The sequence below is a fragment of the Homalodisca vitripennis genome, chromosome 4, assembly GCF_021130785.1.
Source record: "Homalodisca vitripennis isolate AUS2020 chromosome 4, UT_GWSS_2.1, whole genome shotgun sequence".
Taxonomy (NCBI): Eukaryota; Metazoa; Arthropoda; class Insecta; order Hemiptera; family Cicadellidae; genus Homalodisca; species Homalodisca vitripennis.
The window spans coordinates 162,103,017-162,360,868 of record NC_060210.1 but is presented as its reverse complement, the minus strand read 5'-3'; the positions used below and the strand labels follow the sequence as shown (position 1 = coordinate 162,360,868).

Genomic DNA, 257,852 nt, shown 5'->3' with positions numbered 1-257,852 from the left:
TTTGATATCGTGACTAGACAAGTGTGCACGTGCATTGTTTTGATGGAATAGCGCTTTCTTCTTCGCCAAATGCGGCCATGTTTGCTTCAAATCAATGTCGAATCTGTCCCTAAAGCTCGGAATAATATCCACCGTTGATTGTTGTACTCTTTTCAAGGTAATCGATGTGAATGACACCACATGCATCTCAAAAAACTGGCGATAACCTTGTTGGCTGACAAGACTCGCCTTGGCCTTCTTTGGTCCATGTTCACTCCGAGTAACCCATTGTTTCGATTGTTCCTTGGTCTCTGGCATGTTGTGGTGGATCCATGTTTTGTTCACAGTTGCAAAACGACGCCAAAAGTCATCTGGATTGCAGCTGAACATAGCTAAACACTCTTTTGAAGTGGTTAAAAGGTTGCGCTTATTGTCGAGAGTGGGGCGGCACCTATCTCGCAGAGAGTTTTTTCATGTCCAGACGTGTACAAAGTGTGTCCAAAAAGTATCCGACCTTGACGTCTGGCATGAACTGACGTTATTCGGCGGCAACAGCAATCTGGTTCCCTTCAAAGTACTCCCCTCCACAAGCCACTACCTTATTCCAACGCTCCTCCCACTTCCGGAAACACTCCTTAAATTCATTTTGGAGTGGCTAACAGGTCCTTCGTCACATTTTGTTTTATTTGTTCAATATCGTCGAATCTTTTTCCTTTCAAAGGAATTTTTAATTTTGCAAATAGCCAGAAGTCACAAGGAGCTATATCAGGACTGTAGGGAGGCTGTTGTAGTTGGTTGATGTCCTGTTTGACCAAAAAACGCTGAATAAGATTTGAGGATGAGCTGGCGCGTTGCCGTGGTGCAAAATCCAGTCACGGCTTGTCCACAGTTCAGGTCGTTTCCTTCGCCCTGCATCTCGTAGCCGCCTTAGGACCTCAAGATAATACTCCTTATTCACTGTCTGGCCTTTTGAAGCATATTCGTGATGAATAACGCCGTCCTGGTAAAAAAAAAACTGTCAACATTGTCTTGACATTGCTTTGACTTTGTCTTGCTTTTTTCGGCCGTTGCTCTTCCCGAGTTTTCCACTGTAAAGATTGAGCCTTTGTTTCAGGGTCGTAGCCATAAAACCCATGACTCATCACCAGTAATCACTTTTTTAAATAGCCCTGGGTCACTTTTTATCTAATCCAGATTGTCCTGTGCGATTTCAAGTCGCCAGTTCTTTTGGTCTTCTGTCAGCAGCCGAGGAACAAATTTTGCCGAAACACGGTTCATTTTTAAATCTTTGTGTAAAATGTTACTAACTGACGATTTTTGGTATTCCTAAATCTTCTTCCAGCTCTTTGACAGTAAATCGACAGTTTTCATTAATTGCTGCACGAACACGTTCAACATTTTCAGCGTTTCTGGCCGTTGAAGGCCTGCCAGATCGGTCATCACTCTCCACTGATATGTGGCCATTTTTAAACCGCCTAAACCATTCTTTTATTTGTGTATCGCCTATAGACACGTCACCATAAACTTTCCGTATCATAGTACTCGTCTCTGATGCTGAATGGTCAAGTTTTTGGCAAAATTTAATGCAAATGCGCTGCTCAACACATTGAGTCATATTTAAATGCAACGCACACACACGGCAGTACTGTACGGAACAGAGCGCTGTGACTCACTGAGTGACCGGATCGTATTCAATACCTAATATGGGAAGGAGTAGGTCACCCCTCCCTTCCAATAACCGGTTCGAGCCGGTCGGTTATGCCGCGGCCCGCCTACTGGTCGGATACTTTTTGGACAGACCTTGTAAAATGAAATTTACCCGTTTAGTTGAGATACCTACAGCATGAGTCAACTTACGCACTTTCATTCTCCCATCATCCAATATTATTCCATGGATTTTATCGACGATATCCGGCATGATCACTTCTTTTAGGTGACCTGAACATTCAGCATCACTAGTGCTGGTACGGCCATAACAACTCTGTGAACCACTTCTTAACCATCGAAATTGAAGGTGCTGAATGCCTGTAATACTTATCAAGTCTTTCCTTAGTCTCAGTGATGGATTTTTTATGTAAAAAGTAATGCATAATCAGCACACAAAATTAACTTTTTCCATTTTCATGAATATTCACAAGGTCTATTAAACATCAATTGCACTATGCATCTTGCTCAAGATTAGAAAGTTGTTCACTGATAGATTTCAGTTGATCCAACCGCCCTCGTAATACAACAAAGTGTACGTGAATATCTAAACTTCTTGTCATGTTATTTGGTTAAGATTTTCTATTACTTTTAGTAAGTAGGGAGTTTGAAACATTTTTTGTGTTTTAAAAAGTATACCTATATTTTACACAGTAAAATATTAGACACTAGAGTTCAGCGAAAAGAATAATCTTGTTTCCATAGTCCTCACTATTACTGTCACAGTCTAGTATCTTAGTTGCTACTTTAAGACTGTTCTTGTAAGTCTAAAATAAAGAGGACTTGCAGTAAAGAAGGTTCTTAATATATTGTTAAATACACATTGTAGATATATATTTTTTTTTTAGAATCGTGGATGCAATGAAATAAAGAAAAGAAATTATTAATCAAAAATAGGAAGACAAATCTTTCAGAAAGTAGTTTTACTTTAGGTCCTTTTTATTGAATAAATTTTATTACCTTTTAACATACACCACACATACTTAAAATATTATTATTAGGCCTTTTCCTACTATGAAAGTAGCAAGTATACTTTCCTCCCACATCTTTGTTGCTATTTTCCAGTAACAAAACTGAATGTTTTGATGAAGTATTTGATACTTTATTATAAATAGAAGCCGTGTAAATTGTATAAATTAAGATTATTATTCAAATCTATAAGTCATAATTAGGTAGTAATAGAGCAAAATTCTTCAATAGTGTGGATGGATTTCTCTACAATCATGTTGGCCAGTTATTTCTTGAATGTCTCTTAATTCCCATTCTTGATATCAGGAGGGGGTAAGTTGAGAAATCTGGCACCAGCGTAGGAGAGCTTCTTGGTGTACAGGGTAGTCAGTCCTGTTCATGGTTATCCCCTCTCCTTAGCATATTACAATTAAGTGAGACATTATAAAAGAGAGAAAGACATATGTATATATATATATATATAAATATATAATATATATAATTAAAGAAACATGGGAAGAACTAGGAATGTTTTTCCTCTACACCTCTACAATGTTTAGGGATGGTACGGTTAAGATTCTTAAAGTTTTCAATGTTTCTCTGCAGCTGTCATGAGGTTGAAGATCAGTCAAGATGCTCATTGCAGGCTTTTGTAGGATTAAGACACAATGTAAATAATTTATGGATAAATATTGTTGCAAATTTCAATTATTTAAGGCATCAAGTGATTGCGTTTCAATCTTTGTTTGCTGAAAACTTCATTTAAAAGTATTGTATGAAGCTCAAGCATGAAAAATACCTTCCCACTAAATTTGTATTACCTTCCCAATGGGTAATGTCCCACCTTCGACAGTGTCTTTCATTGAGTTATTACTCACAAGATTAATTCACATAGGGATTAAAGATAGAGGTTTGCATTTGTTTGAGTCATATCTCTTTGGCAGAAAAAAAATAAGTAGTAATAGATTATGTGAATAGTTTTAATCAGTTAATTACCTATTCTTCAAGAACAAATATTGTTAAGTATGGAGTCGCACAAGGATCAACATTGGAATTACTATTCTACTTTTTACATATATGACACGTTTTGAGATGTCAGATAAAATATTGACATGTTTATGGGTAAATATTTGTTTGAATGAAGTGGACACAAAAATTTCTAGGTTTTAGTGCTAGATGGACAATTAAGTTGGGACTAGATCACATAAATTCTGTTTTAAAAATATACCTTCAGTTCTTTACACATTAAGATAGAATGTGTAAATTTAGTAGTCAGAAACCTTGAAAGTAATATATTATGATTTAATTGTGTTGCATATCACTTTTGGATTATGGCTTTATGGGTGCACATAGGACAATAATATGAACAGTATATTGGTATTGGAATTGTGCCTGCTCTTTAACTGCTCATACACCAACAAGTCAAATTTACTAAAATTACCAAAATTAAATTTGTATCACAAAAGAACCACAAAAAGAAACAATTTTTCAATCCATACCTAACTTAAAGAATCACTTAGAGAAGTAACTTTTATGAGTGCTTTCAAGAAAAAACTAAATACATTCCTAATTAATATACCATTATACAATAAGATGATTTGTTGGAGAATAAATTATTTATATGGAATTCATTTTGGAATTGAATGGAGTTCATTAAAATTATATATAAAAAAAAAAAACACAAGTACACAACACACACAGAGTAACAATTGAAACTGCCAGTTATAGAGTAATCTCCATTAGTTTTACATTTTTCAAAATCCTAGAGCAAGTAATAGCCATCATAAATCATGAACATGTAATTTCCTTAAAATCTATACAGCACTTTTCCTATGCTTAGCCAAGTACATTACAATTAAAGGGCATGTGCCGATATTTATTCTAGATTTCTGAAATAAAATATTCACTGTCTTCACAACAACTTTCATTACTTTTAAAATTTCATTTTTTAAACCCATAAGGCTTGTTGGTAAATAATAAGGTGGAATTTATTGATTTCTCTCCTCCAACATTGTGAATTGCATTCCTAACATATTCTACTAAGCTTGTTTTAGAGCAACGAATACTTTTACTTTCCTCTAGAGTTATTCCTCTAAATTCTTGTTAAAGTTTAAATTAAACTGTTAAATTTAATAACATGTCTGCCCATGGAATAAATATCTTCCAATTCTTCACACATCAATGGCCCTTTCAAAGCAAGTTTAACTAACTCGCTATCAAAACCATGATAACCACTCTAACTATAATGTATATTTTGAAACTTACTTGTATAAATAACAACTTCATTCTAATGTTTACTCATACGTATCCTTGTGCATAAGTACTAGCCACCCTTCCTTCTCTACACTACACATTAGAACATGTAATGGAGTCAACACCGAATGTAGTGTTCACAGTCTTCACACACACAGTTCACAGTTTTTTCAAGTGACATACATTGTTCAGTGATGCTTTTATTTCTATAATCAGAGAGATCTATAATCGGTTTGAGCTGCGAGTGTAGTGGAAGGTGGTGGGTAATGTTGCAGACCGTCACCTTTCCTCCTGCAGACTTCACACTTCCTGGTTCAGACTGTACAATAGGGTGGTCCACAATTATATACAAAAAATAAAAAAAAATTTGAAATAAATATCTCCACATTGCTGCCTTTGTTCCACTATACACACTGAATCTCTTAAAAAATTGGGCCCAATCGGAGAACGTTTAGAGGTCCCTATGATTTGAAAATTCTAGATTTTAATTTAAATTTGTATAAATTATCCGTTTTAAGGTTACTTTTAAATTCAGCTAACAATTCAACAGATTTGCTTAATAGTTGCACCAATTTTCTCTACTTTATTTTCATCAACTTTCACTTGTGAAGATCCATTATTCTTACACTGGGATGGTAAATTACACACAGACATTGCGGGGAGCACTGAAAAAGTTGACAGAGTGGTGATTTTTGTTAAAAAATTTAATTTAAGGATCAGTTTATCATTAAATCTAAAAAAAAAAGAACGGAATCACTGATGTAAGCTTGTCTGTAGCACTAATTTATGAACAACATTTGAAAGAGGCGCCTAAAGCTGAGAAGGCAGTTATAAATGACCTCCTTCTTTTAAAGCAAGTTGAAGCATATCCTAACTGCATTGTTAAGAATGCCGCTTTAGTAGCATTTAAACGCCACCTATGGCCTATTTCGGAACACTTAATTTGGATTAATATTTTTTGATTTCAGCGTCAGTATCATCACCAAAATTACGATGATTAAAAACCTACAGCGCCCGCAAAAGCCTAAGGCCCTTAAGAGACTAGAGTGTAAATCATTTAACCATGATAGTCCTCTCGAAACATACGTTACACAGCGTACAACGGAACTGTTCAACATCATATTTAAAAATGGTAAAGAAAAAAAGCATCTTCTTTGCTTTGCACCCTTTGTTCTTTATTGATTTTAAAGAGAAAACACAGAACATTAAAGTAGTGAACGACTGTGCAGAAAGAGTGATTGCTCTGATTCAAACATTTAATACTTCTATAACATAAAATGAAGAACAGTTTTCAATACCTTCTTCAGGTAGTACAAACTACACAGAAAACAGTTTCCAACGGTGCAAAAGGCAACGCTGATGGCTGATAATGTTAATAAGCTGTATTAAACTCAAACTTATTAGAAACTATATGTATGGAGATATATTTATTATTTTAATTAATAAAGTTGTTTTTGTATAAGAAGTATCGATGTTTTACTAAAAATTCACTTTTGTTCTTTAAAGTGTAAAATCATAGGGACCCCTAAATATTGATCTATTCACCTAAACATTTTTTCTGTATTATATATCACTATTAATACCAAATTGAACAAGGGCATGAATTTGGAGAATACGTTTTCTAAAATTTTAGTTTTTGGACCACCCTACTGTACAAGGAACATTGGGTGTGTATATCGTTACACTATGTAAATTTCTTGTCTAACTTAGCAGTTCTGATAGATTTTTGGTGTATAAGAAAATGCACTGCTTTTCTTCTTTATTATGGCTAAAGCCCAATTTCTCACCATATCGCCATGAACCAACGAATAAGTGGGAAACTGAAACCAAAGAATTGCTTGCTTTCAAAGATTGAGTATTTTGGCTTGGCCAATATTTAAGTAAAGTGGTTTTTAATAATTTATATATATATAGTAGTACACTTGTAAAACATACACAGAATAAAATAATATATATATATATCTAATATATATACAACCGCATGTGTAACTGACTGACTGACTGACTCACGTATACTAATTCTAACCTACTTCCAGATGAGCTAGAAACTTGAAATTTGGCACGCAGGTACCTTTTGCCGTATAACCAACAGGAAAATTCTGAAAACCGGGTTTTTTTACTTTTAAACCCCTCAAAAAAAATTCGAGAAAATTCGCGCATTTTTCGCCCCTGCAGGCCTTTTTTTGTAAGTCCGATAGCGGGCGAACCGTTGGAGCTAGCTCGGATCTGACGGAAAATTCATGGTCAGGAATGAAGTGAACTACAAAAAAAGGTCCAATGACTTTTTGCTCTATCTTCCATGGTTAAGCGACAAAACGCTCGAACATTTGAAATTCCAGAGATTTTTTCGATAAAAATAATGTTTCAAGCCCGATAGCGGCCGAACCGGTTGGTCGTAGCTCAAATCTGATTGACCCATCAAATTAGCAAATTGCGCGATCTACAGAAAAGGTCCAGTAATCTTTTGCCCTATCTCGATTGGTTTGGCCGAAAAAACGTGATTATGTACAATTTTGTTGTAACTTTTACGCGAAAACTTTTGTTTTTGGGGTCGATAGCGGCGAAACCATTGGTCGGAGGTCAAAATAAGACTAACGTTTTATTTAGGAAATAAGATGACCTACAAAAAAGGTCCAGTGACTTTTTACTATATTTCCCTTAGTTTGACCGCAAAACGCGATTAAGTGAAAATATTGGACATTTTCGCCTAAAAATTTACATTCCGGGCTTGATAGCGGCTAAACGGTTGGTCGTAACTCAAAACAAATTTTAAACGGGATTTAGGAAATCACGTGATCTACAGAAAAGGTTCAGTGACTTCGGGAGTTGGCTGAGCGTTAGCTAAGCGTCAATAGTAGATAGGGACAGAGGAATATTTATTATGTTCACAGACACAATACCCTCTAAAAAAGGCCCAAGTGTGTCATTAACCCCCGGTAATATTAACCCCCCCCCCGGGGATTTCCTGGTATGACCTGATAACCTCCTGTACATTCAACCCCCTGATGTGTTAACCCCCCTGGTAACATTAAACCCCCCCAGGGAATTTCCTGCCATGACCTCATGTCCGAATTTTACCAGTCACCAAATCTCTTAACCCCCCCCCCTGGGAAGATCCTGGTATGACCAGATAACCCCCTGGAGACTTATCCCCCGGTAACGTTAACCCCCCCTGGGAATTTGTTCATATGACCAGACAATATCCTGACGAAATTAAACCCCCTCTTGTCTTAACCTCCTTAACATTAATCACCCACCCAGGGAATTTCTCGCCTTGACTAGATAGTCTCCTGGTGATATTAAAACCCCCTGTTCGACTTAAAATACTGCCTTGAGGTCGGTTTTTATTATGTTTATACTAAACAATTCAAGATAGCTGACCCGTGCAGACTTTTCTCCCGAGCTCATTTCTGGCTAAACCATAGGTCGTAGATCAGATCTGAGGGCACAATCGAAAGACAAAATTAAATTTCCAACAAGAAAGGTCCAGTCACTTTTTGTCGTATCTCTAACGGTTTAACCGCAAAATGCCCTCAAAGTCAAAAGTTTTTACGAATCCGGAAAAAAATCTATGAAAAAGGTCAATTTTTAAATCCCTTGTCATTTACTTAATCTCCGGACTTAACCAGTCACCGAATTCCGCTTATCCCCGAATTTGCAAGCGTTTACTTTGGGGGCCTGGGGGCGTAGCCCCCAGCGAGCCGAAGGCGAGTATATATATATATATATATATATATATATATATATATATATATATATATATATATAACTCTATTGGAGAAATGATTTAAAAATTAAGTTCTCAATAGTTGTTAGCCTAGCTGGCACAAAATCCTCACTTATAGTGCTAAAATGCATTGTAGCTTTGCTATTGATGGGAATAAATATTACTAACTGGTTGTGGGCCTGAAACTCTCTTGGGGACCAGATTCAGCCCTTTGGCCATAGTTTTTGAGACTACTAGTTTAGATCAGAACCTAATAATTAAAAAAAAACTGTAGTCACTGATAAGGAACTAGACTAGTTCAAGAGCAAACTAAATAACAGGAAATAACTGGTACAAAATCACAAAGAAAACAATACTAGTCAAATATGAACAATTACCAGCAAACAAAAGAATGTTTCAGTACTTTGACTCATCTTCAACCAATGCCTTCCCCAACTACCTTCAGAACCATTATGAAATGGTGATATACAAGTCAGATTATGAATATCTGAATTCTGCTCTGTTCTCCATTTCTAAAGCATTCCATTTAAGTTTTAAGAAAAATATTGGAATATAACTTGTTTTTTTTAAGCAAGTTATACAATTTTATTGGCGTTTATGAATTGCTGTCTTCTTTTAAGTATGAAAAGTAGTTTATGAATGGCTTTGGACTTTTGTTTTAACATGTTTTTAATTTATAAGGATTGCTATTCTAAAGTTTAAGCAACCCTCAAAATCTCCTTAGGGATAAAAGAAAGTGTAAATACACTTGAAAACAATATTCAATAACATTTTATTTTCATATCTAAACATTTAAGGCCAAAACATTTTTACTCTGTTTTGGACATTTTGTAATACGGAAGGTTTGAACAATCATAAGCTTAGTAGTTTATGTATGATTAAACAATACATAGTCATAGCAACACATTTTATTATTATTAAGGGCAAAAGATTGATTATAAAGACTGATTGATTGTAATTGTTACAGCCCAACAAAAGGAGGAAGCCGTTTGGATATGCTTGGAAACTTAGGCAGTGTAAAAAACACAAATGACAAGTTGGCTCGGGAGTGCAAGTATTCCTAGCTTCCGCAAAGGGGATGGAACAGCTGATGGCTCTGAGACGTTAGATAATCCCACCCTTGGGTGTCGAATCACCAGCTTCTGAGAAATCTGTTAAAGGTTCCCCAATGGAGAAAGATGAAGACGACAATTCAAGGTAAGATTACATTATTATATTATTATTTTTTTATGAACATAAAAATTTGATGGCCTTTGATTTGATTCACTGGTGATAAAAAATGACTTGATATTTCTAATCTAAATCAGTTTTTTTCTATAGAAATACATAGGGTGTTTTTTGTTCAGGTTTCGTTATACAGTGGACCAGATTTCATTTCAAACTTTCTTGTTCAGGATTTTTTTAAAGTAGTGTTTACTGTACAAAAAACTTTACAGAATGTCACAAATGGAGAAGCTGACTCTCACATTTACATAAAGTAATGAATTCTTATGTGCAGTAGTATGTCCTAAAATACTATTTTTTAGTAAATTGTTTGTTGATCATGTTTTTATTTACCTGTTCACTCGGCTGTTAAAAGAGTATGCTAATTAGCTGCTGGCTGAGCATTTGAGTTTCTGCTTTTAACATTAGGATAAAGTTTGAAACTGAATTATAAATAAGAACTTGTTTTAAATCCATTAATTTTTCACTACAGAAATTTATTTTTTTTGTCTCAAAATACAGATGAATTGTCAAAAATGTGATTATCCATTAGTACTAATTTACATAATACAAAGTCACGTTAGTTAAAACATTTATAATTCATGAATGGCTGTACAAATCATCTCTAATTTGTTGGATTCATATGTGCCATAAATAGCAGAATAACTATGAATATGTTGTAAAAGTATGTTTAATTAATTTTATCACAATTTTCTATTTGTTTATATTTATAATCTTAAAAGTATAGAGTAAGCCTGATAGTAACAATACTTCTTATTTCAATCATTTCATTGAGCACAGAGTTAGAAAATATCTAGATAGGAAAACTAAAAGTTTTTGTAAAAATATACATTTAACTGTACATTTTTATATGACGTGCTCGATCAGTACTATAATGCATATATAAAACACAAAGTTATTATCTAACATTTACTATAAATTTTAAGATTGTTACCTAACCCATCTTAGTTGTCTTTTGACAGAGGCTTGTCAGATCTGTACGTGTATATATATATATATATATATACATATACACAATCAACTACAGTACAAAAATACTAAGAGCAGAATAAATTACAATGGCCAAAAATATACTCTTTTTGACATATTTTCTTGATCGGAAAAGAAGGCAAACTCAACATTGTCGTTGGAAATATAATTCTCTCGAACCAGAAGTGGTCATACATGTGCAAAGCCTACGAAATTGTGTGCAATATCACGGGTAACTGTTGTGGTTTATAGTTTATTACAAAAAAATCTACACTGAGTATAAATTATAAACGATTAGTATTAACAGATAATTCCATTTCCAACAATTTATTAGTATTGAGACACTAAAATCTAAGTTTATGAAGTGAAACAAGTATGGATTTGAGATGATTTATTATTTATTACATAGTTTTAAACTTTAGCACCATGTTAAAAGTGGCGGCCTCAGGTGCACGGCTGGCTGTTGACTAATGTTCCCTCTTAAGTTATAGTATTTTAATTTAGTATGTAAATTTGGCATAATTGGAACGATGTCGATGTGGAACTGATGTTAAGTGTCTAAACTATTTCACTATATACAAAGTGGCTGCTACCATAACTCTTATAATCTTTCAGAGCCTTTTTGTTGTTGTATGAGATGCTATATTTGTGAATAAACGTCATAGCCACTATTATTATAAGATTATTCATGTATCAAATACATTTGGCGTAGAGTATGTGGGCTCTAAAATGGCGATTTTCAAAGACTTCATAGCATTATTCTATGAATATTTAATTGTTATTCATGAATAATTTATTTGTTTCCAGTGTTATTAATTATAACTTTTAAATCTGGTGTTAATATCAGCATTTACGTTACATAAGTTTAAGTGTTTTATGCATAAAAAAAGTTTGGTAGAACTGTTTTAATAATTATTTGATAGAATGTAACACTGTTATTGTCACCAGAATATTTTTATTTAAAATTATTAGCTAAAGTGAACTGCATATGAAATAACCTAGCTTCTTAAGATACTGTCCACCTTTTGATGTGTTTTAGTACTCTCAGTACGTTTCATAATACTCTATCATAACAAACTAATATATGATGTAAATTATTTATTATTAAGTCTTGCCTGGTATCAAAAAACAATAAGTTGGTCAAAATTTAAAATGTATCCATAATTAAAGAATTGAAATAAATCCCTTAAAATGAAAAAAAGCTTCTTCAGAATTAAATTCTCTTGCACTAACTATACTGAAATATTAACTTTTGATTCATTCAATAATTTGATCAAATGGCATTGATTTGTTTACATAAACTTAAAATTATCATAAAAAATAGTTATATATAATAGAAAAATTTTCATAATAGAAGACACGTAAAATGAACAATTCAACAAAAATATGCAGGTGCCATCTAAAATTTTAATGAAAAAGTAAATAAAATTCTCTTGGCTCTGTTTTTTTGGCTGATGTCTGAAAAATGTTTAAATATTGAATAATTGCTTGACGGATTTAAAAAATTGAAAATTCTAGTGAAGCCATTTATTTTGAAAAGTGCAATGGAAGTTTCCAGAGTTGGGATGTACTGTAGCAATCCACAGAAGCACAGCACAAAACAGAATTGGCTGGGACAAGAAATCAGCTGAGAGGAGAGTCATGCAATGCATGCAAATTACTTTATCCTGACCAGTTGTTCTGAACGATCGAACAATTGTTTTAAACTATCCAGCAAACTATAAGCAACGGGGAAGCAAACTCTATTTCTAACAATTCAATTTACTTCAGTTGTTTTAACTTAACCCTAATTTTCAGAATTAAACAGTGGGCCTTGTGTTTTTGTTTGTTCAGTCAAAATTTTAAAATGGAATATAATTTCTTTAATGAAACTGTACTTTTTGTGAGATATTCTACACAGTGAGCTAATATATAATTTCCACTTTTATTTATACTTGATCTAACAATTTATTTAGCTTACTTAAACTATCTACTGACCTATATATCAATGTATAAAAAACTGTAGTATAGTTACGAGTAGGAATATAAGATGATTCCAAATATAAAAACCAGATGATTCCAGATGTTGGTACCAGACATAGGCAACAAATGCTATGTTTCAATAAGTAGCTTAATTTTAAAATTTATTTATACAGTACATATTTATGTGGTTTGTCCTAAAAGTATCCGACCTGCCTTTGCTGTCTGGTTTATTATGTGACTAACTGCCTCAGATCGGTTATGGGGGTGGAGGTGGAACGGTTGTGTAATAATAAGCCAGTAAAGGAAGGTTGCATACTTTTCAAAACATACCTCATATATTCAAAGATAAAAAATAAACTGTTGCGTCTTAAATGTATATATTTGCATAAATATAAAATATGGGGGGGGGGGGGGGTGGGGGGGGGGGGGGGTGGGGGGGGGGGGGGGTGGGGGGGGGGGGGGGTGGGGGGGGGGGGGGGTGGGGGGGGGGGGGGGTGGGAGTAAGCTTTACGTTGATAACATCCACCAAGTCATTGAGAAATACAGTAAACAAGAATGGGCCCAAATGAGATCCCTGAGGCACCCCCGATGTAGCATAAAAAAAGGCCGAGAAGTGGCACCCAAAAACTTCACAGAAAAAGACTACGGTCTGCCAGGTATGATTGAAACCATTGTAGAAGATTGCCAGTGATACCATAAGCGTTAAGTTTTGGCGAGAAGATGCGGATGACTCACAGTGTCGAACGCCTTGGAGAAGTCAATATAACCGGTGTCAACCTGCATTCCATCTCCAAAAGCTGCGATGATAAAGCTTTCATACAATGCAAGGTTAGTAGTAGTTGATCTTCCGGCTGCAAAACCATGCTGCGCCAGATGTAAGGAATGTGGCGAAAGGAAAATCCAATGCGATCCAGTACAAGTGATTCAAACAGCTTCCCAAGTGAAGGCTGTATGACAACTGGGCGGTAGTTTCGGACATCCTCAATATTTGAGGGACTTGTTGTATAGGAACCACAAAGCTGGACTTGAGTCTATCCGGAAAAGCACCTTCGAGTAGAAACTTATTAAAGATAACGGTTAGCTGGGGAGCAAGAATATCACTGCATCTCTTGAGAATTAGAGGAGGTATATCATCAGGGCCAGTACCCTTGTAGGGATCCAGTAAATCAAGCTTTCGTTTAACTTCATCAACTTCAAACACACAAGAAGATAAATTTGTATGTAGATCAAAACTATATGGTGGCACAGTCACATTTGAAGCAGAGTATACGGAAGAAAAATGGTCGGCAAAAGATCACAAACTGTAATTGGAGTTGAAGCCATACGATCTCCAAGGGTATATGAGTCAGATGATGTCCGATGACTTCCCAAAGTTCCATTGACAAAGCTCCAAAAGGACTTAATGTTCCTGGGAATTGAACCATTTACATGTGCAATACAACATGCTTGTAAAATATTATGAAACAATAATAATGAGAGGCATGAATAGGTTTTGAAAATTAACTTATTTGCTGGGAACGGTCGATTACTCCACTGCTCGTTGGCTAAACGAACCTCCTGGAAGGAATGCAATTTGTACAGAAAGTCGTTGGCCTAACGGCTCTATTTGTTCATTTATGTAAATTGTAAAAAATAGGGTTGTTGGCTCTACAGACTTTATAGTTTAAGTTTACTAGTATAAGTTTGTTGGGCTAACGATCAGTAGTGTTATTGGACCATGAATTAATATTAAGCAATAATAATTGAAGTGGGTCGTTGGGCCACTATGTTCAAAAGAGGACCGATTACACAATCAGGCCTTGGTCGAAAGACCTACGCCGGTGTATTAGCTTATTTAAGCAGGTATAGTGTCGATTACTCAATATATTCGAGACTTGTGTTCTTCGCATATGAGTCAAATAATGATCTTCAGAGACTCCAAAATACAAAAAACAACCATTAAATTAATTTATTTAATTGAATCTTTTATATTTTAAAATTAAAACCAATAAAATTGTTTTGTAACATTATATTTGGTTCGTTGCATTTTCCAACTGCCTTAATCAAAGAAATATAATTTGAAGGTTACATTACTATAAGTTAGAAATTATTCAATAATTGCCATGTGCTACAGAACAGGTCAGCATTATAATAATTGCGTAAGCCAGACGACACATGACACGTATCAGGCTTGGTTGAAGTTGCATGCACAATTTAAAGTCTGTAGCTTATTTGTCATTCTCGATATATCCAACAAAACAGACAGAGAAATCTATTGCTATAAGTTAAAACTTGATTGTAATAATTTGAGGTTATTAAAATAATAATACTTAACAAAGTGTTTCAAATACTACAGTTCTCAAAAGAAAATACGATTTGATTTTATAACATATTCAAAAAAAACAAATGTTCCCAAAAGCTGTAAGTACACAGCCTAAGATATAGCGGTCTCTTAAATTTTACACAAGAGAGCATAAAATTTTTGTGTATATCAATTACATGAATAAAATATAAATAACTAATAATCATCAAATATTAGTGACTACAATGTAGATAAGTAAGTCGACCATTCGTTATTTAAGAGTAAATAGTAGAACTAAATAGTTTTAATTAAAGAATAGTTTTAAAATAACTGGTCTGTTTTATCGTTATCGTAGTAGACTGCAACAAAATGTCAATAAATTGTATAGATTAGTGTAAATGTAATTGTATCATAACTCTGTATATTCGTAGCATTATAGATCAGTAGGACTAAATTATTTTCATCATATGTATTATATCGATATTTCTACGCAACCATAAAAGTGGTGTTTAAAATTGTAAACCAAACATACAGTCATATATGATCTTAAATTGAATTTGTCAGTTACATTTCTATAATCCAATTAGAAAACATTAATTTTGTATTTATTAACGATGCCACGTGCTAACTTAGGTATTTAAGTCATGTAGTTGTGATTTACTTTGTCATATTTCTATAATTATGTTTTTGTTGAACATTTGCTCACAAGTTTCTTTTTTAATCCACTTAGTTTCCTTCTAGTTCTTATCATATCTACTGGAACAACTCTTTATTACAGCTTTTGTAGCGTACTAATAATTAATTTATTTACTACCAATTAAGGACTATATTATAACATGTTACTTTTGCCTTATTAATTTTAATGGCTTTCCAATAAAATAAAATTACCGTCCATTTAAGCCTATATGCAGAATATGATGAAATTATGACACTTTATTGGTTGTGCAGCATCTCACATTTTGTCAAGTGTCTTTGGAGTTATGAAGAAAGTTCAATATTAATATAATTATTCGACAAACATTAATGTAGTATACGTTCTATATAATTTATATGTTTTGCAGATATGTTCGGATATAAAACAACTCATTAATTCGTAATAGATATTAGAAATCAGAACCGTTCCGAACTGAGGTCGCTAACAGCCGCATGTTCGGGGTTTATCGGAACTGCTCAGCTCTGGTCAGCCAAATGTTCGGAATTTGTCGGTACTCGACGGCTCTGTGTCCCCACTCCTTCACTCCGCCAGTTGCGATCACTCTGTTTTATTGCTGCGTGAGGAGCTCGTGAACGAGCTCGGAGACTCGGAGGTGTGTGATCTGATCACCCCATCCAGGTGGCTCACGAGGAGCTGGCGTTTTACTTAACCTTTTCATACTTCATAACAAACTACAACAAATACTTTGGTCGAGTGTTAAAGTTCTATTATTTTCGATTTAATCTTACCATATTAAAATATAAATGCGCGCATCATATTATGTACTAAGTTATTTGAGAGCTTAACACTAATTTTTTCAAACACAGCCTAGAATGTTCAAGCAGTTGTTTACTAAAAACCCTTATAAGTGTAAGTACAAATCAGTAGCAAAATAGATAGATATTCAAGAAATATTGTAACCAATGAATTCTGTAATAGTGTATATGTTACCGTAGAGTGAATTAATAACATACTAGTACTGCTACAGAGCACTCAGAAAATGTCTTAACTTACTGAGAATTGTAGATTAATGTGTATTATTCCTATTATAAAATGTCAATGAATCTGATTAGATTTTGGAAAGGTTTTAATCAACCCATGATTAATCAGAGCCACAACAATTTCACAGGCTATGTGCAAAAAATAAATCTATGGATGGCGATACCTGGCCTAAGATTGAGGGTTATATTGTAGAATGACAATGTATTGAATATGTATAGAAAGTTTTATAAAAATCGGCTTGTACTTTTTTGAGGAATCCATAGATATGTTTGTATAGTAAAAAAGCTCTGAAAATAGGCGCAGCCTAAGAATGTAGGTAGTAATATAATATATTTGACTGTGTATACAAAGATTTATAAAAAAAACCGGCTCGTACATTTTTGAGGTACGGCCATCTATAAGTTTTTCCAGTAGTTCACATGTAAAATTGTTATACCTGGAAAAAAGGCGTGGCCTAAAAATTAGGGTTGTATTGTAGTATAGTAGACCGTGTACTGAATGTGTAAAGTTTTATCAAAGTCGGCTTGTACGTTTTTGAGGTACAGTCATTTGTAGATTTGTTTTTTTTTCTGAATTTGGCCTGTGAAATTGAGTAGACCTTTCATGAAAACCGGTATTTGTAATTTTAGCATGCCAGTGAAGTTGATTCTATAGATTTTATTTTGTATTTGTTCTTTTTGTCTTCAAATAATAAAATTAATTTAGTTTTTTTTAATTGAACTGGTTCAGGAACTAGGTCATGAGTGATTCATGAATCAGGTTAGGATTTGTGTCAGAGCAATAGTTCTTTCGGTACTTTGGGATTATACTGACCACACCAGTATGAAGAACACAAAAATATAAATTTATAGAAACAAACATGATAGAACGAAAAAACTTGTAATTACAAACTTACAAGCATTTCCAGGTATTGTGATCGGTATTGTTGTCGCTGTTATCTTATCTTTCTCGAGAATCCCGATTACGGCAGGCCGCGCAGCATCACTGATGGCCGGAGACACTCGCATTTTGGGTGGCGGAGTGTGATGAAGAATAAAAACAAGTTGTTAGTGTTTTTTTCAATAAAGAGTTTAGTTTTTGTTGAATTTTTGTGTTTGGAGAAATGTAGGGGTAAAACACGGAAGTACAACAAAGCGACGCACCAGCTGAATGGGCGGCGAGACTCTGCAATCACGTTGGTACTTTGGGATTATACCGACCACACCAGTATGAAGAACACAAAAATATAAATTTATAGAAATAGACATGATAGAAAGAAAAAAAAACAACTCTTTAATTGCAAAATTACAAACTTACAAGCATTTCCAGGTATTGTGATCGGTATTTTTGTCGCTGTTATCTTATCTTTCTCTAGAATCCCGATTACGGCAGGTCGCGCGGCATCACATGATTTGCACTGTACATAATTGCCTTTCCATTACAATTCAATTTATATTTCTGATCAGCCCCTCTAGAATTTGATATTTTACTGATAGGTACTATCTCGAGGGATGTTTTTCTTTCCTTGACATCCGGATGGCCGGAGGCACTCGCATTTTGGGTGGCGGAATGTAATCAAGAATAAAAACAAGTTTTGAGTGTTTTTTTTTCAATAAAGAGTTTAGTTTTAGTTTGGTAATGTTTGTTTTTGTTGAATTTTTGTGTTTGGAGAAATGTAGAGGTAAAACACGGAAGTACAACAAAGCGACGAACCAGCTGAACGGGCGGCGAGACTCTGCAATCATGTTATCTACTAGACCGCTCGACTTTGACCTCTGTCTGAGGATGGGGAGGGGTTTGCGATAAGACAATTCCTGTTTTATATTGACGAAATATTGTTCTACGCTAATCTAGTAATCAGTAGAAGCAAAATGTCAAACAACGATTCATGTCTGGGTGTGGTCGGTATAATCCCAAAGTACCGTTCTTTCTATGTATGGAATTTATTGGCAGTTTCACACTGCTACAGAGATTTCTTTCTTACCTCCAACTTCAATGGAATCTTTGATACCTAATATGTCAAGTTTCCAAAGCTTACCTATGGAAGTTGACCTGTCAACTGAAAACATACTTGATGCAAGCATTTTAGAATTTTTGTACTCATAGTCAGATTTTTTCGTTTTAACCCATTAGTGTCCATCTGAGAGATGTTTCATCAGCAACTAAGCCACATTTCAGATCCCTCTTCCACCCAGTAAACAATTTGCCGGTTATATCAGCACCTATTACAATGTCAATGACCTTCTTTTAAATAATTTATTTTTATTTCTATTTCTTGGGTTCATGGCTCTTCATTCACAGCAGAAAGAGAATTACAGTTGGTTTTTTGGTTCTAAGTCTTCAAGTTACATGAAAACTTGCATTGGTATTTCTCAATCTTACCAAGTAACAATAATCTACTGTCGAAATCATCCCTGTTCCAAACACCGAATGACCCATAGTCACTGTTTCTAAAGGAATATATTTTTGTTTCTTGGCCACAGATTTTCTTTTATAGGTTCGTTGACATCCAGTGTCAATCACTGCCATCATGTTATTTGCTTCCTCACCAATAAGAGTGACTAAGGATTTGAAGTAGTAGTTTGTTTTCATTGTCGCTATGAAGACTTCTTCCTTATTGCAGTCCTGAAATGATTTGTGTTCACCCTTTGTAGATTCCTGTGGTTTGTCACTGTCATTCGACTTAGACATAAAAGAGGTACATAATGAATGATAATTACAAATTGTACATTTCAGAAAAGATTTGCACTGCCTGCTAAAGTGTCTAATTTAGAACAAGCAAAACAACCGTGTTTTTCACTTCAAATTATTTTTCTGTCAGACAAACTCATATTTCTAGCTTTAAAAAACTATATTAGAATGAGAACCCTTATAAAATATACAACTAGGTTTAGGCTTGGAATCAACTTTAAAACTAATTAAACCTGCAGAAGTAGATATAAGCTTTCTACAACGTTCTCATTTCTACACAATTTTTTTCAGGCCTACTTTATCTTTCTTATTACTACCTGAAAGATTAGTTTTGGTATCATTCTGAGAAAATGTACTGTAAGCACCTTTTTCCCACCTCTACCTCGAGCCTCAAAAATGTTATAAGCTCTTCTGTTTTTGTGGCTGTGAGTTATTTTTTTGACTACCACAACTAAGCTTAGTTGAGAAGATTGCTGTCCATGCCATTCTCTTAAAGTGAGCTTTGGCAAAGCTGATTCATTCTGATAGAGGAAACAGCATACAGGCACATATTACTTGTGACTTCTAACATTTCTAAACAACGTAACAGATTCTGATTAGTCATATAAATATCTGAGAGTGAAAGTTTCACTGAGTCGATTGAGACAAAACTATGCTTTGCAATTCTCTTGCGTACAATCCAATTAATAGTTCTTTCCTATGAAACCTATATGTAAATTACTCGATCACCTTAAGATAGCTAGGGCCAGATAGTTGAAAGCTATTAACTAATTCATGTACTGGAGAATTTTCAAATCTAGACTGTATTAAATACTGAAATTGTGTTTAATTATTAATATATTTGTTATCTTTTTGAATTGAGTCCAAAAGCTGGTATAGTTCTTCAAACTATTGTGAAATTTACTCAGATTTAACTTAGGCAAATGGTACATCTGTTTAGAAAAAGAAAGGTTTGAATTAACTGATCCATGGGATGAAATTTGACCAGGGTTAATAATTTCTGAGTTAAGGGTGCCATATTTGTATTTTATTGATATCCACCCCTCTCTGTAACTCTCTACCTTATCACACTTATCTTCAAGAACTTGTTTATAATTTTTTGTAGAAAAAATTAGCTCACTTACATGAGCATTGATAACAAATAGAGTATATGCTTTATTTGATAACTATACATAAAATTCCGAGACATCTTGAAAGACATGCAAGTTCTGTATAGCTCAGACAAATAAACATGACAAAATATTTGCAAAGTTGCTTTGTCATGCTGTCCTTCCTACACATGTAATATCTTTTCCTGTTTCCCTCTGAGATTGATTAGATGTTACAGTCTGCACATGTGCCTGTAACCTCTTACCTTCTGCGTCTAACTTCCAGTGGGAGGTTTGCAATCAGAGATCGAGTTTCTATATTCTCAGCTATCAATGATGCTGATATTTCCTACCCTTCGAACCATTTTAGTGTCAATGCTGTTGACAATGCATTCTCTACCTTGTTATCTAATCTTTCCCAATGGCACTCAGTTGTGGTTGTTCATCTGGTTCCATCTCATCTTCACTGCCCTCACCTTAAGTTCAGTATTATTGTTTTATTCGAAAATACTTCTAACTGATCTTTCTCTTCTTGTTCAGAGATGTCAAATATCAATACCAATCCACTTTCACTATTTTCAAAACTTTCATCTGAAAGGATTCTTATCCTTTCACGATCCCGTTCACTTCCTTTGTTTATTTAAAAAAATGTAGTATTCCCAATAATGAATGTACTATGCTATAAGACTCACAAACAATTATGGTTTATTCAATATATTAATACTGTAAAACAAGCAATATTTATTGAACTACAAATTAACTTCTTAAACATTACCATGGCACCAAGTCTGACAGACCTGAACACCTTAATATTCAGCTAACGTAAACAATATTGCCACGATGACTAATGGTGGATGACTGAGGTAGGAGAGGAGAAAGCTACTCAGCTATGCTGGGCCCAACATCCTAAGCCCAACAGTTAAAAAAACATCATAATTGTGTCTGTGAGATTTGGCACCATAGTGTGTCTCAACATTCTGCAGTAGTATTATTACAGCTTCTGCTGCAGTACTACTCTGAGCAAACTTGAGGCTTGTTGATGATATTATTGGAAATAATTCATGCTACATAGTGTGGCACAACAATATGCAGTAGTAGTTACTACATTGGTCTTCTGCTGCAGTACCGAGTCCTCATTTTCCCTCTCTGACCACCTGAAACTTGCCTTGCATACAAAATAAGCTAATATTAGTCCAGTCAACGAATGGCCAAATGAGGGGTCTAGAAGAAGAGTCAATAAGGGGTAAAACCAACTATGGGACATATTTTTCCTGGTACATGTTAGTGTAACCTTCTAAAAGTCTTCAACCCTAGAGGTGGTGGAAAAGTGGGGAGGGGTAAAAGTTTGTTTTTTGTTTATATCTCAATAGGTGTTGGTTCTACAGAAATATTACAAGTATACCTGTACCAAATTAAAGTTGGTAAAATGTTCTACATCTTTTGTCTTGTACTTTTTAAGTATTCGTTACCTACCATTAATGACATATAAGGTCACGCAAATTGGTAATTTTCAACAAAACCCTTATTACAATGCTTTTTTGCCAAACTTTTGTCTCCAGTGCCTGAAGTCTTTATTCCTTCATTGAAAATTGTCAAAAGGGGTGTTGTAGAGACTTTGTTTTATCTTTGTATATGAATTTAATTGGAAATTAGAGAGTTTTAAAGATTTGTACTGGAATTAGCAGTTTTGGTAGGAACCAGCATAATAAAAATGATTTTCTGTACTCTTTCAACCTCTTGTGCATGATAGTACTTAATTTTCGGTCATATTCAGACGAGGGTGGGAGTTGGTTACGATCACACACATTAGTTACTTATTGTTAAACATTGACTTGTGTTTTTAATTAACATAAATTCACTTTGAAAGAATAAATGATTTTTTATTTAATCCTTCATAACTCATTTTCCTTCTTTCTCTCTTTCCACCTCGTCAATCCACATACGCCCAAATGTATTATTTATAGGTGCTCTTGGACATTGTGGACAGAATGAGCTGGACTCACGCAGAATCCACATGTCACGTCTTAACTTGCAGTAGGAGATTATCAAGCAAATAAGTGGGAATATCCCATAGAAATACCAGATAAGTTTTTGAAGTCAAATAGTTTGGCAAAATGTATCTAAACTAATTTGATGTTTATTATAAATGTTTGTTGGTACCCTCACACTACAAAAGCATGAGGTTTTTCTCTCAGACCGAATATGCTTATGGTGATTAGGAATTGCCTCTCTGTAGATAACATCATCAGTAAATAACACATATCTGTTCAGAAACTAATTGCCATAACTTTGTTTATAACTTGTTATCTATAACAATTTCATGCGGAGGAATATTTAAAATTTGTATTAGCCACCATTTTATGCTGGCTTGAGATAGCTACATCTAAGTATAATTGTTAATTTTCTTTCATTAAGAGATTTAAAATTATCTGTAATTAAAAATTATGTTATGTATTTAAATTAAAAAATGTTTAAGTTGAGGCCAAATATAGCATTTTTGGAGCAGAGGAAATCTTGTATTACTAATCAAAAAGTGTAGTTTTGTATCCTACAGATGAATACTAAGTTTGGTTTTTCTAGTTGCGATCATTAAAAAGTTAATATGGGATATCCATATGTTCTATTCACTGTGTATACACCTACTGTTAAATAGATTGAGCCTCTTAGTTTAGCTTTTATTTTGTTGCATAGTTGAAGAAATCAGGTGGAATCAAAATTATTTTTATTTAATCTGACGAATGACATGTACTCTTTACTGTGTTCCCAAAGCTAGTTCAGATAATAACATAGCAGAGGCACCATGAATTTCTCTTTTTCTCATCCAATTTCTTACCCTAACACGTATTTTCCTGTTTATTTTCTCTTCCACCATTTCATTTACCTTTTCTACTAACAATTCATGTACCCTTTTCAAATAAGTTTTTAAAGGCAACATACATTGTACGGGACTCATCTAAGCTGAAGCCCAAAAGTACAAGGTAATTTTTTTCATCAGGGACAATTTTATTACATTTTTTTGTTATGGGAAATTGTACAAAAGTACACCAATCCCATCAACTACCACACAATTAATATCTCCTTTCTGCAATTAATTTGATTATAGCTCCTCTTCTCCCTATTAATGACGTTACTCTGTGAAACTTACAGTTTTAGCATTTATTTTGGTCCTGAAATAATTCAGTCATTAATTCATCTAGTTGATATAGACTAATCAATACAAAATTTTTATGTTTAAGCATTATTATACTGATTGATTTATTATAGACTTTATTGCATTGTTTCAGGTTACTTGTCAACCCAACAGAAGTTGTGGTGTGAGACATTTTCTATAAAATTTCACTCTAAAACCTCAAGTGAAAGAAAGCAGTTGGGTGGCTATGAGTACGAAGAAGACACTTCGGGTTTCAAGAGTAAGTGGCGCATACCGTTTATAGACAGGGACAACTTTTGGAAGTCAAAATTTATTGTATTTGGAAATAAAACATTTGCTGGTGATCTTACAAGATATAATCCAGCTAATTACCAATTCTTTAGTATCAGACAGTGGAGAGATTTTCATGCAAAAGAGAAAATGATTTTTGATCAAAAAGTCATTGAAGAGAGAGTTTCAGTTTTAGGTTGTGAACTTGCAGCTGCACATTTTGTTGTGTATCGTGGAGGAGGAGTTAAGTTTTACAATCATGAGTGGATTAGAGATGACAAGAAAAAAAATCGTGAATATGATGAACAACTACCTAATGTATACGAAGCTGGTTACATTGTTGAAGGAATTGATTTTTCTGGAACAAAGATTTTATACGAAGGTTTAAAAAACATAGAGAAATTACAATCACTAAAATGGCTTAGTTTTAACGGTTGTCCTTTTTTTAATACCTGGTGTTTGGATAGGATTTCAGGAGAGCATAGTTTGAATCTGGAATACCTTGATATTAGTTACACAGACATCAGCCATCAAGGCCTTGGTGCCCTTTATAGATTTGACAAGCTTAAAACACTGGTAGTTGAAGGTTTGCCAGATGATCCTGAGTATCTGCTTATGTACCTGGAATTGAAAAAAAGTTTTCCTGAATTGAACATTGAAGGAATTGAATCAATTGAACCTGATCAGAGAGAAATTTCTGGGAAGTAAACTATAACAGTTTTACAAAAGTTTTTTATTTTGTATATATTGGCCGTCATGTGTGTAAATAATTCTGTATCTAGTCAGTTCTAAGTACAATAAAAAATATACTTTTCAATTTGTTATTTCCTGTCATTAATATAAGCTCTTTCCTCTAGTCCTGATATTATCTAACCTAATATAAGAGTGCTGTTCAGAAAGTATCTTCTGTGGTAAAGAGCGTAGCATGACTATTGTTGTGTGAGTGCACCCGTCTAGTTGTTCGGCATCCAGTCTTGGTACAGTGAAGGTTATTCAAGCGGGAGTTAATTTTCTGTAATTTATTGAAATGTCATATAAAGTCCTGCTGAGAGTCAGTTGCATGTCATATAATTTTTCACAGCCAAGCAGTAATAAGCAACAGCACCTTGCAACCGTGCACTGTATATAGACTGAAAATAATGAGTGAAGTTGTATGGAAATTGGTTAGATTTTAACAATGGTCAAATGTCTACGATGGAGAGAGAGGTGCCAGGCCCACTGTAGTCACCGATGAACTTGTGAAAATCAATGGAAGGATTTTTCACAATCAACTGTTCACTATCTCTTTGTGATGAATTCCCACAAACTCCCAGATCTGTTATGTACAAAATAGTTACAGATAGTTTAAGCTACCAAAAGTTCTGTGCTCAATTACTCCCAAACATTCTGTTGTAAAATAACAAATTTCAGAAAATGTCCTCTACTTCTTAACTTTCTTATGTGCTATGATGAAAAAGTATAAGTAATGATTGTTTAACAGAATAGTAATGGGCGATTGAACATAGTTTTAGTACTTAAATCTAGAGACTAGGGAGCAATCAAAGGTGTGGGTGGGATCATACACACAACAATGAATTTTCTTAGTTAATGCATTGATATAAAGTGTTTAAATTTACATTGAAATTATTTTGAAAAATAGAAAAAGATGTATTTTTAAGATGTGTATAATAAAATATCTTGTCTGCCTCTGAGTTGTATTTATATAAAATCAGAGGTTACTTTCTGAATGACCTTCGTACTTATAGAACCACATGTATAACCAACTCATTTACCTACTCGTGATTCATGACTCGTGTATAAATTCTAACCCATCTCTAGAGGTGTTGGGAACGTAATGACATATTCTAGAATTTAAAATTTAATATACAGAAAACTTACCAAATGTAGAAAATATTAATTTTTTGTGTTGAAAATTTGAAATAGTATATCTATTTCAGGTAGATTTTTATACAAAATCGGCCTGTTGCAATTGTTGTTTTGTAATCAACAATTTTTATATCGGGCAGTTTTTCTAGACATTGATTACATGTCAATCTACAAAATTTTCTATTAATAAGAACTGGCTATAGGAATGCTGAAACAGGTTCAAACTTTAAAAAAATTATCTTATAAATATCATGACTTAATTTAGTTTACCAGCTTGGTATGTCATTTTTGTCTTAATATGGCAGCTGTTAAAATTTAAAAAAAAAATCACAACTTTGTTATATATAGTCCTAGAGAGAAAAAAAGTGTTTTGGAGTGCTTATACCATTTATAAATGATTTGTTTCAAAAAATATTTTTGAGATATTGAGTACATATAAATCCCATGAGAATAAATTAATAAAATGTCAGTTGTTGCAAAATCTACCTACCTCTTGTGGTAGAGCTGGAAGGACTCTTTAAAGCTAATTTTTACATCAGGTTGAGGCTTAAAAGGCTTGTAATGATAATCAAAATGGCTTATTGATAATATTAATTAATTCGTGATGCCTGCTACCAAGGAGGAGTGTGAGCTATTGTCATCACTCATCAGACAGGTGTTTGTCCAGTGTTTTCCTCAATAGTTATGATAGAAACTTTCTAGATTAAAATTTGATAGAACCATTTCTCTTTTGGCATCAGACAGAGTCTACCCTTCTACAATCTTCAACTGGAGCAAGATGTCAAGTTGACATTGTTGTCTCTCTTCCATTGGGAAGTTAAGCATGAGCATAATTAGCATCACCCTATAGCAGAGTAATCTCCTGACCCAGTGGCTCATACTTTCATGATGGAGCAGACAGTTCATGTGGAGTTGAATTTGTTGATCTACAGAGTAATGAACGGACTGAGTTGAGAGCATTTTGTAAGACCAATTCCTAGTGACCGATTTTTCTAAATGCATGAAGACTGGCATCCAAATGAAACAGGGAAGAGCTGTGTTAAATCAGCTATGACTGTTGTTGATGAAACATATGTGCAAAGGAATGCAAAAGTGAGTTGGATATACTTATCAACAATAACCAGAATATAATGATTTTTTTCTACAGAAAGCAGCGGCTCTTTGAAATCTAAGTGCAGTCATTCAAAAGGAGAGTAGTGTTAATCAGTGAGCCTTGGTGACTGTAGGATCTTTGTTTGACAGAAGCACAAACATTACACAAAGCTATGACATATCAATGTCCTATATCTTCCAAAGAGAAAGATAAGTTTTTACATTGTATCCAATGATGAAGTCGAGTAACATTGCTGTAACAGTGACATGTAAAGTTAGAGATTTGTGATAATCTTACAACAAATACTGGTTTTTTTTTTTTTTGTAAGGTCTATCAATTTATTGTACTTGATTGCAAATAGGTCTATTAAACCAGATCCTCATCGGATGGAGCCTCTGGGAACCTAGAAGCAGGGGGAACAGCTGTAGCTGCTACATTTAAACTGTCTGTGGACCTTTGTTGTCACTAAACATCAATACCAAAGTTTTGTGGTTTATTGATATATCATGTCCAATTAACATCAGAACACAAGACTGGCAATAAAAAGAGTTTTGTATTTGTGTTCGAGTAAGGCAAGATATAATATATACTCACCTGCGTAATTGGCATTGACCCAAAGATACTGTATTTGTCAAAGGAAAATGTTTTAACCCAAATTTTGTTGCAGTATTCTCATTTACAAAACTTAAAGAACTTCCTGTACCAATCTTTCAAGTTTGAGAAATTTTTTTAGAATTCAAATCAAATCACATTTATTTCCATAAAATACTAAAAAACAGAAGTAAATATTTTATATTAAAAAAGAAAAAAAAATGTAGCATTTGGATATCTAATGGTAATAAAATATACAAAAATATTTAAGTAATACGATTCAAAATAATTAACATTAAATAATTTAACGCTAAATAATATTAAAAAGTCTTATATCACAAAGAAATAAATCCATATATTGAAATAAAGAGAGAAATTAAAATTAAAATATATATATACATACACACACACATACCTAGTGAAAATATAATTTTATTTACTACATAATTTATTAATAATTAAAAATAATATGGGAAAGAGCCTGTATGAGCCTTAATGGCCTGTACGTAGACTCGAGTTGACATTTTTAGGATAAGAATTTTATCTTTAAGCAGTGTGTAGATTAATTTTATAAATATTTTAATTGAAAGAAGTTATCTGAAGCATAACTTATTTATATGACTTAAGAATTCTGATAGTTAGCAATATTGTAGAGAAAGTAGAAAAGCAAATAAAAAAATATTGAGTGAACAAAGGTTAATAAAAATAGGATAACTAGTTACTTATGTAAACGGATTTTTCTATCTTTAGTTTGAAGAGGAGAGGGGACAATCCCGTCAGTCAGCTGTCAGTTAGTCTATGTCCTTCTGTAGTCAACAGTTATAAGTGACTCGGCCTCCTCACTGCTTATGAGAATAAAAAACTCCTTGATATTTTTCTTAAAAACCTCAAGATAGGGAGAATCAAACAGTTAGAAATTTCTAGAAAAACGATTAGAATAATTTCGATATAAAATATGTGCTAGATAAAAACTGTTTGTTGTCGCAAATGATTTGTGTTGGTGAATAGTGTTAATTCCGACTATATTTGCATATCTTATAAAAATGTGGGATTATACAAAAGATTGAGACGAAATGTTTGTAAATATGAATAAATAAGACTTCAATACACATTTTTTTAATTGGCATAATTCCAGTTTCTTTAAACAATAAATCAGAGGGATGTCGTCTACACTTCGCAAAATCGGCTATTAGAATAGATTTCTGAACTATAGCTAAACTTTTAATATGTGAAGGAAAAGCACCCCCCCCCCCACAAGCTAGAATGCCATAATAAAAAAGGGATTGCACATATGCAAAATAAACCATTTTAGTTTCTTCAAAACTCAAAATGCCATTTAACTGCCTAAAAGCAAATATATATTTTCTTGCTTTATTAAGCACACCACACCCAAATATTTGTATGACGACACTTTCTCGATTTTATTACAGGCACAGGCATTGTTATAGTGATTATTACAATTATGAATAATGAAATTGTGTAAGTTGTAATCTGAATTTGATGTAAGAGAAATGGGCATAAATTTAGTTTTTGAAACATTAAGTGATCAAAATTCTGATCCATCCATTTTTTAATTGCCATAATTTATTTTGAACATCCTGCCAAGATTTACCTTTGATAATAATTGCGTGTCGTCAGCAAAAAGAAATAGTTTACAATTACAATGAATCTGTAATTTTTAAATGTTGATGTATATCAAAAATAATATAGGACCTCCTTGAACTACACCATAATCCACAGGAAGCTCATCACCATTCATACCGCAGGCAGACACAATCTGCCGTCTGTCCACAAGGTAACTCCTAAACCATGCAAGAGCATTACCCGTTACACCTATAGCTGATAGTTTGTAAATTAATTTATTTCTATCTACACTATCAAATTCAAGATATTTTATTGTCATTAAGCACAATACATATTATGCAATAGACAAAATCAACATATTATATAGCCTACTTTAATCTAATCTTTGGGTACTTAAATGGTTTCTTTAGGTCAAGGAAAATTGAAAAGGTCATCATACCATCTAATAAAGTGTGATAAATTTCTTTGTTTACATCAAAGAGAACGTCTCAAATGTTTTATCAGCCCTAAACCCGTATTGACACTCCGCTAAAATATGGTTGTGTTGAAGGTAATTTACAAGCTCTTTGACGTTTCTCTCCAGCACCTTAGAGAATATGCTTAGTAATGAAATGGGACGATAGCTATTTTTCTCTGTAAATATGCTAGCTTTGTGAAGTGGGAATACTTTAGCTAACTTAAAACTATCAGGAAATATACCGTACGCCAAGCCAAGGTTTAAAATGCGTAGAGGAGGTTTGGAGAAAATTTGAATATTGTCTTTGAGTGCAGAAGGTGGGACACCATTATAACCAGGAGCGGACCCACCACGTAGTGCAGTAATGTGTCTGATCACTTCTGTGACAGTCCGAAGTAGTCCTGCCCGTAATCTGCATCATCGATAATTAATGCACCCCCGGTGTTAATTGAACTTGTCAAGTTATGTCCAACACTAGCAAAAAACATGTTGAAATCGTTGGCGACTTCTTTACATACACCGTGAGTAACACTCTGTACATTAGGCAGATACCTTTTATTACAGTTCTGTTTTGAAAAGTTAATAGTTCATATTATTTTATGTTTGTTTATAAAAGATTAATAAATAACTAAAGGAGTTTATACCTCATATGTACACACACACAGGAATCCATACAAGAAGAAGAACATACACCCATACAATTTTGATAACTTACAATAAACATTATATAAATCAATAGATTTTGAAATTAAGATAAACTAGCAACCTATTTTAGAATTAAAATTAACATAAAACAAATTATCATACATATAAGATAGAAATACATAAACTATTGTAAAATTGAATCATCAGATAAAATGAAGTAATTATTTTTAGACCAAATACCACACAATACATTAAATCTCACAATGCATTATTATCAAGGAGATTGTTATGCAAAGTAAGTTTACAACACCCGGAGTTATAAAGTGAATTTAGACCAGCTGGTGACTTTACAATAATGGAATTTTATTCTTCTGAATGATGGCTTAATATGAGACTGAGAAGAACAAAGTTAATCTACATTTGAGTTATTAAATACAGTAATACATTTTATTATTTGTGTTAAATTGGTGAATCTCGATTTTTGTAAAAGAACAGAATTAATAAACATATACTAGATGATGAACACTTGAATATTGGATGGCAACCAGAACTCTCAGATCTTCAAGGATTACTACTACCAGTATTAAATCCACACTAAACCGACAAGGATGATTGGAAGATGAATAAGTGTCAATGGAACACACAAAGTAAAACTGGATTTGAACTCAAGTAAGATCTACCCAATTTATGATTCCAAATCTTTCAAAATTCGAACCTATTTTGTATTCAAATGTAACATGCACCATAACCTTTTCTATGTTGCATATAATTTTTTTTATGTGCCCATGGCAGTATAATTCACAAAACCCTGTACCATACATGTGACAAATAAACTCAATAATAATTGTAAGTTAAACGTTTATTTATTTATATCAATAGCTAGTTAAGCAAGTGCAAAGAAGGGGTTAATGAATAAATAAAGCAAAAGACAAATTAATACTTTCTATCTTGAAATGAACACTTGTTATTATTTTTACTTGCCAATTCACTAATTACAGCTTAAAACAATTTAGGATTATTTTGGTATTAATTTAATTTAGCCCTGTTTTTATATATATTTTATATATAAGAGAGTCGTGTTAGTTACACCCATAAGAAATGCATTTCAGCAAACATATGTTAATAAGTGAGAGTCTGCTAAAATTTAATTAGCTGTTATTTATAAATATATATAATTTGACAAAACAATTATTGTTTACGTCATTTAATTACCATTTTAAATTTATTTACATTTATAGTTTGAAAACATAGAGTGAGCTTAAAATTAAAAACAAGTTTATTTCAACTGTTTCTGCAATCACTGATGAGCACAGACTTTACTATCCAGATAATACAATTGAAATTTTAAGTAAAAATACACCTTTAACTGTAAAATTGAGCTAATATAAACTATACCCTTGCTTGATCAGTAGAGTAACTCAAATATCAAAATTACTATCTTGCATTGACTACAAGTATAAAGAATGTTATAAAACTGATCTTAAATGTTTTCTTGACCAAAGTATGGTTCTCAGAATTGCGTGCGTACATATTTTCTTGATCGGGACAAAGCAAGCTCAATCATGGCTTCGGAAATATAATTAATTCAATAGAGAAGCCTACACACACAAAGTCTATTAATTATACACGTGCAAAGCCTAAAATAAAAACCATAAGCAATTTTCACTTAACATCAGAAGCTCTTAACCATGAACACTGTAATAATATGTCCTAAAATATGCCTACTTCCGTTTCAAAATTACATTGAGCGCCATTATTTATTACATCATATGTGTGTTAACTGAAAGCTAATGACTTCGACTTTATGACTCCATGCTGGGGTAATATAGTTCAATTGTATACAAAAAAATCATAGAATATTGGAGAGAAACACAAACAAGCAATTAACTAATAATATAAATCCAAGTTATAGCATCAAAATGTTTATAATTGTAATAGCTGACCCGGCAAACATTCTGCCATATCACAGAATGAACAATGGAGTGTTGTAGACGATGACTGCCAGTAAAAATTAAAATACTCTAACCATCCAGTTTTTAGTTCAATTTAAAAAAAATCCAACCATTCTTAGTTCAATGTATTTCATTAATGTAACTGACATATTCATTGCTTGATACCTTAGATGTAAACTGAAAAAAGTAATATATTTTTCATAGTAAAGTAAAAGAATCAAAGAAAAAAATCAATATTAAGTTTACAAAGAGCAATTGAGTTACAATATTTTTTGCAAGTCCCTCTATAGCCAACACAAATAAGCTCGATAACATACGTGAACATGCCACTTATAGTTGTCCAAGTGAAAAACATGGTGTGCCCAAATCTAAAGCGGAAACAGATATCGTTTGTCCTTGTGACTTATTGGTTGTCATTATGGCTGCCAACCCGATAGGAAATTGAATGCGTTTGAATTCAATTGGCACGTCTCTGGGAATCATTGGAATGTGTGGCAGCAAAACATTCTTATCTCGGAATTAACATAGCAAACTATCTTGATTGGTCCTAGTTATTAAGCTCTTGATATATTTAGGTATGAATTGTCTTTTTATACTTCATATTGTACTCTATAAAAGGCAAGCATTCATGAGAAAGTCATTTGTTTGACTTAAAGGTTCTCTCAGTCAGACAGTTTTTAGGTATAGAGAGATGAATCAAAAACCTCTGTTTTGATTGTATAAAATAGGTGATCACCAGCACGGAATCAAACTTGTACTGTATAAAACAGATCATTGCCAGGATTAATTTATGTATAATAGGCCCATAAGGTGACCGATCAAAGATTTATTTTCTTTCTTCTTTGGCTATAGGAGCTAGAAGAGTACTACACCAAAAGAAGCGCTATTCAATGTATCTTGTTTTTGATTGGCTGAGGGTGTTTCACTCTTAACTTCCAAATACCAGCTGAGATATATTAATTTATACAATTAATTACATTTTTTTCAGTTTTCATTAAACTCTTGTTTACTTGAAGTATTTACATTGTCATAATTATTGATATTTTTCTTTGATGCAATGTAAAGCACAATTATATAACTCGCCTTCGGCTCGCTGGGGGCTACGCCCCCAGGCCCCCAAAGTAAACGCTTGCAAATTCGGGGATAAGCGGAATTCGGTGACTGGTTAAGTCCGGACATTAAGTAAATGACAAGGGATTTAAAAATTGACCTTTTTCATAGATTTTTTTCCGGATTCGTAAAAACTTTTGACTTTGAGGGCATTTTGCGGTTAAACCGTTAGAGATACGACAAAAAGTGACTGGACCTTTCTTGTTGGAAATTTAATTCGATTGTGCCCTCAGATCTGATCTACGACCTATGGTTTAGCCAGAAATGAGCTCGGGAGAAAAGTCTGCACGGGTCAGCTATCTTGAATTGTTTAGTATAAACATAATAAAAACCGACCTCAAGGCAGTATTTTAAGTCGAACAGGGGGTTTAATATCACCAGGAGACTATCTAGTCAAGGCGAGAAATTCCCTGGGTGGGTGATTAATGTTAAGGAGGTTAAGACAAGAGGGGGTTTAATTTCGTCAGGATATTGTCTGGTCATATGAACAAATTCCCAGGGGGGGTTAACGTTACCGGGGGATAAGTCTCCAGGGGGTTATCTGGTCATACCAGGATCTTCCCAGGGGGGGGGGGTTAAGATATTTGGTGACTGGTAAAATTCGGACATGAGGTCATGGCAGGAAATTCCCTGGGGGGGTTTAATGTTACCAGGGGGGTTAACACATCAGGGGGTTGAATGTACAGGAGGTTATCAGGTCATACCAGGAAATCCCCGGGGGGGGGGTTAATATTACCGGGGGTTAATGACACACTTGGGCCTTTTTTAGAGGGTATTGTGTCTGTGAACATAATAAATATTCCTCTGTCCCTATCTACTATTGACGCTTAGCTAACGCTCAGCCAACTCCCGAAGTCACTGAACCTTTTCTGTAGATCACGTGATTTCCTAAATCCCGTTTAAAATTTGTTTTGAGTTACGACCAACCGTTTAGCCGCTATCAAGCCCGGAATGTAAATTTTTAGGCGAAAATGTCCAATATTTTCACTTAATCGCGTTTTGCGGTCAAACTAAGGGAAATATAGTAAAAAGTCACTGGACCTTTTTTGTAGGTCATCTTATTTCCTAAATAAAACGTTAGTCTTATTTTGACCTCCGACCAATGGTTTCGCCGCTATCGACCCCAAAAACAAAAGTTTCGCGTAAAAGTTACAACAAAATTGTACATAATCACGTTTTTCGGCCAAACCAATCGAGATAGGGCAAAAGATTACTGGACCTTTTCTGTAGATCGCGCAATTTGCTAATTTGATGGGTCAATCAGATTTGAGCTACGACCAACGGTTCGGCCGCTATCGGGCTTGAAACATTATTTTTATCGAAAAAATCTCTGGAATTTCAAATGTTCGAGCGTTTTGTCGCTTAACCATGGAAGATAGAGCAAAAAGTCATTAGACCTGTTTTGTAGTTCACTTCATTGCTGACCATGAATTTTCCGTCAGATCCGAGCTAGCTCCAACGGTTCGCCCGCTATCGGGCTTACAAAAAATGCCTGCAGGGGTGAAGAATGCGCGATTTTTTGGGAATTTTTTTGAGGGGTTGAAAATGAAAAATTCTCACTTTTCGGGATTTTCCTGGTGGTTACACGTGGAAAGCTATCTGTGTACCAAATTTCAAGTCTCTAACTCATCTGGAAGTAGGTTAGAATTAGTATACGTGAGTCAGTCAGTCAGTTACACATGCGGTTGTATATATATTAGATACATAATATGATGTTACAAAGTTTGCTCCTTGCCCCTGTTCTTGTACTTACTGACACTATTTTATTATCTGGCAATGGATAACTGTGCATTCTAAAACAAATATTATTTGTAGAACAACAAATAATATTTATGAATTTAAAATTGGAGCTATACAGTAGATGACGTAAACTTGAATCTTATGTTTTTGGTAAGCTAGGGAGGATACAACACAAGAGCGCATGGGAATAAAAGTTTAGCACTGACTTTAACATGCACTTGTCACTCTACATTTTTCATCCTTTACTCTATCATTCATAAGCTTTATAAGTCACAATGGTTTCAAAATTTTATTGGTCAGTTGAACAGGAACAAAAATGTTTCTTCTTAAAGATAATATAGAAAACAAAACAAATATCTCTAAAACTGAAATATTTGTATTTTATAAATCTTCAACTTATTGAATTTGGCCGGTCAACAAACTTATCCAAAATATTCCAAAGGTAGGTTTGTGCTGTTTTGAGCAAATTGGCTGAAAATACAGATTTAAATGTGTCCCTCTTCATATAATTCTTAAGTGTTAGTTATTAATACACATAATTTCATGAAGTATTATTTCTAAGGCGAAGTTGAAATAGATAGTCCAAAAAATTAGATTGATGTATCCACAAATTTAAATTTATAATGTGGTGACATAATGTATAGTGGTGACCTCGAGAGGGAAAGTGGCTATTGTAATTAAACTATTATATTGTCATATCTATGAACTGTATAAAGAATGGGTCTGAAACCAGAGGATATTAAAAGATGTAAAGTTATACAAGTTTTTTACAACTACCTAATATTTGTCATAGTGCCACTTGGTGTTTATGTTTTGCACAAAATGCAAAGAAGCGTCATCTTAAAACTTTTATTGGAAGCGATTGGCTAGTGAACTTATCCAAGCTACAGTATGAGCAAGTTTTGTCTCTGTACAGAGATTAGCGTATGTCTATTACAATTATGATAGTGTTCACAAGCATGTAATATATATTACATAAGCCCACACACACATTTTTGGATTATGATGGTTTTGGGTTCTAATCAATGAAAATGTGAAATAACTCCTAAAAATTCTCTTATGAGGATGATTGCAGTTGCAGATTTTTACAAAATTGTGTATTAATCAGTGCCCGGTGAGGAGATACTAAAGGTAGAAAAAATGGCTAATCTGTGATATCAATGGTTTTGGTGTAATTCATTTTACACTTCAACATATAGATATGTTTTAAAAATGAACTAAAGAAGTAATATCATTAATATCAGTAGCGACTGGATCCTGTAATCATTCCTCAAATGGTAAACATTTCATTTAATACAAAGATAATGAAGTAATTACTGAAGGTATGCAGAAGACAGTCATTCTCAAATAGTTTATAGATTATTCTCAAACAATTAATTTAGTTTACCCTTCTACTCAGTATTGAATATATTGTCTCTCACATTTCAGATTATTCTCTTTTTGTATAGTATCTCTATCTAGTGTATATAAACAAATACCCTTACAGTATAATGAGAATCCATACTTACTTTGAAGCTTCATGCCGTCTCTATCAGTTGAGCAAAATTCCATTTGGAGTAAAAAGTAAAGTAAAGATGTCTTATTTTACCAGGTGAAGTTAGGACTAAGAAGCCCTCTCCAACACAACGTGGGGACTAACGGCTTAAAGGTGACTTCTGAACCACCACCAACGGCCGGTCACTCACTAATAGGATACCATATTTTCAGAGGGTAATAAAAATATAAACACAGAAAGACCTTAAAGGCACTTATTCTCACCTAGATATAAAAATATATGTAGAAATACTTAGGATGAGCACCGTATAAAAATTACCAACTTCCTTGATGTCAAGAAAATATTAACTGTAAATGTAGAGGAAAAGAAGTAAGACATTGGCCACTACTTTAAAAAAAATCTTGATTAAAGTGAAAACAAGATTCAAGATATTTTATAGTCATTAAGCAATTTACATGCAATAGACAAAGTCATAGCAGCAATATTTAACCGTTTACCCTAAAACAATAGTATATTTAAAATCATAAATAAATAGTTAATTAAAATTCATAACTAAAACTTAATAAATAAACGTGACACATACAAACCAAGTACAAATAGTAAATATAAAATTATAAACATGAGGCTATAACACCTAGAACAATCCTGGCTGGTATATGAAGCTAATTTCATTTGCACTCAATAAATATTAAGTTTTGTCTTTTATTATTTTCCTAGAGTGAGTTTCTTAATGTGATCATTCCCCAACTGAGATATCTGCTTATGGTACTGTGGTTCTCTGTTTTATTTTAGATATTCTTGCTGTAACTAATACTCATCTAGAAATCAAAGAAACTACCAGTAATAAAAGGTTAGAAGTCAACTTTGAATGGTTACGTGAAAACTGCAGGTAAAATTTAATGCATCTTAAAACTAACTTTAACTAAAATCTTAACTTTAATGGTTGCATGGAATTGTTGTATCACAAATATTTGGTCACCAAAATTGTTGTATCAAAATCTTACTTTGTGTTTTTTTTTTAATACTCAAAATTGAATTTAAAAAATGTAGATAGTTTCCAGATATTTGAAGCATTACATTTTAACACACTTTGACATAGCTAACTTAAAGAAGGTTTAACTTACCGTACTGGCTGAGATTAGCAAAGCCTATCACTCGAGGGGTTGGGATTACCCCTTTAAGTCTACTTATCTGTCTCTTTACTTATCTGTTACTTTACTTATCTGTCTAACTTTAAGTCTATTTATCTGTCTGCTCAATACCTCAAAAACAAACTGACCTATAATCTTAAAATTTTTGCATGTAGCTTCATTTCTACATAGGTAACACTGGGTTTGCTCATGATGCATGTCACTTCATTGGGTTTGGCTGAGTATTAACAAATATTTGTATATTGGTCTTATGGGTAACCACTATGGCAATGAGAAAATAGCAGAATTAATTAATTTGTAAACAAGTGGAGGACAATCATACAGATTTTAACATGTGACACAGTACCAAGTAGCTTAGTCATACAGCATTACAGTGGAAAGGCAATGTTAAAAGTTAGTGACAAGATCTGATTTCAGTGCACTCTTGCGTTGAAGTTCCCTCCCTACATCAACAAAAGTATTATTATTTAAACACTGCTATAAAACCTAACTCAATGATAAAAAATGTGAATGGGTCATGTGCGAGATAGCTCAAGGAAGGTCATCTGTAGACTTTAAATTTTGCATTGCATGAAACTTTATTTCTACTTATACAGTTCTATGATGGTGCATGCCTAACCATGGAATTTGGCTGAGAATCACTTACTGAGTCTAAGGGGGATGTAAACATTTCTTTTCTGGATGATGGTTGCCTGTCTATCTGTCTGTAGAAAGCCTCGAGAATGAAATGAGCTATAGATTTGGAATTTTGCACACAACCTCAGCGAAGCCTGTTACGCAATAGGTGGTGTGGCATACTCCTGCCTTGTGCAGTGGACCAAGATAAAAAATATAACTTTAAGTCATACTTAAGGTTTTAAAACTTAAGATGTTAATGTTTTTGCTCAATACTTTGTCAAATAAACTTAATAATCTTATTTAAAAATGAAAGATATTTGTTATCCCTATGTAGATATGAACAAATGTCAAACCTCAGGACGATCTGTAAGTGCGCGGACTCATGTATGTGCACACTCATGATGACAGCCGTATGCTCAAAATTACTGCCAACAATTGCAAATATATGTAAGTTTACAATTTTTTACATTTGTGTAAGGGTGTTGCTAACCAAAATACATAATTTCAACTTGACAAATTTCAAAACACGTAATGTAAAATTTATTTAAAAAATACTTTTTTGTTAACTGTAGTTTTTTTATACGTTTACTCTCATTATCTATGTTCTATACTGCATTTCTGTAACCCCAATTGAAATTAAGCCCTTCACTGGTTAAGGCAGCCTTAACTCTTTTGCTGTATTTACTGACATTACATGCTACAGACTAATGTAAAGAAATAAATAAAGTAAAAGAGGCACTTCATGGGTTATTAATTTTGAAGTAAAAGAAAAACATTAGCTCTTTGTTCTAAACATAGATTTTCACAATGAGATCAACTAATCACAACAATAAATTTAATATTACTTGTCTGATTTCTGTTTGTAGATGTGCTTCGTGTTATAATGGAGTAACCAACCAGAGAAATATTTGTATATTTGATTTAAAGACTGACATACAACCCACAACATTTTCTTTGTTCCATAACACCTTGAAAATTGGCTGTAAGTAAACAATACTGAAAATTAACTTATACAACTTACTTACTTATACCTAATTTATTCCTACCGTAACAGGTGTTACATGGCAGAAGGGAAAATTGTATATACTAGTGTAATTGCTAAATATTGCTAGTTGTCAAAAAGTCAATCAAATAATTATTTCATATAAAACCTTTTAATGAGTTATCATCTGATAAATGGATGTTATAACAACATATCTATATATATAAAAGAAAGTCGTGTTAGTTACACTATTTATAAGTCAAGAACGCCTAATCCGATTTGGCTGAAAATTGGTACCTCCACCTTAAATTACCTTACTTTGAGGAGCCTTAATTACCTCCACCTTAGTCGATGACCAGTACAACTGGGATAGACAGCGTCAAAGTAAAATGAATTTTAGAATATTTACAATATTTACATTTTTACAATGGCGCCAGGGCTTATGATAGTGCATCGAAGAACTCCCCGACTGAATAAAAGGGCCTACACAATAGCCAGCTTTTAAGTTGGGTTTCAAAGTGAGGAGGGTTTGAGTTCTTTGAGATTATCTGGAAGGGCATTATACATGCGAAGCGCTAAGCTAGGAAAGCAGTTCTTCTTTCTTACTAAGCCTACAAAAAGGTACATCCAGATGGTGCTTCTTCCTGGTGTTGTAGGTTATGGAGTTCGTTTCTTTCAGCCAAAGTCTGAGATGTTAAGTTTTAAATTGGTCAGCAGGAAAGGATGTACTGACCATAGACTGTGAGAATTTTAAGACTCACAAAGATAGGCCTACAGCTATCCAGAAACCCTGGAGGCGAGATGACACGAAGAGCTTTCTTTTGGAGGAGAAGAATATCCTTAACATCCAGCAGCATGGCCCCATATGTGCAGCCCATAGCTGATATGGCTGTGGAACATGGCGAAGTAAACTGTCAAAAGATACTTATTAGTCAGCATAGGTTTCAGTCTCCGCAGTAGATGCAGGCTCTAGAGAGTCTGAATGCATACACTATTCCGTATGGCTCCTCCATGTAAGCCCTGGGTCAAGAATAAATCCCAGGAGCTTAACTTCGCTCAGGCCAAAATTGTTGTCAGATCTGGAAAGAGTGCACATCATCTCCTGGGTTTTCCCCTCGTTCAGGGCACAAGCCATTCGCGGCAAACCATTCCTTTGCGCTGGTAAAATGTTTGTAGAGCAGCAAGCCTGGCGTTTTCTGGTGTATCGCCACGAGCAAAGATGGAGGTATCATCTGCAAACAGAAGCATGTCACCCAGCTGGCTGATGTCATTAATTGTAATTAGAAATAGGGACTGGGCCAATGACCGAACCCTGAGGAACACCATATTTCACTGCTTGAGGTTGGGAATGTGCTCCGCCGGTGCACAGGATCTGTTTTCTGTCTGTGAAGTAGGACCTAAAAACCTGTAAAACCATTCCATCAACACCATAGGCTCTCAGTTTATCCAGCAGTTGACTATGCGGAACACAATCAAACGCCTTGCTTAAGTCGGCCAGAACAAGTGCAGTTGAATCACCAGCCTCGAAGCTCTCTAGGACCTGGCTAACCAAACTCAGAACCGCTTGTCACAGTAGATCTATTCTTCCTGAATCCATGTTGAGATTCAGAGAAGAGATTTTCATGTTCAAAGTAGTTTACAATTTGACCTTTGATCACAAGACTCATAAACCTTAGCGAAAACTGGTATCACCGATATCGGCCTATAACTCCCCATAGCCTCCGGGTCACCCTTCTTGAAGACCGGTACGGTTCTAGATACTTTAAGTGACTCAGGGAAAGCTCCACAGCTCATACAGGCGTAAGACCAAAACTCAAAGGATAGGCTATAGCATCGATGACATGCTTCAACATAACTACATTCATTTCCGTAGATGTCCTGGCTCTGAGAGCTCTTAAAGTTTTGTACAATTTGTAATATTTGCTTAGGTGTTACTGGGGACCAGCTCGAGAGATTGGTAGGGAGGTAGCTAAGAACTGGGATAAGAACATAGGATACTTTTTATCCCGTTTCCCGATTCAGGATTCCGCCCCACTGGTCTCTAAAAGTTACAGAAATACCCGTAAGAAATGCATTGCAGCAAACATATGTTATTAAGTGAAGAGAGCCTTTTCAAATTTAATCAGCTGTTCTTTGTAAACATGTATAATGCGACAAAAAGAAACATATGTTTATATCATTTAATTACTATTTTACATTTCTTTTACACTTATAGTTTGAAAGCATAGAGTAAGCTTAAGAGAAACAGCAAATTTTGTTTCAACTGTTTCTGCAATCACTGTTAAACATAGACTTTACTACCCAGATAATACAATTCAAATTTTAATTTTTTACAATTGAAAGCAATTATCTCTGCATCTCCAAGTCAGATTACATTATTTGCTATCATCATTTCGACATACTTTCCATCGAACCCATCTAACCTATGGCACAAATACAAGGATAATATGGCAGAAGATATTTTTACATCAAATTCGTGTCAATTCAAGAAATCCCAATCTTGAAATGAATTAGGAGATACATAATAGGGCCTTGCTTTTGATTGAAGACATGTGCTATCTCATATGCGGTAGTTTATTAGTCAGGTTAGGAATGCCAGTGCCAAATTGTGAAATGAATGACGCATTTAATCGAGAATTGGAACGGAAACGTAAATATGATCACCAGGAATTAGATTTAGAAAGTTCAAACGAATGTACCCCTGATGAATCCCCAACAAATGGAAGTTTATGATACATTAATGAAGGCAACTGATGATGGAAATGGTGGTTTCTATTTCCTGGATGCCCCTGGTGGAACTGGTAAGACATTCCTCATGTCAGTAATTTTAGCCACTGTTCGTGCAAGATCCAACACTGCGGTTGCAGTTGCTTCTTCTGGAATAGCAGCCACATTACTAAAAGGATGTCGTACGACACATTCTGCATTAAAATTGCCGTTAAATCTGGAATATATTGAAAAACCAACATGCAATATGGCACTCCGCTATGGCCAAAGTTTATCAGAATCGAAGATCATCATCTGGGACGAATGCACAATCGCGCATAAACGTGCATTGGAAGCACTCTACCGAACATTGCAAGATCTAACGTAATGACTCGAGATGTTTTGGAGGCTCAATGATTTTACTGCCTGGCGATTTCCGCCAAACATTGCCAGTAATTCCCAGATCGACTGCTGCCGACGAGATAAACGCTTGCCTCAAATCATCGAATCTATGTTTAAGAAACTTCAACTGACAACAAACATGAGAGTTGCATTGTTGAACGATACATCTGCTGAAAGATTTCTCTGAGCAATTGCTGACTATCGGTAATCGTCGAGTACCTGTCGACGAATCGAGCGGATTGATGATTTCATTTCCTCCGAATTTCTATAACTTTTGTCTCATCGAAAGACGAACTCATTAACAAAGTATTCCCAAACATCATTACTAACCTCAAAAATAATGAATGGTTGAGTGAGCGAGCAATTTTGGTAGCTAAGAATAAAGATGTAGATGACTTAAACTACATAATTCAGAATGAGATCATTGGTACACTGCATTCTATCAAATCTATTGACTGTGTAGCAAATGAAGGTGATGCCCACCAACTATCCAATTGAATTTTTAAACTCCTTGGATGTACCTGGCTTACCACAGCACAATTTACAACTAAAGTTTGGTTGTTGTAATCATGCTTAAAAACTTAAACCAGCCAAAACTGTGCAACGGAACACATTTGGTGGTAAGTAAATTGATGAGCAATTTTATTTACGCCACAATACTCAAAGGAAAATTCAAAGGTGAGGAAGTTGTCATTCCGAGTATCCCGATGATCCCAACCGACATGCCATTTCAATTTAAAACGACTTCAATTTCTGATCCGTCTTGCATTCGCCATGACTGTAAATAAGTCACAAGGCCAATCGTTAAAAAGTTTGTGGTCTTAATCTCGAACATCCATGTTTTTTCCCCCATGGTCCATTATATGTGGCATGTTCACAGGTCGGAAGACCTTCCGCGTTATTTTTTTCGCGCCTAATAAAAAAAAAACAACAAAAATGGTTTATCACAAGGTGCTACAATAAATGGCAAATAAAAGAATCATTGAATAATTATATTTTTTTTATTTACAATTATCCTAATTTAAAAAGTACAAAATGTGATCATGTGATATTGCCTTTAAGGCGGAACAAAGTTCGCTGGGTCAGCTAGTAGTTAATATTATGGTGTTAAACAATTTGATATGTGAATCTCAACTTAATCAAGTTCTTAAATAATGTAACTTTTATTTTATGTAAAATATATCATCTTTGTACTACTTTGTAATTATTTAGTACCGTAGATTAAATGTAATCATATTATTACACGAATATGTTACTGTCCATAACCATCCATTATTGTAAGATTAACTTTATATTTTTATACACATCCATTCATATCCAATGGCCTTAACACTGGTTTTCTATACAGGGTGAGGCAGACCACCCGTACAGTACGTATAGCGGCCAAACCAAACGAGGTAGATTATTCGTAACAACTTAAACCCCCCTATTTTCACCCCAAAGAATTTGGAGAAATTATTTTTAAATCTCTAAAACTCCCCAAAAGGGTAGTTTTTGGGGGGTAGAGGTGGTTTTTGGAAAATTTTCAAATGTAAAGGTATGTTGAGTTATACCTCATTTTAAAGGCATTTCTTCACTGATTATTTTGATGTAAAAATTTTGAACCTATCTTGCCGCTTATGTACAGGGTACACCAAAACGTTAAAAAATCAGGGGTTTGTTGCTAAATTTATTGCAACTACCTGCACAAATGTAGAGAGACGATATTTTTATTGAAAAATAATGATGAGATGGCTTATCGAAAAATATCATCAAATGCCACCCTACCCCCAAATTTACACATTTTAAAAATACATAGAATTTTGAAATGCTTAATAGCCCCAATCTAAAAAAAAATCAAATAGCAACCTAGGTTGTGTTGTACATAACTAGAAAGGTCTTTAAAAAATAAACATTTTCTACATTTAAAGTTTGTCTCTATCTCCAATGGTTTCAAAACTGTAGTACAAAAATAGATTTTTTAATAATTTTACACAATGTATTTATTATAAAAGTCAGTGCAATGTGCAAGTAAAACAAGTTCCAACAGTAAACTCGTATCTTATGTTTATGATTGAAAAAAAAAATACTGTATCCAATTTAAAAAAAGTCTTTTAAAATTTAAAAAGGTATTGGAACACTGTAAACTACAATGTCTTACGATAAGTGCCGAGTTCTCTCATGAAACAGGAAAATTACCCAGTTATTAAATTTGTACATTTTCAATTATAAAAAGTTTTACACTTAAATTACACAAAATGTATAGAAGAAAACCTGTTGTTATTTAATCATTGATGTGACTGCCATGGAAGGAAGGAGTATCCTGTCATTATTAAGAAATAAACACTTCAAACTGGCTTTGAAAACAAATCTACCATGTTACAGCAGCATCATGGTAAATTATCAATATGACAATTATCAATTATCAAACTAAAATCAACAATAACCTAGTAACTGACCTCATGAAGAGTTAAAACCAGGTGCTCAAACTGCAACCCATTGTTTTCCAAACAGAGTTCAATCCTTGAGGTGAAGCTATCTACAGCTATCATTATCTCTTCTCTACTGATCTTGTTTATAGCCTCCCTTATCCGCTGCATCATGTCCTCTCTAGTTGTTGGTCTTGATTTATACACTAGTTCTTTTAGTCTACCCCACAAGTAAAAGTCCATACACGTTAAATCAGGAGATCTCGCTGGGTAGTTCACAGGGCCCCGCCTCTTCCAATCCATTTGTCAGGGTATTGCTTGTTTAGAATTAATCGAGAATCTTCGGCGTAGTGTGCTGGTGCCCCATCGTGCATAAACCACATACGTTGTAAGACTTCCTCAGGGATTTCGATCAATAAATTAGGCAAGTGACCAATGAGAAAGTTGATATAAACTACTCGGTCTAGGCGATCTTCAAAGAAGAATGGCCCTACAATTTTGTCACTGATAATACCGCACCAGGTATTTAGTGTCCAGTACCTTTGGTTGTCCACTTCTCGCATCCAGTGTGGGTTTTCAAACGCCCAGTATCTCATATTGTGACAGTTCACTTCTACATTACTCCTAAACGTGGCCTCATCACACCACAGAATGTTACGGTGAAAGTTTTGATTTTGTTGTAGTTTTTCTCGAGCCCACAAACAAAAGTTCATTCTATGAAGGTAATCATCTCCATGGAGTTCTTGATGTAATGACATCCTATATGGGTGCATTTTATGATCGTGAACGATTCTTAAAAACAGATCTTTGACTCATACCAGAATCAAGAGCTACTCTTCGTGTAGAATCATGTGGATTCAGTTCAAAGGCTGCCAAAACTTCGGGTGCCCTATCACTTCTCACGGGTCTATCGAGTTCCTTTCCTTTGCTGTGGCCAGGTTGAACATGACCTGTTTCACGAACTCGACTAAGAAGTCTTTGAAAAACGTTCCTGGAGTGTTGTTCGCGGTCTGGGTAATGTTGGGCATAAAGAAGAGCGGCAGCTGAGTAATTTTGGACACATTCCCCTAACACCATAAGCATCTGGAATGCCTCCTCATTTGAGAACGGCATTTTAGAACAAACAAAACTTACACTATGTACTTTAAAAAAATTTAAATTAATATCTACCTCATACCACGTGGTCACAAGAACAACTCAATAGGGAGACGATAATAACAGAGATTAGACAAGAGACTAAGGAATTGGTTCCAAAGTTCTACCAGAGGGCATCTCGTGTATTTGGGATTGTTTAAAACATGAACACCACGGTTAGATTGCTTTTGAAACATGTTACATTATTAGAAATCCTGATATTATTTACATTAATACATTATTTAAAAACAAATTAAACTTAAAAGTCCAACTTGTTTTCCATTTGTTTAATTAGATTTTGATATTAATACAAACTAAGTTAGTAAAATTAAAAAAAAATCTATTTTTGTACTACAGTTTTGAAACCATTGGAGATAAAGACAAACTTTAAATGTAGAAAATGTTTATTTTTTAAAGACCTTTCTAGTTATGTACAACACAACCTAGGTTGCTATTTGATCTTTTTTTAGATTGGGGCTATTAAGCATTTCAAAATTCTATGTATTTTTAAAATGTGTAAATTTGGGGGTAGGGTGGCATTTGATGATATTTGTCGATAAGCCATCTCATCATTATTTTTCAATAAAAATATCATCTCTCTACATTTGTGCAGGTAGTTGCAATAAATTTAGCAACAAACCCCTGATTTTTTAACGTTTTGGTGTACCCTGTACATAAGCAGCAAGATAGGTTCAAAATTTTTGCATCAAAATAATCAGTGAAGAAATACCTTTAAAATAAGGTATAACTCAACATACCTTTACATTTGAAAATTTTCCAAAAACCACCCCTACCCCCCAAAAACTACCCTTTTGGGGAGTTTTAGAGATTTCAAAATAATTTCTCCAAATTCTTTGGGGTGGAAATAGGGGGGTTTAAGTTGTTACGAATAATCTACCTCGTTTGGTTTGGCCGCTATACGTACTGTACGGGTGGTCTGCCTCACCCTGTATACTAATAGTACAATTTGTAATTTATCAGGTCTTTTTGGGAATTTGCATTTTTTTGTCCAGTGATACAAATCAGTTACATTACATTTTGAGTTCTGCAATCTGATCTCTTCCAGGTAATAATAACTAATCTAACACAAAATTATAATTTACATTTAAATAAACGAATCATACCAAAGATAGTTGTGAAAGTCAAAAACCACAAAAACATGCTATATGTCAATTTCATGCACACTACCTCTAAACTATGACTTGATAAAAATAAAACACTAATTATAACACTGAACTAACGAATACTGGTTACAATAAGTCTGAACTGAATTACCAAGGAGTTGTCCAATATGAGTAACAACAAGCAATGTAAGTCAGTAGCCAATGATTATTGTACTGATTGTATTTTTAATGAAAAACCTAGGAGTAAATAAAAGAAAAGTAACACCATGATGCATGTGTCTCATGAAGTACCTAATATTTGTCATAGAATCAATTGTCTTTTACTGGTAAATTGATTGTTCGGTGCAGGGAATGATGGGCACCATTCTGAGTATGACTTGGACTGGCTAAGAGTTCAAAACAGAGCTGAGGACATCCCTGCAGAGATATTGTGGTCTGGGGACATGTCTGCACATGTTGAGTATGTTACAGCATCAGATGTCAAATCAAAAGAAGGAATAACTCGACTGATCAAGTCACTCTTGGATTATGGAGTTGGCTTTGTTACAAATGTAAATATTTGTTATCGATTTTACTTTTCATTTGTACCTAGGATTTTTAATGCATGTAGACATCTCAGGAGATTTTAATGGAAAAGACATTTTTTAGATACTTCCACATTAAATTTAATAAAAATAGCGCTTTCGCCAGTTAAGGCATCATCAGTTGGATGATGCCTTAACCAGCGAAAGCGCTATTTTTATTAAATTTAATGTGGAAGTATCTAAAAAATGTCTTTTCCATTAAAACCCACCTACTTCCACCAAGGATACAAAGCAGAAAATCTCAGGAAATGTCTTTAATCACTTTGACAAACTAATCTTTTGGTAAACATATGTTCTAAAGCACTTAGTTTATAACACAAATATTGTAATAGTTTTGAAATAATAGGTCACTGTCATTGTCACAACTGATATTTATCTTATCGACAGATAACATCCAATACAAAATTCAACCTAATCTTTATATGTTTCTTAAAAAGTAGATTCTGCAAATATGACTATTACTGTTGTGTTTTATTCTTGACATAAGTAACTTATTACTAGATTTAAAAATACAAATATGCATGCTTTGTAATTTTGATATTAATTAATCCAAAACTCTGTTTTGGTTTCTGTACTCTTAAGATATGATGGTGCATCCTATATGTAATAAATAACTCGAGAGAGTCTTTTATTTAGACAATCAATACGTGTTCCTCACGACAAATTTGTATCAAGATTGATACCCAAAAATTTAACTGTGTCTGAAAGGCTTCATCCAATAAACCAAAATTACGCCTAAGTGTAAATAAATTCTTTTTCTTATTTAGCAAAAACCCATTTTCATTAAACCAATTTGATTCATTTTCTAATGTACCATTTGCTAACAGTTCCAGATCATGCATACTTTGACTGATATTAAAGTGTGTAGTATCATCGGCATATAATATAGTTTTCAAGTTAATAGATAGTGACAGATCATTTATATAGATTAAAAACAGTGGGGGGCCTAGGACTGAGCCCTGTGGAAACCCCACTCAACAAGAGCTTCTTCTGACTTTTTACCATTACTATAAACCAATTGCTTGCAATTATTGAGATATGGTTAAAAAAAAGGATATTAGGCCCAGAAAATCCATAATGCTTTAATTTAGAAATAAGAATTTTACTATCAACAGAATCATAGGCCCTGCTTAAGTCACAGAAAGTAGGTATGAGTGAATTAGTCTAACCAGTTTATGTAATGCGTTAAAAGTTGATTTATCCTTTATAAAACCCAAATTTTGAAGTGGTTAATAGATTATTTATTACTTTCACAGAAAGAGATCATTTGCTTACTAAGTAACGATTCAATTAATTTACCTTGTACAGGAATTAAAGAAATTGTGTGGTAGCTCTGAGGTTGGTCCTTAGGGCCCCTTTTAAAAGTTGTATGTACTCATGAGATTTTAAGTTGATACCGTCATGGAGCAGATGATTAATGAATATTGCCTGAGGTTCAGCCACACTACCAATAATACTTTTCAGTCAATTGTTAGAAATTCTGTGTATATCCTTGACTACAGAACTGCTCATTCCCTTGACAGCGTCCAAACATTTATTCATAGTTACAATCGACCTTTTAAAGTGTACTAAACCATCATTAGAGCTTAAATCTATTAAATCGTCAAAAATAAAAGTAAAACTGGGATTAACAACCTTATTTTTCTTCTATCGATTCAAGAAAAAATGTATTAAATACATCAGGCATGACACAGCAGTGAAATACAGTATTAACATAAAGCATAACACTTTATAACCTGGGCTGTTACAGATTATTCCAACTTAATTAATCACTTTCTGCTTGAATACAATTAAGACAAATTTCTTTGTTCAAATAGGTGAAACATAATATACAATCAACAGAAGAAATAATTAGATGTATTGGACCACCCCAGAAGACACTGTTTGGGACCATGTGGGAGTTCACCAACAAGATGGAACACTTGGACTCAGCGTATTCCAATATAGCATTAGACGCTCATACTGATACATCCTACTTCATCGAGCCCGCAGGGTAAGGAATATAAAATTGGTTTTTTTACATTTTCTTGATTACAGAAATAACTTATCACCCAACTGCAGAAAGTCTATATTATTTTTACACATTTCAACGTGGTATATTAAAATAGTAATACTAAGTTCTATTGATTGGTTTGTCTAACCAAGATGCACAAACTGTTACACTTTCAAAAATGATTAATTACAAAAAAATCTTCTTTAACCTACAGAAAATGTTTTATTTTGATGAGTGTAATTTGTTTAATTCTCTTTGTAACAAAAAAAATTGGCATTGATGAAAAATATAAATTATTTGTATGTACCCTAATGGTTTATTTTAGGTAGATTTTGTAGGCTATTGCCTATAGGCCTATTGTAGTTGTCCTATAATAGTTCTTATGGAAAGATTTCTATATATCATCAGCTAACATGAGCCCCGCCTCCACAGGCAAAAACCACCTTACTAAGCCCAAACAAGTAGAATTTTAGTACAAAAATTGATTTTTTAAAATACATCTGCCAGCTTTGCATGCCATTTCGTATCTTTGGGTCGCAGTTTGGACTTTCCTATTAGCCAGTCTATTCATAGTAGGCTATTTTAGTTTTCTTGTTTTAGTAGTGTTGTCCAACCTGTCTATCAGTGTCTATTAGTACAAAAGAGTTTGTCGTATTGCTTGTGGTTCTTCAACTACACAATGTCGCTTGTACCTTTGAACAGCCACCATTTTGTACTGGATCAATCTTTTTGTGGTTTGCGGCATTAAACTCTGCTAGATAAGCCCTTTAAAATTATGTGCATATTGACCTATGCTCCAATTTAAGATTTCCTTCTGACTCCTTGCGGGACGTCCCCATGATATTACAGAAAACTGATAGTTCCTTCAAAAAGTAGTTTTTTAGGTGTAGTGTTGATGTACCAAATCTTGTTGATTTATCTGTTATCGTTCAGAAAATATTATACCTGTGCAGGACTTTATGTACACCCTGTATTTATTCAAATCTCATAAATAAATAGTTTTAATAAAAAATATTTGTTGTCTACATTTTATATCCGTTGATATCTTAACTGGTGAAATGAAATACCCTCAGTCTCATATATAAGAGACTAACCGGGTTCAAACCCTTCAATTAGAGCAGCCCTCAGGAAAATAGTCCAATGACATTTGAGGCAGTGTTACCAATCGCTGTTAACCACCATCTGTCCTCAATGAATGTGTTAACAATGAATAGAATCTCACTTAGGTTCATTTGTTTAAGATAATGTTTGTTTATTGCAACAGATGGATCATAACTTTTCATGCACTTAACACTGACAACTGTGTTGGGTGCTGGTTATAGAAGAGGGTTGAATTGGACTGCTCTAATTTAGGGTCATATATAAGGGATCATATGTTCATAAATTAATTACAAATATGCAAATGACACATGTAAAAACTAAACCCCACACTGTATTTTTATCATTTAAATTATTAAAAACCACTTTTTCTGATTTAATAATACACCCAAAAGTTCATAATTTTTAATAATTTAACATTCAGATGAGCTATGCATTTAATAAAAATCACTGTTTTTGCTAGGCATCATCTATCTTCAGCCTCTTCAAAGAGTTAGTATGTGTATTAAAATATGTATATAATTTTATAAAGCTAAATGTTTAATTTTTGAAAGTATTTTATAAATAGGAATATTGAGATTTAGTACTACATCTTTCTCCTTATCAACAATGAATCTTTCTCCATTTTAACATTCTAGATCTAAGATGTAAAAGTAGTATACTTTGGCCGTTCCTGGGACAACGCACCCGAGACCGGTTCTGGGACAAACCGTGTGAGACCGAATCTGGGACAGAATTTTTAGAGAGCGACTAAGAGTGTGAGTACGGGTAGTCAGAACCGCGCCGCGCGAATCACCACGCATGTCATCGCTGTCCCGCCACCGCGCAGACACCACGCGTTTTTATTTACCACAATTTTGAGTATGTATGTGTTTGTGATTTAATGATCAGATCTAAATAGACGATGTTGTTTACATGGTTCGGGTAGTCAGAACCGCGCCGCGCGAATCACCACGCATGTCATCGCTGTCCCGCCACCGACACCACGCGTTGTTACTGTAAGTATGCAAGCAATCGGCACGCGCCTCGTCAGCACCGCGCCGCGCGACTGCTGAACCGTCACCGCCACCGCGCCGTGTGAGACACCGCGTGTTGTTTCTATAAGTATACAAACAATCTGTACGCGCCTCGTCACTGTCCAGTCACCGCCGCGCCGCGCGACTGCTGAACCGTCACCACCACCGCGCCGTGTGAGACACCGCGTGTTGTTTCTATAAGTATACAAACAATCTGTACGCGCCTCGTCACTGTCCAGTCACCGCCGCGCCGCGCGAAACACCGCACCTTATAAATTACTAGTTTGGTATAATGTAAGTGTATTGTGGATAGTATAATTAATGAATCAGAAAAGTCGGAAAGAAATCCTGCTTCGAGCTTTAGAGGTTCATAAACCTGTGGTTAAGCGATTCCCTAAGAGAAAAATTGTAACTTTGGGTATTGATGATTTGTGGGCTGCAGACCTTGTTGTAATGATTAGGTTTTCAAAGGAAAATGATGGATTCAGATACATACTTAATGTAATTGATACGTTTTCAAAATATGCGTGGTCAGAACCATTAAAAACTAAAAGCTCACAAGAGGTTACTAAATTGTTTGGTAAAATATTAAGAAGAGCGAAATTGGTTGGTCACAAACCCCCGAACCTTCTTCACACGGATAAAGGACGAGAATTTGTTAATAAGGAATTTAGAGAGTTTTTACACAAAAATCAAATAAAGTTATACCATACTGAAAATGAGGAAAAAAGTGCCATTATAGAGCGTTTCCATAGAACTCTCAATGAAAAAATGAAAGTGCACTTTGAAATTCAAAACTCTTTTAGATGGGTGTCACATTTACAGAAGCTTCTACGTCAATATAACAGTAAATTTCATAGCACTATAAAGATGAGCCCATCAGAAGTGAATTCAAGCAATGAACAAACTTTAAGAAACATGTACGCAAACACTGGACGATGTCTAGTATTCAGACCCAGACTTTCGGTTGGAGACCGTGTAAGAATTACTATAAAGAAAGATGTATTTGGAAATAAATACCGCAGAAATTGGACAAGAGAAATTTTTCGGATTGTGGCTGTCAACAAAACTTGCCCTGTTACCTACAAAATCGCAGACCAGTCTGGTGAGGAAATAATAGGATCGTTTTATGAAAAAGAGTTACAAAAAACTATGTTCTAGTTCAGAGTCAAATGTATTAATAATGCTCTCATCCTTCCTTCCACTCATCCCACTCACCCACCCTCTTCCTACTCCTCCTCCTTTTAGAGTCAAATGTATTAATAATGCTCTCATCCTTCCTTCCACTCATCCCACACACCCACCTTCTTCCTACTCCTCTTCCTATTCTCATCCATCCATACCTCATCCTTTTCCATCGTCAATCGCCCATACAATAAGAGAGTAGCCAGCTCTATAATAATGGTGTTTTCTCCTGCTAGCAAGCAAACAGCATTTCTCAATGCTACGGATGGTCTTCGAAGATCATCAGTCAAGAAATGTCCGAAATTGTGGAGAAGAGGTTACTGCATCTAACCTATCCCGCCACCAAAAAACAAAGAAGTGTATCCATACCTCATCCTTTTCCATCGTCAATCGCCCATACAGTAAGAGAGTAGCCAGCTCTGTAATAATGGCGTTTTCTCCTGCTAGCAAGCAAACAGCATTTCTCAATGCTACGGATGGTCTTCGAAGATCATCAGTGAAGAAATGTCCGAATTGTGGAGCAGAGGTTACTGCATCTAACCTATCCCGCCACCAAAAAACAAAGAAGTGTATGTCAGCGTCAAATCCACCAGCTTATGCTTCTTCCAACGGATTCAATGAAAAACCTCCTTCGATGAAACAAGTATGTTCAAGGTGTGGTGCTGAAGTCAGGAACTCCTCCATGTCCCGCCATAAAAAAACAAAGAAATGCATGTCCACGTTAGACAGACAAACTCCGGATTTTGATATGTCTATGTTGGAAAACTACGCTGATGCTGTGAGTGACAATCAATTCCAGAACGTGATTGCTGATTTTGATATGTCTATGTTGCCAGAGTCCTATTCAAATCTCAGACCTGAAGAACAAGACGCGATTGCTGATTTTGATATGTCTATGTTGCCAGAGTCCTATTCAAATCTCAGACCTGAAGAACAAGACGCGATTGCTGATTTTGATTTGTCTATGTTAGACACTCCAGATTTCTATTCCAAAATTAGAACTATAATTGGTCCATCTACAGCTGACGCTCCAAAGTTTGAACCACCAGTAAAAAGGATACACCCCGATTCATCGAAAATTATATCAATACTTGGTCCACCACCATTTGAAGTTCCGGATAAGTCAGACTATTCACTGCATATACCATATAGTCCTGTATACAATTCACCACTACATATCCCAGAGAGTCCAACATACAACGTGCTTAGTCCGACCGATGTACGTGCTCAAATAAAACCCCAGAAGAAACCATGTCCAAAATGCAGTAAGGAAATAACGGTTTCCAACATGGCTCGGCACCAAAAATCTCAGAAATGTGCCAAAAACCAGCATGGTATGACATATAACGAACGTCTGAAAAAGATGGAAATCAAACCAGCTCCTAAAAGTAAAATGTGTTGGATTTGTGAAACACCAATAGAGTCATCCAACTGGAACCGTCACAAACAATCGAAACGCCATATCCGTTTGTCAGCACTTCATGAAGGTCCTCGATACAGGAGTGAAATATTACCCATTACGAGACTGACACCAAGACTGCCGGCACCCACTCCAGACATCAACATGCTGGTAAAGAAATACCCAAAACGACCAAGGGAAGTCAAACAAGTACCGAAGGTCAATACAAACGATATAGCTCTTGAAGCGATGATCCGAAAACCGACTAGACCACAAAAGATTCCTACAGGTGTGAAAAAGATTATTAGTGAGACACCGACTAGTACAATTAATAGTGAGAATTCGATTAGCCCTACCATGGAAGAGAGACAGCTTCTGTCTGAAACAGAATCACCTTCAACACCTCATCTGGTTCCGGTACGTACTCCAGAGGAGTCACAGACAATACTTGATGAAATATCAGAAGTCCAGTCGGCATTCACGGGAAGATTGAAAACGTATGTGATTATGAACAAACGTGGGATCAAAGATCCAAAAATGTTTCTTGAGATATGCAAACCACTCGTTGTTGAAAAACTTCAGGAAGCTGTAAAAGAAAAAAATCTTAAGGTAAACATGGTTTATCATGCTGAATTCAAGAAAATAATAAACGATGTGGAGGTGACTCAAGTCATGAACTTTAAAACAAAAAATGAAATTCTTTACTCGACAACGTCTCTGTCTGACTATTATAACTCAGCAAAACTTAAGATGTTGGTTGAGATGGAGGAGTTTGAGGCAAACGGTTCTCAATGGTCACTAAAAAGTGTGAAAGACTTGGAGATCAGAGTCAACCGATACGTTCCTTTTCACGGATCCAGCTATGTGGTTCTACCAAAACGGATTCAATCCAAAAAGGCTGTTATTAATGTAAAAAACGAAGATCAGAAATGTTTTATGTGGTCTATTCTGGCAGCTTTACATCCAGTTAAGGTTCATCCAGAAAGAATCAGCAATTACGAACCTTTCAAACGAGAGCTGCTTCATGCACTAGCAACTTGCGAATGCCCCATGAAACTTGATGATATAGCAAAGTTTGAAAGACGTAGTGGAATTTCTGTTAATGTCTATGCTTATGATGACAAGTTCGATATATTCCCGCTGAGAATAACTGATAACGAGATGGAAAAACATGTTAATCTACTGTTTATCAGAGAAAAAACAAACACTCACTACTGCTGGATCAAAGATATGTCCCGTTTGGTTAGTTCACAGATCTCACGAAATGGACATAAGATGTGGATATGCAATAGGTGTTTGCAACACTTTACGAGAGAGGATTTACTCATCAAGCATAGAGAAGACTGTAACACACACGATGCTGTGAAATTGGAACTACCAGAGCCAGGAACTGTAATTAGATTTAAAGATTTCAATTGCTCAATGAGAGTGCCCTTTGTGTATTACGCAGACTTTGAATGCTGTCTAGCACCTATTTCAACATGTCAACCGTGTAAAGTGGATTGTAATGGTAATCATCAGTCGTTCACTATCAAATATCAGAAACATAATGCCATTTCCTTCTGTATGTATGGGGTGTCAGAGGACGGCTTTTCCAAACCACCGATTAAATACTTTGGAGACGATGCTGCACATGTATTTGTAAAATCATTGATTGAGGAGTCGATAAGGATTAATGAACTTTACAAGAGTGAAGCAATAGTCCCCATGCAGTTGATGACAAAAGAGCAACAGGAAATGTTTGAATCTACAACTACGTGTCATATCTGTGGAAATTATCTTGGTGATGATCGTGTTAGAGACCATAACCATTTGACGGGTTTGTTTAGAGGAGCAGCTCACAACAAGTGTAACATCAATTTCAAAAAACCTAGGTTCATTCCTGTTTTCATTCATAATTTAGCAGGTTACGACACTCACCTATTCATTAAAGAGTTTGGTAAGTTCGAAAATCGCATATCATTGATACCCAACAACGAGGAGCGGTACATTTCCTTTACGGTCAGTGTGGAAGGTGGAATTGAACTACGATTCATCGATTCATTCAAGTTCATGTCACAAAGTCTCGATAGGTTGGCAAAGAATCTGACTAGATCTCAATTCAAACACATCTCAACATATTACAATGGTAAGGACCTCAATTTATTGCTACGAAAAGGAGTGTACCCTTACGACTACATGGACAGTATAGAAAAATATAGTGAAACATCACTACCTAGTCAAGAAGAATTTTACAATAGACTGAATAAACAACACATAACAAATGAAGATTACAAACATGCGTGCGATGTATGGACCGCCTTTAACATTCAGAACATGAAAGAATATACAATGCTATATAACGAAACCGATGTCTTGCTGCTTGCAGATGTTATGGAAAACTTCAGGGATGTATGTCTCAATACATACAAATTAGATCCTGCATGGTATTTCACAGCACCTGGGTTGGCTTGGAACGCAATGCTAAAAATTACAAAAGTCGAACTGTCCCTATTGACTGACATCGATATGGTACTCATGGTTGAAAAGGGTATTCGTGGTGGTATTTCACAGTGTTCTCATCGATATGCGAAGGCAAACAATCCCTACATGAAAGACTACGACAAATCGAAACCAAACAACTACCTCATGTACTTGGATGCAAACAACCTGTATGGGTGGGCAATGTCTGTAAAACTACCATATGCAAACTTTCAGTGGAGCAGTACAGACATCGATGTAATGAAAGTTAGTGACGATTCACCCACAGGCTACATATTAGAAGTTGATTTGGAATATCCTGAAGAACTACACGACGTACACTCTGATCTACCTCTCGCTCCAGAACGTAGAGTCCCACCAGGATCGAAAATGGCAAAGCTTCTGACAACTCTCTACAGCAAAGAAAAGTATGTCGTACACTACAAAAATTTAAAGCTTTATTTGAGTCTGGGTATGAAACTAAAACATGTTCATAGAGTTCTTAGTTTCAGTCAAAGCAATTGGTTGCAACCGTACATTAATCTGAATACCATGGAGCGTACAAAGGCGAAAAATGATTTTGAGAAAGACTTTTTCAAACTTATGAACAACTCAGTTTTTTGGAAAAAACTATGGAAAATATGAGAAATCGTGTGGACATTCGTTTGGGTACTAAGTCCAAATTAGTGGAAAGATGGGTTAGCAAACCGAACTTTAAGAGTCGAACCATCTTTACAGAAAACCTAGTTGCTGTACATTTTAGTAAGAAAAAACTTTTGTTAAATAAACCTATTTACGTAGGTATGAGTATTCTAGACATATCAAAGACACTGATGTATGATTTCCACTACAATGTAATGAAAGAGAAGTATGGATCTAATATAAAAATGGTGTACACCGATACCGATTCCCTGATATATGACATCAAAACTAAAAACTTCTACGAAGACATGAAACATATAATTGGATTATTTGATACAAGTGACTACCCCAACCCCAACCAATATGGGCTCCCCCACGTAAACAAAAAAGTTCTGGGTAAAATGAAAGATGAACTTAATGGTCGAATCATGCGAGAATTTGTAGGACTACGATCCAAGATGTATGCGAGCAATATAGAAGACAACCATTACATAAAGAGGTCTAAGGGCGTGAAAAAAGCTGTAGTTGAAAATGAAATTACCTTTAGCAACTATAAAGACTGTTTGTTTAGTAACATCGAGCACTACAAAACGATGAATACAATTCGGAGTCAAGCACACAATCTCTACAGCGTAGAACACCATAAAGTGGTACTTTCATCAAAGGACGACAAGCGTTTCGTACTCGAAGACAATATCCGAACCCTAGCATGGGGTCATCATAGAATATGCGAAAACTGTTAAATTTTAAATGTATGTAAGAGAACATACTATGGAAATTCAAGTGTATTGCAGAGAGAAATTCGAAGACCAATTTTTACCTAGACCGTTACGGTGTCTTATTGTAGGACCGTCTGGGTGTGGTAAAACGAACTTGTTATTGAATTTCATTTACAACAAAGATGGAGTTCCGTTCAAGAATCTATACGTGTTTAGTCGTTCAATAGAACAACCTGCATATGTAGATCTGCGTGAACAATACAGTAGATTAGAAAAAAACCTTAGAAGACACATTGCGTTTTTCTATTCTTCTTGTCAAGATCTCATTTCTATCGATGACTGCAAACCAAACTCACTTGTGGTATTCGATGACTGCCTCCTAGAAGAGCAAACTAAAATCAAAGACTATTTCATTAGAGGACGTCATAAAGGGATTTCTTGTGTCTACCTGAGTCAGAGCTATGGTCGGGTTGATATGCAGGTCATACGAAACAATGTTAATCTGTTGTGTCTGTTTACAATGAACAAGTACTATACAAAGAGAGTGTTCCAGGACTTTGTAGGTTCTGACATGACTTTCAACCAATTTGAGGCTCTCTGTTTTGAGTGTTGGAAAACACCTCATGGATTCATATCTATTAATACTACAGCTAAACCACAAGAAAGGAAATATATGTGCAATTTAAAAAGGAAACTAAGTGTTGAATAATACTTCGTTGTAAAACGTACCAGTATAAACGTAATTTGACGTTTAAGTATAAACGTAATTTGACGTTTAAGTATAAACGTAATTTGACGTTTAAGTATAAACGTAATTTGACGTTCATAAACGTAATTTGACGTTTAAGTATAAACGTAATTTAACGTTCATAAACGTAATTTGACGTTTAAGTATAAACGTAATTTGACGTTTAAGTATAAACGTAATTTGACGTTTAAGTATAAACGTAATTTGACGTTTAAGTATAAACGTAATTTGACGTTTAAGTATAAACGTAATTTAACGTTCATAAACGTAATTTGACGTTTAAGTATAAACGTAATTTGACGTTTAAGTATAAACGTAATTTGACGTTTAAGTATAAACGTAATTTAACATTCATAAACGTAATTTGACGTTTAAGTATAAACGTAATTTGACGTTTAAGTATAAACGTAATTTGACGTTTAAGTATAAACGTAATTTGACGTTTAAGTATAAACGTAATTTAACGTTCATAAACGTAATTTGACGTTTAAGTATAAACGTAATTTGACGTTTAAGTATAAACGTAATTTGACGTTTAAGTATAAACGTAATTTGACGTTTAAGTATAAACGTAATTTAACGTTCATAAACGTAATTTGACGTTTAAGTATAAACGTAATTTGACGTTTAAGTATAAACGTAATTTGACGTTTAAGTATAAACGTAATTTGACGTTTAAGTATAAACGTAATTTGACGTTTAAGTATAAACGTAATTTGACGTTTAAGTATAAACGTAATTTGACGTTTAAGTATAAACGTAATTTAACGTTCATAAACGTAATTTGACGTTTAAGTGTAAACGTAATTTGACGTTTAAGTATAAACGTAATTTGACGTTCATAAACGTGACTTGAAAGATTTGAAGAATAACTCTGTGTCTATTACTATAAGTATACAACATGGCGAATAAACTAGACGCAAAAGAAGCAAGGCGACTTGAAAAAATTCAGAGTGTCTTGGCTGCAAAGTTCAAACGTGCTGAACAGGATGAATTAAAAAACTTCTCAAACAAAAATACTATATCATCAAATGCTAATGAGACGTCTGCCAATCGTAACATATCAATAACACATGATCGACCGCTCACTGTTTCTAAAGCTAGAAAGTTGGATGAGTTAAACCGGAAATTACAAAGTGAGTTTGCTCAGACCCATTTCAAAGAGTTAGAAGATGTTCGTGAAAATGAGAAAAAGTACGAACCAATCACCAGAGCCATTAGGGAACAACAACATAGAGAATTGGAAACACAAAAGATACGTAGTCAAAACCGTATGAAACAGTTGGTAAGATTTCAACCTCAAGCATCAGATCGTCGAACGTTTGAGGATGTAGATTACGATGATGAGCCAGAAGTACAACCTCAAGAGCAATCGATGAAACAGTTGATGGATTCTAAAGTAGTAACACTTGGTTCTCTAGGAGCCCGATACCTTCCAAAATCCAACGACAAACAGTTTGGTATTTGGTACGATGAAAATCTAGAGCAGCCGATGATCGGTTCCGAACCGATTACATTTGATTATGATGACATTATATTAGTCAGCTCTCAAAAGAAATACAAAGGGACTGAGGGTCTTTGGAGATTGTTGACGAAAAACAATATAGTAGAGAAGGATCTGTACACCGATGAAGACTGGAACTCTTACAAGGACATATTGGTGAGGACAAACTCGCTTTTCCAAAGAAACAATCCCAAAAGTGGTCGTCCCAAATCAAGTCAAGGACTAAAGTGGAAACATATGATAAAACCTATTTGGGATGAGTTGGTGAATGGAAAAGTGGCAACAATTGGTTCAGGGTTAAAGGTTTACAATGAAAGTCCGGTCGAATATAGGTACATAAAGAACTTCAAAGACCTCATTGACAGGTTACACTACATTCAAGCTCAGGAAGAAGCTGGAAACAACAACTTTCATAATGAAAAACTGTCTGTGGTTGATTTCCTTCACGATGAAATGGAAGACCTAATTGCTACACCTAAAGGGTTGAAGTACCTAGTCAGATGTTTGTCTGTTTTGCCTGAACATGTTATAGAAGGTAAAGGGCTTTTGAACGACATCATTAACAAGTTACCATTCGAGTTACATGCGCCCAAGAACTGGAATCTTGATACGTACAACTACTGTGGGCCCGGCACCCAGCTTGACAAGAGACTTGCTAGGGGAGATAAGGGAATTAATCCCCTCGATGAAGCTTGTAAGAAGCATGATATATGGTATAGGGATCATAAAAACACAGAAGACAGGTGGGAGGCGGACAAAATATTACAAAAGAAAGCTTGGGAGAGGGTTACCTCAGATGATGCTGACTTGAATGAGCGTATGGTCGGTCTAGCAACAACAGGAGGAATGTGGTTGAAACGTAAACTCGGTATGGGGTTAGGAACTTCAGGATGTATCTACCCATCAGATATATAAAGCAATGAAAGCAAATATTTTTTACCCTATATATAAGAGAGGATATAATAGAACAGTGATCAGTGGTAAAACCAGTGATGGAGAAACTGTATATTGAATTTTCGAGCGGTATAGCAAGAAGTGAGTATAGAACTGCAATGCCAGTTTCAGAGCTCAACTTCAATGCACCCAACAACAATACAACATTCAAACTGGATCATGGAGACGCATTTTATGATTCACGCATAATGTACCACATTCAAGGAAAGTATGTGCAAAAATCTGATGGATCTGATTATCAAACTAACTCTACCGTCAAACTGGTAGACAACTTCGCGGCCTTCTTGTTTTCAAGAATAGAGCTGAGGAAACACAATACATTGATCGACACAGTAGAACTCCCCGGCATCACCAGCACTATAAAGGGGATTGTTAGTTACAGTAACACTGAAAAACAAACACTCTCAAGTAGTGGTTTCTCATCATCGTTTACAGGAGGTGGGAAGTTTGAGGCACTCGGCACACTTGGGCATTTAGGATTAGGGTTCTTTGACCACCTACGTTACCCGATGTACAAGGGAGGTTTTGAAATCACATTTACTAGGAATGAAGATAATGATGCGTTGTTTCACTGGAAAGGGGCAGGGTCCACAGCAACGGATCCTGGTGATGGAAAAATTGTGATAGAGTCGTTTGTGTTACGAGTCCCCATAGTCGATTATACCAGCACTTCCAAAATCCAGTTAATTGATGGTTTGAAACATCTGAGTGACAAGGATGCTTTAGTCTACAACTTCTTTCAATGGCAATGCATCGACAAAAGAGGGGTGTTCGGTTCATCGTTCAGCTTCGATATTACAAGTGTTTACAGAAATGTGTACAATCCTAGATTTGTTATAATCGCACTTCAGACAAACAGAACAAACACCCAGGCAAAAGATCCTAGTAGATTTGACAGCTGCAACATCAAAAATGTGTCTGTGAAAATTAATGGAGAAAGGTACCCTCAGGAATTGCAGAATTTTGATATTACTAATGGTATATACAGGATCATGTACGATCAGTACCTAGGGTTCCGAAAAATAAACTTCGGAGACAATAACGTGTTAGTAAACCTGAAAGAATTTATTGATAACTCACCTTTGGTTGTAATTGACACACATCTACATCAACCAACAACAGACAGATCTCGAAGTGACATTCAGATTGAATTAGATTTTGTAAAAGCTATTGCATCTCCACAGGGGAGCAGCGGCACCACAGCATATGTTGTCGTTGTATCTGAGGCACATTTCTCATATGACATTACTCGAAACATAATCAAATTCCTGTAAAAACAAATAAAAAAAACAACAAAAAACAAAAAAAGTAAAATAAAAATGTTTTTTTTTCATTAGTAGGCGGCAATTATTGTTTTCATGTCAGTGTTTTGTATATAAGAAAGCGTATAGAATGGAAAGTCAGCATAATTATACAGTTCGGCTATCCGAAGCTCAAAAACGTAAGCTTCGTACAGCGTACAAAAGACGGAAACCTACAGTAATCAGATTATCTAATGAACAGCTGTCTCACGGAAGTGATCGTATACTTCTTTCTGGAGAGCAACACAAAGCCGTTTCTAGAGCCGTTAAGAACAAAAAAGGTTTACAATTGCTTCTAAGTTACAACCAACTCGTATCTAATAAACAAGGAGGGTTTTTGAAGGAAATTATGGAAATGGTGGATTCGTCAGTTCCTGGAGGTAAACGTTTCATCTCTCCATTAATAAGAAGAAAGGTGGCTCCTTTACTGAGAGAAAAATTTATACCTTGGTTAAAGAGTTTAGTCGATGAGGAGTTAGACACCATTATTGAAAAAGATCCTACGGGTAGAGGGTTGAAACGACGTATTGGTCGGAAGCTTGATGCATTGTTGTCTGTGAATAAAAAAAAGAGATCTTCCCGCTGTCTCTTGGTGAAATAGAAAAATTAGCAGGTATATTAAACATTAATGAGTTTAGAGGTGTTTTCATGCGACAGTTACTTCCAGACAAACCTACAAATATCGAACGTGGTATTGTAAATCTTGGTGACCTTTCATCTGGTGGTACTCACTGGACGTGTTATGTGAAACGTGGTGAAAAGAAATTCTATTTTGATTCATATGGCGATGTCAATCCTCCAATAGAAGTAGTCAGGTACTTGGGGCCAAAAGGGTTGGTTTATAACTCAGAGCGTATTCAGGGGTTTGACGATCCTCCTATCTGTGGACATCTGTGCCTGGAGGTTCTACGACGAGATTCAGCTGGTGAGGACTGGGAACATATTCTTCGTAGTATAAGAAACAATAAAAATGCATGGAAACCGTGGTTTTATTTTCAACAGATTTGGAGACGAAATTGAAATTGGATCAATACCAACTCAACCCAATTCAGACCCTTCTCCTGACGAGATAATTGAGCTTGCAAGTGATGTATCAAAAGTCTCACAAGATTTATCCGAAGTCAAGAAATTATTGGAATCGCATTTGGTAAAATCGGAAAAAATAATAAATGCGATCGAGATTGTCCCCACTAGTACCGTAAATGGTGAAAAGATATGGGGCAGCTTCCTACTGAAAAACCACCAGAGAATTGGTCAAGTGAGCAAAGCAGTGGAGCCATATGATGTGGTTGTCAAAGTTCAATTGAGTGAATTAGAAGGCAAGATATACATCATGCAGAAAAAATTCAACAACGAAATAAAAAATATATGGAAAGAGGTTTTGAAGACTTCCATGATGGTAGCAACTTCATCTAAAACTTGTATAGAATTATAAGTATATAAAAAACTGCAACCATGCCATTACTCAAACTAACTGGAACTGAGTCTGTACTGACTCTCCATCTAGAACACCCCATCCACTTGGATCCAAACGTAGAGTATTATATGGCTCTTGTTGGATTTTACTCTGAGAACAACATATACAACTTGTTGCAACATGCAAAAGTCTATTTTTGGGACTTGGAAATACATTTCATTCCGAAACCACTGATACTTCAATGTGGTTACTGGACCATTGAAAAACTTGAAAAGAGTTTCAGAGATTACATACAATCGTTGAATCTTAGTATAAATTCTGACGATTTCAAGATCTTTAAAGATGGTGACAAAATATCAATTAATTCTCCAATTAAATTCTACTTGGATAAAACCGTTAGTGATCTCTTAGGTTTTGAAAAATCTGATGCAACAAACTTACAAAAAGAATCGTCTTACTTCAACTCAAATGAAAATGTAATTGCATCGAATCCACCGAATCTCAGAGCCGTTGATGTCATCGAGATACACTGCAATATTGTCAACAACAGTCTTGTCAATCATGATGTTCACTCTCACAAACATTTGGAGACAGCAATCCTCTACTCCTTTTCCCCTAATGTACCACACGGCTACAAAATATCTCAATCACCTCAAGAAAAACACTACATACCTCTTCGGAGCGGTTTACGAAAGATTCAACAGATCACAATCACACTTGTAGACCAAAACAACCAACTGCTCCAGAACAACCATGTAAACAACATCGTCTATTTAGATCTGATCAGTAAATCACAAACACATACATACTCACAATTGTGGTAAATAAACACACGCGTGGTGTCTGCGCGGTGGCGGGACAGCGATGACATGCGTGGTGATTCGCGCGGCGCGGTTCTGACTACCCGTACTCACACTCTTAGTCGCTCTCTAAAAATTCTGTCCCAGATTCGGTCTCACACGGTTTGTCCCAGAACCGGTCTCGGGTGCGTTGTCCCAGGAACGGCCAAAGTATACTACTTGTAAATATTGATTTCTGTGATTAGTGATTTCCATTTATACTGATTTAATTTGACATCTCTCTTAAAATCATACATTTATATATGTTTCATAACTGTTAGTCCAAATATAAACTATTATAATATGTCAATGTATTCACAACTATGTGGAGAGCATTATAATAACAATATCTTATTGTTTCCATGGAAACATATTTTTGATCTTTTTTACAAAATGTAAGAAAACATTTTTTGGACATTATTTTTGTAAATATTCCGTTGTGTAACTGCTTAGCAATAAGCTTTAAATCAAAACTGTAAATGTATAACTTATTCCAAATTTTGTCCTGATTTCAAAAATATATAATTATTGTAACTTTTTCCTCAAAACGTATGTGTTACAGGGCTGTGTATGAAAAATCACGCGTATTTACATACATACCTTATTTTCAAAAATGCGTAGATTTCTAAATAAATATTATTTTTGGTGGGTAAACATAATCTTATGACTGCAGTTTTACTTATATAAGTATGAAAGATAAAACAAAAATAATATAAAATAATAAATTTAAATCTTACCTTATTTACATATATACAAAGTTTCATTTTTCACTCAGCGTCACTACATTTAATGGTCTCTTAAAGTTCTCACCCATACTAAAACTATAACCTAAGAAAGCTAAAAAAAACAATAATAACAACACTAAAACACTATAAAATACAATTTCCACAAATACAATTGGGTTCGTAACCTCAAACACAAAACCCGGCACTTGTTTACAGTTTCACAACAATGTGGTTGACCTGTACTACGTTCACGTCAGCTGTCATAGAGAACGATGTTTTACGGTAAACAAAGAAGACAATAATCAAAGTTATAACAGTAAATCGGTACTATAGTTAATGCTGTTCCAGAATATATCAAATAAAAATCATTTATATGACCTTAATTGCCTAAAATTTCAATAACTGTACATGTCTACTTTGGCGACGAATATTCGTCGTTGCCAAATCGGACGGGCCTTTGGCGACGAATATTCGTTTCATACCAGCTGGAGGGTTAAAAGATTGTTAATAAAACAATTGTAGTGATGCAGTTTACTTTCAACACGTGACTAAATTTTAGACTGTTGATTCACCAATGTATTTTTTATTACGGAACTATTCTGTAACTTTAGTGGCCAGTGAGGTGGAGCCCAGTTAATTTGTGTCATATCTGGTATTTTTTCCCACCGTCCGTGACACTTAAGCTCTAAAATGAATCTGTAAAGCTATATTGTTTTCTTCACTTTTCATATATAGATTGCAAACGTATGAGAACTATACTATCATACGATTTCAAATTTTAGGTTGATAATATTTCACTGCATGGAGAGGAACTGTGAAGGAGGAAAGACACTTTTAGTGGATGGATTCCGAGCTGCAAAAGAAGTTGAATTGGAGTCACCAGATTTATATCACTGTTTGAGAACTGTTCCTACTGAGTTCCAATACATAGAGAAAGGTTATCATTTAACTTCCCTAAGCACCATGATACAGCATAGTCTACATGGTAGAATTAATCAAATAAGGTATGTTTCTTTTATTTCTATAATGTAATACATCATTTATACTTCTTAAGCATATCAATAAAATAGAAATATTAAATAAAACCAAGTTTAATTATTAAGGTTTTGATCCTGATAGGCACCAAGAAATTTGGTTGATTTCACATATATTAATTTTTCACTGGAATAAAGAAAGATCTAATGTTAAATTTCTGTGTTAAAGTTAAAAACATTAGTTGGACAGTGAGATGTAATCCATTTCTTTAAAGCTAAAAATACACATTTCATTCATTATTTGAAACCATTATTGAAGTTGTAATGTAATCTGCAAATTGAACAAACTTAGAATTAACTTTGAATCTTTAAATTTATACCAAAATAAAAAGTATTGGTCTTATTTTAGATCCTTGTGGCACACTACTGATTACAGGATTCCAATTTGAAAAATATTCAATATTACAATTTCATTTTAAGAATACTTGTTGCCAATACTGTTGAATCTGCTTGCCAAGTACGGTTTAAACCAACAGTGGGATAACCCACTACGACTTTAAACTCGATTTCACCTTCCCCTTAGTGCACTGTCTCAAATCTGACACTGGTACAGATTGACTCCTGGAATCTGGAGTCCATATCTGTCTGAAGAGATCAATAAAAAGTCGCTGAAGAAGACGTTCAAAATTAATTCCTTGCATTGTTTCAACATCAGACACCCAGGCTACAAAAAAGCTTAGTTTAGATGCTGCATTAAGCAAAATTAGCTGAAAAAGAGCTTAACTCAATATTCACATTAAATCAACCCTTCCCACCATAGCTGTATTATGTACAAACTTTTAATTTTTGGAGAAGTAAGTTATGCCAATACAATAAGTCTTGAATAAATCACAGAGAAATACCAATATTTAAATTGAGAAATCCACAAAGAAATCCATCTAAGGCCTCATATATCAGTTTCACCAAGGCATCTGTTGTTTTATTTTTTGGGAACCCAATTGATGTTTATCCAACACATCATTTGCATGATAGGGTAATAATTGGAAAATACCTGTTTCCTCTTCAAAAAATATTGGTAGAAGGTCTATAATTTTAAAGATATTGCGTGTTTTTTTTTCATGTTGTAATTTTGAAACACTGTTAAGTTGGAGGTCAACACGTCAGACATGTGACTTTTAATGACATTCGTAGATAAGCTGATGATGCTGCAAAGTCCCAAAAATCATTCTTTTTGTCATAAACCATGTTCGGGAATAAAATTTGCACTCTCTTAATGTTGTATAATTTTTGTGAGATTGTTATTCTTGTGTATCTTGTTATTGCAGTTTTTCACTAAGAAAATTTCATCTAAACTTAAAAAATTCGTTTTCACTTTTAAAAATGTGGGTTAATCAATTTTAGCAATAAAGTTGGCCCACTTTGCATTTTGTGTTTCAGCAAAGCACTCTAAACAGGAAACAACTTGCAAATATACAAAATTACAAGTAGATCTATTTTGCACTTTATAATATCTCAAACCCGTATTACATAGTATTGTACGGTTCGGCGTTGGCATAATATTAAACGTTAGTATAACATTTATTAATTATCTGTTTTGACATTTTATTGACAGGATTAGTCGAGTCTACTCTAGAAAATAACTGAGAAATCTCTTTTGGACCAACAGACTCATCAATATAAAAATAGTTTAGCTTACAAGAGGTTGGTCTATTTTACCATGACATAGATCTTTTTTCTTCAAAAGGTGGTGGATAATCTAAAAACTGTAAGGTTTTGAATTGGTCCACTTTGTGCTTCAACCATTCAATAATGTGGTAAAAAAAATCTCAACAAAATTTTTAATTTAAATTTAAGTATTCAAGGTTTTTAACAGTCAAATTAGACACATTTTCGGCTTACATTGTAATTTAACAGTTTCTATTTGAAAGGGATTTTAGACATTTGCCATTGTTAGGTGTTAATTGGATAGAATACTATTTTTTGTGTATTGGAATCTATCCTCTTCAGGAAATTAAAAAAAACATAGTGTTTTATCCTTGTAACACATAATAAAGTCAAATTTAAGAAATCCTGTTGTCCTTTTAAATCAACCATTCTCTAATGTAACAAAGTCGCACAAGTGAGAGGCTTCTCTAACACACAGCTAATAAGTTTTTAAACATTTTCTATTTTTTTTTAAATAAATTATGTTTATGTCATAATAAGCTTTGATAACAAATAAATATAAACTTGCAAATAAAATAAATCAATGACGTTTTCAAATTGTGAAGAACTAACTTAAAACTGCAGATCACTATAAGTCAAAGTTGATTTTTACTACAAATCAACTGTGGAATCTGAACGTGTGTTGCTACTATATATAGCTTTATTATGTCACCCTGTATAATATTGGAATAAAAAAACTGTTGTAGTTCAAAACCTATATTTAATCCAATTAACTTGTAGAATTTAAAATTATGTTGCCACTACAACTTTATTCTATAATTCAATAACTTATTACCACTCATTACAGATACAACCTGTATGACCGCAGTGCGCGGCAACCTCTGCAGAGTGTGCTGTTCTACCGGTCACTGCGAAAGCTAGCAGCGGCGGTGCGTAAGCCCAAGGCAGAGTGGTGGCTCACATTGGAACCAGGCACCGTAGTTTTCATCAACAACTGGCGTGTATTGCATGGGCGTTCAGCTTTCTATGGTCAGCGCACCATGGGTGGAGCTTATCTTCACATGGGCAACTTCCTCAGTAGGGCTCGCTCTTTAGCGCTCATTACATAACTTGTCTTAATGAATTTATAAACAACAAATACACATTTCTATGGTAATACTTTTAATATTGATTATTTGCCATTATTCCAAACAACATTAATGTAAGATGACAGTTTTATTAAGGACTAGAATAACAATAGGTTAGACCTATATGCATTTTTAGGTGTAATATTGACCATCAAACTGAGATAAACAAGAAAGTTCAATTGTAAAGAATGTACTGAGCATACAGATACTTGATTATTCACTGATCATTAGAATTAATTAATTAAATTAGTCATTACGCAGTGGTAATTATTTGTGTATAATACTAAGAATTCAGAGGGATAATAAACAAATCTTCCGCTGCACATCCATAAAAGTTCGGCAAAAATTATAAATCAATTATAAATATTGATATTGGAATATAATTTTAATATTAGAATAGAATAGAATGTCTTTATCGTCTTTTATCAATGTACAGCGTGTATCAAAATGAATGACCTGATTTTAAAACCCAATATCTATTGCTAAAAATGTACTACAAAAATAATATTTATTGCAAAATACTCACAAAAATCTTAAAGTTTTAGGTATGTTATTACAAATGTTCTCTATGCCCACCAACAGCAGCACGAACACATCCAGACGATAGCTAAATTCCTCATAAACCTTACACAACGTATCTGCGTTCACAGATCTTATTGCGACAGTTATTTCTGTTCTTGTAGTTCTTCAATGTCATGAGTTAGAGGGGGAACAATCACTTTTTCCTTCACATATCCCCACAAGAAAAAGTCGCATGGGGTCAAGTCTGGTGATCTTGGAGGCCAAGAATGAAGGGCACTGTCTCGAGGTTCCGTGCGCCCTATCCAGCGGTGGGGCAGAGTGTTGTTGAGAAGCTGCCGAACATTGTTGTGCCAGTGAGGCGGAGCTCCATCCTGTTGGAAAATGAACCTAAAACTTTAAGATTTTGTGAGTATTTTGGCAATAAATATTATTTTTGTAATACATTTTTAGCAATAGATATTGAGTTTTAAAATCAGGTCATTCATTGTACATTGCAATAGACAACGTCAATAACTAATATAACATAGGATTAAGCACAATTTAGTAAATCATTACAGATAGTACACTTGTCATTTTAAAAGTTTAGTATAAATTTATCTTTCGGGCATTCCATCATGAGGACAATTTCAAAAGGCAGGTGTCTACGTAATCTATCTAAAATAATAATTTTCCCCACAATCAAAAGAACCGATTTTAACATTTACAAAATAATACATTGTTCGAGGGCCAAGATGGATTATAACGTAACACACATGTTAAAAAGTAACCCATGACTAGTGAAGATGTGATCTATGCTTATTACAAGAGTACTAGACATTTTGGAGGGCCAAGACAGATTTAACGTACCTACACTGGCTTGAATAGTTTCTCGATGCAGGAGCAAAGCTTTCAATCTTCAATTGAGTATAGTGTAATAAAAAACCAAACTTTTTACTTCTTATAAAATCAAGTTTGAACCAATTTGTTGTATATCTGTTATATTTTTTAATAATACCCTATGAGAGGTTACAAAAACAAGACACTACTTTTAAAACTCTCAGATTACAATCTATTAAATATGAAAATTCAGTTAAATGGCCAGAATATTACAGCATAATGTTAAATATCTTTACAGTATTTGTATACCTTTTTTATCTACTACACTCAAAGGATTAAACAATTGTTCAAATTTAAAAAAAAGTTTACAGTTAATTGTTTCAAAAGAACTGAAAAAGTAACTTACTATTTATAGTTTGTAACTGTACTTGCTTCTTTTAAACAGAATTAGCTATAATTTTAGCTAGTCACTTAAACAGTAAATCTACAAATTCATCTCATTAATAATCCATCTAAAAGCTTGTGACAACCCTTTCCATCCCAGACATTTTTTTTTTAATTTGTTCCAAAAATCCCAAGTATTTTTACTAATGACATACCTAAAAATCCCAGGCTTTTTAGTTAATTTTGTCACGTTTTACTAGAAAAACCCATAAAAAATTTATTTATGAAGCAAATTTATTAGTTTAAGTGTTATTAGCTTCCTAAATATGTTATATATACTATAAAATAAAATATAAAAGGGCATGCTAATATTTACAATAACTTTTTTTTAATAATATGTACTTACCAAAAAATAATTTTGAGGATTTTTTTTACTTTGTTGCGTTGTGGATGGGCATAAAAAAGTTATTTAACCAACATTGATAACACTTGACAAAACCACATTTAACAGTTTTCAAAAAATCCATACTTCACACTGATATGTTGAGAAATAAAAAAGTTCTGGCTTTTTTTTTAAATCACTGTAGTTTAGAGTTTTCCCCAGTTATAACAACAATATGGCATATCATGTTCCACTTCTACATAACATATAGTTTCTAACCAAATATATTGAATGTCAATAGGCAAACAATGAACTATTTCATATTTTTAACTAAAAAAACTCCTAATCCTAACAAAATAAAAACTAAAAATTACCATCCAATGAGGATCGTCATCTGAATCATCCACGATATCAGAAGAACTACCACGATATCAAACAAGTCGTCAATCTCATCAAAAATACGATTACTAATATTGTATTATCACTAATTGGTGACCTACAACGTTTCATTTCAATTCCTTTCACCACACAAAAACAATCAATTCACTAACGAAACACGAATAACCTCTAAACAAGCTGGAATGAAACCCAAACAAATACAGCTGACAAAAGTCATCACAGTTGATGACGCAACACAAAGAGAAAGAAGTAAATAAGTTGTTGTGCAATAATAAAACATTATAGCGTAATAAATTGACGTTTTTATAACAGTATATGTTATTCCGAAACATTTATATAAATATTCTGAGGTGATAAACATAAAAAAAAATTTTTTACTTAACGTCCGGAAAACAGGACACTGGGATTTTTGCGGTGTTTTTCGAACGTCCGGTAAACAGGACGCTGGGATTTTTGGAACATATTACGAACGTCCGGAAAACCGGACGCTGGGACGGAAAGGGTTAAAGAACATAACGAATAAAAATTTTGGAAAATTAAAATGTTTCGTTTGTTTTACTGATACTGTTTTTATTCTATTAACTGCCATGATATTACAACATTAATTGTTGATAATAGTACTAAACAGTATATCTTCATACGCATTTGAGATAAAATATATGTTGGTAATATTTTTAGTTTGCACTTATTTAAATAAGGATGTTTTATATTATTGTAATTCAAAATAAATCAACTATCTAGGGAGTTTTTGTCAAAATGAACTTTGGAAAGAAAATATTAATATTTGATCTATTCAAACTATTTATTTACATAATATGTTCAAGAGTACACATCTGATCAACCTGATTTCTTTGGCTTCACAAATTCCCTCTTCTTTTTCATTTTCTTCCTACTTAACTCTTGCTTATGAAGTTCTGAATACACCTCAGCATATATTTCATTTTGTTCTTCTTCTGGGATGGTTAATCTAGAGTATCAAAAATAAGACAAATACACCATTAATAAGTAATTAGGAGTTTTATATACAATACTCTGTTGGATAGATTGTATTATGGGGGGGTGGGGGGGGGGGGGGGTGGGGGGGGGGGGGGGTGGGGGGGGGGGGGGGTGGGGGGGGGGGGGGGTGGGGGGGGGGGGGGGTGGGGGGGGGGGGTGAACAGAAGGTGAAAACGAGCTGAACTCAACATTCCCATAAACCACCCTTCGTACGATACCAATGTTATACACTTGTTGTTAAGTTAATATTTAAATATTATTGAGCGAGTGGTTATCAAATTTAGCATTGGTCTTGTTATGGAGCTCTTAAAGTCATCTTGGATGTATTATTTTGTAAATCATTATTGAATGAGTTTAATTTTTAACATCCAGTAAATTAAATATGAATACTCAAACTGCCAGACTGCCCAGGGTGTTGTTGCCTCATGGTAATTGTAATCACTAGTTGCAGTTTGGTTAAAAAGTGCCAAAAACTGGTACCACAACAAAAACTGGAAGTTCTTGTATATAAATAATTTGTTTTGAACGGCTAAATGCAGAAATAAAAAAGATACATTTTAATATAATTTCCCTATTATAGCTCTAATAGTTAGTTTGTGATTGATTATCAAACTCGTGTATCAAAAGTTCAACTTAAATGAAAACACAAAAATGTGGGAGTATAGAGGAAGTCATTAAAAGTCCATGTTGAACACGCCCAAAAGACCTCACTTTGGGAGTGTCTTACCATTTCCCTCCATTTTTAAAACTAAATTTAATTTTTTACCATTCTTTTACAAAACACGTGTTTAATTTATATTTACTAGAAAATTAATAAAACATTTTTAATCTCCCCTATTATTGTGAGAGGGGGAAGGGGGTGAGAAAACTTACTTTTGAGGCCATGGAACCCTGAATAGGGGCCTTTAGGCCTACCTATAGTACATGGGCTCTTTTAATGGCCTCTTCTATGCTTACATATTTGTACTTTTTCATTTGTGTGGAGTTACTATAAATATTTATATAACTTCACCCCTTGTTACAACATTTGGTTGGGGTTTTCTGACCTTCCCTTGTTGGAGAGATTTGTAGAATTTCTTATGTTTTGTAGAAATTAGGCATTGAAACGCAGGTTTTAGAACTGTATTTCCCAATTGGTGGACCTTCAGGGATCTACAGGTCTTTGCTAATTGGTCTGTGAAAGGTTGGTTGTGGTGTGCACAAGTTAGTTTTCAAGTGTTTTCAATGAATCTAAAGAAACAGTCATTACATCAATGATATGTTTGACCTCACATATACAATGGCTGAATATGTTCCCAAATTTCAAATATAAGCATTTAATTTGTTTTGAAATAGGCAACTTACTATTCTAATAGTACATGAAACCTGAAAAAGTTGATTGGATACAAAACATCAGGATTGTAGAAGTGTTTTCTTTAGATAAAAAAACTACGAGTTCAGTGAGTTTAAAAGAGCAAAAAGATAATGACAACAACTGTTAGATTATGTTTGAATGAAAATGAAATTTTGGATTCATATGAAGTGTGGCAACTCTTATTAAAGTTTGGGAAACATCATAAAATTGCTGAAGAGTCGATACTACCATAAGTTGTAGTAATATACAAGAGACTGATGGCTGATTCAGCTGTTAAACTTATGAGTATGTAATAACAATGCTCAACTGAGTATGGAAGATTTTGTAAGTAATATTGATGATACTGTAATGTATGGGAAAAAAACTATGTTTGCTTTACAACAATCAGCAATGTTGGTCTCTATTTGTTTTATCTGGGTAATATGGACAGTCTCTTCTCATGGCAATTACTTGACACAACTGTCCATGAAATTATTACAGAACTTGGTGAATTTTTTTTGGTAAATATGTCATTACTTGGGAGAAAAGTGAATGTATATCTACAGATGGGACAAACTCGAAGGCTAGAAATAAAACAGATAGGCTTGTATATAACATGTAGTTTCAAATGCTGTCAACATAAGACTTATATTCACTTTAAAGCTCTGGTAGTAGGATAGTTACTAGAATCAATGCAAACTACATTTAACAAAATCATAAAAGTGGTGAATTACATCAGAACCAGGCCTTTTCAATCAAGGCGGTTTTCTTTGTTGTACCAAAAAAGGTAGTGACAGTGACCAACTACTTTTTCACATTGATCAGATCTTTTGTCCTTAGGACAAAGTAATGTTTGCCTTAGTGGCAGTGATATACAAATTTCCTAAATGAGTTTTCTCTGCTTTGCATCTACTTCATTAATGTGTTTGACTATTTAAATGTTTTATATTAAAGTCTATAGGGAAATCATATTGATCTATTCTGAGTTCTTAATAAAGTTAGAGCTATGGTGTAAAAGTGGCAGATCTGGGCACAGATATCGAAAAGGATCTATACAAACTTCCCCACTCTAAAACAGTTTTTGCATCAGCTGATAGGAGCAAGTTTGCTTGATAAACTAACAATGGGAATACATCAGCAATCACTGTCAGAGAGTACTTTCCAAAACTATCTAACCTTCACTGACTAAGTGCAAAAAGTGACTCCAGGTGTTGGGAGTGCTCCTAACAATTTAGTTGGAAACCACTATATCAGAAAAAAATTGAGGAAAAATCGGACAACTTTAAAAAAATAGGGGATTATGATAGGTCTCAAAGAGGTTCATGATAAATGGGCTTATCCCCAAAAGGCTAGGGGTTACCACAGTTGATTATTCTGATCTCTTGGGTAAGTTCGGCAGGTAGTAGACTAGGCGATTTTGAACCTTGTTATTGCTTGCTTTGGAATCAATTCATGTTTCCACATTTCTAGTATTCTTTTACTTTATTACCTAAAATTGGTATTAGAAAGCAGTATGGAAAGTATAAACCAAATTGAAGTTGATGCAGTAATAGTACAGAATTACCAAGCAGTGTTCCTAACACATTGATACTTATATAGGTGTACTTTTGTATGCTAGAGAAATAACATATAAGTATTTATTGGTATACATAGACGTCAAATAGAAAATAGAACTAATTTTTTATCTTTGGAATAGTTCTGTTAGTGTACATAAAATGAAATGTAAGGTAGTATATTTTTCCACAGGACCCTCAAGAAAAGAAAAATGAACTACTTTTAAATATTTTGTTTGATAAAAATGATGGCCTAGAGCAGCTTATAGATTCCCTCAAGGATTGGTATCCATGGGTTGAATTTGAATTAAACGAATCATTGAAAAATGTTTCATCAAAGAAGGCTTCCTGGGTTGAAGCTGTGGTTGAGAACTTGATTCCTGCTCTTCCTCGGAGAAATGTCTCTCGTACAGTTTTGGTAAGTTACAAAAATTTCATGATCTTTACTCAGTGAAATATTAAAATTCTTAACCACTAAAAAATTTGCAAATTGATTGGACCGTTTGTTTTTACAATAAAAGACTGATTACAATGCCCCTGGCAAAGAGCCCTCTTAAAAATGAATTGTATGGCCGTTTATGTATTATGTTTTGGAATCCTTAAATAATTTCTTTGAATTAAATCTATTAGGCTACTAAGAAATATATTGAAATCTGACTATTGCAATCACCTTCATGATAGAATTTCCTGGAGAGTTTTTACATTTTTCCATGAGTTAAAATCAGAAAATATACAGGAAGTTTACTGTATAATTTTCATTATAAACATGTTTCCTCTGGAATGAGTGGAAAGGGGGTTAATTATTTGAATTGGTTTGTCTGAAGTGATGAGTGGTTGGTGGTGAGTGGTTTGATTGTGTCCTGTGTTCATAATGGACTCTCAGTCTTCTAAAACATAAGTATGTGACCTTAACTGTAGGTGAAAAGTGAGTGATTATTTGGATACATAAACAGTGATAATCTCTGGAAATTTTCAAATGGCATTTACCAACCGATTTATGGTATTTTGAAAAATAAATATAATATTGAAAATTATATATAAAAACCATCTCAACTGAATCTTGGAAACAGGAAAACGTTTGTATTAAAAAAAATAATTTGTCATTTTTTCAACACATTTACACTGTTTTTACCTTCTTTTAATCTTATCTAAGAGGTTATCTAGTAATTTTATAATAATATCTTCCGTAATCCATAATACTCTATGATCTGGCTGGGTTCAGGTTCTGTATGTCAGACTATCGAGTCTACTGTATAAACTTGATTGCAATCATTGAATTTAACTTATTCACTCTGTGTCGGTCCTTATCTTTTGGCTGAGATTTTGTGTAGATTTTTGATAAAGTCTTTTGGTTTGAATTGTACGCTACTTTAACATTTTTGTTTGTTAAATAGTTTTGTTAATTGATTTAACAAAATTTTGAATGTAAGGAGAGTATTTCCATAAACTTGTACTTTGTTTGTTTGGTTGTTTTAAATTTGTTTTTGATTTTCCCTTCTAATTTGTTTACTTCATATCTATTTTCTGTTGATATATGAATAATAATTTGTTGTTCTTTGTCAAATTGTAATATTTCATACTGTCCATCCCCACGGGGGTTTACATGGATTAATCTTAATCCCGTCCATGTAAAACGGTTTACATCTTATCAAACAGAATAAGGAGAAAAGTCAGGCCATAGTGCTGGAAGAGCAGGACTGATAACTGCACTACCTGTATTATATCATGTGCATAATTGAGTGCACTATGATGTTTCAGACATCATGCCAAAGCATGGTGGACCAACCCAGTTTTCTACAGATAATGTAGCTATTGTGTAGCCTGTAGTGTTGATACAATGTGAATGTTGAGTTTAGCTCCAGTTGAGACTATTGAGACCTCTTCACCTAGATTACACTGTATTTTGTAGTCTAGTGTCTCTGATGTCGTTTGAGAGTTCGTTTTCAGCTTCAGACAATGTTCCTCACTAAAAGGAAGGTGAACTGGAGTTAAACTCAACATTCAGATTGAATCAATCCTCGCTACTATAGCTAATTTAGGTGTGAATGATACAAATATAAAAGGGTACATTTAGACTGTTTTACACTTTTAAAATTTCACTTGATGCTATTCCATGTTTCAGTTGAATCAAACGAGAGCTGAACTGAGACAACTACAGAAAGGCCATTATGTAGTACTGATTGGCATGAGTGGCTGCGGCAAGTCCACTCTGGCTTCTGAAGCACTAAATCATGACCTTCTTATTGAAAACTTTGAGGTTTGTGAATTTCTTATTTTTGGTAATCTTAAGTATTGAACTTAATACACTGACACATGTTAGGTCCGTTGAGAAATATTATTATATCAGTAATGCAATTAATAAATTACTACAAAGAGATGTTTATATTGTATAGGGTTTGCCTGGTTGCGTCTTACATTTTGTTCCTCTATTGCAGCGTTTCCCAAACGGTGGGTCGCGGGCGGATTTAAGGTGGGTCACGGCGTGACTGTCACTCGTAAGGCCATGTCACACTGCCGTGGCGTCGCGTCCATCCATCCATAGTATGAACGTCCGCGTATGCAGCGACGGTCTCGAATCCCGTCAAACTACCAGACACGCATCCGCGTCCGCGGCCAACGCCACGTATTTCTAGGAGGGTGGAAGCTCAGTACACAATAAAATGTCGTTACTCACCCTTATGATTGTAGTTCACATTGCAGCTATATGTGTCCTGAGTAACTCGTAAAAACTTTGTAGCTGTAGCACAAATAGTTTTTGAGTTTTGACGGTAATGTAAAACAGGTTTCGGAAAATTGCTGTCAAAGTTTTTTTAACACTAATATTTACATTAAAATTGTTTAAAATTTTAATTTAGCATATCTAACCAGCAGCATAACACCTTCTCTTTCCTTGTCTTTTTGTTCTTTTTCAATTCTTAGCTTCCTTCTTGCTCTTCTTACTTCCAGTGTTCCCAATTTTGCCTTTTTCTCCGAGTATCCCACTCTCAAGATGTCAAAATTTTCAATGAGATTCCTAATGGTTTTTTCAACAACATATCTTTGTGAGCGTGCCTTTTCAACCTTGGTTCACATCAAGAATAAGTATAGAAACAGACTGGTGGACGTTGAAAGTGATTTACGCCTCAAAATATCTAATTTTAATCCTGACATTGAATTACTTGTTCAGTCAAAACAATGCCAGAAGTCACACTAGTATTATAGAAAAATTATTTGTAATCTTGAATAATCAATAAACTATTTCTATGTTTTCAATACTAAGCTGTGTACATATTTATTTACATTTTAAATTTTTTATTCTATACACGTATATAAATATAAATCATGTGTATTTTATATTAATGTTATATATACATAATATACATATGTATATATAAAATCACGGGTGAGGGATGGGTCGCGAATGTGAAAAAACATTTGGAAGTGGGTCGCCAAACACAAAAGGTTGGGAACCACTGCTCTATTGGATTTAAGTTTAGTCGAGTAAATCATAATCTTCTACTCCATATAATGAAGCAATTGCCAGCTGTTCCTTACCTATGGTGACTGTGCACAGTTCCCCACATAAACATTGTCACTTGAATAATCACTGAGGAGCTTCTTTTCTCTGTAAAATTTTCTCAGTTGAAACTAGGATGTAAATACTTTGTACAGACCGAAGCCGCATTTATTTTGTGCTGTTAACAATCACAATCTGAGGACTCCCCACATTCAAATGGTTATTTTATATAATTATAACAATTTAAAATTAATTATAAACTTCTATAACAGTTACTTTAATTAAGATAAATTCGATGGTTTCAAAAATCTTAATCGATCCATAACACTTATTTTTTAATATTTATTTTACGAGATTATTGGAAGCACTTTTAATACAATATAAAAACTATAGTACAAATATTTTAAGTTTCTTTTTAGTATTGCCTTCAACATCAGACACTTATAATATAAGAGCTGGCTCTCTTTGTGGCCATCTTTATTTTAGTCCCATAAGAACATGTTATAAGTTTAAACACTTGTATGTCCTTATTTTTTGGTGTAGAGTATTTGAGATGTCTCATTTTAAAGATATGCATCTAAACCCTTTTCAGAAAAAAATGTAATTTATTACTCAGAAAAGAAATTTCATATTTTTGTAAATATTAAAAAAAAACACTATAAGGAGTTTTGATACATTTTATTCACATCTTTAAAATGAGACATCTCCTATACCTTTATGACTAATAATAAGGTTTTAAAAGACTTTGAAATTTAACATTGTTTTTATAGGGCAAAACTTAAGGTCATTTCACACCAACTGGTTCTGCAGATTATTATTTAATAGATAACTTTATTTCATGTAATCATGTTAATTCTGCTGTCAAGTGGACATGCCTTGTCTAAATATAGCTTATCCTAATAGATTTTGATTTGCAGGGCAAGGTTATATGGCTGAGTTGTGGTCCGGAAGCATACACTGGGGATGAAAATGAATTACTTGGTCTAATGATACAGTTAAATGAAAGAATTTGCAATGAAGATCTTGTAACTGATGGTAAAACTGTAAATTTGAAAACCTTGAAGATAAAACTATATAAAAGGTATATGAAATTCTTTTAAGGCCATTTACTGTTGAGTAGATTGTAATAGAGCTATTTAGATTTTTTTATAAGTATATAATTTGTTCTATGTATATAATATATATATATATATATATATATATATATATATATATATATATATATATATTATATGAATATACAATGTTAAACGTCAGCTTCATTCGACTTTTGTGTGAGATAGATCTTAACTTTGTCTATCATTTCGCGTTGAATTAAGCTTAAAAGGATGTCAAAATGCACTATGAAGTGCATTAACAATTTTTTTCAGATCTGCTCTTAGAGTTTCCACAAACTAATTTTGCTATTCTATTAACTAGACACTTGCTACTTGAGAGCCAAATTATTAAAGGCTGTTAATATATAATTACAAGACAGCACGGAAGACGATGGCAGCTGTTTTTTGTGACAGGAAAGAAGGTCTTCTTCTTTAAGAAAGCAGAACATGCAGAATTCTGCAAGGTATTGTAAAACCTTGCAAAAGTTAAGAAGATCAATACAAAACAAGCATAGAGGAATGTTGTTCAAAAATGTTTTTGCACAACATAGCCCAACCAGACCCGACAAATTGGACTCGAGAAGTCCTGTGTAGGAGGTATTTCCACATCCACCTTACAGTCTGGACCTTACATCCAGCAACTACCACTTGTTTCCAGCAATGAAGACCTGGCTTGTGACTCAGCCCTTTGGCGACGACTTAGAACTGCGGGGGTGTATGACTACCTGGTTGAAGTCTCAGGCACCAGAATTTTATAAAGCTGGAATTTAAAAACTAGTTTACTGCTATGATAAGATCCTAAATTTGTATGGTGACTGTGTTGGAAAAATGTATTTTAGTGTCACTTTCTAATGTAAATAATACAAATTTTTTCTTTTACCGTTTTTTGTTTATATCAAAACGTAATCTACTTTCTGGATAGCCCTTGTATTTGAATACTAAATTGAACACTAAATGTAATGCAATATATTTCTTTAAAGTTTACAATATTTTTACAGTATAACATAGATTATTACATAGATCTAAAGTACATTTGTTATAGTAAAAAATATATCAGAGCAATGTGTTAAGACGATTAGAATTGTTAATAGGAATGCAGCTTTTTTTGCAAATGTGTGGTAAACTGTAGGGCCATGATGGTTTGGAAAAACACAGCACTTTAGGCGAGGTTATAAGACATAATAAAATTACTATAAGGCTTTAGTATGTATTGTATATTATGACAATGTACCAGTTCACTATTGTAAAAAAACATGTAAAGAACGTTTTGTACAAATAAATATCTATGTCTATGTCTATGTCTATGTCTATGTCTATAAGATATAAGTTGTATAGGATAAACCTTATAAGCTATAGAAAAATAAATTTAGATCTAAAAAATAAATTCTAGTTAACTGAACAATTTTTTTCTGGTGAACGTTTCTGATCAAATAGTAAAAAGTTCTCCATATATAAATTTTGTTCGTGTCAAAATTTTGGTACAGTTATTTGAAAAAGAATATTAAACCTGCAAAAAAATAATAAAACATTGAAACTTAATACTGTTATTAGAATAAGCAAGAAAATAAACATGCATAATTTATTTATTTTAGCAAGAAATCTATCATGGGGATTGCTATTCTTGTTAACTAATTGGAGAATCAATGTTTTCATTTGGTAAACACGAGGCCAAACCTTCCTCATACAGTCTGTTATGTTTATCGCAGAATAATCACTGGGATACGTTAAAACTTACTGAGAGGAATAATTATGACTGTGAAAATAACCAATATTGAACCGTAGGAAAATTGTAATTATTTGATGTACCGTGTGTAATAATTAATTGGCAGACTACTGGGATATCCAGTTGTGCAGGTTATGTGCTCTTTCTTTTTTATTTAATATAGTTTTGTTTTCTGTAAAATTATTATAAAAGTTGTATATGAAAGTGACCAGTATTTAAGCCACATCATTATTACAGTTTTTACTTTTGAATAATTTCACAACAAGGTGCTAAATTTTAGTTTTTCATAATTATTTTTACATTTATATCTTTTCCCTACAGCAGATAAGAAGGGTCTTGAGATAAGGACTGATATGCAAGTGATCAGAACCTTTGCTTTGTTTATCTGACTATCATAAGATTATCACTGGCAGTGATGTGTCTAATACATCTTTAACAGGCTCAAAGACATCATACCTGATTGACGAGTGGTAAAGTCAAGGACTTGTAAATTGTAGATATCTGGTTCAATTCCAGCTGACATAAGTTTAAATTTTTGCTTCTCAAAAAAATATTTATTATTTATTGATATTTTTGTTCAACTGTCTATAATTACAATAATTATTCTTTTCTTCAACAATTTGTATATGTATATGTTTATCTCCATACTTTGAACTAACAAGTCCTAAATACCAATAGACTGAACAGAAATAGGCATATTTTCTAGAGTTACTTCATATAAAGTTTCTTTTTCTTATCTCATAATCCTTGATTATAATGTGAGTACTATAACTATAAATAAGACGTTTTATACTGCCCAGAAAGTCTTCGCTAAAATAAGGGGGCATGCTCCATGGCCATCTTATATTGAATCGATTGAACAGGCAAGTTCTGCTGACAAAGTCAGCGTTATATTCTTCGGGACTGAAGAGTGGCGTATGAAAATTACAGAACCTCTGCATGTGATAGCTACAAAGAGAACTATCTCTCTAACAAGAAGAATACTATTAAAAATGATCTGCAAATGGACATTGATTAAGCAAATAATTTTAAGGAAAACACTCTCAAGTAAATTACCTATATTTTATCTGAGCTTTTGCTGCTTCTAAATAAATTAGACTCGTCACTTAAGGATTATGAGCAATTTTAGACTTTTCCACTATTCCTTTTTTCGTATTGTTTTTATGTCCTTTAATTCTCACATTTAGTGGTCTTTTTGTCTTGCCTATGTATTCCCTATTACAAGAACATGTTATACTGTTATACAAAAAACTGTGTTTACAGTTATAACATGTTCTTTCAAACTTTCCGTCAATAACAAACTTTATGTCCTGTTGTATTCTATTTTAATTTATTGTCTTGTAAAGTTTTAACACCTAGCCAGTATATTTCATTACTTAATCTATCTCTTTCCTATAAACTTTATTTATATTTTAGCATGTATTTATTGACAATGCACCTGTTCAGTATGAATGTATTTTAATGTGCAATAAAGATGACTTATGACTTACCCTTTAATATCATAACTTATTTATTACTTATAAACAATTATATAACATAATTTCCACTTTAGACCTTATTGATTGTTAAATTACATTAAAATACAAAACCAATATTTAATACATAATTATTGTGAGGCCTTTCGATATCCAAGATACCTTCATCAGACACATCACAAAAAGTTTTTGTGATGTGTCTGATGAAGGTATCTTGGATATCGAAAGGCCTCACAATAATATGTATTAAATATTGGTTTTGTATTTTAATGTAATTTAACAGTGACCAATATAAGCTCCATCTACAGCATTATTGATTGTTATTTATGTCAACCATTTCTTGAAAAGAAAGCTGAGGCAACTCAATTAAACATTTCTTTGGTTCCTTTTTCTAAATTTTAACTGACTTTTGAAAGAAAAATTCTTTAAGATGTGCAGTATATATTTCTTATTTCTATATTGTACACTTTATTTATAGTTCAATGGTCTGTTATATAATCCAAAGAAATTTTGTTAAAAGAGACATTTAAAATACAAAATATAGTGTAATATAAGCGAGGAGGTATTCTCATTGTCTCATCAAAAAACTATCTCACAAACAACACACGTCTCAAGATAACGAGAGAAAAATTTTGAATAGAAAACTCGGTTGCTTCACCGTGCTTAGAGATCGTGACTATCACATCGTAGTGTTCTCAATCGTGGTAAGACAATGCGAATGCTAATTTACCTGGATTACACTATATTTTATATTTTGTAATCTAGGGGTCTGTGATGTCTAAACAATATAAATTAGTTTCAAACAATATTGAATAACACTATCCTATGTGTGTTGTTGTAGATTTCATGAAAGCAGATTCAAAGAGGGGTTATTGGTGCTAGATGGTGTAAATTCAGAAGAGATAATTGAAGCTTTGAATATCGGGTGTAAAACATTAGTTACAACACATGATGAAAATGTCATGAACAAGCAAGGCAATCGCTACAAAGCAATAAAAGTAAGTTTCAAATAATACTCACACCGATACTACATTTGTATTAATTAGTTTTGTTAGATTTTGGTACTGATTAAATCAAGGGTAATTAACTTATCTTTAGAGTGGTTTTCAATATGACACTAACATGTTTTAACGATTGTTTATTCATAAGATACCACCCAGCTGTTGTCTGTGAGTAGATTCAGCTAACTCATTGCAATGCGCATACATAGATATAGAAAATACACACTGCAAAAATTATAATTTTTTAACAAATTTGATCTATACTCAAACATTAAATATTTCAAAAACAGGTTTTAGCAATCTGTAATTTGCATACTGTTGATCAACTCTCATTCCCGAATAGACGTCCTCCAACGCGTCAACTTATGCGTAGAATATGTAAATTTAAATCCAAATATTGTTTATAAAATCATGTTATTTCTATATTTTGGTTGACTATCTCCAATTTTTGTGTCTACCACTATTAGTGCCAAACAATGACAATGGTCATACTACAGAGAAATTGCCTCTGCTAAGGCGCATTTCTGTTTCCCTGTTAGCTACTATTGATTGATAATCACAACAGACAGACGGATGCAATACTCAAGACTATATTTTTCTTGAACAAGATTATTTTTTTACCAGTTTGGCATTAGGAAGATTTCACCTGCCCCTATATTGCCGGACTGAATGTGTTGGGAAATGAACATGAATCCTGTACAATAATTAGTGATATAGCAAATCTTAGCAGGTTTAAGATCCAATTTTCAAATCTCATCTGTGATTCTTGAATCCGAATTATTTTAAGGACTCAGTGGATTTGAGATTTGGCCTCGACACATCTACTCTCCAGGGTCTCAGGCACTAGATAGTCTCTAAACTTCCTAAACAGTGATTTAAGGGATAAAAAGAGGAAAAATTGAGACAGTTGATTAGTAATTTTAATAATTCAAACACATAAAGCTTAAATAAATGATTAAATTGTTAGATATTTAACAAAGATATTTTTCAAATTCATTCTCATCCATTTGTGTTTACTTAAAAATATAGAATAAGTTATGTTTTGCTTAATCAAGCATGACTTGAAAGTTAAATTAATTACAGACAAGGACAAATAATTTTACGCATATTCTCTATAATATTATGGATATTACCCTTCAATAATAACTTTTTTTATATAGTAAGATATATCACTATTTATCCCATTTGGTGAATATGACACCTTTAATGCATGAATTTTCCTACCAGAAAAATATTGAATTAATTACTTAAGTTATTTTATCCATCTTTACTTACTGAATTATGTTAACCGTTAAGGCTGAGTGGTAGAGAGGGCTTGACAGTCTTAACTACGCCTCATTAATAAAGACATTTTTAATTTGATTATTAATGGTTAGAATATGTTAATTGGAATTAGAAACAAGTGGCTTTTAATGCTTTCATAATAAATATTAGTGTTTAAATTTAAGTTAAATCATACTACATTCAACATTGAGATATTAATTTGTTAGATGGTTCAAGTAATGTTTCTATATTAGGTGAATGAAGGCTTTACTGAAGAAGAAAGTTTGTTTCATCTCGCTTCATGTGTAGGCTTATCTGTGGAGAATCTGCCTAGTCAAGCAAAACTAATACACTTAAACGGAAAAGGTAAATGTGCCACATAATTTTGTATAAGATATTTAGATTTAGTTTTTGTTAACCCTGGAACTGGCAAACGCCCGATATCGGGCGTTTTAATATGACTTTTATTTCTCAATATTACGTACTTAAAACACGATCAACGAGTATCAGTATTGATACCAATCGAAAGAGGAAGGTTCAATTTATATAAATAATACACTAATAAATAATTTTATCGTTTCGTTACACGTCCATACGTTTTATAATCTCTGAACTGCTTGTTTACATTCTCCCGCGTACCACGCTAGTTGCGCGCGCGCAGCGATGAGTCAACTGGTTCATTCGGCTATTGTTATTTTGTCAGCTGCATGGTGTTCTGTCTGGTTTATTTTTTGTTTGAGTTCGTTGTAATGATGGTTTTGTATATGACACAATAATAGTAATTTTCTTGTGCTTGTTTACATAATGGATCGTAATTTCCGCTATCGTTAAAGTGACATTCGAAAACTAGTTGAACATGAAATAAGCAACGATGAGGATTCCGATTTAGACATTCAATCAGAACATAATTAAAAAAATATATAATAAAAAAATACAAAAAAAAAATAAAAATTTAATATGAACTAATAGTTACAAGATTGTACAATTCCAAGTGAGCTTTGAAGTACTTAACTTTTGTTGGTAAGTAACACTGTCGAATGTCAGTGTATGATTTTTGTATAGTTTACCACATGTAAAAATAAATACCTTACAAACTACGTGTTGTTTTCTTTTTACTCAGAATTAAATGCTCTTTCTTTTTTATATTTTGGATTTTACATATCATTAACAACAACAATTTTACATATCAAAAACTTTGAACTAACTTTTCTTTTTTGTAAAAAAAAATGTTTTTCATGAAGAGGTAGAGTAGGGATATTTTTTTGTTTTAATTATATTATGTAAAAAATGTTCCTTGAACAATGCTGAATAAAAAAAACAGTAGCAGTCGTGGGACTGCCGATAGAAGTGAAAACGGAACTATTAAGTTGAGAGTAATTAAAACTATATGCAAAAATTATATGAAATTTTTTATGTTTTATTTATTAGTTACATATGATGGGGTTAAACAAATCATGAACAAAATATAAATACAAAGTGGTTGAAAAAATAATTAGTATACAATTATCTTAACAATATCTTAATAAAAAAGTACTGTAAGTATTAAAGAATATTATTTTAATGAAAAAAAGTTCAATGCAATCATTATACTTGTTTTAATTGCTCAATATTAATAGTTAGTTAAACATAGAATACAAGTGAGTAAACACCGAGTGAACAACAGTGAGTTGAACACCGTTGTAAATAATACAGTTATTGCTACGGATAAAGTATATAATTGCAATAACAATTAAACCCACAATATTTTTTAAAACTAATAAATTAGTTAAATTAACTTGGTTCTTTCGTAAAGGTATTTTTATTGCACAATAAACTAATTTATTGAGTTAATACGTTATCAGTGAGCCAATGCGCCAACTACAGTTCCGGCAGAAACGTTCACTCATCACTTCATACGCTACTACAGGCTAAACTAAACTTCCAATAAAAAAATGATAAATTACAAAAAAAATATTCATCTATTTTCACACAACTTTCTCGCTGACAAATTTTGTCTGACCAAAAAATAAAAAAAATCCTCGCTTACTACTTTTTTCTTGTCATTGTAAACGCTATGTAAAATGTAAACAATAATCAAAATTATTTCGAAATTTTTTTAATATTTAAAAATGTAACCAATAGATTGCCAATATTAAGAGCTTTAATTTGACGCATCTTACAGAATTGTACGACATTGGCTTCACTTTTAAATCGCGAGAGGAAGCCGTAAAGGTCACTGATTTTCGCAGTCTGTTTTCATACTCCGCCGGGACAGTTTTAACACCGCGAGACTGACTTTTTCATGCAGGTTAGTAGTCCGCGGCCAAGTCTACGGTTAAAAAACACAGCGAGACTGACTTTTTCATGCAGGTTAGTATCATTAGCATGTCGGTGACGCGAACCGAGGATTTTACCCTCTACCAAAACGCTCAACGCGCCTAAAGAAGTTTTCACTTCAAAAAAAATAATATGACAGGTGCTTTATAGTAAACATGTAATAATAAAATAAATATAAGGCAATGTATGAAGTACTAAAAACACTCTGCCACTGAGAGAAATATGACCACCAGTTCCAGGGTTAATGATCTTTCTTGGATCAATATAATTAATCACACCCTAAATTAACTTTAGATTAATTTTGAAGGGAATAGTGCCTCCTAGTTTCTCAACATCCAGTCAGATTATGTTACTGTTTGAATACTATATATTTGTTTTACATTTTAAACCATTTCAAATAGTATTCATTCAGTATACAATTAAAGCTGTTAAAATATTTCCTGTCTTTTTCATTCTACAATTGTGAATTACCAACTTTACATTAATTATACGTTTATATATGTTTCAACTTAGTAAAAATTTCTTATAATTATTTTTATTGACTAATATTTTTATTTTGCTTAATATTTCAATAAAATTAAATTTATAATCCAACCAGTATGTGTAATTATTTAAATTATGTCAATAGTCAGAAAAATATTATTCAATCCATACATAAAAACTAATATTAAATTATTAATTAATCAATATTCACTGGGAGCCATTTTTGTTTATACTTTTGGACATTAGATTAATATGCTAAAAATACTAGCTGGTGGATATTTGGGTGCTTATTATTTACATAAAAACTGGTACCAGGCATTTCGAAGGCGTTTTGTGAAATAAAAAACTCTCCAAGACGCAATCTATAATATCGGATATAACTGTAGTTGGCATATTGGTCAAAGTCTACCATTCTAATATATCCGTCTACGGCATGAGAAGTGTTAAGTAGTAATAATAATATGTGAATATGATTTCATTTTTGACTTTCAGTCTTTGTTATTCAAAAATTTAAGTATGCTTTAGGAAATATATTTATTTTGTTCTAATACATCAGATAAACATTTTCAGTTAAATGTAAAAAATAAATTCAAATGTTTTCTTAAAATAATATAGAATATGTGTATAGAAATGTGCAGGACAAATCATTCAATAAGTAGGGCATATGGTTTTCTAAGAACAAAAAGTAGTATGTAATGTCACCAATTTGATTTTTAATTTAAACATAATCTTATTTTAATTAACAAGAAAGGAATGTGGAGCCTGAACTTGGGCGATATTACATAATATCTCAACTTGAATATTTTGAGATGACCTGTGTGGTAAAAAAAATGGATAAAAATTTTTCTGTTCATATTATTTTAAGCTGAAAAATAATTTGTAACGGAAAACAATTAGGATTTTTACAGTCAATTTTAAAACGATCTGAAACAAATAATTTTACCAAAATTCAGATCAATTGACATTCATTCTTTGTATAAACAAAATTATTTTTATAAATTGTAAATTGTCTCTAGGTCACCCTCTGGTAATGTCACTTATTGGGGCACATCTTGAAGATCAACAAGAGGAAGCTAGAAATAATCAAAAGCCTTGGAAGTCTTGCTTGGATGTATTAATTAACAAGGACTATGGGTATGGTAAAAAATAATTGTTAGATGGTTTGTAAATATATTTATTAGTTCTCTAGTAGCATACACATGTTGGAATTATAAACTTGTAATTTTTTTGAATATGAATTTCTATGAAGTAGTCTGTGACATTTCAACACAACTCTTTAGATTAAGTTGTACTAATGACAGAGATAGGAGATGCTCACAAATACATCACTGGGATAACACAAACTAACTGGAGGAACAACCAGACTAATCTCACTTGGTTTTAAATTTACATACAGTTTAATCGTGACAAATTATATCTTAACTTTTTTTAACCAAACTCTTTGTTTTATGTAAAACTGTTGACACAATTACTGTTCTCAAAGAATATGTAAATAAAGAAATTTGTCTATTGTCTATTGACATGAAGTTTTAGTTTTTTCATATAATTTGTTGTTTCTTCTTGGTTATGCATGATGAATATGCAATATGCGTTATATCATTGGGAGTAAAACTGATTGTTGTCTCTTTTATACATGGAAAACCTAAGTTTTAATGGCTGTCAACAAATTTTAACTACAAGGTGCTTCATTCAGTTCCATTTGAAAGGTATCTTTCTGTTATAGAATAAGACAATTATGCAGATCGATATTGATTGCTTTTTATAATTTTAGAGCAGCTACATCCTGGTTAAGAAAAAATGAAATTAATAAATTAACCTGAGGATTGTAATTTGCAATAATGATGAACTGAATCGCAAAATCAGGTAACCTGTGAATGTTCAGTCCAAAACCTGATCAAGATTAAGATATATGGAGTTGTAGTAAACTTAATCATTTGTGAATCAGATATTTCGAAGCACCTAACAATAATACACTGCTACTTTAGACATTTAATATTAACACATATATTTGTCAAACAGTTCAAATGGTTTCATAACACTATTGGTCATAAACAATACTATAGTTTCAATTAAACAATACTATAGTTTCAATTAGTTATATGTCTAAGCCCAATTCAACAAAGATTCAGATTCGAGAATCGATTAAAGGGACTCGACAATACAATCAGTGAAAATCCACCACATCATTAATTATCAGCACACAAATTAACAAGCACTAAAATGTTTTTGCTATACTTTGTGTTTTAAAACCTTAGACAAAGAATAGCCTTCACGATATGTACTGTCTTCAGTGATAACACACGGATTACCCTTCTTTGTAACTTCTATGGTAAACTTCATTGTCTTTTAATCACTATATAAACAATAAATGTATGGTTATATTAGATAAATAAGTACATTAACTAATTAATCAATTAAAATAAGATTAAAATATTGTTATAATTTACACAAAGTAGTTAATAAATTTAAAACAACAATGAATAAATTCATTACAAGAATAAATATTACATTTGTGTAGCACAAAGACTTTATATCGTTGGTCATGGTTTATAGAGTAGCAAAAAGTTAATTGTCTTATGATGGTAATCGATCCCATATCGTTCCAAGTGTCGGGCACCACTTCGACCACTAGTCCACGAATGCCTTGCTAGATGTAGGCACCACTACATTAAGTTCATGCTCCGCAGATAAACAAACCAAGGCACTTGTGCTTACTGTTCTATTGCTCTTAGTAGCGGTTATGAGAGGTCATACGAATAAACTCATGTACATTTACCAATATATTAATAGTTCACAACTATTTCAAAATTCAATACACAATGTTACACTCAAACGAAATAGTATTTACTACATAAAAACTTATTAAAAATAGATTAATATAGGAGACGATAAAAAATAGCTTGCTTCAAGTCTACGCATGTTTACTGTGTCCTTTACCGATTAAAGTAAAAGGTAGGGGAAATTACTTAAGTTCTTAAAATATAGCTATTTCTCTGAACCTCTGTTAATCCCTTTAAAAATAGAGTGGTATTCTTGGATCACTTTGTATGTTATCAGACAGTCTCAAAATGTTTAAGAATGGCAGAAATTTGATTGGTAATGATTTTGTTTCAATCATTCTTAGGTAAAATAAATGCTATTAGGATTGGAAAATTGAAGAATTGTGAATAAATGTTTTAAAGATTTACCCATTACTACTTTCAATTTGTAACAAATATCTTCTAACATTAATAAGTATTAAAAAACAAGGATTATTCATTCAAAATTATCAGTTGAAAATTTACAAACACAATAAATAATGAGACATATGACACTAGCGAAAACAGCACAACACAACAGTGACTTCAGATGGAGATTCCAGGTTAGCTTTGTACCAAATACAACGCACATATACTTAGTTTCACTAGATCTTCAAGCTTAAATAGATCTTCAATTTAGTGAAAAATTTAAGTTCTCATAAAAACTAATGTAGCTATGCATACTTTTTCAAACACCAACCATTTTGTATCCTGTTTTTTATTTTTCTTGTCTGATAATTAAATGGGCATTAATTTTATTAAGCTCAGTAATAGCTACACACAAGAGAATCATGCAGGCAAGCCTTTCAAGAACTGAAGATTCTCACTGTGGTTAACCTATACATCCTAGAAGCTGTGACCTACGTACACCTGAAATCACCCGATGAGGTGATGACTGGAGCACAGCAACATGACTACAACACTCAGCATGCTGCAAACTACCATCTTCCAGCTCACCGCCTAGCGTCCATGGAGAAGAAGCCAACGTATGTCGGAGCAAAGCTGTGGAACGCCCTCCCACTAGAACTGAAGAAGAGACCGACTGCAGTTTGGACACAAACTAAAACTCTGGCTTCAAGACCATCCATTTTACACAATAAATGAATTTTTAAACAGAACTTTCTAACCTGCTGTAACAAAATAAAATCTGACGATTGTACTGTTCTCTAAGAATATGTTCAATAAAGAATAATAATAATAATAATAATAATGCTTTTCCTGATATAGTTAAATGATGTGCATGGAAGTTTGCACAATATGTTTACAATTAAAATTGTACAAGTCTGATATTTTATCTCAAACGGGGTAAAGTCTAATAATATTCTTATATTTTTATTACTAAATTACATTGACTATTAATTTTTCAATATTAGGAATATTATTATACTGTATATTATATTTTTTGTGCTCCAAATACAAATGTTCTCTATGCTACTGATAAGTGATCAACAGCAATAATATTGTTGATTTGTAAAAATATAAAACTGTTATTATTTCAATCACTTATATATTTTTTTATTTCAGAAACTTGAAGAGACAAAGCTATGGAGGTGTTAAAGTTATGCCAAATACAATTGATTTATGTATAAATAACTTAGCTCCAGAAAAACAAAATAAATATCAAGATTTTGCTCTTTTTGTTGAAGATGTCAACATAAAAACTGAAGTAAGTTGTTGAAATGATGGTCATAAAGTATAGTATAAAAGGGTATAATGTACTAAATATGTAATAATATGCAAGCTGGAAGTGTGGAGAGGACGATGACTTTGCAGACATTACAGTTGTCAACTATTGCACTTACAATAAATAAAACTTTATGTGCAAGCTCTTAATAATATAACGATTGGGGCTTCCTGATTGTTGTTGAAAACTGCCATTTCTGTACATTCAAGAGCCGTAGAGCATTCAACTGTTGGGTTAAGACTGCATCTAAAAATGCAAGCTTTTATCAAGAAATATTGGTATAAGGCATTTCAATTGAAAGATGAAGAATTTACTTGATATTTCTTGTATAGGCACTTAGATTAACATAAATTCTACGAGGTTTGTCCAAAAAGTATCTGACCTTGACGTCTGGCATGAACTGACATTACTCGGTGGCAACGGCAATCTGGTCCCCTTCAAAGTACTCCCCTCCACAAGCCACTACTTTATTCCAACGCTCCTCCCACTTCCGGAAACACTCCTTAAATTCATTTTGCGGAATGGCTAACAGGTCCTTCGTCGCATTTTGTTTTATTTGTTCAACATCGTCAAATCTTTTTCCTTTCTAAGGAGTTTTTAATTTCGGAAATAGCCAGAAGTCACAAAGAGCTATGTCAGGACTGTAGGGAGGCTGTCGTAGTTGGTTGATGTTGTGTTTGACCAAAAAACGCTGAATAAGTCGACAGTTCTTTTAGTCTTCTGTCAGCAGCCGAGGAACAAATTTTGCCAAAAAACGGTTCATTTTTAAATCTTCATGTAAAATTTTACAAACTGACGATTTTGGTATTCCTAAATCTTCTTGGAATGACCAAGTTTTTGGCAAAATTTAATGCAAATGCGCTGCTCAACACATTCAGTCATATTTAAATGCGACGCACACACACGGCTGTACTGTACGGAACAGAGCGCTGTGACTCACTGAGTGACCGGATCGTATTCAATGTCTAATATGGGAAGGAGTAGGCTCGCTCCTCCCCTCTAATAACCGGTTCGAGCGGGTCAGTTACGCCGCGGCCGCTTATTGGTCGGTGGTCGGATACTTTTTGGACAGACCTCGTACATGTAAAAAAATGATAAGTTAGTAAAAAAAATGCCAAATATTGTGTTTTTTTTTAAACAAGTACTTGGTTAGACAAAAGCAAGGCATCAATGGTTAATTTCTTACAACAAGTACAAAAGTTATGAATTTTATTAAAAAATCTGTTCAAAACGGCAAAATTGGCCTGGCATTATTTGCACGTCCTTTTAAAAACAGACTGGCTTTTTTCGTCCGTACTTGTAGAAAAACTGACACACTAAAAGGCTAAGAACTTGAAACTAAGGAATATTTTGTCAGCTCCTAGAACCAGGAGTTGATTAATCCCAAGCATTGTATTATACGTGACTTGATCCATAAATCTGTGAATGAAGATCGACGATGTGTGTGTCAATTTCACAGAGTTGTTTACAGAGTCCGTGGACTAGTCTAGTAGAGTTTATTTTGGTTAGCTCTACCCCTATGTCGTGTTAAGCCTTCCATACACATAACGATGTGTCAGACAATTAAAGTTGACTGACTCAACGTCTCAGTTTAGACGTGAACAATTGCTTCTTACTCACACTCTGATTCCTTGTCAGATTACATGTATAAAAATAAAAAAAGTGATGTTATGTTTTGATATAGAGAAGAAATCCAAACCTAAACTCAACTAATATTGTTGCAAGCCTGCAGACGGCCTACACTTGTCAATTTTCGTTTTCAGAGTGGCATGGCTTGGTGGATATCTTATCAGTTCATCGATCAAATATTCGTCTGAACGATATTCTCGCACACATGATGATCGGTCGGACAATTTGAACTGTTCAAACCAAATAATTATGTTTATGAGAAGCCTTATGACATGTTGTTTCATAATCAATGACTACAATGTAACGAACACGTTATGACAAACCACAGCCTTTTTTGTCAATAGTTATTTTATTGTTGTCTTGTCATGATGATCTGATTAAATTCTTGTATTATCTTAGGGCAAACAAAGTATTTCAGAGCCAGTAATGTATTACATAAATTATGCTCGTATTCTTGCAGAAACTATGGAGGGTATTGTTCGGTACTGGTGTTTACTTGTTCTACAGATTGGAAGTAAACCACAATTTGGTAAATTCCCTAACAGATGACTTTCTGATAAATTCTTCAAATATTGGTTGGCAGTGTGATATATTCTAAGCCATGATACTCTCGTGGGAATATAACTAGGACTGCAACCAACGATGAAAATCAGGAAAAGCCTGGATTATTCACATTTTATTAGAAACAAGTGCAAGAAGCTTTTGTATAACATATTTTTGAATATATGTGTTATATAAATGTTACACAGTTTAGCCCCATTTCACCTTCTGCTTAGTGCAGTGGTTTAGATCTGACACTAGCACAGATTTGACTCCTGGAATCTAGAGTCTGAGGAATCCAGCAAGACTAAAACAGTAGAGTACCCTGGTTTTGGTCTTGCTGGGTATATGCACAAAGCGGAGGGTAAAATGGAGCTAAACTCAACATTCGCATTGAATCAACTCTTCCCACCATAGCTGTGTATGAGTTGTATTGTAATACTACATAGCCAGCTTAATTAAAGCTTTGCTCAGTGTGAAGACATTTTTTTCTGTTTAGGTTCTTGAAATCTTATGGGGGCTGTCAAGTTTTGAAGTAACCAAATTGATGGATGAGTTTCTCACTAAATCACTTGTTGTACGAAAATACAACACTGGCAAAAAGTACTACGTCTATGCTGTTCATGATCTTTTACTTTATCACCTCAAGAAGCCATTAGAGAAAGAAGACAAACTTAAGGTAAAGTAAATTAAAAAGTACCGTACTTGAAGTTTGATGTAGAGTTGCTGAGAAAACACGTAGAGGATTCCTAATTCACATAAAGGATTTTTACAACATATTCCATCGGTATTTAAAAAGAATTTTCCGCAAGAAAGAATTATAGACTGTTATAAATTTATAGTTAGCAGTTAAATTGATACAAAATTTTAGTAAATTTTACTTTGAACTTATTTACACTTAAATTTACATAAACATTGTAACTAGCTTTTACTTATTTCTAGTTAAATTTTCAAAATAAGCTTAACTAACTATAATTAATTTTCTTAATATATTTGTATCAAATGTAGTATAGGCTATTTTTATTTCCTTTATATTGTTTATAAATTATAGTATGTGTCATTGCTTTTATCATTACATTTGTACATGGTCTATTTGTCTTATGTGTAATTTCTCTCCTTCGTTTGCAGGACCTGCATTTGAAATTAATTTCTCGTTATGAAGAATCATGCAATGGCAATCTGGCATGTTTGCCAAAAAGTGATAACTACATCTGGTATTATATAGGTTATCACATTGCCAACTCAAGAAATTACAGTCTGTTCTTAAAATGGTATTTTAATTTGGACTTTGTTGAAGCAAAATTGAAAGTAACTGGACTAGCAGATCTGTTAACAGATTACAAACGATATAGCCATTTGTTTACCATCGGAAAGGTGAGTATACTGTACTACTAATTTTGTTTTCTGTTGGAGTAGTTCGCAAGATAATTGTTTATTGCAAAGTAGTAGGTGGTTTGTTGAATCATTGGCTTCTATTTTTAAAGGATCTCAAAATGATCAGTAGTGTGAAAACCAGGTTTTAATCTCCTTTTTTAAACTTATATTCTCTGAAGTATAATGAAAAAGAAAGCCCAACTATTATTTCAGTAGAAAAAGAAAATAATATAAATGAGGTTTTATTATAAAATATTTATAAATTGGTGACTTTTAAGGTTAACATGTGCTGAAAGACAAATGAAATAACACATCAGATATTGTTCAAGACATTGCAAAATTGATACATACCTTTTCAGCTGCAGGTGCATTGGTTATAAGGCAGATTTATCTATCCGTTGTTGGTTTTTCTTAAAATCAATACAGGCATTTCTTCTAAGAAAGACCGTGATTGTCAGCTGCACTAGTTTTAGTGGTTAGAAAGGGTGTGTATCAAAAGGGTTAAAAATATGAGATGATAATGTTTTTCACAGATCATATTTTACTTAGTTTCTTATTAGCTAAATTTAAACCCATCATACCAAATTGGTTCTTCGCTCCTAGGCAAGTAAACAAATATTTGGATGTGTTGTGACTATCTGTAATAACAGTTAATTTAATTTTGTGTAATTAAGTGTTTCTTATATTTAATAATTATTGTGTGTATGTTTACTTAGTACACCACTAAACAATAATTAAATGTCTAATAATTTGTAAAAAAAACAAAAAAATGTTTTTAATGAGCCTGAAACCTATGTAATTACTAATATGATAACATTAGTAATTGTCCATTGATTACAAAGGACCACTTCTTCGATAAACCTACAGTCACCAACTATAACAAGGCTTTTCAACTTATGACAAAATACTTTTTGGCCAACAATTTGAAAAAACTCATTTGCTCCCCAATAGGATGTGTGAGGGACAGGATTCAGCTAGAACACTTTGCAAAGAACCTTCTTGAGTTCCGAAAGCAAACTGGAGCTCAAATAATCATTTCATCCTACTTTCAAAAATCTTACAGGGTATTAAGGAACGGTTTAAGTCATGATGAGTTCAACATCAAGCTAAAAGAGTTAGTATCTAGTAAAAAGGACCCATCTCTGGAATCAGAGGAACATAGAAAATCGGCTAGTGATCTTTGCGGCCAAACACAAGCCAAAACAATGCCAGGGGAGGACAGCTGTGCTGAAGCCACAAAAAATCAGAAAAGTCCAGCTGTGGATGCAAACAAACGGACTCAAGCACATCCTTCATCCTCCAGCCAAAATCTTTTTTTAGAGGAACACCATTAAGCCATGTAAACAATGAAGTTAACTTTCAAGACCATGTCAAAACTGTTAGCTTAGAAATTAGTTCTAGTAATGGTGGACCCATATGTATGGAGGATCCATATGTAGAAATCTGTGAAAGCATTGTGCACAATGCTTCATTTAATGATAATTTCAATAGTAGGGATGTTACTAGGGTAATGAATAATGTTGAGAACACTCCTATTGGTATAACAATATTTCACCAAAACATAAATTCTTTAATTCCCAAAATTGATTCATTAGAAATTACAATTGACGAAATAAAACCAGACATATTAGTTATAACAGAACACAAAATGAAAATAGATGAAATTAACAGACTTAATGTCCTTAACTATAACATTTATGCTCACTATTCTAGAGATACTATGACGGGAGGAGGTGTAATTATTTTAGCAAAAAACATTATGAAGGTAAAAAAAATTATGTTTCCGGCTATTAAATCTCTTTTAAAGGATCAAATCTTTGAATTGTGCCTGGTTGAAATTCAGTTTGGAAAAATAAAAATATTGTTGGGGGGAATTTATAGGTCTCCAATCAGTGAAAACATAGATATATTTATGGGAAAGTTGAACTACCTCTTAAGCATCCTAATTAATAAGTATAAATACATAATAATATCTGGAGACATTAATATCAATACCTTAGAAAAAAATAATTCTCAGAAAAAATTGGAGCAAATTCTAAAACAGTATGATATGAAATACTTGGTTGACTTTCCCACCAGGATCACCAGAAATACACAATCAGCTATTGACAATGTATTAACAAATTTTAAACAATCACAGATACAAGTCGAGTGCTTGAATACGATGTTGTCAGATCACGATGGTCAGCTCATTAGGGTATACGATCATACCTTTAGTATAAAAAAGCCACCAAACTATGAATTCAAATACTCCAGGATTTTCTCTGATGAGAATATGAAAAATTTTAAACATGCATTAAGCTTAGAGAAATGGTTACAACTATATACAGCTAATGATAACTTGAAATATGACATATTTATTTGTATATTTTTACAATATTTTAATACTTTTTTTCCAATAGTAAAAGTTCGTAAACACTTAGATAAAAAACCCTGGTTTACTGAAGATTTAAAAATAGAAAAAAGGAATTTAATCCATGAAAGTAATCTGGCCAGAACAAATAAATCACAAAGAAATATTGAGCTCATCAAACATAAGTACAACCTTTTTAAAAAGAAAATTATACAAGAAAAACAAAGTTACTATGATACAAAAATTAAAAAATCCAAAAATTGTCAAAGGGATACCTGGAAAATTATTAATTCCGAAATTGGTCAGCCTAAATTAAACATAAATAACATACAACTAAGGCACAACAATATTACAATAACAAATCCTAAAAAAGTTTGTGAAGTTTTTAATGAGTATTATATTAACATAATTAGGGACAAAGTAAATTTAAACATTAATTTAACCACTTCAAGCTTTAATATACAAGAATATACAAATCAGTTCAAATGTAGATTACTTGATAGAAAAGATATGGTAAAAATTATTAGCAGTTTAAATAACAGTTATAGCACTGGATATGATGACATACCAGTACCTGTAATTAAAAGTGTAATGGAATTTCTAATTGATCCCTTGCTTCATATAATTAATTCTTCCTTATTATCTGGAATTTTTCCAGAAAAACTTAAAATAACAAAAATTAAACCTCTTTTCAAAAAAGGCGATCAGATGGATGCTGCAAATTATCGGCCACTTGCTTTGCTATCAGTTATGTCAAAAATATTTGAGCGAGCAATGGCTGATCAGTTGATCAGTTATCTAGAAGAAAATGATTTAATTGATAACATACAACATGGCTTCAGAAAAAGGAAATCTGTTGTCACAGCTGCCACTGAGTTTCTAGAAGGCGTGATTGATTCTATTGATAGAGGAGATAAAGTGATAGGAGTGTTCATGGACTTACATAAGGCTTTTGATAGTGTTTGTCACACCACATTACTGTCTAAATTAGCATTACTAGGTATTAAAGAAAATGAATACAATTGGTTTAAATCATACTTACAAAATAGGCAACAATTTGTGGAAATAGCTCATCAAAACACTAAAAATAATTTTAGTATCAACTACAAATCAAATTTAAAACAAACCATTTTTGGGGTTCCTCAAGGTTCCATATTGGGACCTCTGCTATTTCTCTGCTACCTAAAAGGTCTTCCTGAATTGGAAAAATTATGTTTATATGCTGATGATGCCACTCTGCGAATAAGCGCACCATCTAAGTATGACATTGAAATGGATGCGTTTCTTAGTCTATCCAATTTAAGTCAATTTTTCCAAGAAAATAATTTAATTCTAAATCCAACCAAAACAAACTATATTGAATTTAATACTAACCGGTGTAGAAACAAAATTAATCCTAGTATACAAATGGATCAAATTTCTATAGCAAAAGTCGAGGAGGTAAAATTTCTGGGATTAACATTGGATAGCTCATTGTCATGGAATAAACACATAGACAATGTACTTTCAAAAATGGGTTCTGGTCTTTATGCTCTTCGAAGAATATCAAAATTATGTACAAACAATACTTTGAAGTCAGTATACTTTTCTCATATTCATTCACATATTGTTTTTGGTATTGCCCTATATGGATCAACTTCAATTAGAAATTTAAATTCAATCCTAACTGTACAAAAAAAGGCAATTCTTATTATGCTCGGCTTACAATGGAATGAATCCGTAAAAAACCACTTTGCTCAATTAGAAATCATGACTGTCTATAGTGCATACATATATGACACTATACTGTCAGTGAAAAATCGAATAAATGATATTGAAAAATGTGGTAAAAACCACTCATATAATACAAGAAATAGAAATAATATGGCAGTCATCCGACATAATTTGGAATTTTTTTGTAAAAAACCAAAATACATGGGAGCTAAATTCTTCAACTTGTTGCCAAACTACATAAAATTACTGGAAAATAATAATTTATTCAATGTTAAACTAAAAAAATATTTAACTGACCTTCCCCTGTATTCGTTTTCTGAATTTTTTGAAATCCATGGTGGAAAACATGGATAAAAATAGTTTTATTACATTTTTTTTTCTTTAACTTTAATTTTTAAATTTTCATTTGTAATTTTAATGATTTTAGTATGAAACTATTATATTATATAATGAATTGTGACCTGTTACTATTGTTAACAATGATGTTAATGTTAATAATGTTATTATTATAGTATTATATTGGATTGACACCATTCTTATGTACACCATGAAATGAAATGAAAATGAAATGAAATGAAATGAAATGAAAAATGTCTTTATTAGAGGCGAAGTTAGGACTATAAAGTCCTCTCTACCACTTAACCTCGTAAAAAATTAAACTAACATACATATACATGTATAACTAAAAATAAATCTATTTATTTACCTTATACATTAAAAGAATCTTAGCTTTAAAATAATAAAAAACAACATCTATAATTAATGTAACTTTATAAATATTTACAAAACTATAATAAGACATACACGCATGCATTCATTCAACTTGCATTCAGTTGCCTTAAGTAACACATTCCAAAGCCGCCAACCGCTATACCCCCTGAGCCCCCAGCATCAAGGCCCTGACCTCCGCCCCAAAGCGAGCGCGCTTATCAATGGCTCTGATGTTTATAGGTAAGGCATTCCACAATCGGCAGGCAGAAACTGTAAACGACTTACTAAAGGTAGTTGTTCGATGAATTGGTATAGATAATAAGGATGTACCCCTCCTTGTACTTCGTTCACTTATTTCAGACATAAATTGAAAGTTGTTTGAAAGATAACTGGGACAATTTGTATTTAAAAGAGCGTGCAACAGAATGAGTGAGTGATAGTCTCGAAGATCTTGTAATTTTAATATAGATAATTGTTTGAAGAAGGGCGTTACGTGATCATCACGTCTGAGATTAAAAATGAACCTAATGCAAAAGTTCTGAGCACGCTGGAGTTTATTTGAAAGCTCCACAGTCATGTCATTAATGACTATGTCACAGTAGTTGAAGTGAGGCAGTACAAGAGTCTTTATCAGCATTATTTTAACCTGGTGTGGTAGATATGAAGCCAGCCGCTTGAGGCTGTGAACACCGGCAAAGACCCTATTACATATCAAAGAAGCCTGTTCAGTCCATCTTAAGTGTTTGTCAATAATAAGTCCTAGATTCTTTACTTTCTCAGAGTATTCTAGATCTTGGTCATTTAGTTTTAATTTGGGAGCCGTAGTAAAGTCAATTTTACGAACAAGCTTTGAATGACCTATCATAATACACTGAGTTTTGTCTACGTTTAATTTTAGTCCATGTTTCCAAGTCCAGTGAGTAACAGCGTCAATATCGGAATTCATGAGAGTCACACAAGTTTGTATGTCCCTTATAGAAAAGTGGCGGTATATTTGTAAGTCATCTGCATATAAGTGAAAATTGGAATGAGTAATTTGAGTAGTAATGTCATTGATGTACAGTGAAAATAAAAGTGGCCCCAGGACTGAACCCTGCGGAACTCCACGAGTGACTGGTCTCCATCTCGACTGCTTCTCACCCGACCTGACACACTGGCGTCGTCCCGAAAGATAAGACTCAACCCACTTGACACTACCATCAGAGAAACCATCCTTCCTAAGTTTGATGAGGAGAAGGGGATAATAGACACAGTCAAAAGCCTTTGAAAAGTCGAAAAGGGTTAAAATGGTTACCTGACTCTTATCAATTCCAAGGCGTATATCATCAACTATTTTTAGAAGTGCAGTAGTAGTGCTGTGGTTGGAGCGAAAACCAGATTGAAAATTTGATAAAATGTTATTACTTTCAAGGTATATTGAAAATTGCTGATGAACAATCCGCTCCAAACACTTTGATAAAGCAGGGAGTATACTTATTGGCCTGAATTGTGAAGGATTTTGTGGAGAGGAACATTTCTGAAGTGGGCGAACTAAAGCAGACTTCCATGTCAATGGGAACATTGAAGTAGCCAGAGATTTATTGAAAATAGCAGTGATAGTTGGAAGAGTAACTGGAAGAGTATCTTTTATTAACCTTATAGGAATGCCATCGGCCCCGACTGCGTTACTGGACATCCTTATAATAGACTTTAACACATCTGTCTCTGTTACCGGAGTGAAAGAGAACTGAAACTCAGGTTTATCAAAAGTAGCACCTTCGAGCTCGGAGACATACTCCTGAGCCCCAGACTGATCAACAGGAATCTCAACAAAGAAGTTGTTGATATCATCGAGATTAAGGGAAACCGGGGAGTAAGTGTTAGGCTTGCCAACTCCAAGATCTTTCAGTTTTGACCATAAAATTCTGCTAGATTGTTTTTTAGACAGGGAAGAGTAGTAAAACCTGATCTTGGCATTTCTAATTTGTTGTTGCACATTGTTCCTTAATTTTTTATATACAGCCCAGTCATCACGTAACTTGGATCGCTTAGCCTTAAGGAAAGCTCTATCTCTTTGCTTCTGAAGGTGTCGAATAAATTCTGAGATCCATGGGGCAGGCTGTTTAGTTACTCTTTTTGAAACAAATGGAGCGTGTTTATCAAGAAGGCCATTCATTAATGAATTAAATTTTGATACCATAATGTCCACATTATCAGCCGATGTGACCTCATGCCATGGAGTTATAGAAGCATCGATAAGCAGGGAATAAAGATTGATATTTTTGTAGTTTCTATAAAACATAACTTTTGGTTCGATCTTGGGAGTTCTTAGTTTATAAGCAAGAAAAATAAGGTCATGTTTGGAAAGGCCAGGAGCAGGAAGTTGCCCGTGGTGCGCAACCAGGGTTTGGTCACAGACAGCAATGATATCAAGCCAGGTGTCGGCAGTCTCAGTGTGGTGAGTGGCTTGCAGAGGAAGTAGGGTCATGTTACACGAGTAAAACATATTAGTTAAAAAAGTTTGGTCATAAGTAATTGGTCCAAGTAAATCAGTATTAAAATCTCCCATCACAATAACATGACTGTAGTGAGCCAAAAAACCCAGAAGATCATGTTCAAACTCAGCCATGTAGCCCAGGTGAGGAGCTCTGTAACAAACAGCAATTAAAATGTGTGTTCCATTAACACAGACGTCCAGAAACATGTATTCTGGCCGTCCATCTCTGGATGTATCGGATGATAGCAGGACAGAGACAAGGAAGTGTGACCTGACGTACACAGCTACCCCGCCACCACCTTTGTGCAGGCGATCATTTCTGTACAGGTTAAAACCTGGAAGCTCGACACTTCTGTCACTTAAGTGAGGTTTCAGCCAGGTTTCTGAAATTAGAATAATGTCAACAGGAGATGGTTGAAACATGGAACGAAATTCATCAATGTGGCCATAAAGAGATTGTGCATTGACATGAGCTGCCTTTAAGAAGTTTGAGAAAGGAGTGAGAGATTGGCAGAGAAGATCTGGGAGGGCTGACGGAAGCACGCGCTGGCTCGGGGCAGCACCGTCAGACGCCAGCACCACAACACGCCGCGAGGCCCCGCGGGCCGCGACCGACAGACCGTGGCTGCGTCACTGCAGACAACCCTTTCATGCAACACACACACACATTTCCAACTTCACCGTGTAGTTTTAATTTACAAAACTTAAAACTAACATTATTCGAAAAAAGGGCTATATATGACCACATAAGTAACATACAGTAACACAACATAGATCCATCAGCTCAAATAAATACAATCTAATCAACTAAAATAAACAAAACCATATCAATAATGCTAAAATAGTAGTATAAATAAATACACCACAGTTGACTTCCACTTACTTAAAAAAAAGAAACTCACAATATAAAAAAATCAATAACTAACCATTAGATATAAGTACCTAATATTATTTACAATTTACCACAAACTTGTATATATATTATGACTATTGATTGTTATGTGAGATTTAATAGAAAATATTATAGTTTTGTATAAAAAATTATTGTTCTGAATGTTTTAAAGAATAATATTGTGTAACGAAATAAAAGTCATATTTATGAAATACATATATTATATAAATACAATATTTTATTATTCTAGTAAAACAGAAAATAGTAAATGGTGGAAATCTATTGCAAAAATATTATTTTACTGTAAACTTGGATAGAATAGCCTAATATAAATAAAAATTATTATACGATTTTATGAAGTACGTGTTTAGATAAACGGAATACTTAGACTATTTCATTAGTAGAAGTACTATTTAATAACAAAATAAAAATTTATATTAATAAAATAATATTGGAACTAAACATATAATATAGACTGATTATTAATTGTAGCATTTACAGAAATTATTTGTATTATTAAACGAAATAGTTATATTATGATATTCCTTTTTAAAGTTTATTTGGAATAAATAAAATGTGTATATGTAAAATTAAATTATACTCATATTCTTAAAAAAAAAAAAAAAAAATAAGGTAATATTTATATAATAATTTTATGAACCAAAAGTAATAAAAGGAACAAAGAAATGAAAACTAAAATAACTTGATAGATACAACAAACGATTTACTTGGAGACTGTTGAGTTCGATGCGAGGTCCGCCAGCCGAGTACCAACACCTTTCCTGCCGCCCCGATCAACCCACAGAACACGACCATCCAGCGTCCAAGTGTTCCTCGGCCCGTGCTGAGCTACTGCCGCCCGGAACACCTCCATCCTGCGTGCGGTCAGATCTTCGCGGATGGTAACTCCTGAGCCCTTTAACTTCTTCTTCGAAGCATACACTTGCTGGCGCTGCCGGTAGGTGGTAAACCTCACAATAATAGGGCGAGGCAGCTGCTTCCCTTCACTGTTTTGCCTGGACTGTTGACCGATGCGATGACTCCGGTGAATCGCCGCATCGGACAACTCCACTCTCAGCTTCTCCCGACACAACTCGACTACCAGCTTGTCCGTGTCTTCGCCCTTGGTCTCCTGTATGCCAAAGATTCTCAGGTTATCCCGCCTTTGATATTGTTCAAGATCGTCCGTCTTGTCCAGCACTCGATCCTCCAGCTCGCCTACTCTTGCTGTCACGGTGACCAACTCGTCATGCAGCCTCTTCAACTCTTCTTGGAAGGTAGCTAACGCAGCTCGTACCGCTACCTCCACAATGTCCTTTATTTTGTCTCCGAGGCGCTGAACAAGCTCAGTGATTACACCCGCGCTCGACAGATAAGAATTGACGCAACTCTCCACAGATACCGAATCGAGACCTCCCGTGTTTTTATCAGAGCTTGCCATTGTTGTGGATCCGGTCGAAGTTATCGCTGATGACGCTGATAATGAGCGCTGGAAGGTAGGTTTACTCTTATCAGTTGTAGATAAGGGAACGGGTTTGCCCTTCGCTCCCGACCTCAGATGCGGTGGCGACCGAAACATAAAATCTTTTTTATAAAATAATAAAACTCTTGGGCCAGTTTACCCGCAACTATTACACTAAAATGAAGTGGAAGAAATGCTTTAAAAAACTTATATAACTTTAAATAAATACTGTGACGAAAAAGTACGTGAAATTAGACATAAAAGTAAGAGCCGATGAAACACGTGTTCACATGCAAAGAGTCATCCCCTCTCCCCCCCCATGTGTATTAATATGAATAAAGATGTTTCTGATTCTGATTCTGATTCTGATTCTGATTAACTATATAATATATGCAAAATATACAGTGTAATAATTTAAAAATATGTAGCATGTTTCTCGTATATGCAAAAATAATACTTTAATTGAAATCTTATTTAAAATAGTTTTAATTTATCCATGTTATTTATATTTTCATACTTTATATTACTGTGATAAGTTGTACTTAAAATGTTAGATGAAAACTTTTCAGATTTATTTAGTTAGAATATGGTATACACAATACAATAAGTAAACACACAGTATGCCTACATGTATAATTGAATTTCTCAGTCCTGAATAGCAGGATTCTCTTGTGCTCGGCCATCTAACAATTTAATAGATAACATATTGCGGACTATAAAATAATGAAATGGTTGCAATTGTTAATGGTAAACTCTATGTAATATTTAAATAAATTGGGTTATGTGTTAAAACATCAGAATAACTTTCAAACAGAGTGGCAATGAACAGTAAAGGCACAACCAATAGAAACTCAAAGAAGTTATAAAATATTTTTCTGTTACTTTTATTATAAGGGGAAACAAGAATCATAACACTGTCTAAGTTTAGCAGTAATATATCTATACAAGTATTTTACTGCAAAATAAATAATTACTAAATTACGTCCTGAAATTCCCTTTTGTAAGGTTTGTGAATTGCTTGTTACCACTTTTGTTTATAAGAGTCAGATACATTTCATTTTAAGAGTGCTTTGATGAGGTATTGTACATGTTGAACCGATGGTATGCCCATGTCTGGATTTTTAGGTTGATTAGTTCTTAAAATAATTTAATTCTACTAGGATAATAGTATTACACTTCACCTACACTACATAATATTATAGTTAAACTTTTAAATTTAAAATTTGATTTCTAAAATTAACATTTGTTTTCCTTCTTATTACCATTTAATAATTAAATAATGTATTATTCTACTAGTATTTATGCAATTAATACTTTCAATACATGCAGATGCATAACATTAATAACCTACATTTTAGTCGCAGGATGAGTCATCAGAGATCTTAAAACAGCTGTCAGACTTTGTAATATTTGTGGAATCGTATGGAGTAGACGTGCGCAGGAACCATGGACCTGATATTGTGCAGTGTGCGTTACAAGAGCCCCATGATAGTGAAGTGTACAAGATAGCTGTCAGTCAGGTCCAGCGTAGACCCAACTCTGCTTATCTTCGCTTCCAGTAAGTCAGGAAAACACATTAAATACTTGTTTGTAAAGTACTTGTAGAAGGAGCCAAAACTACTCTGCTATAATGGCATGTTTCCTCAACCGTACTTATCAGGAAATAAGTTAGCTTCCTAGAAGCTGTGTAAAGTTGAAATGTTATGAGTAATAAACTCATCTCACATTGTTGCACAAGTGAAATAAAAAATGTATTTATTAAAGAGACAAAGTTAGGACTTAATGTCTTCTCTCATTTAACTTCTTAATGCAAATATTAAAAATAAAATATGATCATTCATAATATTAAATACAACTCAACTTCTTGTAGAACTAAAGTTACATCTAACAATGAATGACATCCTATTTATACTATAAATACTAAAGTGCCTTTGTATGTTTCGTTTTCATACATAAACTACTCAACCGATTGTACTAAAATTTTAGGTGGTCATTTGTGGAGGTTAAAATTGGATGGTATAAAAAAAGGTTAAAGGTAAAAGTACTTTTTGTCACAGATGATTTTTTTGACAAACATAATTAGACATGTGTATAAAAGTGAAATGCTCGAAAGTTAACAAGATAAAGACAGAATATTCGGTTTAAAATGGTGACTCTCAGTTTCTTTATCTCGATATAATTTTTATTTAGATATCTGTTGTTTGGTAATAAGTATGTAAAAATATATGACTCCTGAACAAAATTATAGTTTGGTATTTTTAATCCTTCCAATAGGCTCCCTATTTAATCCTTACTAAAATTAGTGTGGCAGACATTTGGTTCCTTCCTTAGGGGGAATTTTTAATTTAATGAAAAACAGGGTTGCATGTTTATTAAGTGCCAATTAGTTCTCGTCTCCTTGATATTAATTCTGTAAATTTTTATATTGATGAGAATAATTATTTCATTCATTTGTTGTATAATCAGACAGCTTCTTAAAAATGTTCTAAAAACTCTTGTTATTAGTTTAATTTTGAGTAGGTTGTTAATTTTCAGTATGCAGAGTCAGAGTGGTATAATAGCTTCTTTCTGCATGTGGACAAATCTCATTGTGAGCATGTTATCAGTTTACAGTTTTCTCCGGCCAGCTGTTAAAATAATTAATAATTGTGGTGTGACACTCCATGTTTTGTTTATATTATTTTCAGAATTTCAAGTTTGGGTTATACACTCACTCTTGAAAGTATGACTAAATTATTATTTTGTATTAATATGTTTTTAATGTAAACTAATACTTAACTAAACTTTGTCATAAAATGAAAATGTTTATAGAAACAGATTTACTTCTATTACTGTTTTTATTTAACATTTTTTATCTGAGTGTGAATGCTAAATTATAAATTAATGTTTGAAGAATTAGTTAAACGATTTAATACGGGATGATGAAAAACATTAGTTAACATAAATGGACATAACAATAGATTTATAACAGAATAATATGTGCGTCAAGTCACACAATATCCTCTAAAATTATGTTAACATGTTGATATTTTGGCAGACGCCTTACAGCTCGGAGGCTCAGTGTGTCTGTTAGGTCTCACTCAGTCTAGACCAGCAGTGAAGTCTTTGTGGTGCAATGTACAACATGTTTTATTGCTAAACATCTTGAAAATCAATTTGTACAGTTTAGTGAATAACATTTAGATGTGTTAATGATATAAAATGTATGTTCTAGACATGGTCTGAGAGGTGGTACTCTTGTGAACTTGCCATTGCAGTAAGTTGTTGCTGAGTATCCACTAATTGCACAATCTCACATTCAAAGGCACAGTCAAAATGATCTATCATTTTATTTAGATACAGTCGACTCTCGATAATTCGAAATTGGCGGGACATGCAAAAAAATTCGAATTAGTGAGAGTTTTGAATTACCGAGAGTTTTGATTTATTGAGAGGAAAAGAAAACTATTCGAATTACCAAGAGTTTTTTTATTAAACACACAATGTCATACGGCAAACTAACAAAACTTAAAGAACATTAATTTCTAATGATTAATTGAAAAAATCTGTTATCTTTGATTGCTTTTTCTTGTTGATTCGTGCCTCATCGACGACCTTGTTTAACACAAATAGTGCGTCGAACACTTCCGGCCCAACTTCTGTCTGCAAAGAAAAGAAAGAAAACAACTGTCACAGCATATTTCGTAACAAATGCCGAAAATTACGTAATTTGTTGGTTGTATTATAACTTATGACGTACAGTATTTACATTGAAGTTTTAAACTAAACAAACAGCTGATTTTACAGCCCTAAGACCCTAAGGTTAAAAAAAGTCTGTTTCCCACCGGCCGACTCTCAATTCGAATTACAAAGAGTTCTGTCGAGTGAACTTCGAATTACTGCGTGTTCTGTATCGGCCTAACCTCAATTCGTTTACGTCATTTCGAATTATAGAGAGTTCCGCCGACAAGAATTCGAATTACTGCGTGTTCAAAATTAGTCTGTCCTCTGCGGTAAGTTCGAAATACCGAGTGTATCAAAATGCATTGAAAAATTTCGAAATAGCGAGAGTTTTTCAAGGGACCGGCCTTTTACGTTCGAATTACCAAGAGTTTTGAATTATCGAATGTTTGAATTATCGAGAGTCGGCTGTATATGCTTATGGCTTGCAGTTGAAGTCCCAACTAGTTGATTTATTACTATTTATTGTTGTATGTATGTAAATATTTGGAATAAAATATTAAAAATTAGGTTTTTAATAAAAGTTGCTAATGTTTACGAACTCCTAAACCATGTAAGAAATTATTTGATCTTACCATCACAGTTAGTTAAGGTAAAATGTTACATGAACTACAAGGGCCGTTTTTTTTTCAACCTCAGATCTTACGCCTTGACGGACAGACATGTGACAGTTCCGCGGTGTGTGCAGTGCATCATTGCCGAGTTCAAGTAGCCAGTTTGCACTAAGTTACAGTCGCATAAATATAGCTTCCTCTATTAATTCTCTTGACAAATTTGGATTGAGGAGTGTTGTTCGTTTCCTGTAAGATGAAGGTAATGTGCAGCAGAAATCCATCGGAGAATATCCATGTTTATGGAGAAAACATGGTATTGTGCATGAACGTTGTCAAAAGTATTAAGATGGCCAAACTGACGTGCACGTAGAACAAGAGGGGTAGAGATGACCTCGTTGAACAATTTGCCAGAGTGTTTAGAGATAACTAAATTCATAGTAAGTGCCTTATTTTGAAATTTCCAGAAGTGTCAAGATCTTCTCTTTATTTTTACAGACAATTTAAGCTAGAAAAAGGTTTGTGTTCACTGGGTGCCAAATATGTTGAGTGACACCTATAATAATCACCAAATGGCTTTGTTTTAGCTTCCCTTGAATTCTTCCTTAAATTTGACCATCTTTAAACTTTTGATGCGATTTACGCACAACACCATTATCCATCAGACAACACCATTAAACAAAAATCAGATCACTAACTCTAACAGTCACTTAACACATTCGCTGCTGAAAAAAATTTGACTGGTCATGGTAAATGCGGGAAAATATATATTTTTTAAAATTTACCCAATATGAAGTCAGAGCAGTCAAAAAGGTTGTCCAGGTAACCCTCTGCCAGATTTGGTGACGTCATAACTGTGACAACAATATTGTTGTCAGCCGCACCTGGCGCTGGTCCCCGCTTAGTCAGTACCACAGGACACTGGGTCTATTACTCCCAAATGGCACTGTCACTCGCGGAAGACATTTCAATTGCACAAATAGTGAAAAAAATTGTTTTGAGTAAAAAATTGAAAACAGTCCATAAACATGCAAAAACATCTTCATCGGCAGAACTCTCTGAACTCTAATCAGAATCATCCTGTTCACTCATTAAGTCTTCCACTACTTCATTGTCGTCCTCCATATTGCCTAAATACAATACAATAATAAATACACATACACAGTCACCTTACACTACACACAATAAACAATACAGTACAGCCAGCGAACGAAAATTGTGAACCACGAATGGATTGCGAATAAACAACATATGAAACAGACACAACACGTGGCAAAAGGCACAACGTTCCATGGCAACTACTAGGCTCACACTGAGGCAATGGCAGCCAAAAATGAGTAGATGTCTGCTATTGTTGTCATCCGCATGGCGTGCCAGTATTATGTGACGACAATTGTCACCCGCAGCGAGTGTTTTAATCAACATATTCCTATTTATTATAGACTGGTTGTTGATGATTATTTTATATTATTTTAGCTCTAGGCATAACAGCTTATGTTTTAAGAAAACTGTCTTGTTATAAAATTCAAATAACTTTTTTTAATTTGAATATCGGACTCTATAGAGAATCCAAAGGAAAAGTTATTACATTTCAACTCAAGTATATAAATATCTGTGTATTGTAAAAAATCATATTTTCCTTTATCTTTGATGAATCTTAAGAGTTGCAAAATAAACCATGGGGAAAGAGAGACTTGTAGAAATGTGACTTGTCATAAAAAGAAGAAGAACAGGTTTAATAATTATCTAAATTATATAGTTTGTGTGTAATGTAGTAGTTGCTATTAGTAATGCTTATTTTCAGTTTAGTTAATAATTTGTAGCTACGTTACTGTGTGTATTTGTATAAAATAATGCATTATGAGACAATAATGTGTGAGTGGACTCAATTATATTAAATATTATTCTTAAAACATGCAATCATTTAGAAATTTGAATTTTTAGGTTGGGGCCTTCAAAGAATAGATCAATTCCCTCCACAATACAAACCAAAGAACGAGTTTCTGCTGCTTGTTTTTTAAAGAACAACAGTGATGTTCTCGTTGCTTTAGAATCAGGAAACATTGAGGTAAGTACAAAAACATTAAAGTTTTGTTGTTTACCTGTAAAGTTTGTTGGTGAGGGATTATTAGACAGGTAGCAATGTTTGATTTTTTTAGACCAACACAACAAAATACAATTTCAGTTCATAAATATAAATAATATACTCTTAACTTTTATGAGCATGAACTTGACTATTTTGTTCCCAAGAGTAGAAAACATCACTAAAGTTTTCAGTAATTTATCGGCCTCTCTAACTTGTAAATAAAAAACTACACTAAAAAAATAAAATATTTATCCCAGCCATAAGTATGGAAGTTCCAGGAATTTTGGTATGAAAGATGTGTTGTTTAAGTTCCTATGGAAGTATGAGACTTGTTATATATACTAGCACCACAAACAGTTAAAAAGTATAAATTTTTAGTAACAAATGTAGAAAATATCATGGAACGTTAAAAGGTTTTTTAAGCTATAATCTTTTTTAAATATTGTTTGACCTTTTCCTTAAGTTAGGATGTTTGGGCTTCAGGGCTTTTTTGAACATTTGACTATTTTTAGAGTCTGCTAGTCTAGTGTTAGTGGAACATCATTGAATTGTAGAGATGAATGATAACTTAATTAAAGAAAATTAAGATATTTATGTTTTTTATTGCAATACAACCAAACATCGCAATAATTTGTTGGTCAATAAATTCAAGATTTTCTGGAATAAAATATAATATAGATATCTAAATTTTATGTTAAGATTGAAATGAAATGTCTCATTTTGATTCAGGATCTCTTTATCTGATTTTGGTTACGTTCTCTCACCATTTTCAAGTTTTATTCAAACAATTCAAACAAATTTACCATTCAGAATTTTAATTCTGCACTACAAAAATAGAGCCCGTAATCATATCTTCAGAATGTTTAATATTTTTTTGTCTTAAAAAGTACATGCATTTAATTTCCTTTATTCCAAATCCTATGTAGTTCTGTAGCATCTTATAAAATTCCCAATACACATTCCTCAAGACTTTTTACTGTCAATGGTGGTTGTTAATAAAACAAGTATATGTGTTTTTTGTGTTCAAAGTATATTATTGTTGTTATTCTATGGATATAATAATCTAAATTTATGTATTAAAATTAATTTTTTTAATCACGATTACAGAATAATGTTTTTACTAAAATTTGAGCTCTTATTTTGATTAAGTATGTGTACAACAATCGATAAGGCGTAGATGGAAATAAGAGGTGTTGTTACCTACAATTCTTTAAATGGAACAATAATTTTTACAAATCTTGATATTTGCAGTGTTCTTGTTTACTTTTAATGGATACTTTCTTGTCTTTTAATGTGACATTCCCTTTGAATCACAATCACCAAAAGAAGAGTTTGAGGGGACAGTTTTTGTTGCGTAAGATGTAATTTTATGTACACTTATAGTGGGAACTTAACCTTACTAATCTCCTACAGGTTGTTTCCTCGTAGGTTAATCTCAAACTTATTTGTTTGTAACACAGGTCCGAATGTTACCATAACAAACATTATTTACAATGATATTATACACATATTTTTGAATGACATTTAACATAATAAGAAGCATGTCTACAATGATGTAAGTTGTTCGCTCCATGGATGTTCAGCTTGTGCCAGCTCAACTGCTATCCAGTTAGGTATTGGGCTGCTAGTGTCACATTCCCCTGTGGTGGCGAGAGGCATTGTGGTGTTGACCAGAAGCAAGATAGTATCCCAAAGTGTGTAGATGCCTGCCACAGTCACCACCTCTCCTTGCTCTATCTGTGTAGGTGATGCATACAAAGCCAGCATCTCTTCTGGGTTTTGAACACGATGTGACAATGTTGCTGCACCGAGGTAACGAGTGCCCCAAAAGTACAAAGCATTATGAATGGTAGCCATCACTGTGTAGGTCGGCCCACACTCCACAAGATTTGCTATCTTGTCCTGTACTGCTGTCATGACATGAGGTTTTCCAGCCATGTGTCCTACTTGAGCTTCAGAGTTGTTGCCCATAGTTATAACTTGGCCACATTCACTCAAAGCTGCACTGTGGTCAGTCGAGAAAGATATGTTTTCTATTCTCCATGAATTAAGGGCTGTCACAACTCGTAAAATGAGGTTTTTTTCTGATGGGTTATGTTTCAAACCAAAAATCTGCCACTTATTTGAGAGGCCCAGCTTGTTGTGAGAGTTGTTCCCACACACATAAACAGCTCCAGTATTAGAGATGATGGCAGTACAGTCAGGTCCACAAATGACCCTGCGGACTGTTGTAGGTACTGTCACTCTGGATGGGACACAGTAGTTATGCTCATTTCCAGTGCCTAGCCGTCCTGAGTCTCCACGACCCCACGTAAACAATACTCCATCTCTCGTGACAGCAGCACAGTGATGGTCCCCACAAGATATTTGTGTCACCTCCTTGTTGAGTAGACTGTCTACCAGTTGAGGTCTAGACGTGCTGCTCCAATCTCCATTACCGAGACATCCAAATGTTCCATCACCACAAGTCATGAGCACACCTGAGTCACTCAGAAACAAACTAAACCCATCCCCTGCTCCTACAGCTGTTATTTTTCTGTCAGTTAGTGTTCTAACAAGTGTCGGTTGCTGAAGCCACAAAGGAGAATTGGTGTGACCCAACTGACCTCTTTTACCTTCTCCCCACGTGTAAACTCTCATGTCTGCAGACACGGCGATGTAATGAGTGTCACTTACTGCTACTTGCACAATATGGAGTGTGGGTGGCAATGGCAAGGGAACACAAGAAAATGTGGTTCCACTGCCTGATAACTGGTACAGAATTGATCTGATATGTGTTTGGTCCACTACAGACACTGCATTTTTTCGAGCTTGTTCCAGAAGGTTACTGACTCGACTGTATACCTCAGTAGTAGTTGGTCTTGCATTAGGTTCTTTCTGGAGTAAATGCATTACTAAATTTCTTAATCCCTCTGAGTACACATTAGGTACAGGGTCGTATGTTCCTTTCATAATTTTATTAACTAGAACAGGCAAATTATTCCCTTGAAAAGTTTTTTGTAAGCAAGCCATTTCATACAATATACAGCCGAGGGCCCAAATATCTGACTTGTGGTCGTATTGCTTTCCCTCACACATCTCTGGGCTGATGTAGTAAGGTGTGCCTAACACTGTCTGAGCCTGACCCTTGGTTGACATCACTTTAGAAATGCCAAAATCTCCGACTTTGATTATGTTCTGTTTTGTTAGAAATACATTTGCTGTCTTTAAATCCCTATGCAAAATGTTATTTTGGTGCATGTATTTTATGGCGGCCACACACTGTATGAATAGAGTGAGTACTTTGAGCTCTGAGAGTTGAGATGAACGGGTGATTAGTTGAGCGAGTGTACCACCATCTGCGTACTCCATCTCTATCATAAGTAATCCGTCCACTTCAAAACTGCCAAGATAACGGATGATGTTGGGATGACTTAGAGAAGACAGCACCTGTACCTCGTTGAGGGCCATCTGTCTCTCAGTTGTGCTGAGTTCCAGCATGTTGATTTCCTTGATCACTACTAACAGATCAGATGTCAATCTTCGGTAAAGTACTGCAGTGCCGAAAGCCCCCTTTCCAACTGTCCTGATCTTCTCATAACCATCAAGTGTCATTTTCTTTTCTTCAAGTACCTATAAAAGAATAGAAAAGGAAATTATAATACTGCTTTATTATATTCCACAATTTTTTATTAAATATGCAGAATACACAAGAATTTTGTAATGTTTAATAATGCAATAATAAGAGGATAATTTTGTAAGTACGTATCTTATAAATAAAAAGAATCACAAAAGTGCTAATCTCGAGAACGGCTAGAGCAATTTGGCTAATTCTTTTTGTAAAATATTCGTTGAAATTCGAGGATGGTTTATAAGAAGAGAAATAAGAAAAGTCACCTAAAATATTTTGGAATTCTTAAAAAATTTTAGTATTTATATAAATTTTACTGACACTATTCAGCTGTTGACATTTTAATGAATTTTGACAAATAGGCTAAAACATCAGTTTACATTTAAATTGTATAAAATACTAACTATACAATGTTTTACCAGTAGTGCACTACAGATAGCTAATACAAAGTTTATATATATATATATATATATATATATATATATATATATATATATATATATATATATAAGTAGATATGAATATGCCGGTTCTAGACCACTTTTGGGACACACAGAAAATCAAGGGAAAATACTGTTTAAAGGACAATAAACGAATCTGTAAAATCAAACAGTAAGGGGTTCCTAGACCACTTTTGGGACAGTCAGAAAATCAATGTAAAATACTGTCCATTGAACAATAAACAAATCTAAGAAATCTAACAGGAAAGCACGAATGTTAAATAACCGAATCTTTAGCTGTTTTACTGTTCAATGTTTGCTTCTACATTTATAAGCTGTTTTAATGAAAAAATCAAAAAATCTTAATAAAAAATCTTTATTCTACAAAGTTAATTGTAACACAGTCTTTATCTTTAATAGTCTTCTTTCCAGTAACAATCAAGTGTAATTTTTCATTTTTGTTTAATTCTTTAATCTTTTTCTCATCCAAAACAGTCAAAAATCTGTTCGGTAAGTGTACTTTACAATCTTCCAACTCGGCAATTATTGTAAACCCGAATTTATCTTTCATTTTCTCCAAATTCAAGATTCTATGTTTCTTCCTTTCTTCCAATTCATTTAACTTCTTATACTCTTTAAACTTACATTCTCCAATATCATTTAACTCCTTCAAGAACTCCATTTAAATAGAAAAAATTTAAAGACGGAAAAAATGAAATTCGCTAACAATCACTCGAGAAGTCGGGGAGAATGTGAGTAAAACCGCATTCTTTTCACGAGGTTCTTCGTTTAATTTCTCCAAATGTACTATAAAATCATCGAGGATTTCTGGTTCAAAATCATAAACAAATTCTACATCTAGATAATAAAAAAATACAGGTAATATCTTTTCATAATAAACGTGTGTATCGATACCTACAAACCTAATGTATTCTTTGAAAAGGAAAATAATTTTGTCAATGGTTCCAAGAGATAAGTAAAAATTTTTATTCTGTTTTCTAAATTCTATAACAAATTTTGTTTGCTTCTTGTCTCCATATTGCAATTTTGTAAGCAGGTTATTCAAATGTGTTAATTTATTTCGAAATTTCTTAGGTTTAGGTCTTTCGTACAAAATTAAATTACAATCTCTACAAACGAATCTTTTATCAATAATTTCTCCTCTATTATAACACTTGTAACAGTTGGCATTATACTCTTCCATTTAAACAAAAAGATTTTTTTATAAATGGAGATTATGGAACTAAGTCTGCCGAGATATAAATTTTTCAGCGCAAATGTTTATGTTTACATTTCTACAACAGAGATAAATAGAAATAATTTCATTCTACTGTACAACTATTTAGGATATTTTGTCTATGATTACAAAGATTATTCCGGAAGAAATCGAGATTTTTCATCAGCGAAAGAGTATATTTTTGAAGTTTTAGAAGGAATGAAAGAGAATAATATGAACATCATCAATTATTGTTAAAGACATACAAAATGAGTGTTGTTAGTGTGCGTGTTTTTGCGATATCTACTTAACTTCTAAGAAATTGGGAATGGGAGAAGAAGAAAGGTATCATATATTTTATTTCAATCAACTGTAGATTTGTTACGTCTGCTGTGAGCGTTTGTACCACTAACGCTTGACCTCGAATCTCATTTTATTTAAACATGTGAGAGGCGTTTGTGTCACTAACGCTTGACCTTGCTTTTCACACGCTGTGTGTGGTACAAGGACAGTAGTGACACCAAACAATGACCTTGCTTTTCACACGCCGTGTGTGGTACAAGGACAGTAGTGACACCAAACAATGACCTTGCTTTTCTCACGCCGTGTGAGACAATGAAATCACTGTAAAAACACTTAATTCTGTATTACAAATGAACACTTTACATCACTATTTTCACACAATGTTTTTATCACAGTTTAGAATGTCTACACAAATTCACAATCTTCTTGTAACGTCTTTCTTCGAGTCCCAAATATAAAAGTAACTTATAAAATATAATAACACTATGAATGGCAACGCCCAGTGGAACACTTCACTTCACTTTTAACAAGAAACACAGAACATCACACAATCTTCTTACTTCATATAAAGTCTATATCTTCTTTCTTCAACTCACAAATACATTAGAATCTTCTAAATGATGATATATCTTGTTAAATTTCGTTAAAATAGAGGAGGATCAAGCATGACTGGCTATACGTGGCCAACGCCCATGATGAAAATTTTTTCCGTGCGATAAACGATTATGAATATCGAAGTTTTATCGATAATAAAAATCGATGGTTGCAATCGATATTAGAACTGTTATAGTTTCCAATGTATATTATAAAAGTATTATACTTGTGAATGTATATGAAATGAGCAAATCTTTCCAAACTTGTATCTCAAAAACTACTTAACAGATTTTGATGAAATTTGGTACACATATAGCAAATGCTTAACTCTTTCGACTTAACTTATCCATAAGGGTGAAATCATCCCCTATTTCTTAATATTCAAAGAAAAATAAAAAATTTTATCGGAAAAATCTGAAACTTCAAAAACAAGCGAGTTCAACTTAAAATTTCATGAAAATAACAAAATTTTCAAAATCTACCCCAATCATCCCTTATCTTTAAACTCTTATATCTCGAGAACTATTGGAGCTTTTTTGATGAAATTTGGTATATAGGATCAGTAAATATTAAAGTATTTTTTAAAATCACCACTTCCGGTCCATGACCTTAAAATAGTTTTTTTCCTAATATCATCCCTATTTTTCAAAATTTTTTAATGCAATTTAAAATGTATACTTTTATCAATGTCTTTAACAATTCTGTAAAGTTTTAAAACTATCCGACGAATAACGCGATTTTTACTGAATTTCTCTAATATCGTTCTTAATCACATCATAGGCTAAAAATTTCTCAGAAACCACAACCACATAACATGTCGAGTTAGTAATAGCATTTTGAAAATCCATATTGATAATTATATCGTTCTTTGAACCAGAAATATTTGTCAAACTCTTTGTTGTATCAATGACATAAATAGGTCTATTCGCTATAAATTCTTTAGGATTGTAATACATTTCCTTATTATTACAGTAAACTTTCTTAAAATCTTGATACATCTGATACATGATTCTGAAAAGACCTCCTGAAATGTTTAAATTTTGTAATTCATCTGGATAATAAGAACCGTTCAATTTTACTCTGATATTTTTTACATTCAAACTATCAAACTTTGAAGGATTTTTTCTTGATTATTCTGTCTATCTGTTTGAAAACCTATGATAACGAACTTGGGATTGAAGATATTTCTATAAATGTTTGTAATATCGAACGAATAAGTTGTTCCGGAAATACCTTTTTGTTCAATACATTGCCAATCTAGAAAATTAAACATAATGTTTTGACTTTTTGTAATTTCATCAATCAACCTAATTTTACTCGTGGTTTTATAATCAATCATTGGAACTCTAATAAAAAAATCTGTAATTGTTATTTTTCCATCAACAGGCATAACATTTCCAGTTGCAGTCTTCAGAATCGCATCATCGTCTTCTGCTCTTATAAAACTTAGATAAAATCCTCCTTTATAGATCGGAATAGTAACATTTTCAAAAAATCCTAATCCAAAATGAGATAAATTTCCAGCTGCTTCAAAAACACCAAATTTAAAATCTGATTCAAAGCCATTAGAAGTTTGAGAAATAACATCACTTTTTGAATACGAAATAGTTCCTTTAATTGTGCTTAATTGGCCACAGTTTTCGACTTCTTCTATCAATTTATTGTGTTTTCTTACTTCAATCTTAGAAAATAAAAACGGTATAAAATTATCGATTAATCTAACATTATCAGTTCCAAGATATGCTTGACCATCTTGTTTTGTTAAAGTTCCAGAAATATAAAACTGGAAGTTAGACGAGCAAAAGTTATCTCCAAAATCAATATTAAACTCAGTTCTTTTATTCGGTTCATTCAAATGTTGTTTACTAATTGGATAGAAATTTTTAAACTCCGCCCTTTCAATATCACTAGCATATTTTCTGTAGTCCGCCATTTAATAAGAGAAAATTTAGAAATTTTAAACATCGTGTATCATTTTTTCATCGATCTAATGTACGTTTTTATAAGAAAAGATATAAATTTTAGTAAAATAATTAAAAAGATTAGAGTCATTTTTAATGATCTACTTCGTCATATTCAGGATTCTCTTCCTTAAATTTTGCGATCTCGGTCACATATTTCAATAAAATCTGCACAGGATAGTAACCGCTATCTATAATATTGTTCCAATCAACTGTATCTTTATTTTCATCCAAAAACTTTATACTCAAGTGTTGATAGAGACAAAGAACAGACATATGATCTTTTAATTGATAATGTATATTTTCTTGAATGAACTCTGATGATAAAGTTTCATATTTAGCAATGTTATACCAATTCAATTTGTTTACGTATAATCTCATCATATCTTCGGATAATTCATATTTTTGAGAAATGTCATCCCAATGTTCTTTTTTCAAATCTCTTTCGTGTTGCATGATAAAAAGATCGAAAGCACTGTAATGTCCCGCCATCTCTATTTATTAAGAAAAAATTTCAAAATCAAGTTTTTATAAATTGACTCTTTTTTGAGTTACATTCAGCACATTTTCCCGAAAATTTTAATGTTTGCATAGTATTTTATATCATTTGTTGCAGTTTTTTCTTTACATCTCACACAATATATGAGCGCCATTTATATAAGGAAAATTAGTCATCGTAACCACCTACTCCATTAAATCTGTTGTCGATGTTTTCAAAAGTTTTATTAACATCTTCTTTAAATTTATTAAAGTTTTCTTCTAGTTTATTTACTTTATCGAGATATAAAGAGTATCGATCTTCTATTCTTTTAAGTAATTCATTATTATGTGTTATTTGCTCATTTAAACGTGTACCAAAATTTTCAAAAATGTTTATTTTCTCATTGAAATGTGTATCAAAATCTTCCAGAATTTTGTTAATTACTTCACCAACTAATACATTAACACTATTTTTATATGTATTAAAGTTTTCTTCTAGTTTATTTACTTTATCAAGTAATTCACCAACATCGTCTACTGATCTTCTATTTCTGGCTTCTAACTTGTCATAGACTTCTGTTGTAAAATCTTTAACATGCTGTTTATGATTCTCATAATTTTGTTTTAGTTCATTAAACATTTTAATAGGATCTTCTAATTGAATCATTACAACAACATCAAATGGATTAATTCCTTTACTAACATCGCTAATTCTTTTTCCTTTAAAATCTAAGGCATTTTTAACATTCGGATCATGTAAATCAACAATATCGATGTTTTCTGATAATTTTAGAGGTTTTAAAATTTGTTCTTTAACAACAACATCATGTTTGTCAATACCAGGTCGAACACCGACAATTCTTTTCTTATTAGCCAAACTAACATAATTCTTTTCAACTTTGATCGCTTCAGTAATTTCATCAGCTTTTTCGATATGAGACATTAAATTGGTAAATAATTTTTTTACACCATCATCAACTTCTTTTTCCAATGTTTTTATTTTATCAGCAACTTCATTTGAACTCATGAAATTTGCAAGTTTGTTATCATATTCTGCTTTAAAATCTTCAATCTCGACAGCAAACATATCTGAATCTGGAAGGTTTTGTAATACATTTTCTAACTTGTTATCAAACTCATTTCTCAAACTATCAAAATTCAAACTATTATCTACATTTTGAATAATTTGTGTTCCAAATACGTCAAAAATATTTTGTGAATCCATATTTATTAAGCAATAATTTGTTAACAACTTCTTTAAAATCTTTACCAGTACTCAGTTCATTCAAAACAAAAACACATAAATGACCACAAATTGGGGGATCTTTATAGTCTTGAATCTGAGAATCATTGTAGTAGACGCTTGATTTTTTCAAATATTTAATCAATTCTATAGGTGGTTTGTCCTCAATTCTTCCATACGAATCAAAATAAAACGCAATCTTATCATTTTTATAATAGCAAATCCAATGTGTTCCACTTCCCATAATCGAGTCTAAATTCACAATTCCACATTCAAATTTCTTAACTTTTTCAGGTAATGTATCTCTCATGAAGATTCCTCTAAAATGTTTAATATTTTTGCAGATTTCTTCCAATTCCCCGAATGTTAAAGGTTTAAATTTTTTTTTCAATGTTTGATTTCACGTAATTCAAAGTTTTTTCATCTAATCCAGATCCTGTAACATCTTCCAACTCTTTATCTAACCAATTTAAAATGTTTCGAACAATAGGAATCACATCCTTTTTAACGATTGGAGCAGCTTTACGAACATAAGGAACAACATTTTTAACAACTGGAATATTTTCTCCAAAATCTAATAAATCTTTCAAAAGTCCACCATTTTTAAGTTCTTTCAACTGATTATAAGAAAATTCTATTCTGGTTCCTTTATTGTTTTTTCTTATGTTTTTCGAGTTTATTGTATTGTCTATTTGTTAAAAATATCTTATCTTCGCCATTTTTTAGTTGATCTATTTTAAATTGAATACTAACGGGTATTTTCTTCTTAAAAGCGGATTTTATTTTTTCTTTCTGATTTTTGCTGAAATTTACATTCACCTCCATTTATATAGTTAAAATTTCAAGTTCTCTTCGATTCCCATTCCTAGTTTTCTCTTCAAAAACATTGCTCCAGCTGTTGGAAGCGCAACAAATCTTTCACCTAAACTAGCATCTTTTGATAAAAATCTATCCATTGCCTTATCTTGCAAAACTTTATCTGCGATATGTCTGGAATTTGTGTCTCTATGTTTTGCATAAAAAATATTGTGTTCCATAGCAGCTTGATCTAATTTATTTATACCAGGATCTCCTCTTTTTAGTCTTTTTTCGAGTTTTGTGCCAGGCCCCAGATACTGATAAGTTGGTACGTGTAATTCAAAAGGTAAATTGTTGATAAAATCATTCAAAAGTCCACTACCCTCAATCATAGATGAACTTATTGCCGGCAAAACTCGTTTTAAATATTTAATTCCATCAGGTTTTTCAATCATTTCGTCAAGTTTGTTCGAAATAAAATCTTTAATCGCTTTCTTTTCGTTCAAAAAATTGTTGTTTCCAGCCTTCTCTTGAGCATAAATATAATTTATAATTCCATCGAGTTTTGTCAAATCGTCGATATATCTGTACTCAATCTTATTATCACTGTATTTTCTTACACCTGATCCTTCGATTCGTTTTTCCCAAATTGGTTTAATCAAATTGAGATATTTTTTTACCTTTACTTGACTTTGGTTTCTTAGTTGATGGATCATTATTTTTGTAAATTGAATCAGATTTCCATAAAATTTCTGTATACTTTTTCAAGTCTTCTTCAGAATATAAACCGTCTTTTGGAACATCAGTGCCTGTTAATAATCTCCATAAACCTTGAGTTCCTTCATATGTTTTTTCATTAATAATGATATCATTATGCTCAAAATTCACGGGCAAATTTCCAATCATAAAACTTTTCTTTTTTCTGTCCCAATACAAACCAAATTTATCATCCTTTGCTCTAGGAAGAAATTTTTTACCAATTTCACCAATTATTATATCCGTTGTTCCAGGACTTATTGGTTCAACTATGGTAGAGTCTTCAATGATTCGAGGTCTAAATGGTGTTGAAGATGGTAATTTTGGCAATTCAAACTCAGATTCTGGTATCGAAATATCAGCAAATTGTCGTACAACTGGAACCAAATTCATCAAATTTTGATTATCGCTTAAAACATTTTCAATTTTGCCCTCAACATTTTTTATTGCAGATGTTACAGGTTGATTAATTTTTTGAATAAATTCTTGTTCTTTTTCATCAATTCGAATCTGTTCTTTAAATTCTTTGATTAATTTCTTTTCTATTTGATCAAGTTTTTTTGCTTCTTCTGAAGTTACGTTCGCCATTTATTTAGGAAAATGTTGAAACGTAAACGTGGAACGTGGAAACGTGAACACGAAACGTGAACGTGGAACGTAAAAACGTGAACGTGGAACGTGAAACACGAACGTGAAACACGAACGTGAAACACGAACGTGAAACACGAACGTGAACATGAACGTGAAACGTAAAACACGAACGTGAAACACGAACACGAAACGTGGAACGTAAAACGTGAACGTGAAACATGAACGTGAACGTGGAACGTGAACGTAAAAACATGAAAACAACTAGATTATCACACGTTTATATTGGAAAATTTATTCAAATATTTACCATTTTTAGGCTTCAAAGTTAGATTAATTGTTAAAAATCCGTAGTCTTCTTTCCAAATTTTATCACACAATTCATTAAAGTGGTTAAAACTCATATCAGATCCCACATAATTGTTATAAATCTTTCTCGAATAGTGATCATCTTGCTTAAAAATACACAACATATTCAAATTATTTCTTATAACTTGTTTATCAACCTTTGAAAAGCATTGGGAAAGATAGATACAAGATATGTTTTTGTGACGAGACATTACGAAATATTCCTTAATAACGTCTTGATTTTCTAAAATACAATCATCAAAAACGATTAACGAATTGGGTTTACATTCGCTTAACGGAACTATGTCCTCAGAAGCATTATAAAAATGTGATATTTTTTTGTTTAAGTTCTTCTCAATATTTTCAAATCTTTCTTGTAATTTTTTATAGGCGTCTTGTTCTAAAGATTTACTAAAAACATACAAATTGGAATAAGGAATCAACCTATTGTAGATAAAATTCAATAATAAAGTTGTTTTTCCACATCCACTTGAACCAACAATTAACAATCTGATTGGTTGATCTTTCTTATTTTCTTCAAACGTTTGAAGTTTTATCTGATCTTTTTGCTTTAAAAATTTCTCCATTTAAATAGAAGATTTTCATCTTGAAGCAACGCTTGCGAAAATGAAGCTGTTCAAGTTGACTTCAGAAAGCTCTAAATTAGTTTTAAACTTGGAACATCCTATACACTTAGAGGAAGAATCAAATTATTTTATCGGTTTAAGCGGTTTTTATTCTGACAATTTTGTAATAAATATTAGTGAAAGTTCTCCTTATTGCATAGGATTTAGTGAGAAGAACATAACAAAATACTATGGTTTAAACAAAGGATATTATACTTTCGATCAAATAAAAAATTCCCTTAAAAATTATCTGAAAACATTCAAACAATCAGATAAATCTTTAAACTTTGACGAAAACAAGTTTGAAATGCAAAAAAATTATCTCTCTAATAAAATTCAAATAAAATCACCAGTAAGAATAATGTTTTCAGCAATTATTGTAGATTTATTAGGGTTTGTTCAAGAAACTATTGAGCCAAATCAGGTATATTTAGGAAATAAAACGCCAAAATTTAGACCGTTTGATGTAATTGAAGTGCACTGCAATCTCGTTGAACCTAGTTTTGAAAATCATACCGAACATCTACACAAAGAATCTGAAATTTTGTACACTTTTTTCCCAAATGTTGCTTATGGATCGAAAATCAGTGAAAAACCGAATGAAATCGATTATATTCCAATTAGAAAAAATATTAAAAGAATTCAAAAAATCGTTCTAACTATACAAGACTCTGAGGGAAATTTATTAAATAATGAGAGTAAAACAACAATTTATTTAAGATTGATGAGAGGCGATTAGATTAAAATGACGATAATGACGAGAAAATAGCCCTTAAATGTATAAATCACTGGAGTCTATCCCATAGACCCCGAGAAAATATTCAAAAACATACGTTCTGACAAGGGTATCGAATCGCGACTCTTACAAACATTACATCCTAGTTCAATTTTTATTAATGAATCTGGACTTTACACTCAAATAATTGCTTGTTAAATTTTTTCTTTCTAAATGGAGTCAGTTGTGGATCTGCTCAATAACCAACTTACATTCGATAACACGAATATCTTAACTATTGTAGACGAAAACAATGTGATCTGGTTTAAAGCGAAAGATGTTGCAGAAATATTAGAATATGAAAACACTAGACAAGCAATCATATTAAACGTTGATGATGATGACAAAATTCAATATTTTTACTTAAAAAACAAGGGTCTATTCGAATGGCCCCTTAACAATCTTCATCCCTGTACTGTTTTTATTAATGAACCAGGTCTCTCAAAATAAAAATTGCTTGTTAAATTTTTTCTATCTAAATGGAGTCAGTCATAGATCTAAGAAATAATCAACTAAAATTCAATAATAAAGAAATTTTAACAATTGTTGACGAAAATAATGAATTTTGGTTTAAGGCTAAAGATGTTGCAGAAATATTGGAATATAACAATACAGAAAAAGCGATTAGAAATAATGTCGATGAAGGTGACAAATCTCAATACTTTTATCTAAAAGATAAGGTAGCCCTCGAGGGCCACCTCGCAAATATTCACAAAGATACTATTTTCATTAATGAATCAGGACTTTATTCGTTAATTTTAAGATCTCATAAAATAGAAGCAAAAAGCTTTCAACAATGGGTTACGAGAGATGTTTTACCAAGCATTCGTAAATTTGGTGTGTACAAACTTGAAAACAAGATTAAATATTTAGAGGACAAAGTTAAGCACTTGCAAATTAAAGATGAAATCAAAACGGAAATAATTGCAAAACAAAGTGTAAAAATTGACTTAATGAAACCAGATCTTGTTTGTAAAGATTTTGATAAGAAAAAACACCATGTTTTTGTGTTAATTAAGAAGAATCACATGTGGGAATATCCTTATTACGTTATCAGAGCTCAAAAGAGAGAAATACCGAAAAGATTGAAAGAACTTGAAATTGATTACCCAGAAATGGAAATTTTATTAAGACAAGGAGATCCAAATAGTATAAATCTCTACAACCAAATGAAAGAATCTTTGAATATTTTATACAACGGAAATCATTTTACTACAAATATGGCAGAATCTCGACTGATTTATAGAATATCTAAATTACACGATGAAAATGTTAAACTCTCGAATTATGATATTTTGTTTGTAAATGTTTAGCATAACTAGGTAACCATTGTAAAATCTTTTTTTCATATTCACAAGGCATTTCGTTTTTATAACTTTCGCTGAAAATTTTTTTAGCACAATCTTTGCAAAAAGCATCTTTTCTATCTTTACTATACTGCCAGTTATTAAATTCAGAAATATTTTTAATTTCTTTACAAAAGTAACACTTTTTCTCTTCTAAAGTTAATTTGTTCATTTTATCGTATAATTCCTTACAATAACAGTCTTTTCTATTCTCTTCTTGACACTTTGTACATTTCTTTTGAGACTCCATTTATATAGAAAAAATTATTACACGATGAAAATGTTAAACTCTTGAATTATGATATTTTGTTTGTAAATGTTTTTGATAATTATTTAACCATTTTATAGTTCTTCCACATTCACATTGAGTATCTTCATAATATAATCTATGGTGATTCTTCTTTACACAATCTTTACAATATGAGTCTTTCTTATCTCTACTATAGTGATCACTATTAAACTCTGAAATTTTTTTAGTTTCTTTACATTTAAGACATTCTTTCTCTTCCAAAGTTAATTTTTCTATTTTATCATACAGCTCTTTATGATACTTCCTATAACAATCTTTACAATTATAAATAATTCCATCTTTTCTACTCTTATCTTTATAAAATTCTTCAAAACCTTTTAATTCTTTGCACATTGAACATTTCTTTTGGGCCTCCATTTATATAGAAAAAATCTTTGACTTTCTCAATTCATATTCATAAAACTTTCCGGTTATTTCTTCATTATTTAAATCTTTTATACTATAAGTTACAGGATCTGTGTTATTAATTTGATAAATCACAAAGATTTCTCTTGACCAATTGTTCTTATATTTGTTCGAAAATGTTTGTTTTTTACTAACAATTCTTACATGATCATTGACTTTAAATTTAGTTTTCGTGTGAATTTCTGGTGGAACATACTTAAAAACCGACTCTAATAACTCTTTTTCTGCATCTTTATCTACGTCTTTAGGCTTCATTTTGATTGTGCTATGAACAGTATCGTTATATTTCTTTACGATTTTTTGAAGAATATCGATCCATTTAAAGTTTTTATTAATCTCAAAAATTACTTTCATTCTCTCATTTTGAGTTCTGTTATATCTCTCTACAATACTTGATTTCTCTTCGTTTTCAGTATGATAAATCTTAATGTTGTATTTTCTCAAAACATCGTTAAATTCTTTATTTTTAAACTCTAAACCCTTATCTGTATGAAGTAAGTTTGGAGGTTTGTGATTGATCCTTATGGCATCTTTTACTATATCTTCGAAAGCTTTTGAAATATCCTTGCCGTTTTTTCTTTTGATAGCTCTTGACCAAGCATATTTTGAGAAAGTATCAATAACATTTAACATATACTTAAATCCATCATTTTGATCTGAATAGTTAGACATTATAACTAAATCTGCTGCCCATAAATCGTCAATTCCTAATGTTATAATTTTTCTCTTTTTAAACTTTTTTCGTACCGGTGCATGAATTTCTCTAGCTTCAATCTCGATTTCTTCCTTATTCTTAGATTCTTTCTTTACTTGTTTTTCATTTGGATTCTTTATAAATTTACTCTTATTTGTCTTACATTTTGAACATTTTGCTGCAATTCTATACAACCCGTTTTGAGTTTGAACGATTTTAGAATCTATATTTTTCGTTTTTTTCTTGCATTTGTGGCAGTGAATCAAATCATCTTCCATTTACATGTCAAAGTTTCCAAGTTTATTTAACTCATCTAATATATCAGATTTTGCTTCGCCTTTATATCCATACGGTACTGTATCGATCTTATTTTCTAGGACAATTCTCTTATCATCTTTAGCGTTCAGTGCCAGCTTGTTTATGGTGATGGTATACAATTCATGTTTATAGCTTTTTATTACAGTCATCTCCCTAAATTCTTCTTTATCTTCGAACAAACATCTCTTCAAGTTTTCGATATTTATTGTTTTATTTACAACGCTTCTCTTAATTCCTTTACACCTAACTGGATTTTTGTCTAGATATTTGTACGAGTACATCTTAGACCTTAAACCACAAAATTCTTCTAAAACTTCGCTATTTAACTCATCTTTGAATTTCCCTATTACCTTCTTATTTTTAGTAGTGAAACATTCATGATCTTTTGGATAATCACTTGTATCAAAGTCATCTATATTTTCTTTAATAATTTTAAAAGGATCTCGTTTCAATTCTAGAAAATAACTGTCTGTATCCATGTAACACAGATTCAAATCTGGATCAAACTTCTTTAATTTGTTGTAATAAAACTCGTACATTAGCAATTTTGAGAGGTCGAGAACTGAAAATCCTATGTAAATCGGTTTGTTAAATTTAACCTTTTGTTTGTACATGTGACTCGCTATACAGTTGTCGTCAAAGATGTTAAAGCATTTGAAATTTGTTTTCTTAGCTTGTTTCATTGAAAATTCTTCATTTCCAAGCTTAATATCACATCTGTTTCTCACATTTTCCATAGATTTTCCAAAAACTGAGTTGTTCATCAGCTTATAAAAGTCCTTTTCAAAGTCGCTTGTAGCTTTGGTTCTCATGTTTGTGTTAAAATCAATGTATTCTTTCATAAAAGGCTTCTGATCGAATGCAATAACTCTATTCACATGTTTCAAAATCATACCTTGTTCCAAATAGAACTTCAAATTTCTCGAATGAACAACGTATTCAGTTTTATCCAGTAGAGTTGTGCAAAGTTTGTTTTTAAAATGTTCTGGAGCAAGAGGTAAATCCTTGTGATGTTCGTGTAAATTCGTTGGATATCCAAGATCGACTTCGAGAATATAGCCATAATCTTCGTCGCCAGTGAGTTCCAAAATTGTTTCTTGCCATTCTGCTGTTGTATACGTTTTAGGATCCATCCACTTGATATCGTTATATGGTAAATTTTGCATAAGCCCATACCCATAAAGGTTGTTTGCATCGACGTACAACAGATAGCTTTCTGGTTTTGTCTTATCGAAATCTTTCAAATATTTGTTATTTGCTTTCACATATCGTTTAATACACTGAGAAATGCCCCCGCGAATGCCTTTTTCAATCATCAAATACATATTATAATCGTTAATTAGCTGAAGCTCAATTTTCGTTAATTTTAACATTGCGTCCCATGCGAGACTGGGAGCTGTTAGATAGTGTGCCGGATCGAGTTTATAGCAATTCAAACAAATATTTCTGAAATTTTCGAATATATCAGCAAGCAATAAAACATCTTGAATGTTGTACAAATCAGAGTAATTTCCTAGATTTTTCTCTTTTAATTTGTTCCAAACATTTAAGTAGTGTTGAAAATCTTTCTCAGATATGCTCTCGTCTGTCAAAAGTGAATAGAAATCTTGAATTCTCAATTCTTCTGTGTAATCAAGTTTTTCAATACTGTCGATAAATTCATAGGGAAATATGCCTTTTCCAGATAGAATTTTAAAGATTTCTTCTTCGTCATTTGGCTGTCTTTCTATTATCTCATTCAGTCCATCTTGTATAAAATGATTTGTATGTTTGAAGTCTTCTCTCTTTAGATTTTTAGCTAACTTTTCTATAGACGAGGCCATGAATCTAAACGTGTCTACGAAAGAGAATTTTATGAACTTTCTAGGTTTGTCACCATCAAATTCATACCCGTATCCAGAATTTACAGAGTAATTTATATATCGTTCATCGGTGTTTGCAATCAAATCAACATTACCGTATTGTTTTGCCAATTCTTTTATGTACAAATGCGTATCGTAATTAGACATATTGTGACAGAAAACGGGAATATTCTGAGGAAATTTCAAATTCAGATTACAAATTCTATGAGCTGCACCTCGAAATTTTCCAGTCAAATGACAGTGATCTCTGCATTTTTTGAATGCATCATAAGCAGAACTCCAATTATCTGGTAAAAACCCTAAAGTTTTTTCAGTGTCTTGATACGATATTTCTTCACAAATGTGGCAAAGATTTGAATTTTGATACGAAATTTCTTCTTCGTCAGTCAATTTCATGGGCTTCATGTTCTTTGAATTATATTTTTTAGCTATGTACTTCGATAATTTATTGAGTTCTTCAAACAATTTTGCAGGAACGTTCGGCAACTCTTCTTCATTTTTTGCTCGATAACATATCGGCTTGTACATACGATTGGTCACATTAGACACTAAATATAGAGTAAAACCATAAGGAATATGCTTCTGAATCTTGGTTGTAGTCGATTTTTGCGGATTGTTTTTGCATGTGGGAATCTTCTCTAATATACTTTCAAAATCCATATAAATAACGTACGGATGGCTAAATTTCTTTTGGTAATTGGTAAATTTAGTTGTTTGACCCGGAAACGGCATAATTGGCTTGCAAACTTCATGTTGCTTACAAATTTCTAAATGATCTGATAAAGCACTATATTTGTAGAAATGGCTTAAACATCTTCGACACAAGAACGTCTTGTGAGCATTTTTTGATATCTGTGAACTCGCTAATCTACTTAAATCTGTTATCAAAACATAATGGGATTTATCATCTTGTTTAACATACAATAAATCAACTTCTAACTTGGCGTCATAAACTTCTGAAATTTGCAACGGTACTATGTGTAGTTTTTCATCAAAAGTATAGACATTTACAGACATTTTCGGATACTTGTACTTTGCTTTGCTGCTTCGTTTTTCAAATAATTGTATATCTTTTAAAGACATAGGATAGTCGAATCCAGAAAATATCTCATCGTTCACGAATTTTTCGTATTGTTTTGCTCTGTCAACATGAGTCTCGGGTTTTTCAATAGCGCATCGGATAGAGTAAATAAAGCAATAATCATCTTTATTTTTGATATTTACACAAGCTTTTTTATCTTTGATTTCCTTTGGTAAATCGATATATGATCCTGCGTTCATAAATTCATGTTTATTAAGGCTCAAAACTAGTTGTTTACAACTTTTAAATGTCCATCCGGAACCTTTATTTGGATTATTCGTTTGTTCTCGATGTGTTAATTTATTAAATTGCTTAGTAATAAAGTCGTTTACGTCAAAGATTTCGTCTGCTTTGATAGTAAAGTACATTAGACATGTTTGCGGTTCACCATTCACTAAAGTTCGTTCGTATTCACATTCCAAAGAGAGATAGCCCTTCATATTTTTAACATTTTCTTGAAATTTCTCGATTAAACTTTTAATTTCTGACCGCATAATTGAAAGATATTTGTAAATTGACATGGAATTGTCGTTCAAGTTTGTTAAAATGTATTGCTTGAAAAGACCGTGTATTGAGGATAAAACTTCTACATCAATGATATTTTCGGATTTTACTTTAAGAGTTTTATCAATTTCTTCGATCATTTCAGACTTAGTTTTATCGTTTGTTTCTAAGGACAATTTTTCAGCGATTGATTGAATTTTTTCATCATTAAATAGATTGAGATCTTTTTTATCCTCCTTAAAGCTTTTCTTTAATTCACGCAATTTTTCTATATTAAACATGTTTTCGTGACCATCGATTTGATTCTCTTTAGCCCAAGTCCTCAAATAATTTAGTTCTTTATTATAAATTTCTTTGTTCTTCAAATGATTTTTCGAATTGTAATGACGAGTATAGTGATGTTCAAAAATGTCTTTTTTGCAGTATGGGCACTCTATCTTTTTCCGCTCCATATTTAAAGAGCAAAAATTTGTAAACTAAAATTTTGAGAAGTGGTGATTTTTGTGACAACTTGACACAAATCAGCACAATTTCTGGTCAAATGTTTTCAGATTGTTCTATTTAAAAAGCAAAAATTTGTAAAATTAAATTTTGAGAAGTAGTGATTTTTGACACAAATCAGCACAATTTCTGGTCAAATGTTTTCAGATTGTTCTATTTGTTATAGAAAAATCTTTTAACTAAATTTAGTTAAAAGATTTTTCTATAACAAATGGCAGCGCTGTTACAAGAGTTGAATAAGGTTGGTGAACTAAGATTCAAAGAATATAAGAAATTAGTGGAATTGGAAGAAAAAAAGAGATATAGAATCTTGAATTTGGAGAAAATGAAAGATAAATTCGGGTTTACAATAATTGCCGAGTTGGAAGATTGTAAAGTACACTTGCCGAACAGATTTTTGACTGTTTTGGATGAGAAAAAGATTAAAGAATTAAACAAAAATGAAAAATTACACTTGATTGTTACTGGAAAGAAGACTATAAAAGATAAAGAAATTATAACAATTAACTTTGTAGAATAAAGATTTTTTATTAAGATTTTTTGATTTTTTCATTAAAACAGCTTATAAATGTAGAAGCAAACATTGAACAGTAAAACAGCTAAAGATTCGGTTATTTAACATTCGTGCTTTCCTGTTAGATTTTATTAGATTTGTTTATGGTTCAATGGACAGTATTTTACATTGATTTTCTGTCTGTCCCAAAAGTGGTCTAGAACCGGCATATTCATATCTACTTATATATATATATATATATATATATATATATATATATATATATATAAACATGCCTTTACAATCCATTCTTTCTCAGATTACAGCCCGAAAAGCAATAAGACTTCACAACGCAAAACCTTATGTATACGTTTATTTTGGAAAGATGCACTTAATAACTTAACAACTTAATAAGATTTCACCTTTATACTGGAAGTATATGGGATTTCTTCCTAAACCGTATATGTATTTTTGATCAGGGCAACAAGGCAGACTCAGCTGTGGTATTGGAAATATAATTAATTCGAACCAGAATGCTCCTATATGTCCAAAACATGATACATATCATGACAGGTTAAACTCTGATAATCTTAAGCATGAACACTGAAATAATATGTACCTAATGTATACTTACTTATGTTTGAACATTTTCATAGCATCCCCATCATATTATATCATAAGTGCTTTTACCAAGTATTATAAGGACTTCTATTTTGAAAAATGCATGTGAAGCCGCTTCTAACAGCTAGTATATAATATAAGTATCAATTGCTAAATAAAAAACAACACTAATAGTTCTTCATAACAAATATTGTCTCAAAAATACAAACAAGAGAATTTTTCTTTTCATAATGATATTTGCATAATTAGCATGTGGTGTAGTCATGAAATAATTGTAATGATGCTCTCAAAATTTGAAATATTCCACTTTGTAACTCTTTATTTTGAAATAAACATGGTTTTCATGAAAATAAGAGCATATTTGTAGGAAATAATCTGTAAATAATCCCCTTGACTTTATGCCTAGTTTGCATGAACCTACAAAGCAGTTCATGAACTCTATTACTCAATAAGTCTACCTGATAAAATAGCACCACATATTTGTGTCACAGAAAACCTGATCTAACAGTTTTAGGACATACATTGCCCTGTTGGGCCTAACAAACAATTGTCTGTGCACCCACATCTGTGTTAAAAACTTGATTAAAAATCACCTAACACTCATATAGTTAAGTAAACTTCTAACTGAATGACATTTCTCAGTAAATGGTCCATCATTAATTTATTTATTTCAACGGAACAACACCAATTTTACAAATATTACTAGTAGATCCAAATGAAACCAACAATAGATAATAAGTATACAATAAAACAAAACAATATCAAGGTATTTTAACAGATAGGAAATATTGTAAAACAAAGACTACATAGCTCATGCACCACGCATCACTTCCAGTCTCTCAGAAAACCAATAGCTTCCGTCCGGAAAGAAGAATTCCCGAAGAAATTGATGGAGGAAGAAGCTGCCTCGCCAGTCCTCAGGATTCTGGATATGCCGTGGTTTTGAGTATAATTAGTTGGCTGGAAACGCCTACTGAAAACTGACTTCGAGCGAGTCCCTCTCAGCACAGTGAAAGTAACAGCTCCCAGCAGGTCAGGACAGTCTGTATCGCCGTTGACCAGCCCTCGCAGAAAGTTGAGGTCTTGATAAGCCTGCTGCAAAAAGGGTGGTTGGATGTTGAAGAGTTCCTCCACGGTGTGGATTGGGGTCTCCTGTACTGATACCCGAGCCTTGTTCCCAGAGCTCTGATGAAGCGGACTTGCATTCTGTTGAGCATTTCAATGTGAAAGGCTTGATGAGGTGACCAAACAAGACAGCAGTACTCCAGCAAAGGACAAACTATGGTTTTATAAAGAATAAGAAGGGTATGGGGAGATCTGAGTTCTTTAGTAGAGCGGAGGACAAAACCAAGAAGGGAAGAAGCTTTTGAGGAAATGTGTTGGAGATGAGGAAAAGGAGATAAGGAAGGAGCAGTGATGACACCCAGATCCCTCACCTCATCAACCGTCTTCAGCTTGTTCCCATTGATTGCGTAGCTATAAGAGAACCACTTCACTGCGGCTGAAGTGCATCACAACGCACTTTTTTGGATTTATCTATGATCTCACAGCTATGTCAGATACCATAAGTGCTATTCTATAAATGCCAGTTGGGATTGGGATTTTTGCTTTTTATAACTTAATGGCTGATTCAACAGAAGAATCTTATAGAATAATGTTCTCCAGAAAGAAATACGAGGGGGTACCCAAAAGTAACCGGAATTGTATTGCTGGCATCCGGCAGCGTGTAGTACACATTCCTGCCACTAGGCGTGTGTCGCGCAACCCATTGCGAGCTCAGTGACCCCAGTTCCGTTGTCCTAGTGCATTCTGTTCGTTCGTAGTGACTGTTTTCGCTAACCCTGTTTTGTTCTTGTTTCGTTTTTTGTCATGGCAAGTTTAAGTGAACAACGTGCAGCTGTGAAATTTTGTTTTTTACTTGGTAAAAATGCTGCAGAAACTATTTTAATGTTGAATACAGCTTACAAAGATGTTGCTATGGGGAAAACTCAGGTCTACGAGTGGTTCGCTCGATTTAAAAATGGCGACATGTCGATTGAAGACAAACCACGTTCTGGACGTTTATCAACCTCTCGAACGGACGAAAATATTGAGAAAATTTGAGAGCTTGTGCTCACCGACCGTCGACAGACAATTGAGGAACTATCAGAGAGTAGTGGGTTAACTTGGAGCTCGGTTCAGCGAATTTTAACAGGAGATTTAGGACTGAAAAGGGTTGCTGCCAAATTTGTTCCTCGACTTCTGACTGACCATCAAAAGGCACATCGAGTTGAAACTTGCCGCCTTCTGAAAGAACATCTCGAAAATGATCCCGATTTTCTGGAAAAGGTAATTACTGGTGATGAGTCATGGTGCTATGGTTATGACCCAGAAACAAAGCAACAGTCAAGCCAATGGAAGTCGCCATCTCCACCTCGTCCAAAAAAATGTCGGCAAGTCAAATCAAACATCAAAACCATGTTGATTTGCTTTTTTGATGCTAAAGGCATTGTTCATTCTGAGTTTGTTCCTCCAGGTCAGACTGTCAACCAAACATTTTATTTGGAGATTTTAAGAAGATTGCGCAACAGTGTTCGCCAGAAAAGACCCGATTTGTGGCAGACGAGAGTGGTTCTTCCACCACGACAATGCACCGGCACACACAGCCATCTCAGTTAGGCAGTTTTTAGCCAAAAACGGCATGGTTACGCTGCCCCACGCACCTTACTCGCCTGACCTCGCTCCATGCGACTTTTTTTTATTTCCACACATGAAAAGAGGCTTGAAAGGTCAACGATTTGACAACGTTGAAGAGGTTAAGAAAAAAACGAAGTTCGAGCTTGCAGCCATTTCTAAAGATGACTACAAAAAATGTTTTGATCAATGGAAATACCGTTGGGACAAGTGTATTAGTTGTAATGGAGATTATTTTGAAGGAGATAAGGTCGTATTGTAAAAAATTTGATAATATATAATTTTTATAAAATAATTCCGGTTTTTTTTGGGTACCCCCTAGTAGTCTTGATTGACTTCTTATGTAGTGGTGTTTGTTAATAAACGTATTGGAAATTGAAAGGGGACTGGCCAAAAAATGTCTTATTGTCACGATCAAGAAAATATGTCCAAAAGTTATATGAATTGCTATTTTAATGTATTCCGGTCTTAGTATATTTTGTGTCAAAGTTGATTTTGCCTTGTTTAATCGTTCAAGAAAATATATATAAGTACACAGGAGAGAGAAGCGTATTTTGGTCATAGAGCATCTACTTTTGGCCATTGTAATTTGCTTCCATGAGATATTTCTGGATCCACAATTGAGTTTGCTTTGTTGTACTGATATATATATATATATATATATATATATATATATATATATATATACTTTTAACTGTATTTTTTTGCAAATATTAAGTATGCAGTATTGTAATGGTCAGTACTCTAATGCAGATATATATACAAATACAAACAAGTCTGAGAAGCCTTTAAATTTATAGTAAAAGTTAAATAGTTACTTTGTTTTTTATATCTGCATTAGAGTACTGACCATTACAATACTACATACTTAATATTTGCAAAAAAAAAATACAGTTAAAAGTATATTTTTACAAAAAGTTTTGAATTTATAGTATTATATTTTCTTACCTCTGTGCTCAACAGAAATTGCAGAAAAGGTTGACATAAGAAGTGTTGGTACTATATAAGCTTACTCTATGCTTTCAAGACCATCAATGTTAAATAATTGAAAATAGTTGTTGAATTAATAAAATATATTGTTGTGCTGTCAAAAAACAATGTTTATACAAAACATTTGATTACATTGAATAGTTCCAAAAATATTTCGCTACTTTAGAGGCCAGTGGGGTGTAGCCCAAAGCGATTTTCAAAATAAGAATATTCTTATATGTTGACCAGGGACTCTAAAAATGTCCATGTAAAATTTTCATTACAATCAGTCCATTAATTTTAACACATGCGTGCACACGGACACACGCACATGCACGCACGCATACATGCATGCACCCATGCACACACAGAGACACCATTAGTTTTTTATATAATAGCATAGACTGATGTAGATGTGTTAATTTTTCATTAATTAAGTCAATAATTATTCTTTCAATTTTTGGCTTTTATCCTTAAAGTATTTTTACTCTGCTTGGTTAATTCAGTTAATATTTTAAAATTTCATGTTTAAATTTATTTCTATTTCCATATAACCCTGAAAAAAGAAAAATCAAATTAATTAAATTCAGAAGTTTAATAGTCCCTCTGGGATTTTTGGTTACCAGGAAGCATTAAAAAAAGTAAACCAATAAATGTCTAAAGACTAAAAATTCAAAAATGGTGTCAGGTGGTCAGTTGGACTCACCGGTATGGAAGGTGAACTCAGCTGCTGGTGTGAAAGTTCCTCCAAGTATCCTACACACTGGCAGAATCAATCAGGGAGTGTTGTGATTGTTCAGTAGCCTAGCAACTCCCTCTCCCCACTCACTCTAGGAACATTTTATGATATAACTTATGAAAATAACATTTGGACTCTTTCCAAAAAAATTATATTTTTAAAAGTTACTGATTTCGGAATAAATCAAATTTATGATTGTGTATTTAATATATATATATATATATATATATATATATATATATATATATATATATATATATATGTTAAGTTATACACCTAAGGTCTTAAAAAGTAGTTATATTAGGATCAAAGCTGAAAATGTATATCCCACAAGTACAATTTACTATTTACTTACTGTTGTCTTTTTCGTTTTTTACTTTGTGTATAAAAATCGTATTATCAGACATGAGAGAATAAACTTTTGCTCTGTTTGGATTGGATTATATATTTAGTTATTTTAATATTATAAAATGTACATAAAAATAATTATTTTGCAGGTTATTGCTATTTAAAATTATAATGAAATTGTAGTGAGAAATTAAAGAAGAGTGAATCTGCCCACCTGCTGGGGGAGGGGCAGGTGAGGGTGGGAGGGAGGAGAGGGAGAAAGCACACAATGAAAATATTTCATTGCATAAAGACGGGTGTTCAAAAAGTATCCATTTAGATTTTTACTAAAATGCATGTATATATATATATATACACATACTGGATATATAGATTTAATAATAAATTAAATATTTATACTAGATAGGAATTTATTTCAAATAAATACAATATTCAGGAGCCATTGAAGTACTAAAAGAAACTTGTACCTGTACTTTTTTAGGTCATGAACAAAAAAGGTTATGTGACTAGAATCTACGAAGGCCATTCTGAAAAAGTGACAAGACTTTCCGTGTCTCTGGTCAAAGATATTTTCCTGTCAGTCTCAGAGAATTGTGTGAAAGTTTGGCATCTGCCTGACTTGGACTCTTCCGTTCCACTTGGCAAGTATTATATAATTTTTCAAGTATCAATTTTCTTTCATAATGACCCTAAATTAAATTCTGTTTGGTGAAAATGTCATATTTGTCTAATGTTCACATTTAAATAGTATGGTTAAACTCAAAAGCTATAATTTTCTTAACTTTTTTAAGAAATGAAAATGAAGAAATATTTTTACAGTCCTCTTAAACAATATTTTGGATTTTATTTTCTGTATTTGTGTATATTCCCTACTATATCATTATTTGTTAAAGAATCTTCTAGAATTCATATTGCCCTATTAGAAGACGTATGGGGAAAAACTTTACTAAATCATAACTTTGATTTACTGTTATTTGTTTTTGTCACTTATAATCATATAAATAACCTTAGAAAAATATATCCATATTTATGAATAATTTTTACTTGACAATTTATTATAGTTATTTATTTTACAGTAATATTACTTTATAAGTAGATTTTCTCATCAGAGATGATAGTTTTGCATCACAAAAGAAGTGTATTTAATAATAATTTGGTTATTTTACTAAGGGAAACATGTAAAAATGTACACCTAAAATTCAGTAAAATTCATAATCCCATTTTAATTGTTTCACTAAGGATATTAATATTAATACTTACGCGGGACATAAAAAAATTTATACATGAATTGCAGTATAACAGCGAACTAGCGTTAGCCATCTGAAAGGGACCTACGATTTTGCTGCCACAGCTAACAGCTGTTGCAGTATTCCGTGTAAACTAATAATCAAGAAATGCTATCCATGTAAAATATTTGTTATGCCTATTGATTTATATAGTGTAACCAAGCTGGCTTCCTCTTTAGTTTCCACACATTACAGTCCAACTGTTCAGGGTAAACTACTTTTTTCTTCACTTCACTTGAGTTAAGAAATTCATCACCCATTCCCTTAGTAATTCAAAATATAATACCCAAATACTAATTGTAAGTTACACCAACGTAATGCAAAACAAATATGTGAGGTTACTTCACAGCATCAGTTGTCTACCTCTTGACGCTTGGAGCTAAAGACAGCTATCTTACCAACAGAAAATATTAAAATACTTGTGATGGAATAAATACTTTAACACATAGAGAATAAATATAAGTGATCTCCAAAAAAAGGGTCTATCTCAAGATGGACCCTTCTACCAGCTACTGTCACAATCTTTGGTCTGTATTTACCATTTAAAAGATAAATTATTTATTGCTACATACTTATTATTTTGTTTCAGTGAGATTAATTTGCAATCTCAATGCGGAGTCACAATATGGTTTTAAGAAGTTCATCTAGCATGAACCAATAATAACAAAAAGGGCCCATTCCTGTCCCCCTTCCTTTTTATTTCCGCTATCTTGTTTTTTTTCTGCTGTGATGATTGCCATTGGCTAGTGCCCTCTGGTCAGTCGTAGGTTGTTGGTAGACGAATGCAGATGTATTGTGACCTGTATTCTGTGGTTCAGTTTTAATGATTAATGTTGTGTATAGTTTTTTATTAAGTGCATATTTTTAGAGTTAGCGAAGTTGAAAATCAAAATGTTGGTTGTGATTCCTGACTTAGGTGTGCCACAACGCTTTGGTATGATTTGTTTATTTTAACCTAGTTTGTAATTATGTATTAGATTAGTTATTACCTGAAGAAGAGATCAGATTGCAGATCTCGAAACGTAGTGTTGGTGATTTCTTGTTTCACTGAACGATGTCAAATGTCCGGAAAAATCCCGTTTTCATTGTTTTTTGGGATGCTTGGTTCACCCTGTATATTACATAATCATCAAATTGTCTGGGAAGAGTAACTGCTCTCTGGGTATTTCTGATCTGATGTCTTCATTTCCATGTACTGGCAAAGAAACTTGGCCAGAAGAGAACTGTCCATTTGATTCAGCAGTCTGTGGTACTAACTCACTGTCATCTAATCCGGCTTCAGTTGACATAACTGGTTCTGGAACATGGGGTTTCATGAATCTTTCATTCCTGACTTAGACAGCTCTATTTTCACCATTCCCCACTTCATGTAAATGTTTTTGACATGGTCATAATAAACTCCTGTTGCAAGTTCTTGAACTGTTCTGGCCTGATCAAACTGTTTTTCTTGATTTTCCAAACTCTTCGGTACTCGAAATAAAGCCAGATACATGTTCTTTACTTGCTTGTACTTTACCATGATGCTGTATCTCTGGAGAGTCATGATCATCATGTTCAGATGTCTTTTTGGACATTCATCAGGGGTTTATGAAAATACTAACCAATGGATTGTAATCGGTTTCCACAATTATGCCAGATCTAGCACAAAGATATTGATCAAATCGGTTGCATGCAAATACAATTGCAAGCATCTCTTTCTCAATTTGGACTTAATTTCTTTGTGTGTATGGTTTGGTCGGGTCATAAAATTTGAGGACTGCTGTTGATATTTTATGCTTGATATTTTGAAAACATACGGAATGCTGTTTCTCCAAACAAAACGTTCATTTTGATAATTCAGCTTCTTCCTCAATGGTTCAATCAAGGTATTCAAATTCTAAATGTACCTGGAAAGGTAGGTAATTATATCCAAGAAACACAATTCATCCTCTTTGGTTCCTCTCTGGTCGAGGCATATTTTGGATTGCAAATACCTTTAAATGATCCAGTTTCAGTCCTTTTAAGTTAGTATGTGTTCGTAGAACTTGATTTCAAATTTGCACAGGTTGGTTTTATTCTTTGTTGATCCTTACATTTTCTTGATCAAGCCTTTTCATTAGATTTTCCAGATTTCTGTCATGGTCTATTTGCGTTTCTTCCACCGATTCGCCATAACCCACTAGGAGGATGTCACCTGCCAATAACATGAATTCCTCGGAGACCATTGGTAATTTTAAGCTTTTTTTTCTGAAAAATCTCTATAGCTGATGTTATACTAAAAGGAAGTCTCAATTAAATACCTAAACTTACCAAATGGACTCCAAAAAGCTGTCAGCTCGCTGATTTCATCAGACAATTGCAAAATCCAAAAACCGTTCTTGGCATCCATAGTTGATCCACTTTTGCCTTATTCAATTCTGGTAAGATTTCATCTAATGTTGGCAACTGTTGTTTTATGTCCTTCAGTATCTTGTTAAGGTTGGATGGATCTAGGCACATTCTGATCTTGTCATTCTTGCACACTGTTGTATGTTGCTTGTCCACTTAGTGTACCTTGGTTCTATGACAATGAGTCCTTGTTTTACCATGCTACAGAGTTCTTCTTTCACAGCATTTTTCAGAGACACTGGAAATCTCCTAGGGGCTTGTTGTTTTGGAGCGACCATTTATGATTTCAAGGTTAACTTCACCTTTGATTTTTCCCAGGCCTTCAAACACATGCTTGTACTTGTTCACGATTTGAGGAGCTGTTGAAGATGGAATTTTATGCTGCACATTGTTGCAATATCTGATGAGGTTCAACTGCTTGCATGCTTATGCGTAGTTTTGAGACTGACAATGTTACAAGATGCTCCTATGTCCAGCTGAAAAGGGACGTCCATCACTCCACTATCTCTTTGGATATGATTTTCAGAGGGGCAGATACTCCTTCGCCCTGACGGTTTTTTATCTTCAGAACAGCTTGGTCATCTTCCTCAACATCCGTAGAGATTTGCTTGATTTGTTTTCGACTTCTGCAAAGCACTTCAAAATGTCCTTTTTCTCACAATTTCTGCATATGTGCTCTTGAGCAGTACAATCTTTCAATATATTGTGCCATCCTCCTCCACAAAAGTAACACTTTTTGCTAGAGTTAGTAGTTAAAACTTGTTTTTTTGTTTGCTTTCATGTGTTTTGATCTTGGACTTGGCATGTATCTTGTTGATTTCGTTGTTCAGATCTTGCATCTTGCTATTTTGCTGTTTTGTCTCCTTGTTGCTTTTCCACTTTTGAACAGTGTCAACCAAAATGACATCCTTTTTCAGCCACAACTTTTCTTGCAGCTTTAGATCTTTTATTGAACAAACGATCTTGTCTAACATGAGCTCATCCTCCATTTGCTTGAAGTCACACAACTTTACTTGAGTCATAGTCTCATGAAGTACTCTGGTATGCCTCTTCTGTCTCCTGCTTGGTTGAATTAAACAAGAACCTCTCACACACCGAATATTCATTTCTGGAGGTAGCTTCTGTTTCAGCACATGTAGCACCTCGTTCACCATTGTCCTCTCAGGTTCATCCGTCAACCTGTAAATGATTCTGCTAGCCTCATCGCCAATGATGTTCATCATTGAAACTACTTGAACAGAGTGGTCTTTGTCACAGAGCCTGGTTGCTAAGGAATAGTTGCTGAACATCATCCTAAAATGTTCAATGTTCTCCCTCATGTTGCCATAAATCTTCAGCTTTCTGGGTACTGGTACTTGTCTTACCACATTGCTGCAATCAGTGGAACTGATGTGTTGTTGAAAAACAAACGTTCACCTTGATCTGACACGTTTCTAGGCCTTGACATCTGACTTATCTCTTGTCTCAAGCGTACATTTTCTGCTTCAACCTCTTGTCTCAGACGTGTATTCTCTTCGTCTACTACTAAGATACGATCATTGACAATCTGGTTGATCAGAGCTTCCAAATCAGAACTTTCTTCTCCTACAATCTTTATTCACTAAGCTTAAAATCAAACTTTTTAAACTCCTGACTGCATAGTTTAATTTAAAAAAAAAAACAACAAAATAAAGGAAAATAACTCAACATATTTATTCAAATATTTCCAACAGAATGATTTTGAAAAAGTAAATAACAACAAAACTGAATAAATATTTTGCTGGCCGAACTCTGATCAGCTGATGCAGCTGATCGATGTACTGAGTTTATATCAGTTAATTTTGAAATGCTTAACCCTTTGCGCTTGAAAGGCCAGCAGCAGTGGCCACACCAAAATTGCAAGATTTCAGACAGCTTGCGTTATTTTTGCCTTAGTTTGTCCTCACAACTCATATTGCCAGTACAGATGGCCGCGCTACTTTCATTGGCAGCTCGGTGGCCACATTTGTTATTTGCCTCCCCAGATCAGAATTATTTTTTAATATCCTTTGCATTATTTACATAGTAATTTAAAATGTTTAAGGAAGAAATGATAAACCATTTTTCTCAGTCATTACATTTTTTACAAAAAAAAACTTTTAAAAATACACTCCTATGTGCAGTCAAGAATAGTTGGCACACGTCTTCTAGTAAAACTTGCTAGGTTTCTATCATTTCAGTTTATAGGCCCCCTATGCGTCATTTTGTCTAATTTGCACAATCAGTGTTTAGAAAACAATTATAGGCTAATTTAAAATTTACTACTTTACCTAAAAATTACTTTTAAATAAAACTGTGCAATAGGTTCTAGCACTCACCATTTATTATAAAACAAAGAGGATATTAGAAAATAACTGTTATGTTTAGTGGCCAGTGGTGCTGGTCTTACGAGCTATAGACATATTATATCTTGGCCAGTACAGCTGGACATACGAGCTAAATAAAATTACGGCAAAAATTAACCCACACTTCCGATAAAATGGCGGCGGTCAGTAGAGCTGGCCATATGAGCTCCAAGTACAAATTATAAATACTGCCTTCGAGTGCATAGGGTTAAAAATATAAAACTAGAAATCATGATCAGAAGAATTTTAAAATATTTGTTAAGAAGAATTTTAGTTGTCATTTCAATCTTTTTTTTTTTAAATAATAGAAAGCAGAAAATTCTACATATTGGAAGTGTTAGATTTGCTGCTATCTGAAGATCAAACTTATTTTTCTTTTGGTGATTTATTTTGCTAAGCTTAAATTATTTCTATGAAATTTTGCTTGTTCACTGAAGTGTTTTAATTCGTTTATTTATTATAAGCGTATAAAGTCAAGAATGAATGATGAAATAAGAAATTTTAAAGTAATTGTCCCAAAGATTTTATTTATTTGTTATATATTTTCACGAAAATTAGAATAAAAACATAAACTTACTATTCTTATCTGTTGATATAAGTTTAAAGTAAAATTAAATCAATCAAAAAAAATAAAATTAGTATAAAATTAAACTTTAAAGGTTTTAAATTATATGTATAAATGAAACATTATCGTAAACATAAATTTATGTTTTTTTGTGTTTAGGATGGTTTTTGGAATAACAAAAACAACACTATATTAATATCTATCTGGTCATTGCAATCATTGTTTGCTGATTTATGTATAAACTGAACACAATGATTAGTGTTGCAAATTTCCCAACTCAGAAGTTTTATGGTCATTAAATTTAAAAATTGTATGTAACTTACCACACAAAAAATGTCTGTATGACTATAACTTAGTACAATGCGTAAGTTCTTTATCTTAAGGACAATATTTGTATTCATTATTTTAATTATAATTAAATATGTTGATATAGTTACTTGCTATTTAATTACTCATTAATAAAATTAATTGCAGAATCAGGGAATCGAACTCCCTCACCAAGCCAGCGACAGAAATATTTTACAGATATATTTAATCATAAAACAGTGGAAAAAAAAGAAAGTTGGATAACAAAAAATATAAAATTTGTTGACTGGGCAGCCTTCTCTACAAGTGGTTCCCTTATGGCGACTTGTTGCTCAAGATTACAATTAGTTCAGGTATGACTTAAGTTTTGTTTGTTTTTACTATGTTAAATTTTCTCACTGTTAGCATGTCAAACTACAGCTGGGTAAATATTTCTTATCATAATGGGATTGTAAAAGATGAAGCAGTTTGTACTTTATAATTTATAAAGTTATTAAAGAAGTATTTATATTTGGCATAATACTTGTATCATATAACAAGATGAGTAATGAAGAGGTCATCTTTTATATAACCTAACAGACTCAACTGATTTAAGTTTCCTTAATTTTTATTCGCACAAGATACTACATAGCAGTACTGGTGTAGTCATGAAGATGTTCTGAATATTTTGTCCCATTTCTTTAAGCTCATATTCTTTATAACATAAGAACTGTTTTTTACATTTTTAAATAATTCTCTCTAAATATTTCTCAGTGTTAAACAACTTTTATTAGATATTGATATAGTAGATATTGACAAGTTCTTTATTCATGCACTAAGATTAACAAAATTGATATCAGATAAGAGAAGTTATTACACAGGGTGACCACCCAACTGGGAAACCGGGAATAAGCCAGGAATTTAACGGACCGGGAATAAGCAGAGAATTTTCCTGAGAACCGGGAAAATTTCAAAAATCAAGACATAATTTGACAGCTTCTTGAATAAAAAACTGATTAAGCTCAAAACATCGCATTTTACGTGGTTTGTGAAATTATGAATGAAGATCAACATATGTTCATGAGCTCTATCTGACGCCGGTTGATCTAAGGTTACCTCCACTAGTGTACTAGAGTTTATCTTGATTAGTTCTACTCCTGTGCCGTGACAAGCCTCCTTCCCCCCTCCCCCCCAATAAAGTAACAATGCATTGGACAAATAAAATCGACTTCTATGCACACGAGATAATCCTTCGGATGATTCGAACTGTTTAAACCAAATAGTCTTAACATATATGAGGATCTTTATGTCATGTTGTTTTTGTAGTCCTTGACTATGATCTAACGATACTGATGCATTCTTCATGTATGACCGTTATAAGTGGGAGCCACGATACTTTCACTGGACTCTAACCAGGGCTACCACAAACTATGAGAATCTGGAAAAGCGTGCATATGCATGAATTTCGGACCCCAGAAATATGTGTGGATATGCATTAATTTTTAAAATGTCCCTGGAAATTTTACTAGGATGGATCATTTCCGATATTCGATACTGTGGCTCTTTTTACTCGATTCCGATACCAACAGATGAGCTTAACTATGCTTGAAAGATCACGATTTCACAACATGACTGATATGGAGAAGCTAAATCTCCAATCCAAAAATAAGTCTTGCTAAAACATTTTTGTATTTTCCGTTTGAAAAATTGTAGATAGATAACCAAAGTAACAAACTACTGTAAGCAACTAACCCTAACTCGAAGCAAAATGGAAATCTTTTGATATTTTTAGTTATCGAGGTATGACAGTACTTTGTTTTATAGGAATAGTACTGATTGATGATTTCTGTTAGAAGAGATTTCCATTATTACTCAAAAAGTCAGAAATACGCTTTTTTCTGTCATTGGATTACTCATATTCTTTGTCCTTTTTAAGACATAGAAGTTACTGTTAAGCTTTGTGCATAATTTGTCTACATGTGGAGTCCAAATAAGTTTGTCATTAATAATGTTCACCTGGTAGTTAACCTCATTTTTTGGTTCAGTGTCTGGAAGGCCAGAAAGTCTCATTCTTGCACTTCTAAAGTTCAATTGTGAACTGTTTGTTTATTTTTTGTTTAGCAGCAATTTGTTTAGGCGACAGTATTACTTTGTCATATTAAGGGCAATAAAAAAGATATTCCAGACAGTAATATTTATTTTTCCCCATTGGGAGGGCTGAATCAGCATACATCATGATCTAACTGTATTCTTGAAGTTAATATGGAAGGTCATTCATTAAAAGAATAAATAAAACTGGCCTGAAGACAGTCTTGTGGGATATTTCTGGAAGACAGTCTTGTGGGATATTTCTGTAGATTAAAAGTGGAAGTGATCTGAAATTGTATTTGTTTAATTTGGGTAGCTACAAAATTTTGTAATGAAATTTTATTTTACATATTAATTTATTTTCGTAGAATTTACATATTTGATTATTTATTTTTAAGATTAGGAGCCATGCATGGTGGTGTTTTGGAAAATAGTTACATATTTTTGTTATTTAAATAGTGTGTGTATGCCCATTATTGCTGTGGCTTTAGGGCAGGTTATGTCGGTTGTGTCTTGGCTATTGATTGCGGATTCTTGTTTTTAACCAAATCTTTGTTTAGAAAAACAAGTAAATCCCTCAGATTATAATTGAAGAAATTTTTAACTGTAAAATATTCTTTCATAATATACACAAAAATATTATACAGGTGTACTTATACATTATCTAGAAAATTTTTGCACTGCTAAATATCCATTTCCTGTTTAAGCATTGGTTACTGTTTAAAACTTGTACATTCAATCAAAATTAACCTACTTTAAGAGTTTTGTTTGGTTAATGAAGTGAACAGTATGTTAATTTATAATCATATACATTCTATCTATCAATTCTATACGTTCATATTCTAGGTTTGGGAGTTAAGCTACAGAGAACCTCTCCCAAGAAGGATTCGTGTGTCAGGAACAACTTGTGTTTTTCTCCAACAATGATGAATTTCTCATAATTGGAGCTTCAAATAGCCATATTTACATACATAATGTGATCAGCAACAAATCTGTGAACCAACTAGTTGACTCCTATCCAATATTGGCATTGTTTGCTCTACCAGGTTAGTATTAATCTGTATTTGTCAAATAACCATATTTACATACATAATGTGATCAGCAACAAATCTGTGAACCAACTAGTTGACTCCTATCCAATATTGGCATTGTTTGCTCTACCAGGTTAGTATTAATCTGTATTTGTCAAATAGCCATATTTACAAACATGACAATAGACAAGAGATCTTTAATTTTATAATAAAAATGCAATATGTTGCTAAGTGCTAATCTTAAGAATGGCTGGACGAATTCAGTTAAATTTAAATAAATATTAAAAAATTAAGAAAGGTTTATGTCAAGAGAAAAGTAGGCAAGGTTTTCCGGAATACTTTAGAAAAAATAATGGTAATATTTATTTCATAATTAATTCAAATTTAACTGACACTAAACAACTTTTTACATCTTTAGTTGAAGTTCATCATAGAGGCTATAACATTAATTTGTTTGCAATTAAGTTTATGAAATATTAAGTATACAGTGCTTGATCAGCAGTGTAATGCAGATAGTAAATACAAAATTACTGTATAATTTTTACTCCAGGTGTGCCAGTGACAATATAAAATATCTAATGCATCGGGTATACTATTTAAACACTATTATAGAATCCATCATAATGAACAAAGCTGTGAATGTGTTCACATAAGGTTTCCAAAGCTGTTTCACTTCTTGACATTGTGATGTGATATTTTTACAATGGCTTAATGAAAAACAGTGGAGTGAACACTAATATGCCAATGAATCATTCTTTCCCATTCTATAGTTCGAAGAACATCAATACCTTTATAACTAATAACCTATGTTAATAGATTATTTTGAGATGTTGCATGAACTTAGTAAAGATTTATCCCTTATACTGGAAGTAGATGCTTTTTGACCATAGTAGGCTTCTCAGTCCTCTGTATCTATGTATATTTTCTTTATTTGTACAACAAGGCAAACTCAACTATGGCACTGGAAATATCTGAGATCAAAAGTACAGTACATTACAAAAGAGTCGGATGTAGACGCTTTTTGACCGAGGTAGGTTTCCGAGACCTATATATGTATATATTTTCTTGATTGGGTTAATAAGGTAAATTCAAATGTGGCACCTTAAAGATATTATACAGGCAGTGAATATAAACGGCTGGAATTGGGTACTTTTTTACCCAAGTAGACTCCTTAGTTCTACGTGTTTATGTATACTTTGTCTTTCAGATCAACAAGGCAAACTTAACAATGGCACTGGAAGTACTTTAGAGCGGAAGTAGATTACAAGGGCCGTTAAGTAGAAACTTCTCAACCGAGGTTGGTTCCAAAGACCTACATATGTATCATGACACTACATATAACACTGTACATATGTATTACACAGTGTGTTTCATGATGGAGCAATGAAGCAAGCTCAGTTGTTCGAAAATATAATTATTTTGAACCAGTAATGCTCCTACTTGCTCAAAACCTGATATAAGATTTGGTCCCTTAACCTCTGATCTTCTAAACCATGAAAATTGTAATAATATGGTCTAAGCACTGACAAAAGTACTTTGAATGTTTGTTTGATGGTCAATGCTTTGTTTACTAAGTTAGTTCTAATCTGAAATTATGTCTTTGTGAAATAAGCATATCTACATACGTGATGTAAAATCTTCAATACCGGTAACCAACTATTTCACTTCTATCATTGTTTTTCCACCAGTTTAACGTTAATTTGACAGGGTCTTCATCCAATTGTTAAACCGTGAATTTCGTTCTAAGTGAAAAACTTTAAATAAACTGTGAATTTAAGTTGCAAACTGTGAAAATCAAACTTGCGATTAAATTAATCAACTTGCATTGTTGCTGCGACTGTATCGTAAGGTCTGGTTCACACGTGATCAGAATTAAGCAAGCCTAATCGCGGCGATTAGTCTTGGCGCAATTAAGTAGTGTACCAGATTAAATGGAGCGATTTTCTCAAGCGAGTGTGAAGTGGCCGGAGTGACGATCCAAACAACTCTCACCATTACTAGATCGGAGCTGACATTGGCGTGTCACAGTCCTGGCGATGTAGTGCTGTAGTGTTTGAAGGAGCATTAAATGGTTCACACTGGCTACCAGTTTTCGCCAAACCGTGTGGGTGTGCTAATCTTTTTCAAAATATTGATCTTTGTGGTTCGGTTGGAGAGGAATCCATAGTTGTTCAATAACATATTATGACATTAACCTATTTTTTGTACACTAGGGTGAAAATATTTTATTGTTTTTTGTTTGGGGGGGGGGGGTGGGGGGGGGGGGGGGTGGGGGGGGGGGGGGGTGGGGGGGGGGGGGGGTGGGGGGGGGGGGGGGTGGGGGGGGGGGGGGGTGGGGGGGAACACGAGGACAATGCAAGTTCAAGATCAGCAGTATATAAAATGAACATAACAGGCCCTAAACATGACCCTTGAGGAACCCCTGTATCCTTCGGACAGCGAGGAAGAGCAGTTTTCTTTTACCTTCGTCACCTGACTCCGTCCGCTCAAATATGAGCCAAACCATTTTATAGCGATTTCATTAAACCTATAGAAATTTAATTTGGCAAGAAACAGTTCATAATTCACTGAGTCGAGAAATCAAGCGTCGCCAAAAATACTTCCAAAACCTTTATCTTTCGCTACATGCAGCTCATCCATAATGTTTATCAAGGCGGAGGTAGTGCTGAAAGACTTCCTAAAACCAGACTGATGTACAGGAAGAATATTTTCAGCCTCAATGAAAGCTGTCAACTGATTCACCACCACCTTCTCAAGGATTTTTGACATGGCCGGAAGGATCGATATCGGCCTAAATTGGGAAATCACACTTGGATTCTTTATTTTGGGTATGGGCGTGACAAGACTTTGCTTCCAGCATGATGGAAAATACCCAGAAGCAAGGGACAGGTTAACCAAATGCGTAACTAGCTCCCAAGCAATATGGGCTCATGGCTTTCACTAGCCTGATAGATATTCCATCAGACCCCACAGCCACTGACGTAATGTTATTCATTATGCATTTGATCTCACCCTCAGTAACTGGCACAAAATTGAAACCATGCGCTAGATCCTCACAAACATTGTTTCTGTAGAAATTCAGTTTCTCGAGGCTAATCCTGCTTCCACCACCCATGCCTGCAAAGTACCTGTTGAGGGTCATCAGCTGGAGAATCTTATATCGTCACTATTACGGTCATTTTCCAGCACTCCACCGGACCGTAAAACACCCCAGAATGATTTAGAGCCCTTACAATTCAGCTTTGTCGTGAAAGTAATTTCGTTTTGCTCTTCTGATGGCGCAGTTCAATTTATTTCGTGCCTTACAGTACAACGTTCTAGCAGCCGAAACATCACCATCATGCAGTCTGTGTTTGAAATAATTTTTTTCTTTTGTGAGCTCTCTTATCTCGTCACTCCGCCATGGGGCTTTCTTCTTGGTGACTCGCTTTCTTGTTAACGGTACGCAGGTGTCAAGCAGTTGGACAATGTAGGTAGTTAACAATTGACTAACTTCCTCGACCGAGGTCTTTGTCTCAATATCTTCCCAATCAATACGTGACAATAAAGAAACATAAAGAGACACATCGAAATTGGAAAAATTTCGATAAGTTATAAATTTCTCCTTTGGCCTATAGTTGCCATACCTGAGATCACAATATACCAGGTGGTGGTCCGTAATTTGTTTACGTCTTGAATCAAGAATTTTGGACGTATTCCACTAAACCAACTTTGACTATGTCTAGACCTTTATTCACAACAATATGGTCGATCAATGTCGAAGAGCTCTCGGTGACACGAGTGGGCTCTGTTATGAGTTGTACCAACCCTAACGATTCATACAGATTTTCAGGAATCTACAATCGGCCTTACCAGTATCCATAAGATTTACATTAATGTCACCCAACAAAACAACATCATCAACATCCAACATCTGATCAATAAACAAAAGAATACAAAATAGAACTCAGGGTGGAATATATAACACAGGGTGGTTTATATACCACGCACACACACAGCTTCTTGTTTCTCAAACTAAACTTGCCACAGATATATTCTAAGCGACTATCAACATTGTTCAAATAGACCTGCGTCATTTGCAGATGATTTGCAACCAGGAGTGCCACTCCTCCACCAGCGGCTCCCGGGAGACCCTCAGCGCCCTGCTGTCTGTTCCTTGCGCCATAAAGAGTAGCCATCTACAATAAAACAATCTGAGGAAACATCTGGAGTCAACCACGTCTCCGAGAGACCAAGAATGTCAAATTTGAACATTTATAAGTTCCAAGTTATCATTGGCTATTCATACAGTTGACAGAGTGACATCAAATTCTCATTGAGTTCAATCTTGTAATGTCAAATGGTCGACCCACGACTTCTTGATGTACTTAGTAAATAGTCCACTATTCCGATTAAGTATATTCTGAATCCAAGCGATTCGCCATTTGGAAAAAGGAATAGGCTACTGTAACTATTTTCTTTATGATGACTTTACAAGCTTTTCAACCTGCTAAGAACATAAAACCTAAGGATATTTAAAGTTAAAGGTGGATCATCTAGTTCATAACCGTGCACTGTAGTATAGAGGACACATAATAGCCACATTCTTGAATAGATATATCCATCGTCAAACTGGTCATGCAGAAAGCGATGGAAAGATCTCTGTTTCTAAACGTTACATAACAAAGCACCTTTTGAAAAAAGTTTGATAATAGCTTTGCATCTGAAAGACGCTTACATAATTATACTAAAGGAATTTTAAATTTTGTTTGTGTTTTAGTATTATTAAAGGAGTTGTATTGCACAAAAACAATCATTACTTGTACAATGAACTTTTATCAATAAACTGTTTGACTGTAATAACTTATGTATTATTAAGTGTTTCATACCCATTTAGAATTTATGGTTCAATACTATAGTAAATGCATACGAGTAGATTTAATTCTTTGAATTCCGATAATTTAAGAAACACACGTTAACAGGAAACATACACATGATTCAAATACTACAGCTAATAAGTACATTTCTTTTAAACCATTTACAAACGTGTTAAAAAAAACTTTCTCCCTAAAACGTTACTAATTAATTCCAATCCGTAGTTTGCAAAGTTTTATATATTAAATTGATTTAATCATTGTCTATAACATTTTTCAATTCCATTCAAAATACAACACACAACAGAAAGAAGATTGTTGAAATGCACTGAAACACGATTGTAATATTGCCTAATGTTTTTATGTATAAAATATCTCATTCACGTTATACAATTTTAATCATGCCGTTTACTTTTATATTAGGTATAGTTGTTTTCTAAGCTTATCATAGTATATTTACACTTTACGCCCAGAATTGTTGTAGTTACAATCCGGTGAGACCAGAAAGGTTGAAGACTGCAGACAGCTGAATGTTGTAGACTCAATATTATTCTGAGACCGTAGCAGTGGAATTAGACTCACTGACAGCGGGAGCCGGTGATTGGTTGTCTCGTCTTCCTGCATAATGTATCGCGGCAGCCCGGCGCGACTCGGTCTCATAGTGTGCCGAAAAACTCTCATTACTATAATATAGATGTGGCTCACTGACTTGATATTATTCTGAGCACGTAGCAGATGGAATTAGAACTCACTGACGGCGGTAGCCGGTGATTGGTGTCTCGTCTTCCTGCATAATGTATGGCGGCAGCACGGCGCGACTCGGTCTCATAGTGTGCCGAAAAACTCGCATTACTATAATATAGATGTGGTTCACTGACTTGATATTATTCTGAACTAATTCAACCCCACCTTTCCTATAGAGTGGTGTTGTGGAGGGCATGTGCAAGCAATAATTTCATGAGTGTGTTCAAATTGGAAAACAACGCGATTCTTATTTTCGCAAAGTTGAATTTCAGAGAAAACTGTAGACTTTGCCAAGTCTCTCATTTTGGAAACAACTTTGTTTCCGTTTGTCTAGATGTGCCCTAACCAGGGGCCGACGAAGTGAGATACACGGGTATAAGACCTAAGGTAGAGATAACTACAGTACTGGAAGTCACAGGACGGTGGTTTATGAGCAAATGAGCCTGCTTAGGCGGGTGTTCATTTCATACACAGAATGACCAATTCTATGAAAACCGTCCAAATACCAAAGGTGTAAAAAACCTCGCGTGAAGCGCTTTCTGGTATCAAGTACATTCTGCAGCATTAAGGAGTTTCTTGCGTTTAACTGGAAAACCGTCCAATTCGATAACTAACTCCAGCGCTCGAAGTGGGTTTGAGATTAGCGGAGGATGAATGAGACTTAAAAATTAATGAACATTGATGTAAGTTTTGATCGTAAGGGTATTGTGGTGATAGTGTTTAAAATTTAGAATACATTATGACATTTGCAATACAATGTGCAAATGTTACGGCCAATAACAGATTTGAATAGAAAATGTATCACGGCAGCACGGCACGACTCGGTCTCATAGTGTGCCATATAACTCTCATTACTATAATATAGAGTTGGTTCAGTGGACTTTATATGAGTCTGAGAACGTAGCAGGTGGAATTAGACTCACTGACAGCGGGAGCGGGTGATTGGTGACTGCATAATGTACCTAGGCATTGTGTCTCATCACTGCCTCAGTGTGCCATGAAACTCTCATTACTATAGTATAGATGTGGCTCACTGACTCGATATTATTCTGGGCACGTAGCAGGTGGAATTAGACTCACTGACAGCGGGAGCCGGTGATTGGTGTCTCGTCTTCCTGCATAATGTATGGCGGCAGCACGGCTCGACTCGGTCTCATAGTGTGCAATAAAACTCTCATTACTATAGTATAGAATTGATTCACTGACTTGATATTATTCTGAGCACGTAGTAGGTGGAATTAGACTCACTGACGGCGGGAGCCGATGGTTGGTGTCTCGTCTTCCTGCATAATGTATCGCGGCAGCACGGCGCGACTCGGTCTCATAGTTTGCAATAAAACTCTCATTTCTATAATATAGAATTGATTCACTGACTTGATATTATTCTGGGCACGTAGTAGGTGGAATTAGACTCACTGACGGCGGGAGCCGGTGATTGGTGTCTCGTCTTCCTGCATAATGTATGGCGGCAGCACGGCGCGACTCGGTCTCATAGTGTGTCGTAAAACTCTCATTACTATAATATAGATGTGGCTCACTGACTCGATATTATTCTGGGCACGTAGCAGGTGGAATTAGACTCACTGACAGCGGGAGCCTGTGATTTGGTGTCTCGTCCTCCTGCATAATTTACCAAGGTTTTGTGTCTCGTCTCTGCCTCAGTGTGTCATAAAACTCTCATTACTATAATATAGTGTTATCTTATAACCAGTTGTGACCAAATTTTATTTATTTATATATATAATAAGTGTGTTGATAAACGATCCACATACGAAACTAAATTTGGTAACAGAATATATTGAGTGTTATACATATAAGTATATACCCGACTCGTACAACAATAATTTAAAGTTCTGACTGGTCAGATTGAACCGAATCAATGTCACTGTACAAATGCAAGAACCTTAAATAACACATGTCACACGCATAATGGAATGTGAAATACTTGAGGAAAGTGAATTTTGGCTTTCGTGGATATCGTGTTGAGTCGTCCGAAACGAATAGAATATAAATGCGTGCTTTTCTCATTTTTTCCACCTATTATAGAGATAAAAGTAACTCTGATAACAATAAAACTTTAAAATCCTTTAATAAATGTAACTCAAAGGTAAGGGTTCCGGCTTTTTAACCATGAAGCCTATAACCTAACCTTCATTGGGCCAATGTGTACACGACTAAGGGATGTTACGGCCAGAATTTGCTTACAAATCACTAGATCTTAGAGGTAGGATAAACCGTGCTTCCTGTGCAGCGTAACCACTTTTAGGAGCAAGTTGTGAATTTACTTTATTTAATATTGTGTATCTTATATAAAACATCACGAAGCCATATCTGTAAAGGAGGAAATAAACTAAGATACCTTTATGGATAAACATTCGACACAATCAAACATTTTCAGTGATTTAACACACACATGGAGTTATTTAAATCAACAAATAAAATGTTGTAAATAATATATTTTTATGTAATCTTGTTTTATTACAACTTTGAGATGGAAATTAAATTACTTACAGTATATTACAATCTATAACATAGGGTGCTGCACGTTTATGACGTCCAAATGTCACATTTAGAACTTCTTAGAGTATAGTTTTATATGTTTCCTGTATGAAAAAATTATATATTTATATTATTTATAAAATTTATTATTATTATTATTTATAATATTTATTATTCATTTATAAAAATTATATGTTTATATTATATTAACTCTGTTCTATAAATACAGAGAAAGAATTAGACAAGTGGGTATCTAGATCAATTGTACAGAGTTATGGAATACAATGGATATTTTCTTATCTAAGTTGTAGAACATTATTGTACTTATAGCTAGTGATCACACAATTAGTGATTATTATTGTCAGGTTCGTTGACTGAAACACTAAACAGTAGATTGAAACGATGCATGGATCATCGCAAATTGTGTAACGGTATACACGACTACCTCACACAGAAACCCACTGTGTCTTGGTAAGTGAGGCTGAATTCTCAAATCTCAACAAGATCTCAACTAGAATTACACTCAGCTCAAAAGAGGTAACTGATATGAATGTGAATAGACCGAATGACTATTGGTCCTGCACTATTCAAGGAGATTATCACCATGTTGATTAATCCATACAAGAACAGGGATATAGGCAGAGCATATTGCCCATTTTTATCCATCTTTATCCATGTCTCTGCCATCTTTATCCATTTTCTAAACTCTCTTTTCCTAGAAATACTCGTACACTTTGTCGGTTTTCCAGGATTTATTTTTGAAGCATCTTGGTTGGAGACACAAATTCTGACTGAAGCAACTATTTATGTCGCGATCTCACGGCTAGACATAGTACTGACATTAGCGGGACCTACTGCCATACTAGCTTACACTTAAGACTGGTTGTAATTACCAACCTCAAGGAAATGTTATTAAAACACGTTCTCACTGATCCAGTAACGCCTACTAATACTCGTACTATTATAAAAACACACATTTGTCTGGTGGACGATAGGCATTAGACCGTGAGCTCGTCGACTTCGCGTCGAGATAGAGCAACAGCTGGTGTCTGCATGGCGGCCAGCGTGTGTGATTTCATCTCTGAAACTGAAACATTAGCCAGTTACACCTACTAATACTTGTACTATTATAAAAATATACAGTATACACACATTTTTCTGGTGGACGATAGACCGTGAGCTCGGCGAGCTCGCGTTGAGATAGAGCAACAGCTGGTGTCTGGCTGGCGGCCAGCGTGTGTGATTTCATCTCTGAAACTGAAACATTAGCCAGTTACACCAGACTGGTGCTCCTTGTCTCCAACTCAACAAATTACTATACAACATTTTATCTTCCCGTTCAAACTACATCTTTTCTTACCTTGTCGTCTTTATAGACCGGATAAAAATGTTTTGATATGTTAAATTCAAATTATCGATAACCTTTGCGTGTACCGTATGAAATCAACCAAGCACACTTTTAAATTATATAAATTAAGATTTGCTGCTCTAATGGTGCTTTTTTGATTCTACAAATACTTACAACTTGTAGGCAAACTTAATGTTAATGTATCCAGGGAAACAAGACAATGTGATACTTAAGGCGCGTAACAAAAACGTATTCTTCCGGTTTGTGTGTAATTGTGCGTATTTTAAGTAATAATTACGATTAAAATGTTCCACAAAACCTTATCAAATTTGTGTACAACTCTTATGATTTTGAAGGCTGGTTTTGTAAATCTGACAAATGTATCAAATACGTTTTATATTATGAAATGTTAATTTTATCTTTAAGATAATAACAGTAACCGTGTAACTACTTAGACATTCAATTAAAAAATATTTTAAAATATTTTTATATAATTGTTGTCAACGAAATAGAAAGCTATATATAAAATAAAATCTTGATATCTATTCTAGTTTGATTATGAAATTTTTAAGTAACTTATTGATCTTTAAGTAAAATGTATGAATTAAATATTATGTCAAATCCAAAGTTGTTACATTAAGAATAATTAGAAGATAGTCGTTTACAGATGTTACATTACAGATTCATTTATTGTAACTGTTGTGGATAGCGAAGTAGTTATTTATTGACGAATCTGTTTAGTTCACGGTAAGGTCTGGAGGTTATAGGTTTAAGTGACAACGTAAAGACTGGGGAATTATAGAGGGTGTATGTACCCACAAAAAGAAAACATTCACGCCTGAGAACAAACTGGCAGCTTGAGAATACATAGAACATATGTAAATTGTGGGCTCCCAAAACCAGGATCAAAAAGGAGCTCCTAGGGTCCAATGAGGAGAACTTCCTTAGGATCTAGGTAGCTTATTGCGAATTAAAAATAAACGTGGATCTTTTTTACGAATCTAATATGACAATATTTACCTTTGATGAGGGAAAACTTTTAAAGCAAAGACTTGTTTCTAAATAACACAGAGTTGAATAAAATGCACTGGATATACATTTTCGTAGATCATGTATGTAAATAGATAGACGAAATCAACTATGGAATTATTAGACGTACTATAATTCATGCAATATATAACTTCCTGTGGTCTTAGGGTATAAAATAAAAATTCTAAAGGATTTACTAATTCTTATCTGAAATATATAGTATAGTTAACAGTATTTTTGTCTTAGCATCTTGTAAAACAAATTGGTTTACAATTGTTGGTTATCGACTGATAATTATAGTACTAGCCCAATGTCGTACAACCCACAGCAAGTACTGGAAGTCGTTGTTTGTCCATTGACAAATATTATTGGCCCGTAGAAATATAAAGATTACGCCACATTTTTCAACTTTGCACCGTAATATCTTGTTCAATAAATGAAACCTATTCGATCAATGGAATTCAGTTTAGTAATGCAAGGAAAATAAGTAAAGTAAAAATGTTTGACAATTGAAAAAAAAACATAAAACATTACATTGAGTTTCTACTCTGATACACTATTTTACTATTATTACTACGGCACTTTATCGTAGGAATAAGGTAAAAATATATAAATTACTAGAAGGTACACGGAGGTTTATTAGTGCCGTGACAATGTGTAGCTTCAATTCAGATGCATAGCTGTGCTGCAGGACTTGCCTACCAAACCTCAAGGCGCTTTTAAAGGTATGGTACGTGATCTTCTGTACTACGATTATACATATTGATATAGGGCGATTTTCATACACGCAAGTTCAATAATGTTTCTCTCACCACCTGTAAATAGAAAAAATTATTCTACGAAAATGTACAACTTTAAGGCCTTTCGAACGTATACCTAAAAAACCCACTAGTCACACTTCATAGGCTCTAATTAATTGCCCACATTTTCTTTGTAAAATAAGACTCTTATAATCTAAATTATGTGCTTTTTATATGTCATGACAAATCATGATGCATCGTATGTATCATTTTTTGGGAAACATCCCGGTTTGAAGTATTTTGGTGGAAAACGTTAAAAATCTGCAAGTTAGTTATATTAACCATCAAATCTGCAAGCATTTATTTTTTAATTGTTGTAAAAGATGCGACTGATCAATTATCTAATAATTAATTAATTACTAACCTTGACCTTATTAATTTTTACGCCAATTAGGGATAAAATTGCTCAGATTTACTATTTTCTTCTTTAAACTTATGGTTCTGAGAATGTCACGCTTTGAAAACTTAAATGGCCGCCATTTTGAATCAGTACATAGTTCAAACGATATGTCACACCGCTATAGATCGTATTTACAGTGTGAAATTGATACCTAAAGAGATTGTGAATGTAAAAAAACAAATATAGACTAGTAGACAGAAAATGTGGGTTTTAGGACATACGATTGCAGGTAATTCAGTGTTTGTTTACATGAGTACAATCACGTTGTAAAATATTGAAAAACTATTTCTGAACATCTAGTTCACAGAAGACGTGGAGAAAACGTCAAAGATGTGTCGTCTGCAACGGGGTTCGGTTATTGATATCAAATACAGCAGCTGTAATCCAAGTACTCACTATATACAACTTCATTAGTCTACACTAAATTTAAATCTGATTTGTTTCTATCACCTGAATGCATTAAAATTTAACAAAAGTAACTCTGTGCAACCAATCTCACATACAGTATATGCGACTGTACAGGCTGATATGTGATGGATAAATGAAAATCTGTGTTATCAGGAAACGCCATTTATAAAACAATGAGATATTACACCAGTGAGCTGTTGGGGCTAAAGTACAACCAAAAGCTGAATTAGTTAATGTATCTGAAGTGATTTTTCCCGTCCGCTAATGAGCCCCGGGGGTGTCTCGCCCAGTTGTTGTTGTGGGGGGGGGGTGGCGGTCTCCACCCACCCCTCCCCTTCTGTCTGTTACACGTGCCAGATGTTGTTTTACCAATGTAACATTACTATCGGCTGTTTTGTTAGCTCCAGCTCAATCTTATTATATTGGCTTTTTGTTTTTTAATATTAATATTTAAGTAGTTTTTCATGTTGAATCTAAATTTTAAAGATTTCAACATTCATGTAATACATGTTGAAACACAATGTTACAGCAGCTTCGAGATGTACCGTTTACAATTTTTCAATATACTAATAAAATCCTATACCTAGTTACAAATTTATAGAATTAAGTCTTTAGTTGTTTCTGTAACTCCATTTATATGGGAGCTTGTAATTTTTAACAGTTTAATCTATATGAGATAACTTCTTTTTACTTAAACATGAGAACTGAAGTATTCTTTGACGTCAACGATGTTGAGAGTCACATCTCGCGTGTCTCACTATACTACGAACACTACTCCACTATATACGTAGTATGGTTGCCGTGATCAGTTTGCTAAATGGAATAACTCGGTTTGAACTGTATATTTATTATTGAGTTCATCCTCAAAACAAATCGTTATGTTTACCTTTGGATACTGTGACTTCATAACCACCATACCATGACATTGTATGGAACAAATTTTATTCAATGAAAGGTGAAATAGGTAAAGGTAAAGGATGGCTTACTTTACCAGGCGAAGCTAGAGCTAAGAAGCCGTCTCTGACATTTAACCTGGGAACCAATGGTATGAAGATGAAAATTAAAAATTAAGTTCTCTACGCGTATAATACTACATCATAGCAGGTTTGGATATAATTACCTCCCGTACGTAAGTTAAAATAACAAAATGTTTAAAGGCTCAGGTATAAAACAGATATCAAACTGTCAAAAAGCAATGATTTGGAGGACTCAAAGGTCAGTCAGTTGCTGAAAGTCTGGATATACCAAAAGCTTCTAGAATTTTTAAGACTTCCTGTAGACGTGACTTTTCTAGAGGCCAGAATTTCAGAGGATGGAAGCCTTAGAGGCCGGAGCTTAGTGCCACTGAGGAGGGTGTCAGAGGATCCGGCCTGTCACACTGTAGTAGCCTATGTACGAGAATATCTAGTTATGTTTGGTTGAGATCCGACAGAATCGTTTGAAGCTAACCGATCAACTATCAAACACCCAAAACCTCTACCAAGCTATGGGATTGTTCCAGTGATCCTTATCAAAGGAATATCTGGTAATGTTTCTTTTGTGCCCGTGCCATTTTAGGTGCATCTTGTAGCTTGTAAAGTTTCCTTACATTTGGAAAACAGTCCTAGCCATGTTAATTCAGTAATAAGATTTCAAAACTCTCTAATTCTGTACTAATTTCTATTTGGACGCTGTACTAATCTTATTATAAAATGTTGTACATAGTTGTCTTTGTCAAAGTTTTTCTATCTTCGATTGTGCTGCTTCATAACAGGTTGTCGCTAGTTTTTTTGGTTGAGCGACGAAGGCTTAAGTCACCTCGTACTTTGGTTTTAATAACCAACTGGGCTATTAGCCCAGGTATCTTTGAATAAATCTTAGATCCTTTCTAAAAGTTTGGTAATAAGGTCTACAGTGTATGTACTGTAGTTTATTGAAATATCCAATCTTAACACAGATGTTATCTGTATTCTCCTCTCCTATTTTCTCAGCGTTTATTGTTATTCTAAGCAGTCACTGGATCTAGCAACAGATACTACCACAATATATGACCTCAATATAAAATTTTGAAATTATGCAATTCGATTATTTATTTTAAAACCTTACATAATTACAATAAGTAGTCTTATAAAGTCATTTTCCCAATTCTCCTGAATGACACCATTTAAAAAAGTTTGTTGGCTTTAAACGTTTGATTCTAGTCATATAATACTTTTATTACTATCAAGTTTGTAGTTGAACATTCTTTGTTTAGTGTTAGAATAGGTTAATTTGCTAATACTAATGTTAATTCGTTACCCCGTTATAAGCGAATCCATTATAAAGCTTACATTAGTGAAATTGATATTCCAGATGTCTTAATAGAATTGATTTAGCTATCGATGTACGATGAAAATTCCATTTTGAAAACCTTAAACTGTCTTATTAAGAAGTAATAATTATTTTCTTGTATGTTTCAGGTAACTGAATCGCAAAATTGCTAATCTATACAGTAAGTAAATACGTTGTAATTAAAAATATAATGAGAAACATTAACTTGTGGAATTACCTGTAACTTGGATATGAAAACATTCGAAAGTTGTTACGTGTTTGGTATGTCTACTATGGTATATCACAAGAATTATACCATTAGGAATTATACACAACATATTCAAGACTTATTATTAAATTTTGCTACATATTTAAAGACATAAAATACAAATTAAGTGAGTTTTGACAGATCTTAAGGCTTCTCAAACTTGCGTAAGTATATATTTTTTTTGAACGGGGCAACACAGATAAATAAAATCACAACACATCAAACAACAAACAACGAACAAATCAGTTGGGGAAGAAAGTTTTGTTAATGAGAAGAAGGTGACGAGTTAAGATTACTAGCTAAGATAAATATAATGATATCTAGAGGTCGTAAAGAACAAATCAGTTGGGGAAGAAAGTTTTGCTAATGAGAAGAAGGTTACGAGTTAAGATTTCTAGCTAAGATAAATATAATTATATCTAGAGGTTGTAAATACCAAATCAGTTGGGGAAGAAAGTTCTGCTAATGAGAAGAGGCTGACGAGTTAAGATTTCTATCTAAGATAACTATAATGATATCTAGAGTTTGTAAAAACATAGCAATCAGGGAAAAAAGTTTTATTGATGAGATGAGGCTGAAAAGAGGGTAACGAGTTAATATTTCTGGCTAAGATAAATATAATGATATCTAGAGGTTGCAAAAAACAAATCAGTTGGGGGAGAAAGTTTTGCTAATGACATGAGGCTCATGAGGTAAGATTTCAAAATCAGATAAATAAAATGATATATAGAGGTTGTAAAATGCAGAGAATTTGGGGAAGAAAGTTTTGCTAATGACATGAGGCTGATGAGGTAAGATTTCAAAATCAGATAAATAAAATGATATATAGAGGTTGTAAAATGCAGAGAAGTTGGGGAAGAAAGTTTTGCTAATGACATGAGGCTGACGAGTGCAGATTTTTCACTCAGATAAATATAATGATATCTAAAGGTTGTAAAATGCAGAGCAGTCGGGGAAGCCAGTGTTATTGATGAGATGAGACTGACGAGTGCAGATTTTTCACTCAGATAAATATAATGATATCTAAAGGTTGTAAAAGCAGAGCAGTCGGAGTAGCCAGTGTTATTGATGAGATGAGACTGACGAGTGCAGATTTTTCACTCAGATAAATATAATGATATCTAAAGGTTGTAAAAGCAGAGCAGTCGGAGTAGCCAGTGTTATTGATGAGATGAGACTGACGAGTGCAGATTTCTGACTAAGATAAATATAATGAAATTTAGAGGTTGTAAAAACACAGTAATCGGAGAATCCGATGCTTTTTCTTTTTTCTTGTATCTACTCTAGTATTTTCATAGGTCTCACATTTACACTGCCTTTTATTGTCTTTGGCCTTGAAAGGTGAAGTGACATCAATGAAAGATGCACTCCTCTAACTTAGGTTAAATTAAATAATTATGTTTGAGGGAAGTAAAGTGCAGTTCGTAAAATATATAAATATCAGTAAAACTTCATATGAATAATTATGTTCTAAAACTTTTACTAAATAAATATTGGCCTTATGGCAGAGCTCTTCTGGAACAGTTAAAATATGTTTATAAGAATGAATTTGTTTAATTTTAAGAGTTAAGTCGTTACAATTTAAAAAGGTAATATTGAGCCCCTTTTTCATAGGTGTTCAGGCAATATAACAGATATTGTCCAAGTAGTAAGCCTTAGGGGGTAGAAATTTCGTAGTTACAATTGTAAAAAATAAATACAAAGAACTGTTCAAAATATTATGAAATATGACTGTGTAAAATAGTGTATTCAAGATGAATAATTTAAAACCGTAACATTCAAGTAATACACACAAGGAATATATATAAATAAATATAAATAAAAAATCCTGAACCACAGCATCCACGTTACCTCTAGATCGCTGATGTAACGCCATACAGATTCTCAACCCAGCGCTGTTTAACACATAACACACCAACACGGAGAAATTAATCCTGTAAAGAGTGACTGCACGGTCTGCCGGGAATGGTTGAAACAAACGCTCTGCCTCACATTACACAGCATCCGTGTTTACGCTAGATTGCTGATGTAACACCATGCAGACTCGTGACCCGGTAAATGTTTAACACGCCAACACGGAGAAATTAATCCTGTAAAGAGTTATTGCACGGTCTGCCGGGAATGGTTGAAACAAATGCTCTGCCTCACATTACACAGCATCCGTGTTTACGCTAGATTGCTTATGTAACACCATGCAGACTCGTGACCCGGTAAATGTTTAACACGCCAACACGGAGAAATTAATCCTGTAAAGAGTGACTGCACGGTCTGCCGGGAATGGTTGAAACAAACGCTCTGCCTCACATTACACAGCATCCGTGTTTACGCTAGATTGCTGATGTAACACCATGCAGACTCGTGGCCCGGTAAATGTTTAACACACCAACACGGAGAAATTAATCCTGTAAAGAGTGACTGCACGGTCTGCCGGAATGGTTGAAATAAATGCTCTGCCTCACATTACACAGCATCCGTGTTTACGCTAGATTGCTGATGTAACACCATGCAGACTCGTGGCCCGGTAAATGTTTAACACGCCAACACGGAGAAATTAATCCTGTAAAGAGTTATTGCACGGTCTGCCGGGAATGGTTGAAACAAATGCTCTGCCTCACATTACACAGCATCCGTGTTTACGCTAGATTGCTGATGTAACACCATGCAGACTCGTGACCCGGTAAATGTTTAACACGCCAACACGGAGAAATTAATCCTGTAAAGAGTGACTGCACGGTCTGCCGGGAATGGTTGAAACAAATGCTCTGCCTCACATTACACAGCATCCGTGTTTACGCTAGATTGCTGATGTAACACCATGCAGACTCGTGACCCGGTAAATGTTTAACACGCCAACACGGAGAAATTAATCCTGTAAAGAGTGACTGCACGGTCTGCCGGGAATGGTTGAAATAAATGCTCTGCCTCACATTACACAGCATCCGTGTTTACGCTAGATTGCTGATGTAACACCATGCAGACTCGTGACCCGGTAAATGTTTAACACGCCAACACGGAGAAATTAATCCTGTAAAGAGTGACTGCACGGTCTGCCGGGAATGGTTGAAACAAATGCTCTGCCTCACATTACACAGCATCCGTGTTTACGCTAGATTGCTGATGTAACACCATGCAGACTCGTGACCCGGTAAATGTTTAACACGCCAACACGGAGAAATTAATCCTGTAAAGAGTGACTGCACGGTCTGCCGGGAATGGTTGAAATAAATGCTCTGCCTCACATTACACAGCATCCGTGTTTACGCTAGATTGCTGATGTAACACCATGCAGACTCGTGACCCGGTAAATGTTTAACACGCCAACACGGAGAAATTAATCCTGTAAAGAGTGACTGCACGGTCTGCCGGGAATGGTTGAAACAAATGCTCTGCCTCACATTACACAGCATCCGTGTTTACGCTAGATTGCTGATGTAACACCATGCAGACTCGTGACCCGGTAAATGTTTAACACGCCAACACGGAGAAATTAATCCTGTAAAGAGTGACTGCACGGTCTGCCGGGAATGGTTGAAACAAATGCTCTGCCTCACATTACACAGCATCCGTGTTTACGCTAGATTGCTGATGTAACACCATGCAGACTCGTGACCCGGTAAATGTTTAACACGCCAACACGGAGAAATTAATCCTGTAAAGAGTGACTGCACGGTCTGCCGGGAATGGTTGAAATAAATGCTCTGCCTCACATTACACAGCATCCGTGTTTACGCTAGATTGCTGATGTAACACCATGCAGACTCGTGACCCGGTAAATGTTTAACACGCCAACACGGAGAAATTAATCCTGTAAAGAGTGACTGCACGGTCTGCCGGGAATGGTTGAAATAAATGCTCTGCCTCACATTACACAGCATCCGTGTTTACGCTAGATTGCTGATGTAACACCATGCAGACTCGTGACCCGGTAAATGTTTAACACGCCAACACGGAGAAATTAATCCTGTAAAGAGTGACTGCACGGTCTGCCGGGAATGGTTGAAACAAATGCTCTGCCTCACATTACACAGCATCCGTGTTTACGCTAGATTGCTGATGTAACACCATGCAGACTCGTGACCCGGTAAATGTTTAACACGCCAACACGGAGAAATTAATCCTGTAAAGAGTGACTGCACGGTCTGCCGGGAATGGTTGAAACAAATGCTCTGCCTCACATTACACAGCATCCGTGTTTACGCTAGATTGCTGATGTAACACCATGCAGACTCGTGACCCGGTAAATGTTTAACACGCCAACACGGAGAAATTAATCCTGTAAAGAGTGACTGCACGGTCTGCCGGGAATGGTTGAAATAAATGCTCTGCCTCACATTACACAGCATCCGTGTTTACGCTAGATTGCTGATGTAACACCATGCAGACTCGTGACCCGGTAAATGTTTAACACGCCAACACGGAGAAATTAATCCTGTAAAGAGTGACTGCACGGTCTGCCGGGAATGGTTGAAACAAATGCTCTGCCTCACATTACACAGCGAGGTGCGGCACAGCGCGTCGGTTTAACTCCAAATTAAGCGAATGTGCCTGAAATGATTCTGTGGCCGCAATTGCACGTCAACAAAGGCAGACCGTTGTTTTCCGAGTCATAGTATCACGGAATGTGAGTTTCTGATTTATTTTATATCATACTTGTATAATATATTATGCTCTTTGAGCTTGTTCTATTGGTACAATATTTTTAATACAAACTTGTTACTAATTTTCCCCTTTAGAAGTTATTACATTATAAAACTACAGTTATATTACTTACATTTAACCTCATTTGTTTCAGTAGTTACATTTGTTAGTAATTAAGTTTATTAACACATCTCTTAAACACAATAGTAAATATTTAACGTAAACAAAACACCTAGACAGTAGTACCTGTATCCGTTTTACATATAATATTTTTGTTCCACAGATCAACTTGTTAGGTCCACGATATTCAGTGTCAGAGATAACTTGAAGAATAGATAAGCGAGAGTCGTATTTTCTTCTGTTCTCTTTTTCACAACGTTCCTTCAGCTTCAGGCATCGGGCCTTATGATGCTTTATGTAGCCTACATCATTATTACTTTGGGATAAATGAACGTAATTAGGCTACCTTTTAAAATTCCTAAACCAAACATTGTATGTTTTTTTATTTAATTGTTGCCTATTTTGAAACTAAGCATAGACATACTATTAATATTAAAATTCCAAATTTTGTGAAGATGTTTGATGCTGAATCATTCCAAACGTAGTGGACGGATTTGGGCACATTACTTAAATGTAATATTAAAGCATATTTTTGTCTCAAACACTACTCACAAGTACTCCTGAATGTAATGTAAAGAGTACTTATTGTCACTGTAGATAGGTAATAGTTTGATATCTGATTGAGTCACAGAAATCATTTTGCCACACAGTGTACCAGTATTTATATTTACATTATTACAATATCAGCCGTAATGTGACGCAATTCGTAGTGACAAGTATTTTAACTAAATTTTATTTTAGATGACAAGAATGCCAAATAATCTGACTTGCTCTACCTTTCTTCTTTCATATCAATGAACTGTAACTTTTTATTCGTTAAAAGATACAAGGAAGGAGTATTTTATATTTACGATATTATAATGTCTATATTAAAGCACCAGCTTTATAAAGGCACCTCTATGTGTATGAACTCATATCAATCATGGAATATTATATTTCAGATACTCCTTATAATATACAATAATTTTTGTAATTGTACATGGTAGGCTTCGGCAAATAATTGATTACACAAAGTTGTAAAAATCCACAACTTGAGCATGTTACAAAGCAAAGATACAGTTCTGTGAAGAAAATTTTTGTATTCATGAACTTTTAAAATTTGACAGTTATTATTACGTGAAGTATGAAATAATTATAGACCATCATAATGTAATATTATATATATATATATATATATATATATATATATATATATATATATATATATTCCGGAAACATATAATTGAATTTATATAAAGTTTGCAAACTAGAAGTGATGCAGCAGTGGAAATATACTATGTCCAACTATACTTTAATAAAATTAGCTTTGAAAATGTATAAACTTGATGACATATATTGTATAATCTCAAAAAGATATTCTGAGTGAATCTCTTATTTTTGTAATTATTTAATGTAACAGATCCTGAATATAACTTTTGCAAAGCTTTTAGTCAACTCAGGATCTTGTGTTCTACGAATAAGTTTGTAACATAGCTTCAGACATGGCCTCTTGAATCTTTTTGAGATAAAGAACTGTTTGGTTAACTAACTAGTTAAAGAACTAAATAAATATATGAGATCATTGTAGCAATAAATACATTTACTCACATTTATTACTAACAGGAATATTTCAAAATGTACTCGAGTATATATATATATATTTATCGAGTAAATGTATTTATTGCTACAATGACCTTATTTATTTATTTAGTTCTTTAACTAGTTATATATATATATATATATATATATATATATATATATATATATATATATATATAATATATATATATAAGTGATTTTTATTGTTACTAAATATAAAAATAACTATCATTTCTAAACCGAATATCACTTACCGATTCCTAACTTAGCGATTCGCGCTGAATTCCCTGCCGACTACCAGGAACGTCGTAGGCATGTCATTTTTAAATAGCATATAAAACATTCCAGGGAAAGGTAATGATGGCTGAATACTATTCCTCTCTTCTCATCCATTTCGTAGTGAATAGTTTACAAGGCACTATTGGTGAATTAAATACAATTTAAAGAAATTGTATTTACTGTAAAGATAAGCAACACGAGGTTGCTCGTATTTTTGACAGTTGATCAATTCACAGAACGATCTGTGATGTGCGAGAGCGAAATAGTTTTTTATAATATCAACTGAATTAATCGAAATTATTTGAAAAAATCCATATATTAGGTTAAATAATCACAACGATGTTAGTAACATGTAGTTCGCATCACGTAAAGTATCCCTGAAATGGAAGTTATTCCGCCGCCATGCCATTGTCAGGACATCATAGACAAATATGTAGTTAATCTTATAGTTATCGTGTTTATTTACCCACAGCTTACCCCGATGGGTTGGTTTCAATGGAAGGTTTCACGTAAGCAGGTGGGTTAACACGTGTCTCCTGGCTGCTATTGATGGGACATTCTATGCAAGAGAGTTTTGAAACAATAAGGAATTATAGCAACAGCGAATTGAAATTTTTCAATATACATCGTAATGTTGGTGAAATGGTCAACAGCAACGTATCCGTGGTCAACAGTAGCCAGCAGGTTCCGACGCGCCAGGACACGCCGGCACATAACAGTTGTCATGCACCGTGACGCTCCGCGCCGCGCCCAGTTTTCTCCATTAATTTCCAAGTGACAGAACAATGTGTGTAACAACAAAACAATGAGTGACAGCAGCAACAGCTGATCGCTCAATCTTTGTCATGTCGCTGTCGTAGTCGTCACCAGCTGTTCTCGTATACTTCTCGCATACACGTTTGGAATTTTTTTGGGTTTTTAAATTAATACAGATCTACGATGTTCCGGAACGTACTGATTAATTACTTTATTGCTGATTAGTTACTTTTAGTTAATTACAATTGTATAACTGTTTTTGGTTCAATCTACAATGTAATTTTAAACTTTGTAATTTATTCATAGCCAATGTTGACAACCCCGATTCTTGCACTCAGATATTCGACGTCCCTGGGGTCGTCATATATCTGTGAGGATCTAAAGTTATTCCGATTTATTCGTAATGCCGCTATGTATTGTATACTTCTCAAAATCATAAAACCCCAGTATATTCAGAATTTGCACAATATCAAAAGCACTGTAAAACCAGCCTTGTTCTGTGGATCTGACAAGTATAAAACCTCCATTACTCCGTCCGAGATATGACCATTTCTTGTTAAAACCTCAAACGGTCGCCATCTGACAAAATTTTATAGCAGCCTTTATTTGTATTATGTGTCTTTATCTGAGTTTAAAATAGGGTTCCAAATTTTTAAAATAGTTAACACATTAAATAAAGATAGGTTTTGGTATATACGGGGTGAAAAGTAAGTCCTGACACGCCTGGAGATATTAAAAAATTATATAACAATTCCTTCCCCCCCCCTTTCCAATGGGGGTAGAAGGGAGTAACTTTACATTTTCAAATTGCAACCCCTATCTTGTAACATGGCATTTTAAAGGTCAATTCAAAAGAAATACAATTACATTAAGACAACTTCTCTACAATGAGCCTAGCACACGTTATGGGCAAATAACCCCTTACATTGTAATGGTACCTGAAAAAAGACACCTCTAAATCGAACTTTTATTCTAAACCATAAAAACTACTTCTACATACACACTACCTACGATAGATACAAACGTAACTAATATTGCACTGCAATTATATGTTACAGTGTCCAGTGTAAAATATATTAATGAATAATTTGCCTCTTTAGCAATCAATTTCGATCCAAAAAGTTGTAAGTATATATTATTTAGTTTATATTTATATCCCAGAGTTCCTCCGAAATCTGCCAAGTTGTCATAATACTAAAGCTTGTAAATTTTAAAAAGTTGTAAATAAACTATGGCTTGTTTCAAGGCATGTTTTGAAATACTGAATGCAATAAGAAAAACAAACTAAATCAAAAACAAAATATTGCCATCATCATATACTAGTGACAAATCGAATTTCAGAGGGAACGTATATCCCTTGAAATTTGAATGATTTTAAGCTCGTTTTCATACTCATATTTCTTGATGTTATATTTAAATATATGTTATTGCGTTATTACGACTTGAGTTATTAGATTCAAACGTGCCTATTAGAGAGAAAAGCAAGATTTCTCTCAAATTACATACGTTAGTAATAAAGGGATTTGTTGATTTACAACAACTTTCCTTTTTAAACGAAAGTTTAATCCTCATTACTTTGTAGATTCTTGGCGACTACGAGGTCTGCAGCACTTGTTCAGGGATCGCCACACAAACTGTATACGGCGAATGTTCATGACGCATTACACCCCAAGTACGGCCACTTTCCTCTCTCCTTCTTGTCATTAATCTATCTCAAAGTCCAGTTTAATCCTCATTACTTTGTAGATTCTTGGCGACTACGAGGTCTGCAGCACTTGTTCAGGGATCGCCACACAAACTGTATACGGCGAATGTTCATGACGCATTACACACCCCAAGTACGGCCACTTTCCTCTCTCCTTCTTGTCATTAATCTATCTCAAAGTCCAGTTTAATCCTCATTACTTTGTAGATTCTTGGCGACTACGAGGTCTGCAGCACTTGTTCAGGGATCGCCACACAAACTGTATACGGCGAATGTTCATGACGCATTACACCCCAAGTACGGCCACTTTCCTCTCTCCTTCTTGTCATTAATCTATCTCAAAGTCCAGTTTAATCCTCATTACTTTGTAGATTCTTGGCGACTACGAGGTCTGCAGCACTTGTTCAGGGATCGCCACACAAACTGTATACGGCGAATGTTCATGACGCATTACACCCCAAGTACGGCCACTTTCCTCTCTCCTTCTTGTCATTAATCTATCTCAAAGTGCAGTACTCTTCAAACACAGCGATTTAATTCTGTGCAGGTCTTAGTGAAACTCCAAAAACCTTCCTAAGTACTTTGGATAAAGTCTAAAACACTGAAAGCAATTAGGAAAACATATATACTCATGATTATATTTATAAAAAATACAGGACGCACCGCCCGCGCCCGCTCAGTAGACTATTCCTGCTCTAAAGGTTAGCAATTTATTAAATGAATAGAACCCAAAAATATGAATTTAAATATAATTTTAATTGCTTACAGAAAAAATGTGTGGTTAAAAATATGTGGGAGCAAATAATTATCAAAAGTGAACACCCTGTTGATAACAAATTCAACATTGTCTTTTTGGTATTTTATTGCATTCATTTTAGAGTTAGCCTTCTAACAATATCTTTTAACAACCGTTCACATTTTATTTTTCACATCCTACATTCTGATATAATTGTGTTACAATCTTGTTGCATTAATTACTCATAACTTTTTACAAATACAAAACAAGAAATTGACTGCAATAGTGCCAATAATTCAGCTATGTTGACATAAAATGCATAAGGAAACATAGTGCCCCTCCATGTCATTACATTATTGATAATTTTTTATTTCTTCTCTCTTCAGCAACAGTATTTGTTGTCATCGTGCTCTGCCTACTTAGATTGAAAAATATTCCAATTTATTTGAGAAAATATTCTTTTATCCTTTCAGTATTCAGATCTTTTCCAACTATTTTCCCTTTAACGAAGGACTCGTATTACTTCCGTTTGCTTATCTAAAAAAACCCTAACGGAGCCGGGTCCCAGCGACCTCCTTCACACGTTAAACATCTCACTCCAAACGTTCAAATATACAATTGTATTACCTCGGAAATTGTTCTTTTTTGATTGCATATATTCATCCATGTATTTATAAGAAAATAAATGTTGTGTGTTATTTTTGTGATAACCAAAAATATAGTGTTTTTGGGGGTTACAACGGGTGAGCAGTGGCTACTTCTTGCCGGGAGTTTTGTCTGCGCCTTCAGGCCACGGTTATTGCCAAGCGTCATCGTTCCCCAGAGGTCTGCGAAGTTGATATACCGAAAGTAACTTTGTAGTGGGTCGGTCCAAGACGGTTTGTAAAAATCTGGTGTAATATTACAAGTTGTGCGTAGTACATTGGAAGTAAAATTTGCACAACAAGTTTGAAACAGTTGTATTAAAATTGATATGTTAAATGGAATGAATCATTAGTATTTACGATATGTTTTTACTTTACATCCTCTCGTACTTTTGAACGAATACATAATATGCTTTCAATATACTTATTCAATATATTTCAATACATATAAACGTATAAGTATATTGAAAGTACAGGTATGTAATAAACAAAAAGTAAAAACATCAATGAACCCAAATTATGAATTCTGTATCCTTTTATCTTCAATCTGGATTGTATTATTTTTTATTTATTTCTGTGGACAACTTTCTGTATGTATTATTATACTTTTTTCAAAATTTTCGCCATATAAACTTGATATTGTAGTCACATATGGGAATACTAGATATATTCTACAGAAGAAAGGTTACGCGCACTAATTGGTATGCAAGGGAGCGATTCTCAGAGGCCCTGACTGATTTATATAGAATTCTGCTTCTCCGCTCGGGCAGACTCTGACCTAAATGGTTAACTTCCAACATAACGGAATCAAATAAAACCAAACAAATTCTCTATATAGCTCTAAATACAATACAATTTGTCACATTCCAATCATCACTACAAACCGTAAGGAAATCTAAAGAAGAGTAAATATTTTATGAATTCCATTGAATTATAGTATACAAAATTTAGATTTTATATAAACTCGTCTCCTGGCATTACGTCACCACAACTGCTGATTCCCTCCTGTGTCCCCAATCCTTTTGTGGCCAACCTCAGCAGATGACGTTTGCTCATCCGCAGAGCTGACGATCTATCTTGTCATTTTTAAATATCACAGGCCACTCTTTCTTTATTTACATGGCACTGAAAGGACTTATCGAACTAAAATAACTTCATATGTGTCTTAATAGGTAATGTGGTGGTGAGAACTTATCTATATTTTCAATTTCACTTTAGTTATGTTAAAACGAAAATGTTGTAGAAAATAATGAAGATTCCACGTGTACGTATCCCTGATGGGTTAGACGTATCTAGTGAATTCGATCGAGTTACTAACACAAGTTTTCATCAAACCATTGTTTATTAAATTTAAATTTAATCTATAATTTTCTTTGGCTATTAGTAGATTCTGGGTAGATAAACTTAGAGACAAATAGCAATCGAAACTTGTGACATGATTAAACCTATTAAAAATGTAATGCGTCAACATCATAATAATACTGTCTAAGTTCTGTCCCTTAGAACTTCAGAAAGTTTAAAGTCTTTCGGCATGTTGTGAAAAATTAAATTAGGTTTTGAAACCTTTCAATGTACTTCTGGTGCATAACAAAGGTCACAGTTATTAACAATGTTAAATTGATAAATCAAAATGAAAAAAATACGTTGACATTGTATAAAACCGCTTGTGTTCTGTTTCAAACCGCTGCAACGTTTCAATTTAATCCTGGTTGCATAAACGACACAGTTTTTAACAATGTTCAATTGATAAATCAAAATGAAAACAATACGTTGACATTGTATCAAGCCGCTTGTATTCTGTTTCAATCCGCTGCATAACAAAGGTCACAGTTTTTAACAATGTAAAATAGATAAATCATGAAATGAAAACAATACGTTCACATTGTATCAAAACCGCCGTAATATTGTAAAGAATTACTGTGAAGGTTACCAATGTTATAATGTTGTAGTATTTTTTACTTAGCACAATAACTCACTGCCTGAAGGTAGATTTGCAGAGATTTCAGTTTTATTTTATGTTTTCTAATATTTCATGTTATATTGTGTAGTGTTATGTTTTGTACGAGGTAGGAGTAAGCAACCACGAGCCACGTAACAAGCTTCGCTGAGGTGGCATGCAATCTATAGCTCATTTCATTCTCGAGGTTCCTTGAGGATGATCATTAAGATATTTTTACATCCCCTCCACCAGGCAAAAGAGAAACTGAGTCATAGCCTTCAATGCACCATCATAGAACTTATTCTTGTTTATGTAGAAATGTTTCGCCCAAAATTGATGAAAAACAATTAAAAAAAACCGATGACAACTTTCTCGAGATATCTTGCCACATGAATGACACCGTTTCTTTTTACTAAATAATAGCAGTGTTGAAAATAAAAGTTTATGGGCTAGGGATGGCACTACAACGTAAGAGTTCTCTCATGTCAAATCTTGCTACCGAGTTTTTATTTTGACCTCCAGTCTTTTCCTTTTTACTCTATGTACACGTTGAATTCTCAAATGGTTTGATTCAGTTGGTTTACAAATTTATGTTGTTATTTTCTCGTTGTCATTATGGTTGCCCATAAGACCAATTTAAAATATTAACTAACGCTCAGCCAACCCCGATGAAAAGGAATGCATCATTATCGAACTCAGTGTTGCTAATATATAAATTAAGGGTCATGTACAATTTAAAATTTATGTGTCAGTTCGTTGTCGAGATATCGTGCAGACAGACATAAAGGCACAAATGAATTTTTTCCATCCCTACGAGCGATAGGTTGTGCTAAAGCTCCGTCAATCATACATATTTAGTGATTCTTTACATAACTTTAGTATAATAACAGTTTTTCTTCGTCCCCTGTCGTGTTGTACTCTTTATAAACATATTGGTTCAATATACATATTTTTACATTACTACAATAGAAAGTTATTTTGAATGATTACAATTTTCAAAAGTGTGGTCCTTTTTTAACTTTTCATAAGTAAGTTATAAGTTTCAGTGTATGACAATTTTCTTGAGATATCTTGCCACATAATGCATTCTCGTTTTTGTTTATTAAAATTAGGTTTTCATGGCTAGGAAGGGCCACTACAACGCAACAGTGCTCTGATACCAAATCTTATAATCTGATATCATACTCTTATAACTTGTTCCATTTGTCATTGAACAGTAGTTACATTTGTTTCCCCTCTATTAGGTTAGACTGTGTGGGGGGTGGGGGGGGGGGGGGGTGGGGGGGGGGGGGGGTGGGGGGGGGGGGGGGTGGGGGGGGGGGGGGGTGGGGGGGGGGGGGGGTGGGGGGGGGGGGGTTATTGAAAATGTTTAATAATATGTGTTGAAGTGTACTTATTTTGTATGGGTTAAACATTTTTAAATGCTCAATATATGGGTTTAGATGTTTTTAACATATTCAATCATTTTGTTATAACCATTACAAATGAATGGAAATATTATAAATGTATATAAATTTCAATTATTCAAATACGCCAAGAGGTAGTTTGTAGTCATATTTAAAATGTTTCAACTTTCAGGAGGGCATAATAAGAGTGCAGTATAGTAATTTTGCTTGTGATTAACCTGGCTAAATATATAGGCTACATCACATATGCAAGGTGTTTTTATTTTTTATTGGAGATTTAAAAAAGTAGCACGATTGGAAGGACCTCATTTTCCAAAAAGACAAAAGATTGACAAGTCTATTAGAAAATTAATGTGTTTTCTACCTATTCCTATTCTTTAACTTTAGTGTATAAGCTAAATTATTACTGAAATAGGTTTTTTTTATACGAAGGATCGTTTCATTTATTATAGTTGTGGAATGTCCTCTTACTATTCAAATTTATTTGTTTTACGATTTCAAGTAAATCGGATTAAATGTGAGTTATAAAAATCGGGAAAAATGTAGCATAACTCACATTTTATAGAGATTCTGACCGTGGAGTATACAAATATGTTGCACTTATTTATGTTAAAACACAGATTGAAGAAGAATTTAGTGCAGCGTACCTTTAGACAATACGGTAGATTATATAGAAATCTGCATACTGCATTCACTGAAATGGTGGGATTTTCTGTAAAGTATTGTTTTTCACAGTTCAAGAATCCATAATTACCATTAAAATATAATGAGTGATAAGTTAATATAAAGCGGGCTGTTGAAAATAATAATTATTACAATTTCTAGTTAATCGTGAGCGAAATTTCATAAGGATAAAGAACTTACATCTGCCGTGGAACTTACCTTTAATGTGGCGGCTGTTACGTGAGTAAAAATTGCTAAATAGACCTTAAATACACTTTTTTTTTAAACTTTACATGCTATAAAAAAAAACTGAATTAATTACAAATGTTGGAGAGGGATTGTTACTAATCTTGTTTTGTTACTATTGGATAATGTAAAGGAACCATAAATACTTTTTGTGCTTAAGTTGTTTTCTTTTATTTTTAAACCATCTCTAAAGATTTGCAAATGGTTGGTCTGGAAAATTTTGAGAATTACCTTAAACTCGACGCAATAAAAATTCATAAGCTCACACACATAAATAATTTTAAACGATTTGAAACCAAACAAATTTAATGTTATTATAAATCATGTTTATGCTTTGTATTTAAATTTAGCCCAATGTATTAAAATGATGACGATTTTAGATTTTGAAAAGTATAGTAATAATATGTCAAACATTAAAGAGTTGTCATAACATGAGCAATGCACAGATTAAGCTTCAAAACGAACAATGCACCTTCAATTCCGCGATGACAGTCTCATAAGAAATTTTGATTTTTGCCAATTTGAGCGGAAGGGATATTATCATTGTACAAAGTACAAGTACGGTCTGATGAAGAAGTACTTTGTTTCCTCCACATATTTCCATTGAAATCAATTTTCTCCACATGAAAAGCCCTTTGAGTTCCGAAAAATGAGATATAAGGGCTGTGTGCTGGTCATATCCTCAGCATCAATGCTAAGGTACCCTAAGGCTAGTTAGCCTTACAAGGTAGAGAGACATTTAGTTAACTGTTTCTGTACTACTGTTCATTATTTTTAGGGCTCCAAAATGATGAAACATAAACTTTGAAAAACACACACACACACACACACACACACACACACACACACACACACACACACACACACACACACACACATATATATATATATATATATTTATATATATATATATATTATATATATATATATATATATATTTCTAACACATATATTTTTTAGCTATTCTTGATAACATCCTGTTACATATAAATTATAATACATATATTCGAATTTTAACTAAAACATTGAGTAATGCTTAAGTTATTCTTAATTTAACTTTTTCCCCAATTATTTTAATGAATGAAATCACTCTTATTTGATGACGGCATTAATTGAACAGTTATTCCTTCAAACAGTATAAAGAGTTAAACATTGCTCATTCTAGGAATCTTATTTCAATTTAAAAAGTCGGATGAAAGAGTGTACTTTTAATTTTACGCTTGAATTGTTTTGTTTATAATAGTGATAACTGATTAGTTGAGGTGAAATAGTGTCCATTTACGAAATATCTATTTTGACACTAAAATATATTCGTAGTTACGTAATATAAAAATTGCCATATTAAATTACACCATATAAAGATAATAGGCTAGTTTATAAACATGCTCAGCATTGCCTTATGCTACCAAAGTGTTATGTATCGTGACACATATTATGACTACATGACATCAAATAGTTGTATTTCTGTATATTGCATTTTTAATCTCAAAAATGTTTCAAGGAAAATCACATTTAACATTTTATATAGTATAGTTTGGTGTTAAAATTGTTATCTGTTAGGGATCTCTTATAGAGGTACTTACACACGGATCAATTTCGGAAAATGTTGATACAATCAAAATACAAAATAAGAAAAAGAATGCTCTGTAAACATTCGTTCCGTCTCACTTTGTTTAGCTTCTTTCTGTATATATTTTTATTAACATAATAAAACTTATATTAAATATTGTGATACTTAATATTTTGGTTGAGTTTGTGTTAAAAAATAGTCTACTGTTCTTAGCGATTTATTTTGTGGGTAAGGTTTCTGTGGACTGATATTGTAAGGAAATTGGTCAGTGCAATACATTCAAGGTTCCTTAGTGTAGGTACTGCAGGCGGTAGATTTACCTTACTACTAACTCCCAATTTGAAATTTTATAAAGTCGAAATGAATTTGGAAAATTTAAAGGTTTTTCTATTTTGCACATAATACTTACAGAGAAATCTCTATAACGTATTCAATTATAATCAACGTATTCAACGCGTAATATATAAAAATTTAACTCTTTTTAATCACTATACTTTAACCCTTTTCTCAAAAATGTATACTTTTAGAATCAACCTAATTTTGCAAATGCAGAAAAATAATGTTTAAGTAGATGCTCCAAATACCTTATTTTTTGACTTCATACTACCTAACAGCTGATTTGCACTCTTGAATTTGAGTATATTTTTTATCGAACTCGTAAGTACAACATAAAAATATGGGTTTTATCAATAATTGTAGGGTTTCTTTTGGAAAAGTATTTCAAAATAAAATTATTTGTTTTATGCAAAGAGGCTTTAGAGCATGATTTGTTGGGTTTGAGATACCTAATAAATATATCCTTTGCATACTTAAAACAACTGAAGAAAAAATATTCTGTAAAAAACTGAACAAATAATAGAATATGACCTATACTGAATGTACGGGGCAGAAGTTAAAAATTAATAATCGGGCAGGACCAATTATGAAAATAAAAATAAAACAATGTGCAGAATGGCGGGGAAAGTGGGCAGGTAACAAGAGGGTGAGAGGAGAATACAACACAAGTGATGGAGTTTTAACAGTACCTTGGAAAACTCGCTGTGTGTAGAGATCCACAGGGGGGAAGCAGCAACGGACAGGAGTGCTTAGGCGCGACGTAATTGGCGCGTAGCGAACGGGCGTCACCGCTGGCGGCCGCGGTAGAACGACGAATAATCCGCACTGGACACTGTCTTCTCCACTAATACCCTGAAATTACCTCCAAAGGAGTGTGGGAGGAGGATGGTAATGCACATTAAAGAAAAACACTTGAAAAAACAAAGTCAATACGAAAGGGTCGAGCACAACAAGAGTGACCCACGAACTGTAGAGCTACATGGTCTCCGGCCGATGATTCCACTCAGAATGCCGGGAAGCGGCTCGCTCCAGGGGACGCTATCGCCCTGGTTGGTTAGAGGGGTATCTGCTATTCGCCGAACGGGCAGCAGTCGCAAAGCGGAAAGAGCGCCCAGAATACTTCAAGGACAGGACCCTTTAAGATATCAGGGGGTGTGGCGCTGATTGGAACAGCGGACGACTGATTTGGGACCACGCTCCCTCTCTCTCTTATACCTAAATGCGTCTGGGCTAGATTATGCTTATCTATATTAAATTAAATATTGAACATACCGGCGGCTTTGAATCATCAGGATTCAACAAATCAAAGTGGCATGATCGAGAAAGAACATGAGAAATAAAGCTAAAGACTAACATCTTAAACTAGGTCTTAACTATCTATCCTAAAGTGTTGAGATAGACTTAAGCTATTGGTGACAAGAACGGCAGCAGGAACACTTTTGACTGCCGGCGTGTGAAGGTACCTTGGGGGGTCTTGAGTTCTACCACACGCACTACACTGTCACGTCCAGGGAAAAGCTTAGTTATTCTAGCGAGGGGCCAACACAGCGAGGGAGAGTCTTGTTGGACCAATACTAGATCGCCAACTTGTAAATTTCGGGAGGGCCGCTCCCACTTAAGTCTTCGCTGGAGGGAATGGAGGTACTCCCTGCTCCAGCGTTTCCACACTCGCTGGGAGAAAGCCTGCACTAGCTGCCAATGAGCCAGCCTGTTATCCGGCAAATCTGCAAGTTTGCGTTCGGGCACAGCCACTAGCGGCGCTCCAATCAGGAAGTGCCCCGGAGTGAGAGGTTGTAAATCGTTGGGGGTCACTGGAGAGCGCAGTAAGCGGCGGGAATTCAACATTGCTTCCACCTGGCAAGTGAGGGTGGTAAATTGGGCAAGAGTGGGAACATAGGTGCCCAGAACTCTTTTCAAGTGAAATTTGGCGCTCTTAATGGCGCTTTCCCAGAGGCCGCCATGGTGGGGAGCTGCAGGGGGGTTAAAATGAAAGTTAATTTTCTGGCCGAGGGAAAATTGGTGAATTTGGAGCTTGCCAGAGGAAGTGAGTAGTTGCTGTAAAGAGTTTCTCTCGCACCAACAAAGTTTGTACCACAGTCACTATAGATGTCGGTACATAGGGCCTCTACGTGAAACAAAACGTGTGAGTGCGGCTATAAATGCGTCCGTGGACAGATCAGTGGCGACTTCTATATGTACCAGACTTAGTCACTAGGCACACAAAGAGACAGATGTAAGCTTTAGTGTGTCGGATAGAGCGGAGGTTGTGAATCTTGACGTTGAAAGGGACCACCATAGTCAATGCCTGTCGACAAGAAAGGTCGAGCGGGAATTATTCGGGCTTTGGGTAGATCACCCATGAGAGGGAACAAAGGCTTGGGTCTTTGTTTAAAGCAAGGGAGGCATTGAAAAATGCGCGAGCGCACCACACTACGAGCAGAGAGAATCCAGACATGCTGGGCTAAAAGGGACATGGTTAATTGAACCCCTGAATGTAAGTTTTGTAGGTGAGTGTGGTCTATTAGTAAGTTAAACAACATGGTGAGATTTAGGCAAAATACAGGGGTGGCGCACTTCTTCCGTCAAGTCAGCAAGCTTTAGTCGACCACCAACACGGAGGAGTCCTTCAGCATCAATGAAGGGGAGCAAGGCGCTGTAGCTTGATGGAGCAGTTCTTGTTGTCTCGAAGGGCTGCCAGGTCATCAGGAAAAGATTCTCGTTTGAACTAATTGGAAGAGGCGAAGTTGAGCAGCTCGCACCTCGACGACAGAAAGAGGACCCACATGATGTTCTTGCCGGCGGCTATGAGAGACGAACCGGAGGAGATACGCCAACACATGGAGCAGCTTGGTCCAGGAGGAGGAAACGAGTGAGTAGATCCCAAGGAGGCTGGGAGGCTGCAACGAAGACGGACAGCGGAACGGGCTTCAACTCGTCCAAGGAAGAATCATCGAGCGGAGAAAAACTGGAAGTGGGCCAATCTGGAGGAGGTAGTTGCAGCCACAAGGGTCCGTGCCACCAAAGAGTGTGATGAACAAGTTCCGAAGGGAGAATCCCACGAGAAGCACAGTCTGCAGGGTTGTCAGCACTAGACACATGACGCCAAGAAGAGGGAGGAATGAGCTCTTGGATTTGAGCTACACGATTCGCTACATACGTTTTGAGGCGGTAAGGGAGAGTATGTATCCAGGACAGAGTCCACAGTCGAATCACACCAACAAAGTTGTAGAGTCAATACTTAATACACTGGAATACTGAGACTCGTACATAATGAACTAAATTAGCCAGGAGGTGAGCCGCGCACAACTCTAATCGCGGCAAAGTTACTCGTTTTAGCGGGCAGCACGAGTTTTTGAAATTATTTGGGTCACACTCACTTCACTATTAGTGTTTTATGCACCTTATATACACAACAGCGGCGTAAACCGGTCTCGGATGCGTCCGAGAAACCATGTAGTTCACATGAGCTAGAGGGGGTGGCCATTATCGGCCGAGGGATCGACACTTCAACAATGTTTTTTAAGTCGATCACAAAGTCTCGCCATTTTTAGCGCGAGGTCCGGAGACAAGGGTTCATCCCAAGATACACCGGAAGTCCACAACACTTGCATGAAGCGCTTTGCTATCATTATGCAAGGGGACAAAAAACCGCACGGGTCGTAAATCCGAGCGATCAGACTTAGCACTTTCCGCTTAGTCGGGGGCATCACATGTGAAGTTGAGGTTATATTTAAAACAGTCCCTGTCACAGGTGACCAATGGATACCTAAGATGGAGAACAGAGGGTCCGACGAAGGTTGAAGAAACACAGGGGATTCTTGATGAGAGGCAGGCAATGGTTGAAGTAATTTTGGGCAATTAGAAACCCATTTCCTCAGTTCAAAGCCGCCTAAGCGGAGAAGCTCGATCAGCTGATGTTGAAGTTGGAGAGCTTCGTCTTCAGTGGACGCTCCGGCTATCAAATCGTCCACATAGCTATGGTGTTTCAGAATGTGAGCTGCCTGAGGGAAATTGGAACCTTCATCTTGTGTCAATTGTCGGAGAGTTTTTTTATGGCGAGGTAGGGTGAACAGTTCATACCATACGTCACCGTGGTCAGCTGGTAAGTAGAGAGCGGAAGGGAGGGGTTTTCACGCCAAAGGATGAGCTGAAACCTTTGGTCGTCTGGATGAATCTTAATTTGGCGGTACATCTGCCGGATGTCGCACGAAAAAAAACAAAATTTTTCAGCCGGAAGTGGAGAAGGATATCACAAATATTATTTTGTAACTTTGGACCGGTGAGAAGTACGTCGTTGAGGGATAGGCCTGAGCCGGTCTTGGCACTGGCGTCAAAAACAACACGAAGCTTGGTAGTGCTACTATACTCTTTCACTACCCCATGAATGTGGGAGAAAATAATGCGGAGCAGATAAATCAGGATGGGGAAGACATTTCATGTGTCCGAGCGCCTCGTACTCGGTCATGAACTCGATATAGAGCGCCTTCAGGGGGGAGTTATTTCTGGCGTGGATCCGCCTCTCCATAGACTCCCAGGCGATGAGCGGCGGTTGACCTTGACGTTCCCAATTTAGTGTGGGCGAGGTTGTCAACAAAGGGAAGCTTGACTACATAGCGACCTTCCGAGTCACGTGTATGCGATGTCTCAAACAGTTTATCACACGCGATTTCTTCTTCCGATTTTTTACTACAGATCGGATGTTCTTCCTGTGTCCAAAATCGTTGAAGGGAGGAGTGGAGGTCAGTATCTGTGGTCGAGAGGGAGAAGATGGCGAGATTAGAGGTTCTTTGCGCGGTAGAGAGACACGGCGCACTTCCAACAATCACATATCCAAAAATAGTGCCAAGAGCAGAAGGCATATTCGCCCCGAGAGAGTGTCGCTCATTGGTAAGCAGTTGAGGGAAGAGAGAGTTGCCGATGAGGACATCGATTGGACCAGGCTTGCCAAAGGTCGGGTCCGCGAGAACAAAAGATTTTGTTCGCATGAGTACTTCCGGGTTAAGTTCTACCCGCGGAAGTTCGAGAGAGATTTTTTCCAGTACATGGAAGGAATGGTTTTGGGCAATTAAGTGTCCCGATAATGTTTTCAAGATTGAGATCTAGTGACCCTCTGGTGTTAGTCATGTTTTGGGCTAACCCAATGACAGTGAGGTTAGAAGGCTGGCGACGTGAGCCTAACAGCTGAGCAGCACGCTCAGAAACAAAGTCGGACATACTGCCAGAATCCAATAAGGCGCGGAAAATATATGACTGGCCATTGTGGGCAGTGAGTTTGACCAGTGCTGTACAGAGCAGCACGGTGCTTGTTTCAGTGAGAGAGGTGGAGCGCGCGGCACAAGTCAGTGTTGTGTTGACAGCTAGCGGGGGGGGGGGGGGGGGGGGGGGTAGAGGCGCAGTGGCGGAAGAGCTAGGCCTATCGGCACTGTTATTAAAGTGCAGAAGCGAATGGTGTTTCCTGTGGCAAGTCGAACATGTGTTCTTGGATCTGCACTCTTTAATCGGATGATTTCCCAAGCATGAAATGCACCGCTGGTTACCTTTAACGAGGTTGTACCGCTCATTAGGAGACTTGTCCTTAAACAGAGGACATTGGTAAATTTTGTGCCCAGATTTCCGGCAACAAAAACAAAGAGCTTCGTAGTTTGAATTAATTTTAGCGTCAGTAGCTAACAAATTCATTTGCTTGGGGGAGGCGAACTGAAACACGCTTTTCAACCCTCGGTCTGGAAGAGGTAGACAGTATTTTCGTCTCAGAGTGGGTGTGAAGGCTAGCGTCTTCAATCTGGGAGCATTCCAGATTTAAAAATGTTATAATCTCCGTGACCTTGGGGAGGGAATGCGGAGCGGCGCCAGGCTCTCTTTGGGACTCACGATACTGTTCCAATTTCTGGACAGTTTTGCTGTCAAGTTTGCGCAACAAGTGAGCTGACAATAGAGGATTATCAGAGGCGATATCACAGTCCAGGGCTTTCAAGGACTCTGAATGTTCATAAAATGTTGTTATGAACGCTCTAAGTTGTTTAGCATTGTTGCTAGCGACTGCGGGCATGTCAAGTATATAATTTAGATGGAGAGTAGTGAGGCGGCGTATGTTATGATATCTGTCCCGCAACAACTGATAAGCAATGAGGTAATTGGCGGGGGTGAGATTGAGCGACTTCACTAAGTTCAGAGGTTCGCCTTCCAATATGCTCAGTAAATACTGGAACTTAGCGACGTTAGAGAGTGAAGCACTGCGGTGTACTGTAGTGTCAAACAGGTTGATAAATGAAATCCATTTCATAGGAGAACCATCAAACGTCTGTAAGTTTAATTTAGGCAACTTGACTCCAGTTACCGTCGTGGGGAACAACGCGGGATGATCAGAATGTGATGAGGACGCGGGAGTTGTGGGTTCAGTGACAAGATGAACCTCGATCAAGCTAGAAATAGCGACATATAGGTCGTTAACCTCATCCTGATCTTTGGAAAGAGTATCTTGATCCGCTGCTTCACTGTCACCTTCGATGACACGTTGAAGGTTAAGTTCAAAGTCCGCGCGTTTCTTCTTTAGTTCCGCGAACACTGTGTTTAATTGTCTGATTTGAACTGGTGTCAAAGGTGGAGCGCTGGTAGTGATTTTCGTGACGGTTTCGTTAAGAGAAGCAAAACGAGATTTGATAAGATCTGTTGATTTACGATAAGTTTCGTATTTGAATTCCTTGGGAGCCATTGTGATATCGAAAGGGGCAAAGCAGTTTTTACAAATGAGAATTACCAAAGGTTTCCCGATAGTGCCACAAAACAATAAAATGAGACAATTAACAAAGATAATTTAAAAAACAATGGAGGGATACCGTAATGTAAACAAATCAATGTAAGCGAAAGGGGGGAACAAGTTAAGTTGAGATAAGACAAAATTAGATTACATTAAGTGCCGGTATGTCCACCTAAGCTACCTTAATAGCTAATCTAAGTACCAATGTTATGTAACCCTAAGGCGAGAAAATATTTTAAATGGAGCAATTATTAGTAAAAATAATATAAGAGAGACAGTGATAATTGTTATTAAACAATTAAGTAACCCGTGAGAGATATCCTAAGTTAATCAGGTTGATAAAGAGACACAATGTAGAGAACGGTGAATGAACCTTTTAAAATAAAATTGACAAAATACAATGGAGTGTAGAGAAATAAGTAGCTAATATGTAGGTTAGAGATAAGAAATGTTGCTTTCAATAATTTGGCAAGAGTACACCATAGAATTGACCTACCATCACCAATACTATCGATCAGAGAGTTAATCTAACACTTCTTAACATAATTTACGCTAGAACATGAAACAACAATGATATAATTGAAATGAAAAGGAGAGCAAATCAGTTCAAGTTAAATCTTAAATTGACATGAGAACTTAGAATGGCAATTAATTGGTTGCTTATTTAACAAGTAAATTACAATGGAACAAAGCGAAATGTTATTCAATAGCAAATTGAATAGTGAGCAATATATTGCTTTAGAAACAATTACAAGGAACAATTAAATTTCCACTAGCACAAAGTTACATTAATGGAATGGAGAATTATTGTGAGTTAATTAATACTATCAAAGAAAGAGTGGTCAATTAACTAAACCAGATATTGCCCTGTTGTTAACTAAATACATTACTAGTATATTACTAATGTGAGAGAGAGTATGGGTGGACTCGTGTCCGAGTCTCTATTCAGAGATATAAACAGAGTTCCGTTACGGCGAGAGAAATGCAGTATCAAAAACCGGTACAGCTGACTGCAGCGGAGGCCGTGCATTCAAGTATCGATCGGGCCATCAGCTGTTGAGGGGCGGTCGTAAAATTAGACTGCCTACGGACAATTACGTAATAGTTGTTGACGTCAACGATCCAGTTGCGCGAGAGAAGAAACAATGTTACCAGTACAACACGTTCGCAGCGCCACCATACAAGCCGGTAGCGTCGGTACGGCAGATTCAAAATGGCGTAACGACGCCTGTTACAATTAATTAATTACAACACAAATTACTGTAATCTACAGGACTGATTCACAATATCCGGCCCGGAGGACCAAAAATGTACGGGGCAGAAGTTAAAAATTAATAATCGGAGGACCAATTATGAAAATAAAAATAAAACAATGTGCAGAATGGCGGGAAAGTGGGCAGGTAACAAGAGGTGAGAGGAGAATACAACACAAGTGATGGAGTTTTAAACAGTACCTTGGAAAACTCGCTGTGTGTAGAGATCCACAGGGGGAAGCAGCAACGACAGGAGTGCTTAGGCGCGACGTAATTGGCGCGTAGCGAACGGGCGTCACCGCTGGCGGCCGCGGTAGAACGACGAATAATCCGCACTGGACACTGTCTTCTCCACTAATACCCTGAAATTACCTCCAAAGGAGTGTGGGAGGAGGATGGTAATGCACATTAAAGAAAAAACACTTGAAAACAAAGTCAATACGAAAGGGTCGAGCACAAAGAGTGACCCACGAACTGTAGAGCTACATGGTCTCCGGCCGATGATTCCACTCAGAATGCCGGGAAGCGGCTCGCTCCAGGGGACGCTATCGCCCTGGTTGGTTAGAGGGGTATCTGCTATTCGCCGAACGGGCAGCAGTCGCAAAGCGGAAGAGCGCCCAGAATACTTCAAGGACAGGACCCTTTAAGATATCAGGGGGTGTGGCGCTGATTGGAAACAGCGGACGACTGATTTGGGACCACGCTCCCTCTCTCTCTTATACCTAAATGCGTCTGGGCTAGATTATGCTTATCTATATTAAATTAAATATTGAACACTGAATACAGAATTGGTAGAGGGTGTAAACATCACTTTAGAAAAATCACCTAAGATATCTGAATACTAAAACAACAGCAGTTTTCTCTGTTTAGCGCTCTCAGAGTTTCACAATTACTTGATTTAATTAAATAAAAAATAAATGATCTCAAACATTTTGCCGTAATGATTCACATACAGGACTGCACTACTGTCAATAGCTAAATTGCTCTGCTTGCAGCATAGGAAGGGTTTCAGATAATTTATTTTTCTATTGAGTGACCTTCATGTGGTAAGTTTAGATTTAAATGTTTTGTGGACCTTTTTGCAAATGAATTATTGGTTTCAACGTTTTTGATACTACTTTTAATCCAGTCCGTTATCAAGACATCGAGCTTGAATTTGGGCCTTATTGGAAGATAATGAATGGAATTGTTGGATGAAACAAGATGGAAAACTTGTCACTCATCTGACACAGTTACCACTGTACTACCGGAATCTGTTGGCGACAAAATGATTGGAAGATGGATGGACCCTTCAGGATTTCCAGACTTATCCGTCTGGAGTACTTCTGGGCGGATATGTAAAAATTAAGGTTCCATGAATAACCCTCAAGATATTGAACAATAATAATAATAATAATAATAATAAATTCTTTATTGCATTTGTTACAATTTTACAATTGTGTTGCAAGCGTCATATTCTTCCTAGCCATTCATACACATTGAAGCTCACTCAAACATACATACATATCTCTCAACAATCATGCAAACAATCACACTCTCAACACCAGAATATCGGGTAGGGGGGTTACTAATTGTCCCAGCGGTATTGAAAAAACTCATCAATCGTGTAAAAGGCACTAGACACACCAAAAGATGCTTTAAACGAGTCTTGAAAAGATTCAGGTTTTGATTTTTGATGCATTCAGGAAGGCAATTGATTACTTTGACACCAACTTGAGATGGCAGCCGTTCAAAGGCTGTACTTCTGTGTGGTTGAATTCTGTAGTTGTCCCTACCTCTAGTATCATATGAGTGAAACATCCCTGCCTTGGGTCAAAGTGCACCTTGACATACAGTACAGAGCGACCTCCAAGATATAGAGGGAGGGTAAAGTCAATAATCTAAGCTCCCTAAATGCTTCTCTACACGACTCTCTTGTTTTCAATTTCAAGATGGTTCTGACAGCTCTTTTCTGAAGTCTAAATACCCTTTCCAGCTTGTATTTAGAGCAGCTACCCAAAGTCTGATTCCGTACTCCAAGTGAGTATGGACCAAGCCAAAATAGGCTGTTCTTAAGAGTTCAAGGGAGCAGAATTGTGCTAGGTTACGCAAAGCATAAATGCCTGAATTAACTCTAGAGCAAACGCTGTCAATGTGACCGTTCCAAGTCAACTCCTTGTCAAGATGTATTCCAAGGAACTTTGTGGAAGATGTTTCTTCAATGAGTTCATCATCCACCATCACAGTGATTTTGTTATGTTCATTGCGCTGCTGAAAACAAAATTTGATGAAATTTGACTTTGAATTGTTTGCTTGCAAGTTCATTTCATTGAAATGTTGAATGCAAAGATTTAGATCAAGAAATGATTTGAGTTCTAATTCAGCAGCTGATTTTGCCTTTACACAAATAGTCGTGTCATCAGCGTACTGAATCACTTTACCATGCTGGATAGATGATTTCAGTCCGTTGACATAGAGATTAAAAAGAACTGGGCCAAGAATTGATCCCTGGGGAACACCTTGGGTTACTTGTGTTTTGTCTGACAGGACATTCTCGATCTGTACACACTGGACCCTGTCACTGAGATAAGACATGACCCATTTGTGCGGCAAACCTCGAATGCCGCATTCCTCTAACTGGTGCAGCAGTGTCGCATGGTGCACACAGTCAAAGGCTTTGGAGAGGTCAAGAAATATGCTGAGCACATGTTCTCTTCTCTCCAACCCATCGACAACGAGTTCAACAAGGTTTGTGACTGCATCGACTGTTGATCTGTTTTTTCTGAATCCATATTGTTCTGGATCGAGAATTTCAAATCTTGAGAGGAAAGTTTCCAGTCGTGCCAAAAATATTTTTTCAAAGACTTTACTGATGGCAGGCAAAACAGAAATTGGACGATAATTGCTAGTCACACAAGGATCGTCCTTTTTGAAAATCGGAATGATTTTCGCAATTTTTAGTTTGTCTGGAAAGGTGCCTGTTTCAAATGAAAAATTGATCAGTTAAAAGCAAAAAACAAGCTAAAAACAATATAAAAAAATGGATATGCGAAAAACAAAAGAGTGCTAAAGTCCCTATCTTATACAGCTTTTGAAGATAGGGAACGTTGCTTAGGTGTCTGTTTAAACGACAACAAAAAAACAAAACAAAATATTGTTAAACTTATTTAATTAGCTGTAGTAAGTGTTAATATGTCTAACAAAAAATATATATAACATTCATATAATGCGTTTGTATGTAGAAACAAACTATCTCTATTTAAATGTACATTTTCGTAAAATTAGAAGAAAGGTAGTGACACCGCTGACAGGATACGGAAGGCGGCCATCAATAATTCGACAATGCTACTACGGCTAGCGGTCGGCACACGACTCCACTACCGGTCCAGCCAGCTCTTTTGTTGTTTTGTCATATTCTGCTAGTGCATTTCATACGCTCCATGCTCCATGTCCTCATCTATTACTAAAATATACTCTTATAAGCAAATAAAACAACATAAAATACATTTCATTGAATAAAACTACAAATATAAAGACAATGTATAACGTAGTACCTAACGTGAGACAGAAATAATTGTAAATGTTATGATTAAAAAGCAGAGATAAATTTAAAGGTATTGTAATTTTACAGTTCCATTTAAAACGATAACAAACTTGAAAAATACACTCCTACCGTTTGAGCTCTCAAACAAAATCCATTTAGATTTCCAAATACAATTTTAGTGATATTTTCCGTGGCGTCTAACAAAAGGATAAAGACTTTTGAAGATAATTGTTAACCATGAATTAGTTGCAACACCATACTGGTTATCATTGTGGCATTTGTTATTTCATTTCATTATCATGCATGACGTCAAATAAGTTTACAACAAGGTACAGGCATTGCTTAAGGAACCGCTCTGATTTGTAAAGATAAATAATACAACTAAATCTGGGATGAATTCTTGTACTAAAAATACTAAATAATATTTTTTGAACATAAATTAAAAGTTAGAATTTTGAAATCTTTCAACTGAATAACATATTTGGGTCAGATAAAATAAGATACATGTGGAATGAAGCTAACTTTATTACTAAACCTATGGTACTAACAAAATAATAACAAAATTCGATCATTTACGATGCATTAAAACCTTAATACTCTTGAACTGAATAAAATTCCTGGCTCAGAGGGTAGCTCCTCAGGGAGCCCTTAAAGGGATCTATGTGCCTCAGTTGCAGAGGCAAACAATTGGAAATTTAAAAATATGAGTACTGAGTTCTTTGCTTTATTTATTTCAAGTGAACAGGGTACTGTAAAATATTGTACCTGAGAGGATAAAGATTTTGTGAAATGTAACCAGACCATTGTTAGACAAAACAATTTAAAAAAAAAAAAAACGTTAGCAAACGAGGTTTTTTTTAGTCAAGATTTCAAAAAGGTAAATGCACAGAAATGTTACAATAATAGGACGAATAAAATACTTTTTGCGTGATCAATTGTAACTTGAATTGTACATAAATTCATGTATTTTTAGAAGTTTGAAAACCTTTCCGTTATTAGTAACATTTTTCTAAAAAGCTCTATAAAATATTTAAGTTAAATGCATAGTTATATACAGTATTAAGCCTTGTTACATGTGAAATTACGTAACACGCAAACCACTCTGTACTAAACTCATGCTCTTTCCAATTAAGATTGTGATCACTAGTGGCTCCCATAAACCTTGCTGAAGATACCGATAACATGCTCTTATCAGCTAACTTGCTATAGTTGTCTCTTAAATATTTAGACATGTTTCAAAGACGTAAAACATAAGTTAAGCCTGATACTCAAAATACATCATCGTGAATTTTGTCCTTTAAAACAGACCATTCATTTACTTCGTCGAGCAACCAAACAACCTAAAGCACTCCCCTTTTGCTTGCCGATGAAAAAGTTGTAGCCATACTGATACTTTGCTTATTTAAATTATCTTACCAATGCCATATTTCTTACATTTTAAATTTTTTCAGTGTGTGTATTCATCAGCTAGTTAATATGGTTTTAAAGGTAATGTAAACGGAAATTATTGAAGTGAGTAGTTCTTTTAGCGGGCTATCGATGTATGTATAAAGGATTAAAAATAAATTGATTAGATCTTTTCTAGCTAACAAAGCCGTAGTGTAAATTTAATCCTGGAAGACAATTAGTCTTTCTGTTGATTATAATTGTAACCTTTACTCAATTACATTAGGCCTTACCTTCATTTGCCATTCACTTAAAAATAAATTAAGTAAAACAGATTTTAACACACATGTAGCTGAAAAATGTCAAAACCATTAATTGACATTTTAAAAGATAACTTAAATTTAACAATGCCAGAAAATTGAAACATAATAACAGCTATATATGGGGCAACAATAGATGATGTATTTACAAGATATTTAGAAGATTCTGTTCCAGAATTTTTAATTCTTATTCAGTTATCGTAAACCCATAATTTTATTTTTCGAATTTAATATAGAATAAATGACAAAATGAAGTAATTATTTCGGATATACAAGATTGTACTGAACAAACAATATAAACTAATATAAAAGACAATAAGGAAAATGTATAAATATTTATTACTTTAATATTTAAGAGTTAGTGTTCATTTTCATTTATGAAATGTAAATGTACGTATGAAATAAATAGAAAATATATACAACTTTTTTATGTTAAAGCATTTAGTGTCTCATATTATTTTAAAATAAGAAACCCCATTTAATAGTCAGGAAACATACTTTTTTAAGATTTATATTCACAACCCTTTATGAGAAGTAGTCACTTCTGTCGATCAGTCCCGTGATTGCCTATCATTTTTTTTAAATGTCTACTCAAAATTCAAATCTATTATTCTAATGTAAAGACCCCAGTAATGCGATAATAACTGCACTTAAAAAATTATTAAAAATATCTTATTGGATTGCATTTGAGAAATAATATAAGACCCTTCACTTGGACAAACCAGATTTCTTGAATGGAAATAAATCTATGGTGACAGCATACATGATCTCCCCCCCACGATGATATCGTATATTCTGTCAACTTTTATAATGAAATTATTTGAGGCGAAGGATGAAAGTCACGTTTCAACAAAACAACAATGCCTATTTCAAGAATGAACAGTATCCCACCGGATTTAATCTACATACCACAAAAAGTCTTGAACTAAATAGTCAAGTCGTCGAATGGTTCCAAATTCCTACATTTATGTGACATATACTCATCCGCAGGAAAGCATTAACATCCCACTACATAACGTCTTCAGTACGGCTAGATTAAATCTGCTTATAAATAGAGCCTTTCATTTTTCACTGCTATTACGTCCTTATCTGTTCCACGACCTACTGTGGTCTCTTGAACTATTGCTATTTATACGTGGTTTTTATCTGTAATTCAGAAAATTCAAACCCAGTGAGTAGATTCATAATCTTAATCCTGATGTAAAAGATGAACCGACAGCAACGTATTGACAGGAACTGGGGTCTTACATATTTGACCAACGCTGCTAACATTTTCTGCAGGACCTTCAGAGCAACGGCTCACTTTGCAGCGATATCCTTCCGTCGATATTTTGGCGAACATCAACATTTAAAGAATCATAAAGAGCATTAAACAAAGACCAGTTCATTTAACAAACGTGTTTTGATAGCGAGTTATTGTTTGCATTTTATGACACTCCTTATCGAAAAAGTCGTAGATGTTTTCTAATTCTTAAGTAAGCTTTCCCAAATACTTGAAAGAAGGTAATTTCCTGGCGTGGTAATAACACTGAAGAGAACCTCGACAGTTACAAACTAAATAATTTAGAGAAACTCAGCTTGTAGATTACAAACAAGTATTTTGTCTCAGGCCCAAGTACTAATAACTAACATAAATATTAAAACTAGAAAATATTATATTCCACCAGAAAATCCTCTTGATAAAGTTATTGTTTTTGTGTAAGAATATACAGAACCATCTCTTATTGTAAACCCGCTGAAGATTAATTTATATAAAAATTAAAGTTTTAAAACTTACCAGTGAAGAGAAACAAGAAAAAGCAGCTCACCTAAAAAATAAAAAAAAAACAATTATTTGAAGGAATTACAAAAACAAATTCTCATGAAAGAATTTATCTAGTAAAAAACATAATGTGTTATGAGAACATACGAAAACTGAAAGATTAGTTACTGAGAGGATGAGCGAGCTCATGGTTAAACGTGTTACGTGCTGAAATAAACTTTAATAATGAAACTAGTAGCCTACACACTTATCAGACACGTAACCAATAGAATGACTAGCATACAGTGTGGTGTAAACGATGGATGGTGTCGCTTATCTGTGTGGAGCACACAGCAGCTGGGTTGATGATGTCATCAATGTTTAGCTGCCGTGTCATAACACAACATACCATCTATGGGCTGTACGTACCGTACAGTGCACTCCAGCATCAGACAAACACAGAACCATTACGACCTGAGTGATGACGACCCCCGCAGCTCGACTGCTAGTGGCTCGTATCTAAATGTACTTTGGTCAATATAGGAGGGGAGTTACGTTATTATGACGTTTAGATACCAAACACATTCAATCTTTTTTACCGGACTGTACAAACATTGCTCATCAACGGGTTCATGTACATTATTTATCGAACCACAGGGGCGAAAGTTTAAATCAATCTTTATTGGCACAATTCAGCATATAATATGTTTTTTAAGCGAATATGGTACAAATATTTGTGTTAAATTATGTTACTAAATTAGAAAATAAGTCTTATAATGAAAAATATGTCAGTAACATAACAACAATACTTAAAACAACAACAACAATACTTTTACTTGTGGGACTACATAATAATTGTGTTAGACTTTCGTAAGAATGTGATAATATGATCTAACTACCACACATACCTTAAGAACCTCTTCAAGGATAGACTAAGACTTCCCGACCAAATGATGTTACAACAGTTCAAAAAGTGTTAAAGTGTCGCAATATTTTATGTCATAAAAATGAAGTTAAATAGTTTAGGACCATAACATTAAGGAGCCTTTTAAAAAACATTTAGTTTAAAATTATCAGTGCAAATTTTGTTTTTGAATAGATAAACCAGAGTGTGAAATTTTCAAAGTGAAGGCAGAGTCAGGACAGCATCTAATCGAAAACACTTACTACAACAACTGTTCCTTCCTGGGAACGACGTTCTCCCCAAACGGTGCGAAGTGCTCTTTCCTGCAGGATAAAAATCCTGTTAAGACGTGGAGGCTAGAAAACCCCCTAACATTATGCTATGTTTAAGCAAAGACTTAGGGAGACCAAAATTAGTCTAGCCGGCTGAAACCAAAACGTGACAAGCACTTCAGAGCAAATATTGAAAAATTCAGCTTCTTATACAGGAGATCGATATGTGTATCGCACTTCAAACCTTGCTTCAACTGAAGTCCTAAACATTTGGATTCACGGCCAAGTTTTATTTTTTAATCATGAAAAGTAAGTTAAAAAATCATTGTTGGTATTTTTTTTACTTTGAATGGAATAATAATTGTTTTAGAAACACCGATTGGCATGACACCACCTCGTGAATTTCTCAAAAGTGACGTGTTCGAGGAGATTATGACTATGCATAATAGTCGTGTTATCACGATATAAAGTACTATTAGAATACATATATATCGGGAGAGGAAATCAGATATGGCTAATCATTAATATAAATGATAAACAACACGGGGCCAAGAATGGACCCTTGAGGAATACTAGTTCACACTGGTAGGAACTCCGATCTGAAGAACTTGTCTTTTAGTTATGGTTAAGCTGAAGACATTGTAGACAATTTGTTAAATAAGATTCAAACTACTCCAGAAAAGTTCCCATGATTTCGTAACGTTAAAGATTATTTATTAAACTGTTTGTGATTAGCGACATCAAAGGCTTTACTTTGGTCACAAAATAGACAAAGGGAGCACTGACTGGACTCAAAACCAAACATAACTTCTTTGAGAACATTTGCTATGGTTCGTACATAGCCTCGTCTAGAAGAAAATTGGATTGATTATTATCAAGATTATTATTCTATTGAAGGTTAACGTTTGAAAAAAAACAAGCCGATTAATGTTTCTTCGAATATTTTATAAAAGATTGGTACAATGGATATTGAACGATACGAATTTATATAGAACTTTTTGTTACTACCTTTTGGAATTTGAATAGATACTGAGCATTTAAAGTCAGTTGAGTAAATAATTTGAGTAATAGAATGATTAAAAAGGTGAGTTAGGATTGGGAAAAACTCATAGGAATAGTCTTTCACAAATAAGGCAGATAGGTAATCAAATCTAATCTGGCTGTTTTTTCAAGGATTGAATAAACTCTTTTGTTTCAAAAATATCAATACTATTAAAGAAAAAAGAGTTCAAATATCCTTCAACATAATTTTCGATAATAAAAGTGGAATCTAGAATAAACCGGGGTCTTGCAGGTATTGCGCGATATTAGCAAATGAATGTTTAAGATTCTCTAGAATCTAAGAAGAATTCTCTGATTAATCCATTGGAGCCACTAACGAGTTATAAAATTGTTGTAACAATTGGAAATTACAACAGAAATTAATTTAAACACTGAATACTATGGTTATTAGTTAAAAGGGTTGATTGATTAACAAATTGCTTATGACACACACACACACACACACACACACACACACACACACACACACACACACACACACACACACACACACACACACACACACACACACACACACACACGCACGCACGCACGCACGCACGCACGCACGCACGCACGCACGCATATATCACATCACGGTATTCACAGATCACGGGCCTATACTTGGGTCATATCATGTTTAAAGTGGAATGTATTGATAAATGTACAGAGGCTAAAGACAGATTGTGGGCTCATACTGACTATGGCCCGGGATCAAAGTTAATATCCGCTCTTCATCATGTCAACGCGGTGAAACAGCGCTGAAAGAGTGTAACATCAAAACTTTTGTAAACCACAAAGGTTTAAATGTGACCGCCCTTAAATTTTTTGGATCAATAATAAGAGTCTACCCAACCAAAGTGGTAGGTACTATGTCTTATCTCTTTGTATTGTGTTTTAAACTCTGCCTTTATAAGTCATTTTCCTGCATTGATAGTCTAACTGTCTTGCTGTAAGACATGTAGTAGAAGTATAATACCTCAAAGAACACATACTGTATGTAAGTGACTGACGCATTTGATACTCACTTGCCTAATAACGCTAAAGAGGTTGAATTTGTATAAATACTATCTTGATCTTCCTAACAGATTTTAATAGAACACCCAAATAAAACTTTATCTTCCAGGTGTATAAACATATTAATTCAGTTTAATTTTACGAGAAAAATCAATTACGAAACAGAACAATAATAAATTAAGTTTATTAAATGTTATTGTTTCATACATATCTGAAAGACTTTGGAATAACAACGCAACAGCAATTACTTTACACTAAATTTAAACAAAAACCCCTATTGTATTTAGTAAATAAACCCAAATTTAATGAAGAAACTCTAAAACTCTATTACCTCATTTCAAACTAAATTTATAAGTAACCAATACTCTCACACAATGCAATAATTTTAAAGTTATAAAATAATGCAATCAATTACTTCTGTAAACTTCTTAAAGTAATAGTTTTCACAATAGGTTTTATTACTTTAAGATTAATAATATGATTACCTATCACATAAGCTGTTGTGATAATGACTTCTGTTTGTACTGTGTCAACTATATAACGGCCCAGCGAATGACAAGTTGACCCATGAAGTTAAAAACTTAACATGATTAAGTCTCCTGACGCTAGCAACTGATTTTGATGAGCAGTAGAACCGAGGGATTACAGTTTTAGGAATGCTTAAACTATAAATATTTGCATTATTATAGAATTTAAGAAGTTCAAGTTATAATAACGTAGTTTATTTGTATGCATTTTATTGATGAGTTTTTTTACAGACAATAATACTTTGCGAGGCTACAGATTAAAGTAATATTTTTATAAACATGGGTCTCACATTTTAATATTGTAATTTTCAAATGACTACAAGTATTGAGCTGTAAATAATTTTGACTTATTAACAGACAGTTGACAAACACTTGACATACCCACTTGAGTCCACACCCACGCCAATATGAAGAGTCCATAAATGTGACCATGTTACTGAAACATTGAAAGGCTCTAATCAAAGTGTTCTTGCTGTGTTGCCGTCACAGTATAGAAAATTGATCTGTAATAAAATTGACCTTCGAGTTTTTCCAATTAAAAACCGCTTTAAGCCTCATACACTTATACGTCCTTAAGTGTTACCGTTTATATATTGGAGATATATATGTTAAAGTTAAAGGTGTAATCGGTACACATCCGAACGCTTTGTGGTATTTTTTTTAGTTTTATGAGTTTTTCATGAGTTTTAAAAATCTTTATTGTACTTTATTAATTAAATAATAAAAATGACACACTTTACAAAACACGTAATAACGGGCCTTTTCAAAATATATCTTGAAAAAGTAATTTGCTAATTATTACATGTTTTTTTTTTAATTTTAAAATAATATGAGGCACTCAATTTTTTAATATAATCAAGTTTCATATTTTATATTTATTTTATACGTATTATTGTAATATGTTTTACATTTCATAAATAAAATTATCACTGACCTTAAAATATTAAAGCAATAAATGTTATACATATTCTTTAAAATTATAGTTTGTATTAGTTTCTATAATTTGGTTAGTATTATTTTCACTACACTCTCATACTTATAAATTAATTTACTCATTTTCATCGTAATTATTTGCTATAAATGAAATTATTGGTTTATATAATAACTGAAATAAGAAATAAAAATTCAGGAATAAAATCTTAATAAAAATGTTTTAAACACAGCATCTATTGTTTTCCTAATCTCCTGTTTATTTACGTCTTTATCGTTTAACATTGTTAAATTTAATTGATCTATTATTAAGTCAATTTATGATTTTGAAGTTTATTCAGACTCATTTGTATTAAAATCTGTTTTACGTAATTTATGTTTTAAGTAAATATAAGGTAAGGCTCAAAGTAATTGAGTAAATTTTATAATCGCTAGGAAGAAATAAGTATTCAACTGGTATATTAATTAATATTAACCGCGCTGATATTCAATTTAAATGATGCAGTACGTTAGGCAATTTAATGTTGGGTTCATTAAAAAATAAATTAGGAGCTCGTAGGTTTACTCAAACCAGTCCATAGCCTACAAAAGAAGTAGTTACTTTAATAAGGAGTGACAGTAACCTCTCACTAGCACGCCTGGATAGCCACTGAACGGAGACACGCTCTGTTTTACATGAAATGGCCGTGATAGTCCCGCCCCTAGCGCTACAGAGCGAACAAGCGTGACGCTTCGTTCCGTGATGCGAAACGAAAGTTTTCCCCTGTGCAAAATATACATCCATGTAGTAAAAGGTAATAAGCGTATAATTAAAATTTTAACATTAGTTGACATTTTACTTTTGGGCGTTTTGCTACGTTAAAAAATAAAGTTTAACTTTGTTCTTATGGATAAAAACTGAATGTCACTTTACTTTTTGTTGCAAACAACAAGGTTGTCTCTTATTGAACCTATACAACATGATAACAATTTATTACACAACAATCCCATTCATATGTCCTTCCATATATGGCGTATCTTTTACGTCAATAAAGTCGTCAAACAGTAAAACGATCAACACCCAAGCATCGGGAATGAAGTTTCTTTCATTGCCGATAGTTAAGTTCATTGTTGTTTAATTTAATAGAGTAAACACCTCACATGAGAGGTGTCCATAGTAGAGTCGTCGTTACTATGGAGTACTTGATCTATGTCGGTGATTATTGAACTATTATATTATTTATGTGGCTTGTTTAATTATCATTACATTTGAAGAACCAGAGTACATACAAATTTACGTGCTATAGGAATTTTAGTTGTATTTTCGGAACTATAGGTATGTATAAGCCCAACACAATTTAAACATAATTATAAGGATAAATAAATATCCAAACTCAATTATAATTACTTTGCTGAATTTTATGAGTTTTTAGACACAATGCATGCCAAGAATGCAAAATAGCAAGGCTGACGGATGTTTTATTCAAGTTTCAAGTGTGTAATCATTATTTGTTTTAATTGCACATGAGAAATACAGTATAATCGCAGGATCTCCCACATTTTTTTATATATTTAATATTGTAAACTTGATACTCATCTAATATTCGATACATAATACATTACTAATTACTATTGCTCACTGAGCGAAATTAACCTGACACCATAAGATCAGCCAATACACATTAAAGGGACTGTATCACTTGCATATAAAACACCAACTATAAACTTCATTTTTGTGAAACAAGCAATGAAGAATAAATCCTCTACAAAAATAATTGACATCAATATTATCAAGTACATACATTTACACTTATCATTCTACTTAGTGAACACTTGCAATAAGGATCTCATTATATCATGCTGTAGATAGTATTCAATCTATGAAGATATTGACATAATTCATCTGGTATTGAGGGCTTGCTTCCCTTGGGTTATCCCGCAGAGTGACCATGGTGTGGTCTCATTGTCTTCACATAAATTCTCCGAACTGTGATATGTTTTGCACAATGCGTCACTCGTAATTAGGAAAACATTGCTTTGTATAATCATGAGACAACACCTTACTTATTCAGTGAACGTGTATTAGCATATATTTTAGTCTAAAAGCATCCTTTGCGGATATGTGACAGAGTTTATTCTTTTTAAGTTTGCTATCTGCTGTTAGCATTTGCCTCCCATAAAGAAAATGTTAAAATGTTAATGTTAATGTTATCAAAATAATACTCATGTTAAATACAGTGTAATTATAATGCCTAGCAATTATTTCAAAACCCGTTCGGTATTTTAATCTTATGTAAGTGTCACTGACGAATCAGTCACGTTTAAGATTCAAAAATAGATTTTAAATTTCAATGACAAATTTTTGTTATAGATATTTTAAAACGAAAATTAAATTTGCTTTCGGAAACCCAATTTTTAAATCTTGCTTAATAAACTAGTTTTCCGTCCCTCATTAGTCAACCGCCTCTCTGATTGAACCTTAGTGTATTTCAAGTCCATTAAAAATAAAATAAATGTTCCTAGTAGTGTGTTTCTTTTCGATTGTAACCTTCAAATTAGAAGTGACAGTTACTACCCAGCTACTACATGTACTGAAGATATGCACAACTAAATAAGATTACCGATAGTGGTAGCATGTTCGAGGGTGATGGCAAGAATCGTGACGTGTCAGTATGGCGAATGACGTCACTATCCGATTACGTCATTAGCAGATAAGCCACACGCACATGCTGCATGTTCATGCCCACAGCCTGATCTGTCCAGTTACAGTTTTGGTTTAATGCATTTTAATTAGAGTATTTCTATACATAAACTCTACAACCAAATGATGGCTTTTAAAATGTTTTAGAAATATTTTATATATTTATAATGATTGATTTATTTCCAAAATTTTTATACAGATTAAATAAAATACATAAAAAACATCTTTATAGGAAATTATCCCCACATGGGCATCAGCCTGTGTGTGGGGAAACGAGTTCATCAGTCTGCACTACCAGTAACACTAATTATCTTAATTCAAATCTTAATTCTATATAAGGGAATGAATTTACATTAATAAAAACATTTTCATTAACAAATGAAAAAAAAGAAGATTTAACCTCTAAAATAAAGCATACAAGGCCAGATCATGGAATACCTGAGTAAATTTAGTTAATAAAAATCTAAAATTTGAAAGGAATATAACTAATGTAGGAAATAAAATTTGAAGACTTAAAAAGGTAATGTAAAAAACTTACATAAAAAATGAGCAATCAGAAAGACTTTATAATTAAAAAAATTAACCAATACAAGTAGAGAGAGACTTGGATCACGCCTGCACATCCTTGCACACCCACGCACACACACTACACTCACCACTCACGCGCGCGCGCGCACGCACACACACACACACACACACAACACACACACACACCACTCACGCACCACACGTCCTCATTGGCCTGCACTCGAACGATTATACAAACTCACCAAACACTCAGACTAACATTGAATGTATTAAAAAAATAAAACAGAAATTTAATACATAAAAAAACAGCATACCTAGGTGTAGATTTAGGAAAATTACTGACAAAACTCATCTCGCCCAGCAACTACTAACCATTTATTGACCAATTTTTTGTACGTAATAATAGTGCAAGGTCTTGGGTTTTTTATAAAGTTTGGTAATTTTAAGAAAATTATATGAGCAATATAGTGAGATGATGTTGAATTAAAGGCTTTAACGAGTTTAGGAACAATAATTCTGTTATGAAGTGAAGAACGCATAAAATGGCTGTGGTGAAAATTGAATCTCAGCCAACACATTTTGATGTTGAAAAATGTACAAAACTTATGTTCGGATATATAATTGAGAGACGTTAAAAACTTTAAATTCTTCAAATAATAAATTGGTTGGATAAGTACGATTTCGCTTCAGAGCTACTTTTATAATAGATTTTTGGACGACTTCTAAGGGAGCAAGTTTATTATGAAAACAGCCACCCCATGCTAACTTACCATACTGAAGAATTGGTTGCACATAAGCATAGTAGTAGTATTACTTTATAATACTTAATACAATTCCATTCAAAACAATTAATTTTAAAATTATAGTAAGTTTACTTACATACAAAATTGATTAATATTTTGGGTAATAATACAGTAGATGCCACAGACATTTATTTTCTACTGAGTTAATAAGCTAACTTATAATTTTTAACCAATATTAATAAGTCAGATTTGTCTCCAATGAGTATTTTATACACAAATTTATATCGCAATTATTATCTGGTCAGATTTGTGTATGAAATGTATGAAAGGGTAGTTCAGTTTGTATTTACCCTAGAAAGTTGATCCTCGTTTGGCAATTAAGTACTATTTTAGTAACATAGTTGACTGAAATGGCAAAACTCCTGATTAGAATAAAGTCGGAGCAATATGTTAAGTTGCCCGATCTTAAATACTCATTTTACACTGAAATATTATATAATACTAAATGTATAGTGTAAATACCACTAAGTATCAGTAATGTAATGCCGGTAACAAATTCTAAGTTAATATCTAAATTTTATTTCAGATTGTGTAATTGATGAATGTAAACATCTAATGCATTGTAAACACTATTTAAGCTTGTAAGATTGTTTTCACATAAGGTACATGAGAAGCTATCTTTTTACTGTGATATGGCATTATAACAGTGGAAAAAGAGAGACATAATCACAAAAATGCTTCGAGGGTCCATTCTTTTCTAGACAACGGTATGAAAAAGATCTCCAATAACACAAAATGTTATAAACGATTATTTTGTAATGTTACATGAACTTAATAAGTATTTGCCTCTTATAGCGGAAATAGATATGGAGTAGGTAAGATTTCCCCCTAGGCCGTAATAGGCTGCTCAGTCCTACGTACGTATGAATATTGTCTTAATTGGGACAACAAGGAAAACTCAAATTAATGTGGATCGAATTGAAATGCCGGAAGTACATGTTTTAACCAAAGTTGGCTTTCTAGTCCTTTTCACAGAGGCACGCCGACGGGGAAGGGGGACGAACGGGACCGGACCCCCAAGAGCCCCCCTATTGTCTATTTGCCTATTTTAGCAAAAAATACCATATGTAGAATCTTTGAAATCAATTTTAACCAAATATATATACATTAAAACCTTATAACTATTTAATTAACGAAGTACACAACACTGCATAATTAAATTTAGTTCAAAACGCTAAATATTTCATTGTCACGCAGCAACTTCGAAAGTGATATTAGTTCGTATCATGCATGTGGTTTCTATCTGTACGAGGTACTTTCAGTAACCGAGTGCAAAATGTACTCGTACTGATTTAAAATCATACTTTACAGAGTACTCTTAAAAATGTTCAAGTTACCGATACTGCTAAGCGAGTGTGTGAGTTTTTTGTGCCAGAAACGGCGGTAAACGTGTACAGTATCTGATCGTAAAAGTAACCTGTATCGGGTACTTTCGGATTGTGGTAATTTGTACATCAGGACGACCAGTACCCAGTAAAAAGTATCTTTTGGAGTAGTCACGACCTGATCAGTAGTGACAATAGTGAGTATTTTGTCAATTTTGAACTGTGTTAGTTTGTTTTGTCATTCGTTGTCACCACGAGGCATCACCGCCATATGCAGCACTTTAAACCGAGCAGTTGCAGATTGCGGTAAATTGACAACAAAAGCTGCTCAATTTAATCTGTGTTAAAAATTTAAAATTTTAATAGTGATTTAAAAAATTACACGCACAAAATAAAGAACTCCATAACGTGACCAATGCCAAATTTTGAGGACCACCCAGTGAAGAATAAAGGTTAGATGATATTTTTATAACAACTTTATTTCAATTCAATTCTTAAATTCGAAAAATTCACATACTCAATTACAGTACACTTGCATATACATTGTAGAAACATTTAGTCTTTATCGGATCACTAGTTCCCGAGTTATAAAATTTCCTAAGATACAGTTTGGTTTCCTAAGAAAGCGGTAAAAACCAATATTTTTGTTGTTGCCATTGATTTAAAAACTGGAAGCGATTTTTAGTAAACATATATATTTTATATGCCATGTCACCTTTCATAACATATACACATACACATTCATATATACAGGGTGATTCATGAAGTTCTCCCCCCACTTCTACAGCACATTGCACTAGTAAAAATAATGAAAAAATGTTATATAAACATAGGTCCGAAAACGCTTCGTTAGCGAGTTACAGCTAGCGAAAGATTTCGACTGAATTCCTGGGTAAAGAGTAAAATAAAGCCATACTGAACTTTTGGAAAGGTTAATTAAGTAAGAAATATCGTGGATTCTTATGTATTTTTACCTGATAAAGGTAATAAAATAGGTTTCAGAACTGTACCTGTAGTAGTTTTTGAGGGATTCAGGGTTAAATGCAAAAAATTGGGGCACGAAACAATTGTTTTTTTAAGTTTGATGTACAATAACTTTGTTAAATTGGTAATAAATACATAAAATCAACAAACATTAATTGTAGAGAATTTAATTCTGAGAAAATTGATATAATCAAAGTCTAAAATAAAACAGAAATAAGTACCAAAAAATCGATTATAATATTTCAGTATAATACATTACTAGCTGTAAAGAAATACCGTACGGTATTTAGTTAAAATAAAACAAAATTTAAAACAACAATAAGACAGACAGACGCTAAACGAAGTGAAATAGGGCACCTGTTATATTGCATTATTTGTTAGTTTTGGCCTGCTGAACAATGTGGCAAAAGTTTGTTCGAATGGTTGCTGGACACCCTGTATATAAACACACACATACATTTACCTACTCCTACGTTTTCCTAGCAAATATTTAGTCAAAATTAAATTTAAATAGTCATATATACCTAGTTATTTACCAATGTCACCAACATTTACCTATATATACCTAATTTTGATCCCAGAGAAGGCATCAAGATTTAGCTTTGGTCTTGTTTTGTAATTTAAACTTAACTATTTCGTTTAAAATTTTGTTAATGTTTACGATTCAATTTTGTTTTAGTTCAACAAACTTCATATAAGCTGAATTTGTCGTAGAAGATTTTAATTATCCCAGTATAAGCTTTCTGGTGATTGGTGGTAGGGTGGTTTTACTGCAAACTTTATACATTGTAGCCCTCCCCTTTACCCTCCTTTTATTAGTTTATAAGTGCTACAAAAATAACCATTTTAGAACCTATTGTTTCAAAAATGTCCCGGGGAGTGCCCTTGGACCCCCTACTGATCTAGGGATGTTTCTATACCTCCTACTCAACGGTGTTGGGACTCCCCCAGAGAATATCTGGGTGCGTCATTGCCTCCTCATGTATATAGTTCTCCTTCGTCGGTACAACAAGAAAAATCTACTATGGCAATGGAAATATCTTAGACCCGAAGTGTAAGACAAGAGCTAGAAGTCCTTGAAACGCTTTTTGGGCAAACTAGTTTTCTAAGATTTATCGTATTTGTGTATTGTTGATCGAGGAACAAGGTAGACACAGCCGTGGCGTTAGAAATATAATTAGCTGGAGCAAGCAATGTTCCTACACGTGCAAAACATCATAAGAGTCAGATTAAACTCTGATATTCTTAACCGTGAACACTGAAATAATGTGTACCTGATATATGCCTACTCAAGTTTAAAAATATTACAGGATTTATCATATTAAATCATAAGCAATATAAGGACCTCCATTTTGAAAATGAAGTGCGTAGCCGTGGATAACAGCTAGTACTGAAAAAATTAAACAAGGACAATTTCTAGCATTATGAACATGGGCGACAGGTACTCCATTGCTTATGAAAACAAAGAGGGTAACACGTTCATTACTGAAATACAAGCAAGCCTTTAAAACATTTTACACGCGGTTTAAAAGCCACAGACAGGTGCAGTCCTTGTGGGTTTGGGTACACCACACACTGTACAGTTTGTGTAATCTACACTGTAATCTGTCGTGTTTGTTACAATAATGTAGCATAGTGTGTGGGTCTCATACCTTGCTATTGCCCACGGTAACTCACACGTGCACACTTTAATCAGTGTTCACTCGCTTAAAAAATACTGATGGAAAAGATTTGCTGACAACTCTACAACTCTTACATAGTACTGTATTATGAATTTTGAGCACGTAACAGTAACGACAAACTTAAAAGAAGAAAACAAATCCCACTTTCGTTTCGACTCTTTGTTCATTATAAAATAAATTTCATTTTTGGATAATTGATAATTATACAATATTTAGTATTTACTAGACGTCAAGTAAGATATAACCGTTTGAAATGATATGCAATTTTCATAAATTTATTAAAGTAAGCAGTGAATTGCTTCTGTTTGGGGATTTTCCAAAGCTCATGCAGTTTAATGACACCATAAAAGTTTATAGCGCGTTTATCAAAACGGTCGCCTCTGGCGTTGGCGATTTAATTCTCTAATTGGTGGAGTTAACCAGCTTTCGGCCGTGATGTCCACACAACAACTGCTGTATACATCTTGTACTATGAAGGGATATCAGTTTTAACAACAGGTTTTGAACTTATATGATATTTACTTTAGTATTATATGCACCTGAAATTTCTTCTAGAACATTTATCATTTTCTAAATTTCATCGTTGTTTAGATTCATTTATTTTTCCTGACATACGATAATTTTTTATTTCCCTCTGTGAAACTTTATATTGAGTAGGCATAAGAGCTCCAATTAAAAAAAAAACGCTATCGGTTTCGGAAAGTTGCAGAGCACAACAGTTATTTTGCCAACAATATAGCATCGTGTTATGTATATAATAGGTGAAATGGGTCGGAATCGGCCATATCCACATCCTCTCTTTTCTCAACAGGGGTTAAGGTCAAGTGCAGAGGTGAACCTTAGAATAGTAACTTTCAACAATAAAGAAGAACGTCTTTGTACTTCCGTCTACGACAGACTGGTTTATTCGTGTGCAGAGTGAATACACGCGTGACCTTTCCTAAGTTACACGATTTATCAACAATGTGATAGTCCACAAAACACTACACGATTATTATAGAACTAATAACATCACCCTCCATGATTCAGGCGAGAAGAGATTATGTAGCTTTCAGGTCTTGATTATTCATGTGGCGTTTGAATCACGTTGAGGAACCAACATTTAACAAAGGTTAAAAGCCACCTTAACGTCTAAAATAAATGTTTTTGTCTACATGTTCTTCAGTATACGAAAGAGGGTTCTATAGGGTGGAGATCCAATTAATATGAAAAAATAATTGTGAGATGAATATACCGCTCAGTGTTAAATCGGAAAACACTATTTTTTAAATGTTTAAACTGAAACTTTTTGAGCTATTCCTAAAAATGGCCATTTAAGCTACATGGCAGAGGTTTTTTACATTTGAACCCTTTGTCAAGAGCCCAGTGGGAATCATGTCTGTGTTTTAATATTGCAGGTGTCTCTGTACAAACTCAAGCGTTGAGTAATCGTTTGGCGAAAGTTTGTTAAGTATTATTTAATTTAATTTGAACATTTACTTTCGAATGGCTAAATTAATAAATGCAAATTGTTTCTGTGTATAAATATTTACAATTTACCCAAAAAAAGTGGAAGACCAATACCGTAAACTAATATTAATATAAAGAACATCGTGTTCTTATCCTATAATTATTTTAGAGTTTGTAGTCAGGTTACTGTGTCCCAAAGCAAAAATATGCACGCATAGTGTTTTAATAAATTGTAACTTTCTATCTATGAAATGAAATTTGTATACATAAATCCTAAAGTGTGCTAATCTGATTATATTTATATACAGTTATAATGCACATTTCGAGTCAATTTATCTAAAGAAATTGGGTTAATAATACTATATACACACACATACATACATATGTGTGTGTGTGTATATATATATATAAGATTATGTTGGCTCTCAAAAATTTGAGAGCTCTCAAGTTTGGGCCTACTTCTAGAAATGCCAGCTCTTTTACTATACTTAATAATAATTCTGTAATTTAGAGAAACCCTCAGTCATACGTTCTTGAATTTTGTCGTCCAATCCCGACTTGCAAATAAATGAATCAATTACACTTTAAGAAATGAATAATATTAAAAGAAATATAGAGAGTCTGGACGAAACTATTTATACACTAAAATATTAGATAATAGAGGTTTCTTACAAAGTATTAAGTTCTATGATATCACAGAATGCTTCTCAATAATGAGGAGGTGTATCGGTGGAGGCATATCTAAAGATCTCAGTGATATGCCAAACATACCAGTTTTTTATATATATAATATAAAATCTATCCTCTCAGCTTAAAGAAAAGTTAATATAAGTAGAATAACCTAAAATGTATTTCGATGCCACTAATATAGAACATTTCAAACTAAGACTTTTTAAGACCTATAAGACAGTTTATAGGCAGTAATAAACAATTTATATGTATAATGATGAATTTTTTACTATTTAATTTTTTCATATACGTTGTTGAACTCTTAAAATTAATGATTGAATATCTTAAGATTCAATATTTGAGAATTATTTGACATATTTTTTAATAGTTGTATCATTCAAACTGATATAATAAAACGCAAAACATTTGTTTGCTTATTTTTGACGTGACAACGTCTTAAATTAGGTTGCGGCTCGGAGTCACTCATGAAAAAGTGTAACGCCCGGTAACGTTACGATGCCCGTCCAGTGGGTCCGCCGCACGGGATCCGCACGGGATAAAGCAGATAACTGTGGGTCCGCCGCACGGGATAAAGCAGATAACTATGTTTATTCGTGAAAATGTGGAGTGCTTAGATTCGTCATTTACAACAACTACAACAATAAAGGTAAATAATTGTACACTGATATTTCATTATCGTAAACTATGATTGATTGATTAATTGTTAGATTGACACAAAAGTTGAGAAACTGAGTTTATAGGTTATGTCATACTATTGACAAATGTACAACAATAAACGTAAATAATTGTACACTGATATTTCATTATCGTAAACTATGATTGATTGATTAATTGTTAGATTGACACAAAAGTTGAGAAACTGATTTCATAGGTTATGTCATACTATTGACAAATGTTGATAGTGTTAAGTAAATTATTAGTTTAAATCACTCTGCAATCAATCGTAATTCAGTCGATTGAGAAGAAACAGCGCGTATTGCTAGTCAAACATTTAAAATAACAAATTATAACCTCTAACCTGTCATAACAGTGCGCCCAAACAAACGAACTAAACCGACCAATCACCACGCGCGGAGTTAGAATTTAACTGTGTTTAGCAAGAATTTCAAATTCCAATTTTAGTAAATGTTTTATTCAACTTTACCATTTACAAGAACAAATTTTAATTAATTTCAAATTATGTACAATGTTTTAGTAAACAAAATATATTTCTATAGTTAAAGTTTGTGCAATTCTTATTTTCATTCAATTCCTTGTTCCTATTGTGCAATTTAATAATATTCATATCAATAAATATTCTACCGAGAAAAAAGACGTTGTCACGTAAAATCTTCGCCCGTAAAACCGACTTTACAGGCAACCATAATTTTTTTTATACAATAATAAAAACCATAGTATTTGTAAAATAGTCAATTCAAGAACAAATACAATTTTTATCATTTGCTAGGTGCCTCTTGCCCTCTGTGTGCTGCACGCCAAAACGTTTATAAACCCTATAAAAATTAGCAAAATCGTAGAAAAATAATGTAAACTTAATGAGCGATAAGTTAAGGTCTTTTAATATAAAAATCAGTAAACGTATCTCAAATTTGTAAAATTTTAAGATTTGTATTGTTAAAAAATCTAATGTTGGTGTATAACTTTATTAACCATACATAATGTTCCATCCCATGACCTTGGGCGATTTTGGGATGATTTAAATCGAAATTGAAACCAATCTTTGATATCCAAACAATGTGATACAGTTTAAATATTATACTCTTTTGTTATACAATGAACGTGGTCGTAATAAATGCATGATTTGTTAATGACAAGTCGAGGTATGCATTGTAAAGTTTAATAAAGTATGAAATAACAGCAATAAACGAATAAGTGTTCCAACCGTATTTGTAAAATACGAGTTTAACGATTTTGCTAAATCATCTGATTTCATCACTAATGATATTGCAGGCCAAATAACAATTTATGTTACAAAGATATTGTGATGGTACATTAAAACACAAAATATTGTAACACAAGAAGCAGACATCTGTAATCCAGATAATTATGCCTTGAAGCTGACAAAATGTGAAGTGGCTGTGCTTTGATGTCGCATTGTAAACACTGGACCATTTAAAAACAAAGACCTTCAAAATGTGTTCTGCTTCCAGCTCCATCGCATGTTGCCTTCCATGTAACTTTTAAAACACCCTCATGTTGTCGGTGATTCTAATCTTTGAAAATGTTCGCTATACGTTTTTAATATGAGATACCTTATTTAACAAACTAGAACATGGTTCTGGACATTTCAGATCAAAATAATAGGTACGGTTTGTCTATTTTGTTAATCTTGAGCAAAATTAATAGATGAAAATTAAATCAAAATCTACTATAAAATACCTACGGTTCACTAGCAAAAAGAGGAGTTAAAAAATATATTTGAGTTAAAAATAGACTTTATTGAGTAAAAAAAGGAAAACGATTTCTAACACAATAAAGATATAATCAAAGTTACGAATAAAATTGTATTCGTAAATTAAAAAAAATTAAAATTAAATGTAGATAAACAATAAAAATGTCGTGGGTTCATAACGGTTATAGTTGCTTTACTGAAGACCGGCAAATGTATTCTTTGTGGAGGGCCACAGGCACGGGGAGGGCTGCATAACTGAGTGACTTTGGTGAATAACTCAGCAAACACTCTACGGGCGCAGAGAGTTGCCTTTCTTTGTCTATATCAAATTAGTGGGAACTATGACACCACTGTCTTAGAGACTTTTTACTTCAAGAAGATAAAAATAAAAAGATAGGTTGTATTGTCCTAATCTTAAACCTTATTAATCTCAGGAAGAATCTTATTAATAATAATGTTTTGGTAGTTTTATAAGTACGGTAGTGAAATTTATGGAAAAATGGGCTATAAACACTGAATTTTGTTGACAAATATAAATACAAGATTTCAATTAATACGTTACACAAGATAAATATTTAAACTCCACGGTCTCGAGCATGGGAAATAAAGCATTATAAAGCACATTTTCATAGACATTTATTAAAATTCAAAGTCCCAGTATTCCAATTTCCATGACACATTCTACGAGATGTCCTTAAAGCCAGTGGATGCCTGACACCGCAATAGGTAGGAATGGCAGAATAATTGTGAGGTTGCTAGCCCGTGTGGAGTTGCTAGTCTCCCATCGGGCGCCTCCCCGGGTGTTGGATAGGGGAATGCTCACCAGATATGGCGGGTACCGGGGAAATAAAATACCCGGGGCGAACCAAAACTAGCAAAGCTGCTGCCTTGTAGTTGAGGAAATGGACCCTAAAGGCTAGGGAAAGACAACCTTACAAAAATCACCTGGTCCTCCAGGTTGGGGGTTTGAGTAAGGGGCTTGCTCCTAATTCTCTAGAAAATCTTTTAAACTGCAAAAAGAAGTCATAGTACGCCTCGGGACAATGGCGTATTGACTGCGACAAACGGCCAGAATAGCTGGAAAAGTCGCCGTAAGTAAGTAAGTAAGAATGATTGTAAAGCTAGTGGATTTTACCACCGCTTTACAAAAAGTAGAGAAATAAAATCAACATGCCAACCCAACCTGAATTTAAGCCAGTGTGTTCACAGTCAGAGCAAATGCCAAAGGCACATGATCAGAGTGTGTCCGTTCCTCCTGAAGGCTGCACTTGGACTATCAAGTTAGATTTCCAGGTTGTTAAGGTTCTTTGTCACCCAAAATAATTGAACTTGGACGTAACACTAAAGTATTAGAAGAATCAGCGTTTATCAGGATTGTCAGCGTTTATCTGTCGAGTGGCAGGTCACCAACCTAGGGAGCGTAGTCAGGGACCACGATGCAGTTTTTCCTCAAGAAGTGTCTCCTCTAATTTAACACACCACTGATTGGTTCTATTCAAATAACAAATAAAACACTCTTTTTCCCATTTTATTTTAGTCCGTGTCTTTACCAGCTCACATTGAGTTTCGATCAGTTGATCAGTCCGAATATCTGACAGAAAGTGGACATTTCCTTCAAACAGTTTGTGTTAGTAAGAAAATATCTGCTGAAGCATCCAATGCGGTTATCATATCAGCCAGTCTACCATTTTAATCTGGTAAAGTTGTTAGAGTCGTGGTGGTAAAGTTGTTATATGCAGAATGCGGTTGTCATACTTTACAATGTTCTATGACTAGAACATTCGTAGACTTTGGTGAATGTCTGATTCCCCCCTCCCTCCACCACGCCCAGAGAGCTGACGGAGAAGCAGTCGCATGCTCAAAGTAAAGTTTGCAGCTGCTATGCAAGAGTAGTCGATAGTGTCATACCGCTGTGTCAATGAATGGGAACTGAATAAGAATAAAAATATTTATTTTCTCTTTCACACACAAATAATATTTAAAACAAACATGATATATAAAACTTATTGATACAAAAATAATCATTACTTGAGGAATTAAAATAAAATAATACTTAGTAGCATAAGCGAGTATCATTTAAACGAAAAATATTACCTTTTTCAAATAAAATACTGGATATTTAAATACCATTGACTTCTTTATTACTAGCAAGAAAATTCAGGGACCTCGGAAGGCTAAGCCTGTTTAGGGGTTCCATTTTTAACATTAAATATTACATTTCTGAAATTGGCGACGCTCATACATAAATAAAAAAGAAACATACCAGTGCTAAAATAATAACATCAATACTCTTACCGCTCAACATCATTAAGTGGTTTTATTAAATAGGTTGTTATATTGAGAAGAACAATTTGTATGTTGCTTTATAAAAAATAACTAAGAAAATAAATGATTACAGCAACATAAGAGTGCGTGTTGTTTACGGCAGGACAGGCAAATAGCAAGTAACACGGTCGGACTACCGATTATGATCACGAGTGATTGGCTGGTAACGGTTACGCATATTAAATTCGTAACGAACTATGTAAGGAACATGTCCAATTTATAATGTGACCTCTAATGCGTATAACGTGAAATAATAAATTTTACTTAAGATTTATCAGCAGAAAAGCTAAGCACATACCTGGTTAAGGTGGTGCAGTAGCATTTTGGTTGATACAATGTTTTATTTTAGATTCAAAGTCACTTAACTTCCTTAAACATACCTAAAATAGACATTTTTATCCCTCCCCAACAAATTACATGCTTTAAAAGTAGGAAATTTGTGCAATTAGACAATTAGACCCGACAAAAAACGGCCAGTATGTGAAATTTCTCCAGTATGTACAGGAGTTATAGCTTCACAGAATGACGTGTTTTTATTAATTTATCACAATTGTATTGTATTTCTGAATTAAATACAGTTTAGGAAATTATAAAGATTTTATAATTTGAATTATGAATTAAAAACTATTCAAAACATTTTCAGTGAACTACCACTATATATCGGGTACATGTAAATCTCAAAGTATCCCAAGTACTGTTGTTATGAATGCTAAAACATTTTAAGCATTAATTCAAAAACAGATCATATAAATATCTTGTAAAAGTTCATTGGCCAATTTTGTATGCCATTTTATTTCAATAGGGGCCATTGAAAATTCATTGCTTCGTTATTTATTAGAAAAGTGTTATAGAAAATTATAAAAAGTGTTATGGAATACTTTAGAAAATTTCCTGAACCTTTTGTTATATTTTATTTTGACCTGAACCGTTTTCGAGGTAATGAGTACATGTAAATCCCATTAGAATGAATTAATAATATTTCAATTGTTACAAAACCTATGATTAATGTTAAATCAAAATTAGTTAGTTGTAATTATTAAACATTTAAATGTTATAGAAGTTAAAATAGTCTGAAAAATTATTATAAAAGCATTCCACCAATAATTACTGTAACAACTGTTTGATAAGGAAATAAAATTATAACCTTCCTCTGGTACTGACATTTTAGAAAATTAGAATAGTACATAACTTGAAACGTTAAACATGTATTACATCATATTTGAAGTGCACAGTAAATCTTGTGGTGCATTATTCCTACTGTGATGGCACCATTTCCGCGTGCCATAAATACATTATTAACAATAAAACAGCCACAGAATACTGATAAATGAACTGAGTGATGAAGGAAATAAAACCTTAAAATAATATTTGATAAAAGATTATTAATTTCTATATGATACACAATTAGTTTACATTGTACATTCATGTTGTAGTGATGTAGAATGAGTTTTTGTCAGATTATCAGAGGAATCAATGTTATTTTGATTATTTAATATATATAAAATTGATTAAGTTAGGTGAAAAACTAGTGTTTTAGTACTGATAAAATGAAAGAAGAATGTAACCAACTGGTTTAACGAACTGGCCGATGAAACATTAAAGAAGTGTCTCTGAATTGTTAGCTTTATAGATTAGCAACATAATACGCTCCCTTCCTCAATTGTAACAGCTTGCTGGCGCCTGGAATTTATTACTCTTAGGGCTGATTCCTGTTGGACTCAACAAATGGGATACTTTTGTGAATTTCCTGTCTTAAGATTCTCTAAACTGCTAGTGATTTGTTTCTGGAATAGTTGCAATTGATAATGTCATTTTCTTCTTTTGTTAAGCATTCATCTGCTTCAGTCGTAAAAATGTGTTCTCGCTTCTAAATTCAAATTATTTCTAACAGTTAAAATAAAACCTAACATTAAATTATATTTAAAGTAAGATTTTTAGTATATTTCATCTCCTTTTTTCAATTAATTCTGAGAATGTAAGATTTTAAAAAGTAACAGATTTCTTCTGCAATTTGGCAAAGAAAAACACTAGTACTAAGTTTCGAGATCAGAAATCTTATCTCTTCCTCAAGTGTATAATTAACCTAACAGATAGACTACAAACCAGGTCAGAGTGAACACATTATGCACATTCTTGTTTGACGAGAAAGTTATAAATCGCAACAAAGGTGTTTGCCAACTCCATGCATACTACCTTTAATATAGTCACTTAATAAAACTAACACTAATTATTAAAAACTGAACTAGAGAACACAGATAATCTACTCGCATCAACCACCCACTGACAACTAAAACAACCCACTCACTATCAAGTGGCAACAGTCCCAGCTGATGGACGTCTATTTTTAATGGTTCAAACAAGGTAAACTTAATACAATATTGTGACTCCTCCACGTTAATTTAAATGAACTCTCTATTCTGTTTCGATATTTAGGTTTCCTTTTGAGTTTTTTCTAAGTGACCTACGCGGCCTATTTACAAATGGCTATTGACTGGATGGTTGGCCTTCTAATTACGTTGGTCTAAATGTTAGATTAGTTATCGACATAATAAAGAAAGGATTACGTTTCTAGTTCAAGATTTCCAAGGAAAAATTGTTCATCCAATTAGGCCCATTGGTTCAGATGTGGCTTTAACGCTTCCTCATATATTGGTATCAAATATGAGCAAAATGATTAATACAGTTGCAGGTTGTGGATGTTGGTGAAAACTTACACAATTATATGTTGGTTTATTTCTAACTTAAATTTTATTTGTATCAGTGGTAAAAATCAATGGGATTATCTGAGTTTTTGTTTGAAAGACTGAAAATATGTAGGTCTCTACAAAATATATAAAGAGATATCATTAAAAAAAATGTTTTTAACAAAAGAATTGTGCTGCATACGTATTTATGGATGAAAACAATTTGATAATAGCTAATTATAGGATTTGAACAAAAACAATTTAAATACTTGGTTATAAAACCTTAAAAACTGAGATAGTTATTGAAAAGGAAATTTGAAACTATTAATTCTTTAACAATCTCATCCATGCAAAATGCACACAAGTAAAGTCACAAAATACTATCAAACAAGGACTGTTTTTACAGAGTACTTACTGACATTTTGAAATTAGTTTTTAAAGCCCGATGGCTTTGTATATAAGGTTTGCAACACAAAATATGAAAGTAAAAATTTCAAGTGTAATATCTCACATTTTAATTTTAATTGCGAGGCGGTACTGCGATCTCGCCACATGCAGGTTGGGTATAGAAAATGGATTATGGTTTAGTGTACAGCGATCAAGTTGTCCATATTATTTCACAACCACACTAACGATATGAAGCTCTGTATAGGAGACCACACCACAGTAAGGGCCGTGAAGGTTGAGTGTAGAGGATGGATTGTGCATACAGTGTACAGCAATAAATTTGTCCGTAATAATTCACAACCACACTAACGATATGAAGCTCTGTATAGGAGACCACACCACAGTAAGGGGCCGTGAAGGTTGAGTGTAGAGGATGGATTGTGCATACAGTGTACAATAATCAATTTGTCTGTATTAATTTCACAACCATACACTAACGATATGAAGCTCTGTATAGGAGACCACACCACAGTAAGGGCCGTGAAGGTTGAGTGTAGAGGATGGATTGTGCATACAGTGTACAGCAATAAATTTGTCTGTATTATTTCACAACCACACTAACGATATGAAGCTCTGTATAGGAGACCACACCACAGTAAGGGCCGTGAAGGTTGAGTGTAGAGGATGGATTGTGCATACAGTGTACAGCAATCAATTTGTCTGTATTATTTCACAACCATACTAACGATATGAAGCTCTGTATAGGAGACCACACCACAGTAAGGGGCGTGAAGGTTGAGTGTAGAGGATGGATTGTGCATACAGTGTACAGCAATAAATTTGTCCGTAATAATTCACAACCACACTAACGATATGAAGCTCTGTATAGGAGACCACACCACAGTAAGGGCCGTGAAGGTTGAGTGTAGAGGATGGATTGTGCATACAGTGTACAGCAATCAATTTGTCTGTATTATTTCACAACCATACTAACGATATGAAGCTCTGTATAGGAGACCACACCACAGTAAGGGCCGTGAAGGTTGAGTGTAGAGGATGGATTGTGCATACAGTGTACAGCAATAAATTTGTCCGTAATAATTCACAACCACACTAACGATATGAAGCTCTGTATAGAGACCACACCACAGTAAGGGCCGTGAAGGTTGAGTGTAGAGGATGGATTGTGCATACAGTGTACAGCAATAAATTTGTCCGTAATAATTCACAACCACACTAACGATATGAAGCTCTGTATAGGAGACCACACCACAGTAAGGGCCGTGAAGGTTGAGTGTAGAGGATGGATTGTGCTTACAGTGTACAGAAATCAAGTTGTCCGCATTATATTACAACGACACTAACGAAATGAAGCTCTGTATAGGAGTCCGCATCACAGTAAGGGTCTTCAAGTGGTGGCAGTGAATTCTGGTGTTCACCAACACAGTTACAGTATACAGCAAAAACAGAAATCTTCGAGATAAAATAAAAATACATTTTTTCTTTGATTATGTCTAATAGTAGGCCTGATGAATAGCAGCACTTACTTAGATATTGTTCCTATCTAGTAATAAAGATATACCTCATTCTCTCATTATGCTCACGTTAAAAAATACATAGAAACAAATAGTAAAATGTTGTAACTCACATTTCACTCAAACTTAAATATATTTTATACACGTTACTCATTTTACACACTATAACACTGATACTAAAATCCCCCTGAATCCAAACGCTAATTTAAAAGTCAGCGAAATGAAGGAGTACTTACCTCATTTTACATATAACACTTTTCTTATTTACCCAAATACCATAAATTCTGTTTTAATGATTAATTCCCTTTCAAAAATGTTACAAGCACTACATTTTACTTATACAAAATAATTGATTTGTTAAAAAATCCATAGTATTTTGATACGAAGAGTGGCGTATTGTTACAAGTTTTTAACCGCGTTTACTTATCAATCTGCTCCAGAAAGAGTAATTGAATTTAATAGATCAATTATGAAGGAGAAATCTTGTTAGCTCGAAATAATTTTAGAGCAAAGTTACAATTAAAAAAAAGTTATTATAGGAGCCCAGTGTCAATCGGTATCTATTGTACAAAGCGTCTTAATAAAGTACAACTAAACACGAGTAAGTATATTCGTCCTGAACTCACGACCTCTTTCTACTACCATTGCGCCCTCATCACGACGTGTCGAGAGTAAATGGAGTAAGTGTACTCGTACTGAACTCGCGAACACGCCACCTCTCCCTACTACCATTGCACTCTCATCATCACGACTTGTCGAGAGTACATTAAGTAAGTGTGCTCGTACAGAACTCGTGACCTCTTTCTACTACCATTGCGCTCATCACGACTTGTCGAGCTCGTACTGAACTCGCGACCTCGTTCTACTACCATTGCGCTCTCATCACGACTTGTCGAGAGTAATTGGAGTAAGTGTGCTCGTACTCAACTCGCGACCTCTTCCTACTACCATTGCGCTCTCATCACGACTTGTCGAGAGTAAATGGAGTAAGTGTGCTCGTACTCAACTCGCGACCTCTTCCTACTACTACCATTGCCCTCTCATCACGACTTGTCGAGAGTAATTGGAGTAAGTTTTCTCGTATTGAACTCGCTACCTCTCCCTACTACCATTGCGCTCTCATCACGACTTGTCGAGAGTAAATGGAGTAAGTGTGCTCGTACTCAACTCGCGACCTCTTCCTACTACCATTGCGCTCTCATCACGACTTGTCGAGAGTAATTGGAGTAAGTGTGCTCGTACTCAACTCGTGACCTCTTCCTACTACCATTGCGCCCTCATCACGACTTGTCGAGAGTAAATTGATAAGTGTGCTCGTACTCAACTCGTGATCTCTTCCTACTACCATTGCCCCTCATCACGACTTGTCGAGAGTAATTGGAGTAAGTTTTCTCGTATTGAACTCGCTACCTCTCCCTACTACCATTGCGCTCTCATCACGACTTGTCGAGAGTAAATTGAGTATAAGTGTGCTCGTACTGAACTCGTGACCTCTTTCTACTACCATTGCGCCCTCATGACGACTTGTCGAGAGTAAATGGAGTAAGTGTACTCGTCTTGAACCCGCGACCTCTTTCTACTACCATTTCTCTCTCATCACGACTTGTCAAGAGTAAATGGAGTAAGTGTACTCGTCCTGAACTCGCCACCTCATGAAATGTACTTATTGTGAATGTGTTAGCGTGTAAAGTAAATATATAACTTTGTTATTTTGATCGTAAGAATATTTAAAAAAAATTTTAAATTTTGGAAGTGAAGGAAGTTTTATGTTTATTAAAAACCAAATACTACTCCAACCGCTTTAATTATTCCAGATGAATCGTAATTTCATATATTCCATTATATATGTAATAACATAATAACACGCATTTTAATAACAGTTTTGTGTACAGTGGTAGCCTTTTTCCAATCTTAAAGATCACAGAAGAGTACATATTAGAAGATCAAAAGCGAATGCTGAACCTTATTCAATATAGAGGTCAACAAGAGGTCATCTGAAACATAGCGAGGGAGGGATCAGACGGGCATATCTTGCACACGTTGTTTTATACATATTCAGGAACATTTATTTCCTTAAAACTGTATACCTAAAACACTGTTATTTTTCTAAAATAAAAAATACTCTTTAACATTATATGCAGAGTGTTTTCTAGGATGTCACTATAATTTTAACTAAAACCATTTGTTTTACAGATAATTTATGTTTTTGAAAGTTTTCCTATAATAATATGAAATAATCGTGACGTATAAATGCAGTATGAATTAAAGGTGAAAAGTATTTTTTAATAAATGCTTGGATAAGAAAATAATTTTAAACATCTAAATGTTCCACCAAAACTCTGTAAATTTTCCCCCTTAGCATCTCTGAGATGTACGATGGTCAGTGACAGAAGTATCCTTGCACCACGACCCAGATGGTCGTTGTCTCGAATACGGATATATCGGATTCCCTTCCCACACGATGAGATGTCTTCAGGCAGCCTGAGGTGAACGACAAGTCTTTGTTGGTAGTTTTGGCATAACTTATTCTCCTTTCCGCTGTACTATGGAGTCTGGAAACTTTACTTGGATAAGGTGTTTTATCAAGAATACTTGGTTTCATTCATCTTTCAAGTAGTGGCAGTTGGAAACAACCCATAACTCACTTCCACAAGAAGTCTGAACTTTTGAGGTTCTAAATGATTGGCATAAATATTATATAGGTATCTTAAATACATTTATAATGTTTTCCAGTCTTAAAATGTATCTTAAAACTCCCAAGGCTACAGCACAACAGTTTCTGTTAACTGGTATTATAAAGGTAATAAACTATTAAATAAACAAGTATTATTATTTATTTATATTTTTTTTGAAATATTATTTAAAAAAAATTTAAGTATGTATTGGTACCATAATTCCATAGTGAGGATGAAAATATTATCCTCTGTTAAAGCTAACACCCAGGACAACAAAGAACAAAACGCATGACATTAGGATCTCCCGAGACAAGAGTAGACACAAATTCACATCCAGATTGTATAAACTTTTGGAGCTCGACCAGAACAGAAGCAACTGGTTGGAAGATCATTTCACATATTACGGCAAAGATGGGTATAAACAATATAGGTGCTCAGTATCCTGGAGGAAATATTATTTTATTCCCGTAACTAATTATTTCTTAATTTATTAAAAATTATAACTAATTTTAAATTAATTTCTTCAACTATTACTGTCTAATTTATCGTTATTTGATAAATATTTACTTATAGCGGTGCTATTACTGAACAACTCTGCATATAGATTGGCTATTTATCTCATATACGTCACGAAATCTAGAGGAAAGATAAAGTACGCAATCTCACACAATAGGAAGTGCATTGACCACAATCAGTCCAAGTGAGGCAGTGCTAACCAATATTACCTGATGTACGACAGGTTATTTGGAGAAACGATAAAGTACGCAATCACACAATAGCAGCTCCAGTGATCACAATCAGCCCACGTGAGGCAGTGCTAACCACTGAACATATCTACATTTATATTGGCTATTTGCCTGATATACGACAGGTTATCTGGAGGAACGATAAAGTACGCAATCACACAATAGCAGCTCCAGTGATCACAATCAGCCCACGTGAGGCAGTGCTAACCACTGAACAAATCTACATTTATATTGGCTATTTGCCTGATATACGACAGGTTATCTGGAGGAACGATAAAGTACGCAATTACACAATAGCAGCTCCAGCGATCACAATCAGCCCACGTGAGGCAGTGCTAACCACTGAACAAATCTACATTTATATTGGCTATTTGCCTGATATACGACAGGTTATCTGGAGGAACGATAAAGTACGCAATTACACAATAGCAGCTCCAGCGATCACAATCAGCCCACGTGAGGCAGTGCTAACCACTGAACAAATCTACATTTATATTGGCTATTTACCCGATGTACGACAGGTTATCTGGAGAAACGATAAAGTACGCAATCACACAATAGCAGCTCCAGTGATCACAATCAGCCCACGTGAGGCAGTGCTAACCACTGAACAAATCTACATTTATATTGGCTATTTACCTGATATACGACAGGTTATCTGGAGGAAACGATAAAGTACGCAATCACACAATAGCAGCTCCAGTGATCGCAATCAGCCCACGTGAGGCAGTGCTAACCACTGAACAAACCTACATTTATATTGGCTATTTGCCTGATATACGACAGGTTATCTGGAGGAACGATAAAGTACGCAATTACACACAATAGCAGCTCCAGCGATCACAATCAGCCCACGTGAGGCAGTGCTAACCACTGAACAAATCTACATTTATATTGGCTATTTACCTGATATACGACAGGTTATCTGGAGAAACGATAAAGTACGCAATCACACAATAGCAGCTCCAGTGATCGCAATCAGCCCACGTGAGGCAGTGCTAACCACTGAACAAACTACATTTATATTGGCTATTTGCCTGATATACGACAGGTTATCTGGAGGAACGATAAAGTACGCAATCACACAATAGCAGCTCCAGCGATCACAATCAGCCCACGTGAGGCAGTGCTAACCACTGAACAAATCTACATTTATATTGGCTATTTACCTGATATACGACAGGTTATCTGGAGGAACGATAAAGTACGCAATCACACAATAGCAGCTCCAGTGATCGCAATCAGCCCACGTGAGGCAGTGCTAACCACTGAACAAATCTACATTTATATTGGCTATTTACCTGATATACGACAGGTTATCTGGAGGAACGATAAAGTACGCAATCACACAATAGCAGCTCCAGTGATCACAATCAGCCCACGTGAGGCAGTGCTAACCACTGAACAAATCTACATTTATATTGGCTATTTACCTGATATAGGATTATTACCGGCACAACAGTATTCTCAATTAGATTGTGGCAACACACCCACATTACCCATAACTCTCTTGTGTCCAGTTTCCTACACAACGGTATTTGTATTTGCATAACCACTACTGTTTTATATCATATTAACTAGTTAGTAACTTTAACTACATATTTCCTACTGACTGTACCGCTTCAACCGCTGTACCATTTCCTGATCTATAAGTAAAGTGGCTTGGATCAAAGAAGAAAATGTGTGTAGAACATTGATTGTATGTTTATTAATTTCAACAATATCTGAACATTCTATAGAATTTAAGAGAATCAGGGACCGAGTGTGCATGACGTTTGAAAGAGAGGGCGAAAGATTTAGAGTTTATTTTTAAAATGTGCTTGTAAATGAAAAGAGAAATAAATTTTTTGATATATTATGGAAGATATGATTATTATACTTTGGTTATACAATATGTACATAACTTAACTCGAAGGTTTTGAAATTAAATAACATGTTGTAATTACAAGCAAAATAAAAATAATATGAATAGAAAATTTAACTTTACATTTCGAACGTTTTTATTCGCGTTAGGAGGTACATTAATAGAAAATTATGCTTGGTTTTCATAAAGAGCTATTTTAAAGATTAACTTATATACATTTTTGAACGGGGGAGAATAATTCTTTTGAAGTGCGGTGCACATCGACCTATGCTTACATTTAAGTTTTTCTACCGATTCCTTACGGTCATCCCCCTGAGGTGGTGAAGATGGACTGATTACGAATAACAACAAACAAAAACACAACTTTTTGTTGGGAAAAATTTAAATTTTATCCCCGATGTCACTGTAAGCGTGCTATGTTTATATTTTACGAGTACAGAAGATATTATACCGATTCAAGACCTTCTAGCGCCCTTTTATTTGCTGTATGTAAGTTCTTTAATGCCTTTAGGACCATACAATTATGGGCAATATGTAATAGACCGTGCCAGCTCACTCTTACAGGCTTTCCGATATCCTATAATTCTCAGGTTCTGTATTTGGACAACAAAACAATAAGAACACCTAACAGGTATATTTCTGAAATACTTAACGCGACAAATTTGGAGTTTTAAACATTTTAATGTCTACACAGGCAACCGGCCTCCGAGAAGATGGCAGTACGCCATAAGTGGTCAACCTACAAGCTAAACATTCATACATAGTCATGACGCGTTAAGAAATCCCAACATAAAAAATACAAAATCAGGAAAATAACTTCTAACCGTTATTTTATTTTCGACAGTAAGAAATTAAAAATATGCAACCGCAGGACTAATAACCGAAGTCGAGTTAAGTGATCCTGTTGTAGGGGCTGGGTGGGCCGCAGGATCAGACCGCTGGACCAGCTCAGACTAATTATAGCTGTAATTGGCAAACAGGTGTCCTGCGCCACCTCAAACTGTCCGCTCGGGATTGACTCTAACCATTTACCATTCAGTTGTTAACTGCTTCTTTGTCTAATTAATTGTATCTTAAAGTCCAATTTCCAATATAGATAATAATTTAATGCTCACAGTTTAAGATCATGTTAAATATATACCACATAATAATGTTTTATTCTGCTTGCAGACTTGAATTTTATCCGTAAGCCTTTATTGGCTGAGCGGAAGAGAAACCTATCACTCTCGAGAATAGAGCAATTCTTTTCCTCTCTGTCTGTCAGTCCGCACAACTCGAAAATTAACAAACTCGTATTAGACTTGAAATGTTTATCCCGAGTTCGATGAGAGTGCATATAAATACATGGGATTTGGCTGAGCTTTACTGAACATTTTGAAAATTGTCTTATGAGTAACCATGATAGCAACAAGAAGATCACAGCACATTCATTTGTATTCAGATTTCACCATAATTATATCACATTTTAACATGTTATAGTTGGTGGATTGTCAACTTTTCATAAAAAACTTTATTGCAGAATAAAAACAAAGCCAATTTGTCAATAAAAAGAAACCGATGTACACCATGACAAATCTTAGGTGAAATCCAAAGCTTAAATGAAATACTAATGTTTGACCCATCTTTCTGGTTACAAAATCATGACTTTTTTAGTTGGTGTAGTGAGCTAACATCATTGACTTAAGTTTACACAGTAAAGTATGACCTAAAAGCTTAGAAACAACACGTGCAATATATACGTGAAATGTGTTTTACGGATGTGGATCATTAATGTTATTCACTTAATGTTTGGTCACACTTTGAGTACGTGACTTGGAGTTCAAATACATTATTCACAAGAAAATAGTGTCTAGCGAAACAATGTGTAAGTGAGTAATTGCTAGGAGAGGATTTGTAAGAGTGCCCAGTGGTTGCTATGAGTTACAGGAGCACCTGTTGCTCGGTTGTGTTGTGTGTGTGGCTAGTTCTTACATGCCACATCAGTTCAATAGTCTTTTAGTTCAATGTGTAAGTGAGTAATTGCTAGAAGGGGATTTGTTAGAGGGCCCAGCGGTTGCTATGAGTTACAGCCGCACCTGTTGCTCGGTTGTGTTGTGTGTGTAGCTAGTTCTTACATGCCATATCAGTTCAATTGTTCTTCAGTTCATTGTGTAAGTGAGTAATTGCTAGGAGAGGATTTGTAAAAATGCCCAGCGGTTGCTATGAGTTACAGCCGCACCTGTTGCTCGGTTGTGTTGTGTGTGTAGCTAGTTCTTACATGCCACATCAGTTCAATAGTCTTTTAGTTCAATGTGTAAGTGAGTAATTGCTAGCTAGTGTGCCATAGTTCAATTGGTCTTCAGTTCATTGTGTAAGTAAATAATTGCTAGGAGAGGATTTGTAAAAATGCCCAGCGGTTGCTATGAGTTACAGCCGCACCTGTTGCTCGGTTGTGTTGTGTGTGTAGCTAGTTCTTACATGCCACATCAGTTCAATAGTCTTTTAGTTCAATGTGTAAGTGAGTAATTGCTAGGAGAGGATTTGTAAAAGTGCCCAGCGGTTGCTATGAGTTACAGCCGCACCTGTTGCTCGGTTGTGTTGTGTGTGTAGCTAGTTCTTACATGCCACATCAGTTCAATAGTCTTTTAGTTCAATGTGTAAGTGAGTAATTGCTAGGAGAGGATTTGTAAAAGTGCCCAGCGGTTGCTATGAGTTACAGCCGCACCTGTTGCTCGGTTATGTTGTGTGTGTAGCTAGTTCTTACATGCCACATCAGTTCAATTGGTCTTCAGTTCATTGTGTAAGTGATAATTGCTAGGAGAGGATTTGTAAAAGTGCCCAGCGGTTGCTATGAGTTACAGCCGCACCTGTTGCTCGGTTGTGTTGTGTGTGTAGCTAGTTCTTACATGCCACATCAGTTCAATAGTCTTTTAGTTCAATGTGTAAGTGAGTAAATGCTAGGAGAGGATTTGTAAAAGTGCCCAGCGGTTGCTATGAGTTACAGCCGCACCTGTTGCTCGGTTATGTTGTGTGTGTAGCTAGTTCTTACATGCCACATCAGTTCAATAGTCTTTTAGTTCAATGTGTAAGTGAGTAATTGCTAGGAGAGGATTTGTAAAAGTGCCCAGCGGTTGCTATGAGTTACAGCCGCACCTGTTGCTCGGTTATGTTGTGTGTGTAGCTAGTTCTTACATGCCACATCAGTTCAATAGTCTTTTAGTTCAATGTGTAAGTGAGTAAATGCTAGGAGAGTATTTGTAAAAGTGCCCAGCGGTTGCTATGAGTTACAGGAGCACCTGTTGCTCGGTTGTGTTGTGTGTGTAGCTAGTTCTTACATGCCACATCAGTTCAATAGTCTTTTAGTTCAATGTGTAAGTGAGTAATTGCTAGGAGAGGATTTGTAAAAGTGCCCAGCGGTTGCTATGAGTTACAGCCGCACCTGTTGCTCGGTTATGTTGTGTGTGTAGCTAGTTCTTACATGCCACATCAGTTCAATAGTCTTTTAGTTCAATGTGTAAGTGAGTAATTGCTAGGAGAGGATTTGTAAAAGTGCCCAGCGGTTGCTATGAGTTACAGCCGCACCTGTTGCTCGGTTATGTTGTGTGTGTGTAGCTAGTTCTTACATGCCACATCAGTTCAATAGTCTTTTAGTTCAATGTGTAAGTGAGTAATTGCTAGGAGAGGATTTGTAAAAGTGCCCAGCGGTTGCTATGAGTTACAGCCGCACCTGTTGCTCGGTTGTGTTGTGTGTGTGGCTAGTTCGTATATGGCACAATAGTTCAATAGTTCTTCAGTTCAATGTATACATATTTGTATTTTTTATACTGCTCTAATCATATTATAGTAGATATTTATGAATTTACTTCAGAAACTAAATTGTTTACGCACCGTTTAGGGTTGCATAGACGTTGCCAATATTATTGTTTAACGCATTTATCCAGAAAGCTGTTATTAATTCTCTATTTTAGGATTAGTTATAATACAAAATTATTGCTTATACATTTACATTATTGTAGTAAAACACAGGGTATTATTTTGTATGCACGGTACTGAAATCTAAGATCAAACAGCATAGAGCTGCTTCTAATCAGACCGGAGAAGTACATACGTAGCCCCAACGTTGAGAACAAACTTTTATAAAGAGAAAAGTACGCCATTACTTGGTATTACTCGGTTTTATCCCTTTATACCTATTTCTTATTTCAAGTGTAAACATTGTCTTCTTGCAAGAGTCTGTTAAGAGAGAACATAATTCCTGAGAATGTTTACACACACTTACTGCATTAGGGAAGTTATCTCCAAAATTCAAAAGGTATGTTATCAATTACCCAAACCTTTGATCAAATTACTTTCGAAAGCACAATTAATTTATTTTATATCGTATTTGACTTTTCATACAATTGTTTTTTGTACAATTACTAACAAAGACAGTTTAGTGTTAACAATTTATTAGCGTTCGTGACTGAGCGCAGCTGAGTATTGATGTAGTATTTTGTAAGCATGAAAAAGAGCATGTATGCTGAACACTACTTACTTTTCTGTATTTTGCTCAATACAGGTCTTTCTCTTACTTCATTTATCTTTCATAACTGACTGCAACATGTAAATGTAGTACGGTTGAACAGTTCACATTTCTAATTTTCCCTTCGTTTCAGTCCATTTTTTGCTATTTGTAAACAAGCGCCGACATAATGTCCTTGCTTTTCACTTTATTTTTTAAAAGTATTTGAGAACTACTATATATGTATTATCTTTTTCTCAAAATATTTTTTGGCTCATCTAAGACAATCTATGTTCATGGAATTATGTTTATAATAGTTTAAAAAACGTATTGCTATATTTTATACTTCCACCAGTTCCATTGTAGTTTCTTCTGAAATTTGACATGAATTAATTCTTATAAAATGTATTAAAAGTAAAATTTCTGAATCAGGATACTTGGAATTTTGTATCATACCTTTCCTAATGTGCCTACACAAGTTTTTATCTTCTACGTCTACACAAGATCTGATTACATTGCGATAACTAAATATAACACACACGTTATAATTGTTTATGCATTCATGTCGTAAGTTTCTTGTAGTCTTAGATTACTTCTAGTATAAAACGAATAAAAACTTCAAACGTCCGTACAGTGAAATAGTTCATTGTTTATTATGTTATCATGATAATTGGTCGCAATCTTCTTCAGATCTTATTTGCAGGAACATGTTTCATTACGTCATTTTAGGTATTTCAGATGCCATTGAACTTCAATCTTCAATAATTCATTTTACTATAGCAATGCCTATGGTTTTTGCAGGAAATTAATTGTAGTAAGACGGTGTTTCAAGTTTAATTTATTTTACAAATTGCTCTAGACTTGCTTTTTTAATGGTCTTCTTCTTGCCACCAACGTTGAATATTGAAAAACACATTCAAGCTATGATAATTGAACTCCATTTATATCTTTACGCATTGTAAACAAACCATAGAAACACTTTGTAAAGCATATTCAAAATAAATGCCAAAATCTCGCAAGTCCACTATTGTACAATCAAAATCACAATGTTTTCATCGAAATGATCAATTTGTATCTAGGTACTAAAGCAGGTCAATTGTTTTATTTATTACGTCATGGAATAGACTAACCTTTTTACTAATAAAAGTATCATTGAAAACAGAAATAATCAAACATTTTGTTTGATGATTGCACGTGAAAGATTTATGAATGCGATTTTTGTGATTTCAATTGAGGAGCTCAATTACACTATTCTGAACAAAAACAATAACACTATGCTTGAATACGATTTTCGTGCTGTTTCTTGCAATTAATACCTAAGTAGACCGCAGTAATTTGCTATTTACTGATTTAGTCTAGTTCGTTTGTTTACAGCTAAGCGCATATGAATTGAATTACTTTAAAAAATATAATATCAATTAAAAGATTTTTACTGATGTCTGATATGTTTGTATTTTTTCAATAGGTATGTTGGTTATTTTTAATTTTAAAACCTTGATAATTTTTTTATTGGTTTAATACATTACATTTTACAAAGCATTAGAACGTATAAGCCACATGAACGATATGTATTTTTAAACAGTCGTAATACAATAGGTTTCCCTAAGTGTTATTTTTACACACCATGTATGAAGGTATTATGTACTAGACTAAGCACTAAAGAAAACTATTTATTTCTGAAATTATTTATTTGATCTGATGATGGTTCAAGTAGCATGTCATATACCACAAATTTGGTTTTGATACTAAATTAGAATTCAGGTACCAGACGCTGCAATAAAAGGAATGTGAGCTGGAATTACGACATTGAATCAACCATTTCTCTACCATAGCTACATTAAACATTGATTTGTTTCCTACGCTAAACCAAGGGAAAAAGATGGTATAGTGAATAGGGACAGGCAACCGAGTATTATATCAGGTTTACAGATTTTCATACCTTCGAAAAGCGATTACTGAGCGTACAACTAAGGCAGCGTTTGACGTATATACGAGTAGAAGAGATTCAGTACCAATGTAGGTCTATTGAGAGTAAGGAACAGCCGGAAATAAGGACTTTTCGCTCTACTCCTTTTGCCCATAGTGGCATACAAGCGAGGAAGTAGACATAATATAATAATATTGGCAAAACTATCACTCTTTTAAGAGTAAGAATGACCAAAAAAAGTAATGATTAGTTGGAAATTATTCACCAAAATTCGGAGAGACAATCTGTAACTGAAATCGATTCATTAAGAAATATACTCTGAACCTAATTGAAATGTAATAAAGGTAATGTAATAATGTCAAGGAACGTTGAAATAACACATTAATTAATTTTAAAATCCAGACAACTAAGCAATCTAAATATAAAATCAACTTTTATTCATTAAAACATGTATTTATTTGTCGAAATGTACAAATGTTTTACATAACAGCTCAAAGAAAAATTGTTTTGGAATATAGATATTGACTGATATTTCTTTTAAGTACACAATTTAACCACAATGCAAAATTATACATGCTCTCTCTCTCTCTCTCTCTCTCTCTCTCTCTCTCTCTCTCTCTCTCTATATATATATATTATATATATATATATATATATATATATATATATATAATATATATATATCGTTTATCGAAAAAAAAACAAACTAGGCGTTGGAAATATAATTAATTTGGACCAGGAGTGCTTCTATAAGAAGAAACCCCTAAAAAACAGCCACTACTAATTTCACTTAACCTCTAACTTCAACCATAAAACTGAATAGTAGTTTATTTTACTGCTTTATATTAGTTTATTTTTGTTGTTATTTGAAATTAGTACAAAAATGTATTATTTGTATGATTATTGAAGAGTATATTATTCTGTTAGTTTCATTTAGTTTACAAAACTTTCCCTAGTAGTCTATAAATAGACATTTTTAGGATAAGCAAGGTTTGTCACTCTGTCGTAACTAACGAAAAGGTTGTAAGTATTTGTTCATCAACCACGTGTGTATTTACACAATGTTTGTTGAAAGAAAAACTATTTCTTTCTTTTTATTATGCATAAAGAATCTATTAATTTAACTGAAATTTTGTAACTGGTATATGACTAGTTTCGTTTCCAAAATATAATAGAACTCTATCGGGGTTTTGCTAAGAAAGCTACATAATTTAGCTTTAGGATTCCTTCGTTTGGCTTAAAATAGTCCAAGTGTTACTGAAATCGATGCAGTTACTAAACAATTAAGAAGAATATATATGGAACTTTTTTGAAAAAATACACTACTTGAAAGGAAATATCGTGCGAAGCTGGGAGTAAGTGGTGATTTATATAATTTTACGATTCGTTAAAGAACTATAAACATTACCAAAAAACTCACAAACTTTGGTTATAATCTTGATTGAGTATAATATTTTCTCAATCAATCGGAAGTTGCACGATTTCTCTCCTCGCAGACTCCTGAGATAAAGCGGTGGAATATTCCGACGGGAAGTTAAAGGAGGCCTGAGTGGCGGTGTGAAGTAGAGGAGGGGTGGCGTTTTATTGAGCTGACCTCGCCTTCAGGCCAATTGTCTCCTACGGCTGCCAGTATCAGCTGTGTTTGTGTAGCCCCAGGCCGTACACACTCTTCGGTACATGCACAATATTCTGACGGGAAGTTAAAGGAGGCCTGAGTGGCGGTGTGAAGTAGAGGAGGGGTGGCGTTTTATTGAGCTGACCTCGCCTTCAGGCCAATTGTCTCCTACGGCTGCCAGTATCAGCTGTGTTTGTGTAGCCCCAGGCCGTACACACTCTTCGGTACATGCACAATATTATACACCCTTTATTACATATTATTGGACATAGAAAGTTTTCTGTGTCATGAATCAGGTTTTTATTTGTTTTAATGATCAATCAAAAGGATGTTCACCATTACTATTCAGGTGCACCGCATCTTCCCGGACAACGCAATTAACCCATATGTATAATAATGTAATAATAATAATTCCGTATGTGGATAGTTCCATACTGTATGAGTTATCTGTCTGCTTATGATTAACAATTTTTGTTATTGCGTTCTTTTATGTTATATCTTGTTAACAGTTAAGATTGATTTATGTCACATAAGTCACTCACCAAATGAACTGCAATTGGTTTGTAAAATGGTATATTGCTGTAAATAAATAAGTAAACTCTAGTTACTAATACATTTTATTAAATCTCTTTTCGTTGAACCATTGTCTAAATGTCATCGATTTGAACACTCATTTGCATATATTTTTTTAGTATAGTATCACTAGCAAGTGCTTAACCTGCAGTTTTGTAATATTTTATTTATGCATAATATTCTGTTACAACGCGTAAGATATCATGAGTAAGTTTACATTTCTATTAAAGCAAACTGTTCGGGACATACCATCCGTCTAAATCACTTTTCGCTGGAACGGATTCCGAGATAAATGTGCACGCACAGTCTATGACTGTAACACTGAATGTCCATTGTCGTATTGTATATTATACAAGTTTTGTGAGCAGAGTTCTTATTGTTCTCTCTTAATTGAGAATGCTTAGTCATTGGTTTAGAAGTTTTATTAGGTTTATAATTAAATATTGAAAATCAGTAGTACAAAATAAATAGATTTTTACTCAATATCAAGAATGACTTTGCTTGATAAACATCTATAAATGGAAAATGTGCAAGTACAACTACATGACTACAAATACATTATGTGACAGAACATTTTCGGGTTTACATTGTTATAAAAATGTTCTCGGTATTATTCAGAGATACCTTTATATATATATATATAATATGTAAAGGTGTATATTACATATATATATATATATATATATATATATATTATATATATATATACGTATATTAATCTTCAATAAGAATTCTTCAAATGTATTAAACAGTTTCTATATTTCGGCTTTAGCCGTTTTCAGGAAATTACAAAAATATAAATAGGGCTATATATATATATATATATATATATATATATATATATATATATATGGCTATATATATATATATATATATATATATATAATATTGCGTATGGAAATTTAATAATCCATTATCCATATATTTGTTCACATCGTTTATCATCAATAATTACAAACCTCTGTTGTTAAAAATACTCATTTCGCAGTTAAGTTCAGAATAGATTTGTACTATAATATTAGTGTTAAACTTATTATTAATATTATAATTAGTGTTACATTTGTTAGTGAAAAAAACACACTGTTATTCAATATAATAATGTTTTAGGAGACATTACATTTGTAAATTATATTAAGAATTTAACGAAACCACTTGTTGCAATCACTAAATAATTTCCTTGAACACATCAGTTTAACGTAATGCTGTAAAGACTGTCTCAGTCAATTACACTCCGAGAAGAACCTTAGTTCTATACTACAGTCCATCAGTAGTAAGAGAGCATGTGCTTAACATTTCGCGTGACTACTCAACCTTGCCGTGACCCCACCTAAATATCTGCAGTAATTCGTCAATCATGAATTCACTTTTATACTCATAACCATTCGTTCAAAACTCGTAATTCAAAATGTTAAAATGTTTTCAAACAATTTTACTCTTTATTGGAGTTTTCCTCCATTAACCATTCCAATGTAATTTATATGTACTTTGTTGAGTATCGCAAATTATGTTTTGTAATTCGCTAACACAGGCGTTTAAATTTGAGTGAAATGTAAAACAAAATATTTATTTTCTTTCCGGGTAGTTTGCATCTTCTTTGTTGTTTCAATTTTAATCTTCAGGCGTGTTCCGCACCGGATCCTTCCTCATCATTTTGGGTTTTACATGAAGCCTATACATTTAATTTATTTTAAAAACGTTTTGCAGCCACTCTGGTTAGATTACTCACGGCTGACTGTATCTTGAGGCTTCAGTGAACCTTAAATAAAATTAAAATAACTGACACTTTTAACTTGTGCAATCTGTTCGAGACAAGCTTATTTCTCTCTTCCTGAAAACATTTGTTCTAAATAAGTGTTGTAACCTTTTGACGATAGTAACAACCTATAAGTAGCGTTTATAAATTCCTCATTATAAATTATTAATAAAAGTATCAAATTAAATTATAACGTATAACATTATCATATCTAATGAAATTACAAGCAAAAACAGGTCCAATACTCGTAAATTAAGTTAATTAACGTCGTGATATAATTGTAGCTAGTATATGATTTGAATACTGAGTGAGCCGCATGTGAACCATTGTGAGATGTATCATTAAAAAATACATGTGCTTCAAACAAAACCTAAAATGACGACGTAAGGAACAGAAACTACCTTAAAAATAAAATTATTCTATTGATAAAAATATTGTGGCGTCGAGTAAAACTTATAATGTTAATAAATTTATAACTTTCAATGAATATTAAATTTATAAAATCTTATATGTCTACAACCTATGTTTCGTAACATTCTGTCTTCGAGACTGACTCAGATTCGACAAAAACTTAAATATATCTTTGGTTGGTGATTTATTTTGAGTTACTTAGAGCAGGTCTATATCAAATAAAGTAACATATTTACGCCTTTATGCGTAGTGAAAAAAACGCAGGTTCGTTTTTAATAAAAATAGTTCTTCAAGGTTTTTAACAATATAATAAGAAAACTGTTATTGTGACTTTTCATTTGATATTATGGTAATAATTTTCATGCCTATATTTACCCAAATTGAGAAAAAAAGTTTTAATTCTTTTTATAACTATTTTATTCAACTTTTTACAATTTATATAACGGTTTGGTTTTAATATAATTTTAATATATTATTCATATTTTATTCCCTATTAAAAACCGCTCTCTCCATACGATTAACAAAATATGATAATATCCCATTGACCACGTCAATGTAAATCCATAATAATGACGTCATTACGAATCCATAATGGAAAAAGTTACATACGAGGTTAAAATCCTGAAAGAAGCCCAAATCAAATTAAAATTTCCACTGAATATACAATTTACAATAATGAATGAGTTTAGATTTGAGAAAATAGTGTAAAATTTATAATTTATATATTATGTTTTGTAATTGTAACAGTCATATAGAAATCCAGAAAACCATTTCGTATTCGTTTCTTGGATTCGTCACCACGACGATGCGCAGTCAGTTGTAGAGGCACGGAGGGTCGAGTAGAAGATCCCTTCCACTCATAGCTAACCGAATTCTGGTGAAGTCAGAGTTGAGTGACAATTAAATTATTGTGAGTCAAGGAATAAAAGGATAATGCAATTAATTACACATTTACATTACCTACTACTTATAACATAAAAATTCTCATTTCGTCACCATTCTTTTGTGTTTGCGACGACAGTGTGATAACGTGCACCGCGCTACAGAGCATGCATGGCGGGGCACACCTTTCATTCTTGTTCCGGCCCAGAACCCCCAGAGAGGCTCTCAACCGGGTTAATTTTAATAATTGCAACAGGAGTGCGCCGCTAGCAGTGACGAAGCACACGCTCTTAGCAGACTTTACACTTGAGAGCCTTCTTTCTGTGTTTAGCTCAAAGTACCTTTGTTCTAAAACACACGATCCTATTTAAAAAAATTGTTCTATTAAAATTCAAATTTGACAAGACCGAGAAATATTTTTTTATGGTCAACAAGTGTTTGAAGTTTACTATCGACGCGACATTGGATTCTTTATAACGATTACAATTATTGTTTATGTTTCATTATACTTGTACATAAATTGAGATGATATAATTTGATGAGTAAACTCTTTAAAAACAGTCAGTCAGATGAAACACCCAAATTATAAAGTTACATCAATAAAACAATGAACGGAGTCAGAATCTTTGAATGTATAAAGACTAGGATAACACAAGTGTGATGTCCCAGCCTCTTAATCGTCAGTAACTATATAAATTTCTTAGTGATTTTTATCGAATTTTAATACTAAAAATCAATAATAACCCAAAAGAATACAATAGGAAAGTCAGTTACTGGAATAAATAATCATGTAATTAACAATCAAGAAGTACTATAACCTTGTTGTCAATTTAGTAAACTTATTAGTTAATTTTGTGAATTTATTGATAATTTGATGCTGGTGTAATTAATGATATTACACAGCATAACTTCTGTATGCGGTACTACATACCAACTTTAGAAAGAGTCTGACATTGTTTATCACAATCTTATCAACCAAGAATTTTTCAGTAACCCGTGTTACTAACCCGGTCCCTGTTATCAATATTGAAAAATAAAAATACGCAACTTTACAGGAATACGTATAGCCGATTTTGCAATAGCGTTAGAGGTCCACCGAGTTTACTAGCAGTTACATTTCAGAACCTTATATAGCGATATTACGAATACACCAGAATTTCCGAGATGCCTATATTATCATTTGCATGAGGGCGTTGGAAATACGTCGATTTCGATAACAGACATGTCTCACTCGCGTCATGTCAGTTGCGGAATTCACCAGCTTATCCAGCATTCAAATTTTGCCATCGTCACAGAATCGTAGCAATACACCAGTTTCACTGATAACGCTGGCTCATTCGTACTATGTCAGTTTCGTGAATTCACCAGCTTCTCCAACATTCTAATATACCATCGTCACAGCATCGTAGCAATACACCAGTTTCACTGATAACGCTGGCTCATTCGTAGGCTACTATGTCAGTTTCGTGAATTCACCAGCTTCTCCAACATTCTAATATACCATCGTCACAGCATCGTAGCAATACACCAGTTTCACTGATAACGCTGGCTCATTCGTACTATGTCAGTTTCGTGAATTCACCAGCTTCTCCAACATTCTAATATACCATCGTCACAGCATCGTAGCAATACACCAGTTTCACTGATAACGCTGGCTCACTCGTAGGCCTACTATCTCAGTTTCGTGAATTCACCAGCTTCTCCAACATTCTAATATACCATCGTCACAGCATCGTAGCAATACACCAGTTTCACTGATAACGCTGGCTCACTCGTACTATGTCAGTTTCGTGAATTCACCAGCTTCTCCAACATTCTAATATACCATCGTCACAGCATCGTAGCAATACACCAGTTTCACTGATAACGCTGGCTCATTCGTAGGCCTACTATCTCAGTTTCGTGAATTCACAAGCTTCTCCAACATTCTAATATACCATCGTCACAGCATCGTAGCAATACACCAGTTTCACTGATAACGCTGGCTCATTCGTACTATGTCAGTTTCGTGAATTCACCAGCTTCTCCAACATTCTAATGTACCATCGTCACAGCACCGTAGCAATACACCAGTTTCACTGATCACACTGGCTCACTCGTAGGCCTACTATCTCAGTTTCGTGAATTCACCAGCTTCTCCAACATTCTAACACACCATCGTCACAGCACCGTAGCAATACACCAGTTTCACTGATCACACTGGCTCACTCGTAGGCCTACTATCTCAGTTTCGTGAATTCACCAGCTTCTCCAACATTCTAATATACCATCGTCACAGCATCGTAGCAATACACCAGTTTCACTGATAACGCTGGCTCATTCGTACAATGTCAGTCTCGTGAATCCACCAGCTTCTCCAACATTCTAATGTACCATCGTCACAGCACCGTAGCAATACACCAGTTTCACTGATAACGCTGGCTCATTCGTACTATGTCAGTTTCGTGAATCCACCAGCTTCTCCAACATTCTAATGTACCATTGTCACAGCACCGTAGCTATACACCAGTTTCACTGATCACACTGGCTCACTCGTAGGCCTACTATCTCAGTTTCGTGAATTCACCAGCTTCACCAACATTCTAATGTACCATCGTCACAGCACCGTAACAATACACCAGTTTCACTGATAACGCTGGCTCATTCGTACTATGTCAGTCTCGTGAATCCACCAGCTTCTCCAACATTCTAATGTACCATCGTCACAGCACCGTAGCAATACACCAGTTTCACTGATAACGCTGGCTCATTCGTACTATGTCAGTTTTGTGAATCCACCAGCTTCTCCAACATTCTAATGTACCATTGTCACAGCACCGTAGCAATACACCAGTTTCACTGATAACACTGGCTCATTCGTAGGCCTACTATGTTAGTTTCGTGAATTCACCAGCTTCTCCAACATTCTAATGTACCATCGTCACAGCACCGTAGCAATACACCAGTTTCACTAATAACACTGGCTCACTCGTAGGCCTACTATGTTAGTTTCGTGAATTCACCAAAATCTCCAACATTCTAATGTACCATCGTCACAGAAGTGTTGAATGACCATGTGATAACTATAGCTAATGCAATCCGTAAATAAAGAAAGTGAATAATAATATCCCATATGCCAATGGTCGATAATTCATATATATTTTCACATTATTGATCGTCAGTAAATAACAAACCTTTGTTGTTAAAAACACTCATTTCATAGTTAAGTTAAGAATACATTTGTGCAATATGTATTACTATTACTATAACCTTTGGCTAGCATTAATAAATTATTAAAAAATGCCTTTATCAATTCTTGTACTTGAAGATAAATCTACGAGATAAATCTCGTAAATATTTATACAGCTCAAGAATTCTAAAACTTTCATTGATGTTCTTCGATATGTTTTGCTGTGCTATATTATTTCCTTTTGATACTTACAGAAACTTACTGAAACATTAAGATCTGGTTGTTGCACAAACAGCATGTGACATAGAGAGACTATGGAGGGGATCAAACATACAGGACAAGGATGATCTGACTTACAGTCTAGAAACATATTGTCTTCTGGAGCGACTAGTTGTATTTTCCAATAGCGAAGCTTGCATGTTTGTCGGTCGGACGTTATAAAACTAAAATCATTCACATTACGGAGCTATAATTTAATTTAATCAATTTTGTAAAATTAAAATAAGTAAAACTAATTTGTATACATTTTTAAATACTAATATTTTGTTATATGAGATCTCATATTGAATCTGATTGAAATCAACGAATATTTTATACAAAAACACTTAATATTTAAATAACAAAATTGAAATAAAAACTTAGGAACAAGTAAGTTAGTTTTGTTCACTAATCTGTTTTACCTGTCATTAATATATTTGTGGTTTTTATAACATTTTCAAAATTAATATCCTTCATGGCCTAATAAGTCTCCACGGTATCAAGCGGCTTGAAACCTGTTCATATTTTATTGAATCTCTATACAGATATTTTTGAGGAAGTTTTATATCTATAAAAGTAAATGCCTAAAAGAAAAGGATATAATTTTAAGCCACTATTCATTCTAAACCAAAACACATTTGGTCGTATGCTCAAATAAAATAATTAATAAAAGAAATGTTTTGTTCATATGGTTCAACTTTGATTTTCTATGAGGTTTATTTTCTTACGTTTTGTTACGTTTTGCATCTGATAGGTAATATATTATCGGTACAATATAAATCATTATATCAGTACACGATAAACGTAATAAATTAGAGTCCTAAGCGTCACATGGAAAAATTATTTTCCTAAGCACGGAAAATATATTAGGTACTAAAAGTGAAAATCATAGAATTTATTCGCTGATATAAATCAACTTTCAATTCATATTTAAAGTACGTATTATCGACTTAAGAGTCGAAGGAATATGGAAATTGTTACTGATACTTGTAAAATAATTACATTGATGAATATATAGTTAATGGCGTTTTAAATACAAAAGCATGTGTTGTATATTATATATTTGTTTTCTTTATGTGGCTTATGCTATTAGTTTGTGTAAGGAAACAAATTTACTTTAGATAATAAATAAAGCCCAATATTGTGTGCCAATGGAAAAATATAAGATTAATTATTAAGTACTTCAAAGTAACGAAATTTATCTTCATTATTTGTTAGGCAGCCCTCAGTCTTAGAGAATTTAAACTCACTGGTCATACTTCCAGTCCAGTTGATCCATTGTAGGCCTAACACCTACAGGCGCCGCACCGACAACCTCAGTGCTTCTCTGTCACTGGCACTCCTCAATGTGCTAACCGCGATAATGAGAAGGTCTTCTGAGTTATACGATATCCAACACGAGTAAATACTACTAACAGATATACCACTATTTACAAGGGTTGATTTATAGTACAGTTGAAGGTGTACATCCGAAAAAGGACTAATTCTTTGATCTCCATCTTTTTTGAATGTTCTATGCTTAAAAATTATGCAACAAACCAGATCTTCTGTAAGAAATGAATTGTTTCACTAGTAACACAATGAATTATAAAACGTTGAATTTTTAAATTCAGTGAGCACAGACTCCCGAGCCGAGGCAGGGCCGTAATCTCAGTAACTAACATCCTTTTCTTACTCTCTTTTCTCTGACTAATTCAGGATTAAAACCAAAATATTTTTGCCTTCTGACGGGAAAGAAGGGATGCGACGTTCTGTGCTTTAAAGATCAACATAATACGGCATAATCCAGAATAGTTGAGGAAAAGTCTCTTAATTAATGTTCCTTGTCGGCTCTTCTGCTCTGAGCTACAAAAATCGGCCACTTGCGAGAAATGTTGATGTTGCATAGAGAATGGGATAGAAACGTAACGAGAACTTGTGCTATTCTGTGTAACTTAATGAAGCTACATCTACCTTAAATGAAGTTGCAAGAATCCAGTCGGTACTAATAAGCTTCTTAAATCATGTTTGGTATTTTGGTTTTCTCTCATTCGAATGCAAGTATTACACGTTTCTAAAACGTATAGGTAGTAAGTAGGCCTTTGTAGCTCTCAGAAACCGGAGCGTGTAATTTCTGTAAAACATGGTTCAGTAATAAGGTAAGTCACGTTGAAGCGACATCCAACCGTTAAAACAATTACTACAGTCCTGACAAGGTATAGCACACAGTACTGTCAGTGTTACCAACTCGGCCAGCTGTGACAATATTGTATATTCAGTAACGACTGTGGCGGTGCGCTGTCAGCTCTGTGGATGTCAACACAACCGCTATTACGCTTTTATATGAATTCTTTACTTCATCAACTTTTAATGATGTTTATTTTTCACTATTCTCACCGATACTGTTATGCTGATGAATGTATATCTACACAGAATAGGGTATATATTTCTGTATACAAAAAAATAGTTTTTCCATGAAATAAATGTTTGAATTTTATTCCAAACTTTTGTATCTAATTAGAATTATCTAGTCTAACTAACCGCCCAAAGCGGGTAGTTCATTCTTTTGGTAAAAGAGCGAATGTTTCTAGTAATAAGTCTGTAATGATATTAATGAGATTCATAATACATAATTATTGTGATCCTCAAGAACTTGAAATGCAATTCAAAAGAAGGCCAAATTAAAATATATATTGAAACATGGAATTCATTGTCAGTGAATGTCTACTTTGAAGATTAAAACCATGTTATACAAATTTAAACTGGAGGGTTATTTACGTATGCGACGCACATTTTGTTCAAAAATAAATACGTCTGTGTGTCTTCAATGCGTAACTCAATTTCATTTTGTAAATATTTTCCAGAGATACTCATGGTCAAACTTTTGACCTGTATTTAAGGCATATGACTATCGTGACAGGACTTTGCTATTAATTATACAATAATTTATGAAAATTGGAATTCCAAATAACACTGCTCATAGCACTGCTTACCAAATGATAGTAAATTTAGAGTTCCAGACATTTTGAATTTAAACTAAAAAAAAAAAACATATTTCAAAAAGTAGAATTTATGAGATTGGTACATTTTGTAGATAACCAATTAATTAGTAATAAATAAATTTACTACTAGTTATATTACTGAAAACAATCTTGAAAGGTTTAAAGTGAGGGTTTGTCAAATGAGCATTACGTCTGAAAATTAGGTTGCAAATTCAATTCTTAATTGAGTCTTATATATATCTTATACTATCTAACCGTTTTTATAAATTTAAATACTTTTATGAAACCCATCTTAGTTGTCTTTTAACAGAAGTCGTTTTCTCAGACCTGTGCTTCAGTACATATTTTCTTAGTCGGGGGAAGAAGGAAAGATAATCTAAGGCACAAAAAATACTAAGACCGGATAAGATTACAATGGCTGTAAATATTTGCTTTTTGACCTATTTTCTTAGTTAATGGCAAACTTGCAAACTTAAAATTGGCGTCGCAAATATAATTCACTCGAACCGAAGGGCTAATTCACGTACAAAGCGTAGTAAAATGCCCGAGAAGACACGGGTAACTGCTAGTATTATCATAATTTTTTCATAAAGCCTCTTCTATAATTTTTAATACTTCTATAACTCCTTCTAGCTTCAGGTAATCACGATTCTTGCGTCTACCAGAGAAGTAATTAAAGTACTATCACTTTGCGTATTTAGAAAAGAATTAAGGTTTATAGTCGACAGAAAACATTAAAGCATTAGTTGTAAAATCTATAGTATAAAATAATATCCGTCTCTTTATCCTTTATGACTTACCAAAATAAACAAAGGAAAAATATAATAGAAAAGAAAAATGCTTTGAGATTACTGCTATTAATTAAGCCGGTCCTCTGTGGTGGATAACTATGAATCATGTTGTTTACATACCGTAAACTGTACAGTGCACCTCGAACTGATGTTGAATGTTTGAGTACAACTACAATGCACGCAATAAGAAAGTTTATAACGAGCAGATTATCCGTAATTTATTCAGACAATAGAACTCTTTTTTCAGGAGCCCCTAATGCATTTAATGAACTTAATTGGAGTGACATAGTTAAGGAACTTGAGGAAAGAAAATTACTTGGAAGTTTAACTCCACCGTTCGCCGCAAGGTGGGGCGGATGTTGGGAGAGCTTGATTGGTGTACTCTAAGATCTATTGCGCAGAATTCTAGGTAAAGCATTCTTGACTGAGGAACTAAATACTGTTCTGTGTGACTTTCAGGCGCGTCCACCAACTCATGGTTATGTTGATCTATTCCTCTAAACCTTTTATTACTTCTTTAAAGGTTAAGTACAAAATAAAGTTGTGAATATGAACTAAGTGAACAAGAATTGAACTTAAAATAGGGCATTGCTGAAAACTATATTTTTTCAGTGAAATACTAACACTTTATACACTGATACTTTATAGTTTCTCCCTAGACGGGAAGAATTGCTTCCTTGAACCATTTTAGACATGAAGGTGGAACTACTCCTTTGTAAAATGTAACGTGAAAACTTTCTTGTTCGGTCAAATTTATATGTGATTTAAAAATTCGACTTGTGCCGTAGTGGGTAATACTTAGGCGTAATGCAGAAGATATCTAACTGATATGTCACGGGTTAGATTCTCGTTCATGTTGCAAACGGATTTGGACGGCTCTTCCTTTTAAAAACGTTTTTTATACTTATTAACATGTCCCTAGCCTAGGAAAACATCCTTAAAAATAGCTATATTTAATATAAGGGTGATACAGAAGTGTAAACATAGCGCAAAGAATAAACGAGGACGTTTATTCACTTGTATTTCTCATAAAATGTGAAGGGGAAGCATTGAACTTAATTTTTGTTATACCTTTTGATATCTCAATAACCTTTTTTTTATCAAATTACTTTTTATCTAAATCCAGTATTTCTGAAAAAGGATTCTATATTAAATTGTTATAAGTAATATTAAGGTTTGGAAACAGTTTCAAAATAAATATTAATAATGTCAACGTATTAAGTGAAACATCTTTTCTTATGATTGTTTACTCCTCAATAATAGACTACTCTTTAAAGAAAATATTTTGTCCTGTTTTTAATGTTAAGCTTTTATTTGAACATGTAGATGTAATACTGCCACTGTTTTTCGTGTGGTAGCCAACATAAACCCTTGTTTTAACCCGTTTAAAGATTAGAAATGGAGTACTAAACTATCGCAGTTATGGCCTCTTGAATTACTGCGGAGGACGGCTGTTACTTCATTTTGGGGTAAAACTGAGAGAAAGTTATTTATTTTGATTAATTATAGTTTCAATCGTCTACACATAACGTATCTAAAGTGGGAAGGGTTGATTCAATGCGAATGTTGAATTTAGCTCCATTTCACCTCTCACTTAGTTCAGCGTCTGAACTCTGACACTGACAAGGACTCTAGGGTCTACGTTCATCTGCAGAGATGAAAAAAGGTCGGTGATGTAGACGTTCAAAACGAACCCTTGGCATAGATTGCACGTTTGAAGGGAGTAAACATTGAAGTAACACACCCGTATTCTGATGGACGCTTACAAAAGCGTCTCTTTTTTACTCATGGGAGATTCCTTTGCGTTGTCACCCACACAATCTCCTGATGCGTGGGTATCACAGTGTTCCTCAGTTTCTATGATTCACTATATCATCAGCATCATCAGCATCATCAATATCTAAATAACTTAAATTGAAAACAAAATTAGCTCCGAGTTCTAAAATAAGGTTGAGTATTTCAAAACTGTGTTTACCTTTACAACTACGGCTAAATACGTTATTTTAAGCTACAGTCCTATCAAGAGCAATATCAAAAGACCTCTTCAACAATTTGAATCCCAACTTCATGAGACAACAGTACTCAGAAGTCATCAAAACGATAACCTCGCTTCTAATTAAAGCCTCCGCAGGAATCGATGAAGTATTTACTTCAGTTCATGAAGACCTTTAACTGTAGTCTACCCTTTAATTACTATTATAAACATGTCCCTCCAATCTGGTAAATTTACACATAAACTAAAAATATCCCAAAGTTGTTCCCATTTTTAAGTGTCAGTCTCGTTATCTACTACCGCATAATCTCGTAAAACAGAACTTTTTCTAAAGTTATTAAAACGATAGTGCTTAAACGTTATCTAAACTACGTGACATATAATAACCTGTTCACTAATTAACAGAACGGTTTCACCAAAAACAAATCTAAATCTACAGCTTAAATTAAGTTGATTCAATATAAAAAAACCAAGGGAAGTTAAAAATACAACAACAGCGTTTTATCACAGACTTTGAACCCATTGACCATAAACAAATAATTAGTTATAGTTGACCAAATCGACACAGTGGGGTACATGGCACTGAATGGTTTAATAGTTAGTTACCTGACCAATAGTGAGCAGAAAGTTGACATCCGGCAAACTCAAAACATTAACACTGCAAAAGTCAAATCCAGTCCTCTTTCAGCTCTGATATTTATTTGGAGAAGGCTGTGTGCTGCTATGCTATTGTACGGTATCGTATGTTATGAAAACATTAAAATCAAAAAATAAAGCTTAAGAGATACCAGTTGTAACTTGCTAGTTTACAGTCACCACAGAGTTGTCAACCAGTTTTATCAAACTCTCAATCCTAACGATTGTGCTGGATGTAGTAACACGTATGAAGAACAGAGAGACTTTTCCGGAGGTTTTAACAGTCTTTAGTACACCATATGGGCGCCTGATTACCACCTTCTTGGGCATCGCTTTTAAATTATTTTACTAATTCCACTGTTTTAAATCATTCCCAGTTCGTATTTCCCAAGGCACTATTTGACTCCTTAAGTTTCTTTTTCGTGGAATAACAGTCATCAAAGATTAACGATGCCTTTGTTAAAAACGGAAAGGTCCAGCTAAGGTCAAAGAAGTTTAAAACGATAATAATTTGCAGGATTCATGTCAAGTTTAACAGAAGAGAACGTACCCATATGGCTATAATAGACAAAAACAGAGAAACCAACTTGTCTGACTATTTATTTCTGATTATTCTCAAGTAGCAATTAAGAATGAATTATATAATGACCTCTAAAAAGAGAAAAACAAGGAATAACACATTCATATGTTATGTTCCGAGTTGTGCTGAAGTCCAGCAGTCAACTGGACTTGCTATTAAGGGAGGGTAGTGAAATATTAAAGCATGCTATTAGTAACATTAACAAACCAATACAAACCATAGAAGAACTGGACAGAGTAACAAATCCCCGAGTTATACATGGTAACTATGAATTTAATACATGGTAAATATGAACTGAAGAGGCTACATATATCTAACATAACACTCTACCATACTATAAAAATCTCTATTTGTAATATGTTGTATAGTTGCGATACAAACTGTAATATGATACAAGTTACAATCAACCTAGTGGCAAAGTTCGCTTTGCATTGCACTCCTAAACTTACCTAAAACTCATTAAATACGTCCTTTTTGAATGTTCAAGTCAGCTTAATTACTTCATTGTTTTGTAATTATTAAAATTTTAGAATATGTAGACTATAGTACACTTAAAGGTGACACTATGTCAATAATTGCATTACTGGCTGTGTTGTTACATTACAACGGTAATATGGACGATATTACAGGAAGACGAGTCCAATCACAACCGATGAGAGGTAGCCAAGTTCTGTTTGCTTTGCACTCTTCAACTCACCTCATTAAATAGATGAGCGTTCACGTTCGCTTGTCATCAGTCTTACTCGTTAAAAACATTCTATAATTAGTATATTAGTACTTGTATAGTTTGTGTCATCTTAATCATATAAGGATTGTTTGAGGTGGTATATTATTTTATTTATTTATGGAACTTTGTCTCAGGTATGTTTTAGAAGTTAGGGTACCCGAGACTAGGCACCTAAATCATATTCAGAGGCGACATCACAGTTTTAGCCATCATTAAAGTAAATAAATTACCACCTTCGTGTTTATACTTGTTTTGTTTCACGAAGAAACCTTAATAAAAATATTTCCCTTTTAAAGCCTTGTTTCCAAAATCCTGGTCCATATTTTGTAAGGCGAATTTTAAAAATACACGCGAAAGTTAATTTTTGGTATCTTCTTCCAATCTTTTACACACTCTATATATGTTATTATGGGTTTTGGGAAACATATCGAAATGGAACCGCAATTCAATTCAATATCGAATAATCTAATCAATACATGATAAGGGTCGTGAGTGAGGTGTAAGGAGGTGACCTGAGACTGGAAGTGAGTGCGGTACCGTGTCGGAGAGGTCAGCAGAGGTCGAGTATCGAATAATCTAATTAATACATGATAAGGGTCGTGAGTGAGGTGTAAGGAGGTGACCTGCGACTGGAAGTGAGTGCGGTACCGCGTCGGAGAGGTCAGCAGAGGTCGAGTATCGAATAATCTATTCAATACATAATAAGGGTCGTGAGTGAGGTGTAAGGAGGTGACCTGAGACTGGAAGTGAGTGCGGTACCGTGTCGGAGAGGTCAGCGGCGGTCGAGTATCGAATAATCTAATCAATACATGATAAGGGTCGTGAGTGAGGTGTAAGGAGGTGACCTGAGACTGGAAGTGAGTGCGGTACCGTGTCGGAGAGGTCAGCGGCGGTCGAGTATCGAATAATCTAATCAATACATGATAAGGGTCGTGAGTGAGGTGTAAGGAGGTGACCTGAGACTGGAAGTGAGTGCGGTACCGTGTCGGAGAGGTCAGCGGCGGTCGAGTATCGAATAATCTAATCAATACATGATAAGGGTCGTGAGTGAGGTATAAGGAGGTGATCTGAGACTGGAAGTGAGTGCGGTACCGTGTCGGAGAGGTCAGCAGAGGTCGAGTATCGAATAATCTAATCAATACATGATAAGGGTCGTGAGTGAGGTGTAAGGAGGTGACCTGCGACTGGAAGTGAGTGCGGTACCGTGTCGGAGAGGTCAGCGGCGGTCGAGTATCGAATAATCTAATCAATACACGATAAGGGTCGTGAGTGAGGTGTAAGGAGGTGACCTGCGACTGGAAGTGAGTGCGGTACCGTGTCGGAGAGGTCAGCGGCGGTCGAGTATCGAATAATCTAATCAATACATGATAAGGGTAGTGAGTGAGGTGTAAGGAGGTGACCTGCGACTGGAAGTGAGTGCGGTACCGTGTCGGAGAGGTCAGCGGCGGTCGAGTATCGAATAATCTAATCAATACATGATAAGGGTCGTGAGTGAGGTGTAAGGAGGTGACCTGAGACTGGAAGTGAGTGCGGTACCGTGTCGGAGAGGTCAGCAGAGGTCGAGTATCGAATAATCTAATCAATACATGATAAGGGTCGTGAGTGAGGTGTAAGGAGGTGACCTGCGACTGGAAGTGAGTGCGGTACCGTGTCGGAGAGGTCAGCGGCGGTCGAGTATCGAATAATCTAATCAATACATGATAACAGCTGACGTGCACCACGCGCCCGCCTACCGCTCACAACTCGCACCACCGCCACTGCGCTAGCAATACTTCACTTCACTATACTCTAATAAGCGCATAGAAGGTGTCTTATTAGTAATTTAAGTTGAACGATTTTTGTGGGTTCGTAGCAAGAAGTCTTTCAAAGCGGGAATATTTGCTCTTTCCTCCAAATAATACAGTAATTTATTTTCGGATCCTTGCCCTTCTGGGATTTATTAATCACACATCCATATTGGCTGAGCGTTAGCGAAGCCTATCACTCGAGGGGCTTGAAAAATTCATTTCTATGTGTCTGTTTGCGCAATATCTTGAAAACGATCTGACTTATAGACTTTTTTTAATAGCTTCATTTCTATATAGTATATTATAGGTAATGACTAGTTCGGTTCATGTAATTTCATGGGATCTTGCTGAGCGTTAGTGAACATATTTACATTATTCTTATGGATAATCATAATGGGAACGAGAAAATCGCAGAATAAATAAATTTGTAATTAATCTGAGTTCCTATGACACCCGAACATGTGACATACTGAGACATGTAGCCGTATACATGGAATTAGTATGCAGCCTTAGCGAAGCATGTTGGCGTGGCCTACTCCTACCCTGTATAAAATTCATTATATTTATATTACACAACATATATCTTTATATCATTTCACGTCCAGCATCTAAAATGAATTAACAAATATCTACAACTCCAATTAAACTAATATAAGAACAGTCGTAAGAAAGTGATACATATTGTTTCGTTTGCACATAGTTATTTATATTCACACGACTTTTATTCATTTGCGTAAGTTTATTTGTGTAGCTGTGCTTGGCAATGATTCCCAACAGTAGTTTGCAATAGTAGACAGATCATTAATAAATTGTATTTATTATTATAAACAACTGAAATGAAGTTGTTTTATACAGCTATTTGTAACTGAATGATTTATTATGACGTCATATATAATGTTGCTTTTACTGTATAGTATAGATTTGTCTTGCAAAGTGCACTACTGAAATAAAATAGGTTAAAAGAGGAGTTTACAAGAATGTAAACTAAATAATACCAATGTAATGTTACCTACCGCAACATGTAGGGTATACATACACTGGAGGTGGCGTAGGCGTTAGGATAATAAGTTAGAGCACAAGACCTGCCAGCGTGCACATGGTGTGGGACAATAGAACACATGGCCTCCCTATTTGTCATGACCCCTAATTAGTCTTGTATTATCCTCCAGTCTCCATCAAGATACTTGTTAGCATTCCCCACTTACTTAACATTGTATTTATAATGAGCATTTCTGTAAGTTTAGCCAAGTGGTAGTATGGACACTGTACCCACGTAGCATCACATACGTAAACTGTTTTTTATCAAGAAATAAAGTAAAATTTCTTGTAAACACTACAATAACGCAACGAACTTATAAAATTAAAATTAATTAATAAACACATCTTACTTTAATTCAAGTTGAAGAAGTGAAATTAATACAATAACAGTTTTAAACTGTACAATTTTATAGTACTTTATGAAATATACGTGGGACGTTGCTATTCATCCTAGCATTATTGATGTGTACGGTAGATATGGCGGACAAGGGTTTAATGGATTACTAATGAACATGATATAATTATCTGTCCCTGCAAGCCCAGACTCCCCGCTGTCACGCATCATTCATACTCCGCGGGGACATTGGGATTGTAACCTGTGTATCTCATGTATAAATATGCAAATTTGGTGTAAGGGTTTAGCTTACATTGAGTTTTAATTGCTACAATATTTAGAACTTCTGAAGTAAACTGATATTTTTTTAATCAAGCTCCGTCAAAGCTACATGATATAAACAGTAACCAGAAAATCAGTTATTTGGAAAAGAAATCTTCCTTTAAACTAACATTTTTGTTTTTTGAGATATTTTTTTAATAACCGCAGGTAAAACTTAAAATTCTTATCCTGTTGTTCAAGTTCAAATTCAAAAACCTTTATTTATTTTAGAATTAACATGTTTTACTACTACATTTCATATGGCAACAAGGCACGTGCGAAATGAAAAAAAAAAAACATAAACAATTTTAAATACTTATAATTTATATCAGAGCCCTTCACCTGGCTGCGGTTTTATTTTCAGTCTCTAATATGTGACTTGTGTAGAAGACAAACATACACTCTCACCTATACATTCAAATGAATTACAGGACGGTAATATATCCATACCTCTATAAAGTATAGTAACAAACAGAATAACATATAAGTAAATTACTAAAAATAAATACATAACTAAGTGATGTATATAATCCAACATGGAAATAACTATAAATACATTAACGTAACAAATAATTAAATACAATTATGATGTAAATTTTGTAATAGTCAATAAAATAAATATCCAACAAACATAAATATCTAATTACCAATAAATATCCTACAACAATACATTAACAAGTATGCATCGTATCCACTATCAACTATCAATGCATTAACAGCAATTCAAGTAATATATAATATATAAATATATCTATTGATGTCATCACAGTCATTGTGTGCATGACTGTCTACGAGAACCCAACAAAATTATATCTAACACTTTAATATAATTTTCAGTTTACGATAAGAACGATTAAAACAGATTTGAATAAAGTTTTAAATGTTATTATGTGTCGAAATCATAGGTCCACTTGATGACTTCTAATCAGATTTAAACTTTATATGTTTTCTTCTCCAAAGAGGATCCTGACCACTGAGTTTAGGCCCTAGTCTTGTAAATTACACCTCAATACATTAGCTTAGAAGTTTACATTAATCTAAGGAAACATATTTTTAATATGAACTTATTAAAGAAATTAAAATATAACTTGTGAAATTATTGATAAAGGTTATACGGAATGTGTTTTACGTCAATAGACAAAATTAATGATTAGGTTTCATCAAAGATTTGTATTATGGTAATCTCCAAAGTAGTGGTGTTTTGATAATTGCTGTACAAACATATTGGGGGTCTTGTAATATTTTTAGGGGTTGTCTTAAGTAATAGTGAGTTTATGACCAAACTAATATTTGAAATTGTTGAAAAGACAAGTTAAAGCTACACTTTTATAGTTTTTATCACTATATTATCATTATATTATCACTATCTTGACGGTTAAGATTAAACTGTCTGTCTCAAACACACTAATGATTGCAACAAACAATAACCCCAGACAGTGGTTTAGGATTCTTGATTGAATACTGGAAAAAAGATCATTTATACATTTTTCTAAATTAGAGGATATTCTCTTGATACCATCGCAGACATCAAAATACTGCATTGATAGTGGAATTTCACAATTCACACCCTTTCACAAAATGAAAAAAAGTGTATTCGAAATTTTTGTCTTTTATATTGAAGATGAATAAAGATTTTTATGTATTTCATTCTATTGACGTAATAGTGTTATATTATAATAGCATTATAAATAATTGAAAGTACATATAAACGTTTTTGTTTATTTCCGCAGACGATAGCTCTAGCCTGGAACCGTTAACGCTTCAATATTAACTTCTGGCTAAGGCTTACTTGTGCTAGTGTGTGAAAATGTGTGCGAGATTTGAACCCGGGTCCCTGGGGTGATACGCTTAGACACTGCTACCAGGAACGGTGTATTTAAAAAACTAAACAAACATTTTGGGATTTCATGTGAAATTTTTGTTGACGTCTGAATACCAAACGTGGCTTACAATTTCTGAAACTGTACAAAAACAAAACTATTGTGGGTAATTTAATACCGATTCACTCTACCGTAATTAAATAGATCTCCTCAGGTTAGTTAAATAAGCAAGGACGATAAACAAGTAGAATTCATTTACATCGTGCTTGTTTTAAAATGTTTCATTTATGGAAACTGAGGTTATAAAGCATAAACCACTCAACGTACCCTTGAGGGGAGGAGAGCACTTGGGCTGTGATCTCGGGCCAGAATAATTCAAGGCCTTACAACAGCGCTGCAGTCTTTTTACCATATCGCAATACCATAATGTGCCAGCTTTGATTCGGAATAATAAGATTTGTGGAACAGTTTTTGTGAATATAACATTTATCTGTAGAACTTTGAGAAGTACATGACTTTGTATAACATTTGAAGCACTTCAGACACAGCTGCTATATAATAAGGCTCGAAGTAATTCTTGGATTATCAGGCTTTCAATTTCTTACATTTTGTACTTCCCATTTGTGAAGTTAACTACGTAACCTAAATCAAAATCCACTGATCTATATGGTCGTGTTAGTGTAATAAACAAAACAATAATAGTAATATATTTAATTTGATAGTCCTCCCAACAGTTTTAATATGTTATGTTATTTTCAAAAATCATCCTTCATGATAGGACAAATCTCTGGTTATAATTATACATGGTTAAGTTTAACTTAAAAACCACATATGACGTTTGAATTTTCTTTGTTAAGACCAGTTTGTTTGTAAACCAGAGAACCAACCTAGACGTCTTTACAGTGATTAGTAATTAGAAGCAATGAACAGAATTCCTAGTGTGGCGCTAGGTACTGCCAGTGGTAATGCTAGACTTCAACTTGTATATTATAGGCTACATACAGTTAGTAGTTGGACAACAAGAAAATGTAAATATGATTAATAAGAGTAAGATATTCTCAATACCTATCAATTTCACTTTAACTTACTTACCATTTCGTTCTTATCAACTTAGCCTTACACGCGTCGTGACCTCATTTTACTCTTTCTGGAACCATCTTAAAAAGGTATTCTTATCATCATGCACTTTCTACGCATAGGCTGTACTAGCCTATTTATGATCAGGTTTTGAAGTCTCATTAGTCATGATACAAGAATGTACTGCAATGTACATACCTCAAATGATTATAACAACTTGAAACTGTGTCTATTTCTAAGCATATATTTAAATAATGCGATAAACCAGGCACTCTTTGTTTTTATAGTAATAGCAATTTAGATGTTTTGTAACATCGTTATCTCTGCTGTTTTCAAAATCGAACAAGTGGTAAAGCAGTTTAAACAAATAAATTTGAGAGCTGACTGCTATTATTTTTATTAAACCAGCAACATAATTTTCTTGGATTTGGCCTATAATTGACCATTAGTTCAGTCAGTTGACCATTCATAACTGCTATTTCTTCTCAGAGGTTTTGTATGGCGTGCTGAGTCCTAAACTCAAGGTTGCTGCGTTGTTGAATAAGGAGATGTTTTACTTCAAAACATAACACTAAAGTAATGTTAAAAAATGTTTAAAACTTTCTGTTTTTTTAGACAGCGGTTGGTCATATTTTTAAGTATGTATTCCACTAATAGATAGCTGTAAACCTGCGATTATTATCGGAAAACGAATACTTTGTATAAAATTAAATGTAAAGGGTGTAATAAAAAGGTTGGACATTTTCAGACTCTATGTGTGGTCCTAAGCTAAAAATGAAGAATAACTTTTTTCCCAATTTTCACTTTGTTTAGTAACTATACTATATTTTTTAAATTAAAAAATGTTGTCTTTATCATTGTATCAGAACTTGGTAAATGGGTCTCGGTCAGAAGGCATATCAGAAAAAATATTTTAAAATCTGTTTTAATACTTCTAAAAATTCTAAAACACAAAAGATTTTAATAAATTATCCTTTCCAACGATAAGCTTTTTTTGTAACGGGGAAGATAACATATAAATAATGAATGAATTTTTAATTCAACAAAAAATAGATAAGAGATTAATGATAAGAGTTTTACATTAAATACATATTTGAATGAACATTTTTATATTTTTAATATTGGCTTCCTTGAACTAATATTCTTTGCATATATTGAAAATACATAATATATTTCTTATAAATACTCTAAAAGACGTGTACTAATTCAAACTATTATATAAATAATTTGTTATTAAGGTTGTGTGTAAAAATTAGTAAACTTTAAGTGTTGAGTAATAGCATAGACCTTCTAGTGTTAAAGTTTCAAAAATAGTTTTGAGAATAAACAGTAGATGTTTACGCTTACGTTCACCGCCCAGTTAAATGGTGAATGCAAAAGTAAACGCATTTCAGTTTGTAGTCGTTCAATTATTCACATTACTTCCTCGGCAGGAGAATACAGAATTGTATCGAATCAGTGAAGGACACGGCGCGGCGCGCGCCAGGACCTGCATACTAAGTGTAGCAATATTCACCAGCTCCTCTCCTTGTGAAACCAATACTCGGAAATTACAGTCAGTTGACTGCATTTCCGCTGACACCCTATGATTATTTTTCTCCTTGTAAGATAACTGGCAACGTGCCACTTAACTAAACCCGTTGTATCTGAATATGTAACGAATTCTGGGATTAAATAAATTGACTTACTGAATCCATTTCGAAGTAAGATATAAAGTATTTGTCATAAAAACATATTTGTAATATTAAGTTAATGGCAAATATGTACAATTTATTAACTAAAATATTTTTTTTGTATTTCATAAATAACGTTTAATTTTTAAAATTTATATACTTATGATATTTTTATGATGATATTTCAAGTATAGTTTACCATTATTTTGTTAGGCTCAAATTTTGATATTATGAAAGTACCTATGACTATTATAAATATTATTATTTTAGGTTATATTCTCCTCATCTTGATTTCTAATATATTAGTTAATCAGTTAGGAATTACAAAAATAGTTTTACACAGTCCACGTTACACAGTTTACGTCAGAGGCTTATCTCCAAATATACAGGCCACACCTGAACCTAATTTCTAATTACATTTATACGTTCTACACCAAAGCCGAATCTCACAATAAGTTTACACATTCTACAAAAAGCACAACCACCATTATGTTTATACAATCTACACCGGATTCAAATCTCCCTATATGTTTACACATTCTACACCAAGAATAACCACCATTATGTTTATACCATCTACACCACAGCCTAATCTCCCTATATGTTTACACTTTCGACACCAAGCATAACCACCATTATGTTTATACCATCTACACCTGAGCCTAATCTCCCTATATGTTTACACTTTCGACACCAAGCATAACCACCATTATGTTTATACCATCTACACCTGAGCCTAATCTCCCTATATGTTTACACTTTCGACACCAAGCATAACCACCATTATGTTTATACCATCTACACCAGAGCCTAATCTCCCTATATGTTTACACTTTCGACACCAAGCATAACCACCATTATGTTTATACCATCTACACCACAGCCTAATCTCCCTATATGTTTACACTTTCGACACCAAGCATAACCACCATTATGTTTATACCAAGAATAACCACCATTATGTTTATACCATCTACACCACAGCCTAATCTCCCTATATGTTTACACATTCTACACCAAGAATAACCACCATTATGTTTATACCATCTACACCAGAGCCTAATCTCCCTATATGTTTACACTTTCGACACCAAGCATAACCACCATTATGTTTATACCATCTACACCACAGCCTATTCTCCCTATATGTTTACACATTCTACACCAAGAATAACCACCATTATGTTTATACCATCTACACCTGAGCCTAATCTCCCTATATGTTTACACATTCTACACCAAGAATAACCACCATTATGTTTATACCATCTACACCACAGCCTAATCTCCCTATATGTTTACACATTCTACACCAAGAATAACCACCATTGTGTTTATACCATCTACACCTGAGCCTAATCTCCCTATATGTTTACACTTTCGACACCAAGCATAACCACCATTATGTTTATACCATCTACACCACAGCCTAATCTCCCTATATGTTTACACATTCTACACCAAGAATAACCACCATTATGTTTATACCATCTACACCTGAGCCTAATCTCCCTATATGTTTACACTTCTACACCAAGAATAACCACCATTATGTTTATACCATCTACACCACAGCCTAATCTCCATATATGTTTGCACTTTCGACACCAAGAATAACCACCATTTTGTTTATACCATCTACACCTGAGCCTAATCTCCCTATATGTTTACACATTCTACACCAAGAATAACCACCATTATGTTTATACCATCTACACCTGAGCCTAATCTCCATATACGTCCATCTGTCCAGCTTGCTAACACATTTCATGTTCCACTGAGTGATTTGGCTTATACATATTAATACATAGTAAGTGTATATCTACCAATTTGTATGTATGTCCGCATGATATATTGACAAACAAGTGACTTATAGACTTGAATATTTTCATTAAGCTTCATTTTATAGACGTTCCGAGTTTGATGATGGTGCATGTTACTCCATGAGATTAGATAGATAAAAGTTAGCGAACCTTTCTGCATTGGTTTTATGATAAACCATGACGGCAACGAGAAAATCGCAGTTTAAATAAATTTATAAGCAATCTGAGTACAATAATTTGACATTTCAACATGTTACATACTGCAATACAGCATGTATAGAAGTAAGTTTAACTTAAAAAAATGTCATCTGTTTTAATTTTTTATGGAACTTCATTTTGTATTTGCGTTAGGCAAAATAATTATCTTTCTAATGCACAAAACAT

General features: G+C 34.0%; 3 protein-coding genes across 5 annotated transcripts; 2 read left to right on the top strand and 1 right to left on the bottom strand.

Annotated features, from left to right (window-relative positions):
- Window positions 1-16,299: 16,299 nt before the first annotated feature.
- On the top strand, window positions 16,300-69,361 carry LOC124360493 (trimethyllysine dioxygenase, mitochondrial-like). Of its 3 annotated transcripts, XM_046814167.1 has the most exons (8): window positions 16,300-16,611; window positions 23,786-23,911; window positions 37,248-37,344; window positions 39,091-39,206; window positions 47,329-47,531; window positions 49,382-49,557; window positions 66,347-66,568; window positions 69,051-69,361. In XM_046814167.1, the coding sequence occupies exons 1-8, from the start codon at window positions 16,575-16,577 to the stop codon at window positions 69,310-69,312; spliced, it is 1,239 nt and encodes a 412-aa protein (XP_046670123.1). In that variant the 5' UTR covers window positions 16,300-16,574; the 3' UTR covers window positions 69,313-69,361. The 3 variants fall into 3 exon arrangements, with proteins under 3 accessions (XP_046670123.1, XP_046670125.1, XP_046670124.1); XM_046814169.1 differs by lacking the exons at window positions 16,300-16,611; window positions 37,248-37,344 and adding an exon at window positions 38,559-38,671; XM_046814168.1 differs by lacking the exons at window positions 16,300-16,611; window positions 23,786-23,911 and adding an exon at window positions 38,559-38,671.
- Window positions 69,362-74,495: 5,134 nt separating this feature from the next.
- LOC124361255 (apoptotic protease-activating factor 1-like) lies at window positions 74,496-149,155 on the top strand. The gene is made up of 16 exons (XM_046815301.1): window positions 74,496-74,507; window positions 75,894-76,133; window positions 77,838-77,972; window positions 80,129-80,292; window positions 84,348-84,504; window positions 86,025-86,136; window positions 89,586-89,703; window positions 92,892-93,033; window positions 95,720-95,899; window positions 96,349-96,594; window positions 107,560-107,759; window positions 109,416-109,457; window positions 112,417-112,540; window positions 139,642-139,801; window positions 146,216-146,400; window positions 148,961-149,155. The coding sequence occupies exons 1-16, from the start codon at window positions 74,496-74,498 to the stop codon at window positions 149,039-149,041; spliced, it is 2,298 nt and encodes a 765-aa protein (XP_046671257.1). The 3' UTR covers window positions 149,042-149,155.
- On the bottom strand, window positions 113,661-116,165 carry LOC124360492 (serine/threonine-protein kinase Nek8-like). The gene has a single exon (XM_046814166.1). It carries the CDS (start codon window positions 116,150-116,152, stop codon window positions 114,104-114,106), a length of 2,049 nt encoding a protein of 682 aa, XP_046670122.1. The 5' UTR covers window positions 116,153-116,165; the 3' UTR covers window positions 113,661-114,103.
- Window positions 149,156-257,852: the final 108,697 nt, after the last annotated feature.

What these genes read in the sequence shown, in the direction of transcription:
- LOC124360493 (XM_046814167.1), top strand. Translation starts at nt 16,575, where the DNA reads ATGTTCAAGCAGTTGTTTACTAAAAACCCTTATAAGT. An exon ending in AGACACTTCGGGTTTCAAGA is followed by an intron (nt 23,912 to 37,247) that starts GTAAGTGGCGCA and finishes GTTTTATTTTAG; the next exon opens with ATATTCTTGCTGTAACTAAT. An exon ending in TGGTTACGTGAAAACTGCAG is followed by an intron (nt 37,345 to 39,090) that starts GTAAAATTTAAT and finishes TTCTGTTTGTAG; the next exon opens with ATGTGCTTCGTGTTATAATG.
- LOC124361255 (XM_046815301.1), top strand. An exon ending in AATACACTTAAACGGAAAAG is followed by an intron (nt 86,137 to 89,585) that starts GTAAATGTGCCA and finishes AATTGTCTCTAG; the next exon opens with GTCACCCTCTGGTAATGTCA. An exon ending in ATTTGTTTACCATCGGAAAG is followed by an intron (nt 96,595 to 107,559) that starts GTGAGTATACTG and finishes CCTACATTTTAG; the next exon opens with TCGCAGGATGAGTCATCAGA.
- LOC124360492 (XM_046814166.1), bottom strand. Translation starts at nt 116,152, where the DNA reads ATGACACTTGATGGTTATGAGAAGATCAGGACAGTTGGAAAGGGGGCT.